The sequence below is a fragment of the Zonotrichia leucophrys genome, chromosome 1, assembly GCF_028769735.1.
Source record: "Zonotrichia leucophrys gambelii isolate GWCS_2022_RI chromosome 1, RI_Zleu_2.0, whole genome shotgun sequence".
Taxonomy (NCBI): domain Eukaryota; kingdom Metazoa; phylum Chordata; class Aves; order Passeriformes; family Passerellidae; genus Zonotrichia; species Zonotrichia leucophrys.
In genome coordinates, this window is record NC_088169.1 from 7,923,568 (window position 1) to 8,211,925 (window position 288,358).

General features: G+C 40.2%; 5 protein-coding genes and 1 long non-coding RNA gene across 18 annotated transcripts in view; 2 read left to right on the forward strand and 4 right to left on the reverse strand.

Annotated features, from left to right (window-relative positions):
• The first annotated feature begins 26,754 nt into the window (after window positions 1–26,754).
• LOC135443578 (uncharacterized) lies at window positions 26,755–32,615 on the forward strand. Of its 3 annotated transcripts, none has more exons than XR_010439081.1 (5): window positions 26,755–26,884; window positions 27,709–27,811; window positions 29,765–29,916; window positions 31,018–31,140; window positions 31,270–32,615. It is a non-coding gene; the product is annotated as an uncharacterized LOC135443578 (long non-coding RNA). The 3 variants fall into 3 exon arrangements; XR_010439085.1 differs by having other exon boundaries at window positions 29,789–29,916; window positions 31,270–32,614; XR_010439075.1 differs by lacking the exon at window positions 29,765–29,916 and having other exon boundaries at window positions 31,270–32,609.
• A 12,959-nt stretch (window positions 32,616–45,574) lies between these two features.
• Window positions 45,575–236,587, forward strand: CASK (calcium/calmodulin dependent serine protein kinase). 10 transcript variants are annotated; one of them, XM_064706397.1, is made up of 27 exons: window positions 45,575–46,183; window positions 95,050–95,162; window positions 126,833–126,938; window positions 133,601–133,678; window positions 135,019–135,091; window positions 153,103–153,205; window positions 163,169–163,344; window positions 165,495–165,617; window positions 167,953–168,036; window positions 169,603–169,702; window positions 174,765–174,782; window positions 182,437–182,558; window positions 197,910–197,987; window positions 199,292–199,372; window positions 203,153–203,341; window positions 203,832–203,910; window positions 206,209–206,294; window positions 207,373–207,441; window positions 212,920–212,988; window positions 214,369–214,404; window positions 217,174–217,370; window positions 218,605–218,720; window positions 223,485–223,565; window positions 223,659–223,739; window positions 225,170–225,372; window positions 227,165–227,248; window positions 232,908–236,587. In XM_064706397.1, exons 1-27 carry the CDS (start codon window positions 46,125–46,127, stop codon window positions 233,082–233,084), a joined length of 2,781 nt encoding a protein of 926 aa, XP_064562467.1. In that variant the 5' UTR covers window positions 45,575–46,124; the 3' UTR covers window positions 233,085–236,587. The 10 variants fall into 10 exon arrangements, with proteins under 10 accessions (XP_064562467.1, XP_064562476.1, XP_064562494.1 ...); XM_064706406.1 differs by having other exon boundaries at window positions 223,500–223,565; XM_064706424.1 differs by lacking the exon at window positions 214,369–214,404.
• GPR82 (G protein-coupled receptor 82) lies at window positions 140,416–142,798 on the reverse strand. Its single transcript, XM_064704078.1, has 2 exons — window positions 142,716–142,798; window positions 140,416–141,506 (listed from the first exon to the last, which is right to left on the reverse strand). Exon 2 carries the CDS (start codon window positions 141,475–141,477, stop codon window positions 140,416–140,418), a length of 1,062 nt encoding a protein of 353 aa, XP_064560148.1. The 5' UTR covers window positions 141,478–141,506; window positions 142,716–142,798.
• Window positions 146,545–151,463, reverse strand: GPR34 (G protein-coupled receptor 34). The gene is made up of 2 exons (XM_064704109.1): window positions 151,342–151,463; window positions 146,545–149,531 (listed from the first exon to the last, which is right to left on the reverse strand). The coding sequence occupies exon 2, from the start codon at window positions 149,504–149,506 to the stop codon at window positions 148,364–148,366; it is 1,143 nt and encodes a 380-aa protein (XP_064560179.1). The 5' UTR covers window positions 149,507–149,531; window positions 151,342–151,463; the 3' UTR covers window positions 146,545–148,363.
• A 13,875-nt stretch (window positions 236,588–250,462) lies between the features above and the next one.
• NYX (nyctalopin) lies at window positions 250,463–256,178 on the reverse strand. The gene is made up of 2 exons (XM_064704239.1): window positions 256,157–256,178; window positions 250,463–252,134 (listed from the first exon to the last, which is right to left on the reverse strand). The coding sequence occupies exons 1-2, from the start codon at window positions 256,176–256,178 to the stop codon at window positions 250,735–250,737; spliced, it is 1,422 nt and encodes a 473-aa protein (XP_064560309.1). The 3' UTR covers window positions 250,463–250,734.
• A 29,487-nt stretch (window positions 256,179–285,665) lies between these two features.
• The window catches only part of DDX3X (DEAD-box helicase 3 X-linked), an 18,732-nt gene continuing 16,039 nt past the window's right edge, over window positions 285,666–288,358 (reverse strand). For both annotated transcript variants that reach the window (XM_064706500.1, XM_064706492.1), the window contains exon 17: window positions 285,666–288,187. In XM_064706500.1, the coding sequence (XP_064562570.1) occupies window positions 288,105–288,187 (83 nt within the window). In that variant the 3' untranslated portion in view covers window positions 285,666–288,104. The remainder of the gene's footprint in view (window positions 288,188–288,358) is intronic.

The window sequence follows — 288,358 nt, forward strand, 5'->3', positions numbered from 1 at the left end:
AGGTGATTAAAAAGGGGAAGCAAAACAGAGGAAAAAGGACTTGCCCTGGAGTAATTAGCCTTGTCAAGGCTTACTAGACAGGTGCTACTGATTTAACAGCCAGGATATGAGCCCTGTAATCCTCATTCTCTGCTGATCTACAAGACCACCACCACTCTGCTCAGCCTGCCAGCCCTGGGTTTTTTACAAAGAACAGAAATGCTAGAGAGGCTGGTGCCTGTCCACATTCTGCTCTGACATGTGCATGCATAATCAGAAAGCACTTCAGGCATTAGGAAGCAGAAAAGCCATAACAATTCCCACACGGGGCTGAAATCAGATCCCTGCTTCCTAAGCTTTCATCCTGGTGCCCAGTCACCAGCTGGCTGCTCCTGAACATGACACACGTGCAGTTACTTTGAATGTCTGTGTGTTGATTTTTACTAATTATGATGGGGTTCAGACAACAAAATGCTTACTGCAAGCTGCAATTCTCGAGGTGCTGTGGGGATTCATTGGTTAATGCCACAAGGACCTGATGTAGAGCATTTAAAGCTTTAGCAGTATTCTGCACCTTCTCACTGCTGTGAGCTTTGAATATCCTTGGGATTAATTTTTTAAATACTTCAGAGAAGATGACTCAAGAAGTAGAAATTACTATCAGAAGGGTGAAAAAATTCCCACATATTTTGGGAGAGAAATAAAGCTGCATGTTACCCTTTAAATCTTGCACTGAGAACTGGAGAAGGATCACCTTCTACTATTTCAGTTGCAGTGAGGGACCTGCAATGAGATATTTGTACAAACACAAGGGCAAGAAGCTAAAGATTTGTATCAACATGTCCTGAGTTCCTTTGGAATAGGTAATTTTTCGAGGAATTGTTCTACATTTTAAAGCCCACCTTTGAAAATTGGCAATGAGTAACCAAGGATGTAGAACAAAAGACCACTGGCTACACTACTGAATTTATCAGAGCAATCACAGGATCCCCACTCCCTCCACTCACAGCAGGCAAGCACCACTCTCTGCCTTCAGATCTGGAGATGGAGATGTTCCCTGGGGAGTTTCACAGAGCTCCCAGCTGGTCCACATCACCTCCTGTGCTGGAAGTGTTTCCTTCTGAAGGACACAACATCAGGGTCATTCAGGGTGAGGTTCACTTGGTGGAATGCAACTTTCTGCATGGTGTATGTTTATTTGTAATCCCACAGCTAATTTCTGAAGCTGAAACAAAGCCAAATGCAGAAAAAATGAAAATGGTTGGGTTTCTGTCCACATTATAAAGTCTGTATGGACCATTAGCACAAAGCTCTTTATTCTAACTGTTACTACTATTGTTATTATATTTTTCATTTTGAAGTGAAAATGGTAAGGAAATAAGTAGGAGTTCATAATTAGTTTGATTAAAAGAAGGGAAACTCACCCAAGTATATAAAATATATTTATGTATAACTACAGAAAATACATTTACATGGTCAGAATCCTGATCTAGCCTGTGCAGACAAAAATGGTGAAAGAAAGCCCACTTCACTTCTGGAGACATCTGTTGTCTGCTGCTAAATAGGGAACTAACTTCTAATTAGATAGATCTTACAGAAAGTGTTTGGCAATACTAGAAGCATCCTGCATGCTGCATCTTGTTTGAGCTACCTGACTCATCAACGTTTTGCTTTTGCAGTGAAGTTTAGCCACACGATGCCAATGCAAAAATAAAGAGTCATCTGACCCATAAGTAAATAATAATACAGTCACAGGAGCTACCTTTTATTTGAGGTTTCAGAACAATTTTGGTCTTAAAGTTCATTTCATTCGAATGCTTCAGCACATTCCTCTCTGCACTGCTCTGTAGTTAGATCAGAGGAAAATGTTTGGAAGTTGCAGGTTTTAGGAGGAGCTGCTCTTTCAGGGCACAGAATCAGCAATTTGTGACTTTCCATACTAAAAGTTTGGTGCATTCATAATTCAAAATGGGCAAAATTGAACAGAAGATTTCTCACTGGTCATGCTGACAATGAAGATATGGAATATTTTTTGCCAAGAACCTGGGGGACAAATAGGTATAAAAGTGATCTCACCCAGAATAACCCCATGAGAAGTTTAGTAAAAGGGTAAAAGTAAATCACCTGTCCTGTTTCTAATTCTATCCTACTTTGATTGCTGGAGATACATTATATTTTATATATGTCTGAGGGATTATATTAATCAAATTTCCATAAAAGTCCCCTAGCTCTGCCCTTGTATCTCTCTAACGGAAAGTGAAGGCCTCAGCCTCCAGAGATCGTCCTGAAATTCACTTCTAGCCTATCTCTTTTTTATGAATATTCTTGGCAGATGCTGGCAATGAATACACTCAAGAAGTCATTTAAATTCTGCTACTTTCTCAGGAAGGGAATCCTTTACAAATTATATTTGGTAGCATTTACTAATTCATTCATTCTCTTTCAAATGCCAGCTATAGCCTGATCGTGTATGAATGTTCATGTAAAAAACTTCCCCTTTAAACACTGAGACTCTAAGACTCAGCAGTGAAAATACTTGAATTGCTGATTTTGTTTTCTAAAAAAAAAATTATCCTGAAAACAGCACATTCCTATGCGATGTTTCCACCTTGATTAAATTACACACTTCCCACTGGAAAAAAAAAAATCCATTTTCCACTCTCTATTTATGGAAGCATCAGTCCACCTTCCTGAGGTTTCTCTACAGCTCAGACAGGGGAAGTTTGCACTTTGCACCAATCAGCTGTTTAAAAAATCAGGCTTCTATAGGATGAGTCACCAGGCCCTGGAAATCCAAAGATTGGTTCCTTGGTCCCAACCAAGGGAACACTTTACTGTGCCTAATTTAATTGCTAAAGTATATTTAAATCCTTCTCCAGGTTGAAGTTCTCAGTTTAGACCAGAACTTAACATTCAATGGACAGCAGGTTTGGGTAGAAATGCCATTGTGCAAAAATCAAAGGCACACTCTGGAGTGACATTTCATGTGACAGCTAATTAGGAACTTCAGCTGATAGATGATGGACATGGGGTAAAATTAAGGACATTGCAGACTTTGCACTGCCTGCTTCTGGGATTTCTAATGTTTTTTTCATCTTTATTAAACAGCCTCATTATTTTGAAGAACAATAAATTGTTCCTGTTAAATCTTCTTTACTGTTGTCTTGTTTGGGAACTTTTTTTATGGATCACAGTGTTTCCTGAAATTACACTGTGCAAATACTATTACTTTTGAGATGAAATTAAGCTTAGTGAGTAAACCAAATAGATGCACAAATAAATAGACATTCTTCAGTGAGCAACTTATTTCTGAATAGTTTTGGACATGTCGATGAATTTGTCCTTCTGCAGGCAGTGAACAATAATTTCACCACCCCAGTTCTGGACACTGAGGAGCAGAAGGCTTCAGCAGTCCTTAGGCAACCTTTTAAAATCACCCACATTTTTAATCAGAACCTGAAATACTTTCTAAGCAAACGTCTCACCATAGACTGCAATTGTTCAGAAACATCCATGTGGTTATCATCCCATAAGTGCAGTCTAACAGGTAATAAAAATCATAAAAACTTCCATTTTTGCATCTGCTGAATTCCTAAACTTACCCAATTGCAAAGCTAGTTATGAAATGAAGAGAGAGAAAGTTATAGAAAACTGCAATAAACTCTGAAGTCAACACTGACAGAAAAAGGTGGCAGGTGTCAGATTAGATAAAACAACTCGTGATTGCATACCACAATGTGACTTCATTAAAGGTACAAACAAATTTAAGTCTGAGGATATGGAATTTACTTTAATTTGTCTTCATAACAACACGTAAAACTTTTAGAAAATGTTGGCAGAAAAAAGCTAAAGACAACTGTAAAAGAAGCTCTATTTATTTTTTTTTTGTCAGTATATAATCAAAATTGAAATAAGCCTTTAGGTTGAAAATCAGAAATAAGGTCTGGTTTCTAATTAATTGGGTAAAATCATGTAATTAGGTAAAAGTTAATTTATGCTACTTTGAGTTGAAAGAAAAAAAAAAACATAACTAAGTGAAGAAATGCATTTTACCTGCTGTGCTCAGCTGAGTTGGTGTTGCTCATCTGCTTTATGTTTTTTATGTGAAGCATGTCAGCAAAGGGAAATCTGTACTTTTAGAAGAAGGTACCCACTGATCCAGTGCAATCACTGATCACTCCTGATCATCCAGCCCAGTTAACTCCTGGGACATTGCCTCACAAGATCTGTTTTGGGCTGTTCCAGCCAGGCATTTCCAACATTTGGAATTTGCTGCTGAGGAACACAGTCTTAGCATTTTATAAATTCAGGGCCTTCCACAGAACTCAGCTGCAGAGTCCTTTTGGTCTCCTTCCACTGAGCCATCCAGGCACGGTCAGGGTAAGCTCTGTCACTGCTTTTCAAGGGGTTTTCTTCAAAGGGTTTTCTTCAAAGAGCGATCAGAGCAAAGCTCTGCTAACTCAGCCACCCCAGCAGAGATGCTGCATCCCAGGGATGCTGCTGCACTCTCAGCACAGGTGGGATCTGCAGGATCTGGTTCATTTTGCTCAGGAAAGTAGAGCCACGGGGAAGTTCCCAGTGATTTTGTTTTGATTTATTTTGCTTTGCTTTAATTAAGTTAAGCTGCAACAGCAAAGTTGAAGTTGCACAGCACAAACAGGGGGATTTCTTGAGCTCATTCCCATCCATTGCACTGTGCCACACTCCTGCTAATGTGATTTTAAAAGCCAAAAATTTCCTTTCTGACTGCCTCCTGTCTTAGACAAATTCCACACATCTGAATACAAAGATCATTCCAGTATTAGATATGAGACTTCATTATTAAACATTATTGAGGTATTTAATCTCTGTTTGACAAACAATATTAAAAAAGATAAACTGGAGTGTCTGAGCCACAGGAGGGTCTCAAAAGGTTCATTAGATTAAAAAACAACAGGAATTTAGCTCCTAACCCAAAGGGATAATAGCAAATTGCTTCTGTTGGCATTTCAGATGGATTTTTTTCAGATTTCTCTACAGGTTAAGAAAAAAAGACTTGGAAACAGTCACTCCTAAAACAAACTGAATAAAGATTTATATCTATTTGCAGAAGTATTAGTTCTCAGTGGGTCTGTCTGCATTCAGCAGTTTCTATATTATTACATATTTTCAGTGTTGCCAGAGTCTGCTCGGTTACTCTAAATTTCTTTTGCTGAAGTATATATTTTATATGTCTTGATGGGAAGATATGAGGCTTGTGACTTCCTGGGCTACAAATTCATAAGTGACAGTCAGACACAAACAAAATTTCTGTATCTCTTCATCACCTCAATAAACAGAAACGTGGACATTTTATTTTAAATGTAAGCAGAAAATACTCATGTTAAAGTGTTTCAAAAACTGCTAGGAAGAAACAAAAAATTCACAGGTATTCAACACGGAAAACTGAGAAAGGGGACTAAATTAATCTATTTTCAGCCACAGAACATGACACATTTCAAGAGGCCAGCAAAACCAAGCTCATGAAATGGGATTCCTCTAGATGGAACTCTTGAATTTGAAAGATGACAGTTGTGTAACAAAAGCATCAAAACTTAGGAAATTATTCTCTTCCTCCACTGATTATTTCTCCCTCTGAAACACCTCCTTAGAGGAAAATGAATGTATCTCACCTACTCAGCTCATGGCAGATGAGATACAGCTCTCCTGTGCAGAAGACTTGAATTCAAAGGACTTGAATAATGCTGTAAAATAAATAAGGTGATGACTACGACAGAGGTTTTGACAGGTGCAGAGAGCTCTTTATCTCTGTAGTTCTTTTCAAAGTAGCATTAAAGCTGCTAAACAAAGATTCTAGATTTTACTCAGCTCTTGCCATGAAATTTCCTACTAAGACTTTTAAACGTGCCTGGACTAGAAAAAAAGATTTTTTTAAATATTTTTTTAATTATTCTGTAAGCAAAACAATTATATAAAAATACTTGTGAAGGTAATGGGCAACAAAAATCAAATTCACTTAAATAGAACATAATTTTTTACAAGTAATATGAAGCACTCACAGAGCCATAGAAGAATATTCTTCACCAATTTTGTACACAGCATCAGAACAGTTCTGCAATAATCTTTAAAACAAGTGTGGTATCTTTTAAAATAAACCATTACAAACATATGGGAGAAAATGGGATATATCTACAGGTCCAAGTGGTATCCTTCAGCTTCAGAAAAACACAAAGGTGCCAGCAGTTACACCTAGACACCACAAATATATTCAACGAGAACACAAGTGCAGATAAGGCAGAAGTGCTAAAACAACAAAGAGCTTTACAGGATAACACGTCCCAGCTGAAGCACTTGCAAGGTAAAATAAAATCCTGTGAGGCAGCTGCACTTAAAGGCTCCACACTCACACTGAGGGCCCAGGGATCAGCTGGATGTCAGGCCCTTGAACCCTCCATCAGCACTGCAAGGAAAGGAGCTGCCACAACCGAGATCTCTGCTCGGCACACGCTGCGGAAATAACAGAGGCACATTAGAAAGCACAACGTGATAACAGGTAGTGAATGCTGACCTCTGCCAGTGACTGTGCAGTTTTTATTCTTTGCATTTTTAGCTTCACATCTTGCCTGCTGAAAAACAGGTTTTTCTCCAGGCTACCTTTGAAACGTGCAGAGAAATCTCTCCTGGCAGAGAGCATAATGTGTGTGACCTGCTGTGGGGCACATGAGCATGGCTGGGCTCTCTCCTCGCTGTCTGATCCCTTCTGGCTGCTATTAGAGGTGCCAGCTGCCCTCCAAACCTCCTCCTGCATGTGGAACACATTTATCCACCAAATATTTCTTCTCTCATTGAATCTCTCCCAGCAGCACAGCAGAGCTTTGGCTCCTCTGGACACGTCTGGAAACACTGGTAGCCACAGAGACTCCAGCATGGGCCATGCTCTAGGAGCTGCCTTTCCTCCCTCTGGGCTCCAGAGAGGATCCCAGCTCCTGCAGCCAGTGAAACATCCAGCTCAAGATGTACCTCACAGCAAGGATTAAAACCTTGTGATGCATGCAGAGAATCATGCCAGAGACAGCCCTGCACAGCACACAGGGCCTGTGCCTGGGGCTGCCATCCCACCCCAGCCCAGAGGCAGCCCCAGGCACAGGCCCTGAGAGGAGCAAATTGGCCACATGTGGGACCACTGCTCCAGTGAGAAACAAAAAACTGCACAGGGGAGAAAATGGAGCATCAGACACAAAATATATTAACTGATCTATTTCTATTCTGACCTGAGCACTAATGAGGACCGAAGCCAGTGGTATGGTGTAACAGAGACCTCTGTCACTGCTGCCAGAGGAAATGGTTCCCTGCCCATGGGTCACATCATGCAACCATGGTGCAGAAACTGGTCCCAGCTCTGGTACAACTTGAACCAGAGTTTGGGGTGGGCCTGGGTGCTCAGCAGGTGTTCCTGAGCCAGCAGGTGCCCATCCAGCACACACCATGCCAGGTCCTGGCTGCTGCTCCCCTGCAGTGCCTCAGGGATGGGGATGGCTTCTCAGGAGACATTTTGTAATTGCCACCACGAGCTTCACATACAGCAGCCTGATGCCTGGGGGGAAAGGAAGGGGGGGGGGAGGAACTATAAATGTGTGACTAAGTAATGGAGTGTTGGGCTGTGAAATCCATAGGTTACCCTGGGAGAGGCTCTCTGGGCAGCTGCATTAAGGCCAGCACAGCATGCAGCTGTTTATCGCTGTGAAACAGCTCCTGCCTCTCACCACAGAGGCTGCACGGGGCTTGTCTGGCCTCCTGGAGGCTCTTTTCATCTTCACCTCTGGCCATGAAGAATTAATTCATCACTGGAATGCTATAATCAGAATCTCAGGCTCCACTAACACCTGCTTAAATAGTATGACTGTGCCTGGAATAATATGTCTATGCCTCATGTTTCACCAGCCCCTCTGGTCTCAGGGTGCAGCCTGATGCTCACTGCCTGTCTGAGGAGTTTTGAGGGAACAAGAGACACAAGGGACCACCTCAAACCTGTTTCTCCTGTCGCACTGAGCCCATCCTTGGCATCAGACACCCCAAGGTCACAGCAATATCACACTTGAGATAAGTCTGTAAGAGGATTTACTGGTCTTGGAGAATCACTTGTCTTGGATGAACCACTGCTCTTGGATGAGCCACTCCTGGTTGTCAAGTAGGGACTGAAGTAAACCTGCAGCCTCTCTAGGTACTGCCTTTTCAGGGAGGAATTAAAAACTCCTTACAGACACCATCAGCAGGCAGCTGCAGGCTCAGCAGGTGCTGGTGCTGTGCATCCTGGACCACCCAGCAGAGCCACATCCATCTTCCCAAAGATTCCTGCCTCACAGCCCCCTCTCCCCAGGGCACTGCTGGGATTACTGGCACCCCTGGGGCAGCAGCAGTGGGAAGCCCCAAGCCTGTTTCTAGCCCCTCTCATGCAGGGACAATGCACCCTTCTCCTTGTCCTGCTGCCCAGCTCAGCACAAGACCCTCCCCCAGGTTTCCTTGCTGAGGGCAGAGTCCATGGAATGTGGGATCCTGCACTGAACAGCAAAGGTACCTCACTGTCCAGCACCCCAACCCTACAGTTCTCTCCATGGACATTTTTCCTGTGTCTCACCCATTTTTTAATGTTTCTCTGACTGATTATCAACTTCCATCATGAAAATATCCATGTGCTTTGTAGTTACTGTACTTTATTCCTCTGCCAAGGGTGCTCTCGAGCTCCTGTCACTGGAAGCACCCTGTGTTCTCTTTGTGCCTCAGATCTTTAAATGCAGTAGTTATACATTACTTAGGCTGCACATATTTATCCCTAAAATAACACAGGCGTCTCTGCAGACCTTCACTGGGCCTTTGATGCACTCCAGACATTGCTCTCCAGTCTATTATTCAGTAGCACAACTAAAATAATTGGTACTTTCCAAGCCTTTGCTGTGTTTTTTTGACTCCTAACAGTGTGAGTGGTCAGGTGTGATACTGAGCTCAGAGGAAGCTGAAGAAAAGAGAATAGATGAGTATGTGAGGAATAAGCTAGTTCTTGTTGTTTGCCTCTGTAGAGGGTGCAAGGCCTGCTGAGGAGAAAATCACAAATAAATACCATTCTGAAAGCAAGTGAAGAAGGTGAGTGAATGACTTGGAGTTAAATGTTTATTAATAAAACAGAAGGAAGTCAATACATATCTTTTTAATGCAGTCAAGATTTGAAGTAGTCTAACTTAAAGAGACAAATTGAAGGATTGAAGAGAAAAACCACAAAATATCTGCTTAAAAAGACCCAGAGTCTGAAATAGGATGCACTGGTTGCAAACATATTCCATTATTTAGCTGTATCAAGGAAGCTGCCATGGGATATGCTCCTTACATGTTCTGTTCTTTGCCAGTTTTAAGGCATCAGAACTGTGGAAGAAAAGATCCAGCTTCATCCAAGGCTGTCAGATAAATGAGATCAGGAAGGTTTTTGCTGAATTTGGGTAAGGGGAGCTGGGTAAGGCCATAGGACTTCTCCCCAAGCAAAATGTAACATGCGGTAATATCCAAAGCAGAAAATGCTCCAGTCTAAAAAAAAAACTAAAAAAACCCTGAAAAAAAACAGAGAGAGAGAATAACTCTAGAGGCAGGCTCTTGTTTTATTAGGTGTAAATCAGACGTGATATTAAATCCATATGGTAAAGGTTAACATGTAAGAAGGATTGCATATTGATTGCAGCACTTTAGAATTGGACCATTTTCCATTAACATTTTCTCAGCTCCACAATAGGCAGCAACAGTGATACAGAATGCCTAAGAATTAACCACAACAGTAAATGCTAATGCAACTTTTATAAAGATAACAATGCCTCCCTTACATTTGTGATGGCAGCAAACAACAGAGATCCTTAATAGCAGCATCAATTCTGCCTCAGAAACAAGGAAAAACTAACAGCAGAAAAAAAAACTATCAAAACCTACTAATAAAATCAAACTGAAAGTAAAATGATCCAGCAGCAGAAAAAAATACAAGATCAATATAAAATATACTAATTATTGCATTTTCCATTCTGCTGCATATATGTTCTACTCTGCTGCTTGTAAAAGTAGGAAAGATTGCAATATCAGGGCTCCAGACTCTAAAGCTCATCTTTCTGTGACTGAGCAATTGTCCCTGAAGGCCACTAAATTAAACAGAGGGAGACAGAGCAGTAACACTTTTTTCCCAAGGATATCAGGGGATGGCAGGATTAGACATCTCCCTGGCACTCCTCTCTGTGCCTACCCTGTTTCCCCCTTTTCTATGTGTTAATATCCCAAATCTTCCAAAATAACTCCCAGTGGGCGAACTGGACTCCTCCCAAGCAGAAAAAGTTAGGTCAGGCCCTGTTCTTGTGCATGTAAAGCTTGAAAAAATTATCTTTTGGCCTGCTTTCCACCCATCAGCACTGAATTTCACCTGCTGTTTCACTCTGTGGCCATGCAGTGTCAGCTCTGCAGACAGATTTGCATTGCCCTCAGTAACTTGGTGCCATCACCCAGAGATGAAGTTATTTTGGCAAGTTATCTGAAATGTCTCCTTATCCCCACAAAATAAAATCATCCTGTCAAATAAACAATCTCTCTTCTCTGAACACACCACTCCAATTAATGGAGGTTAATTGTCTATAACAAACAACCATTCAATGTATTCATTACACTAATGAGATTTCCTTTTTAGAGGATTTATGAGTTGAAAAGTACAGTTCTGTTCAGTCAGCTTTTAATTGCAGGAAGGAAACGTGCTTGCATTTGGGAATACCCTTCACTGCAACAGAAAATGACAACCTGCTCTTAAGAAAAAATGGTTATTCATCCACTAGTTGACAAATGGATATACCTGAGCAAAAGGCCAAAAGAACTGCTTTCAAACACTCTTATTTACTCTGTTTTATAATATGAACATGTGTGATACCACAGTTGCACTCACTTGTTACAATGACTATGAAGATTTTTTTAAAGCATAACAGACCCTGATGAAGCAATCTGTGTTCCTGTGGCACTTTCAGATTGCCACCACAGAGCTGAAGTCACCTGGCTCTAACAGCAATCTGCTGGAAAGCAACAGCTATGGTATTTTCAGTTCTCTTCCTTTAATGTTTCCACAATTGAAATAATTTGCCTGATTAACCACTCTCTATTAAAATTAAAAGGCAAGAATCATCAGAGAAATTACACTGGGTTTGGCGCTGCTACAGCCAGACCATTGCATTTTGTTAATTCACAATTAGGATGTGGATTGCTGTTCTGCTCTCCACTCATACCCATGTTTGCAATGCAGGCTATACCCCAAATCAGAACCTAGTGCTTTCAAGATTAATAAGGGTATATTTAAGCTAGTCCATGAACAAAAAATAAGGTGTTTTTGTTCAGGAGAAAAGGAGGCTCAGGAGTGACGTTATTGCTTTCCATAACTCCCTGACTGGGAGGATGTAGACAGGTTGGGGGTTGGAGTCTTCTCCCAGATAACCAGAAAAGAAGGAGATGAAATGGCCTCAAGTTGTGTCAGGTTAAGATCAAATATTGGGGAAAATTTCTTCCCAGAAAGGGTGGTCAAGCACTGGAAAAGGCTGCCCAGGGAAGAGGTGGAATCAGTCCCTGGAAGTGTTCAAAAAGACACGAATGTGGGGTGCTTGGAGACAATTTGGTGGTGAACCTGACAGGTTAGTGGTTGGGCTTGATGACTTTGGAGTTTTTTTCCAACCTTAGTGATTCCCTGGTTCTATGACTCCTTGCACAAATGCCTGTGCTGATCCCTCTCCATCAGTCTGGGCCACTGATGAACCACTGAACCACTGAATATAATTACTGGGTCACTCTCGCCAACAAGGCTCCAGGCCAAGCAAGGCCAGGTGCTTGTTCTGCAATGGTCTGCAAAGACACTTTATCCCAATAAATGTGAAACTAAGAAATCTGACCACAGGGGTGGTAACTTTTAGTCTTGTACACATGACTTTATGGAATTCACCTGCCACTGGTTTAGATTGGGCTTGGCCTCACATTTGAGACAAACTCCACCATGAAGGGAAGTTTCTCCAGTGAGGTTGTCCACATGGAAGTGGACATGCAGTCATCACTTGTTAAAGATGTGTAAAAGCTACATGACAGTGTATGAGGGAGGTGCTCTACAGTAATGAAAGCAATTTCAATTTGATGATAAAAAAAGACATTTGTAGCATGGCAAATGTCAAGAGAAATGGGAAAGAAAAAATAAGACTGCCCCACCAAAAAAATAGATTAAAAACCTCAGGTGTTTCACTATGCCAGAAGTCAACTCATTCTGAGTCACTTCTACAGGGCCAGTTCCCCTTATCTTTTCTAAATAATCTGTTTTCAGCTTGGCTGAAAAGACTGAAAAGTAGCATGGGCCACAGGGCAAAGAATGGTGCATGAATGTTTATAAGTGTGCCTACTTAAAAGTAAAAACTCACTTTCATTGTATGTGCAGGTTCATTTCCCACTCCAGCTGTCTGTGAAGAATAGATCATTAAGAGCACAGGCATGAGAGATGAAAATATTTGACTGCAACTAATAAGATGTTAAACTGAATGAGATGTGGTGGGGAATGCACCTCTGGGCATGGCATCGATTCCACCACTGCTCTATCTGGGCTGAGGGAAGCAAATACCAGCTTGAAATAAATTGTTTTAGTCCAGGAAAAACTGCTGTGGCCTTATTCATTGTGTTCAATTGTTCTTCACATCTCCCAGACAACTCCAGAGAAGAGCCAAATGCCCTCTGTCAATTGAATGATACTTTGGTATTTTTACCAAATACAAGTTCCAATATGCTCTTCCAGACAATTCTGATGCAGAAATAGTTCTAAATATAATTCACTTCTCCCAGCTCCCCTTTCCAAAGCCTTCCCACTAGTCCCAGAAGCAATCAGTAAAACTAATATGAAACATTACCACATCCAAATTCATACTGAGATTACATCCTGAGGGTCTGCTGCCACCCAAGAGTTTCCCAGAGCTCCCATTTCCAAACCAAACCTTGATCATGTGCCTTGGATATGTGATACCTTCCAGGTGAATGGGATTAGTAACATTTACATTTTATTAATGCCAATGAAACAGCAGGAGTAGAAAAGGCATGTTGTTCAAAAATGAAATATTTAGTAAGAGTAAATAAAAAGAAAAAAGTAGGAAAAAAAAATCTCCTCACTGTCACTTGATGAGGTGATACAACTGTAATCAGCAAATTGCAATCTTGTTTCAGACTGAAGATTGTTTCCATGCAGAGCATAAGAACAAACTAAATCATCTAACACTTATTTAAAATGCTGCAACACCAGCAAGCTTATTGCAATATAATACAGTAGTAAAGCAATTACACTCTGAGATTAATATTTATAGAACATAATCAGGTTTTCCTTATTTAAAATTTTATTCAATAATTTGTGCTCCTTAAAAGCATTTTCAAAGTCAAAGAAGGGTTTGAAATAAGTCTTTAAGGGAAGGTGTCAAAATGCTGGCAGGAGTCTGGAACAATGTTCACTGCCCCAGTGCAGTGTGGGTGCTGCAAGTTTGGCACTTCAGGACTGAGGATGTCCCTTTGTGACTTGAAGGAATAATCACAAGAGAGATCAGGGAAGGGGTTGAAAAAATTGCATTAATTAGGTGATGTGAAAGGAATTTTCAACACAGGACATTCCATGACAAGAAACACAAAAACCCCAGCACAAGTCAGATGTAGAACCTCACCAGGAGGAGGGAAAGGAAGGTAATTTTTGAATCCAAAAGACTGTGGCAATGACGCGGCAGCCAGAGCCTCAGAAAATCAAGTGTGGCCCTCCAGCATGACTGGCCAGTGACACAAGGACACAGTGACAGAGTTCTCCAGGGTTCTTTCCTCCTGGCTGGTTCCTTTCTCAGGCAGGAGCTGTTGGTCTCTGGGTACACAGTGCACAAAGCTGTGACTAGCCTGAGCAAAAGCCTCTGTGGGCTATTGGAACACAAACTGTGGGCAATAATGGCTATTATTTCTGAAATACAGTTAAAACTAACATCAGAGCACTAAAAATATTCACTTTTAGTGTGGCAAGCTGTGGTGTCCTCATCTGAGTCAGAGCAAGAACAGTGCCCAGATCAGATAAAGGGAGGTGGAGCGACCAGGTAGCAAATCCCTTACACCCACATCACAGGGGATCGGGGTTTGCTTTCTGTCAGTATTTTAAGGCTCTAATTGTCAGTACTGCCAATTCTGAGCTAAATGTCTTCTGCTGCAACAAGCCCTGCTTCAAATTCCAAAATGCACACACACTTTATAACAGGGTGTGGGAGGGCTGTTAATTGTTTAACTGCACTCTTCAGGGAAGCATTTCTTATAGTTGAGTGTGTATAAATCCTGATCATTTTAATTTTTATCTTGTAATTCTCACTTCTTTTCACTGTATAGTAAATTCCTAAAGTGCCTTATAAACTTGGCATGTAATGGAACTGATCAAGATGTGATCTTGCTTTACAAGCATGTGGGGAGAGTCCTTCAGTTTCCTTGTCTTCAAGGCAAGTCCTGCTTATAGACAGGACAAAATATCACCTGGTTCTGGGGTGCTCAGCATCCAGTTTATCTGGCATTGATAGAGATTCTCAAATCCCACCCCTGGGACATCTCAGTCACACCCAGCACCCAAGTGCTGCATGTCACTGCCCAGTGAAACATGTGTTCAGCCCAGCACCCCTGGTGAAATCAGAGGTGAAAAGCCCCTCAGCGTGGTGAAAAGCCCCTCCTCTTGTCTCTGGAAATGGTCTGAGGCAGCAGTGGAGCAGAGACAGATAGAGGAGCAGAAAGTGCAATCAAGCATCTTCATCGGGTATAATGATAGGTCACAGCAGACACAGAAACTGAGAAAACAGAACACTTGAGATTAAATGAATTAACTTCATTGCTGACACAGCTTCTGGCTTCAGCAATCTCGTGTTTTCACATCTCACCAAACACACAGCTCCCGAGCCTCCCTTTTTTGTCTTCAGACTGTAAGAAGGCACAATTTCTTGTTTGTATTATCTGCTCAGCTTCCTGGCAGTGGCTGTCAGCAGTGGACATCCCTTGACACCAAGTGACTAATGGAGACAACTTGCAAAGCATCAGTGCAATTCAGAGCAAAAGGAAAAGAATTTAGCATCCACCACATTAATTCCCCTGTACAGTCCTGTTCACTGCTCAGAGGTTGTCTTTGGACCTTTGGAAACCATTGGGATGAAAGGGCATTTCCCTCCTGTGACTTGATCCAAACAGGCCCAGGCTGATTGGGGTTGTTGGTACAACTGAAAACAGGGTTTTTTTGCCCTCTGCCTTTTTTAAAACAGCAGCCAGCTCTATCAATCCAGTGTTGTTTGTGACATGAGTAGAAGGTACAACCAAGCCACTTCTATTGTTTGGGGTTTTTTAATTTCCCTCCATCAAACAGTACTTTATTTCCTTTTACCTTCAGATCTTGCAGATCTTCAGCAATCCAGTGATTCACAAATGTATCTTTTTCATATCTTTAGCAAAGATATTCTATTAAAAATATTAGCTTGACTTGGGTGAACAATGCTGAAGTGTACTTCCAAGTGTTAAGTCTGGACTGAAAATCAGGAATTTGCTTTGATATTCACAGCACCTTTTGTCCCTTAAACGTTCCTAAAATGTTTTATTTCAAGAAAGGCAAAGGCAAACAACATGTTTGCAAGTTCACGTGAAGATACAAATAGTAACTACAGAACAAAACAAACGGCAGAGGGCCTAAGTGGCTATTCCAGCATTGGAAAGAGTAAGGTACAAATGGATGACAATATAAATATTAATACATGCAGGAGAATAAGGTTGGGACTTCTCCTCACGTCTGTCAATGTATTAATCCATATCTCACATATATGGGTGAAACCAGAGAGGACCTTGTAATTCTGTTTTCAGAAAATGGACCAGACTGTGCTGGATCACTGATTCTGCACCAGAGCTCACATTTCACACAAGCACAGAATACCTCAGGTTGGAAGGGGCCCATAAGAATCACCAAGCCATTCTCTCTGTTCCTTTCAGAACTGCCTACAACTAAACCATGACTGAGGATGTCATCCAGATGCTCCTTGTACTCTGATGCTCTGGCAGGCTTGGTGCCACGGTTATTTCCCTGGGGAGCCTGTTCCTGTGACCAACCACCCTCTCCTAATATCCAGTCTGAAGTTCCCTGACAATATTGAGTTCCATCTTTCTGCAAGCTTTCTTTTTAACTTTTCATTTTAATTGTTTCTCCTTTTTCTCCCTTTTTTTTTCCTTTCCCTGTCTGAAATAATCACTTGTGTTTTGTGTGTGACCCTGGAGGGTGCATCAGCCAGAGCATATTCATTCAGCAGTTTGACTGGAAAAGTGCATTCCTGGACGTAGACTCATTCCAGAATGTCAGCTCCTGGTGCCTTGTGGAAGGCAGGAAGGACACTTCATGGTTTGTCACCTGCATCCTGAAGGGAGAGCCCTCACAGCACCTGATCCTTGTGCACTCCCAAGGAAATCACACCAGGCTGCAGACCCAGCAAGGGGCTAAACTGGAGTTCTTCACTTGGGGGGCATGAAGCAGAACAAAGCTGCACATGGCAGTGCCACTGCAGCCTGCTCCTGGTGTCTGTCCCCTTTTCCTTCCCCCTTCCTTCCCACTGCTTCAACAGTGAGATGATGACACTGATTTGTGACATTTTTTTGCTGCCTATGAAATGCTTTCCATGAAGTCTTTTTGACAGGTAGAAACTCCTGTGCATCCAAAGCATTCTTTTCTGATTTTATTTTATTTTATTTTATTTTATTTTATTTTATTTTATTTTATTTTATTCTTTTAGGAATTCTTGATTTTAACAGGAGGATCCTGACTGTTGCAACCAGGAGAAAGGTTACACGGTGACAATCTCAGATGTGACGTAGAAGGAACTTGCACAGAAAAGACTGCAGGCAAATTAATGCACGCTGTCAATCTAAACTCGCTGTTGCCAGGCATTTATAGCCTGTGTCTAAATTATATTAATTTTTGACTGTCCACACTGCCAGCTTGACAGACTACTGGTTCATCTAATTGTTGTGTTTTCTTCTCATTAAAAGATACTTGCAGAAGCCCCTCTAAGCAAATACACAAGCTGCACAAGAAGAAAGCAGTGTTTTTCCAGCAACCTTTGCACTACACATTTCTGACAGGTTTTTTGCACCACATTCCACATCAATAATGCTACAGCAACCAAAAGGCCATGCAGGCATTTAATCTCTGAGTGCTGAGGGCACACAGCTACCGGCCCAATACTCTGCAAACATTCTTCAAAATGTGCTTCCGCTCCAGGGAGTTGCCATTGGAGACTCCTCAAAGTCTAAGTTGGACTCATTTTAAAATAAAGCGCTTTTTGACACTAAATAAAACAAACTCCTAGCTTTATTGAATTACAGGCAGTGCTAGAGAAAGAAGAAGAAAAATTATACCTTTAAACCATATTCTTGTGTCATCTGAGAACAGCTACCAGGAGAAGAATTAAAATTTCCAAGTGATGGCAAGTAAAACACCCTTTGTATAATTTATCATTTGTATATATCTAAATAAATGCAAATATCAACTTTTTTACTGCACCCAACAGAGCCACATAACACAGGTCAGCAGGGCAAGAGACAGTGGCGAAAGGAAGCAGGGCTATGGAATGAAGAGGGTAAAGGACAGACAGATCCTCTCTCATCCCAGGAGACTGAAGCAATATAAATTATTTTCTCCAATGGTGTCTCCCAGACACAGCTGGAGATGCTTTGTTTGACCTTGCCCTATGCTTTGAGATTGTTCATTTCATTAGACCAATACACAAATACAAAAAGCAATTATTTTTGTGAAACGTGCCCAAAAGAGTGAAATATTATTGACTATAGCTGGTATCCATTCTATACACATTGCCAAAGTGCAATTAATCATAGGCAGACATTGTAAACATTGTAGTTGTCAACATTTAAAATCTATATAAATGCTTTTCCAGGTAATTAATATAAGGAAAACATTCCCTCAGTTAAGGGAAAGAAAACACCTAAGGAATAGTATGGTAATCTTATGTTCTCTCAAAGGGAAAATTGTAAAGATTTTAGTGGTGACACTGTCTGAATAATAAATGTAGGCTGCCTGAGCTGAACACAGGAGAATACACATTTTCATATGTATATACACACATATATATATCACAAACTTTTAAATAAAAGTTAGATTGTTGCCCTCAGAAATATAAGGGGGTTTTCTGGTGTTTTTTTGTTTCTTTTGGTGCTCTCTGACTCCTGAATACCATGAAGTTGAAAAAGCAATTAATAGTAAAAAATTGCTGTCATCACATAGTGAATAATATAATATACAATGCCTCTGACACTAAATCTTAGATAAAAATCCAGTACACTCAGAGGACCTCATTGGAAGTGGTATTGTGCAACTGCAGAGGGGGACACACAACCCTTGGGTTTTCTTCTCAGTCCCAGGAGCAGAAATAAAAATAGAAACTCCAGGGGGAGCAGGGCCAAGACAGCTCAGAGGGCGAGGAACTGGGCAGCCTTCACAGTCATCTGCTCCTGCTGTGATCCTAAGGATATTGCCACTGGAAGGTCAATCCTTTAGAAAAAAACACACTGTGGTTTACCAGAGGGAAAAGATACTGAGAGTAATGAAGTGAAAGGAAAGTCCTTCCTACCCATGAATACACATACTGTAATTTATGTGTGGTGTTTCTAGAACACCCAAGAACTTGGTCTTTGCATGTTCTTTGACAAAACAAGTGTACATAAACATATGGCAAACATGCTCCCAGAAAGAGAGGCAGCTGCTAATAAACAAGCACGGAATGAGGTGACAAATAAACGAATTAGGTGAGTTTGTCACTGAATTAGGTGACAAACCCACTGCAGGGGAAAGATGAAGTTGTAGCCCCACTGCAGCCCTGGCTGAGGGAGCTGGAATTGCTCCTGGCAGAGCAGCAGTGCAGGTCTGGCTCTGTCTGGGGTGGGCTCGGCAGCCCCAGCTGTGCTCAGAGCTGCAGCTTCAGCAGCTGAGAAGTGATAGGAAAACGACTTGAGCATCCTCCCAGCACTTTAGTTACTATTAAAAAGTATAATAGCATTACACATAAAATAATGATTCATGTACAGCAGGTAGATGGATATTCCTTAATTACTTTTTCAGATAAGCCAGCACTAACACAGCGTCAGTAAAACAGAAAAGAAACACACTCAGATTTGCACACGAGGCATAGTTGTTGATAGAGTTCACATTGCCAGGCATAAAAAATTAAAATAATTCCAGAAAAAGGGTAGAAGTTTGTATAACTTCAAAGAGACAGATCACAAAGCATTGAAAAACACTAATGCAAAGCAAACAGCAAAAGCTCCCTTTTAACTCTGAGGATTTAGGAAGACTACACATGAAACATTTCATTGTTGTTTTCTACACCATTTCTTAAATTGTTTGGCATGGACTTGTGTCAGAAACTACCAGCGTACTGGAATAGGGGAGTTTCCACCAAGGGATTCAATGAAGGAAGTGCTAATAATACTGGGAATTAACACCACAGTTGCTCAGCAGGAATTCCTGGTGCAAAGCAAGTCCACGGATGCTGCTTGTGAGCACAGTTCTCTGCTGTGCAGTGCTACACGCAACAGCCCACTCCTTTCCTGTACTGTTTTTATAGTCTTTAAAGGCCTGAATATGACTATCCATCTTTCCAACAGTGCTTTTTCTTTATTGCTTGCATGAGTTGTTCCATTTCATTATCCAGTGGCATAGTAGATCTTCCTTGTTTTGACAGGGACTGCTCTGTTACAATTACCTGCTGTCGTTGTGGTTCAAGTGAAGGTGCTGCCAGCTGGACAGAGCTGTAAAGCAACATGAGAGAATTTCCCAATGTTAAAGATTTTTTTTTTAAATCCAGGAAGAAATTTGCCACTGCTATATTTAGAAGCCTGCTTGTCTTGTAATGAGATGCTGCCAGAGGTTGGGGGCAGACAGAGCCTTGATGCCTCCCAAACTTCAGAGATGCTTCACTCTTGCATCACATTTAAAAACTCTTCCTCTCATCTGGAGGATGTTTAGCATACAGGAACATGAGACACTGTGCCACAAAATCACATGGGGATAAACTGCACCAAATCTTTCAAGAAGGACGTTGCACACAAGGGGAAACAACAAGTTCATGGCAGGCAGCAGAAGTGGCAGAAGGTGTCTGTTCATCTGATGGGCTCAGCACCTCTTTTCCCAGCTAATCCGAGCAGGAACTGGCAGGGAACAGACTCTAGGGATGACCAGCATTACAGGTGTGGAGAGGAGGAGGAGGAGGAGAAGGAGAAGGAGAAGGAGGAGGAGGAGGAGGAGGAGGAGGAGGAGGAGGAGGAGGAGGAGGAGGAGGAGGAGGAGGAGGAGGAGGAGAAGGAGAAGGAGAAGGAGGAGGAGGAGGAGAAGGAGAAGGAGAAGGAGAAGGAGAAGGAGAAGGAGAAGGAGAAGGAGAAGGAGAAGGAGAAGGAGAAGGAGAAGGAGAAGGAGAAGGAGAAGGAGAAGGAGAAGGAAAAGGAAAAGGAGAAGGAGAAGGAAAAGGAGAAGGAGGGAAGGAAGAGGAGGTGGGACGTGGCAATGTGAGCTCATACAGGTCACCTGCTCCTCTACCAGTGGAAACTTCTCATTGCCCGGTGCACTCTCCTGAAGAGACACTGCCTGAGGATATACATGACCCCTATAATCTCTTTAAAGGTTTGCTCACACACTGGAATCGTGACAGAAAAAATTAATACAGCCTCATTTTAAGAAATGAACAAACACAGCACAAGATTTCAAGGCTGCTTTTCTAAAAGATGACTAGAAGATATTTGGAGGCCATGACAACCCCAAAGCCTTCTACCATTAAACCAAATGAACTTGCAAACAAAACATGCAGCTAAAGAATCTGCAAAAAGAATTTGCAACAAAAAGAATTTGCAACAAAACATGCAGCTTCAGCAACAGATGAGTACAGAAGGTTGAAGCCACACATGAGAGGCCATGATCCTACGCTTGAAGAAAAGTAGGAATTTCAGCTCTAATGTGGCAACTGAAGCTCATAAAAATCTGGTACAATTATCTCAGTATTTTTTGCCAAATGAACCTCAATTATATAAATTATCTTTATTTTCCTCAATAAGGCATAAGAATGTTTTCTGACATTTTTGCAACTAGTTTCTATTGAGCTACTAAGTACAGAAAAAATCATTACCACCTGAAAAATGAAAATTAACCTAACTTACTAGTTTCCTCTAAAAGTTCATCTGTTCATCATAATTACAATATTTTCCTTTTGGCAGAATACACTAGGAAATATTTTCCTTCTCCAAAGCAGCTTTGGTTTCAGGGAAACCTAGAGAGATTTCTGTAATTTTCCAACTATTACAATCCCCAAACACTTAACTGTTGAACACGATTATTAGATCCACCAGTTTTGTCTTTTATCTGTGTGTTCCTAACAGATGAGCTGGTTTTGTGCCCCATCATAAGCTTACAAATTAAACTCCTACATGCTCTCCTGCTTCCTAATTTGGTGCTTTGGGACAGCACTGCTGTTAGCTCTCTTAAGAACAAAACCATTATTCAGATGAGCTACAGCAACTCATCTTCAAACACTAAACTGCAACTTACAAAACAAAATTGGATTGCACTCGGTATTTAGCTCCAACATTCAGCACCACACAATACAAGCTTCAGAACACTCAATTTAACAATACATGGAAGAAATTCTTGCCAGAGAAGAAAAGTGAAATTTCCAGGAGAAGTCTGGGGGAATCTTGTGTGAGGGAAAATGTTTTTGATGCGTCCTTTACATTCAGGTTCACCACTGGTGCCCCTTGCAGACAGTGATGCAGGCAAGGGAATATGGACAACTCTTCTCAGGAGCAGCCTATAATTGTCACTTGTTACAGCATAAATAATGCTTAGGCAGCAATAAAAAATATAGTCATGTGTTTTCCCTAGACTTTAAATTGGACTATTAGTTTTTTTTTCAACCTAGAGAGACAAACTGCAGACTCCCATTGGAGTGTGGTTTAGTAATGAGGTAAAAGAGTAAGGAGACAAGTTAATCCATAACTCCTAAAGGCAATTAGGGTGCCTAAAAGTGCCAACAGCCAGGGTGTTCCAGTGATGCTCAGTAAACAGAAAATTCAGGGATAGCAAGAGCCATGTCTTTACAAGTTCCTGTATGTTCCAGGCCCAAAGGCACCAGCCATTTTACAGGAAAATACAGTGATATTGGTGCCCTTGGTTACATGAGAACTGGAGTGTGCAGGGTCAGGATGAACCTTGCTCTTTCCCTCACCCTGTACTTGTGTTACCTGTGTTCAGTAACTGGTTGGGAATATTTGGTTCCATTTTCTAACAAAAAGCAATAATTATTGACACTGCAGCACCAGCTGTGCTTCCAGGGGGTTTGTGTGCCATGGAGAGAGAAGCTGTGCTGGAAAAGATTTGGTCCTTCCATTTCTTCCCAGAGATAAGAAAAGGCAAACTCAGAGACAGAAGTAAATTTGATCTCCTGGTGTGAGGTTCAGAGATTAAACTTAGAACCCTGATACCAATGGCAGCCAGGATGGGAAATGTGATGTTACCTGAATAAAGCCTCCATTTCTTCCATTAAGTGTTGTTTTCCTTTCAGGAGAGACCTGGAATCCACAAACCTGAGTACCCAAGCTCGGGTCCTGCCTGAATGAACAAACTCATCTGTCCTGTGTCCTGCCAGGTTGGCTTCTGGACAAATCCCAAGGCATAGGGGCCAGAACAGCACCCCGCTGCTGAAAGAACTACAGTCATGAAGGAAACAAAAAAAAAAAAACCCAAAAAAATCCCACTAACAAATAGAAAAACCCACCAAAAAAATAAACAACCCTCCCACCAAAAAAAAAATAAACCCAAAAAAACTAAACACGAAAAACCAAACAATAACAACACCAAAATGAAACCAAAAATAAAAATAAAACAAACAAAAACAACCCGAAAACTCAAACAACCAACCTGGCATTTGTTAAAAACTCCAGAGGTAAAATGTGGAACTTTGATTATAGAAAGTTAAAATCTTTCTGTTTCAAATTCTTCTTGGTAGGAGTACATGGAGGTTTCCATAAACCAAACAGCACTGCATTTATGAGGGCTTATGATGCAGCAATGCTATTTTAATAATAATAGTGATGATTATCATTTTAGTTTTGTAAAAATTATCTCTTAATATGATTTGTAGCTCAGCAAAGAAGCCTCTTGTCTAGATTGCAATTTAATTTTTCATAATAAATTACCAACAGTGTTAGAATTTGAATCAGTTGCTATTGAAATAGACACAGTGCTTTAAGCACATCATTTTTCACATGATTTAGTTTCATATTGTATATATGTCCTAGAGGGGAAAATATGTCAATTTTTTCTCTTTGGACTGGTGGGTGATGGGTATGGCTCTCTGCACCCTCAATCAGGTGAAATCAGGTAATAAAATCACTGTACAACAGGGATCTGGGTACCTTTGGTAGGCTGAACCTCCTGTCTCCCTGCTGTCCCCGCTGTGTCTCCCCTTCCACCGCTCATCTCTGTGAATCATTTATTTAAGAATTATCATTAAAATCCACATTAATCACACAGCCTTCATGTATGTCAACAAACCCAACCAAGAAACCAACAAAAAGATTCCCCACCATAAAAAACAAAATAACATCAATGCAACGCAGAACAAAATGGGCAATTTACACAAAACCAAAACCACCCCTTGTCCTTTCACCACAATTACAACAGAAGATCCCTATGATCTTCCTACTGTCTAACATTGTCCAATCTGTGTTTTCCCCATTATCTCTCCAAATTACCATCCTTATTTCAAAATCCTCATGATCCTAGGTTTCAGCACCAAAAACACTGTGGTGGGTTGACCCTGGCTGGATGCCAGACAGCCACCAAAGCCACTCTGTCCCTCCCCTCCTCAGGTGGACAGGGAGAGAAAATACAGTGAATGGTTCATGAGTTAAGGACAGGGAGAAATCACTCACCAAAAATTATCACAGGCAAAACTGACTCGACTTGGGGATATTAATTGAATTTATTAGTAATAAAATCAGAGCAGGAAAATGAGAAATAAAAATAAATTGCAAACACAACTTCCTCCCCTCCCTCCCTCCTCCCCCTCAGTGGCACAGGGAGATGGCGATCGGATTATGGTCAGTTCATCACACATTGCTCCTGTCACTGCTCAGGGAGAGGAGTCCTTCCCCTGCTCCAGTGTGGGATCCCTCCCATGGGAGACAGCAGCTCTCCATGAACTTCTGCAATGTGAGTCCATCACACAGGCAACAGTTCTCCATAAATTGCTTCACTGTGGGTTATTCTTCCATTCTTCCATTCAGTCCTTCAGGCACAGCCTGCTGCAATGTGGGTCCCACATGGGGTCACAAGTCCTGTCAGGAATCCTGCTCCAGGGTGGGCTCCTCTCTTCATGGGCCTCCCATGGGTTCACAGCCTCCTCTCAGCATCCCTGTGCCCCTCTCTGGGTCTCCTTCCTGGGCTGAGGTGATCTCTGCATCCCTGTGCCCCATTCTGGGCTGAGGTGATCTGTGCACCCCTGAGCCCTCCTGGGTCTCTCCAGGGCTGCAGGGAATCCCAGCTCCAGCCCCTGGAGCAGCTCCTGCCCCTCCCTGTGCCCTGCCCTTGGTGTGTGCAGGGCTCTTCCTCTCACCCATTCTCACCCTGCTCTGCTCTGGCTGCAATTACATCTGCACTGTAACTTTTTTTCCTTCCTAAATTCGTTATCCCAGAGGTGTTACCACCTTTTCTAACTGGCCCAGCCCTGGCCAGCAGTGGGTTCATCTTGGAGCTGTCAGGGATTGGATCTGCTGGACATGGCGGAAGCTTCCAGAAGCTTCTCCAGAAACCACCCCTGCTACCAAAACCAGGCCATGCAAACCCAGTACAGTGCCCAACCAGGTTAACAATGACATCTCAAACCAATGCCAGGGAACACAGGGAACTGTTAATTCATTGTCCAGGAAGTCACAAGCTATTTGGGAAAGGGCACTCAGTCACTGCTGTCCATAGATGTGCATCTCCTTGCCCTGGTTTCATTTCTACCACCCCTAGCTCCCACTTCTACCCCTCCCTGAATTAACAAGTTGTTATATTTGATGCACCTTTCTTCCTCCCCACCTCTTTCTCCGTGTAGTTATCAGCTTCTATTTGCTGTAAACCCACTTCTTATTGCTGAGATAAGAACTGTGAGGTTAAAGCATGCTTTTTTTTGATTTCAAGTCCTGGGAAGAGTAAACACTCCTAGAATGGATGAAGCCAGGCAAGGAAGAGTTTGAAGTTTTTTTCTTCACTCTGCTATTTTTCCTTAGGGAATAATATTTTCCCCATTGTTACATCTCCCATGTAATTTTCCTTTACTGCCCTCTTCTGATTTAGCACTTGGATATTAGGCAGATTAATAGCGAATAGATAACCTGCAAGTTGTCCAATATTGTAAATAAATTGTAAATACTGCTGGCACTCACCTCACTCTGCCCATTAGCAGTGCTCACCATTACATCTCCAATGATAGCATACACATAAAACACCACCAAGGCTGCTAGACAAAAGAATCCCCAAGCAGAGTGGATAAATCAGAAAAATTTAAGCAATATAAACAGGAACTTCCATACCTTCTACAAAGTTTCATTACTGCCAGCAATACATTTTGAGATGATGTCATAACACATACATCACAAATACCCAGATGAGCAAGGCTTGTAGCAATCTCTCTCCCAAACAGCCAGCCAGCATGTATATTTGAATATCTTTTTGACAGTACTTAGGCTGGAGGAAAAAACAACATTTTTTCCAGCCTCATCAAAAAGCAATTGACTTTTAAGCACAGGGTTTCATCCATGGTTGTTTATTTAGGGGACTTTATTGGGTTTAGTATTTTGCCATTTCACATTGATACAAACAACTTATTCTAGCTATATTTCAATTTTTTTCTTTGCTCTTTATGAAATTAAATAGCCTGGTATGAAATCTGAAATTACATACTTTTATTTCTGTGTAAACAGCATCTCCCAATAAAATAACCTGTAATACAGTTATGGAAGGAAATTATTTAAGAAATTGCAATTCTCAGTTGAATTTGTCTGCTTCCTTTATAGACTAAGTCACCAAATCTTTATAGACAAATGTTAGTCTTCACTACATTTTGCTTTTGGAGTACTGGGAGCCTAAACTGGGGTGCCTTTATCAATCACTGGACTTCAGTAATCTCACTGAAAGTCATTAACTGTGTCCCCAGTTCAGAAATGCTGCTGCTGGTCATTCAGAAGATATGGAGAAGCTCAGTCGTCACTTGCTGGATACCTTTGCTGAGCTGGTGTCTCACAAAGCATCTGACACACACAGGAACAACAGGCAGGCTTCTGGAGTTTACAACCTTATTAACCCAGTTTTATAACCTTGTCTCAGTTTAGAGCTGCAGGGTCCTCACATCACTTCTGGCCAGGGGTTTATTGAGTGCACCGCACGTTGGAAACATCCCTTGGTTTGGGTGGCAAGAGCCAGGCTGAATGAAACAGGGAACTCGGGGCATGACTCTTGGGAATTCTTATCAAACCAGCTGGATTTCTGGGAGAGGACTGTCTGAAGTCAGCCCAGACAGACAGACAGACAGATCCTTCCCCAGCCTGCCAGACAATCTTTAAAGCAGCTGCTTTAACCTTGCTGAACCAGATCTAATCAGAGCAGGTGAGACTCACCTTCTAATCACTGAGTCATAAAAAAGCCTTTGTGGCACCATGTGAGAAACAATCCTGTGAGCAGACAGGACAGGCAGAGAGAGGCAAGGGGGCACTGAACAGCACAGGAATGTGGACATAAAGAAGCTGAAGGGCCCTCACAACACCCTGGCATCAGGTGAGTGCCATATCATGGTGGGCTGTGATCTCCTGCTGGTGGCATTTGGCCCTGGCAGTGCCAGGCAGCTGCTCTGAGCCACAGCAACCATCCAAACCCAGCCACGGGTAGGGATGTGATTGCTCACACCCCACTGAAAAAACTCCCACACTGAGGGCTGGAGTGTTTCCAGGGCCCCAGGCAGTGTCTCACTGACAATACTTCTGGTGTTTAGAAACCACTCTCCCTTAATAGCCAAGTTAAGACGCTGTGTATTATTCTTACAGCTCTCACTCTCTGACTCTTTAATGGCCCTGCTATTAAAACCAATGGGGTTTAAATGCAACAAAGGTAGAGCTTAAAAAAGAATCCCCAAAGCCCTACTATTGGTAGGCAGTAATGGCTGAGTTAAAAGGGGTGGTATTTCTCAGAAAAGGTTGCTCAGAGGGAAATTAGGAAATTCTGGAAGCCTGAACTGCCCATTAAAGAGAAGGTCCTGGCAATGGGAGTGAAGTGTGACAAGGCAGACACTGGCTGAGTGAGGCTCATGCAGGCTGTGGGATAAACTGAACAGAGGGAGAAGGGATTGTAGGGAGGTATGAGAAAAAGGTAAGAAATCAAGTAAAAATCAGAATGAGGCATACAGACAAATATGGGAATATTCTCTAGAAAATGTTTCAAAGTTCAAAGGTGTAACCTTTATCAGGATTGATGTGGACAGAGTATAACAGACACCAGGATTAAGAGAAAGATGTTTTTTATTTTTAGGTTTAAAATTTTTTTATTAAAAAAAATTAAAAATGTTTTTGTTTCTATGTTTTTATTTCTATGTTTTTATTTCATAGTCTTATAGGTAAGATTAAAGAACAAAGTTATGCATTTTTGGGCCAAAGAGAGGACAAAAGGAACTTAGGAGTACCAAAAACCTGAAATTAACTCTGAAGAACTGTAAGTACTGGTTTTAAGTACAGAACTAAGAAAAGGCTGGGTATAACTATAAGCCTTGTTTCCATAACAAGAGACCAAGCTCTCACTGCAGAATCCCTTCATATTTAAGGAGCTCAGCTGTGAACATCCCAAAATAAGGATTCACCAGCTTATGTCCAGTCAACTTCAGGTCTCTAGAGCAAGAGCTGTAACATGCCATAGGGGATGAAGGTGTTTCTAAATAATGAATAATGAAATGAGGAGGTGTGGAATGACACATTTATGGCTCCAGGAATGCTGTGGAAATACAAATTGGCATTTTGGCAGAGGTAGAGCGCATTCATGGAGTGCACTTGACACTGTAGAGCAGCAAATGGCTGAGCAGACACATGCCCATGTCTTCTCCTCTGCCTAACACCTCCTTCTTTCTTCACTCTGGTGGAGTCTGAGCAAACTCCAGTGCCTTGGAGCACAGCAGTGGAGCAGGATCAGCTCTGGCAGGAGAGCAAAGGGGTCCCAATGCAGCTGCTGTGGGGCAGCTGTCAGCTGAGTGCTCCTGACTGGAAGCTTTGACACTGGCACATCCTCAGCAAAAGTCCCTCCATATTGGGTAATACAGCAAATGACAGGAACCAGTTGTTTTTCAGGAGAAATTTAAAAAAAAAAAAAGAGAGAGAAAAGGATATAGGTATGGACTGAAGAGCTACAGCAAGCTACTGAAATGCAACCCTAAGTGCTAATTGAGCTATGTTTTAAAAGCAAACTATTCCTCATTATGAGAAAACTGTAAACTCTTCAAGCTTCTGCTGAAACACAGTTCTTTCATGGGGGCAAGGTGACTACTTTTAATAAGGTGTTTAGGTAAAAGCAGAGTGGGGGAAAGGCTTCTGTAACACCTGGGTCAGGAAACTCTTGGTTATTTATACCCAGTTCCACTCAGCCAGAGGCAGCCCCAGGCACATGGGGGGTCACAGCCAAGGCAGTCACTTCTGCCACCAACCTGAGGTGCTGCTGAGTTTTATGTGACCAAAAGGACTCAGGTCACCACACAGGTCCCCCTAGTTATGTATTCTGCCTGCCCAGCACCCATGACATGTGAATCTCTTTCTGAAGGCAATATATGCTAAAAATCACATCTGTGCCGCTTAATTCTTGCCTCCATTCCAATTACATCACAAAGTGAAAGCTGTCTTCCAGGAGATTTATGGCCTTTATTTCACATTGCATTGAGCCCATCAAAATTTAAGATCAATTGACAAGACACAGCTCATGAGACTTCTCAGTTTGTGGACATCCACACTGTTAGGGAAATGGAAGAGACACAAACTCAGCAGCACAAAAGGACAAGGTAATGAGCTGGGACACACCTGAGGCACATTCTGCTCTCTTCTGCAGGGTGGAAAACCCAGCCACTAAAACAGACAGGAAAAAAACAAAGATGGAGACAGGATAACCTGCTATTCTGCAAATGATTGTTTGTTTTAAATGGGAATATTTCTGACCTCTGGTTTGCTCAGATAGCTACAGCAAAACCATTTTGTTCTGATCCTTGTTCTGATGTTTATAAGACAGTTGAGGATTTCTGGTTATTAATAAATTGGCCTCAGCAGAATTTCCTTTCTTTTATGAAGTGGTTGAGTGAGGCAGATTTACCTTGGCGTAAGAGATGGGCAGATGGCAGGGTATATAGGTCATGAGCTCCTCAACCTGATAAAGGAACTGCTCTGTGCCTGTACACTGACTGTCTCCTGCTGACTGAGACTGAAAATGTCCGTAAAAGCATTCTTTACAAACAGAAATACCTGAATCTAAGTATAAGCATACTGCCTAAACTAATTATTATGGTTAATTTTATATACCCCTTGTGAAAATAAACTCCCTGGTTAAAAAGAATTAAGCATCTGACTATCCAAAATATGAAAGTTGCTCAATCTGCTAGTTTTTTCTATTGTTCATATTCATTCTTCTAATTAGCACCTTTGACTTCCAAATGGGTAGACTCAGACACCAGCTCATCTAGGATCATGTCAGCAGCTGTTGACAGTCTCTGGTGCTTCAGATGAGGAAGACAAAATCCATTTTTTAAATGCAAAGATGAAATAGCCACTCCATTTTCTTATTTTAAGGTTTGTTTTTACTATCCTTTCTCTTCAGTTCTATGCATTGTTTAGTATGTTCTAATTGAGGATGTAAATATCTTTTACATTCCTCCATCTGGTTCTGCTCCTGGCCTCAGAAGTATAGTGCATTATTGCATCCATTGCTACCTATTATCCATTCTTCAGTTAAATACGATGTTTTATCTTTTTTGTTTGATGTTTGAATGTTTGAACATCTTTTTGCTCTTGTATCACAATTAAAAATACAAGAACTTGAAATATCTTCCCTTTTTTAACATGCACTCTACAGCTACATTTTCTCTTCTAATCTAGATAATCCTAATATGGAAATCCTTTATATGGAAATTTTTCCACATCATTCGTCCCAGTTGCTTCTAAACTCTTCTTTTCTGCCACTCATTCTTTTCACATGATATGTAGAACTGAAAGGTTCCAAATAAATGTACCACAAATTTATTCCATATAAATCCATAAATTCTTCCATGCCCCTCCTAGGTTTGCACCAATGTTTTCACTCAATTTTTTTTCTTTTTACTGGTTGTCATTAACTTTGACCTCTGACAGCAGTTCAGGTAATTCTTCCAAACTGCAATACCCACATTAATTTTCATCTGATGCTCAGTGACCTAGCTGAGCTATCTCTGTAGTGCTCTTTGGTCTTCTCTTGTTTTAATTATCCCAGACAATTTTGTCGTATTGCAAACGTTGCCACCTCACTGACCATTCTTTTACAGATTGCAAATTACATTAATCACCAAGTACTGGTACTCAGCCTCAGGCCATTCTGACATTTCTGCATCCGTCTCTCCATGTTTCTATAACAACTTTCTCTTCCTCCACAACAACTAGCTTTTTTTCACAGGTTTCTACAAAGAATTTTTCAGAAATTAAGTATTTTTTTAAATTATTATTTTCTGTAGAAAATCTTGCATCTTCCTTGATGGAAAAATGTTTGTTCCTACCACATTATATCCTCTTAGGTGCCTCGTACCTATTCATAATTGTTTAATCCCATTTACCCAGCAGTTAAGCAAAGCTCACAAGGGCTGTAATCACAAGATTGTCCAGAGCACTTACAATCTGTTCAGCTGTCTAATACCTTTGCAGTGTCTCTCATTTCCCATTTGAGCTGCAGCTCCCTGGAATAAAAGCCAGCCTGGTGATGGAGGCACAAGGCTCAGAGTCAGCTCTGGATCCTGGCTCTGCCAGATACTGGCAGTGTCACCTTCAGTAAGTTTCCTGACCTTTCCACACCTCTCTCCTTTCTTTTAAGCAGATGGTGCTTAACAAAGTCAAGATTTGCCAGGGCCCTGTTTGTCTCAGTGCTGATTCCTGGGTTTTTTCCCATGCCTCCACCAGAGCATCACAAGCCAGGGGACGTGAGCACAGAACAAGCAGCTCCTCCGCACATCCCTGAATGCTCTGACAGCTTTCCAAGGATTTCCTCTCCGGGTGGAACAGGGAGCACCAAGCAGAGGCACAGCTTCAAACCACCCACCTCCAGGAGCAGACACATCTGGAAAAGCTGCGCTTTCATTTTTTTATGAAGCCTGATTATTAATGTTTTGTAAAATTCTCGGGGATTCCTGGTAGGAAAATTTTACCACCTGGTAGGTATTAGACTCCTGTAAATATTTCCAAGCAGGGCACAGTTGCCAAATGTTTGGGTTCAACTTTAACCATTCTAATGCTGGGCTGGAGGAAAATTCTTATAAACAACCAAATATTCTTGCTGTACAAATGTTTTACACCACTTATTTTTCTCGTTTCTGTCTCAATAGCCCCACTGCTTCCTCTCCTTTAACTGGTCCTTGTAATCATGCATTTAAACATTTTTTGTCAAATCTTCCTTCTCAAATGCAGAATTAAAGCACTGATATGCTGCAGATATGAGTTTCAAAGTCTTCACATATTTAACATAATTAAAGAATCTTAGCAGTTTGTTCCAGTATTGTCATTTTAGCACTGTATTGGCTTTTGACTACATGAAGTGTTACACAGTACCCTAACTGCAGAAGGTCTGAGATAAATTACACCACTTGAACTTTTAATATATTTACTCAGGCAGCAGCTTGAAGGAAAGTTCATAGAAGCAAATCTATTAGGCAAATTAGGGTTGTAACTTTTTGGCAGCTTCATTTAAATTATTAGTCAAAATTAGTGAAGCAATTTAGTCCCATTCAAAATTATGCAAGACCAATATGCAAATAGAAGAGAGAGAGCTTTAGAAATGTAGAACAATTACTATTTGAATACACAGGTATTTAAATAAATGCACCACAGAGAGACCAGCCAATGACAGCTGGTTATCCTACAGTGTAGGCTGGCTTTGATCTCCATGTTCCATGAATTTCTTTCCTTATTTCAGCAGAACTTTTGACTTTTTCTCTGCCAAAGCATCTAAATGGCTGACTTCAGAGCAAACTTTTTCTTTTCCACATGCTGATACTTGAATCAGAAAATATTATTCTGATTTTGTGTTGTATTTGTGTAGGACACAATTCTTCCTTACCTCTGTATGCTGTGTTAAAAACAGATTAGTAAAATTGTTTGATCATTCATGCTGAGTTCCTGGCAACAGCCTGTCATACTGTAAAGATAACTTTTCACTGAGTATCTCTCCCATAAGTGTTTCAGGAAGACAGGAGAAAAAAATACATAGAATTGTAATAATTTCTCCATGTTTATGTCCAGTCTACATGACCTGAAGGTGCACTCTAAAGGCTTGGTGTATCCAGCAGCAAGAAGAAGCAGCAATGAAATTATCCAGGACAGGCTATATACTGAATTTGGTGGGGGATTCCTCAGTTAGTATTTCCCCTGCATTATCTCCCCTTGGGAGAAAGGTCTTTTTACTGCAGCGGTTGAAAATGAGCCAGGCATGCTTTCAGAGGGTACTTGGATTAAATTATCACCATCCAGAGGGCTGATTCAGGTAAACAGACAACACAAAGTTTTAAGATATTTAAACACACATTTAGCCCTACATATTAGAGGTCCCAAGTTTAAGGAGCAGATTACACACGTGATTTTTCACTGTGCTACAGAATTGAACCCCAGGGGTTTAGAAGTGTGTGGGAACAAGCTTTCTCTGTGCTATTTCTCCTCAAAATGTTTTCCAGGGCATTGTGCCTATCTGCCAAAGAATGACAAAGGTGCTTAAAATTGACCTTGAGTCAAACAAAGAGGAAAAAAAAGATTTAATTTTTAGTCAAGAACCAAGTTTAATCAATTATTTTAATAAGATTAATTTAAGATGGTCTCATGAGCAATCTTCTGCTGTATATAGGGCTACCGTGTCATTTTTGTAACATGGAAAATCAAAGAATAAAGAGGAAAAGGTAAAATAAAAATCAGGCAATGCATAATCCAGTATCTAAGAAACAGGGCAAACAATGTTACCAGCTTCCTCTTATTTGAAGTGAGAGGTTAAACTTACAAGGAAACAAAAATCAGAAGATCTTTTGAAAACCTTTTTATTTCAAATGTAATTCCAATAAAAGCAGGGTCTGCTGAGGGTGACAGCTGCTGAGACCTGTGATGTTTTTGCATTGAAGATGGAAACCCTCAAGTGTTGAAATGGAAAATTTTTAATTACTTTTAAATTGCCAGCAGGTTTTTTTGCCTACCCACAGTAAATTATTTCTGTAAACACTTTCAGCATTGGGGAGAACGTTCCAGAGATGAGTGATTAGTTATGAGTGACATCCAGACACTTCAAAGTGCAAGACCTGAACATTTTCTGAGCCACAGCTACTGTGGGCTGACAGTGGCAGCTGTAGAGCAGCCAGGGCAGGGAACCACAGCTTTCCAGAGCTCTGGAAAATGCCAAGAGCTGGAGCACAGAGCCAGGTTAAGCCATGGCAGGAATGAATCACTCAAACATCTTGGCTCTGTAGGCCTAGAGAATGAAGCCCAAAAATAAAACTAAGGGTGTAACTACACTGAAGCCTGCAATGGACAGCACAGATACCTGAAGCAATTTGAAATCAGAGAGCTTTCAGGGCAGCAAATTAACCCATGCACAGCTTTGTGCTTTCATATACAACAAGCTTAACCAGTGGGCACACTCTCAGAAATTTTGTCATAGCTGCTTTAGTTTATGAGGTTTAAACTAAGGCATATGATCTTAAAACTGGGATGTGGGGGATGCTTGGGGACCAATAGACATCCATTCTGGTTGTAGCAGTTGTGGCAGAAGCTCCTATGTTCAGTCAAAAATGTGCTGGGTACCTTGAGCAATTTAAATAATAAGTCTTCATTAATCCATCTCATTTTCTAGAATGGTTTAGGAAATGATCACACGAGGGAGGTTGATGTTATCATTAGTACACCTAGCCTGACAGACAAGAAAGGGTTTGAAGATTCCTTGGAGAGACAAATGTTGCATGCAAATTTGTGCCTGGCAGAGCTGCCAGAACCAGCTTTCTAAGGCTGGCACTCTGCAGAGCAAGGGACACAGCACTCCAGGAACAAGTGCCACTGCCAGTCACAAAGCTCTTGAGGAGCTGAAGGAGTCAGAGGCCTGTGAGAGTAATCACAGCATCAAGTTTTCTTCCACCCACTCCAAGAATGAGAATGGTGCAAGCTCTCTCCCAGGGATGGTGCTGAGGCCCTGGCACAGGCTGCCCAGAGAAGCTGTGGCTGCCCATTCCTGGGAGAGTCCAAGGCCAGGTTGGATGGATCTCTGAGCAACCTGGGATAGTGGAAAGTGTCCCTGGCCATGCAGGGGAGCTGGAATGAGATGATCTTGAAGGTCCCTTCCAACCCAAGCCATTCTGTGACTCTGTGATTCTCTTTCAGCTGCACGTGGGTGTCAATAGTTGCCAGCACCACAACTAAAACGGTTCATGCTCTCATTCCCCAGAGATAAGTTTTGGCTGAAATTGGCTGTCTGCCACAGGGATCTGGGAAATAGTGCTTTAAAGAACAACATTCAGCTGCAGAAACATGATTTGCAAGTTAAAAGCAAACCTAGGAAAGTTTTGGTGGCTGCAGGCACGCTCACCCACTTAAAAACTGAGCTGTGGTTCAAGGTCCAGAGTCAGATTTTACATGAATCAAGCAGATTAAAAAAAAAAAGTAAACACAGAATGCAGACTTTGTTTGTCAAACCTGCTCTTACAAACAAGTTTTTTACAAAATGTAATTAAAACTATTTACATACTGTGCTTAGTATATTATTCTGTCTTTACTGATAATCTTTATCAAGCTCGAATTGAGGGGCGCTCTTAATGTCAGATGGATCATTTTTAAGATGTCTTTGAAAAATTATAAAATGAGGGAAGGAAATTCATTTAGGGACTGAAAACTCTAAGAAAAGGGTACAGAGATTTGTCCTGATCCTAAACAAATGAATTCATCAAGGAAGTGGTGAGACTTGCCATATGATACAGCAAGTACTTGTTCCCAATGCAAAGGAGAAACAAGCTTGCATGTCCTGGCTGGAAAGGAAAATCTGCAGTCAGCAGTCCCTTATCCTAGATGTGCATTGAGAGTATTCTCATTTTCCTGGGACAGTGCTGCTAGAAAAGATAACAGCTTAGAAAGATGGCATCCCAAATTTGAACCCTTGTGCTAGGCCTGGCATACCTGATACAGGAATGTCTGACATCTATCAGGGTCCTGTTTAACCATTCTATTCAGAAATATAAGTTTAGTCATATAACCATAACCTCCATCATCTCCTGCCTCCACAGGCCAGAAGAAAATGTTAAAGAACACACAGGAATGGATGCCCATTCTGATCTGTACCTAGTGCTGTTAATAATGGAGTAGCACCATTGTAACATGACTTGTTACTGCTTACATTTTATTCAACTGAAAACTGAAGAGTGGCTGCTCTTGAGTGCTCACTAGGAATTCATGTCAAAGTCACAACAACCAGCAGATAAATGGGAAAAAATATGAAGTAGGGAAGGTAAAAGAGAAGCATAATCTGGGATACCAGGAGCTGTCACCATTTTGTAAGAAACAATGGTGGGAATGAAGAGCAATGACTGCAAACAGCAATGATGTTGTAAGAAACATCCTGTGGCCAAAGACAAAGCTTGACACAGCAGGTGGACAGATGCAGAGGAATACATGACACTTTCTCCAAAGGAGGAGTACCAGCACTGCCATCTCACCTGAGAATTTCTGACAGCCAAGAGCCACAGCAGGCTGTGTCACTGCCATATTTTCTGAAAAATCCCTTTGCCAGGATTTCTTCTCCTGGGAAGCTGAGAAGCCTCAGAGAAAAAGGAAAACAATAATTATCTGATTCGCTTCTCCTGTGTTCTGCTGCTTTGGACATTGTTTACCAACTGGTCATTGATTGGTTTCATGTGAATTGTTTTAATTTAATGACCAATCAAGGTCCAGTTGTGTTGAGGCTCTAGAGAGAGTCACGAGTTTTCATTATTATCTTTTAGCCTTCTGTCTGAATCCTTTCTCTATTCTTTAGTATAGCATTCTAGAATAGAATAGAATAGAATAGAATAGAATAGAATAGAATAGAATAGAATAGAATAGAATAGAATAGAATAGAATAGAATAGAATAGAATAGAATAGAAGAATAAGTTTGCCTTCTAAGAACATGGAGTCAGATTCATTGTTCCTTCCAGCGAGAGGGACCCTGGAAAATCCCACAGGCTGAGATGAATTTGTTTCAGGACATGGCAGAAGTGGAGCTAACAGACCTGCTGCCATCTGACAGCAGCAGTATTGATACTCTGGGAGATATTTCCAACTCCATGAATCAGCCCAGAGCACCTCAGACTAATTGAACATGTGCTTGTTCATTAAGTTAGATTAAGTTAGGAACTGAACTTCCTTATTATGTTAATGTTTAATTTCAGGATGCAGAGGGAAGTTGCTGAGAACCTTGTCTTTGAGAGGTTCTGGCTTGAACCAGTTGTTAAATACGAGCTACAAATTGCACTGCTCTTGTTAGGAGCTCACACTCCGAGTCAGACAGATCCCTATCAAACTCCATGGTGCCTGCTGGTTCCAGAACAAGGAAATATTGAGGAGACATTTTTTCATTTCTGTGAAAGCCAGACAAGGAAAAAATACCTTTCTCATTACTTTTTTAAAAGCTAGTAATCTCCTTTTCTTTTAGGGCATCTATTACTATATTAACAGAAGAGTTTAAAGCACCCCCTTTTGAAAGATCAAAGGAAAAAATATCTGTTTTTTTAAAGGAAACTTGCTGGAGCTCCTTACTGCCTCCCCAGCATATCCAGAGTGATTATGCCTCAGAAATGTCTCTATCTGTTGACTGTCTGTAAAGGAAATCCAGACAATTAGCTGAGATGGAGATCATTGAGGCCTAAAGTTCATGAAATGATTTGTATTTGATTCTTTGTTAGAAACCTACAGGATGAGAAAACAGGATTGACCACTGCTTGTCAAAATCTTGGTTTACCTGACCAGCTGGGCACTGGCTGTATCTGCACAGCAGAGGCAAACCAAGTGCATTTCCCTGTCCATAATTCATTTCTGGTCTTTGTGCCCTTGACATCCTTGAGCTGACATGATTCTGGACAGGTACAGCTACTCTGGGCCACATCTGCTCTCTGATTATCTTCATGCTTCCAGCCAAAGGCACCAAAGGAAGGACAACACAACCCCATGTAAACCTCTTTGTACTATGAGTCACAGCTTCCCCACTTATGATGGGATTTACACACTGATCTGACAATTACCATAAATAAGTACTTAGAAGATTTTTAGACATCTCCTGTCTTCTGAAAGGAGAAAACACTTGGTCCTGTCCAGCCTTTGTTTGAAATAATCAATTATTATGACAGAACTCAAACTTCCAGTCTAAGAAGCTCTTTAATGACATCAAGCCAAAGTCTCTGGGTGTGCAGCACAAAATGGACACCATGGCACTGGAAAATCCCCAAAGAGAACTCAAACAGCAAGGGAAAATGAGGGATCTGAGAGTGACAGCAGGAGAGGGACACCAGTGTGCATTTCTGCTCTGAGATGGCCTCAGAGATGTTTCTCTGTCCCTGTGCCCCTTATGGGACAGAGGTTTGGGTGGGCTGTCAGCAACCTGTGTTACTTCTGGTGATTTTCCTCACAGAAAATTTAATTATTCCTAGAGCTTTTTCCTTCTTAAGTTACTATAAAAATATAATCCTGAGAACTTAGTTCTGCTAGATTCTTTCGTATTCCTTGTGCTAAGGAATCACCAGTATCAGACAGAGCTTCTGATTAGGAGTCACCATCCATAACATGAGGTTAGAACAGGCATTTGCAGCTCTTTAGAAAGTGTTTACATATTTCCATGATCCTTGGTTTTCCTCTGCTTCTATGATAACTTATTTCACATTGGTGAAGGAGCAAAGAGATGTTTGATGATGCTGTACACCTGGAGCTGACAGAAAATTGAGGGCAAGTCTTGTCTCTTTTGGCCATCAGATGAGCACTGATGGCCAAAAAAAGCCTGAAGCTGAGCATATTGGCCTGATGTAAAAACACCAGGCAAAGCACCACTGAGGAGCACACTTTACAGCATAAATAACAAGTTGCTCACCTATGTGTCACTCTCCTGTCCTTAAATCAAGATCCTTCTCCCACTTCTTCCCACCTTCTGTTACATTCTCCACTGATGTTCCAATAGTGAGAGCAAATAGGGCAGCAATCACAAAAGTAGGCTCATACTTAGCACACAAGTGCCTTTTCCCAAGGAAAAAAATGCCTTAGTGGAAGCATTTTCTCCTTCCAAATGAAAAGGCCCCAAGCTACTCACAGAAGTCTCTGCTGAGATTTGGACCCTGTGCAGTGCACAGGTGATCATCAAGGGAGAGTGGCTGGAATTTCTTCAAAATAAGGGAGAGCCCATAAAGGGAGTGCTCAGAGAGAGGCTGTGTACGGGGTCTAGAGAGAGCTGTTATAGAGTGTGGCAGGCTTTTTCTCTCCCTGCTGTCTCCAAACTTCACTTTCACAACAGCTTTTCAGCTGCAGCCAGCGTGCCAGGCCCCAGCACAATGGGAATGCTGAGGACACTGCCAGGGATGAGGCTGCCCATGGCCAGTCCCCTTGGATGGCTCTCAGAGCCCTGCTGCCAACATCAGCCAGAGCAAAAAAGAACATTTTCCTCCCAGTTTTTCCCTTTGACAGACATGAATAGAATTTCATGGAACATGGAAAAACCTTACCCCTTTGCCCTCCAGGAGTTTTCCTCCTGCTAAATTTCAAAGATCTGTTTCAAACCATCTTGGATTCCTGCAGGTAAAAAGTTTTACAAGAATTTTCTCAATGGCAACTTGGCCAGTCTGAATCAGAAAGTCAAAACCAACTCTTTCCATTGCAGGTGGTTTTACTCATGAAATATAAAACAACCTTGAAGTCTGGGTGTGAACAATCATGCAGTCCCAGCATAATACTCCAGAAAAGGAAAGCATAAGAGGGAGAAGGAAGTGGGAAGTAACAAAATGGTGAGGCAGAGGGTGTTTACTCTTCTGTGAAGATATTCCCCATCTGAAAAAAGAAAGGAGGCTGAGAACACCAGGAGAAAAAGAAAAAAGCTGGATAACAAAGATTAAATACTTAGTAAACAACGACTTACAGAATTAGCATTCTCTTCTAAAGTTTTAAAATGTGGCAAGCTTAGCTTACCCTGAGGCTATAGGATAAGTGGTAAAGCCATAGCTGTGTCTTAGAAGCCTTCAACTGTAAACCTTGTCAGCTTTTGTATTGCATTACTGCACATTAATGGTGATCTGGGAAATGCAGTAAGGAAAATTATGTATTTTAAACCTCATAAAGAGGGTTTGGAAAATAAATTGGTGGCAGAATGGGGACAAAATAGAGGACAAAGTTTGGAATGAAAAATGAAATACAGAATAAAACTAAGAGGCTGAGAACACAAGAAATGCCCTAATGGGTTCACCTAGCCCTCCTTAGCTGGGAGGGAACACTGAAATCAGAAATGGGGCCTTCCTGGGTAAGGAGATTAATTGAACTCCAGGTGTGCTGACTCTCGGGACTCACCTGGATGTGGAGAAGCTGACTGTATAATTTATAGTGAAAACTGAATTTACACCTTCAAAAATGAAAACAGAGCAGTGGCAGTAGGAGATAGCTTTGAAAGTGCATGAAAGCCTGGTCACAACCTGCAACTCTTCCTCAGCACCTACTGCTGTAGTACCAGGTCTGCTCCACCCCTGCCTATTCCATCCAGGAGTTTTTATAATGATGTGTCATTCCTGAAATGTTTTAATTCTTTTTTGAACTACTGGTGTCCACAACTTCCTGTAGCAGCAAATTTTCAGAAAAGTTTGCTATCCAGTGTGTGTGTATAATATTTTTTAAAAGCAGGGTCTGTCTTAAGTTACCTTCCCACTTCCTTTTTGGATCATCCCTTGGTTTCAGTAGTGCAGGGTTTGAACACCAACTCTGTTTTCACCTTCATGCTTTTGTAAACCTCAAGTATACCCTACCTCAGGTGTCTTCTCTGCAAATTGACAGATCCCAGCCTTTTTCCCTCTCCTTGCAAGGCAGCTGGCTCATCCCTGGGTTGTTTTGTTGCCATTCTCTCTCTGTTCCCTTGCAAACTCCTTTGCCATCGTCCTGGAGATGGGAAGGCCTAAAACATCCCAGACCTCCAGTTGTGGGTGCACAGGAGTTTTATGAGGAGGCAAAATGACACTTTCTGCCTTGTTTTCGTGCCTCTCCTGACACACCCAACACTGCTTTTTTTTTTTTTTTTGTCACTGTCTCTGCACCTCACAGCAGTGGTTTCAGAAAAATGCCTGGAAAAATGAGTCCGAGGGATCTTCCCAGAGCTGCAACCACCAGTTCCACGCCCAGCATCCAGCAGGGATGGTGTGGATGAGGATTTCCTCTCAATTAAGTGTTCTCTGCCATTTATCTACACCAAAGCTCCTCATTTGCTCTGCTTTGTGGGGCCCTCCTGGAGTTTCTATGAGGGTGGCACCTGTCTAGTCAAAACAGCTTAATAACCTTGTACAAAAGACAGGAGAGTGACAAATGCAAGAAAGAAGGAAAGAAAGACATGAAAGGAAAATAAAAAGGTAACTAGTTTTCATTTTTTGTGCTCGTACTTAGCATTTTGATATTGTCTCTATAATGTGATTTTTAATTATTTTTCTCTGTATAGGTGCATAACTGTAGCATATGGTTGCAAATGATGAAAAGATAATTGGAATTTTCAGTTGGTTTTATTACCTAGTTTTAACCCCTCTAAGACATTTTTAATTTTAAAAAGTTTCAATAAAAGCATCCTGGAGAGATTTCCTCTACAGTTCTTATAATTTAATCCATACTCATCAATGAGGAAAAGCTGCAGCTGGGGAGAAATAAATAAACACCTCCTGCAATCAAGACACAGCTACATGGTACACAAGGAAGTGGAAAATCAGCAGAATGGCAAGGAATAGCTAAAGAAACTCAATTAAGTAAGGGTTTGTGTAATTTTACACAACAGGAATAGCTAAAGAAACTCAATTAAGTAAGGGTTTGTGTAATTTTAAAGTATTCCTCTCTCTTTTGATGTTGTCAGCTGTTCTTACCTGGGACTGTTTCACCTTTGGAAGTTGATTTTGAAAGGTGCCTTGTGATACTTCTGACAGTATTAGACTGGGTCAGCTTTGGTTTAGTTTAATGCCCATCTTCGGTAGTGTTACCATAATTTCTGTTTAATTATGAGTAAAGTCTAATTGCAGATGAGGAGAGTTACTTCTTCCCTTGACCAAGACCTGTCTGGTTACTGAATCAGTGTGAGCTGTGCCAGGGGAAAGGGATGTGGCCACGATGTCTCAAGGGCAGTGAAAGCAAATTCCTCATTCCAGAGGCAGCTCCCAGCCTGCTCTCCAAGGAAAGGAGGTTTTGCCATGCTCACACTGCACCCAGCTTTCCCAGGAACTTTTGAACCTGGCGGTCAATTCCAACAGAATCCGTTGGGGGCAAGGTACAGAGGCCTGAGATAAGCTCCAACTGCTTTTGGAAGAGAAGTGGCTGCAAAAAGAGACCTGGTGGTGGCTTGAGAAAGGAAAGGTGGCACAGAGAGTCTCCTTCTCACTGAGCAATGGAGAACTGACACTGTGAAGGAGCTCAAAAACAACTCCACTGAGGGGGGAAAAATGCAGTTGGAGATGATCTTCCCAGACAAACACCACTCACCTGTTAAGACAAGCATTTCAGGGGAAACCTGGCCTCCTTAATTACAGTGTGGCACAACCTGTGTGCTGCACCTGAGCTCTGCAGCTGCAGCCTGCCCTGCCACATGGCAGATTCTGAGCTGATTTAATTACAGACTTTTGCAAGGACTCATCCAGACCTACTCCAGGCTTTTGAGGGTTCTTTTCACTAACAGTTTTTACAAGGACTGAAAATGTCTGTGCCTGTGATCAAAACACTTTCTCTTTTCATTTCAACCAAAACACATTTCTACTGCCCAAAGTATGAACTGTTTTCAGCTTATAAAACTTGCACACCTAAACAACATTGCAGTTTGTCAGAAACCTGGTAGGCCTGCTATGTTCTCTCTTACAAATTACTAACAGCTCATACTCATCTTCAGGGTTGTTCTGAAACCTTGTAAGAGGGAGGGAATTAATACCTGGGTTACAGATCAAAGGACCCAGGAACCTGTTACAATTGGAATTCCTGTTATAATTGGAATCTGAGGAACAGGATTTGGTGCTTCCTACATCTGTGGGATAACAGAATGCTGGCAAACCACTGAAATTTCTTGTTCTTCATCATCATCTACCTTTTCTTTGATAACTGATAACTACCAACTTTTGAACAACTTACCTGCTCTGTGGTTCACGCTGTGCAGACTGTATGTGGAAACCCTGAAAAGACCTGAAGCGAATAAAACTTGAAAACCCCACAAATTTTTTAGAAATAAGTTTTCTAGTGCCCAAGCCCACAATCAGCTACTCCTTAGCATATTTTGAATGCAAAACTGGCTAACCTTAACCAGCCTGTCCAGAATGTGGCAGACAGGCAGCCCAAACACGTGCAGTGCTCTGGGGAAGGGCACCAGGGGCTGTAGGGCATTTCCTCATGTGAGCACTCAGTGTCCTTCTCTTGCTCCTTCCTGATCAAAAAGTCCTTCTCCCACCTCTGAAATAACTGTTTTCAGACCATTACCTTGCCAGTAAATCATTTCAGGTCTCAAGTGCAAAGTTTCTTCTGCTCCTATGTCAAATGTTATGGTTGCACACTTTTTGATGAGATGTTAGATGTACATGTTTCAAAATTATTTCATTTAATCCCAGAATCTATAAGGATCCACACTGGATACATGGGTGAAAATCAAGAATGCTTGATTATGAAAGGGAATGACTACTTTTGAACTTGTGGCTGGAATTTCTGATCCCAAACACACCTGTACATGCTTTGCTTGGATTATCCTGCTGCTGGGTCCTGGCTGCTGGCAAACAAATGCTCACATTTTCCTGAGCCCATTCAATGTGAAACAGAGTTACAGCACAGTTCTCAATTGTTCCAGTAACTGCTGATGCAGTGGTGTCCTTGCTGTGTTTGCTGGCTCACTGTGCAACATTTTATGATCCAGATCTGCACACAAACCCTGCTCCAGACAGATTCTTCTCATGAAACTCAAACGGGAGGCAGAACTCGAGCTCACCCTCCCCTGCACTGAGCATGGACAGCTGACAGGTCTGATGGACCCACCTTGCTTCTTGTGAGCCTAGTGAATCTGGGGCTGCTCTAAAAAGCACATTCTTTGCTCAAGGATGGGGAAAAAAAACAAACCAAAACAAAACAAAACAAAAAAAAAACAACAAAAAAACCCCAAATAAACAAAAAAAAATTAGTAAACTCAGTCCATCAGACTAAAAAAGCAGCCACTGCCCTTGTTCCTCAAGTAAGCCAGATGCCTTCTGGAATTCCCAGGATGCCAGGGAATGGATCACCTCTCTTCAGCAAAAGCCCATTTTTGTTCCATGTCTTCCAACTTCCTTCTTTCCCACAACCAACCCCCAACCTGGGCCCCAGGATCTTGTCCTTCAGCAGAAAGCCACATTTATGTGCTGCCTATTCCCAAAACCAACCCAAGGGTCCTCTAAAGTTCTTAAAGGGTTTGCTCTGTTGCAATATTTTGGCACAAAGGCCCCCATACACTATACCTGGTAAACTTTTATTCAGTTTAAGCTGTCACACCTGGGCATTGTGGCCTGGTGTGACACCAAGAACTCATCCAGAGGAAGGCAACACCTCAGGTGATGCTGCTGGAACAGCCAAAGCATTTGCCCCAGCTCAGGAGGAGATCCATCACCAGCAATTTTCTTCCCTGTGCACTTTTTAATTGTTTTTTATGTTAACTTCTCTCGATGGCTTTGCAGACAACTTCAGCTCAAAGCATAAAGTGAACACTCTCCCAAATTCTAAAAATTCTTACTGAGTGACCTGTGTGGGACTCAGACTTGTGGGCCTGCAAAAGGAAAAAAAATGGGTGCCCACGTTTAGCTGTGCAAAATTTAGAGAACAGTTTAAATACATCAGCTTTTTGTTTGCAGTCCAAAGAGCAGATGGTGGTTTAAATATTTTTAAAAGGTTTGTATGGTATGGAGCACAGACCCACAGGAATATCTCTCACCCTGTAAGACAGCACTGTGCAGTGATGTAATTATTGGACATAACTAATTAGATGTAATTATTTTCACTATTTTTTCTTTATTTTTTTTCCCTTTTAAATTTGCCTGGAGACAGGAACAAGGTAAAGTGTTGTCAGCTCTATGTTTCAAAGCCAACCTTTAACCCATTTCATCAGATAATTCCACTCTGACAGTTTTTTCCTTTGTCTGGGGAACAATTCCATAATTTACCTCTGTTAAGGAGTTTTAGGAAGTTGCATGTGTGCTAATGTACCTTGAGAGAAACACTTTTTGTAAACTGCACGAGTTCCTCACTAATTCCTTCAAAAAGAAATTTCCTTTCTTCCACAAACCAGCCGAGTTTTCAAAAACTTGGAGAAGCACAGACGTGCAACATGTTAAAAACCGTGTAACCATGAATGGGGAAGGCACTCGAGTGTTTTAAGGCTCACCCGGTGTCTCGCACGGTGTTTTTGGGGCTGTTGCAGGAGCAGCAGCCAGCGGTGCCGCACAGCTGGAGCGGCTCCGAAGGCGCATCCCCAAAAGGTGAATTCGCTGCTCTCGGGGATAAAGAGCGGCTTTCCCTGCAACAAAGGCGGCTTACACCGTGCTGCAGAAAACACTCACATCCCGCTGGAATGCACTGAATGGAAATAAAGCACTGTACGAGCGGGGTTCGCGCTGAGGTTCTTTATTGCCACAGCCCGGTTCGTGGGGACGCGGTGAGGCGGCGGGACCCCCCGTGCCTGCCGCGGGGCGATGGGAGCGATGGGGGCGATGGGGGCGATAATGGCGATAAGGGCGGCCGGAGCGATAAGCGCGAGCGGCACCCGCGCTCCGACTCCCTCCCCGCGCCATGACGTCACACACCCCCCTCCCCGCGCCATGACGTCACCGCGCCCCGCGCCTGCGCGAGCCCCCACCCCACTCTCGCCTCGCGCCTCCCCGGACCCCTCGAGCGGGCGGTTGGGGGCGTGGCCCCCCGCGCGCGTGCGCGCGCGCCCCCGGCGGCGCCCGCCCCCGTGACGGGTTTGCGTGACGGCGGCAGCGGGAGCACGCGCGCGCGCGCCCGCCCGCCCGCCCTTCGGTACCGCGAGCGCCTATCGCGACCGCCTGTCGCGACCGCCGCCTCTCCGCCGCCGCCTCCTCTTCGCGCCCGGGAGCAGAATCAGCGCCCGCGCCTGGGCTCCCCCCGCCCTTCCCCCCTCCCACTATTATCCTCCCTCCCGGCGCTCCCGCCCGGGAACGCGCGCCCCGCTCCCGCCCGGCGAGGGAGTGACCCGGCGCTGCCGCCCGCCCCGATCCCCTCCATGGCTCCCGCGCCGCCCCGCTGAGCCGGAGCCGCCCGCCGGGAGCCGCGGCTGAGCGCGGGAGGGAGGGGGCGGGAGGGGGGTGGGAGGCGGGGGCGCGGGGGGTGCGACACGCGCGGGGAGCGGCGGCGGCCGCGGCAGGAGGCGGAGGAGGAGCGGCAGGAGCGGGGAGTCCCGGCGCGGCCGCGGGAGCCCCGGGCGGGCGGGCGGCGCTGGGAGCGGCCGGGATTTACCGTGGTGGCGGTGGGCGCTGAGCGGCGGGGGAGCCGGGCGTCCCCGGGGCCGCCGCCTCTCGGGCTGAGCCCCCCCGCCCGGACCATGGCCGACGACGACGTGCTGTTCGAGGACGTGTACGAGCTCTGCGAGGTGATCGGCAAGTGAGTGCGGCGGGGAGCGGGCAGGGCTGGGCTGGGCTGGGCGGGGGGCGCGCTGCCCCGCGCCCCCCGCCCGCACCGGGCACCGGGATGCTCCGCCCGGGACCCACCTGAGTCGCCGCCGGCGGCTCCGTGCGGGGCGCGGGTCCCCCCCCGTGGCCGGTGCCCACCGTCCTCGTCACACGGGAGGCGGAAGGGGGAGAAGTGACCCCATGTTTCCTCAGCCACCATGATTAACCACCTCGCCATCGCTCAGCCTGGCTGCAGCAAGCGGCAACCACTTCCCACCCCTTTTCTTCTCCTCCCCCCCGATATCCCATTCCTGGCACACCCATCAAGGATTGCCTCTTGGGGAAAGGAGAGGGAAGATAGCTCTCTCCGTAGATTCACCTATTCGCTGGGTGTCTGCATATTTGTGCGCCAGGTGTTGGGTTTTCCTCTTCTTTGCTGCATAATAACCGGCTTGCTAGTGGCGCTCGGGTAGTGCTCGGTTCTCGTCCAGATCCATCACTGTGGCTCTTGTGGAAATGGAGATGTACAAGGCAGGAGGAGTGCTTGGCCTTTTGAGTCTTATTATGCAACTGCTGTTAAACCGATGCTCGAGGCTTGTATGAAACCTGGGAGTTGAGGCAGCGGCTGGCGTTCCCCAGCTGCTGCTTCGGGTTACCGCTGTTGGATGAAAATGACAATCCGAGTCACCAATAATATGCAGAGACTCCCCCAAATCAGATGGTGATAAAGAATTAAACATGAACTCCATTCTCCCCTGCCCCCATATTTCCGTGACTGCTCAGTTTTAAAATCCGTTCTTTATTTCTTCGTCGGTCTTTCATGTATTTTCTGTAGTTGTGTCTGTGTTGCAAAAAGGACAGGGAAGATACAGTGATACTGAGACTGCCTGGTTTTCTGTGTGTCTGATTCCAAAGCTGAGATTGCTCTGCAAGCCTTAGTAGTGACACTGTTCAATGTGCCTGGAGTTTTCTTCTTCATGACAATGGATTTTATGAGAATAATTGAGCGTGTTTTGGTTATAAACAAAGAATGTTGCCTGCATGTATTCTCTTGCCCGCTCTCCACCCTGATGCTTTTCTGTGTATGTGGAGTGTTGTCTGCTTTCAAAGCCAGGGCTAAAAATATTCCAGAATTAATCTTTTCTCAGGATTATACTGAAATGCTGGTCTTGGACATAGCAGGTGGCTTTGTTGTCAGCAGAAGTTTCAGCACTCAGTTGTGTCGTTTCACAAGACACCACCACCTTGCTCCTACCACAACTTTTAAAAATATTAAGCTCCAAGGGCCTTGTTTGCCATCATAAATGGTATATTATTACAACTTGATGCTGTTGAGGAGCTTCTGTAGGAGCAGAACTGTTGTTATTAAAGGTGTTTTGAATGCAGTTTTTGGCACACTCCTTTCACAAGTGGTTTTATGCTAAGCACTGCAGTTCACACTGGGATTCATTCCTGCCCGGTTGCCATTAGCAGGAAGGTGCAGTGCTCATGCATGACCGCACACCCTTTCAGAGGATGGATGATCGATTCACTCGGGGCCAGATGTTTGCACATCTCCACCGAGTTTTTCTTCTGAGGCTGGAGAATTTCGAAGGGAGAGCTCTAAACCGGTGGATTAGGTGTTAGCTGCGCAAGTTCCACACGAGATTTAGGTAGTGTAGAGAGTGTTGTGATGTAACTAGATGTAACAGATAAATATTGAATCACAGCAGCAGGGTGATGCCAAGAACACTGTAGCAAAAACAGGGTGTCTCACTGAAAATAGCAGCAGTGGTGGTGTGAAGGGCTGATAGCTGCTTGTGATTACTCAGGTTTTTCCGCACAGATGTCAAGTCCATCCTCTAAAAAAACCCAAACATTTAAAATATAAATACACAACTTTCATGTACAATTCATGAGTGGTATTCCTGTTTCTTTGCAATGCTACACAGGGATTTTTTTCAAGGGACCAGAGGTGCAGCATCTTTATTTAGCTTACAGATTCTGGGTACCACCTTGCCTGTCCATAAGAAACTTCAGGAAAGCTGCTGTACATCTGCTTTGAATTGCTACATATGCATCTGACCAAGCATCTTTCAGTGAAACATACACTAAATGTCTGCATGTCCCTGGGATTTGTTATTGATTGATACAGTGATTTGGTTCTTGCAGCTAGCACATCTGTCTCTGATTTGCATTTTGGACACATGAAATACTCGAATGTGTAATTTATCTTTCCTAAATAGGTAGTTACCACTGTCACTTAAGGTAGTAAAAGGTATTTTCATAAAGGGTGTGGGAAAGAGGTCTTTGTCTGTAAAATGTCTGAGTGTTTAGTCAAAGTTCTCATACAATTTACCAGAGAAATCAGGAGATACTTTCTTGGCTGACAGCAGACAGTCCAATTTGTTGAGGCATATCCTGATCTTTAGGATAAGCTTTAAAAACTTCTAAATACAATAAACTGATAAGACTGACTTTGAGTAAATGCAGCAATAATAGCTTTTGGTGAGGAACAATTACAGGGTAGTAGTATATGAATGAATTGATGGGAATGACAATGATAAACTGTTTATTATGTGACATTTAGGGTGTTTAAGTTCTGCAAGCATGCATTTTTCATTTTTAAGGGATGTGGGTGGAAAGAAAGGCCAGGAGGGATAGAGAGAAATTCTAATTCATGTTTTCATTAGAAAAAAATGTTAGGAGAAATCTTATTTTGTATATATTTCCAGTATACCTTTCCATTGCTGAAAATACAAATTGGAATAACAATCCAAATTTCTTATTGAACTTTTTAAAGTGACATTTATGACACTAACATTAGTCATGTATTTTTATTTAACCAGACGTGTTATGTTTGAGGTTACCATCTTTTGAACTTGGCTGACACAAACATTCTTCAGAAAGAAATAAATTGAGGATTTCTTTTTTAGCCTTCAAAAATGTGTTAGCATATCTCAGGATAAGTGATAGTGATGAAAAATACAAGTGTATCATTTTTTTCTAACTTGTTTCCAGGTGACTTTGAAGAGATTCTCCCTGTGTATTGGTTGAGAAGTTGACAGTGTAAAATCTTTAAGGCTGTTCCTATGTGGATCACACCATGTGTTTGATTGACAGCTCACAGATAGTAGTGCTAAGTGTACTTGTTTATTTTTTATTAGAATTTTCATTCAAAATGCTTTGAGTAGTTTATAAAACGTAGTAGGTGTAAAATTGAAACTTCTTGGCTACTCATGCAAGGTGCAGACTGTTCTATCAGAGAAGCTCCATGTACCCATAGCAGGAGTTTTCTTCATGCCAGAGAGAGAATGCCTTTTGTCAGTAGGTGTTGAATCTAGAAGGGTGAGGCAAGGTTTTTATGATAGAGCCTTGTTCTGCAAGGACTTTATTTTAAATTATCTGGTTTTACGTTTCTGTACCTCTTAAGATCCATATCAGTTTATGTTAGCATTAGAGGAGAACCATAAAGATTGTCTGACCTTTCTAACAGTAGGACTTACTTAAAATTTCTCCAAATGTTTAAGTTGTAAATACAGTGAGATAAAGATGACAGTCATTTATTTGTGTTTGAAAGGGCTGTGGTCACAATTGAAGTCATTAATCCTGGGGTGCATTAGGCAGAGCATGGCTGGCAGCTGGAGGGAGGGGATCCTGCTCCTCTGCTCTGCCCTGTGAGGATTCCCTGGAGTGCTGGGTCCTGTTCTGGGCTCCTCAGGACAGGACAGACATGGAGCTGGACTGGGTCCAGTGGAGGGTGATGAAGATGATGGAGGGTCTGGAGCATCTCACTGAGGACAGGCTGAGGGAGCTGGGCCTGTCCAGCCTCGAGAGGAGAGGGCAGAGAGGGGCCCTGATCCCTGTCTGTGTCTGCAGGGAGGGTCAGGGCATGGACCAGGCTCTGCTCCGTGGGGTCCAACAATGGGACAGGAACTGATGGCCAGGAAGTTCCACCTGAACATGAGGAAGAATTCCTTCACTGTGCAGTGACCAAGCACTGGAACTGATTGTCCAGAGAAGGGCTGGAGTCTCCCTCACTTGACATATTCCAGACACATCTGGACACATCCTGTGCCACGTGCTGTGGGATGACCCTGTCTGAGCAGGGAGGTGGGGCCAGATGACCCATGATGGTCCCTTCCAGCCTGATCTATTCTGTGACATCAACAGTCACTTAAACTACATTTTTGTAATTTTTTTCTTCTGTGTGTGGGCTGTATGTGCCATCCCTGTGTGTGTAGTAGTGCAGTTGTTGGCATTTCCAGTACCCAAGGATACCATGATGTTTGGTGCTAATGCTGTCAGAGCTTCCAGGACATTCTCTGCAGTCTTGGTTGAGGCTAATCCTGTTCTGCACTGCTCGTGTGAGGATTTTAGTTTGTTGTCATCCCTCTTTGCTCTGTGATGGGATGAATCTCTCTGCTTGGGCTCTTCCGTCTAGTAAAGAATAGTTAAAGGGCAAGAACCAGCAGGCGTTGCTCCCTTCTCCTTCCAGACTGATAACACAGCTGGAACGCCACAGATGAGAGCTGAGGATGCAAAGTCATGGGACAGGGTTTATTTATTTGTTTGGTTTTTTTCATTAAAATTTGAAGGCTTCTAGCCCACTGAAGTCAGACAAGGGGTGGTGGTTGCAATTCCATCCTAAGCTCTTAGCTGGAGTTGGAGATGCTTTGAATTTATGCCTCAGTCTGGGAATGTTCAGGGAAAGGATGACAGAGCTTGTGGATTCCTTATCCAAGAAATTCTGAAAACTTTTAATAATTGTAATTATTGTGGTAACAAAACTATGTAGGGGTATTTTGATGGTTTCAGTGGTATTGTTTTTCATTATTGTCTCCATTTTCACTCACAGGAATTAGAGTGCTGTTGCCTCTCAAACATACTTCTGGTCTAGTACACTGTTGAGATTTTGCATTTCCTGTAAAACCAATGCAATAACTGATGGGTGTAATTAATGACAAATCAAATAGAAATGTGAAACAACTGTAGTATGTACTCACTGTTTGTAAAGGGGGGGAAGGGAATTTCTTTGGGATATGGCAACTGATTTGTCTAGTTCAGCTTTTGAGTTTTTTAGTGCTGTTTGAAACTCTCTGTTAATAAAACATTCTTGGCTGTTGTCACTGTTACAGTACATAAGAGTAACAGATTATAATAAATATTTGATTTAAGCATGAGGTCATGATGTGCAGTTCTTCAGGAAAGTAGTGGTTGATTATTTGTAGTGTATAATTGCTAGAGTATAACCTTAGGTAAGTTATTCTGCCATGGATTTTAGCTGTAGCAGTGACCCATTTCTACGTAAGAGGCTCTGCCTACTTAAGAGAAGCAGCTGAACACCGAATCGAATGAACAAACCTGGTTGCAGAGTACATTTCAACCACTACTCTCTATTTGTGCAGCTTTTTCTGATATTGATAACCAGCAGCACTCCTGTGTAGCTCCTTGAGGAAGAATTCCTTCGTGGAAAGGGTTGCTAAGCATTGGAATGAGCTGCCCAGGGGGTGGAGGAGTCACCATCCCTGGAGCTGCTCATGAGCTGACTGGATGTGGCACTCAGTGCCATCCTTGGTTGGGTTGACAGGGTGGGGATGGGTCAGAGGTTGGAATTGATGATCTTGGGGGTTTTTTTCCAACATAAATGATGCTGTGATTCTTATGATGTGCAGCTGTGGTGATTGGGAAGTTGAGGATTGCTTAAGAGGGGAGTTTGGAGGGGCTCGATCTGGGAAAATACAAGCTGAGAAAGATTGTGCAGGAGCTTTGTAAATGTGTTTATGTGTTTAAACACCCAAGAGAAGGAAGCCTTAAAAATGAGCAAATCTGAGCAGACTAGTCCTGTGTAATTTCAGCTTTCAGCCTGAAAGTTTGAAGATTTTAGACCAATTCACTACTGAGATTCTGGATCAGATGTCTGTGAGAAGTTGTGGGATGAAAAAAGTGACCTTGACTTGAAGATTTGATAAGTTAGATCATTTTATTGAAATAGTATGGAGCTTCAGAAAAATGGGGACCAGGCTTCAGGACCCAAGTGATTCTTGATTCAATCTTCTGAATTTCAATTCAAACATAGTACTTAAGATAAAATGCTCTAGGATAAAGAAATATTAGGGAAAGAAGAGAGACACATTTTATGTCAACAGCCACTCACGTACTTAGCCCTCTGTGTGGTACACGGTGCTTTTTTATAATCTTTTATGCAGATGTCACTACTATGAAAGGTAATCAAGCATTATTAACCTCAGTATGATGTTTCCAAAGATCATTTCTCAGAAACTTGTAGTCATATTAAATGTGTCATCTAAAGAAGGATGACTCCAGAAACGAGTGGTTGTTATAAGTAGGTATTTCGTGCCGAATTGTGGAGTTGATAAAAATAACTCTCATGAATGAAGGGAGTACTTTTTTTTTTTTAATATGCAGCGTGACTATCAACATGGCCAGAACTATCATCCCTACCTGTTTAAAAAATTAAACTTACTTCTTGAGATAGTGTGTCAGCTATTCCCACCAAAAGAACCGCAAGGAGCTTTTATTTTTCTTTGCCTACATCAGATAAGTGTGTAAGAGGAAACCTTGGTAAGGCATCTAAACATGGGGAGAGAGTGCCTTGAGTTCAGCATGGCTGTAAGCTGAACTGTGCTTTGTGTGCCAGGTTGGTACCTTCTCTTCATAAACTTGTGCTGCATTCAGGGTGGTTGCAGTGTCCTTGGGAGGTGTCTGTTGGTGCAAGGAATGCTGCCCTTGTTGCAAACAGCAGTGCACAGCAGAACTGTGGCATTTCAGTTACCTTTGTGTTACTGGGTATTTAAGATCTCTTTTACCAGTACCTTTTTTTGGAGGTGGAAACAGTGAAATAAGGTTAGAATAATTTTTGGAGCTTGACCATAAAAGACCTTTACATTGTAATAAGGGTTTATTTTTTCACTTCAGTTTGTATGAGAAGCAAAGTCTTTCTGGAGATATTACTAAAAACCTTTTACAGGATAAATTTAGGACTAAAAGGACTGAGGACTATTGCCTAATATATTCTCACAGGACAGAATTGAATGTACCTTGGTTAACAAGTGCCTTGCTCTTTTATTTTCATCACTTTTTTCTAGAATAGGATAAGAAGGGGTAGCCAGCAAGGTAGTCCATATGCTCTGTCTTTTGTTGCAGTGGGGCTGTGCTTTTCTTCCAGGCGTAGGATTTGTCAGAATTCTTGTGTTATCAATATTTTGCCAATTTCTGTTTTGACTTAACTTTTTCAGGAGTCAGTAGTTAGAACATGTTTTCAGGACCTGAAAACATTATTAGTTGATGCATAGTTCTTACAAACTCACAAAGTTCATTGTCTGTTTAAGAAGTTCTGAATATTTGCCTTCCACCAGGGATTCTAAGTAGCATTTGGTTGAATAGATTTTTACTTGGCTCCTTCACCTGTTTCTTTGACTACCCAATGGGAGGTCACTGCTTGCAGCTACTCTGATTTCATTTTTAACTAACATTTCCATTTTCTTTTCTGATTATGTGGACATAAGCAGTTATTCCTAGCATTTAATAGTGAGTAAATTTCCTAGGATATGTGAACTAAGAAAGTTGTACAAAACTTTCCTCTGAACAAATTTTTTGGAAGCAAAAGCTGGGGTGTACAGGCATTTACAGTGGTTCAAAATGTGTTCAGTTGTTTGGAAGCACTTTATGGCAAGTTGCAAAACTAGTTTTATCTTATCAAAGTGTCAGTTCTGCTGCAGCTGAGATTAAGAAACCCTTAGAATTTCAAAGTGTGCCTTTCCTAGGAACACGTTATTCTAGGGTAACTTGTGACTTCATGTAAATTCAGCTACCAGAGTTTGGAAGGCAGTTGGCTTTTTGCAAGTTGAATTTTTGTTCCAAAGATCACTAGGAGTAAGGAAGGAAGTCTTAACTGTAGAGAGGTTGAGGCTTTTCAGGTACAGTCTGTAAGATATTCAGAACTTGATGAAATCTTTTTCTAGGTGTCTTGTTATTTGGGTCTGTGAAGTAGACATAAGGCCACCAAAAGCAAAAAAAAAAAAAAAACCCAAAAAACAAAAACCCCAGAAAAATCTAAAGAACTTCTCCTAAAAGTAAGTTCAGCTTGTCCTGACCATCTCAGAACTTAGGCATGTTCCTCTGCCTCCTTTTTTCTCCCACTTTCATTTTGGGGACAGGGTTTACAACTGGAACCTTTGGCTGTGTAACTGCTTTACTTCCACACTGCTCCAGGGAAATCCTGATCATCCAAATGGAGTTGTCAGCTGCCCACTTTCTCCTTTGTATTTTGGCTCCAGATGTTGCTGCTGATACTGAACAGAGGGGAACAGTTCTGAACTGTAGGAAAACACTCATTTACGCTCAATTAGAGGGATCAATACACCTGTAAATGGAAGGGATAGTGAAGAAGCAAGTGAGGTAATCTTATCTCCCTTCTTGAAACCACTCCTCCACCCCCCTCCTTCTGGTTAGGAGAAGATGATGGAGGAGGTGGGAGTGAGGGTGGCCTGTGAGGATGACAAAGAATTTAGGGAATTATGTATTAAGTGATATGATCTTTTCTACATCAATAGTGATCCAAGCTAGTAATTTTTCCTAGAAAAGAGCTTTGTGGAGCTTTTTTTGCCAGGGTTGAACTTGAATGCAGCAGCAGCAGATAGGTTGTGTTTGGATGTGTTTAGAAGAGACCTGTCTGCTCAGCACTGGTCTGGCTGCATGCAGAGCAGGAACCAGGGTGGCAATTGAGGTGAAATCCTGCACCTCTGTGATCCTGCAGCCTCAGCAAGTGTATCATAGTTCAGGAAGGAGAGCTGTGACAAGCTGTAGCTGTGCTGGAGGTTGTTTGTGTGAACATGGCAGTGGTACCCTTTCTCCTCCTTGTGCCCTGTGTGAGCAGTGTGTGAGGGCATCTTGGTGACAGGAGCTGAATTCAGTTTGCTGCTGCTGGAAGAAGGAGGTGTTGCTCTCGGAGATCTTGCTCTCTTTATGTGCCCTGAGTGATCCACCCTTCCCCTGTGCCAACTCCCACATTCACCTGGTCTGTATGAGCCAGGTGCACCACAGAAATTGTGGTTTTTCTGCTGTTTTTGCTGGCTTCACCAGACCTACAGTGCACTCAGGGCTTGCTCAAGGTGGAAGACTCAGGGATGGAGAGAGATAAAGTGTGCAGGCACCTCTCTCCTCTTCTCACCTTTGGCAGCAGTGAATTACTATGACCATAACGTAAAATGCTCTGTTAGGTTTTTTTTTTTAAAGAATGTTTGGCTTTTTTGTATAGTCAGGAAGTTAGCTTCCAAACCCTTTTCTGCAATAATCCAGACAATGGTAAGGAAAGGACAAGGAAAAAGGGAAACAGATTACTTTTTTTTGAGGGGAAAGGAAACATTCCAAATTAACATGCAATTATTAACACACACACACACAAAAAGAGTTGTTTTATGATCTTAATTTGTTTTTTCCTTCTTCCTATACACATATTCCTATTCCCTGTAATTAAAACCAAGCACTAACTTTACATCAGGACCTCACTTCATTCAGGATTTTAATTGGTGACACAGCCAATTAAAATTAGGAAGGCAACTGACTCTGGAATTTTTATTTGTTAAATAGTTGAATTAATTCTTTGAAGTATATTAGCTTCTGACATGGTTAGATGTTCTTCAAATGTGCATGTGCCTTGTTGGGTCCTTCAGAACTTAAAAAGTTCACAGTTGAGTGTACTCTGAACAGCAAGTGTGCTTTGATGTTTGTGAGTAATTCTAATCTTTATAGAAACCAAATCTGTTACTTCTGGTTCTGGTGTGATTGTGTGCAAAAGCTCTGATAACGTATTTAGCAATGTTGAAGAAATTTAAAACCAAAGTTTTTCTAAGCCACCTATTTTCAGATTTTGTTTTGCTCTAAACTTAAATGTAAAATGTATTGTATTGATCAAGAACTTGTTTCAGTAAAAATATCTGCCTATCTGTCAATTTGTTTTTTGTTTGTGTTTTTGTTTGGGTTTTTATTTCCCGTCTTTTTAGTAAAAGTTCTGTGTTAGTGCATCTGGATCAAGTTTAGATTGAAAATTACTAACTTCCATTTACAGAAAACTGTTTACCTTTCTACAGCCCCTAAACTATGAGTAACCTTTTTTCTTAGTGTGTTTCTGCAAATATCTTAATTTCAGACCTTCAGCATTACAGACATGACAGGAACAAAAGGGGCTTTCAAAACTGAAGGTCAGACAGAACTGTATTGTTCTGTTAGAGCTATTGGATTAAGATTATTTTCTTACTTTTTCCTTTCTGGAGAAAGCAGTTATCTGTTGGCTGAGTTTCTCGGATGTTCAGCCCTTAAGGTTCAATTATCTTTAAAAGCATAAAGTAAACAGGGTGCTTAAAATATCAGAAGTTCTTTCCCTAATCTTAGATCTCAAGTGTGTCAATTTTTTTATCAGCTGCAGGCACTTGTAATTGTAAAGTATTCAAAACTTCCTAGCTGCCATTGAGATACACATTGAGGATGCTTCCTCAGCTCCTGCAGATGAATCTTCTTACTTGGATTCCTGGTTTGAAGTTTTGAAAAGTTCAAGTTGTCTGTTTGCTGTGTTGATAAGGGGTATTTTCAAATAGATTGCTGACTGTAGAGTTGTTTAGTGTTGTGTGTTTGAAATACTTAAGATTTGCTCAGAACAAGGACTGGGAATTGGGTTTTTGCTTTGTGAAGGTGATCATCATGGATGCTTTGTTTCCCTTCTTAGTGGGTCTGGTGATACTTAAATAATTCCATAAAACATTGGCTGGGAGGTTTGATTCCCATATTTTCTATCCCGGTGAGTGCTTTCACAGGCACTGTGTGCCAGGGAAGGATTTTAATTTGAGTGTCCTGATTTTGGGAAGATTGCTCCAAGCACTGATGATGCAGTGGCATGGACTGACAAGTTCTGACAACAAGTCCCAGGTAGCAGCGAGGCAAAATCCACAGCAGAATGTTGGTTTGGGTCTTCTCCATGAGCTATGATGTCTCTTGGGATGGTGCTTTTCAATATCCAGGATCCTTTAGGTGTTGTGTTAAACAGCAGAAGTATAATCTGAAATTATTCTCAGGCATGCAGTTAAGCAGAAAGGGATGAAACTTCTGTGATTCTTTCCCTGAATGTTAGTTGGATTTCAAAATGGGACTTAGTTTCTCATATTGCTAATGTATTTTGTAAAAATTTAAAGTGTTCCAGAAAACTAATTTGGGAAATTCTCTTCTCAAAACCCATCTGTATCCAGCTTCCCAGTATTTGTTAAAGCTGCAAAGACAAGGAAGAATGTAAGAGTAATACCTTCCTGAAATGTGGTTTCATATATATGGCTGGAACATTCAGAAATCAGTGATTTGTGAGAATGTTCATGCATGTTAGAATTTAAACGTGTATTTTGCTGAAAGCTGCTTTAAAGTTCTGCTTCTCATATGTGCTAATTGATCTGTGATGTTTTTGCATTTAAAAATAGAGCTTTGCAGTGGTTTGTAGCTGTTCTTACTGATAGGTTTCTTTTTTTTTGTCACTGTTTGAAAAAGGAAAAAAAAAAAAACAGTTTGAAATGTTTGCCGTTTGGATAAAGCTGTATGAATTACTCAGAACTTTCCTTTTCATTTAACTTTTCCTCTTACACTCAGATGCTAGCTTGAGACTTTGCTGCCATCTCTAGTTTCTTGATGAAATTTGTCTTGAGCTGCTGTTTGTTCCTGCATTTTCATCTGTATTTTTAAAAAGACAGATTTTGGCTGGATTTCATGGCTGCTGTTAGAAGAATTTGCTTTGTATAACTTATATCAGTGAGGAAAATAGATGTCCCCTGTGGTTTTTTCCACTAAGAATACATTAGGGAGTTTTTCTAAGGAGAAATATCTTGTATACTTAATATCTTTTATTCTTCTTTGTTTCACCTTCAGATACAGCTTTAGTTTATAAACCAGCTTCCTGCATTTTTGATCTCATTTTGTCTGTTAAATTTTGTAAGTCTCCTGTTACTGTATTTACTGTGATAAAGACAGTAAATTCTGTCTTGGTTGGTTATTGAATACAGAACAGTTTTGGGTTTTGCTGGTCTCTTCAGTACCAGCATTTTACTTCCAGTTTGAGTGTCAATACACCTGAATGGTTTTTAAATGTTTCTTTGCCAGTTTTCATTCTTTTAGTGTTTCTTTAGTAATGTGACACTCCTCGGTAGCTCTGCCAAAGCTTCATTCTGGATTTTTTTTCCTTGCTTTGCCTCATATTTCTTTTCCTATCAGTGACAACTTTTCCTAACAACTTGTATACAAAGTTTCACATGGTGTATTCTGGCTTAGACTGAGACCTCCTTCAGTTTTGTTCAGTCTCACTGGGCTCCCCGCAGACTCTAGGACGGCTGTCAGTCACAATTTTGCTCCCATGGAAACTGGCTTGCTGCAAAATCAAACTGCAGTTCCAGTGTCTGAAACCTGAGCTAACAAAAGGTTTCTCAGAGTTACGAGAACCTTTGAAAAAGTGTCATCATTTTACAGTTTTATCTTTGAATCTCCAGCCAACTGAGACTGTAGTGTTGAGATGTGGAGACCTGTGTTTGTTTTCTGTAGAGAGAGTGGTACAGGGTAACCTGTTCTGTTACTGTCTCAAAGTCCTGATGACAGTTCAGGTATTTAATCTGACTTTTTTTTTGTTTTGGTTTGTTTGTTTGGGGTTTTTTTTTTTTTTGTTTTTTGTTGGTTGTATTGGGTTTTTTCCCCTGTAATAGCTGTAGAGGAAAGTGTTTTCTTTTCACAGGTTGGCTTTGCCTCTGCAGCATGGAAAAAGTAAAATTGTCTGGCTTCAGTGCTTCTGCCTAGAATTCAAGGAGGAGAGATGGTTCTCTGCAGTGGAATTGTGTCCCTGTGAGCATGTGTGGAAGGAGGAAGTTTATCTGGTCATCTCTCACCAGGGGGAAATAAGATCTTGGCCTGCTTGTCTTAGCAACCATTCTTCTCTACCCAGTCAGTTTCTGGGAAAATAAGGGTTTTTCACAACAACACTTACAAACCAAGTGTTTTATACCTAAAAAGTATAAACCTATAATAAAGTTTTAAGAGTGGAACCTGCTCCACTCTTTCCTGTACACTCTAATTAGAAGAAACCGCTTTTTGTATTTTTCACATTTTCTACTTTCTCTAATCACGGTGATTTTGCATTAAAAAATGCTGCTTTTTTTTTCCTTGTTGCTTTCTTTAGGCAACATAATGTCTTACAGGATAACTCTTGAAATCTCAGGAAAACTTACATACCTACTGCTCAAGTTAAAGGACTTCAGAAATACAAATCTCCAAGAGAAAGGAGAAAGTTGTATCTCCAAAGTCTCATCTTGTGCAGGAGTTCATGTTTTGTGGAAAATGTTACACCAGTAAACTCATTGGAAGAGCTGTGTGATCCTGCCCTGTTAGTATGTCAGAGATGATACCTACTGTATGTAGGGTTGGGGTTTTTTTAAATTTATCCACATGTAAATGGGATGGTAAAAATGCTTCATTTTTTTGCTCATTCTCCTTCACTTCTAACAAACACAATTATTACCTTCTATCCTATCAGCTTAAATGCTCTTTGGAAATGTGTTGTTTATAAAGCTTCAGAAAATATTCTGTTCTTTAATGATGTGCAAAAATCTTTAATCAGCATTCCTGGTTGTGAGCAGCTCATGAGCAGCTCAAATGCACAGAGGTGTGCTAAGTCCAAAATCACATTTGACTGAGTGCTAATTAAGTAATTTCACTTGTTTCCAGTTAAGACCCTGCAAAATGTGCAAAACCCCTTATATTTTTGTCTGCCTTAATGGATGGGAGCTGAGTTGTTACAGCCAGAATCAGGAGCACATTGTTGATCCTGGCATCCTTACTGCATGCCAGAAGTGAGAAAGAGGACAGTGTGGATCTGATGTGGAAGTATCCTCTATTTTTGTGGTTATTGTTTTGTTCCCCAAGTAGTTCCAGATGTTTTCAGTCCTCCCTAGTCCTGTTTCGCAGTAGAGCATGTCTTATGTTACTCCTTTTTAACAGGAAGGGCTATTGTTCAGTATTAGTGAGCTAGTAATCAACAAGGTAAATATGGTTTGGAGTGATCCAGTGTGCAAAATTCTCAGTGTTTATCAATGTTTGGTGCTATTCAGAGTGGGCTGAAAAAAGTTTTCAGCTTCTCAGTATTATGTTGAAGGTGAGTTGCTAATTAAAATTGATTAGCATATGCTCTTTTACCAGTTAAAATGGTTTCTTGATTTAAGTTCTTGGGAAAAGGTGTCTAGCAGTAGAGATTCTAACTATAGTCAGATAGTTCTTATAAAAACAGTTTATTTAAACTGTAGTCCATGTTAGTTTATGTAAAGAGTTGGTAACATTTATGCAGTGTATGAAAAGCCTACAACGTTCTGTAGGCAGTTCTGTAAAATGAGAATTATCTCCTTATGAGGAAGTTGACAGCAAGTAGTACAAATATTCACAATATTAATATCACAGCTCAAGTTTATCTTTGTCTTGTCCAAGAAGGAGTTTCTGTGCAAGTGTTCATTTTCAAAGCTTTTTATGTAAAATGTATATAATGAAGTTCTTAAAAAAACCAAAAAAATCTTATCAAGCAGTATTCCTTGAAATGGGTGCCCCCACCCCTTTTTCTCATTTTTGTTCATATTCTTTCTCTTTTGGGTGGCTAAACTAGACTGATGGAAAAAATCAGGATTAAAAAATGTCTTTCTCCCCTCACCCCTTCCTAGGTTTCCCACTCAGTAATTTTCTTCAGGGACTTTGGCCTGTTTTCCAAGTACACTGCAATTACTCTTAAAACTTTAATCTTCACCTGGATAGGAATTAGGGAGCAATGGAAACCATGAAAACAGTTGAACCAGGAAACCAGTTTATCAGAAAGAAGATTCCAAGTCTGTTTTTTTGGAAGGAAAGCACAGATTATACTTTTTTTAAATTTTTTTTTTTAATCTCCCAGACAAATATTTTCTGCTTCTCAATGGATTGATTACATGTGGTTGTCATGTGCTCCCAACATCAGTGGGAGAAGGGACATTTCAGTGATGCTGCCTTAGTGGTATTTGGAATATAATTTGTCACAGAGGGATATCACATAGATAACACAATTATCTATTCCTTGAGTGTCACATGTAGAAATTCATTTGTTGAGAACCAGACCAGCACCTTTCTTGAATGATCCAAAGGAAAAAAAAAACATGTGGAGGAGGATCAGGAGGTCATTAGCAGTTTTGAATATACTTATTTTGTTAAAGTGCTTTTAGTTTGGCATAGCATTCCTCCAGTTTGTATTTGAAGTCACATTTGGACTAAACCCTTGAGAGTAAAGCAGTTGTTTTAAAGGTCTGTTTAGGCAGATACCTGCAGAAAGGACAAGAGTGTAAAGATGGAATTTTCTAGCCATATGAAGGGAGTCCTTTCTCCTTAAGAGATGAAATGAGCAAACAGTTGGAAATAATCAATTTTGTAAGTAAGGCTCAACCCCAGGTTACTGCTACCCTGGACATACAATTGAACTGTGACATCTGTGAACTATCTAAAATGATTTCTAGATACCTTATAACACTCTCTTCATGGATTGTTTTTATTCTGGTTTTGGTTGTAGCAGTTGGTGTTGAGTAAGATTTCGATAATAAATTGGGGGGTGGGAATCACCCTCTTGGTATTTGGAGAGAGCAGATCCAAGGTATACAGGAATTTGTATTTAATTTTCATTCCAAGTCTGCACCCAGAGGGAAGGGAAGAAGCAAGATCTGACTCTCAAGAGGTGTGTGCAATATTGCTTAAGTCTTTTCAGTTGAACTTTAATTTAAAACTGGGGAAGGGGGCTTTGAGTATTCAGTCTGTAGTATCTGTTTGCATTGAGAATCAGAAGTGGGATCTCCATTACTAGAGGTAGTTGAGGTGGCAGCTCTTGACCTACTCAGCTGCTTCGCACTTGAATGTGGAGAGGAAAAGCAGATAACTGTGACCATCATCCTTCCTGGTGCTGTCACTGGGTCTTCAGGTAGGAGTAAATCAGACTCAGTTTTTTGCAAGGTAGGATAGAATTGAAATAAATGCTTTAACAAACTGATGAAAGAAAACCTTGCTGAGCTGCTGCAAATCCTTATTTTAATTAGTACATTCAATTCTGAAATATGGCCTAAGCTTCCCCAAGAGAGTTTTATAATAAGCTGATAAATGTCTGTGGGGGCAAAAATGGGTTTATTCATTTGCTTATTTTTAAAGCACATGCATAGCATAATTTTCAGTATATTGGGGGAAAACCTAGAGTTTTATAGAAACTGCTTGGCCATAAATCCTTCCTTTCAGCATTCAGCCTCACTCCAGCTGGGAAGGTTCATGTGGAACAGCCTTGAAACTTTTTTCTGCCTCTTGTTGCTGTCCTGAAGCTGCATCTGCACCAAAGGCTGTGGCAGATTTATCATCTCCTGCCGTGTCTATAGAAGTCTTTCGCCACAGTCCCAGTGTGTATTTCAGTTGTCTTTTGCCAGTTTCTCATTGCCAAGACTGAGCCTTGTCTGCACCCAGATTTGAGACAGGTAGATGCATTTACTGTAGCATCTGCAAGCCTCTTTTATTTTGCCTTCTACTGTTGTTGTTATTATTGTTGTGGTTATTATTATTACTGTTGTTGTTACAGAAGTAGCTGGATGTTATGTTTGTGAGAATTTGTTTTAATTCCGTTTCTAGGACTTCCCTCCTTTGACTTGTCTTCAGGTTTTAACAATGAGTGAACACTATCAGATACCTTACATCAGAAAAAGTAATATATACTCAGAGAAAACTACCTGCTGAAATATTTTCATGCTGTTCTGTCCAGGCTAAAGATGTCATTTTTTGCTTTTTTTGGACCTATCACTCATACTGTGCTGCCAAGTTTTATCTTAATTAGTATTTTGCCATTGCTGCTTTAAGATGAATAAAACAATTACGTTTTTCCAAATATCCCCAGTGCAGATGTTTTTGGAACACATTCACATCTCTTATGGGTTATTACACAAAAAAGCAAATTAAAAGTTTGAGCTTTTTTATTGTGACAATCTGAAAGGATACTTATCTGTGGTTTAATGTCATTGAGTTAGTCATTGGGCTTTTTGTCCTGGTAGCAGTAAATAGGCAGTTTCTAGGGATGAAGTTCTACATTAAAAAAAAAAAGCTTTATATTTCTACAATGTCATTTCATTCTTTTTTCCCCTCAGAATTAGCTTTAGTCCTATAATGTGCCTGCTAAAGTCATTAGTGAGTTCCAGCCACTGCTTTTGACAAAGAATCTACATCTGTGTATTAAATGGAATTGATTCAGGGCTGTGTTTAGACCAAAGGTTTTGCCCAAATTCTCCTTGGAGAAGCCTGGCAGAGCCTTGGCTGTAGGCTGTGGTTCACTTTGTAGATGTTCTGGTGTCTTTATGTACTTTTTTTAAAGCTTTCTATGTACGTTAATTTCACATTGTGTTGAAAAGAATTGATAGTTACATTCTGGAGCAGTCAGGTGTGGAGCTCTGCAATCCTGCTGTTCTAGCTCGGTGATTCTGTACCCAAAAATACACAATTCTACAGGTAGTGGGGGATTTAGATTGTATTCTTGCCTGTGAAGGAAGCTGCAGTTTACAGGTTGGTGCTTTTAATTCTGTTTATTCATCTTGTTCCATGCTGCTCTAAGGAAGAGCACTTCAGTCCATTAAAGTGTGATGTGCTCCTTCTGGCTGTTTGTGTACAGTTCATTTCATGAATGCTGGGTTTTGGTTTGGTGTTTTGTGGTTTGGGATTTTTATTTGCTTTGAGGAGTCAGTTAGGTTTATTAATTTTTCCAGGTGAATTGTCTTTTGTGCAATAATAACTGGTTCAGCTTGTATAAAAAGATATATCATAACAAAAGTAGTAGAGGTTAAAACTGAAGAATGTCATTGACAGTCATAAAGAGAGCTTTAACGAATCCAGAAAAAATGGTAGAAAAAGAAGGAGAATAGATGCCAATATTTAAAGAAAACTGACCTAGAATTCTTTGGAATTGATTATAGTTGCATTTTAGATCCAACATACAAAACTTCTATAAGGTGGATAAATACAAAAAATGAAGACTGTAGGAAAGCAGAAGCAAAAATGTTCTAGAGCATACAAGAGTAAAAATTCCTTTGTTTTCTCACTCAGAATTACTGTGTTATAATGTTTTATGGAAAGGTATGAAAAAGCAGTCATTGGTACAGACAATACATTGGAAAAATAATAATTCTAAAAGTTCCTGCAGCAGCTTTTAAATAAGTGACTGATTCATTGTTTATGTGTGTTTGGTAAGTGAAGAACTTTAAGGTTTAGGGCTTCTTTAACAATTTGTGAAAAATCTACATATTTTATTTTAAAACTAAAGCCTAGTTTAAAAAAATTTATCACTTCTCAGTGCTTTGCCTTTTCTCTTTTTTTCTGTTATTCCTGAAGGGGAAGGAGCAGAAATCATTGAAATCCTGGCCAAGTGGATTTTTGGAAGCTTGTTTTTTAATTGGAGCATGGTCCAGGTTCTGCTGATGCTGCAGGATGAGAAAGAAGGGGAGCAGAAGTTGGAATAGGAAGCTGCTGAGAGAAAGATTCCTGCTGAGGGTGACTGTGGGAGGAAGAGAGAGGAAAAATATGAGTAAAGTAGGTTTATAAGAAGGAATAAGGAACAGTTTGAAAAGTGAAATTGAACAACCAACCAGAGGAGATCTTGTGATTGCCAGCCTGCAAGGATAGACAAAGTGGGTTAAGGGAGGGAAAAGCAGCAGCAAGTAGAAATTGATTTACTGGTTAATAACAGGATATTTGTAAAGATAAGAGGGAAAACATCCCAGATGAGCTAAAGGTTGTGGAAAAGACACAGCTGGTGCTGGAGAAGGGGGAAGAAGAATGGAATTGAGATTCAAGAAAGGCAGGATTAGGATTAGTGAGGTGATAATCAAACATGGGAGACCATTTTAGCAAAGCAGAGTATGCAGAAGGGCACAAAGACTGATTCATGAGTAGGGATGGAATGTTTGACAAGGTTATTGCCATCAAGTCTTCAGCATTCAGTGGCTTTTAAGTTGAATGTTATTTAGTTGCAGAGATTTATTTCTTTATTTGTGTGCCATTTAGCCAGAAGAGCAAAGAGAGTAGAGAGTCTTAGTATGTTAAAATAAGAACAAAAATGTTGACTTTAGAAAACTGTACTGAGCTGAATCATGGGATAATTGTGTGTGGTAATAGTTGATTGTTGTCAGCCATCTCAAGTTATATTTCCCCTGTTTCTTAATCCTTATATTTTAACTGATTAGATTACTCCTGCTAAATCTTCATTCTTGCTCTTCCCTTGTCTCCAGTGGTTGTGGCACAGCTCTCTTCATTTTAAATAAAGAAGGTTAATTTAAATGTTTCACAAATTCTGTGGCGTTAGCTTAGCTCACTCAGGCTAAAGCAGGTTGGGGAACAATTGCAGGAGTCCCAAGGTGAGGGATGGAATTGTGTTCATCTCCAGTAGAGGAAACAGCACTTGGTTATAGCTCTGTTTGACAGCTCTCTGCCAGCTTGGATTACCTGATCTTGTTTGCATGCACTGTACTGCAGCTGTCTTGTGAATACATAGAAATTCTCAATTTAGCAAAAGTCATTTGGGCCTTTTTTTAATTAATGCAAACTTGCTAACACGGTATGAAAACATTATTGGCACTGCTGACCTTGAAGACATTCACTGGACAAAATTTGTCAACTCATGCTCAGTTTACAGACTTATTTTTAGAAAGTGTAAAAAATACAGAAGAATTTTGTACCTCTTGACAGACTTTTCTTAAAATCTTGCTGTCAGAGCAGACCTTTCCTTTATTTGTTTAGTTTGCTTGAGTTTTGGTGGGGGTTTTTTTGTGATTTGGGGTGGGGGTTTGTATGATGGTTTGGTTTTTTTAGTCTCCTGAAGTTGAATGACCAGTGTATTCTCTATTAACATCAAAATTCTGAGTCCTGTGGATTTCATCTATCTACCTACTGGTACTACTTCTGCCTTTCTTCCAAAAGAGTAAGTTTCTCCACTTTTTGAAATTCTTAGTATTTTGGTTTTCGTTAACACTTCCATATGACGCATGTAAGTCATCAGTTTAAAAAAAAAATTCTGCTAGCATTGCAAACTGAAAAATTATCCAGGGCTACTTAGTAAGTGTGACTTTTAAAATTAGCAATTGTGACACTTTCTTCATTTCCTGTGATGTGCAGTGTGAACGCTGTAACCAGACTGGCTTTTTAAATCTAATGTCTAGACTTGAATGAATGGCACAGGAATCAGCATAGGGCTGATTTGAATCCTTGAATCCTGATTTTCTGTATCCTCACAGTGTTCCTGAGTAAGGGTGGGATTGTGCAAGGTCAGCAACAGACAGAATTCACCTTCAGCTGCTTGGCATCTTTCAAAGAAAGAGTTGATTAAATGTTCTTGGAAGGATGTTGCCATGTAGAAATACTTATTTTATAAACATAAATCTGAAAATTAGCTTTTGAAGCACTGCTTTTCTGTAAAAGAACCTTCTGTATAGACCTAATAAAAAATAGCCCTCGCTCATATAGTATTTTTGTATAGTGGCTTACCAGAAATCAGGCATTGTAATTTTACATTTCCTTCTTAGAATTGTGCAAGACACTGTGATGCCATTCAGCTTTCCATGTCTCTGTAGAATTGTGTGATGCTCTTATCTGTCACTGAAAAGGAAGATTCCAGTGTATGGATGTAGTCAGAGGATGGGGTTTTGTGTCAATCAGACAGTTATTTATATTCAGTCAACAATAGAAAATGGTGCTCTGTCCCTCCTCCCTGCAGATTTTTTCTGTCTTTTATGCTGCTGGAAAGAAGCAGGGCATTGTCACCTCTGCCTCAGACTAATAAGGCTGGAGATGCTTAATGTATTGTATAGTAAAAAATGCAGTGCAAACTCTCTGGCTGCTGGCCTCTTTTATTAATTCCCCTATTTATAGGTGGGAAAAAAAAAAGAATATCCCTTTAAACCTTTTTTGCTGTTGCAGTTTTCTCTCCTGTATAGTGACCCATCATTCCAGAGGCAGTAGAGTGAGTAAATAAGATTTGTGTTGCATTGTTGCTTGGGCAAAACAAACAAAAAAAGCTTGACGATTCAGATAAGTGAATGAAGTTTTGGAAATGAATGAGTTATGCCATGCATGATCACTATGTGTGTGCTGTTGGACCAGAGCAAAGAGCTTGGCTGTGTATTCCTGAGAACCTCTTAGCTGCTGAAAGATTAGTGCCAGCTAGTCCTTTACACTTCCTCTTCTCTGGGCTACACAAGTTCATTTTCCTCAGCTTGCCCTCATGGAACAAATGTTTGAAATTTAATTGGACGGTTGATTTGTCAATTGTTTTCAGGGATCTTTGGTCTACTCACAGCTGGCTCATCTTTTTTTTCCCTGTGGGAAAAGAAATCATGGTAGATAAAGAGAAAGCAAAGGATGTTGTCTCTCTAGACTTCAGAAGGGCCTTTGAAAATGTGTCCCTTAAGATTCTTGGAGAAAATAAAGGAATAGGGGCTGGTTGAGCACACAGTGAAGAGGATTGAACAGGATGCTTATTGGTGGCACAAAGTCCAGCTGGAGGCCAGAAACCACCATTGTACCCGTGGTCAGCAGTGGGTGCAGTGCTTCTCACAGATGGTCTGGGTGATGGCACAGCCTGCCCCTCAGCAGCTCTGCTGGGACAAGGGGCTGCTGCCCCAGAGGGTGGTGGTGCCACCCAGGGAGTCCCTGGCAGGCTGGGACAATGGGCTGGCATCAGTCTGGTGCAATCCCACCAGGATAAGTGTGGAAAGTGGGGAGGAACAACCCCAGAAACCAGAAGGGCAGCAGGGGGTATCTGCAGGACAATCTGGGCTGGTGGCCAACAAGGTGAACACCAGCTAGCCATGATCCCTGGTGATACAAAAGGGACATCCTGTGGCGTCCTGGGCTGCCTTAGGAGTGTCACCAGGAGGCTCAGGGAGGTGAGAGGAGCAATGGGCACAAGCTGGAACATGAGACTGACTTGGGGTTTTTGCTGTGAGGATGACTGAGCGCTGTCCCACATTGCTCAGAGGGGTTGTTGAGTCTCCATCCCTGGAGATGGTTCAGAGCAGATGGTTCTTGGTAGCTCACTGCGTGTGGCCCTGCTTGATGATGAGGAGTGGACCAGATGACGTCCAGAGTTTCCCTCCAGCCTCAACCATTCTCTAACTCTGTGCACATGATGTAGAGAAACATCACTCCTGGTTTTTATAAGTTCTGGGACAAGTTTCTCAGCAGGAGGCTGAAGCATTGAGTTTTTAATTGGGTGCAGCCAAGGTTTGCATGTGGCCGCTGCTTTTGATGTTTGTAAGGTGGAAGGGCCTCTGTACTTCATTCAATATCTTGCAGTTTATAAAATCAGTGGGAATGGGATGCACAATTCTGCATGCTCAGATTTGCTGAGATCAGAAATGTGTTGAAAATCTGGCTGTAATATTCCTTTAAGTTTGTCATCTTAAGTTGGAGCTTTCACTTAGTACTGAAAGTTATTAGACAGCACTTCAGACCTCATATCCTAAACCCGAGGGCCTTCCAAAAGATTTGGCACAACTTCCAAAAGATTTGGAAACATTTTTTATGATGTGTCAGTTCTTAATTGCTGCATCATTCACTCTGTGTATATGGCAATGCTTTCTCCCACAGTGTGGTGCTATTGTGTTTAACTCTGTAAAGCTGGTAACAACTGGAATAAATCATTCTTTAAAAGGGTACAAGACAATAAAGCTGCAGCTAACAAGGGTCCTAATGTTTTCCTCCTTTTGAAGAGCATGTTCCAGTTAACATTTCTTGTAGAAGCTGTGAGACTAGACAAGGTTTGCATGGAGTTATGTGATAGTAAACCTTATTATTTTAAAAGTTTTAATGGCTTCTCAGTCTCCTCTAATTCTCCATTGTGAAGAGAAGCAAAAAAATGGAATGTTTTTCAAAGCTTGTGTTTCACTGCACCTATCACAGAAACATGAATGAACATGCATGTTCTCTTGGTTTTCCATGTGGGCTTCTCTCAGGAAGGGAGATAGCAACACAGGTAAAACACCTGGGTGCAAGGTAACTTTTCCACTGAAATCTCTGCTCAATTAATGTAGACATTTGACTAGGTGGTTGCTGGACCATCATTGCTAAGCTAGAAGTAAATAGTCTTCTGCACAGGAGTGAAAAAAGATGAGCTTAACTTAAAGCCATTATATAATTATGGAGTTGATTTCCCCTTTCCTCCCCTTCAAATGGTAGTGAAATTTAAACTGAAATGTTAAACCAGGGGGATGTTATACAGAGATACACCTCACATTAAAAGTCAGGTGTATAAAGAGGGTCATCATTAATTGTTTTATTTCCTGTAGCAAAACGTGCCCAGCTGCTTGCAGTTCATGGTTTGTTCTGCTTGTTGGTTTTTTTTTTTTTCTTTTTTCTTTTTTTTTTTTCCTTTTCAGCCTTAATTGTGACTCAGGAATTTGTGTTTCCTAAGAGGAAGTTGTTTCTTTTGTCTGATTTACAGTAACATGTCCATGAATGAGTTTTAGGGCTTTATTTGCCTTTCTGGCACACAGTTCAAATACCTTTGCATAAAATGAGTTCATATTATTTTTCTTTCTTTTTAAAAATCTGATCATCACGTTCTTCTTTTTCCAAGTTGCATCCTTTTCCCTCCAGTGGCATCTGTGCAGCAATAATGTTTACTCTTCTCTGGTTTAGCCACGTGGGTCTGTGATTTTAAGCCTCTCTCCTGCTACTGAGACGTAATGCCGAAGACCAAAATTAGCTTATTTAAATCCAGTTACAAAAAGGTATTAGTTCTTGAATTTGTCTTGTTGATTTAGTATGCACATACAGGCTTTTACTTGAAGGTGATGTAATGAAAGGCTTGTTTGCTGTGATTGTTGGAGTTCAGGAGGTCCTTTAATGCAGCAATATTCTGCAGTTATTAAAGGTGTGAAAAGCTTTCAAGGGTAGTGTTGCTGACAACCTTAACAGGGCGTTGCTTAAGCTTTAAAATGTTTTGAAGAAACTGAAGCTTATGCAGTTATTTTTAAGCTACTGCATCTTAAATAAACAAATCTTCAAATAGCTGTTAAATAGGCTAATGAGACTTATCTGGCCTTCCCCATGTTTATGCTATAAATAGATGTAAAGCCAGTCCTTGGCAGCAGGGCCCTTAACAGGCTTGTGGTGCTTTACAGCCTGACCTGTGTCTGGGGGACCCACCTGGTGAGGAAAATCACTTTTAAATGGACCTTTTTTCAGTGGTGAAAGCAAATAAGAAAAGAAGTAAAATTTTTTAGTCATGGGAAAAGAGGGAAGGGGATGAATCCATCTAGTGATTTTAGCTCTTAAAATCTTCAGGAGTTAGCAGCATGCCTCAGTAATTAGTTGGATAAATTCATTGTCAAATATCCAGGGAGTGTTCAGCTCTCCTCTGAGTATGCCAGGCTTCACCCATCACAATTAATATAATTTATAATTTCCTCAGTGATTGTAAAAGACACTAGTATAAATTGATATGTAAAAGAGCACAAAGGATCACCTGTTTCAAACTTGCAGCTCCAGAAGAGTAAATGTAAAATACCTTTTCTATAGTTAAATTATACTTGGACTTGTGTGGTAATTGGAACAATGTCCTCAAAATTTGCTACACAAGAGTGGGAGACCAGAGATCACCTGAACTGTTTAGATATATAATTTAAATTTTTACAGAAATGTTGAGGTGGTAGGGGGGTTGTCAGATATAAATAATTTTCTTGCCAAGAGAAATAATTTTAAAATCCTTTTCAGGAAAGCATAATGCTATTTTGCTAATTCTTAAATTACCTTGTAGGCATTTGATGAGTAATTAGGTCTTTAAAGAAGGACTGTTTAGATTAATTTCTGAAAGTGGTTAAACACACATGTATACAAAGTGGCAGAAGTGCATTAGAGTTGTTGTCTATTATGCTTTATCCATAAAAAAAGATATTTGTGATGATGTGCTGTGCACTGTAGTTGTTCTATGCAAAGCAGCATGTCTTGGTTTCTGTACAGTGCAGTGACACACACAGGGAGGAATTCCATGAGGGGCAAAGCAGTTCCTTCATTACCAGGGCCAGGATTTGTGTTTAGGTGCTGGCAGTACTGAGGCCTGTCAGCTATGTGCTCTCTGTAAGCTGGTTTGGTTAATAGTGGAATTAGTTGTAGTAGCCACTTACTTGGAAGTCTTGACCATGTAGGAGATTAAGGCACATTTCTGATTTGCAGCCCAGTCACAGAGAAATTAATTTTTAAAGAAAACTACTGAGACTAACAGCTGGGAAACTAATAATATCTCTTTATGTTTATGAGCTGAAAAATAGTATGGCAGCAAATTAAAATGTGGGACAAGTTGAGTTTTTTAAATCTGTGCTCCTTTGTGCAGTGAGTATTAATATGTGCTTGCATTTCCCCCATATATAATTTGTTTGGGGTTTAAGTACATGGTTATAGCCTTAGTGCTGGCCATGATATACAAAATAATGTTATTCTGTAACAAAATTGTTTTGTGACATAATTGTGGCAGATACTTTTACTATCAGTACATAAAGACAATTTCAGGAGCACATTCCCCCTGCCAGTTCTGACAAGTCCTGCTTTGGCAAGTACACAGGGAAATAAAGAAAATAATTTCACTAGTAATTGGAGAATGCATTATTTGGGCATTTTATTTAGAACTCTTAATTTTTTTTTCTAGTGTAAGATAAGTGAGAAATAAAAGAGATACAGTTTTCTCACGTCCATATTGAAATCTCCAAGCACAGTGTTCTAGAGCTGTGTTTGTTATGTGTACTGTGTATACATATAAACATAATTTATAGGGTATCTAATCTGTCTCTTAGAAAAATATAGATAAATTTGTCAGAAGGTTCATCTTCTAACATTATGGAGAAAAATTAACATTTGTCATTGCATTCTTGCATGGTCTTGGGAGCTCTTTGTACCTCTGTCTGAGAGATTTTTGACAGGAAACATCACTAGCAGAGGCAAATGAGTGTTATAATTAATTAGATTCTGTTCTTTTGGAAATAGTTTAACTTATTAATATGGACACTATTTAAATGGGTTTGTCCTGTGTGTGGTAATGCCTTAGAGCATAGTCCTTGAACAGTAATTTTAGTGGTTTTATTTCTTTTGTTCAAGGTTCTCTAAACCCAAGGTTGTGGCCTGAGCAGATGCTGCTTATGAATGGCAAGACCATTTTCAATTAAGTGCAAACAGAAATGAAATATTTTCTAAATCAGCCACCAGTGAGCAGTGATTCTTTAATATAAACCAACAATGCTACTGGTTTTGATTGCAAGCACAATGGTGTAAATTAGACACAATGACAACTTTCTTAGCAACTTCCTTAACTCTGAGTTTTTCTTCTTTATAACTTTTCCTGTAACTGCTTTTCTTATATTCCTTATGGATCTGTAAATCTTTCTGTTCAAAACTGAAGAATAGTTTGTGATACTGCATAAAACTAGATGTGAATATGTACCAAAGAGCTAATGATCATTGAAGTGCCTGTGGAATTCCTGTACAATTTCCAGGTAATTTTATTGCATGCTGTAAAAATTTCTGTACTATTGCTGTTTAGTAAAATAAACTTATCTCCATACATCATCTTCAATGGCTAAAATACATCTCAAAGTAATACTAAAATCTTTTTCTAAAAGCAAAAAAAGTTTATCCTGTACACAAACTGTGACCAAACAAAAAGAATTTTCAAACACAACAAGATAGAAACACAACAAAACCAAACCAAAAAAACCCCACAACAAAACAAAACCTCCCAAACACACACAGCATCCAACCCTCCCTGCATTTCTTGTTGAGGAGCCACATTGTGTGTTTACAGAGGCTCTGGAGTGATTCAAGTAATGAAATAACATTAAGTGCATTAGGTGACCATAAGGAATATGTGCAGAACTTAGTTCTGTGTATTTAGTTCTCAGTGAGTCTCAAATTAAAATACATAGCACTGCAAGGGGCTTTATTTTGTTGTGGCTGTTGAGGGTAGCATCTTATTTTCTGTGTTAGATATGCAGACTCCTGGTCTCTAAACTCCTCTTTTGTGTGTGGCTTTTCTAGCACTGACAGATGGTTCAAACTGGAGCAGAGGAGAGAGTGCCCCTCTTTGTGTGGTTTAATGCAATCATTCCTGTCTGTGAAATTTCGTGAGTGAGAGCTACTTAATCTTGTTTCTGAGACAAAACTATTGGTTTCCTGGCATTTTTATTAGTTTTAACAAGGATTTTGGCCTTGGACTTTGTGTGTGTTTTGGGAATTGTTAGAATTACTGCTTGTTCATGATAAAATATTCAGACAGAATTGGAGTGCAATCAGTAAAATGCAAGTTGTTATGGGATTAGAGGTACATTAAACTCTACTGTCAGAACGCATTGAAGGAAGTATTGTCTATATGATTTTTCAACCTATATGAGTAAAACTTGTGTAACTTCTTCCTACAAGCACTGTTCTTCGAGAGTTGTTATGGCTTGGGCATATTACAGTATTGGTAGAAGTATTTGCTTTATTTCTTTCATATTGGTAACACTAAGTCTGCATTCAGATAAGCAGTAGGACTAATTCAGGTATATAGACATTTCAGGTAAATCAGATAATTCAGGTATACAGACATTTACGAGATTTCAGCATTTCTGGACTATGGCTTGCTTTACACCTGCAGTTCACATTCTTTGGGTAAATTGAGTTACATCTTGCTCAAATAGAATTCTCTATTGTCTCTTTTAAATAGGTAGAAGTAAATATAATCTATCTCAAGGTTGTGTGAATATAACTTAGGGTTGACATTTTCATTATAAAAAACCCTTTCAATGAGCTGCATTGTTTTAAATAAAAGTTGTGCCCTGGCAGTACTAATAAATTGAGAAATGTTATATCTAGCAAACTTGGCTTACTGATTTTACTAGCAAAACGGGTCTGTGTTTTAAATCTCGAACATCCTACATTATTCTCTTTCTGGTATTATCTGTACATAGCTCTGCAGCTCAAAGCTGATCAAGCATTCAGTGCAATACCTTTTGTTCCAAGCCCTGGTTACAGCAGCTTGCTCTTTGCTTTGACTGACTCTTCAAACTAAGGAACAGAATGAATTGTGTGCTGATTTTTTGGATTTGTGGCACATGCTGAAGTTGCTTTCTAGCTGAAACATCTCTTGGTAGCTGATTCTTAAATCCTGATGTTAACTGAGGGGGGGGAAAAGCCCATCAAGTCTGTGACTTGAGCAGCAGTGCCTGGGACCAAAACTTCTGCAAACTTCTGTAGTGTACAGCTAAACAAATCCCACTTTCTAGAGTGTCATTTTTGAAAAACTTCTTTCTGCATTGGTCACTGTCCTGCTTTCAGCTGGGATAATTTTCCTCCTAGTGCCTGGTACAGTGCAGTGTTTGGGGTTTGGGATTTGGGATGTTGGTGCTGTTGAGCAGCACTTCCAGGGAGCCAAGGCCTTTTTATGCTCAGCCCATCCCAGCAGGGAGAGGCTGGGGCTGCACAGGGGCTGGGAGGGGACACAGCCAGGACAGGGACCCAGAGATATCCCAGACCATGTAAAGTGCTCAGTGTACAAACTAAAGGGAGGAAGATGGCAGGAGGCTGCTGCTGAGGCTGCTGATGTCAGCCAGCAGGTGGGGAGCAATTGCATTGTGCATCACTTGCTTGGCTTGTAATAATAATAAATAATTATTATAATTATTATTAATACTAATTTCCCCTTTTGCTTCTGTCCTATTCAGCTGTATTTATCTCAACCCACAACTCTCCTTTTTCCTCTCCCCCATCCTGCTGGGAATGGGGAGTGAGTGGGTGCCTGTGTTTGCTCCTTGCTGGGTGAACCTGATGCCCTGTGAAGGCTGACCTACAACAGAGACTAGATGGAACTAAAACATAAAGTAGGGATTTATTAAAAGGCCTCAATGGATCCACCTTGGACAGCACAAGAGCTCAGCCAGGGCTGCACCCAAGATGAACCAAAATGGTCACAAAATGCACGACTGGTCATGGGGTCTCACACTTTTATAAGTTCTGCTTCATTTGCATATTGGAACTAATTGTCCAATTCCAGCTTTAGCCCATGCAGTCCCATCCTGCTTGTTTTTCTCTCTTCCTTCCATGTTGTTTATGCTCTTGGGCCTGAAATTCGGATCATTTGTCCTTGGTCCCCAGCTAGAGAAGGAATTGTTTTATCTCCCTACTCTCTGCAGAGAGCTCACCATCCCATCATATGAAGCTCAGAAGTACACACTAAAACAGCACAGAATATGAAAAACAAAAAAGCTAAAACCTGAGGCATCAAACTCACAACAGTTACCAACATAGTGCCATTATTAACTAGTACTGAGAATATGAGCCAGTGAAAGTAATTTTCTTCATATATCTGTATTTTATACTCATGCAGTGAATGTGGCTAAATTTTATACAAATCGCATGAATCTTGCCCTCCAGATGCTCCAACTGTATATTATGGGCATGTACCTGTGATCCTAAAAAAAGCCTGGAAATAATAGTACTGGAAATAGTACTGGAATAGTACTGGAAAGGTGAAAAGGAGTGTAAATGTTTCTGCCGTAGGTTACATGGTGTGTCTCCCCATAGAATGTTTTTAGAAGATTGCTGCCAAAGCACTGAAATGTTGAAGTTAATTTAGCATTCAGTTTGTGAATTCAGAAAAGAAAAAAGGAAAAGCAAGAGATTAATTATGCAATGTAAATTTGAAAAAGAGCAAATTGAACTCTTCAGTCACTTCTTAATATTAATTCTTCAAAGGGAAGCAATTAGATTTTTTAAATAAGTGTTAAAATTTTTCATTTGTCTGACATTTTTTTCCTTTTAGTTACTGTTTCTCCCAGATGTCTGCCTGAGAGTGGTATGACTTAATGTTTCCAAGTCACATCAGTGTATATCATAGTTTAATTCTTAATGGGGTTTGAGAGGAGGGTGGGTATTAACATGGGATTTTAACAGAACTGTGTAAACTATGTGACACTTCTGGCCTTTCTCAAAGGATCTTTAAACACTCCAAAATTTACCCATCTAGTACTTGAAAATGAGCCTATCTTTCCTCATGAACAAATGTGCAAAAAATGTAACAGTGTTTATGGAATATGATCCCTCACACTACAACAAGTGTTAATCCCTTTCTGTTTGCAGTTTAGACTGTTCTGAAGTATGTGATATATTTTTCGCTATTACCAATGTGAGAGATTTCCTTTTAACACAGAAATATTGTTTAAAATCAGTAACCTGCAGTATGGGTGTGTCTCCATTGCTGTTTTTTCTTTCTTTCTCAGTTCACAAGTGCTCTTGCTCTTTTGAATTAAGTCTCTTGATCATCCAACCTTAATGTGTTTTTTGGTTTGTGACAACCCAGGTGTTGGTTGTGGTGTGTATCAAGACTCACACAAACCTGATGGAGTGACATCAACACAGATGTGAGGAGACAATTTCATGTGTCCTGTTAGCAGAACAAAACATTGTGGTTTAATGCACTGTGCATTCCATTGTGGAAATATTGTGACATTACTGGAGAGCTGGAATAGGGGAGGCTCAGGAAGGATCTCACTGATATACAAATATCTGAACAAAGGGTTCAAAAAGGGCAAAGCCAGAGGCACAAACTTGAGCACCAGGAAACACTTTTCAACTGTGAGGGCTCCCAAGCCCTGGCACATCCTGCCAAGGGAGATTCTGGATTGTTGGAGATACTCAGACGTCACCTGGACATGGTCCTGGGCAGGACCATGGCTCAAGGAGGCCCTGCTGGAGAAGAGGCTTGGACCAAATGACCTCCACAGGTTCTTTCCCACCTGAGAAATGCACTTTACAGTTAAAAAACAAATATGGAAGCAAATGTGGAAATTGCAGATGGTCTAAAGTCTGTGGGAAATAGCACTGGATTGCTTTAAATAGTTGGTTCTGTTCTAAAAGAAGGGGTTTGTGCACATAATTTAGGAACTTGTTTATATGTACATATTGGAAAGTCTGCCAAGTAGTGCTCACTTAAAATTATTTTCTATTTGGCTTGTGACTTGGGAGATTTTTTCAGGCAGGTGTTATGCCTAAAATAACTTGTGAACTTGCATAATTACAGAAGTGCAGTGTGGGTTATCTAATTGATAGTGCAATAAGTGTTTTGGAGAGCTGCTTTTTAGTGGTCATCTATTTGTATACTAAATCATTAAAATTTCAGGATTTTTAATAGCTAGGAAGAGCAAAAAGGTTTTGTTTCAGTATTTTGTATCCAGTGATTCTCACCTCTTTTAGATGTGGTTTTGAATGATAGGTTAACTCTTTCAATCTAAACTTTAGGCATAAGTGAATTAGCTTTTGATAGAAAAGTCATGGGATGTGAATTTTGCTTTCATATGAGTGAGATCTTAGCTTTTTATAATAATTAAGCTTCTGGCTGGAATAATCTTGGTGTAATTTGAATTAGTGTAAAATAGAAGAGTATCAATATAAAAGAGAAGCCAAACCTGTTTTGTAAATAAAATTTTTCAAATATTTTTGAGACCTGTCTGATTCTGCTAACAATCTTTTGTCCTTTTACATTGGCAAGCACTCAGGTTACACTCTCCTTTCCTTATTCCAAGCTGATTGCAGTAACATCTGTTTCTGAAGGAGATGATCCTTTCCAGGGGCCAGAAGAGAACTGAAAATCAATCCATAAACACCCAATTCGTTGTAATGGGTTGTTTTTTACTGGGTCTATTTCTTACCTGTCTCAGCCCTGTGGCCACACCTTTGCCCAGGAGGAACCTGGTAGAAGGGGAAGGACAGGATTTCCTCATTTGCTGATTACCTGTGTAATAGTTCTTCCTAAAGCACCCACCCAGCCATAGTCCTGGTGGCAGCTGGAGTCACTTTTGGCATTTCCCCAACTTTTCAGCTCTTGTAAAATGTCCAGAGGTGCAGCAGAGCACAGAAAAGAGTCTTTGAAGTCTGGCCAAAATAATCTGCTTGCATGTAAAGTAGGTACATAAGAGTGGAAAGCTCTCTGCTTGTGCTGGAAATTCATGTTCAACAATAGAGTTTTTTATTGGTGGTATTTGGTTTTGACCCAAAACAGTGCCTAAATTGCATTTAAATTACTCTAAGGCATGTACAAAAATGTTTATACTCTACTTTTTTAGTAAATGTGTGTTCTGTTATTTTAATGCATTAAGGACAGCTGCTCCTGCAGTCTGTCCAATGCTCAACCTGCTCTCTGGGTGTTCCTGGGAAGGAAGGCTGCTAGGAAGGCAGCCAGCATTGAAAGACTTCTGTTCAGGTGCAGTGGGAAAGTTTTTGTAGCTTTGTTTTGTGCATTTGACTTTGCCATTCAGCCACAGCTGTAACATTCAGGCACTTTGGTGTGGCCGATGTTGATCTTAAGGTGCAAAGAAAGATGCTCTGTGCAAGGCAGAGAGAGCTTAAAATGGAAAACAATGCATTTCCAGGAACTGCAGTTGATAACCTGTGACTAAATTAGATTTTTTTTTAGTGTTTAGCTTTTAAGGATAACTTTTTAATTGTGTTACAAATACAACAGAAAAAACATGTACTGAAACTGTAGCTCTTGCATATAGGAAGTGCCTTCATTAGTGAGGCATCCTTAGTCAACTACTGAAGGAGCTTATCTCTGAAGATTTCAAGAAAATGTCGTCATTTTGAGTGCGGCAAGGGAGGCAACCAAAGAAGTGTCATGTTAAGCTTCATGACCATGGAGGAAAGAAGAATTTTAGGAGCTTACTACAAAGTTCTAATATGAAGGAAGTGAGAGCAGGAATCACATCTGTTGCTGTGTTGGCAGCTCTGGTTGTTTTCATAATTTTCAATATGACTTTTGGCAAACAGCAGAAGACTAAAATGCTCTGAGAGAAGAGTCCCATCCATTTGTGTTTTCTCTGTTGGTAAATTTGCGATATCTGTATTTGTTCTAGTGTACATGAATGCACAGAGGTACCTTTTTCTTGGTTGGTATCACAGGACTTGAATTCCAAATGAAAAACTTCATAAACTGCTTTTTTCTTCTCCCAAACTGGCCTTATCTGCTCTCAGTAGAGCAGTTGGAAACTTTAATTTAGGCAGGCTGTGATGTGGCTTCTAAGATCTTTGCAGTTTTTTAGAGAAATTTTTAAAAGTAGGGAAGGGGCTCTCCTATGCCATTTTGGTGGATGGCAAGGTCCTGTGGCTCTGCATTTCACTCACAGCTCCTGGAGAGCTGAGAGGTGAAGGGGAGATGTCCCCTGTAATTTCCTTCTGTAGCTGGAACCAGGGGTTTAGCCAGGGAGAGGGGATGTGAGTACCAGATACCATTGCATACCTACAGTGAGCTCCTGGGAATATCTGTGCTTACCAATGGGGAAACATAACCAGCTTTCAAAGTCTTTAACTTTTTTTTAAGAACTTTGGACGTGAGAATTTGTGGTACTCAGATAATTTGTTGTTGTTGTTACATTATGCCTGTGGATTTAAGTAATGTAGCTGTTGCAAATAGTCTGCATTCTAAATGGATCCTTCTGTTTCACTTCTGCTGTCTGTAGAGAAATTTTCTTTTGATTCAGGGCCTGTTGTTTCCAGATAAAGATCTGATGCACAACATGAAAATATTGATTAAAATATTTGTGTAGGACTGTCTGTTGTTAGGTTGTGATCTGAAGCTAAACCTTTGTCAATAGATGGGAAAGATTGATAGGCAAACAGAGAAGATGGGACATAACTGCATTCTAACCAAAAATCCAAATCTGTGCTGGACTAAAGAAACTCTTTGTTATAAATCATGAATTTAAACTTCACAGAACTGGCATGGGCTCCTTGTGTTGCTCTTTAGCTTGCAATTTACAGTAGTGGAGCTTTCCATGTGCTAAATAATGATTTCTGCAAATTGCACATCAGTAATTATTAGGAAGAATGATAGATTTCAGCAATGCACTGAGTTTACACTTTCATTGGGATTTGACTTTTTTAACTTTTCTGAAGAAACAACAAAAGTCTGTCCTTGTTTTCTCTTTGCACTAATGTGCAGGTTTTAGCTAATGGGTGAAAAGAGTAGAGAACACAGAGTGCCAATGAAAGAGCTTTTAGCGGCTGACAAGAGATATCGAAGTCAGTCCTGCTGAATTGGGTTTTTGTGGTTCTGAGAAGTCAAATCTTGATGTCCTTCACAGACATGAGCACTTCTCTGTCTTTTAGTCAGCTGAAGTCTGTGACTGCTGAATTTTGCTCAACTCTGATTTTTACAGGAAGGCTCAATTTGTTGTCTGATCAGCACTACATTGTTGATAAAGGCTTCCAAACACTATCACATTTAATATAACTTAAATTACTGAAGTTTTTTTTCATGGTTGACCCATTGTGTGAGATGTTTTGGCTGGTGTGCTATAATAATTAAAATATCTAAGGCAGGGGAAATTGATACCTCAGATGTGCATTTTATGCAAGAATAAATGAAACTGAAAGCATATTATATCAGCCTTTTTTGTTTGTGGGTTTTTTGTTTTTTTTTTGTTCAGAAGGCAATAACTTGGTCTGGTATCTTGCATGCTTGGTCTTTGAAGAATAGGAACTTCAGTAAAATTAAAATATAGAAGAATGATCTGAGCTACTTTAACATAGCCCAGTAATGCAGTCTCAGATGTACTTAATTTTCAGAGAAGAAAAGCAGATTTTAAAATGATTGTAAGAGATTTGACAGGAACATATATTTGAATTGCTTTGCTATACCACATTTTAATTATGTGTGCATATATGGGAGGAGGTTTGGGGTGTGAATATATGCATCACATATATTTATGCCAATATACATTACAAAAAATGTACTCATTCAACTCTTGGAAAGGCTAAATCTGGCTTGGAAAGGCTAAATCTTTCAATTTTAAAATTGCTGTTGTTTTGAATGAGTTTTGAATACTTGAGCAGTTTTGCCAGGGAATTTAGTATAGGAATTTCTCATGGTGCTTTAAATACATTGCCATGTGTTCATTTTAAACTGGCTTTAGTGCTATCAACCAATAAAGTTTCACCCTTCAGGGGATTGCTGGGGTTCCAGTGAAGCCATCGCTTGTTGGAGTTTATTTGGGGACAGCTCGCCTGCAGTGCTGCTTCCAGCTCTGGGTCCCCAGCCTGGGGAGGATTTGGGGCTGATGGACAAGGGGACACCAGGGTACCCAGAGGGCTGGGTCACCTCTGCTGCCAGGAGATTTGAGGGTGTTCATCCTGGAAAAGGCACCAGGGAGACCTTATTGTGGCCTTTGAGTGCTTCAGAGAGGGTTATAGGATGTAGAGAGACTTTTTACAGGCCTGTGGTGACAATAGAGTGTGCAAGAGTTGTAAACTGAAATAGAGTAGGTTGGACATAAGTTTGTACATTCTTTGCAGTGAGGGTGGTGAGACATTATGCTTTGGTCCTTATTTGCCTCTCAGTCCCAAAGCATAGCCCCATATTAGGTGCTATGAAGAAAAAATGAACTCTCCCCAGCCCATAAAAGCACAAAAGTGTAGAGTGCTCATTTTCCAGGGTGATTATCCCATTGGCACAGCTGCTTTGCCCTGGTTTTGTGGAACCTGTCCCTTCCTAACAAGCTTGAGCTGTCAAAGTTGATCTTGTGCTCCTAAAAGCCAAATAAGGCCTTGCTGACAACTTCACCTGCATAAACAGCTGCCCAGTTACTGACTCAAGCAGTGCTGGATGGGTGTTTGGAGGGACTAACAACCATCACAAGCTTTCTTAAATGTTTTGGAGGTTGGTTGTGGTCGGGTTTTGGTTTTCACTTTTACATGCATCACACAAAGTACTGAGTGTTGGGTATTTATATTTTTACATCTTTACAAGCAGTGTTGTGTAGTTATTTGAGGAGCATGCCAACAGGGAGTTGTGTTCTGTGGTTGAGTAATGCTGTGTATTCTCTGCAGTCTATAGCACTTGTCTTTCTCTTTTTTTTTCCACTCATCAAATTGTTTTGACTAGAGAAGCATATTAAAGAAAATATAGTATGATAATTTGATTTCTTAGTCCCATTTCCCTCTCCCCCGTCTTCAACTGCCAGCGCATTTCTCCTCATTCACTTTTTCCTAAATGTTGCCTTTCTTAGCAGTTCTGGTTCTGTTTTGTGTAGCCTTCAATTCATCTAAAAATATGGTTAGGCTTGAATTTTCAATGCAATTTCTAGTGTAAAACAGCAGGCTGCTATGGTAGGGCTCCATAGTATATACCATATATAGGTATATACTATTAGTCCAAAAGCAATTGGCACTTCTAAATCCTGGTGTTATTCACATTTGTAACCCTATTTTTTTGTTACTTGGGCTTCTTCATAGCTTCAAGAATACACTATCATTCAAACCAGAGGAGCAGTTGAATTCTCTGTTTTTGCCTTTTTACAGCCAGGGAGGTTGGTGTGGAGATGTGCTTATTTCTCATGTGTGTGTAGCCTGGAACAAAGCTGGAAGCTGCATTTCTGCTGCTGGGCTCCTTTCCAGTGACAGCAGCACCAGCTGCTTGTGGCAGCCAAGTGAGCAGTGCTTGGGAATGTCTCATAGGCAGCAGAAAGTTTCTTACTGATCAGTCTCCTAATTCTTCAGGACTTCTACCAGTGGCACTGGATATTTTCAATTTTATTTTATTTTAAGAACATCGGTGCACAGGTGGTTTGGTGCTTTGAGACACCAAACCAAATTCTAATTTAGGGAAGGAATTTGATTATATGGTCCAAATGAGGAATCACAGCATTTATCACTTCAGGTGAAATCACTTTTGGTTTGATTTGAATTTGAAGTGACATTACTGAAAGAATACTTTGACTTTCTGCTTTTTGGTGTGAGAACATAAGGAAACAAACTGAGATCTGCTCATGGACCCAAGGTGTTGCTTGGCTGCCTCATTTCACTGTTCAGTCCTTGAACATAAATAAAGGACAGCTGGCACCTGGTGAAATGCTGATGCTGTTCCTGACCTGGATCATGGATTCAGTTCCCTATTTTTGTCAGTGCCCAAAGGTCAAATAATCACTTGCAGGAATGTGGGGTGTTTCAGCATGAGCACTTTATTTGGTCATGCACTGATGGAGTCGATGCTCTGATTCCTGCTTTTTGTATTTCCAGGAGTAATTTGTTGTTTGGTTTTTCTGAAAAGCAGTAGTAAAAGCCTTGTCCTCTCCTGGCACCCTGTGCTTTCCTCACAGTGGTTCTGGCACAAACCTGAGTGCAGCTGTGCTCAGAGCTCACTGGGAAATTCATCCAGGCAGATTTCCCTTTTTGTAACGGACAAAAAAAGAGAGGAATATTTTATGTGCCTTTTAAATAAAGGCTTCACTTAAACTAAATTAGTTTCAGTTAACAGTTCTGCTAAATGTTTAGCCATTAGAAAACATTGTGGGTTTTTTACTAAAGGAGTTGTGAAATGCTCATGCAATGCATTGTGCTGCATGTGTACTAATAATTGTCATGTAGGGGGTTATAGTTCACACAGGAGTAATTGTCCTGCAGTCAATATGACAGATTCTCTACAGATTCTCTTCATGATGGCAAGATTTTGCTAAGGACAGACCTTAAACTTTACTTTGGCACATGGAGAGAAGAGGTGAATTTAAAATTCATGAACACTTGTTTTACAGGAAGCTGGTATTTTATGTTTAAATGCTTAGGGAGGGTATTTGTTACCATTCAGATATTTAGTTAAGTAAATAGTTCTTTTCAGTTTCAAAGTTCTTTCTAGTAGCTCTATTAGCTTTTCCCAAGAATTGTAGAATCCTGTAATAGTTTTAGCTTAATTTTTGAAGTTAGCAAGAGAGATGATATTTCCCAGAATCACAAAATATTCTGATTTTGAAGGGACCCCTAGGGATCATTGAGTCCAACTCTTAACTAAACCACTAAAAATTAGCTTATTTCAATGCAGGAAAAGGCTGAACTGAATACAGATGGTGTATAAACTAATATTTTTCTCATAGAGATTCCTAGACTGTTGAAATATAATCTATTCTTAAAAGAAATTTATAATCTATACTTAAAAATTAGAAAAAAACCACCCCAAACCAGAAAGAATGCCATGACTTCAAACAGTAGTTTATATGCATTAAATATGTAAAAATACAAGAAACTGCTGTACAGAAACCCAATAGATCCAGACAGAGAAAATAAATTTTCCTCATCTGTGACAGGTTTTTCATTTCAGTACACTGTTGAAAAGTTCAGACCTTAAGAGGTCAGAATTCATTCATTTCTCCCCTGGAAAGAGAATTCAGAAACCTTCTATGAATATCATAACCAGAAAGGTTTTTTTCCCAATATTCAGCTGAATGTTCTTAATAAATCCCATAATCCTACCATAAATTAAAATGTTATGAATGACCCTAAAGGCTGATGATTTGAGTAGCAAATAAAATTTCTGAAATACTGGAGGTCGTCCAACATTTTTTTAAAGAAAACCTCAAGTATTTGTGCTTTCCATCACTTCATACACAATTTTGATGACAACTTATGAAATTTAATAGTTTTGAAACACACAGGCCAGACTTTCTTTTCAGGATACTTTTCCTAGCACATGAATGTGTTTGGCATTTCAGAGGCCACACTCCTGTAAGAAGTACAGGAAAGTCTGGATCAAGATGTTTCAGATAATTTGGCTTTACTGATCAGTGCTGCCATGGAAAACATCCTCACTTGGAAACTTGGCCTCAATAACTTCTCTTTATTGCTTCCAAAGGGTCTTGTGAATTGGGATGCGCATGGAAATATCCCTGAGCCTGGGATTGTCACTGACAGCCAGACTGAACTGAGTTGTGGCGTTTGATTTGCCTTTGTTGGATTTTTATTTTTAAAATAAGAATTAATACTGAGCTACACGGAAAGCAATTTTGATTAAACTGACGATCAGAGTGAATTCTGTTTAGCTCTATGTGTGTGTTATAAAAATATTTTGTTTCACCATTACTGTTTTTCAGGTTTCAGACTTTACTGTGTAGTGCTAGCAGATTAAAAGGGAGTTTTGTTGTTAGTCAAATACTGGGAACAGAGAGACCCTTAAAAAAGTGCTGATTTTTTTGCATATAATACAATATAAAGGTTATACATCTGCAGTTTTGAGGAACTGTCATATGTTATCACAGGCATAATAGTAATATTTAAATTAGGTTATTTACATTAAAAATGTTGAGTTTCTTCTCTGCTTCTGTGTTGGCCTATGCAAGTTAAACGTAGCTTTGTCCTTTGTAATGAACCTGTAGGAAGCTTCTGGTTTTGTAAGGCAGTAGTGTTGGGCTGCTGAATTAGTGCTGGTGTATTTCAAGCAATGAAAAAAACACTTTTATGAATCAGATCTTCCAGTGCTTCTCTCTGACTTGCCTCTTGTGCTTTGAGTTGCTGGCTTTTTATAAAACAAATAGAAGGATAGCAATATGATAAATCTAAGTAGTCTGTATTGGATTAAAGAAGAAATTAAGACAGGGCATTCAGAGAAGAAATAGTGTAAAAATGAAGGTTTTTCATTAGCCAGTTTTGGATTAGATGTCTGTCAGGTTATTTCAAAATTTAAAAGTGCTAAATTGAACTGTGCTATTACAGTTTAAGTATCCTTCTTGCAAGGCAATATTTGAGGACAATGCAGAGGAGGACCTGGACACCATCCAGAATGGACTTTAGTAGTGGAAATTATGAACTTCCAAGAGAGGAGTCAGCACTTGAGAATGGAAAAGGTGGTGACAGCCTGTGGGGTGGGCTGGGGCTCCTTGAGTGTGAGCAACTCACAGGAGAACACAGCTCCAGTAGCTGGCCCAGTGGTCTGTGTGTCAGCAAGGCAAGCACAGGACTGTGCAGCAGGCACAGTATTTCAGCAGAGAAGAAAATATTGTTAGCATTGTGCAAACTCTTGCTAAGACCTCATCTGGAGTTCTACTCACAGTTCTGGTTACTTTTGTTAAGAAAAATTAGAAGTGGAACAGGCCCTAGGAAGAGATTCTGAAATGAGAGATCCTGTAATTTAAAAAAAGTGTTTAGTTGGACTTGCATTGATCTATGGGAGAGAGTAGAGAAAACAGTATGTAAGCTCAGTTTTGTTAGCAGGACTGATAGATTTAAAGTGGACATTAAAAGTTATAAAGGAGAAGTCTAAAATATAACCAGAATGCAGGGGGAGAGATGATGTGGGGAGTGGTTAATGCATCTGCATTCACCTGAGGGTGTGATTTCATGAAGTTTTTGACAACAGTGGTGGCTGACATATTCCCATTTTTATTACTCCTCTTGCTGTGTGCTGCATGCAACCAAAGCCAGTTGTTGCTGCAGCCCTGATGACAAACACAGTGAGGGCAGCTGTGTGTGGATTTACCCAGGGCTGCCACATCAGTTCCTTTGCTCCTCTGCACGAGTGCAGGTGTGGAGTGGTGCAGGTACCACGGGGGGCTGTGGGACCCTTTTGGGTCATTGTAGGACCCTTTTAGGATCATTGGGGTCTGAGACAAGGCTCAATTTTAGCTGCTGCATTGCTGCTTTGTTAGGCCTTTGTTTGACCTCCTGTTCCTTCCTGGGTCTGATTATCTGGACACAGCTCTTTGCACAGCTGTGCTTCAAGCCAAACCAAGCATCTGCCCTGACTGAAAAACAGCACAGTAAAAAAAGGAAGAATTGGTTTGTTTGGGGTATTTTGAGCAGTTTTAGTTTCTCCTTTGATTTGGCTGAGTGTAGCCATGCCCAGGCTGTTCTGGGATGATGGGGCTGCTGGTTTGGCCAGTGCTCTGCTGAAGGAATCCTGGTGAGGCCACAGCCTGGGATGGATGGAACAAGGCTGTGCTACACATGAATGGGATAAAAAAGGTTCTCTGAATGGAAAAAACATAAAAATAGTGATCATCGTCTCCAGCTGATGAGCTGAGTCTAAAGGTGCTCTACAACATCTCTTCTTTTGAAGGCAAAGCTGTTATTTTTAATATATTCCCTTTTGTTCCTGTAATTGAAGTGCTTTTTCTGACACATTTGTTCATTCTTGCTGCTTTTCTCCTCACTGTTGAATGATTTAATGCCTCAAGTAGTTCTACATTTTTTTTCTCTGTTTTCATTCACTTCCTCCTGTTCTTCTTTTTCTTCACAAGGAAGAGAAACAGGCAAAAACACTTGGTCATGTATTAAAGGAGTCTGCTAGAACAGCATCCTTTTTTCTGAACACTCTTGAGCTGATGCTTTTGATTCAGCTGATGGCATCTTGTGTTTTTCTGTGAAGTGTTACAGGATGTTTGAGTGTAAAAATAAAATTTTGAGGATTTTGAGTCTATGCATTTATTCCAACACTCACAGTGGAAATATATCAGTGGACAAGGTACTCCTTACTTCTCGCCTTTCCAGTTTAAGTACTAGAATCTGTGCTTTGGTTATCAGTCTTTACTGGCCCAAAATCACTTCTTGTGTGAGCTGTAGATTCTCATCTACCTCAAGGTGAACCAGAGAGAAAGTTGTATTCATCATCAGTTTCTTGAGTTCTTTATTGCTGAGAGGGCAGAATGTTGAATTTCAGCTTACTGAACCAATTTTGATTCTTCTTTCATACCAAGAGTTAAAAAACTAGTCAAAAAAAACCTTATTGGTAAGTTCCATTTTCTGAGATCCTGATAATTATTTATACCTCAGGGAAATGTCTCATCATTCACCTGTGTATGCTTAGTACATACATGCCCAAAAATCATTTTTGTTCCTTCTTTCATCCACCTGGTAATGGGAATCAATCACTTCCTTGAAGATTAATCCTGGAATCATAGTTTTGGACCCATGTGCTGTTCTAGGAAAATGAAAAGTGTCCAGTGTGTAATCTTGCAGAAAAAAAAAAAAAAAAGTAAATTAGCAGTGAATCATTGGAAACACACTCTCAAGGAGGAAATGAGCTGAAAAAGGAATCTGTGGAGCCAAGAGCCTGAACTCCTTAAGAAGTTCTACTTAGTAGCTGCTTGAATTTGAGGTCTTGACCTTTGCTAGGAAATGACCTTTAATGAGTTGAAGAATAGGAAGGGAGGGTTTGGGCTTGGGCTCTTGAAGGGCTGTCCTGTGTGTGGAGCTGTCGATTCTGTTTGGGGCAGTCCCCACAGTGCAGTGCCACCAGGACTGGGGATGCTGTGCTGTCACCTCCTGGCTGTGCCTTGGGGCCCCTGGGCAGCCACCCAGCGGCTCCTCCTGGACCTTTCTCCACAAGGCCTTGACAAAATGCATCTCCTATCTCTGTACCTGCCGCAGCTGCAATTCTTTTAAGATCATGAAACCTCTTACTGAAATATTTATTGAAAACAGATTTTGCTTGTCTCTGTGTTGAAGTAAATCATTATTTGGAAATGCTTGTTTTTGAAGAGGGAGATTGTTTGTTTTCTTAAAAAAACAAAACAAACCATGGATATATCATTTTTGATAGCAACAAGTGCATGTTCTGATAAAATTTATTAAGCACATCACTTCAGAAGTACCCTCCAGCTTAAACCCTTTTGTGACTCCATGAATAAAACAGGAGAATTGACAAAGGTAAGGTCAATGTTAACATGTAATTGTGGAATTCAGAAAATGAAGTATATGTAAACATAAAAATACTTTCTGAATCCTTTGTGTGTGAAGAATGTTGCAAGTGCCTGGTGCTGAAGTGTTTATTTCGTTATAATAGAATAAAAAATTTAGTCAGCATCTTATCTCAATGTTCTTCCTTTTCCATCCCTTCAGTGTCCAGCCAGTGTAAAAGAAGAGTTGTTTACAAACTATAGATACATTAAAGATATTTTTACATACCAGCATCTGGTTATAATGGATGCCTAATGGATGCCTAAGAGATTTAGTAGATATATAGAGTGACTGATAAAATGGTTGTGATTTTTTTGCTTGATAAGAAAAAAAAATCAGACCATAAACTTACCATTTTATTGGTAGAGGTGGCTTATAATTTAAGGATAGTTTATCCCCCTTTTAGCTTGGAGATATGAAAGACAGGACAGTAGAAGAAACCTCTTTTGGCCTGTATTTTGCTTTTATACTGACAAAACCATGGAAACACAATTCTGAACTACTTCAGAAAATCTCTAAAATTGAAGGTAGATATTTTTTCAGTTTGCTGCATGAATTCCAAGCATACCCTAAGGTTTTCTGGGGGAGTATTTCCCTTTCACAAGCACTGGAGTGCTGCTCCTTCTCTGGGTCTCTTGTGGATGGAAAGCAATGGTTAAGATTTGGTGTTAAATACTCTTTTTTTTTTTTTTCTCTTAGAATAACAATAAAGTATCTATGAATATTCATATTGGGGTGAGATCCAGTGAACTGCTGTCTTGTTCTTTGTTCTTTGTAGGTTTCACCCCAGAGCCAAGTTTAAACATAGACTTGGTTTCAAAGATGTGAGGAGTTGAAAAGTAGAAATAGATAGAAAGTGATAGAAATATTGCTGAGAACTCAGTTTCATGGCTTGCACTGGGATATCTAATTTTCCAAAGTATCACATCTTCAACCTAAATGTTCCTCTGTGCCATAGTCATCCTAATGCATTCTTTTAAATTTTCCTTTGAGAATAAAACACAAAGTGTCAACCCAGCATTGCCAGTGATGGCTTTCTAAATGTGGATGCCTTCTAATCTGAAGTGCTATTTCACAGAAAGGTTTTATCACTATTTTAAGCTGCAGTGCCATGTGTAAATGAGCTGATACAGTGACTAATTGGAGGTTTAATTAATTCTGGAAATACTTAATTTTCTAAAGAGGTCCAATAGAAGGCAAAGGGAAAGTTAAAGAACAAATCTATGTTATAAATTTTGTAGATGAGTAAAGAAAGAAAAAGATTTGTCTCTTTAAATGTAGTAGCAAATTGTTTTCTTCCCAATAATTTTCATCAATTTGAATACAATTGTTTTGAAAGTATTAACCACGGTAACACAAAGCAGTGTTTGCTGCTTAGGTAAGCAAATGTACAGCCTTTAAATAAAAAAGAAAAAATAATCTTGATATAAATGTATTTTTTTATGTGTATACTGCAGTGGTATCTTATTCCAACAAACTGACAAAACCTTTTTTAGAAAACACTGATCTTGATCTAAACACTTGATCTAAAATGTTGAATTAAGGTGACTTTAAGACCTGTGTTGGATGTTTCAAGTTCTTAGCTATCGAATCTTGTTAAATAAGGAAAAGGAGTCCCAGGCCTTTTACTTCTAAATGGAAGATAATTTTTAAAGGAGGACATATTGCTCATTATTTGGGATTTTTTTTCTGTCAAAATGTTCAATTTGTATTTCTTACCTTTTTTTTTTTTAATTTAATGAAAAATAATTAGAGAGCCAAAACACCTTGTTTTATATTAAGTTCCTCAAAAAATCACTTGGAAGAGATGTTGAGCAAGTTCGTGATGATTTGATATGATCTAAAATCTCAAATTTTGAGGCTCTGAAGCAAACGGGTTCAGGAAGTTTCTTTACAGGAATTCCATTCCCACAGGTGGGCTCATCTCATTGAGGGACATGGGAAGGCAACAGGCTGTGGAATTTTCCAACCACAACCAGTTCTCCTTCTTGCAGAGCGCCAGGGATTGAAGGAAAGGAGACAGGAGGCAGAACAGACAGATAAACTGACAAGATTTTAGTATAAAAAGATAGTGTGCAATATATTGGTTTATGATCATTGTCCTTGAAGTCCCAATGACACACAGAGAAAAATAATTTCAAGTGAAGGAGATGATAAAAAAGGCTTTGATGTTATCAAAGTTTTAAGGTTTTATTCTTATTCAGGTGATGTATTCCTGAAGGAGAAAGTAATTAATAATTGATTTTCTTCAAGTTTGTGTCTACCTGATAGAAAATGAACCATCAGAAGATAGTTTCAGTAGGGTTAAGGTTACATCAGGCCTGCTTTGCTAATTTGAAATTTTGGACTAATGAAAAGACCTGAGCAGCCTCTTTAGCATTGCAATCCACATTTCTGGCCTGTATGTACTCACTAACCTCCTCAGTAATGTAACTCTTGGATTTCCATCTGCATAAGACAGAAAAACCCATCATGAATCCCAGCTTCAGTTTAAGTTGATACATTTTAGATTTTGCCATACACTGTAGGTGGGACTCCAAGTGTTCCAGGTGTTGGAATTTGCTGCTGCCAACCTTGATAAAATATCAGTGAAGGAATCATCTGTCCTTAGTGCTTGCTTGCATGTTTTAAGGATCCTCATATTGGAGCTGCCGTAGTCCCTGGTGTGCCAGCTGTCTGCAGGGAAAGATTTTGTAAGCTTGGGTTATGTCTGTTAGAGGTAGCACAGAGAGAAATGAAATATAAAGCACATGATAGGATTACAGTTTGTGTGACTTAGAAAATGAAGTCTTATACAACTCAGCTCAGTTACTCCTAATAAATAAGCAGTCTTATCTATCTCTGACAGCTTTGGTGATCTGTGTCTGGGGTTACAGTTGTTCCTTCCCCAGTCTGTGTCACCTCTGTACTTCAGATCTGTAAGATGTGAGCTGCAGGGTTGGCAAAATGAGCTTTAGAAATTGTCATTTAGCAAGGATGTGATACACATTCTCCATCTGCAGGCACAACTGTTGAGCAGGAGCAGCTCCTCATCTCAGCTGAGAGATGAATTGTTGTGCTTCCTTTCCTCACTGGGTGGTTTCAGTGCTGAGACTCAGGGTGGCCTGAAAGATTTTTGTGTTGGGAAACAGGGATTCTGGTTTCCTGACTCAGGTTATACAGCAGCACCGTGGGCTGTGAGAACTTCATTTGTAAACTTGCTGTGTGCCATTGCAGCTGGAGAGGAATAACTGCAACCATAATTTATTTAAAAGTTCCTTTGTGTTACTTGGCACATGGAAGCGATGGTGTCTGCTTAATTGATCAGGGCATGTCTCGTGAGTGATTTAAAGTTACCTAAAATTGGACTGTACAAGCTTTTGTTGTGATGCTATTGTCATGGGATGTATTCATCTAATGTAGTGTCTTAACACTATTTTGAGGCTGTGTGTAGCTTGAGTATCAGAGAGTGTTTTGAAAAAGTTGGAAGTCTGAGGTTTGTAAATAGCTGTCTTTCTTCAGGCTGTGTTTTAATGTATTTTTATTTCTGTATGAAATTGGTTTTATTTTTTTCAATAGAATGGGTTAATTGTGGGTGTCATTGAATCCATAGAATCATAAAATAGATTGGTTTGGAAGGGACTTTAAAGATCATTTGGTTCCAACCCCGGTTTTTGTATTCTGTATTCTATTCTATTACAGCACATTTCATTAAGAGTCTTTGACATTCCTCAATCCAAGTAGAGAAGCTTCTGTCATAATCATAGTGTAGTTTCAATATGACCATAAATTTTGAGACTGTAGGGGTGTCTCTGTACCTTTTCTGTTACAGAACTGAATAAAATGCTCTAAATTTTTTGTCCCAGATTTAATATGCAGGAAGGAAAATGTTCAAGTCAGGATTTAAAAATGTTAATAGATAATGGAAGGAGAAATCAGGGCATGGTGGTACAAGATAAAGGTGGGTTACACATGGATCTGATCCTCTCAGAGCTGCAGTTTATTGGCTCCTTTTTGATTTATGATTCCTCCAGCTCTCTTTGCCTGCTCAAAGCACATACACACACTGTGGTGGCTGGGTGAGCTCTCCTGCCCAGGCTTGGCAAAACCAGGAGATAAAAAAGTAGCTCAGTGAGAATTTCTGATATTTGTAGAGTTTGGGTGAATTTACAGAATTTGGGTATATGCCTGCATAAGGATATGGTCTTGTGAGGTGTTTGCACTCCAGTGATCTACTCTTCTGTATCAGAGTAATGTTAAAAGCATTATTTCATGTATCCAGAAAGGCTTTGTGGGGTGGAAGAAACAATGGCAATGAAAAGAAAAAGCATCATTTTAATGAAATATGTTTAGTTTCTAGTGATTTATGACAATTAGGAGTGAAAGGAGGTGTTGCCAGCATTATTCTAAAGCTGTGATTTAGGTTTTGAAATATTTTTAGGTTAGCATAATCTAAATGTATTGATACTGTTTTAAAGTAATTTTACTTTAAATGCCAAAAGAGGAAGCAGGAACTTGGAATAAGAAGGTGACACTGATCTGTATAAAGTAGAACTTTTTAATAGAAAATCACTTTTTTGAAACATGGAGGGAGGATTCTTAACCAATAGCTGTATCCTTCCAGTGCCAAATGAAGTCAGTTGAATCTTTTCCATGTAATGATGAAAGTGGATTTCTATGCATTAGAGGCTTAATTGATCATAGTTTTAAAAATATCTGTGGTCATTTCTGGTAAAAGACCAAGTACTGAATAATAGTGGGGTGTGGATTCAGAAGAGAAAATAGTCATCAGTATGGGGGATTTCATGGTGTGTTTGGAGCAAGGAACGAAGAAGGAAAACAAACATGCATTTTCTTGAGTAACTTTGAGTACATCACATGTCCATAGTTGCTAATAAATATCTTCCTTACTGTGAATATTTAGACTGGCATTTATTGACTACTTTTGGTATTCATGTTCTCTGTCAGAAATAATCCTATTTCAAGAAATCATTGCAAGTATGTTGAACATTGAAAGAGTACAAAACTTGGAGTTTAGCTCTGTGAGTACAGGTTTGGTAGTGTGATGGATTACACACTTCAGATCATCTGGTGTGTAAAGGAATACCAAAAGCCAGTTATTAAGGCTTGTAAGTGCCCTCAGAGGGACATTTCTGCCTCCTCAGGGTACCCTTTATTTTGAGAATGGTGTTGCTTTGCAATCCCATTGCTCAGAAACATGTCAGCTAACTTCCAGTTTGTTGTTTGAATGGAAGAATTTTTCTTTCAAGCTGTATTAAAGCATTTATTTCACTCAGCAGGTGAATGTTCACTCAATAAACTCTGAACAAAGGCTCCTACAACCTCAATTTTTCCCTCACATCTTTTTGAGAAGACTTCAGAATGGATTTCTTTAGAACTCACATGTCTGTTGTTACATAAGTAGCAGTAAAAGAGGATTGATTTGCCACAGCTAGTGCACTCCTGAAACAATCCTATTCTGTTTTCATAACACATTTATATTTCATGTTTGAAAGCTTGACATACCCTGTTTATCTGATTATATTGGTTGTTATTAACATTGGACAGAAGATTCCATACTAGAAGCTAAGGCACCAAAAACTTAAATCACCTACTAAAAGGTGCTTCCACAAATACACATTTGTGCTGATGGTTTTTAAAAGGTTGTCATTGTTCTAACTGATGTTTTGGCAAATGTAACTTCAAATTTAAAAAATAACCACTCTTTTTTATTTGAGTGCAATAGTGACATTTGTCTGAACTAATTTTAATCTTTTAATTTCTAACTGATGGGATTCTCTAATTGTCACAGATGAGAGAAAATCATGAGCTTTTGTGGAATTTCAAAGTATTGTAATGGAGGTTGTATCTAGTGATGCCAAACTTGAAATAAACCTAGTTTGTGTAAAACAGACAAACTGAAACAGCTCACAATTCTGTTACTCTTGTTGTTGTCCATTATCCTTTCAGATTAAGATTGAAAGAAGAAATGGGTTTCTCACCTCTTTTTCCCCCCAATTTGGATTTTGCATCTAAATAAGGTCCACTTAAAATTTAATAATGATGATGTCAGTTGCATATTACATAAGGTTTCTGAAGGGGCAGGGCAAGAGAAATGTCTTTAATACAGGAAAATACGGAACTCATGATGTTCTTCACACCAGTCTATGGTCAGAACCATTAATTTTACATTTAACAGGCAGCAAGGACGAGAGGTATATTCTGTATAGATACTACATTTGAAAGCACAAATCAAAGCCTTGTTGAGAAGCAGGGAATTGTGGCGCAGTGAGGAGGAGGAGGATGGTTTTTCATGGCTGGTCTCTGTTGCAGGGGTCCCTTCAGCGTCGTGCGGCGATGCATCAACAGGGAGACGGGGCAGCAGTTCGCTGTCAAGATCGTCGATGTAGCAAAATTCACTTCAAGTCCTGGATTAAGCACAGAAGGTAAGAATTAATAATTAAGCAAATTCCCAGCAGACAGATTTTTTTTGATTTGTCAGCCTTTTCTGTTTGCTCTCTTTATGATGCTTTCTGGTTTATGTTTTCTAGAAGTTTTAAAGCAAGGTTGTATATCTCAAAATTAGCTTAGTGCTTGCATTTCTAATTTTTAGTAGTTTCTACATATAGTCAGTGGTGATCATAAATACTAGAAAGATAGTTAGGTCTAAGCTATTTCTATTTTTGTTTGGATTTTTTTTTCTTAAGAATGTGAATTTTGTAAAGAAAAAAGGTGGTTCTGAGTCAAAAAAGCATCCACAGGAAGTAAAGACCACATGAGTTTTGGTTATACTAGTCTAGATTTAGCAAGTAATTTGCTCTAAATGGGTGAGGACTTGCTATTAAAGTGCAAATTATATAAAAATATATTTTTATGTAGTCAGGATTACAGGCAATGATGCAGAACTGCTACAGTGCAAACCCAAGGCTGTAACTCTCTAACATTTCCTGCTTTAGAGTAAAACAATCTATGTTGAATACACAACTTGTGTGTGCATAAAGTTCTTCTTTTACCCTACATGGAGAAGAGCATTGCCAGCTGGGTGACACTTGCTGAATTCTACGTGTCCTGTATATTTTTTTCTGGAGATAATATTCTTTTGTAGAGTACTGTTTTTGGGGGGTTCCACTGATGCCATCAAAATCCTTGTAAATCCTACTTCAGCAAAAAAGGATCAATTGATTTTGTTGGTGTTTATAACAAACAGTATCTTGAGCCTTAATGACCAGCTTGATTTACAAGATAAATCACAGGTCTTGCTTCAGATTTTACCAGATATTTTCATTTAATCATGCCATTGTTGTTTCTTTTTTCTAGCCCTATAACAAAATATAAGCCACATTTTCTACAATATTCAACTTCTGATTAGCTCCATCATGGTTTTGGCAAGTTATACCAAAACCACGGCATTCTGAGCTACTGAATGTTTATTAAAATGATTTGATACCTTTTAAATAAATTGTGCCCAAATTCTTTTTCTTCTAAGCCTCATTTGAACTGCTGATGATATTACACATTTCTGCCTTTGGTGGAATATTACCTTCCTGGCTCCATGACAGTAAAATCCAACCTTTTGAGGCCTTGAACAATTTCTGAAAGGAAAAAGTCATAGGCAAAAAAGAAGGGACTCATCAGAAGGAAAAGCAAAGCCAACAGTAAAAATAGATTAACTGGAAAAAGGATAAATGTGGATGGTTTGCAATTTCTGCCTGGGTCTAAAGAATAGGCTTGGGAGTGTATTAAGAACTCTGGGTTTTTCCCAATTCCAATTTTGTTGTATTGTTGTAATTTTAATTCAAGGTAGCAGATCGTTGAGGTACGATCATAAACATTTTCTGGGTTTAGTGGTGCTTTGTTTTGTTTTGTGGTTTTGGATTGTTGTTTAGGTTTCTTCGTTTTTGTTATTTTGAGGTTTGTTCTTTTGAAAGTTTTGAATTGTTATGCCTTAGATTTGTAATATTAAGATACAAAGACACATAAATGTCTGAGCATGGAACAAGTTCTTACCTCTACATAAGAATGTGAATTTTTCACAGACTCTTTCCATCTTCTGTACTGTTTGTTTTTCCTGTTGTTCATTGGCTTGTTTTTAGTTGGGTGGTTTTTTTGCACCTCTAGCTCTACCTATCTAGATTATAGGGGAGTTTTCAAGATTCTTTTTTCTAGTTTGTTTATTTCTGATGTGGAATTCCTTAAGCACACTGGTGGGCAGCCACCATGGTGGTGTTGGGATAAAGTAAATATACCTGTGAGGAAGCTGTGTTTGTAAACTGTGTTAAGTGTGAGCTGTAATGAAGTGATAAGATTAACCCTTGGAGATACTCTTTACCTTGAAGTTTTGACCTCTGCAAGTTCAATTTGCTCTTGAAGGTTATTTTTGCACAACTCTCCACCTCCAGTCTTTCTTTGAGGCACAGGAGTGGGAGAACAGGACATTCTGCCTGTGAGGGAGCTGATGACAATTCCTTCCATTAATTCACATAGATCTAGAGTGCTTAGAGCTAAAGGTCCCAATATGCCTCTACACTTTGAGATTAAATCTAAGAAGTCTTTGTTCTTGAGTGCTTTTACATAAATACCCCTGTAGGATGGTGTGTTTATGGGTAAGAAGTTCATTTTTGTTTGTCAGCAGTGTACTCTTGTGGCAAAGGCAGAGCAGAGCATTGCAGAGGTGCAGCCAGCAAGGCAAAGCAAGAGATTGTTCCTCTGCTCATCCCTTGTGGGGCCACACCTGGAGCACTGTGTGTGTGCAGTCCTGGTCTCTCCAGCACAGGAAAAGCAGTGATGTGCTGGCAGGAGTCCAGCAGAGATGGACTGAGTTGGCCAAGCCTTAATAAGAGAAGCTGAGGTGAGGTTTGGTGCTGTCTTCACAAATTACTTCACAAAAGGATATAGAGAAGATGGAGCCAAACTCTTGATTTGGGCTTACAATGAAATGACAAAAGGCCGCATGGACAAATTGCAACATGAAGAAATTCCAATTAGAGACAAAGAAAAGAAAAATCTGCACCGGATTGCACAGAGGGTTCATGGAGAACATCCTCAGAGGTGCTCAGAAGTGGATTGCACGAGGCTCCAAGCTGCCAGGTCAATTTTGACCTGCTTGGAGCAAGAGTTTGGACTAGGTTACCTCCAAAGGGTCCTTCCAACCTAGATGATCCTGTGGTGTTTGTAGCAATGTGTAATCTGTGGGCCAATATAGTTGCAATACTATATTGGGAGAAAATTTAGGCATAGCATTACTGTGCTAAAAAGGAGATAGTTTAAAACTGGTTTTGATACAATTTTTTAAAACTAGTTTTGATTTCTTTAACCTGTGAGGCAGCTGAGCACTGAATAGGTTTTAAAGGGACTATTTTCCAAACAATTGATTTAGAAAAATACATACTGGTGTCTTACAATAATGGTATCTCCTTACCAGGGTAACAAAAACAAGCTGAAATGCTTCTCTAGGCTGATGTGTTACCAGTTGGTGTCATTGTGAGCATTTGTGACATATGATGGAGTAGCCTGTAGCTCATAAGACAAACTTTTATCAGGTAGGGTGTTCTTTCCATAAGGCTGCTCAGTACTCACAGCATGTGTAGACACAGACATCTCAAGTGATTTTTGTGTCTCGCTGCATCTCTGGAGTGGTTTGATAATAGCAGGGAAAATTAATGCAATGTAATGATGCCAGACAGCTAGCAAATCTAATCTAGGCTAAATTCTATTGGATTTATGTATTAGTATTCATGGTCTTGCATATTGTGTATCATCAATCTCTGTAGTGTTGTAATTCAGCCATATTAATGAAGTATATTGACACCTTGTCACTGCTCAAGTGGCCACGTGGTCTGCTGGATTAATGCTGGATATTTTGCATGTTGACAGATTCTACTACAGTTCACTCATATCACAGAGATACAAAGAAATCAAAAATAAGAAAATGTGAAGGTTGAATATTTTTAGACATAAGAGTCTCTTTTTTACTGTTCAGTTGAGAGAATCCATGTGGAAGAGCACTTGATGCTCTCAGAAGCCAGTAGTAGCAGACTCATTGAGGTCTAAAAAAATATATCAGTGTAAATAAACTTATTTTCAAGTACAGCTCTTAGCTGCTATACTCAGAACTTCTGGTATAGAAAACACTGAGAAACATATTCCTTATTTCTGAGTTTGTTACAGCTCACATCTTGGATTGATTGTCCATTTTCTCTGCAGCTCTTTTCACATCCCATGCATTTTCTCTTGTCTTTTTTCTCTGCTTGCATGTCTGATTTTTAGTTACCTGCTCTAACACCAAATATCTCTGAAGTGCAGCCACCATTTCTCAGGAACAGAATGGTGATCAGTCCTTACTACTTAGAAGGAAATACACATTACTTATCTGCCTTTTCTTAAATCTAGATTGCTTTCTTGTAACATGCTGAGTGTTTTTTAAAGCAATTTAAAGGCCAGTGTTTTGTGCTCATAGTGCATTGAAGTTGTTTTTCAGAATTTAACTCAACATATATAAGGTTCTCTTACCTGTATTCATTTCTGTAGAAATGTCCTCACTAAGAAAGTGGTTACCAGTTCTTCTCCAGCCTTCTAATAGTCTACACCTTATTTATTAGGGTGGTGTGTGTGGTTGATACACAGGTTTGGATGCAGTCAGGCCATGGGAAGCTGAATGAATCAGCTGATAAGGACAGATTGAGGTTTCCTTCAGAACCCAAACTGGTTCTTCTGGAAGCAGGCTGTGAAAACAGTCTGCAAAATACCTTTGTCTGTGACAAAGAGCAAAATTGTAGCCAAGAAAGCAGTGTTTTAAATGCAGTTCTTGGAATACTTCTAGCACAGAGAGGGGCAACATAATTGAATCTAAACTGGCCTTGCTATGCATAATCCACTTCAGGAGAGGAATTCCAAAATTATTTAATAGGGCATTGGAATGAAAACTTGGAGGGTTTTGTTGTGTTTTAGTAGTTGTCTCGTGGGTTTTTTCCCCACAAAGGGTCCCACAAATCTTATCCCTGACTACCTTTCAGCTTGTGAGAGATTTTCTTAAAATTGAGACCTTACTCTTGTTCCACTTATTTCATTAAACAACTTGCCCTTTTTGGTTTTCTTATTTTATTTATTTAATCTATTCAGACTTTCATTTTTTAGAATCATTTTGTGGGGGCAGTGTTTTCAAAAGGCTTTATTTAGTTCATAGTGGAATTGCATGACAGTATCTTTAGCTTTTGGAAGCTGTAGTGAATCATAAGTTATTTTTCACAAAAGTATCTGTAAGATTCTGCACTTCCCTCTCTGCGTGTTTTCAAGGGTTTCAGAAAAAAATGTACTGTCAGCATTGAGCTCATCTCTTTTGAGTAAAAAATACTACAAATCTGTATGTCATCATATTTCATGATAGTGTACCATATATAGACTGGATTTGAAGAAAGAACGAGTGACTCATTGCCTTTGATTTGGAAATACCAACTAATCTGGAATTTCTGGTTGTTGTCAGTTCTGTGTTGTACCATATTTCACAGATAAGCAGGTGCCTCCTTCTGTGTGACATTATTGGGCCCACACCTGAACTATTGTGCCCAGTTTGGGGCTTCATCGTTTGAGCTGGAAAGGTCCCTGCAAAGGACAGGATAATCAGGAGCCTGCAGGACATGATGGGCAAAGAGAGGGTGAAGAAGCTGGGTTTGGTTGGTCTGGTGAAGAGGAGGCTGAGAGAGTGAAATAATGTGGTCTTCAGCTACAAAAATGTCAGAGCTGAGCTTGAGTGGAAGTTGCTTTAACACAGGGAAATGGCCAGGAATTGTTGCTTGGAAGGCTCAGGTTCAGGCTGGACATGGTTTTCAAGAGTTTGCTCAATGAAATCACAGCAATCCTGACCCAGTGTGTGCAGTAATCTCATGTTGAGTGGGGGTTGGACCCAGTGTCCATCAGAGGTCATTTCCCACCAGCTTTTCTGTGATCTAATGAAAACAGTATAAAGGCACCATTATAGGTTTCATTTCATTGAAGGCAGAAAATATGAGGATATTTCAGAGAATTAATAGCTCTGTACCAGCTTGACTTTGCTTTTGAATTCCCATTTTAACCCTATGAGAAGCCATAATCCAAGTATTTAGTGACTGTAGTGTTGCAGGTATTACTGTTACACAGGAGTTTTCTTGACGATTCATCTAGTGTGTGTGTCTCAGTGGTGAAGAGCTTGAGGCATCTTCTTACAGACCACAAAAATCACATGGTATTAGTGACACCTCTGTTCATAAGAAAATGCACAAATGCAGAATTTTGAAAAGAAACTCTAAAATCTTGCTGATTTAAAACTAGTCTGACTGTCGTGGAGTTTATGTTGCTGGTACTTAAAATACCACTGTAGTTTCTGTGTGGGCTGTACAAACAATAAAGCAAGTTGGGGTAAAGAGGTAGGGAGAATTTGAATTAATCATGTACCTGTGGTAATATAAAATAGAGTATAAAAATTAATGCTTTCTAGGATTTTTTTTTTAAGAATGTCTGGGTCATGATGGAAGGGACCTGTAGTAATTTATGCCTCTCAGGAGGACTTGAAGATCAATACTTGAAGTCACTTTTGATGTTTGTCATTTCAAGACTGCCTTTCTGGGGAATGCATTGTTCCTATCTCAGCTTTCCTTCTTCCACAAAGGGGTAGGACCAGGACCAGGAACTGGTCCTGTTTTGGTATGGGAAATGTTACCTGAGCCTTTCTGAGGAGTTTGCTTCTTTTAACTTAATGAAGGATTTGAGATTTCTTTGTTTTTCTGGAGAAGTTGTCAGCTGGTTTGGTTGTAAATACAGTTCTTTCTATGAGTACCAATTTCATAAATACCTAACTTTAATAGCTCTGCTGTGACTTTCATAAACAAATTGTCATTAGAATTAAATACTTCTATGCAGAAGTGTAACATAAGAGATGGAAGCAGGCTTTTCCCCCAGCAGACACTTCTCTAAGTGTGGCAGCATGTTAACCATAGAACAGATCCAGGTAAAGGATCACAGGAATGCATGAACACTCAACAAGGGTTTCTTTCTAAAGACTCATTTTGTCCTTGCTACTGGAAGTCAGTTCACTGCAGAAATGGTGCCCATGTTTTTCTGGTTGTAAATACAGAATTCAGTCTTGGGGCCACATTTCACTTTTTTTTTTTTTTTTTTTTTTTTAAGTGTGAAATACAGCATTTTGTATTAGGGGCCTTTTCTTTTTTTTAGGATTTCCTGGCATGTGCCCAGATACAGACTTCCAGGAGAGGGATACTAAGTGTCACTGACCAAATCATCATTGTTCTGACCTTGTTTGGAGTCCCAAATTTGATTAATCCCAGGAAGCAAATATGATGCTCTGTAGGGAAATACAGCCTATTATCCAGATCATAAGCAAAGAGTTCTAGAGATCAACTACATGGTATTACTTCACTTCAAGAACATAAAATTTCTGGAAATACTGATTCAAGCATATTAACAGCAGTGTTCATGAAACATTTTTCTTTTCCATCTTCAGCAGTGAAAGCTTGGAAATTTATTACACCCACTTTAAAGCATAAAAGCATATGAACCTAATTTTTTTATGCACTGTTGCTTAAGTAAAAGGAAAATAATTAAGTTTTTATGTGTCTCAAGCAATTGGTTCTTTATTCCTTCTAATTTCCAGAAAAAGGACAGCTTTGTTTGCTGTGTGACTTCAGTCCCTTCCTTGCCTTTCAGATGTGTCTGATTTTCTGGGTTTAGTACAGCACTGAACACACAATGGCTCTGTAGGGGTGCTCCTCTTCCTCCCTCTCTTTTAATCTTTGCTGCTTGGCTGCGTGCTGGCTCTGACAGCTTTGTTCTTCTGCTCTTGGTTTCACTGTGGTGCCAGCAGTGTGAGAAATGACTGCTGTGCCCAGTGGCTGAAACCACTGTGGACTTGCTGCCAGATGTTTGCCTGACATTATCATGAAACTGCTTTTGAGAAAGGTGTCGTGCAGCTGAGCAGCAAGTGCAGGCAACGTTTGCCAGCTTCATAAATAAAAATGGTACACTTTGCAGGTTTCAAAATGCAATTACATCAAGTGTATTTAACAGCCATTTTAATAAATATTCATTCTAAGAATAACTTATTAGGGTGCTAATTAAAAAATTGCTGTATCTTGGAATTCTTAGAACACATATAATAATGATTATGTAATTAGCACTAAACAGAATTTATGCAGCAGATAATAGATAATTTAACTGTTATTTTTGTTACATAACTGAGTTTTCAGTTGGCCTAGTTTGGGGGTTTTTAAGTAATCATAATTGATTAAAAAGTGCTCCTACAGTAACATCTCTGTAATCTTTTTTCTCACTTTACATGAGATGCACTAGAACAGGTTACCCAGGGAAATTTTGGATGCCTCATCCCTAGAAGTGTTCAAGGCCAGGTTTGATGGTGCTTTGGGCAACCTGGTCTAGTGGGAGGGGGTTTGGAACTACGTGGTCTTTAAGGTCCTTTCCAACCCATACTGTCCTGTGATTTTGTATCACACTTCCATATATGTGAAATAAGAAAATATATTCACATTTGTAAACAAGAAAATAAGATCAATGCCAAGAAATATTATTATGAAAACTTCCTTTAAACTTCATGTGGTTTAACTCATTGAAATAAGGTTTTTCGCTTAAAAGTGAATTCCTCTTTGTACATATAATATAGGGCTTAAGGACCATTTGATTAAAATCTTTACTGAGATAACTAGTGAATCTATTTGAGCAGTGTATAATATTGAACCATTTTTCAAGGAAATAAACAATTTATGCTCATTTTGGTAATTTCAAGTGTTACAGGGTATTTGCTAATTTAGAAGAACTCCAGTGAAGATTTATGTTTGTACATCACCTCACCTGGACAAAAACTGGTTGGTCCTTGAAACCTGTTGTTTGAATCCCATCTGTTCCCAGGAGCTCACAACCATTTAGAATGCAGGTTTCACTGAAAATTAAGCTTTAACATGCTTTAAATTCTTAGTAGGTTTGGTAGAAACATTTTCAGATAGGGCTTGTGATCCAGCATGAATCACAGAAGTGAAAAGGTGTGCTGCAGTTAATACCAATTATTCCAAAGAGGATGATGCCTGTGGGTGTACTGAATAGCTTACAAAAGTCTTGGAGATGGCAGTCCCAGGCTTGTTCTGTGGGGGCTTTGCCAGTGGTAAGCCTGTCATTGAAATGCTCATCCCAGTCAGCCACAGGTGCACCCTCAGCCAGGCACTCTGAATGTGACTCTGCTTTGAAAATCATATCTCCCAAACCACAGTGTGAAAGATTGTAGCTGAGCAGGATTCTAAAGAGCCTAATCCTTGTTCTGCCCAAAAATAAAATATCACAGGCACACTTCACTGCTATTCAAAAAATGCTTTAAAATCTCATACTATTTCAGCCTTGTCTGTCCCTTTACTGAGTATTAGTTGGATGCACAGGACAGTTTAAGAGTATGATGACTTATGTATTTGCATTTGGTATTTAAATATGTGAAGTATGCAGCAAAAGAGATGTCTGAGAACTCAGTGTTGTGCCAGTCTGAAACAAGCCTGAAGTACCTGAGGATAATGAACTGTTAAATGTATTTATACAGATGTGCACCCAGATGTGATGGTGATGGTGTTCACAGGGGTCTCAGGATGAGGGAAGAGATGAGAATCTGACTCCATGTTTCAGAAGGCTTGATTTATAATTTTATAATATATATTATATTAAAACTATACTAAAAGAATAGAAGAAAGAATTTCATCAGAAGGCTAGCTAAGAATAGAAAAAGAGTGAATAGCAAAGGCTTGTGACTGACTGAGGCAGTCCGGACAGCTGGACTGTGGTTGGCCATTAATCAGAAACAACCACATGAGACCAATCACAGATGCACCTGTTGCATTCCACAGCAGCAGATAATCAATGTTTACATTTTGTTCCTGAGGCCTCTCAGCTTCTCAGAAGAAAAAATCCTAAGGAAGGATTTTTCTTAAACCTTGCCTGTGACACCCAGGAGTGCTGACAGAGCTTAGAGATACCACAGAGAGGACATTCAGGATAATCTTGGAGTGAACAAAGACAGGGAGAGGTGCCCAAGGACAGGAGGGGAGCCGATGTCTCTCCTGTGCTGGCCCCGGGGTGAGCAGGAGCCAGCCATGAGCTTTACCCTCGTGGTAAAGAGGAGCCAGTGGCATCCTGGGCTGCCTTGGGCAGAGTATTGGCAGCAGAGGGAGGGAAGGAGGTGTCCTGCCCCTCCTCAGCGCTCCTGAGGCCACACTGCACTGCTGGCTCCAGTTCTGGACCCCCAGAACAGGAGGAACATGGAGGTACCAGAGAGGGCCCTGCAAAGGGCTGGTGGCACTAAGGTGAAGGGGCTGGAACCTCTCTTCTGTTGTTCTGGGAGGGCTGTTTAAGCCAGGAGAAGGAAAGGTTCAGGAGGGATTTGTCGATGGGTACAGAGAGGACAGAGCCAGGCTCTTCTCAGGAGTGCCCAGGGATAGGAGCAGAGGCAGTGGCACAAACAAGCACAGGAGGTTCAGCCTCAGCACCAGGAAACACTTTTTAAACAGTGAGAGTGACCAAGCACTGGTTGTCCGGGGGGATTGTGGATTGTTGGAGATATTCAAAAGCTGCCTGGACTCAGTCCTGGGCCCTGGGGTCTTGGTGGCCCTGCTTGAGTTGGACCAGATCACCTCCACAGGTCCCTTCAGCCATTCTGGGATTCCACTTCATAGCTTTGATGGCTTGGTGGCTCTGCTGTGAGCCCCTGGCAGCAGCTGAGCAGGGCAGTGTTTGGGCTCTCCCCTCCCTGCATGCCATTGTTCCTCTCTGCTCCTTTGTAGGTGTGCAGATGAGGTTTTATCACATAACATAATGTTTTTCTTTTCTAAAACTCTGTTTTTCTTTTCTAAAACCCGAATTACAGTATCCTCCAGTGTTTGAGTCAGAATTTGAGTAAAGCAAATGTATTTGAAAAAGAAATTTATGTTGGAGAGATAAGGAAGGATATTCCTGCTCCAGCTATCCTAGAGCAGTAAACAGTGCTTGGAGCTTTTACCAAAACAATAAGCCAAATGACAAAGGTGTGTTTCTTCACCCTCTCTGCAAATCAAAGTCTTAATTAAATTTATTTTTAAAAATCTGTTAAGTACACTTTTAAAAATATTTATTCTATAAACATTCTCAAGACTTCGTTCTTAAACATTGTTGTCTTTAATTTCTGCATGAATTCATGAGGTATGTCCAACTCCTGTTCTCAAAAATTATTATGTTTTTCAAAACATTTCTGTCTCTTTACACGCTCTGTACTCATCTAACGAATCCTGGTTCTTGCCAATAGTCCAGAAATAGGCTCTAGCTGTGCTTGCTGGAATGCAGGCTGGTTACAAACACAGGGGAGGAGGATAATAAGCATCAGCTGTATTTTCAAATATTTTCTGTTTGGATGTGCTAGCGTGTATTCTGTTCTGGTTTGTGCAATCAACAAAATTCAAAATTCATTGCAGCTGAGTTGCAGTTTCTGTTAATTCACTGATCCAAAGAGAACCATTTTTGACTCTTAAATGCTGGGATTTGTTGTTTTGTGAATCTAAAAATATATGTCACTGTGGTGTGATAAATAATGATCCTTGTGCAATAGCTCTGTTAGAATGACAAACCTGTGTGCTGCCATAGCAGTAGGATGTGGGTAAAACCCCTCCCCTGTCTTTTGGTTGTGTTGGTTTTGGTTGGGACAGTTTCAGTCCTTTGCAAATATTGTGTAAAATATTTATTTATTTATTTATTTATTTTATAAAAGCAAAATTCATGGTTTCTGATGCACAGATTCCTGTTCTTTTGTAGCGTTCAGAGTTTTCTGCTAAGTTTGGTTGGTATATCACAGTCTTGGGCAATTTTCCCATCAGTCAGCTATGAACATTCCTCTTGGAACTTTTCTGCACTTACTGGTGTTTTAATGAGATTTGAGATGAACATGATTTTGAGCTGTAGGCAATGGAAATTTGCAAAAGTAAGGATGTGTTAGCAAATCTTAATGGACCCCCTAAATAATCAGTTGGGAGTGAGAATTATAGAGTTTAAAATGGGTGGCATATTTTTTGATCTGTAGTGTATATATGTCTGTATATTCAAAATAAATTGAACACATGTAGCATAATTCTCCTATGATCCAGCTGCTCTTCCAGCTGAAAAATGATGCAAAGAAAAAATGGTGAAGCTGAAGACCAGTGACAGAGTGCCACAATTGTACTGCAGTTGTAGAAACTGCACACTGATCTCCATGGAAATTTTCATTCTAACATCTGCACCAGCAAATACTTATGAGCAATACATGAAATATGTAGAAGGTGAGAGCTCTCCATAGTATGTCATTATGTAGGAGAGTGTTTAGTCCAGTTGTACACAGTGCCAAGCAATGGCTCTTTCCCAGGGTAAGAGTTGCTTCAAAAGGGGGAAACAGAATAGATTTGTAATCTTTTTAAGTAAAGAAAATGTTTGAAAAAAGACAAATATTAAGAGAAACAATTAGGTCTACTTCATATGTAGGCAGATGGAAATATTTGTGTTTGCAAACTATCTTGTAAAAGTATCTCTTGGCTATCATACACAGTAGAATACTGAAGCTTTTTAGCTGCTCAGTCAAGAGAAGCATGAAAATTTAAATAAGTCTGACCCGAACATCCTGAGGAGATCTGTGAACTTGTTTCTTCAAGACTTTTTACATTTTATCTGATGTTCAAGTTCTGCCATCCCTACCATCACTTCTCTTCCAGTATATTCCTTGTTTTAATGGAGTGAAAGAAGTTAGGTACAAGCAATAAATTATTGTCTATAAAGTTACATTTTAGGTAAAAATTCACTCAGTAAAACCTAGAATGAAGATGTTTTATATTAACTAAATTTTATCTTTAATACTGCATTGATTTTTTTTCTGGTTATGTGTTTTAAAACATGTATAAGTTTTAAGCTGGGGAGAGAAACCTGTGTTAACCAGCTCTGTGTGTTGCTGAGCCCTTTCTGGCATGGCATTTTCCAGCTACAAGCCATTTATTTTAATGATGACATTTACCAGGGACAGGCTTCTCACACTGAACATATTGTATGCATTTGATTTCCTAATATGAATCCAACCAACAAATACACACAGTGACAGTGAGTAAATTGGCAATGTAAGTAAAATCACTGTGATCTATGGTTGGTTTACTTAAAATCTATGACACAGATTTTCATGGGATGTTGTTTTTTTTTAGATCACTTCATATGAGTAAGATTTATGGTGTATTTCTTGGTTGGGGGAGGGGGTTTGTTCTGTGTATTTCTTTTGCCTACAATATTCAGTGGTCAGGGTTTTTTCTGTTTTTTGAAGTTGCTGTAGAAGGAAAAGCCCAATGCAAAAGAGGCTAGTGCTAAAAAGCAATGCTTTGTTGTTTCAGAGTTGTTAAGGCAGTTAAATGAGAACTTAATTTTAATACTTTAAGTAACTGAAAAATTACTTTACAGATATATTCTGAGTTCCACTGAAAGCTCCTAGCACAGTCAGCAGTCTAAACCCCAAGCTTCTTGATTTCTTTTAGAAGACTAAATAAAATTAAATTTTAAAAATACAGTTTTATCTACTGTGACAGAACCAGTTACTGTAGATTTCTTAATGTCTTGTCACTTTTAACATTGCCTGTGATATAGTGACAATTTACATTTGCAGGTCTTACTGAAAATATTGCCTTAGTTTATAGCATTAGGAGTAGTGAAAATGACTTATGAAATACTACTTTGCCTGAGCAAAGTAGATTTTTTTTCCTTTGCCAAATCAAATTAGGATTTGAATCCAAGTTGCCACCACAAAAATGTTTGTTACAATATGTGTATGTTACGCATCCCTTTTCAGGTCTGTACAGGTTATCATGGCTGTATCCTCTGGTGTCCTCCATTCTCTTTGAGAAGCTGTTCCAAGCTGGAGCCTGTGTTTCCAGCAAGGGCTGGACAAGTGGGGCTGACAGGTTTGCAGAGAAGCTTTTCATCTCTGATGTTGTAATTCTACAGGAGCCAATCTCGTGCTGCAGGCTCATAGGGCACCCACCATCTCCACCTCTGAATAGTTTATCTGATAGAGGGGAAACCAGTGAAGGAGCTGGGCTGCCCTGGAAATGTGGGATTTATTATTTATTAGGGTAACATTTATTAGATGTCACTGTCTGTGCAGTGTGTGGGTGAGTTTCAGTGCTTTGCATCCTCCCCTTCCCCCTCAGGAGGACTGAACAGATCCTGGCTGCTGAAGGAGAAGGCAAAGCTCCATTTCTTCATTCCACCTTCCTTACTCTGCACTCCTGTGACTTCATTTGGGTTTGCTTTGATACTTTTTTTACCTTTGGGCTGATTTATTTTAATTCAAGCTGGGGGGAAAAGTGAAAAGAAGACTTGCACCCTAAGTCTCCTGGTCTTTACTGAATTGTGGATTGGCTTGCTTCCTTTTTTAAATGTACCTTCTTTAGAAACCTGTTAGGTTTGAAGAGGAATTATCTTCTTAAGGGGGAAAGCACAAGCAAACATAGTTTCAGTTTGTTCAGTTGAGTCTTTTGATATTCCCTCTAGGGGAAGATAATTCTGTGTGCTCTGTGTTATTCTGGAATCTGAGATAAACTGGTGTGAGATGGTCAGAAAGCAGAGATTTTTCTCTTCTTCCGAGGGCTACCAGTCACTTTGTTTAGGACAGAAATGCAGGCTGGGTTTTTGGAGTAGTAGGGGAAGATAATTCTGTGTGCTCTGTGTTATTCTGGAATCTGAGATAAACTGGTGTGAGATGGTCAGAAAGCAGAGATTTTTCTCTTCTTCCGAGGGCTACCAGTCACTTTGTTTAGGACAGAAATGCAGGCTGGGTTTTTGGAGTAGTAGTGTCAATAGCCATGGCTGATACCTCAGTACTTTCCTAATTAGGTCATAGGCATTGTTCTGGGTGTTTTGGGGTCTTTTTTTTTGCCTTAAACTACAAGCAGCCTAGCTGGAGAAAGTGCATGCACAAGGTAACACAATGGAGGGAGAGGAGAAAGCCTCAAATCTTATCAGAACTGCAATAAATAGTAGCTTATCTGTGTTCTTGCCTACTTGGTAGGACTGGTCAGCAAATAAATACCAATTAAAGATTTGAAAACATGCACTTCATTCTAGAAACGGTGTGGGCTAGCAGGCTTTTTGCCACCAATTCCCTTGTTTTGGTCATGTCCTGTTTGGTGTGGTCTGTCTCTGTGATTAACTCCTTTTATTCTGGATTACTGAAGGTAATTCAGCTCCTTTTGTGTCATCATCCTCTCTTTCCCCTATCACATACCCAAATTAAGAGTTCACTAATTTGGAGGGAATTCCAATCAATTTAATTAATTGTCAGTTAACAAACTTTTAATTACTGATCTGGTATTGAAACAAACACATTCAAGCTTATGCAAAACATCCCTCCCCCTCCCTGGTCTCCATCCCAGCAGCCACACATTGGCTTTTTCACTCCTATGTGAAAACTTGGGCATTTGCTGATGCAGGGCATTGCTTTGTTCATTGGTTATCCTTCTGTGTTTTGGAACACAATCAAATCTTCTGCCTTGGTCATGTTGTATTATTTAGTAACTACTGAGGAATTATGGGCTGTACAGTAACAGTCAAAGCTATTCACAGCTTCAGGGCAGGTTAATCTGCGTTGCAAATGCTGGTCTGAGGACTGAGGGCATTATATTATAATAATATAATAATTTTTATAAAAATAATTTACATTTTGAAGTCCTTTTCTGTCTTCCATGTAGTAATAACTACTGCAAGAACGTTGTTGTTATAAACCCAGACGGGGAGAAAAAGTCTCTTTATAAAATTGTGTCTCTTCTGTGTCAGCATTTAGACATGTTATGTTGTTGAACAGAGCTTTAGAGCTGGTCATGCTGTGGTGACACTTTGTTTGCTGATAGGAAGGCAGGTTCATATCCTGAATCAAATCTGTATTCTCGTGTGGCACTGCAGTAACTTGATTCCCCCTTGCTCTCAGCACTACCCTTCACTTTCATCTTTGCCTTTTGCAAACTGATGGCTGGATTTGCACAAGGGAAGAAGCTCCTCTGAAGAGTGTTGTACCAGGTGAAGAGGATTCTGCAGTCCTTTGTTTTGCTGGATTTGCAATAACTCTACTGAATAACAAGCTTTGGACTTTCAGAACCTGTACATGCTTTGTTGCCTCAGTTTGAATCTGTGTTGTGATTGTCCTGGTTTGTCTGCTGGCCCAAAACAGGAATCAATTACAATTGGTGTGATTCTGAGGTTGCTTTTAATGAGTAGGAACTGATAAATGTGGGGACACTGGCTTTGCTGAGATAAGGCCAATTTCAGGATTTGTTTCATATTTCTTTGAAGATTCTACCCTCCTGTATCAGTTGGTACAAAGCTTCTAAATTTTGCATCACTCCACTCTTGGTCCACTTACGTTTTGCAGGTACTGGGTGCATAATTGTGCACTTGTGCATGGTTTTGTTTTGCCCTTCTTGTAATTAATGAGGAGAAGTTACCTCACCAAGTGAACAGATCCTGGCTTTGTATCCCTACAGATTGAACTTTCCACTGCACAGTCTGAGACTGAGAGCTCAATGATTCTTTTTCCTTTCATAGTTGGATGGAGCCTGTCTGGCAGCAGACAGCCTTGCTGTGTTAGTAGTGACTTAATTGATAGCACTTTGACATTTGCATGTAGGAACTGTTGAACTGAATGAAGAAGGGCCCAGTTCCTGACGAGATTTAGAGACTTTAAGGACTACAGTGATATGACACTAATTTTCTTTGCAATGTGGCATGTGTTGTTACTTGTTTGTGTAAATGGAGATCCTGGTAGCTGTTGGTTCTCTGAAGCACTCTGGGAGGGACAGAGGAGCAGTTTTATTCGTGTTCCTAAATTTCTGAGGTGTAAAGTGTCATTTTCACCTGGTCTGGAGGCTTTTGCACAGAGTCAGACACAGGAACAGTGTTCTGAGATCTGCTAGCTGGCTTTGGTGGGATTCTCTCCACCTGACCTGTTTCCAAGAAGGACTCAGGAGAGCTTGTTCAAACAAGCCAGCTCTATTCTGGGCCTTGCCTGAGCCTCCTGTCTGGGCATGGCTCTGGTGGGTCCTGTTGCAACTCCATGGCTCCTTAGATCTCAAAAGATGATAGAAAGTCAGTGGTTTTTACCCTTTCATCTGATGCTATCCCGATGAGTTATTTCAATGTCCAAGTCCATTCTCCATCAGATTTTACCCATTCAAAGAGTGATCAAACTTCAACTCAATGATCAGTTATTGCTGAAGGTTTTGTAACTTGTAGTATCAGGTGAGTACAGTGAACATGTGTTATAGCAGTGAGGAATATCTGTATACTAGAAAAAGAAAATTATTTCACTTTTAAATTTAAAAAATTGCAGCTTTTCTAAATTTTCTTACAAGGTTTGGAGTTCTTTGTGCTTGTTAATTATACTATGTGTAAATAATAGATTTGTATCTCAAAATCCTTTTCCAAACTGGAGATGATGAATCAGATTTCATGACTACCAGCAGGCTACTGGATTTGTCTAATTTTTATCATGTGAATTTTAGCAGTATTTTAAAGTTAAATTTGCAGTAATAAAACAACAAAACAAAGAAAATACTCTATAGAAGAAACAGTTGCTACATTTGTGCAATAGTTACATTTTTACTTCTATTTTTACTTTCATTAACATCCATTATAGCTGTCCTCAAAGTTTTTTTTGGTACGTGTGTTTTTGCAAAAACTCTTAAAAATGGATTATGACAGATGTGTTGTTTGCTTTGATTCCAGTATTCATTGCTGACAGCACACAGCACTTCTGTGTCTATGATTGTTCTTAAGTTGGCACAAGTATCACTTGAATTATATTGCTTGTGGTAACAAAAGGCTTAAATGGATTCCAATTTCATGATTTTCTGTGGCATTTGGGAAACAAAAAGGAGAGGAAAGCCACTTTGAACTTTTCTGCAATCTTGAAAATTTATTAAAGGGTTCAGTGCTGATGGTTCAAAGCTGTAAAAAATGTGTTGAGTTTTAATTACTCTTCTTTCAGCTTAAGAATTGTTATGATGCAGTTAGGCTGTTTTTAAATCCTACTTACCTAGGAATTATGAATAGGCTAGCCAAACTGACTGTAATATGTAGTTTATAAATATATATGCACACACACACACATATATATAGTATTAATTTCTCTGTGCTCTGAGGCCATTTTATTTCCTTAATTAGTTGTTCATGACTGAAGATTTATGGAGCAGGATGATTTAAGCAGTCAAGTCTTAGTTCTCCATGTAAATGGAGACTGAGGTGTACTGTAACTCATAAGAAAAAAATAGATGCAATAATGCAGCTATTGTTAGAAAGCATTTGGATGTGCAAAACATGTACAGTGTATTTTTATTATCTCTTAGGGTTTGTGAGCTCTACCATAGCACCAGTCCAGAACTGACCCTCTGGGGAGTGGCAGCCCCATTTTCCTGCCCCTCCAATTTCAGCGGGTGTTCATTGGCATTTCCACAGCTTGTGTTTAGTTGGATTAATATATCCTCAAGAATCAGGGTCCCTGTGACTTTGAGGTGACTCTGTGTGGTGCTAACTCAGGTCCATCATGGTTTATTAATCCAGGTATTGACTGGCAGAGACTCTTCTGTATCATCGTGCCCTGAAGCAGCAGAACTGCTGTGCATATACTGCATTTTAGCTCATAAATTCTGCTAGGACCTGAGCTGACTTTTAATGCTGTTGCAGATGCATATACAACCTGCATAAACAGCTCATAGGTTTGCAAATTTGAGTTTTTATGTCAAAGTAGCAGGTGCATAATTCATCTCCTTTCTGAGTGTTCTGCCCCTCCCTGCCTCGGTTTCTTGTTTTCCTGCTGCAGCTTTCTGGAGAATGAGAACAGGTTGTGCAGCCTGAGACACACTGGACAGGTTGCTTCACCAAAAGAGATTTGTGAGGGGAGGGAGGTTGGGCTCTTACTGTTTGCTTCTTCCTTCAAGAAAGGGTGGGGAGAGCACCTTGTGCAACTCCCTGGGCTTCAGATTCTCACAATCTGGACAAGGCTGCGTTCAGCCTGAGAGTCGTGCCATGTCATGTTAAGAGAGTTTTAATTTTTGTTGTGCAGACAGGAAAGGTGCTCTGAAAAGTCTGTGGAATGAGTCAGGGCCCTCCTTAACTCAGATGATTGATGTGTCACGTTTTACATTTCTGTGTACTCTATCATGTCAGTGATATTCTTTATCCTTGACAGGCATTAAACTTGTGAGGAAAGGAAATGTGGGTTTATTTTAACAAAAGAACCCTGCTAACAGTTTCTTACAGTGCTCTTGTAAAGTTATTTTGCAGAGAGGATACAGATTATTATCCGTTATTTTACTTCTGTGGACTTCTAAAATATAGTTGTGGGTATATGTTTTGATAATTTCATATATATGCAAGCTTATTGTTGCTCTTGCACTTTAGACCAAGAAAAACAGGCAGAATTTATAAAGGTTTGTTCTTCGTCTAATGGATCATCATTTCAAATTTGGACACTTATGAAAGAAATTTAAACAAATTTGAGTCAAACCTTTTAGCACCTGAGAAAAGCTCATTCAGTTTGAAAGGGTTTATATGCAAGTACTTAAACAATCTTTGCTCTGTCTAGCAGGAGGAGCAGTCCATTACACCCAGCTGGCTACTACAAAGCTTTATATATCCATGCCAGTCCCTCAAAATACCCTGTGTCAGTGAAGGAAATTGTGTATTACAATGTGATTTTTGCTGTTGGCATCACATGAAAGTTCAGAGGCAGTGGCAAACTCTCTCAAGTTAGGTAAAAAGCCATGCAGGTGCACTGTTTGCAAGTCCCATCTCCTACTTCGATACAATTTCCAGGTTCACAGATTTTTTAGCTGATCAAACTAACTAGTTGAGTTCTAACTCAACTTGTAAGTATGAATTTTAAGTGTTTTTTGCTTATCACCAGATAATAAAGAAGGGAAATGAAATATTATTTGCTTAATGGTTGGCTGAGATTAAAGAAGAAAAACTCTTCCTGTCTGTATTGGTGAAGAGAAATTGCCCTTTAAATAACATGAGAAGTGTCTGGATGTTGTGAAAGAAAATATTTCTTTGATGACCTGTAATTGTGCTGGGACTCAGTTAAATAGGCAGAATTGTCACTGGATTGGTTCTTTATGGGGGTATGTTACCTCTGTCAGCTTAATCTGTTTTAGAAAGGAAAGCATAAGTGACAGTCTGTAAAGATTTGTGGTATTTTCACCCTCTTGTAAAATCAGAGACAAATCAGGCGAGTTAAAACCTTATTCCTTGAGCTGTGACCTCAATGTTGCTAGAAACAGGCTTGAGCTCAGTTGCACTGCCTTCATCATTAACATCTGATTTCTGTGGAGTGAAAGGAGGAGAGTGTGTTTTAAGAGCATTGGTTTCAGAGGCTTGGAGGAATATTTCAACTGCACAAGCAGAAAAGGGACAATGTGCTTCTTAAAAGCATTACAAACTTGGTATGCAGGATTACTTTATGGATATTTGGTAAGTAGCAGCAAGTCTAGTTAAAACTTTGTTGGTTTGTTGGTATGGAATCCTGAAAATGCTGCTAAAAAGTTCATTCTGTAGTGAATTTTTTTAATGACTGAACTAAGACCAATTTTACAAAACTTGCTTTATAACGTGTCAGTTAACAAAGAAAGAAAAAAAAATTCTTTTGGCTTTTGGTAATATTTGCCAAGAGAAGCATGTGCAGAGGTGGAACAAACCAAAATTAAATTTTCTTATATCCTGGATTATTACTGCCTGAGAAAAATTTTCTGGTTCCTGACATTGTTCTGTCACTGAACCAGAAAACAGGTTTTGCTAAGGTAGTTAATCTCCAGCATTCAGACATCATTCCACTACACAATTTCCAAGTAGAACAGAATTGGCATCATTCTTACATTTGCTAGGTAGTTGTCTATTACTCAGAGTGCACTGCAGGTGCTGTTTGTGCTGAGTTCCCTTTGTTGTGCAGGGACTTTGAGAATTCAGCTGTCCCTCACAGCAGCATTTACTGCAACTTGTACTATTTTACCTAAGAAAAACTGAATTAACCTGAGCTGTTTGGCCATTAAAACCCTGTCAGTCACTGAGCTCTGTGGCACTGTGGAGTTGGAGTAAATTTTAGATGTTGCTGCTGCTTGGTTTGTCTAGACTTGGGTAAAGTATATGATTTCCTTTCTAGCATTAGTGTGCAGCTGGCTTTGTTTTGTATTGGCTGTGCAGAGCCCAGCAGTTCAAGGCCAAAGGAACTCTGATCAAAGCAAACAAGTACATTTGTCTGCATGAGAAGCATCTTAGGCAGTCATTTCCCTATGTGGGTGCCTTTGGGCTGTTCCTGAGTCTGGATGTTCAGCAGCAGAAGCAGTGGATGGATTATTTAACCCTTCCTCGAGTAGGAGTTACAGACAGTTTGTCTAGACTAGCTGAATGTGTTATGAAGAGATTTGCTTTGTATCTTTAAAATACCAGAGGTTTTCTTGTAAAACTGAGATTCTCTCTTAATATCAAAAAGTAAATTTGCCTGTCATTACATTTAAGTAAAGGCTAAGTCACAGAAGAAGAGACATTTCAAACAAAGAAAAGCCAAAAACCTTCAAATGTTAGAATGATCAGCAAGAGAAATCACTTAATTTTTCAGGATCAGCCAACATCCTTTTCTTGATAATGTTCCATTGCCTCTGAGGGCACTTACTTGATTTAATGTCATTACATTTTAGTACATGAGTACTAAAAATTCACTTAAAGGACTGCAATGTCTATAACCTTTAGTTAACCTGATCAGCCTAAGTGAATTCTGGCCAGAAGATATCAACGTTTGGCACAAAAACGTTGTGCCAATCTAAGCATAACATTGGTAATAATGCTTTTAGCACATTCTGAGATAATGCATTGCCTGTGCTGCCATGGCCAAAGGCTGGAGAGAAACCCTGAACACACACACACATACCCACACCTGCAGCAAAAACAAACAAATGTACAAAAAGTGAAACTAAGAACTCCACTCTGGGTGTCTAACCTTTAAAAAAGGAGAAATTCCAGTGATTTAAAATGAACTTCTTGCAGGTTTTAGCTTTATAAAGGTTTTTGCTAGACTTAATAGCAGTAAACACACACTGTGTTACAGTTTGTGGATTAAATGAAGAATTTCTGGTTTATGAGAGCAAACTAAATGTATTCTAGTTGTATTATATACCTCTCATTGAGTGTAGTGTAGTAGGATAGTGGTGTGTGGCCATCTCTGGTTGGAAGCAGAGCAGAGACTGGTCTTGCACAGAATCTGAATAAAAAGGCACTTAGCACTGCATGTACCTTAGATATTTTTGAGTGGCATCTTTGCTCTCAGGCCTGAGCTGTACTTGTCATTAGTGAGATGGAGGGTGCAGAGCTGGCCAAACAAAGCTCTTTGCAGCTGAATCCGTGCAGGCTCTGTGTGTGTTCAGCTGCCGACTGCACATGGATCAAAGCTGGAGCTGCGTTGCCACCTAGTGAGAAATCTGCAGGGACACGGTTCCACGTGGAACTGCACAAACTGGACACTACAGAGGGGGAAAAGAAATATCACCTGACCTAAACTTCATGTCTCAGTTTATTTTGAGGTGCAGTTAAACGTATGAAAACATAAAACTAAGGCAAGTTAGCAATTCCTGATAATGTTGTGAAATCTGGTTTTGTGGCTTCTTTACTTGTTAGAAGGACAGCAATGTACAAACTGTTGAGATTTGTCAGATTGTCAGATATGTTTTGCTACTGTAATCTGGCCGTTTGTTTCTATTGCCAGACTATCAACATTGTTGTGCTCAGAGGTGTTTGTGCAGGCTCCCAGGACTAGCCAGAACCAGTCTGGTGGAAAAACAGCTCAACCAGGGCTCCACCAAGGGCAGAGGGAAAAGGCTGGTTTACAGTTCAGGTGGGAAAAAGATTGTTTGCAGTTAAGGTGGATTATTCCTTGATTGTGTTAATGCTGCAGTTGCACAAGCATTGCACCAGCGTGAAGGGAAAGATGCTGCAGGAGGGGAGAAGGAGCTGGCAAAAGAGGGAGCAATTGCTGCATTTAATGGGGCTGTTGCTTTAAAGTGTTAGGTTTCAGTACAAGAAAGCACAATCAGTGTAACTTTATGGAATTACAGCCTTGCAATTATTTCAGTTAAGTCCACTGTGACCATAGAGGTGAGAATTTTGCCAGTTCAGTGCTCCAGCCAGCATGTAGAATTATTTTATCAAATGCACAGCTTATGGCAAATTATTTCTCTGGGTTTTTTTGTTTGTTTTTAAAAGAAATTTCACAGCATACTCTTGACAGATCTGCTGCTGCACTTCATGCTTTGAAGGGACTCATTATATCACAAAGTGTTTAAAATTGTGGTCTGCAGTGTAAAAACCTGTGGTCTGTTGGGAAGGTGTTGGGTTTCAGGCTGTTACACAGTGCTGGGAAACAGGTGGGAACGTGGGATTTAATAAATGTGGATATCAGTAGTGAACCTGCTTTCATGACTTGATTGATCACAGCTTGAGAGTCAATGGCTATTTTCAATTTCCTGTCATTAATTATTGAAAACAGTGCAACATTAGCAGTGTTTCAGATTTTACAGCACAGGTTGTAAAATGTCTTTAGCAACAATTCCATTTCTATTTGGAAGGCCAACCTCACAACAGAGAGAACCCTTCTTACTGCTTTTAAAATCAATTTATAGAGTTTGTAACTCCGCTTCTGCTTTAATTCTTTCTTGAGTTTGTTAAGCACTTCAGAAACTGCTGCTTTGCTGTAGAGAAAAGACAGATTGTGCATATAATTAATTAAAAACCAATAATAATCCAGAAAGTATTGCTTTCACATTCTTATGTTTCCTCTTTCCCTTTTCCCCCTACCTCTGAACCTGCTGTTGAGTATTAAGCAAGAGGACATAGAATGTGGAAAGTCTTAGATGAGAGACATCTAATCTTTGTTCTTCCTTGAAAAATGTTAGATTTTTTTTTCAATATGGTGGGTGCTTTGTAAAAAGTTGCTAAGAATTACCATTTAATTAAATTAAAGGGGCTTAGATTATCTGCAGTAGGCAGCTGTTAAATACTCTTTTGGGCATTCTTAAACATTTTTGTTAGTTCAACTGGATTCATTTCCTAAAATACACCATCTTATTTATGAAGTACTGCTTATTTGCATGTCAGTAAAATGAGGACATGCATAAAAGGAAAGGGCTGTTTTCATGGACACAATCATGGAAACAACTTACACTGTCTGTCAGATACTTGATTCTGGACAAGTCTGGTGGCTGTATCAGAAGTTGAGAGAGAAGTGGGATTTTTTCACACCCAATTTCGTGTTCATCATAGCTGACAGAGTATAAATTGAGGAAGGAAAATTGTCTTTAAGTCTCCTAAGACACCCAGCACCAGCTAAAAAGCCAATAAGGTGTTTATATTTGTGTCCAAACACTGAGAAAGAGTAGAGTAGAAAGTGAAAGTTACTCAGAATTTAGCAAACATCTATAAAGTCTAATTCCACAAAATGAAGATTTCCATGGATTTCTTCATGGAAATCACAGAAAGGGAAATATTGGCTATAACTGCATTTTGTTGTTCTTGCTTCATGCCAGCATTTTGTTTGCAAACACTACAGTTGCATTAAAACAAAAGATACTGATGGGAGATGGATTCTCTCACATTGCCACTGTGCTTTTTGATTCCCATGGTGTTTTTACCAAGGGCCACACCAGCCCTTTATTTCTTTTTTCTTTTCTCCATGCATCTGTGTCTTTTTAGTGCATATTTCGAGCATGTTTGCTAAGGTGCAGATGGATTATGCAATAAGGATTTGGTAACAGTGGAGAAACTTTCAGGGAAAGGTGTTACTTGTTCCATATTCCTTCTCTTTCTTTTAAGTCAAGTTCCATCATTGAGGTTGCTCATGAGCCATTTCCTGTGCTAAAACTGCAAAACAGCGAGCCAGTGGAGACAAAAATAAATTTATATTTTCCTTAACTGAGTTAACACTGAACTGATTTTGGTGTGTGGTGTGACAAGCTGCAGGCTGCTGGAACAGAGGGCAGGAATGTGTGTGGGATGAAGGGGGAACAGCCAGCAGTTAAATCAGCTTGGCTACCCCAGAGCCTCAGCCACCCCCAAGGTGTGTGGGAGGAGAGGCTGGAAAAGCTTTTAGTGCTTGTTGGGGCAACGAGTCATTAACTGGTCGGATGTATCTGTGTGGTGAGGAATCGCTCATGTGTCCCAGGAAGGCAGGAAGTGCTGTTTTAATTAAGGGAAAGGGGAATACTGTCATGGAAGGAAAAAAAAAATACTTAAAAAGAACAAATCTTTAGGGCTGAAACATTGCTGTGGTTCTGCAGCACAGGAGTTCACTGCCAGTGGCAATACAGGATGTTCCCACCTCCAGCTCCTCATTCCTGTTGCGGTGTGTTGGCTGCACTGAGAGCTTTTATTACTTCCCTGATGTATTATTAGAAGAATAGAGCCTAGAAGTAATTTTCACAGAGCAGCAAGAATGGGCAAAGAGAGGAGACAGGGAAATTTTTTGAGTCAGTATTTCCCTGGAAGCGTGACCTCAGGTAGGGTGTGATGGTTAAACTGGAATTTGGTGTTGTGCAGGCTGATCTGAGGCTGAGGCGTGTGGTGTCTACAGCAGAAAGGGAATTAGGTCTGGATTAAATATAAGTTTTTGGTAACAGGAGGGTGCAGGGACAGCCTTTGTGGGAAGAGGCTCGGGCCTGTGGGTTCCCGGACAGCCCCAGTGGGCCCAAGCTGAGCCCATAGGCCTCGTTTGTGGTGCTTTGTGCAGATACATCTCAGGAGGGGTGGGAAACACTGGGACAGAGTGTAGGGAGTGTGGAACAAAAAGAGGGCACAGCAAGGGCAGGGAAAGAGGAGATTGGCCATGGCAGAGCAGATGGAGGAGCCTTGCTGCGGTAGCAGAGAGGGACCTGCAGTGAGAGCATGGCTCTCACCCCTGCGCCACTCACAGCTGGGGCTGGAGGGGCTGAAGTGAAGCAGTGGAGGTAAGCCCATGAAAGGGGGGAGGAAATTTCTTGGTTTCATGTTTATCTTCTTTTAATTGGCAAAAAATAAGTTAATTTCATCAAGACTGTTTGGCTGAAAATAGCTGATAAACAATCTCCCTGTCTTTATGTCAACCCATGAGGTTTTTTTATAGTCGTTACTTGAATCTTCTACCCCTGCCCAGCTGAGTGGGAGTTTAACATCTAGCAAAGGCTAATAATCCACAGGACAATTGTGTCTAGGGCCAAACAGCTGGGGCTGATATCTCAGTGTCTCCCTTGTCCATGCTTCAGGCACATTTCAAGACACACAGTTCAGTTTAGCTGTTTCTGGAAAAATTCCATTTGGGTGGTAAGGAGCTTCTCCATGATGCTCACCTAAGGATGGTTGGTGAGAATGACATAACCAAGTGAACAAAGCATATTGATTTCCCTTTAAAACTTAGTACTACCAAATCTATTTAAGTTATGAATAATCATATCTTGCTGTAAAAAACATATAGAAGCATTTTAAGGAAGAAGCTTACTGTTGAAGATACTCCCTTTCAAAATACTGTCATACCCAAGCTGTGGCTGGAAAACTAATCCTTTAAAGGACTGAACCTGGAAAATCAGAATAGTGTATGTATAAAAATGAATTGTGTACACAGAAAAAGGACATGTGTCTTCCATCATGCTAAGAAACTTGGAACTGTCTGTCCCAATAAAAGATGGGGCTGCTACAGTCTATGCACATCACTTTTAAAATAATGAAATGGTGCTATTATGTGGGCTGCTAGAAATCATCTAATTCTTCCATTAACATGCTTTGAAAATGTGTTCAGTATATTTGAGGTGTTTTAAAACCTTGGGTAGCAGATTTTGAAAGGAAATTAGGTGTTTGCCAGAATTGTCAGAGATGTGTAGGATATTGGGTTGTTAATTCTGGTGGGAATTTTAAGTGATACTCATGTTTTATGTTTTTTATCAAAGACTGATATATCTTTCTGTGCAATTATATAGAGCAGTTATCTTTTTTAGTGCTTCCAGCAATTCACTTTCAGTGTCGCTCTCCACACATGAGGCTGCATTTTCTCTGTGTGCTGATTATGGTTGGGAATTATCTTTTCCATCTTTGGACTTTTCTTCTTTGTTACTAAAGTCTGAACTTTCCTGCCCTTTAAACAACTTCAGTGCCTCTCTAAATAAGTAGCCAGGTTTAAAATGGAAACTTTAACATGTCTCCAGTTGCTAAAAAAACCCTCAAAGTTTTGTAAACAGACTGAAATTCTGGAACATTTATTGGTAACAGTTGTGTAAAAGGATAGCTGGTAAATGCTTTTTAAATTGTGATGTAAAGTATGAGCCTGTGTGTTAAACAAGATAAATGGAACACCAGGTCTTTTTCCCTGTTCCTGGTTGTGTGACAATACCTTTCATGCAGCTGGCAAAGAAACTTATAAAACTTGTGCTTAAAACTTGCAGTTCTATTTATTATCCCTGTTGTCAATTATGTTTAATTTTGAAAAAAGTGCTGGCAGGGAAGGTTGTAGGTTTGACCAGGAAGAGTGGAATTCTGGGATGCTGTGGTCAAACCAATGATGTTCTGAGTTTCATACTGACACCTGGGTAGCCAGTGAAGTTTGACACACCTCCGAGAATACCAGGGTTAAAAGCAGGGCACTGCCTTGGCAGGCTCTCTTGGGACGTCGCGGCGAAGAGGTCAGATCACCCTCCTGTCCATCGCTGCTGCTGGGCGGGGGAGGGCAGCCACGTGGTAGCCCTGGGCCTGGACAGAGGTGGGAGGTGAGGGGCTTCGAGGATGGAAGGGTGGAAGATCCAGGGAGTCAGCCCTCGGGCAGCCATCCCCCCCAGGAGAGAGAGAGAGAGAGAGAGAGAGAGCCGGCGACACCGAATGTGATAGCAGCGGCCCAGAGAGAAGGGGGAGGAAGAGTGCCCGGCCGGAGCGGCAGGTGTGGGCAGCGTGTGTGGGAGTGCCGCTCCAGGACAGACAGAGACTGAAAGTTTTAACCCTTTCTTTCATGATGGGGCCTTGCAAAAATGCTAATCCTCCTCGAAGCTGAATAAGAAGGGAGATGGAGATGAGATGAGACAAGGACCTGGCCCGAAGAACGTGGAATGATTGAATGGGAAGATGATATTGGAGTGCCTTTTGCTGGACTTTTCTTGTGGCCATGGACTCAGTTGTTCCTGTGACACAACTGCACTTAGGGGAAGCAGTGGCTCAGAAACCAGGAGGGTTCATTCGTGAGGACCCCCGGCCCCAGGGTTGAAAAATTGGGGGGACAGTTGTCCCAAAAGCAGAGACTGTGCCTTTTTGGAGTGAGACAAGGGATCCTTGAAAGACAACCCTAAAAGCAGCTCTGGTCCATGCGTCAGTGGTGAGAGCACTGGGCATGGAAGGAAGATGTCACAAGCGGCAAAAGGACTTTTTTTTCCGGGCGGTGCCGAAGTGACAGAGAAGCACACGAGGTTTCAGTGTGTTTCCAGGAGAAGCCTATGGAACAAGAAGGACTCCTTTCCTCTTCATGAACTGAAGTTTGAGTATACTAAAGTGTGGGGCCAAGGCTGGGCAGTTGGTGTTTTGGGAGAATGTATCGGATTGGGAAAGTCAGGTAGTGGGGAGGAGGAAAGTGGTTTTTTGTAAGGTTTTCAATTTTTTTTTTTCTTTTCCTTATGGTCTTTCCCTATTTTCCTGTAGTTTAGGTAATAAAGTGTTCTTTATGTTCAAGCTAAAGCCTGTTTTGCTTATTCCTGGTCACATCTCACAGCAGACACCAGGGTGAGGGCATTTTCATGGGGGGCACTGGCTCTGTGCCAGGCTCAAACCATGACAGAAGGTTTAAAGAATGAACCAGAAAGTAATTTCTTCAGCCATATCAAGAATAAGAGAAAAATAAATAGATGAAGGGTTCAGAAAGGATTCACATGAAGTTAAATAGTCCAGCCAGTAAAAGATGACAGTTTGGTTTAGATTCCAAGACCTGCAGGGTGTGTTCTGTTAGCTAAATTTTGTTTACTAGTGGAGGAGACTGCTGTAAATATGGGACACGTGGCCACTACTAAATGACACCTCTTGCTGCTTAAAGCCAACTTTCTCCATTGGCAAATTCTGGAGTTGTCTTGAATCTTTTATAGGTGTCTGGAGTATGAAAGGCTAATTTAAATATGGAATGTGTGTTTGACACCTTTATTACTACACAGCATGGCTCCAATACTCAGCAGAGGTTTAGAAAACTTAACAGGAGGTAGCAAATAGTTCATGCAATGTGGTATTCAGAATGATGCCTCAGATAATATTGTGGCTCACAAGACAATGGGATTTTTCTTGGGATATCCTCAATCACCTGGTGCAAGTTAGCATCTGATTGGGTTGTGTTGCATTCAGAATGTGTCTGTGGGTACTTGGGACTTTATTTACCTCTTTGACTTGCAGAGGTAAAATTTAATTCAGTCTAGAAAAAGCATTTGCTAAAGGATTGAGTAGATGCTGATGTCATTTTTTTAAGTGCAAACAATGAAACATATTTGTCATCTCTGCCTTTTCTCCTCCTCCTCTTTCCTTTTTACTGGTCTGAAACATGGCTTACTTTGACCTTTGGGTCATGGTCCAAATGTACTTCAGAATCCATCATCTCTTTCCTGCCCTGTGGCTTTGTTGAATCAGTGTGGTGTGTGCTTGTCTGTCTCCTTACACCTCGTTTTCTTTTTCTTAATAGGCCTACTGTTGAACAAGTCCCTGCTGTGTTTAAAATAGGACTTTGTTCTGCTCTTAGCCCCAAGACCCCTTAGTCATAAAAAGCCTTGTTCTGTAACTTCTATTCATTTGTTTTCCTGTTTGGAGATTTTATTTTCCACTCTGTTTCTCCTTCCTCATGTGCTGGTGCTCAGTCTGAGCAATTGCTGCACTCATCCAATATTACACAGAGGAATGAGGGAAATGGCAGTATATACTTTCTTCCTTTCAGTTCTAATTCCTTTCAAATAATGCCCACAAAATATTAATAAAGGGAGCAGCCAAAATAAACTATTTTGAACACACTTCTTGCCTGTAAATAAAGCAGAACTTTCCTGCAGTTTCATGTTGGATATTTCCACTTGGCTTTCCATCTGAAATAGGCATCAGATCCACGGTGAAGTGTGGTGGTATTAAAGTTGTTACAAAGTGAGAGACAGAACACAAGCAGCCAATTTTCTGAAGATCATAGTCATTCACAGAATCACAGATTTTCATTCCCTTACACTGCTCCTCAGAGGGCTCATCTCTGATCCTGTTTGGAAAGGACTGGATGTGTACTTGAGTGAACCTCTCTGCTAGGAAAGGGATGGGAACCGTTTAGTGTCAACTCATTGCCTTTTGTGATGGAAGGGAAGGTTACAGTGGGGCTTTAGTAGTTATTCTGCATTGAGGTGGTGTAAGAACTGATAATGTATTTTCCACACTGCTGTTTCCTTAGGTTGTAGAATTTCATCTAAATAAATAGATGGACAAATAAAGGCCAAATTTTACATTAATTTCTTTATCAAAACTTCTTCTGTATCACTGAATGATATTTCTGTTTGCTGTTCAGCTTGCAGCTCCTAAGGTGCCATTACATGATGATTTCTAAAGGATTGCTCTGTCATTTTGCTTTTAGATTGTATTTGCAAGGTTGTGAGGGAGGGGACACAAATTGCAGGTGTCATATGAAAGTTCTGGTAACAAAATTTGCACTTTGTGGATCTGAACATTTTTCTTGAATTGAAATTCAGTCATTTCCAAACTCTCAACTTTTCATCTGAATTTATAGATGGCTGAAACATCCAGAGTCTAGCATAAATCTGAGTTACCTGTTAAATGTTTCACATTCACAAAGAAATCTTCATCTTGCTGCTTGCATTTTTCAATATAATTGATTCCTGTTAAGAATGTAGGAGGGCACATGTGAAAATAGTGCATTGTAAATTTCTTTCTAGTGTAGCCCAATTACATGGAGAATATTCTCAAACCAAGAAATGATATTTTTATTTCTCCATAAATGCATGTGTAGGTCATTCTTGAGCAATGACCAATTGTATGGAAAGAGAATAGAAAAGTAAAATGTCTGCTTCAGAATTCAGACTGATGTTTTCCTCACTTACCAAATTATCATCAAAGCTATTCATTAAAGATTTTGCTATTCTTTCTAGAATACAAGTAGATAAGTGAAAAGAAAAAAAGTTTAAGGATGATTAAATAACAAAAATACCAAATTGTTTCAACAAAGAAGAAAGAAAATTAATGCAGTGTGGTTTGGTGTTGTGCATTTCTTTTTGTGCAGAAGGATTGATTTGTGATCAGAAAAAGTAGGACTCGTTTAAAACAAAATCTTTTAAGCTTTGAGAGATTTCAGAGTGATTTCTGCTCTTCTTTTAGCTGCAACTTTTCCTGCTTTATTCACTCTTCTCTAGAGCAGAGATGCAAACTAATGTATGCTGATGGAAATTTATGCCAGTGTCATTTCATATGATGTGATTTTAAAATACTGTTGAAGAAGTAAACTGCAAGAAATTTTACCATAAGAAAAACACTTTCTTTTCTGAGGATGATCAGGTACTGGTGTAGGTTTTCTGGGCAGGTTTTTGAGTTTCCATACCTGGACATGTTCAGAGCTCAGCTGGGTGTGACCCTGCACAATCTGCTCCAGTTCACCTTGCTTTGAGCTGAGGATTTAGAGACCTCCACTTATGAATAATTCTGTAGTGTGGTGAAAGTCTGTCTTGTGCATTTGGAGGGAATTCTGCAGTGTTGTTAAATATTTGGGATGAAAATCTCAGTGTAGTCTGCAACTGTACATTCAAGGAACTTCTGTAGAGTTCTTCAGTCTATGACCAAGGAGATCTTCTATTAATATGTGAATTCAAGAATCTGTTAAATTTTGAGCTATATGTGAGTATTTGAATTAAGCATAATTAAATATCCACTTGTCAGAGTTCTTTATAAAGATTAATGAATTTTTTAGAAATTTCAAATGTGTACATCTTTCCAAACATTGTGTTCTAAACAGCTTGAATATATAGCTAATCTGCAACTACCTTCTTATCTTCCACAGATCTGAAGAGAGAAGCCAGTATTTGTCACATGCTGAAGCATCCTCACATTGTGGAACTGTTGGAGACATACAGCTCAGATGGAATGCTTTATATGGTCTTTGAGTTGTAAGTTTCTCTCCTTGATTCCACCTTTCCGTGTTGTCATTTGCTAAATAAAATCCTAAAAGTGTGGCTGCTCATACCTGTAGGTTTTGTAGCTCAGATGGCTTGAGTACTTTGAAAATATTTATTTCTGGCAAGTTCAGGTTGTCCCAAATAAAAAAAAAAAAAACAAGTATCCCACTGTCGAAGTGGTGAATACCAGGGCTTTGTAAAGACAGGCATGATCTTTTTTGATGGCTACAGGGTAAAAGGACAAGTTGAAAATCTGCTGGTAGACATCATCTTTGGGTAACAGAGGTATTTTGTTCCAGTTGTGAAATTTTATTTATTTCCACACTGTTGCTTCATTAGCACTGCTTTCCTATTATTAGATAAGAAAGTAAAGTTATTGGTGTTTTTAAGTGTTCTTGTAAATCAATATACCTGTTCACAATAAATGAAAAGAGGCTTTTGTCTACAAGATTTGTTTTGAAAGCTTGAATGTAAGAGTTTAGTTATAAGAAGCAACATAATATGACTTTTCAGCAATGGATAGGTATTTTTATTCAACATCAAGAAACCAAGAAGAGGGGCAGCCCTGAAATTACCACATTCTTTCTTTGAGAGAAAATTATTAGTTCTTTCTGAGTTAGGTTTTATCTAAATGGGAAGGATACAACCAGACATGTGAAATAGTCTTTTGTGCATGTTCTGTATTTGATCTTCTTTCTCTTTGCCTACCAGCTCTTCTTTTTATGCTCTCTGTATATTCATTCCTAGTCAGTCTGGGCATGTGTAATTGTACCTCCTAAATTTCTCTGATCTTCCTCCATTATGTTTTCTGGTGGATTTGAGCTGCTGATGTTGGAGTAACCACATCACACAGGTTTGTTAGTAAAACTGGCTTACCCACTAGAGCCAAGAATTTGATTTGAGATGTTCACATAAAAAATAATTGTCACATGTTTTACCACTGAGGTAGTAGAAAATCCACAATAAAAACATCAGGTAAAGCAGAAAATTATTGTTTGCAAGTCTTCTACGTTATTTAAATGAGTTTATAAACCTACAGTTTTGTGAAATAATTGTTATATGCTTTCCTCTCTGTACATTTTGATTCAATACTGACTTGCATTTTATTTTGAAAATCCCAAAGCATTGACCGAGACACTTTAATTACCCTGTTATGAAATAATTATGTACACCTTGGGTAGTCATACTCAGATAATTAACAAGATTCTGAAACGGAAAAAAGGGGTTGTTTCTATTTTTAACATGCTAATAGCTCAGAAATATGAGACAAAAGCAGTAATTATTTTTTAATGACAATCCTATTATAATTTATGTTTGTACACACAAAAAGCAAGTCTGAACAATTAGAATTACTACACAAATACTGCACCTGACTTCAGGCCACATGAAAGAAGGAATTACAAAGCTAAATTATTTGAGGGATGATGATTGTTTATCATATGTATGTCCTTGTTTCCTTTGTACGCAAAAAACATCAGTCTTTTGTAGCAGGATAGAAAATGAGAAAGTAGGAGCACCTGTGCTTGAGATGTGGGAGGGACTGGAAGGGCTGTGGCAGATGTGGTGTTGTGCTGGAGGGATGCTTTGGTCCAGGGATCCACAGCAGGCTGGTGTTTGTGTGGAGTGAGACTGCATTGTCTGAGTCTGAGCAGTTAGGGGCACACTCTGTAGCTGTGACCAGAAAAACAAACTTGGAGTTAGCACAAAAGCATCTCTGTACATGTAGGTAATTCATTTTCCTCCATTCTGCTTTCTGTTCATTGTGCTGTTACTGTAACCAGCTCAACTGATTTGCAGCAAATTTCTGTCTACAGTAATAAAATAGATTTCATTAGGGTCTAGTTACTCTGAAGGGACTGGAAAGGGGAAGATAACACAGATCTGCAGAGGAGACATAAACCCATCTGTGATGAGTGATTTGTGGGCTGGCAGGTGCTTTGCATGGAAACTAAGGCAGGCCCAGCACATAAAATGTGTGGAATAACCAAAGCTAAAACTTGGTGCCATCACTTGCACATAAATGTAACATTGGTTCTCTGCTTTTCATGGGCTGTGAGCTGCATGGGGCAGCTGCTAGGAAAACCCTGAATACCTGGCCAAACCTATTGATACAGGAAAAATACAAGTGAAATAAGCAAATGTAGCATGTACCTGGGAACAACTGATTGAACCACTCAGGAAAATGTACAATTTGTGCCCAATTTCCAAAGCTTTTGTGAAAAGAAGCATATTAAAAACTGCAAATTCATAGAGGCACTGATGAAGATGCACAGTAGCAGTGAGGTTTAACACCAAAAAATGAGCTCTGTTTTGAGCCCCTTATTCATGCACAGCCCCAAGCACTCTTTAGACTGGCCTATATCTCAGAGTACCAGCAGGCTGCATGGTGCTGCTGTAATAAATTGCAGTGAAGCACGTGGCCATAATAGATGAAGTGCATGTGTAGAGTAAGAAGCAGACCCTATCCCACAAGGCCTTATTCCTAAGCTGAAAATACTATTTTAAAAGTATTTAGGTGTTACTGCATTACAAATGAGAGAGGATGTACCTGTGCAAAATGATTTCCCTCACACACATCCCAGCTGCACCCCCAGAGGGGCTCTTTACTCTGAAGGAAATGATCCCTTGGAGGCTCTGGAGACACCTTACCTCTGGGAAAGGCCAATTCTCCTCTTTATAATAGACTTGCAGTTTTCTTTGCCATTTTTGGTGTTATTTGCTGGCAGCTGTATAGAATCATGGGGTCATTTAGGTCAGAAAAGACCTCATAAGATGATCAAGTCCAACCATTAACCCAGCAATGCCAAGGCCACCACTAAACCAGGTCCCTAAACTCCCCATCTACACATTTTTAAAGAACTCTGGGGATGGTGACTACACCATTAACCTGGGCATCCTGTTCTCATGCTTGACAACCTTCTCAGTAAAGAAGTTTTTACTGCTATCCAATGTAAACCTCCCCTGGCACAAATCAAGGCCATTTTGCCTTTTGTGATTGCTTTTGTTACCTGGGAACAAACCAACCCTGACCTGGCTATAACCTCTTTCAGGCATTTGTGGAGACTGATCAGGTTCCCATCAGCCTCCTGGTTTAATTTAGAATACTGTTTTCTCTGTGGTATACAAGTGTCACTTAATATTCTATTGCTTATTACATTTTTTCCTAATGATCATTGGTTTTTATCAGTGAGAATACTTTGAGAAGGGTCAGAGCTACTTGCAATGTTTCTAAAAGAAAGCAGATATTCATTCTGAAGGATCTGAAAACTAGATTTTAGATTTATGGGTACATTATTTGCAGCTTATCCTCAGTATATATGGACTGAGAGTACTTCCATGCTGAAGAGCTCAGATACAGGAGCAGGGAGTGCTTTCCAAAATACCTTGATATTTGGTAATTTGCACAATATTGTCTCACCACTATACATAGGTGGATTTGTTTTACTTGGTGTATTCTAAGAGAGATTTATATCTTAGAACATTAGAAGAACTGATGTGTTAAGATTGAGCAGTTAGGATGTATCTGTGTACCTATAGCTTTGCCATTTAATGTAGCTAGCATGTAAAAATGCTTCAGGTTTAAAATCTCAAATTCATAAAAGCAATATTTAACAGGGTTGTAGTTGGCCTATTTGAGGTAAGTGAAGATGGCAAATATATAAAAACTGGCCAGGTGAGGGGGAAAATGCCATTGTGCACAAGCCTTGAACATACATGGTACAAAACTCAGTAAACTCAGTAAGAGCTGTATGTCAACACTGAATTTTTTTATCCTTTTTTCATTAAGTAATAATTCAGTTCCCTAAATGAAGCAGTGCTTCTAAAGCTTTCTCATTCTTCATCTATAAATTAAATTGTAAGCCACATCCCTTTAGGTCTGCAGATTCAAAGCTATCATACCCCAATATGAAAGCACAGATTTCTTGTGCAGTATGCTCTCTGTTCTTCAGTCACTGCTGGTGTCAGAGCTGATTATATATATATATATATATATATTTACTTATTCTGTGTATTTTTTTATTTATGTAAAATACATCAGTCCTAGTCAGTTCATGTCCCTTCCAAGAGCTCCCTCTGCTGGTGCCAGGGAATTCTCTCAGGTTATGACTGTTCTGATGTTTCCCAAATTTTTTTGCATCATCCACTTAGGTCTTCAATATGAATATATTTGTATGTTTACTTCAGTGGATCTTAACTTACCTTTTTTTTCTTTTTTTGTGGTTTTCACATGCTTATGCTGATAGTTACAAAGCCTTGAGACTTTCTGAACTTTTCTTCCATCAATATTCCAAAACTTTATTGGTTTTTTATCATACAAGGCTTTCAGTTTCTGCAAACTCATCTTGTGATTAAGCTGTTGCTGAGTTTTTAGTCACTGAATTTGCTGGGATTTTTTATAACTGAGGTTGACTCTGGCTTTTTTTCAGCCTCAGGTAGACAAAAGTCTCATGATTTTTAGTAAAATTCAGTGTCATGTTTTGAATATATTGTATCACATGGAGTGATAAAAGCCCTCTTTACACATGAATCACAATCTTCTCTTTAAAAAAAAGATTTTGTCTTGAAAAAATAGTCATTGAAGTGAGAGATTAAAGTACACCTGACTCCTGTTTGTGCTTGGGAGGCCAACAGAGTTCATCTTAATGGAGTATAACTTTCAAACATATTTGCCAAGAAGAAATTCAAACTGGCACTTACTGGTACAAAATTTCAATTAAAAATGCTGGAATCTGTAAGTGGGAGGTAGAAATACATGTTAAAGACCATGCTGATAATAAACACCTTGTGTAATAGAAAAATTAATTTAAAAACATCACACTCCTCCCTCCATGTCTCAGAAACTATTGATGCTGCTAAAAAGCCTGAGTGCCTCTGGATCTTTAATTTCACTGACTTGTTATAAAGTACAGATAATTTGTCTTCTAAAGGGTTCTGCTGCTTCATGAGAATGACATCTCCTTATTTTTGGTAACTGATCATACATTTTATATATTCTACATTTGAGAGAGGGTTGAGAGGTTGACATGAGGGATTTTTTCAAATGAGCCAGTAAATTCCATGTCCCTGCCCCATGGCTGCTATATGGACTCTGTGATATCCTCTGGGTGATATTTATATATTTATGTATTTATTTTTAAATATTTACATTCTCTGGGATGTATGGACTCTGTGATACCCTCTGGGTGATATTTATATATTTATGTATTTATTTTTATTTTTAAATATTTGCATCATCTGGGTTGTATGGACTCTGATATCCTCTGGGAATTAATTTATTTTTTTTTTAAATGTACTCCTGGATGTATGGACTGATACCTGGATGAATTAGCCCTGATGCAACTGGGGTCAGGACTGGCAAGACAGAAAAACTGCTGGGAATAAAACCTACAGAGAGGAATATTGATGCAGTGAAGAACAGTCATGGTTTGGCAATATGGGGCTCTTTGCACTCTTCAATGTGTTTTTCTTTTGGTCACCAGTCCCTCTGGCAGTTGTCAGTGTTCTATCCACATGATAGTGTATTTTGCATGAGGGAGACCTTAGGGATTTATTTGGGAGTTAAAGCTTCTGCACATGGCTTGTGGCTCCCTAAGCAGAAGTTTGGCATTGCAGGTATGTAATAAAGCAGAAGTGATGCTAATATTCTGAATAACTTACTGAAACAGCCCTGGGATACTGGCTGTCCAGATGCCCTGGAATTTCTGCCTTTTGGGTTTTTTCCTCCTTGATTCTTTGTGGAGAGTAAAAAGAAAAGGTGTGGAGGCTGAAAATGTAATGTTACATTCAATATTTTTGCAAGTGCCTTATTAAACATGAGTTATATGATGTTTATTTTATTGTTCTGTTGTTAATCTCTTCTTGCCCCATCAGGCTGAGAACATTTCTAGATAAAACTCTTAGGTCCCTTTCAGGAGAGGGAAAAGAAGGGCAAGAATGCTTTCATTTTAGAGAAATGGCAGCCTAATTTAAGACTAAGGTCTGTGAATATTTCTGCATCCAAAGGGTAGTGCTGCTCATTGTGGGAAGTTTGGTGATCAGAAAGATGAGGAAGAAAAGGAGAAAGGTATCAAATTTCAGAGCTGGTGATGCAGTATGTGGGCTGTCAGTGTTCTCAGGTGTTTGTGAGCTGTAAAATCTCATCTTGCCTGCTTAATTATCCAGAGGAGAATGCCAACTGGCACGACTGTACTGTATTTCTAGAGTATTTTTTAAAGTCTTCATTTAAAATTCAAATTGAGTAATATTTTTTTATTACTACACTTGTTAGTATAGAGTTGCACTTGCAATGCTTATAAGAACAGACTTAACCTAATATCAGGGGCTAATTGTTAAATTGCAGTGTCCTCTTTGCAGGGCATTGACTTTTCTTGCACGCCTTGTTCAATGAGCAGTTTAAACAATTAAGTAAATGTTTGCTATTGGTAATGCTTTTAGAGAACTGTTACATGACTTGAGGGACATAAAATGGTTAACCTGTGGCAAGCCATTTTCTATTAGATTACCCATTAAATGCTGTTTTAATGAGTAATGCACTGTACTTGTATCTAGAGTATAAGATTTATGTAAGGGAAATAAATACATTTTTAAAGCATTTTTATGTAATTGATTGTAGTTACCAGGTTTTAAGCATTTTTGCCTCTTTTTACCTACAGTATGGATGGAGCAGACCTGTGTTTTGAAATTGTGAAGAGAGCAGATGCTGGATTTGTCTACAGTGAAGCTGTAGCCAGGTATTTATTATAATTTTAATTAATCCCTCAGGATAAATAGAAAAGAATGGAATATAGTGTTGTACAATCTGTTAGCTAAAACTTGAAAGTTGTACTATAAATAATCCTATTTCCACACTCTAGATGTTTATTGCAATAATTAGCACAATCAAAGTAGAATTTTGGAGCATTTTGCCACTTACTAGTTACAGATTTGGATGAGATTACTGAGTAAAACTGTATTTCACATCTGATACATAATTGGCTGTGTTTGCCTTTATGGATCTCTCATGTGATGGCATTAAGTGACTTGCCTGACAGGGTGAGAATTTTACTGGTGGAGTTGGTTTGGTTTTTTCTTTCTAGATGGAGTTGATTTGGGGTTTTTCTGTCTAATGTATCACTGTATTTATAGTCATCTCACCTTTTCACTTATGAGATTAACTAAGATGAAAGACTGTAAAATTGCAAAAGGGCAATGAAATCCACTGTCCTGATGGCCTGATAGCTGAGCTCAAAGCCCACAGCATTCTTTGTTTGCTTTTCTCAACACTGTGGATTTTTTAGCATGCTAGGAGCCAGGTTGGAGGAGACATCAGTGTCTGTGTTTGAAGCTCCTGCTCAGGCCCAGCACAGCATTTGTGTTGTGCTGCTCAGGCTTTGTCCAGTGGGGTCTAGAATCCCTCCAAGGAGGGAGATTCCACAGCCTCCCTGAGCACCTTGATCCAGTGCATTGTGATGTTCCTGTGGGCAGAAACATTGCCCTTAACCACCTGGAGCCCCCAGAGGAGTCCCTGAGCCACAGTGATGCTCTGAAGCAGCACAGGGTGCTGCTGCACTTGTTGGCCCTGCTGTGGGCAGTGATCTGTGGGCAGTGATCTCTCAGGGCATCCTTTGGACACAGTGGAGAACAGGGATGCTCTCCAGTCTGCACCGAGCAAGCCAAGACCTTGGTGCAGTCCTTTTCCAGATAAATCAGCCACTGATACTTACTTTTTTCATTCTTTTTTCCTTTGTGGTTTTTTTTTTTTGCTAAAATAAATGAAGGGTCCCTGACTTCTTTGTTATATCAAGCAGAATTATTGAACGTTTGAAATCTTTACAAAAACCTGCAAAACACAGATTTTTCATTTCTAATTTCCGTCATCTTCAATCAGAATAATTCTCAAGCTTGAGATTGTATTATTCACTACTATAAACCTAAACTCCGTTCTAATATGCATTCTCCATTCATCTCTGTGTATTTGAGATTAAATTGTTTGATTAGTTTTATACAGTTAGACTCTTAATACTTAGATTGTTAAATGTGTATAGTAATTTTTCCTGCAGGTTTGTCATGCATAATGTGTTTGTTTTTTCAGTCATTACATGAGACAGATACTGGAAGCTCTACGTTACTGTCATGATAATAATATAATTCACAGAGATGTGAAGGTAAGGGGGCTTAATTACTTTTTTTTTTCCTTCACCACAATAATGCAAAGTGCTGAATTTCAATTTCTATAATTTAGAGAGGGGGGAGGAGCTGTAGAAAAGGAATCTCCATTTGCTGAGTGTGTTTTCACTCTTACTGTGTCATATAAGATTGAAGCCCACCCTAATTCCATCAATATAGAACATTTAGGAGGTCTGTATTCACAAATTGTACATGCATTTGATTACAACATGCTTTGAAAGTCAGTTTAATTTCTAGTTTTTGAATATGCATACGGAATCTGCTTGCATTTTCTTCTTGTTAGGAAAATGTGTATATAAATTAATTGCATAAATTAAACTGGAATTGGTAGTTTATTGGCATCAATTTGACAGCATAATGACAGCCCTCATTCACACTGAGATTTCATAGAGATGCACAGGCTTAAATGCTACAATATTGGTAATATTATCTGCTTCTTGGAGACAGTCCAATAAACATTTATTATTATGAAAACTTCTTTAATATAAATAAGTTTGGGAAGATAAATGCAGTGTTTAAGACCAGTGTGTGTGCATACTGGTTTTAATCTGGTGAATTTTGTGCTGTTTCTATGGATATTTATGGAAGTAGTTTATCCTAAAGTACTTCATTGTAAGTAGCTGGGAGTTTTAACCCAAGTGGGCTTGACTCTCTTCAATTTGAATATGCATATTCTTTGTTAATGTCATTGCCTAAAGTGGTTATTCCCACTTCTCCAAGAGTTTGGTTTCATCCAAAGTGAGTCAAGCACTGTAGGAAGTAAGAAAAATACTGGCAAGCTCTGATGGTGCAGTTTGAGAGGTGACTCTTGGATTTTAGTGAACAGAGAAGATGGAGGGAGGGTAAACTGTGCTTCAGACTCCTGCAGGTGACCTGTGAGGGGAGGGAGTACAGACACTGAACTGGTGGTTTTTATGAGAAGTCATTTGGTCTTCTGTACCCAGACATTGCAGACCATTCACAACCTCTTACTCCTTTCCTTTTAAAATCAAGAAGATTATTAAGAGGCTTTCTTTTGAAGTTTTTTTCTTTTAATAGTCATTTCTTAAGACAGAGTCTAAAAATCAGAATTTTTGAATGCCAGCTCTTAATTGCTAGTAGAATGTCTCATCCTGTTCTGTGTTGAGGGTTCTAGGTACTTTTAATTGCTTGGTTTTAGTACTTCATGAATTTCAGAATTAATTTAATCTTTATGTTGCTGTGTCTTTGTGAAAGCTCCACTTGCTTTTCTTGAAAAAAAACCAAGTGTTAGCTTCAAGGGCCTTTAAAGGAGGCCTTTTTGCTGAGGGTAAAGTGGGGATTTATTTTAGTGCTTATCCGGTCTCTTAGAACCTCAGATTCACAGGGTTGTTTTTTAAAAATACCATCCTTATAAATGAAGCTGTTCAAATTACATGGGTTAGGAAAAAAATGTCTGAGGTATCGGTGTAAAGCTGTTTAAACCAGCAGTGTTTTGTTTTGGCAAAAGCAGTGCAGAGCTGTGGGGTTTGAGAGTTGAACACAATAAAGTGCAGTATCCAGGCTCTAGATGTCACTGTAGATGTTGTTTTGAAAGGAAATAGACTAAATGACCACTTTAGAAATTACTTGAATGGGTGAAAGTGAAAGTGCTTTGATAAAATCTATAAGGTTGATATAGTCAGGCTACATTTTTCTCCCTTTTAGATGTTCTGTGAGTGTTATTTTGAAATGTAAAATGCTTGGTGGTTTTGCTGCACAGGAAGATCAGCACCTTCTAGTCCACATAAGGTTCAGGTGTCTTTCAGCTGTTTTTGTGCTCCCTTAGCTCCTGGCTGATTAGGAAGTTAGACAGTTTATAGCAGACAAAATTAAAGTTTGCTGTTGTCTGGTGCCAGAAACTTCACCTGACTTTTCCAAGTGACTCCAGCCTGGGACAAACTCACTGTTCCCAACATTCACCTCTGATGTCAGAATGAAAATGTGAAAGCTTTCACAGCATGGCCTGCAGTTGTCCTAATTGCTCTGTGAGACCAGATATTTCTTGAGCCTGTGTATATCATTTGGGCCCCTTCAGCATTGCTTAAAGGCTTTATAATCAGTGACAATTAAAAATCTGCTTCACCCTCAGTGAACATGATCCTGCAGTGCTTGGAAGCTGGATCACATGGTAAGGAAAACAGAAGGTGCAGGAAGGCAGAAAACTCAAGCCAGTTGTGCATCAGAAATGTGAATGTCAAGAATTTTTTCCCTTACCACAGCATTTGTTCCTGTTCTTTCACCCCACTGATAGAGGACTCAGCAATTCCTTTTCTTCTGTCATAACCTTGCTGTGTCAGGAATACCCAGAAGGTGACTGTTGAAAGTAGCAGCATTGAAAGGAAGTCTTTTCCATTACCAAATGTTATTACAGAGCAGCTTGTGTACAGAGAAATCTTTTATGTAAGAGAGCAGCAAAAAGGAAAGGGGGGGATATGGCTCAGAAATGAGATTCTTGTGTTTTCCTGTAAAACTCCTGCTGCAATTTGAGTACCATTTGTTACTGGCTTATTTTTGCAATAACCTTAACAGAATGGTTTTTATCAGTAAATTATCAAGAGCTTTTGCAATCCTTTCTGAGCCTTTATTGTTATGTAGAATTTTCCATAGTTGCAAAATTGTTGCTATAAAAATACCTTTTAGTATAACTGAGGGATATAAGAGTGAGAGTATATAAGGTGTAAGAGTAATTTAATCACATCAAGAGCTTTAGTTGCTGAAGTTTTATCCTTAACTCATTCCAAGTGCTCCAGCTTTGTTCCATGATTTCCACATACCTGTATATGTCCCTGATTAGCAAATTAGTGTGCAACGGGGGTCAGGGTAAGCCTGTCAGCAAAATGCAGACATCCAAAATTTTCATTATGGCTTTATCTGGATAGGTATTAATGCTTGTTCCTACATGTGATCATCTAAATAGATAAACCTGCTAAAGCAAAAATACACATATTCTGCCTTCTCTGTCATTAAGATTCAGTTCAATATTTCTGTGACTGGGAGTCAAAACCAGGGAGTTTTTCCAGGGAATAGGACCAAGTATTATGCTCTGCACTGTGTGTCACATACACATCTGAGTTGGTGCAGGTGACCTGAGACTTGACCTGTGGATAGATTTGCATGGTGATTTTTGCATTTCACAGAACTTAACCCATGATATGAATTCTGAGAGCACACTCAGTTACCACTTCTGTCTTTCATTGCCTGAACTGCTTCTAGCTTAGCATTTCAGATTTTGCTGGTAGAGTTCAACACTCCTACACTTCTGCTTTTGGGCATTTCTAAAAAATGAGTAAAAGTAGTATATATATGTTTGTGTGTGTTTATGTAACTGTATATTTGGCTATTTAAAAAATTACCAGGATAGAATCTGTTCTTTATCTTTTTCCATGTTTGAATACCCAGAACAAGAAATCTGTTGCATGTTACTTTCCTTCCAGTCTTTTCACTTTGAAACTTCTTTTATGCTTTCTGGGGACATACAGTAATAATTGGTGTTTTTTCTGTATTTTTTAGAGCTTAATAGATCCTTGAGATCCAGTAGCAACTTCTTGGTGAGGATTTTGTTACATATTAAGTTGTTAAAAAGTGATTAAGGCTGCAAAACCCCCTTTTTCGGAGGTGCAATTGAGTGTCCTACCTGGCCACATTTTTTTCTGTGATACACTTCCTCATTCAATGTACAACATGAGACTCCAAAAACAAAACTTTCAGTATCATTTCTCAGTGTTTCTTCAGGCAATGCTCTTTTCCCCTGTTTATTTTCACTCCTGTGCCCCTGCTTCCTATCTCAAGGTCCCCATGCTTGTTTTGTCCAGCCCTTTTCCTGTTGACCTGTTAGTATGTTCAGAAGCAGTTTGGCTGAGAAAAGTGTATTTATTCTGCTTGGCCTACCTGGAGTTGAGCATTTACAAACTTTATGATCAATAAGTTTATATGTTTCAGTCACTTGCTCACACAGTCAGAAAACTTGTGTCTTCTGATTGATGAGATGGCTTCCCCTGCAGCATATTTGAATGGCTTAACCAAAAATTTGACAGGCTCTTGTGGTCTCTAAACTGCTTTGCAAACCAGGTGCTGTGCCTGTTTGCCTTATGATTTTGTGTTCACTGCAATAGGAATGAGTTGTTTTATTGTTTTTATTAAACAATTCACATGTCACCTGCTAACTTGTGATTTTGGCACCAGCACGTCCAAGCAATGCAGGAAGTTTTCCACATGGGCTGTGTTTTGCTGTAGTGTTTTTCTAACTCTCCTCATCCCTCATGCCTTTAAGTTTTGGGGGATTTTCCTCCATGAACTCTTCTGTCAAATGCTAGACCAGTGCAGGACTCAATTTTTAGTTTCTCAAATTGCCTGTACTGCCCTAAAGCTTTTCCACTATTTGAAACAAGAAAAACTTCGATGCAGTTAAGAACTTCAAAGGACATCATCTTGGGCAGATTACATAGGAAAAAAGCCAGGCATATGTAATTTTTTGGTGCTATGTAGAAGTGTTGGAATGGGATCTTGTTAAGAGTCTATCACAAAGTTATATTTGATTAATAGTTCCCAAAGTTTCATTCATTTTCTTGCCTTTTTGATAAGCAGTGGGGAACAAGTAGTTGTGACTAGAAAAATGTAGGAGGAATGTCTTCAGCCTATGCTGCCCTCAAAAACTGTTTTAAGAGAAACAAGCCCAGGAAGGCATTTTGCTGAGATAATTCAGCTACATTCCCTATAAAGTGTACTTCAGGAAGGACAGAAGTGGTGGGGTTTGGGTTTAGGTTTGTGCAGATCAGAAGAGCACTTTGGTAGTGAACAGCTCTGCTCACCCAGACTTGCAGCTGATGATCTAAAACCAGTCCTGCCAGCAGCACTTTGCCATCTGGAAAGTGACTGCTCAGTTCTGCCTTGCTGTGGTTGCTTGGCTGTTGGATGTGTAGCACAGTTGTGCTTCACCCATCCCAAGGAAAGTGTCTGTGCTTTGTTCAACCTTCTTGTAAAGGAAACCTGTGTCCAAAACTTTCGCTGATAACGAGAGAGTGGGGTCCTCAACTCCAGCCTAGTTTTTGCCTTCTTCCTTCACTTTTTAGGTAAAAGGAAGTGTCCATAGGTCAAATGTAAAACATCTTTTGTATTACATGGATTAATGGGTATTACACTGTTCACTCTACAAACTTGGATTCATTTGGATGTACACATAGGATTTATTATGACCAATGTTGATGCAGCAAGCAGGATGATTTGAAAAGGAAATGCAATATGTTACCATTTTATTTAAATATTTGCCATTTTATATCAAAGCTTGCCTAAAGGTTTAAATTAGTTAATTATTATTTATAGTCTTTTGAAATCTTTCTATATTCCTTCCCATTTCAGTGAAAATATCATCATTACGTTTTTGATCTTCTGGTGTGGATTTTGTAAACAGGGCATAAAAACTTTTCTTAAATGTTTTATCTAACAGAAGGGTTATAAGTGGATCTAAACTGCTTTTAGTAGCAGCAAGACAAGTAAGGACATTTTTAATTTCTACTAGATAATTTAATCTTGGACAGTCATTATCTGTAAGAAATCCATAGAAAATTGGCCTGAAAATATGATATGGAAGAAAACAGGCAGTTAATATCATCTGGATGACAAGAATGTTTCTTTTCACTGTTCTGTAAATGAGATGTCTTTCTCCAATGCAGGTGTTTTTTTGTATTCTGCTCAGATGTCTGGTAAGAGAATAGTACGACCACAAAACGGTCATAAAAGCCAGAAAGAAGCACACAGTGGCAAGATAAGCTGCAATCATTGCAGGACGCTCACCAGCTTCTACCTTGATGTTGTAGCATGTGGGGAACTCTCCTGAAACCCTCTCCTGGACGTTGTAGGTGATGGCTGTGGCTGTAACGCACAGCACAATCAGCCAGATAACAGCACACAAATATTTAGCAAACTTTGGCTGCCGGAACTCGTGCAGGAGGCGCCCGTGGAGGGTTCCTGGCAGAGCTGGGGAGTGTTGTGGGCCACAGTTCTTCTTCAGGGTGGCATACTGGCTGAGGGCAGTGGAGCACAGGATGGTGATGGTCACGTACATGCTGACGTGCATCACCAGCGTCCCCAGGTGATGGGCGATCCTGCACGCCACCGATTCGTAGGGCCAGCGGTGCCCCCCGGCAAAGTAGGCAGCCAGGAAGGGCATGGTGCTGCAAACCAGCAGATTGGCAGCCACCAGGTTGGCCAGGTAAATGTACTGAGTCCTTCTGGTGGGCACTTTACGTAAAAATATCCAGGCACTCAGAATGTTCCCAAAGATTCCAGCGGGAAACAGGCAGGAGTAGAGGATGGGGAGAGCTACGGTGGTAGCTGGTGATGGCTGAAGACATGATGAGTTGTTCATTTATGGCAGGATTCCTTGAGTGGTCAGAGCTGAAACACAATTTAAAAATTAATATTTCTGTAATACGCATCTAACATCTCTTCTTTGCTCTTATCTGAGCTGTTTCTGTCTCCCTGACTTTTCATGCTGTTACCTTAAGTTTGCATGAGGTTACAGTTTGGGCACTCTCTGCCACTGAAGTTTCACGAAGAAAAATTAAACCCCAAAGCTTTTATGTGCATAGAATCTAATAAATTAAATTAGGAAGCTGAAGGTTCAAGCTAGGGTCTGGCAATAACTTCTATGGTCTTGGTTTATTTCTGAGTCTTCTGGAACGTCTGTAACCTAATTTGGAAACCACTTACAGACCATTTAAAATTAAATGAGCAAATTAAGTGCAAAGAATTACTTTAATTCCAGAAATGCAGAAGGGTATCTGTACCTCCATTTAACTATAAATTAATCAGTATACTGCAAGAATCTCACTATATATATTTATTCTGTGCTCATTTCTGTATGTGGTGTTACTTTATCACAGCTCTAATGTCAGATGTACATTTAGCAACTCAGTCCATATTTTTTCATATATACAGTGATTATTGAAAACTGCAGTACATTAATTTCTTCCAAGTTCATTTTTCAGTCTCTTCTCAATTTCCAAACTGAAAATAAGAAACGAAAGTTCCGTGCAATGACTGTGTAAAAAATGACATTTCAGTTACAACCCTGTAGTGGAGAGTTTTTACTGTTGTATGCATAGATATACATACATATTTTAGTGGAGTGTATCCTAGTTAGTTTTTTTCCCCATATCAAATCATATTAAAAAAACCCCAGATTTCAAACTTAGAGACTAATAATACTTTTTTTAAAACAGCTGTAAACAAATGAACTCAGGTGCTAAAGAGGGTTTGGTGTAGCAATTGTAAAAAGCCCAGACAGTGGAAAAACTGTGCTTTAGGCAGTGTTTGACAAACTCGCAATTTAAACTAACTTTTATAGCTCTTGCATTTTAATGTACACCAAGTTCTATATGTACTGTTGAACCAAAATGTATTAAATTATTTTATTATAATGAGTTAAATTCACAGAGTAATTGTTAATTTACTTATTTAGAAATAAATAAGTAAATTTTGAATGAATGAATGAATTTTGAATGAATGAATGAATGAATGAATACTTATTTTAGAAGTCTAATGAAAATTTTTGTAATTGACCGAATTTCATGAGGTAAAACAAAGCAGTAATTTTAAGCTTACCTATACAAGTTGCAGGCACCTTCTTTTGCTGACAGGAAATATTTCTGTCTGGTATCTGTTTATTCTCCACTGCTGCAGTGAAAATGATGGCACTGGAACCTGGAGAGTGCAGTTAAAAATTTTTCTCTGGCATAACTGGGTTTTCAGAGTGTACACTTTCCTTTTACAATGTCAGGAGGCAGGTAGGCATTTAAAGTTCAGAAAATATGATGTCTGTACTAAAAAGGCTTTGAAATTAATTCAGAATTGCTCCATTAGGGAAAAAAAAAGATGGAGATAGCCTGGAAGAGCAGCTGTGACAGTCCTTTAGGTGCAGCACAGAAAAAACACCTCACAATCCTTTGTGTAGCGCTTTCCCCTTTTGGGGGTGGAGGAGTTCTCTTTAGGACTGCCCTTTTTTTTTCCTTCACGCTGCTCTTTTATGCATGACAACTTGTCCTTTCAGTCATATTTAACAGTTTTTCAGCTCCACAAGCTGTCTGTTCCCAAAGGCCATGTGCAGTAATGCCGTGTCCATGTCTGTCCTCGCATGAGTGACCACATGGACACATCTCTTCTGTCTGGTCAGGTGATGGATTGTGGGGAAACAATTCACACCTGATGCATCCAAAGGTTCTGGCAGGGAAAATGGACTCAATGGACTGTCCAAGAAATGCAGTGTTTTACACAAAGCATCCAGAGGTGTATACAGGACAGTTTCTTCCTCCACAGCATAGGACAAACTCTGGTTACCTCTGCAGAAGTTGAGACTTTTGGGCTTTCTGCTTTCTGATACATCTGTGGTGTAAGATAACCTCTAAATAAGTTCCTTTATGAGAACAGAAGTTTGGTAGGGTCTTGTTTTGCCAGTTTGGCTTTATGTTTAAGCATAAATTCGCCTCGTGATCTGTTATCATTGTTCAGTCTCATTATTACTATTTTTTTTCCTAATATAATGGACATATAAGCTGGCGTTTTATTCTGAATTCATAGCTGAACTCATTTACAATTACATTTATTTGCTGTGGAGTATTAGTAATTAGGCTGTGAAGCTGTAATTAGTTTGCATGTACTTTAATTCTTGTTCTTGTTAGATTTAATTATACCTCATTTTCCGCTACTGAATGTATATTATATTAAAAATCATTCTAACAGAGAGAGTCTTCTATTTATTACATGTTTAATACTTTCTTAAATGGTGTTAAAAGAACTTGTTGCTGTGGCATTCCACTGAGGTTTAGATACAAGAATGCATATTCTGAAAAGTTGCTGAGAGTGGTGTGAACAATTCCAGTTAGCAGGTTTTTTTTTAATTGTTAGTATTATTTGGTTGGTTATTGACTATTGCCTGTAGTATTTATAATGTAATGATAATAATTCGTGCTGTAAGAAGAGGTAACTGCTGCAATTTTTTCTGAATTATTGTATGATAATAGATTGTTGTAGTGAACTAGAGTCTATCAGACTTTATTTTGGAATGGATTACTGAGAGCAGTAGCAAAGCAATGACGTATTATAAGTTTTTTTTAAAATACCACCTGTCCCAGGAATACAGTTGCAGTTGGTTCTAAGCTGTAGCAAGCACCTTCCTTATTCTTTTAGTGGACGATTTCCTTTCACCTAACTTACAAATGGTGTGTTTTATCTAAATCTATTTGAAGATACTCAAACGGAACACATGTGTTTTTATGCCATTTATTCTTAAGTTCTTCATAATTATTTTTATGTGTATCACTCACCTCAATGATTTAAATTTTCTCTATTCTTGAACCATGATTACTCTTAGTGTATACATGTTCTAGATTTTATATTGCCAATAGGCAGCAGATGTTGCATTTCATCATATACAGACAGCTTGTTTTCTGGCCCTAAAAACACAAAAGCCAGGAAATTCCCAGTGGTGGAATTTCACAACTTGAGCAAGGCTTTGACACTGTCTCTCATAGCCTTGTGTGCTGTCAGAGCATCAGACTAAATCTTCCATGTGTGAGCCTCCCAGTTCTGGGAATAATAGGATTCTCACTTGTTTTTCAGTGGTATAAGTTGCACTCCTCTTTTATAATTTCTGTTTGTCTCTTCTCAGAAACAGTTTGCTAGTAAAAACCATAATTGCATTTAATTTCAGGGCAAAAATGAAAGTTGATGTTGTGGTTAATGCTGGTAGGTGGGTGAGCCCTCACAGCTGCCCACCCAGTCCCCCTCAGTGGGATGGGAAGAATCAAAAGGGTAAAAGTGAGAAACCTAGCTTTAGTTTTGCCTCTTCCCCCTCTTGTTCTTGTGGCTGCTGTGCTGCAGAACAGACCCCCCCTTCTGGTCTTCCTCCCACTTGGTCTGAAACACTGATCAAATCTGCCAGTGTCTACCAAAGTAGATGGTTGTGGTTTATCCCAGAAAGCTCCTAAATCCCACACATTCACTTACTTCCTCTCCAGTGGGCTGGAAGGCAGAACCAGTAGGGTAAAAGTGGAAATTCATGGTTTGTGAGAAAGAGTTTAATAAGCTTAAAGAAAAAAAAAAAAACCCAAGTGATAGAAAGCAACCCCACCTGACCAGTGCCCAGTGAGTTCCTAAAAATAGCAACACAGCCAGGCTTCCTTCTTGGCTTCTGTTGCTGGGCATGGCACCATGTGCTCTGGGATCTCCCTGGGGCCAGCTGTCCCTGCTGTGTCCCCTCCATGTCCTTGTGCACCCCCAGCCTGTCTCTGCTGGGCTGTTCTCAGGGACAGTCAAGTCCTGCTTGTTGTGCAAGGGCTGCTTAGCAATGGCTGAAGCATCCCTGGGTGTCAGCGCTTCTGTTCACAAGCTCAGACCACAGCCAGAACCAGCACAACACTGGTACGTGTTGGTACATCAGCTGAAAGTCATGTGTTTATAGATCTGTGGAGAATGAGGTTCATGCAGTTATATAGGGATGTGTGTTGAGTTAGCCCTTAAATACAGAAAGCAAAATAAATAGAATTACCTTCGTGTTAAAATTCTTCTGGAGACTCAGGTAATCAGGAAGCACTGGGAAGAGGAGAAGTAAAACGCTATTTGAGTGACTGATTCTGTGGTCATTTGACACGTCACAATGTGGCTTTCAGCAGGTTTCCCAAGATGTTTCAGGACTGTTTGTTATTCAGTAATATTTTCTTGTAAGGCCTGGTGTGTTACCCTTTAAATTTGGGAAAACTGATTGCAGAAAAAAATATGTAAGGATTAATTTTTTTCTTTAAAGAGTAAATATACCTACTTTTGTTTCTTGGTCAGTAGTACTGCTTCCTACATGACAGTGCTGTCTAGTTTCAGATCCCATTCTGAGCCAGTTGATACATCTGGCCTCTTACATCTTCAAGCACTGATTTATAGAGTTGTAGAAATCCAAAAGTATTTTCTGATTGTTTTTTGTAGTTGTCTCTTGTTGTGACTGCTGCTCCCTTAGTGCTGCACTTCACCAAGATCAAGTGGTCATTCCTGTTCCCCTCTTCTGTGCCATGCCTGCCCTTAGAGATTTTCTTATAGACCCGTTCCTTCTCAGATTTTCACTTCTGAGCTGGAGAGTTGATTAATGTAATGCAGTTTGGATTATCAGTATCAAAACCCTGTGCTACTACTTGATCTTCTGAAGAGATCTGAGTTTATTTTGGCAATACTGCTGTGTCCATGAATTACAAACCTTGTGAATGAAAATTCTGGTCTAACACTTCATTCAAAAGAATTTTAGAAATCACATTTTGTTCAAGCTACTGTTCATGTCTGTCCTCCTGAATTCCCTAGCCCACACCCTCACCCCAACCTGCTGTTCACTGTCATCAACCAACTGCTCACAGAATGAGCATAGAAAAGAAAGAAGGATGAGATAACATATAAATCTTGTGAAATTATGGTTTATAAACTCCACTAGATGTACCAGAACTGATGTCATTATGTAGAACAACAGTATTGCATAATAAAATTGCACTGGACAAATACAAAACAAAAGAAGCTTTAATAGAATAGGATGGCAAAATGATAGATAAAAGATCCTGAAATGCAATTTCTGTGAGAATCAGTGAGAAATTATTTTACAGACACCTCTGTTGTATGCTGCAATATTTAAGAAAAAGTCAGTTACCATCATATTTTTATGAAATTACACATTTTTAGGAATCTTTCTTTTGAAGATAAGGAAACCCTCTAATTTTTTATTAAAAAAAAAAGGCAGAACAAAACAATTACTGGCTAGTCATTGTAATTTCTTTGACATGTTTATATCCAGTTCCATCAAATCTGAATGATACCAATTTACATAAAAATTAAACCAAGTTTATATCTAGCTGAGGTGAAGCCTTATGTTTACTTTGTTCAATCAGAGTATTATGAGTATCTTCTGTAAAATCAGAATATTGTATGAAATTAGTAAAAACCCACACATTTTGGCACAGATTTGGCATTAACAGTCACATGATACATTTTAAAAGTTACTGGTAGTCATATTAAAACCAACTTGTTTACACCTACTTACTTGAGCAGTATTGTTTGTGTGTGTAAAGACAATAAATCCTTCTTTTACACAGCTTGATGTCTGGCCTCTATATCTTTCACCTTTCTGTTCTGCTATGCCAGACATTTAATTTATTCATGGTTGTGCTGCTTTAGTCACCTTGGTGCCAGACATTCCCCACCTTCAGCTCTTTATTTTTGAGAAATGTTACAGTTTGAAATTTGTTTGTGCCTAAATACATAAAGCTGTTTAGTATCTGAGAACGTAGCTGTAGCTATGAAAGGTTGTCATTACATTGCTGTTTACATGGCATCAGCAATTATCAAGATTATTTTAATCATATGGAAAGAAAAGTCTCCTGCCAAGAAGGAAGCATGCAGCTGGAATGTGTGGCTTTGGAATCTAGGAGCAGTGCCTGAGCCTGGCTGATCTTTTTGCTCCACTCTGTGAGTTGATGTTCCTTGCTGAACTACTTTGTGCTGTCATCAGATTTGTCACATTGAAGGAAATCTTAGGAAATACATCATCTCTCCTTCATATATTTAGGATTTTCCGAAGGCGTTGCTTGCTTTTCCTCAGGTGTTTGACCTTGACATTCATTAAAATGTTGGAAATAACAAATGTCTTAGTAGGATTGAATATTTTAATTTTGCTGCTTAATAAAACTAAGAGTGTCTTCTGTACTTAAAACTGAATTGATGTTGTATTCTTCACCTCATTTTTAAGATACGTGTTACTAAATTCTCAAATATTTATTTTAAAATGCATTTATAAATGTAGTAAAAATACTGATCTCTTGGAAACCTATTAAAACAGAAAAAAATCTAAAATACAAAAAATCTTTCAAATAGGACAGAATTTACTTTTTGCAAAATTCATCTATTATTTACACACACAAGCTACTAATATTAATGTATATGTACAAGTTTACTTTTACAGGTTCAAACCCCTTTGTGGAAGTGTCCCTAAAGAGTTAGTGTTCTAGTTTAGTCCAACACAAAAAAGTCTGAGAACTTCCTAATTTGTTTTCTTGGATAAACAAGAGCGAAAAAATTCTTCTGAAAAGTAACTTCTCATTTTCACAAGCCAGAAGTACAACTTCTCGTTTTTCTTAACAGGAGGAAAGAGGCAGAATTAGTAACTCTAGAGTAGAGGATTTTGTGATCTGAAATTGGTGACCTGAAATGACAGAGATTCATTTAAACATTCAAATCACAGACTTCTTCCTTGAGTAGCTGGAGTGAGGAGTGGTGCTGGATAATCGCTCTTGAGCATATTGGCCAAGTTTTATGTCTGAAGTGCTCTCCAGGTTTAGGCTTTTCTCTCCATGAAGTTTTCTGCAAATCAGTTGGAATACAGTCTTACGGACACTTCTGGACATTAGGAAATACATGACTGGGTCTAGGCAGCTGTTAAATGATGAAAATATGAGCATCACCTCATTGCACGTGTGAATGACCTGCATCCAGTAACAGGATGGGGATTGTAACTGTGATGTGATGTAGACAACCCTGAACATGTGATAAGGCACGAAACAGATGGTGAAAATTATGAGAACAATAAAGGAATTTCTTGCTGTCTTGGTGTATTTTCCTGCATTGGGAAAATTTGCCCTTCTCCTCGAAATTTTCAGAAGGTTCTTGGCAATTTTAACATACGAAAGTATCAAAAGGAAAAAAACAATCCAAAAAATCAGCACAGTGATACAATTTAAAATTGCTTCTGTCTTCTCTGCATTCTGTTTGCTTCGGTAATGAAAGCACTTGGTAGAGTTGCTGCCCTCAGTCTTAAAGAAAGATGGAGCAACCACCACTATAAATCCTGCCAGTGCAATGGCCCACACCGTGACGCAGATCTGCACGCTCCGGGTGGTGCAGAGCATCCTTGGACGCCTCACAGACTTCGTTATTTTTATATAACGGTCCAGACTAATTAGTCCCAGCAGTACTATGCTAATGTACATGTTCATGTAGAACAGAGTTCCCACAACCTTGCAAAAAGCCTGCCCAAACATCCAGCGGTTGGTGACATGATAGAGGATCCGGAAGGGAAGGCAGAAGATGAGCAGGAGGTCTGCAACAGCCACGTTTAGCAAGTAAACTTGGATAGAATTCCTCTTGTGATGAATGCACAGGAAAGCAAACAGGGCTACAATATTTCCAACCAATCCAACAACAAAAATAATGGAGTAAAAAACTATCAAAGCAAGTGACAGTGAGTTGTTGTCATCCAAGGAACAGCTGGCATGATTGTGACTTTCTGAGGCATTTATGGTCAGGTTGGTTTGGTTACTCCAGAATTCTTCCTTGTGTGGCCCAATGATTGGTATAGCAGCTGAAGTTGCATCCATCGTTTGAAAAGGGGTTTTAGCTGTTCTGCAGAAAGACAGAGATATTTTAAGAATTAAATCTCCATTCAAGTATCTGTTTGCTTTATAGCCTACAGTCTAATGTAATATAAACATAAAAGGCAGTAGCCAAAAGGAATAAATGCACCAAATATTGGTGTAGCTGAATAGGGGAAGTTTCGGCCAGAAATCATAAAATAATATGTCTAGGTAATCTGCAGGCAAGAGAGAACAGATAGTGTAGAGTACTCACAGATAAATATTTCTGTAATTACAGTGTTATTACTGTTTTGTGTTGTTTTAAAAGTCAACTATTACATTTTCTTGCAAACTTAAGAAGTTCCTTTATAAGAGTAAATAAGCTTTTTAAATTTACTTCTTGGGACCAGGATTTCTAGCACAGAAAAAATTTTATCTAAGGTGCAGGGACAGGTAAACATAGCTAAGTATTTTCAGTGTTGACACAAAGTATATTAAAGGAAGTCTAAACTCATCTGTGTTAATTTTCAATAATTCATACCTCTCACATGCAACTCACTGGTTCTCAATTAAAAAAGCATTCATCAATTAGTAATATTTATTTGCCTATGTGCTGTGTTATAAGTAACCCTGTGAGACAATTTGTTGCAGTAGCTTGTCTTTAATAATCTGTACCTTCATATAAATGTAAGTGGCTTTTTCCTTTTCTTGACTATTCACAAATCACTATTACACAAATAAACTACTATTAGCTGGAAATCACAAGAATGCAGTAACAGGTTGTTTACAAACCTTTCTTGTTTTCATGTTTTTCTTTGCTTTCATTGGATAGTTTTTATTTCACTAAGCCTATTGCTGACCAGGAAGGTACAATGTGAAAGATGAAAATCAGCCTTGACCAACAAAGGAAAACCAAAAGTGTGTGGTTTGCAGAGCCGTCACATGAAGGCGTTTAGAGAGATGTTTACTGATAAATAATGATAAAACTAGCCTTCGACTTGTTTGTCATAGCAACAAGAAATGCCATACAAAAGTTTATTTAGAATATTTTAGTTTTACAGAGGAAAGATGTTTTTTCCTATAATCTCACAAAAATTTTCAGAAGTGGTTTTAGCACTCTGCCCTTAGTTTTCTGGTAACTGTTACAGAAAAAAAAAAAAAAAAAAAAAGCCATATACATACTGCTGTATATGTAATTATAAAATAAATGTTATGCTAGCTCTGTGTCTAGGCCATGCAATTTGCATGCTAGGTCTTGAAAAATGCATAATTATAAACATTAATTTTTATGCTAGCTCTGTGTCTAGGCCATGCAATTTGCATGCTAGGTCTTGAAAAATGCAAATTTACATTTAATTCTGTGGTGCAGCCACAGCAGTGAAAATGGCAACACTTTGGGCAAAATTCTAAGAAGACCTAATGTACTTACAGCATCTGAATTCTTGAGAGCAGAGTCTAAAATATTTTAACATCTTGTGTTGTCTGGCCCTACATTAAACTGGTACATTAGCAGTTTCCAAACCAGCTGTTCTCATACTTGCCACTTGATATTGTCAGGGCAAGTAATTTCAAGAGATTGATTTCAAACTGCAATGTTTTCATATATATTTTTTAACCCATCTACTGCAATGACTTCATGTTTAAGTTGCTTTTCTATGAAAATGTTTGATATGGGGGCTTGTATAAGGAAGTTTAGATCAATGAGAGAGAAACTTGGGTTACACTGCGAACGGATTGGGAACAAACTTTTCACTCTCGTAAGTTGCGTCACCTGTAAGCAAGCAGATGTGCTTAAACCTAGATATTAAGAGAATTGCAATGAAGAGAACTATAGCTTAAGTATAAAAGAATTTACTTACCATTTATGTGCTAAGAAGTTCTGCTGGTTCTCAAAAGCACTGGTGAAGACGGGGAGGAGAAACGTGCAGGTCCTTTTATTAGAAAGCTGCAGCAGCAGCTTCTCTCTGAAAGTGGCGAGCTCCAGCTGACTCGTACAATTGGCAACAGGGGGAAGTTTTAACTGGTGTTGCAACTGGTTTGCTTTGTTTTTTTAAAGATGTTTTTATCTGGCTCTACCCAGTTTATTTGGGCTCTGGTGAGAAAGGTTCTGTGTTCAATTTTTCTCAGTTTTGCTCTGATTTGGAGATTGGAAGTTTTTTTCTCAGAGGTTTTGTTTCTGGTGAGCCGTGCCAGTGGTTTTTTGGGTGATGATGATGTTGGTACTATCTGTCATCTCTTTAATACTTCGTGGAAGTAGTGTCACTTTTTTCCAGTAGAGGTTAAAGATAAGTCAGCACCGCAGGGTAATGGTACATTTTGTAAATGTTTATATAGTTCTCCCATCTACCTTTCTCCTTGCCTGGGATTAGAATTTTAGAATTCTTTCTCACTCCAAATGACAGTGACAAGAGGATGTGAAAGTACCCAAAGTGTGCATCTGAACCATTTCACTAAGGCAGAAGTGAAATACAATATGCAGCAATAATACCACCTGCTAATACTCTTCCAAGTGGTGCATAGGAATTGAAAATTACATTTATAAATTGGAAATTTAGGAGTGGATTCTAGAAGACCTAATATGACTAGGCCTAAATTAAATGAAGATCTCAAGGACATTGTTTTGAAGGTCTTTGTTCTCATATAATTTAAACTTTTACAAAAACACGTGGGTGGTTAAAGATGATGACTTCAGAGGTAGTCAGAAGGAACTTCTGGTAGGTCCTGTGCACTTTTTTGAGTTCTTAGTTTTGCAATTTAAGCAGTAATGTATTCTCAGGAAGTAGTATACAAATTTGAGGTTCTTCATTTTAAGTAATATGGTATTGAAAAGAGAGGCTTTGAGTAAATGCAGGAAGTTCTACATTAAATGCAATTGTTTGGGTATGTGTATTTAATACCAAATTGTGTTCTGATAGATTTTGTCTGTACGTTCCTTCCTCCTGCAGCAGTCAGTACCCATCTGAATTGTTGTATAATCTTATTTCATTTATATCTTTATTATATAATTATAATTCATTCAGTTATTTCATTTTTATATATTACACCTCACTGTTATTTGTGGAACATCAAAGATATAGATGGCTATGGCTGGAATCCACTTTAGACACCTGAAGAATATCCCTCACTGGAATGTTCCAGGGGTGTTCCTTTTCTTTCCTGCACTTGAGAAGTGCTGAGTGAATCCTGTGATTCAGGCTCAAAACAGAGTTTTATGTTCTCTGTGGGAAGGATAAGACCCCACAAAACATATCATAGGCAGGATATTTCAGCTGGGGAATTGAAACATGTAAGGGTTAATAGGATGGAAGATAAAAATGAAAAGTAATACCAGGTAAGAAATTATACACATGAGTTTTTTATCTCCATTGAATCATGATTTCACTTTGTGTTCCTTGCTAGTTCTGATAAGTTCTGAAAGGATTTTGCTATGCCTGGGGCAATAGAAGGGAAGCCAATGTAGAAAGAGGAGTCCATGCAGAAAAGAAGATTATTGAAATTGAGACATTATTTTTAAAAAACAAAATCTAACCTCTGCTCTCAGCTTTATGAAAATAAGTGCTAAATTACAGATTGTTTTTCTCAAACAGTGTAATAATTTGTCTGGATTTTTGTCTTTTCAGCCACACTGTGTACTGCTTGCCTCAAAAGAGAATTCAGCCCCAGTAAAGCTGGGTGGCTTTGGAGTAGCAATTCAGTTAGGAGAGTCTGGGCTAGTTGCTGGAGGTAAGAAATTTTCCTTCTAAGTTATTTAGTATTGTGCATGTTGTACTGCAGAGTTCTGTTCTTCTGACACAGCCTGGCCTGCAAAACAAGAGCTCAAAAATAATATTTCACTACAGACTAAGTTAACATGGTAAATGCACACAGCCAAGCTAAATTGGTAGTGGAATGTAATGTGCATTCAAACATTAAATCCCTGTAAATGTTACTCAACAGGAGCTCATGCTGGTTTGATAAAAATAAAACTAATAATACCCAAAGAATTTTCCACTTTAATACAAGCTTTGGCTTAATTCTGCCATGCGTGGTAAAGCAAAGAAAATAAAAATGCAGTCATTGAAGCACTTGAGTAAGGACTTACTGCAGCATCCTCAGTGCTGTCCTGTTGGATAGGCAATTCCTGTCAGAATGCTGTGCTGGTTAATAGCAAAATCTTACTGCTTTTCACATGTGATTCTTTTCTGTGTTTTAAAATTTCATTGTAATTATTGCATAAGACATCAATATCTTGATACGTATGTATATTTTTGACTGTGTTTTGTTTTCTGTGGATTTTATTTCCTCTAGCTGCCTTCCATATTGTTCCAGACAATAGGGTTATGCTTTAATCAGCCTGCACAGATGAAGACCCAATCAATTTTCTGATGCTTTCATTGCCAGAGTAGGAGACCACAACAAAACATTTTGTTAGTTTTAATATTTTTTCTTCTGAATTAATAACTTTCTTCAGTAGCATGCATCTTCAAAATCTCAGATTTCCTAATTTAATCACTTAACATTCTGTGTCAATTTGAGTTTTGTACATTTTTTTAAATAAAAAGCAAATCAAATATAGACATAACAACAGCTTCCATTTCCTTCCAGATATTGCTGATACTTTAGAAATATCCAAGTATCTTATTAACTAGAGACATATTTTCCAAGAAAATACCCATTCAGTTAAGCTGTAATAAAAAAGTCATTGCTTTCTTTACTTTTCTTGTGTTACTCAAATTATCTGTACCTCAGTCACTGCTTTTTTTTAGTGGCAGTTTCTACACTTTTGTGTCTAATTATCTCATTTTTCTTCTTTGTGTTCTGCTGAGCAACTTTACCCACTCCTTCTGTTTCAGTCACTCTTCTGGAGGTAGTCAGATGCAGTGTACTTTCAGATTACCAATTGTCTAGCAAGAAACATTCAAGTTCAACTTTGAAAAAAAAAATTACTGCATTTTTCCTGGAGTTTGCCATCACCTTCCTTTTGTGTTACTGTGCCCAGTGCTGTGATCCCTCTCACTGCTCCTGTGCTCACCCTGCCCCAGTGATCAGTGCTGGGGGTTCTGTTTGCAGCTCTCACAGAAGATCCCAAACCTCATCACTGTGATATTTCTCAGTATCTTTTGCTTCTTCCACCTCAACTTCTGCCATGTTGGTCTGCCTTCACACAGTTATTTTTTCCCTTTTCTCAACTGGCATCTCCAGTTTGCAGCCTTTTCATTGGCAGTTGTAGCTTTCAGCTTCAAATTCCACTCATTTTCAGGGGTACCCAGAATAATTCCATTCCATTTATTTACTTTGGAAAGTCTCCTTAACTGACTCCTCTCTTTCTCCTCATCTTCCATTCCAGTCTTTTAAGCACAAACTACTTCTGTTGTCTGACAATTCTTTTCCCTGCCAGAGCCCTACCTGAAGACAAATTACTAGACAGTTCCCTACACAGAGCTGGCAAGGTCTTATTTATTCAGTTTTACAATATAACACATGTTTTATATGAAATATTGACAGCTGTTAATACTGGCTGTTTGAACTGGACTATAAATTCCTTATAAATCAGTGTTTATCTACACATTTGTTTAAGGGTGTTAATCATATGGAAAAGTTTTTTCATAATAGTAACAATAATTTAGAGGCACTTCTTATTTCTCAGTTGTCTCATTAAAAAAAGTAGAAATTCTCCAAATAGAGAAGTCTGAACAGCATCATAACCAACCTGTTCACTTTCACATTGCTTTTCTAATTTTTAGTGAAAAACATTGATTCCTCTTGACGTAGTCAATTATTTCCCTTTTAGCATAGCATTATTTCCCTTTTAGCATGGCAATGCCTGCATTTAGTGGTTAGTACATAAAAAAAGAAATTCTCTATTAAATGAAATCTATCATGGCATTAAGATAATTTTGCTAACCTGAAATCCTCTGTGCTTTGTTTGTGTTGTTTTTCCTACTTCTGTACACCTTGACACACCTGTGCCTGGCAATCCCAGATTGTGTGTAGCCTCAGGAGAACAAACTAAAGGGAATTTTCTCCCTCAGTGTGTTTGAAGCCAGCCTTCAAGCTTACAGCTTTTGCTTTGTTTGGGACTGTAACTTTTTTTGACTTGACAAAGACATCTTTATCAGAGTGTGCATAAACTGCTGGGGAAGGAATTTCTGTGTTGCAGTTAAATTAAACCCCAGGTATTAAAATCTTTTTTCATAAGTCCAAAGACAGACTTGTGAAGTTTAGAAGGATTGTAACTATAGGATTCTTTCTTTCAAGCAGGTAGATGGCTGTTTTACAGAAGTGTAAGAGAGCTCATGAGAACAAGCTCTGACATCATACTAGATGTCATTGATGAAAATGTGTATGGAGGAGATTTTAGGAGTGACTCTATTTTAGCAGCTAACAACTCAGTTGACATTATTTTTAAGAAAGTTCCATTATTAGTTATTATTTACTTTATGTAAGTAAAATAAAGTACAAAAACCAAAAAGTATGTAGGCATAACTCATTTCTTCATAAGGCCAGAGGGGGAAATGTAAGGAAATATTCTTTGTTCCACTCCATTTGCTCCTAAGCTGCAATAAATGGCTAAGATACATGTGTTGTCATCTGAGCTTGAGGAAATAGGTTTCATGAGCTACCAGTCTCTGAAGGTCTCTTCTTGCTTCAGTTCTTATGATCAGTAGTGGAAAATTGTGACTTGAAGCCTTGAAGTAATTTATAAAGGACCTCTGGCAGTATACACAGGAGTTAGAGAACATCGTAATTTATAAGTGAATTCCTTTAAGGAGCAGCACAGTTCCATAAGACAGTAAACAGTCTGTGTTGCATTGTTATGATGCAGCTGGAGTAGTGGAACCTCTGGGAAGTCAGTGATTTAATAGACTAATCTCACATTATGATCTCTGCCTCCTTCCTTGAAGAGTTTTCTTGCAGAGCATAGCATGAATTGTCGCAGTATTTTCTTAAATGTGACATCAGATTTATCTGATAACAAATATCTTAGATGCTAAATCTTGGGATTTTTAGCTAGTATAAGGTATAAAAGTCTGAAGGAACAGAAACCATCAAGTTGACAACTGTTATTTCCTTCACTTAATCTACTTAATTTTGCCTGGTTTCAACTAGTGCCAAGATAACTGTATTGACCTAAGTAGGATGAGGTTCTTTATCTGGGGATAGTTAACTGTCAATAGTTAACTTTCACATTTTACCTTCAGCAGCAAAATGTCACAGATACCATAATGCTAATCCAGTCCAGTATTAATTTTTAGTTATTGTTAGTTAGATGCCCTAGGCTGCCTCAAAATCCTGTAGTATCCTAATATCAATTATTCTCTTATTGGAGAACACTGTGTGTTCTTAGTGTCAGTACAGCCCATAAATACCAAGTGCTCTTGGTTCCTTGTGAGCTGTGTTTTTAGACTTACTACCAAAACAGCAAAGGAAGGCATTGCCATAAATTTCCCTCTAATTAAGACTATGATATGGGGGGAAAGGGGACAGAATTTTTTTAGAGTTCCTTATTTTTTGTTTTGTTCTCATCAATATAAAAATGTTCATAGAATGGTTTGGGTTGAAAAGGGACCTTTAAAGCTCATCCAGTCCAACCCCCCGTAGGAGCAGAGCGCCTTCCAACAGATGAGGCTGCTCAGAGCAACCTGATCCTGAATGTCTCCAGGGGTGGAACATCTGCCAGCACTCTGGGCAGCATCTTCAGTGCTTCATCAAACTGGAGTTTGGTGGTTTTATAAACCCCAGGTTAGAAAACTCTTTTTTGTTTGTTTTTAATGTTGGAGGGGTTTTATACTGCACAGACGCTTTTTCCTTTTCATCATCAGAGTCTGGTATTTCAAAGCTTTCATTTGTTTTCCAAAGAAAAGTAAAATTTTGTAGCCTGAGATCCTACACTACTATTCTTCTTTATCTTACAGGGTAGTGTTTTCACTTCTTTTTTTTTCCTGAAAAATAAAAGAATGTGACTCACTTCCCAGCTTTGCCTTTAAGAGACTTTGTTTTATTTAAAAGATACAGCTGTGGTTTATGTTCTCCCAGAAATGTCACTTCATATCTGGGCTGATTTGAGAGTGCTTACAGGAGGTTAATGTGTTGAGAAATCATTAGGATTTACTTCCTCCATCATAGTTTTATGACAGAAAAGGCTATTGAATGAATTATAATTAATCTCATTAACCTGTGAGCTTTGCTTTGTTTGTTTTCTGGACACATATCTAGTGATCCAGTTGTCTGCTGATGCATCTTTTAAACACATTTTCTTCAGACAGCCTTCGGTGCTGAAGCTAAATTACCCCCTTTTCTGACCCCTTTTTTTCCTTTTTTTTTTTTTTTTAATCTACTCATCTCCTCTGTAGACCTGCTTTAAACATCTCTATTGTCTGGAGTAATGTGGAAAGGAATTAATAGTAGTAAAGTACTGCCCTCTCTGATCTGTTGTGTGTGATTCTTTGATTCCTTCCACATTATTCTGGACATCCCACTCTTTTAGAAACACCTTAATTTGTGAGCATATTTCTTATTACACTATTGTGAGAGGTCAGATGGTGATGTTTATTAGTACCTCACATTTTTTTTCCTAAAAATTATTTGTTCCAGTTGTTTCCTTATACATCGTTCAGATACTACTGCTGTTGAAAGACTCTCCTTCTGATATCTTGGTCATCAATCCCCTGCCTTAGGGATGACAAAATCTGATTGGGTCTCTGTATATACTCTTCTTCTTGTGGAAAGCATAGCCCTATTGTCTGGAATAATATGGAAAGAGTCATAGAAACTAAATTACCAAAGGTAAGTCAAAATTTATCTTTAGTGCTTGTAAATGATGTCAGATTGACAGCACCTGAAGACTGAAGCTCTCTGTTTATCCACAGGAAAAAACAGCAGAATTAGCAACTTTATAAATTTACAGGCAGCCAACATGCCTTAAAAGCTGGCTGGTAAGAAAGTTTACCTCTAGAAATAAGGTATCCTTTCCAGTGTAACCTGGATGTCCCTGTCCAGGCACTGAGTGCTTCCTGACTCAGCAAACACTTTGGTGTAGGCATTTGCAGTGAAATGGATGGAGGCAGGTATCACATCGACTACATGCCACTGTTGAGTCTTTGTACAGTGATGATTTTCAGTTAATGCCGCTCTAGAACAAAGAATCTAAATGGACACAGACAAAAAATTGATTCCAGTCTTCTATATGATTTCTTCTCATGTATGGATACAGCTAAAAATCCTCTGTGTGTGCATGCATACAATCTATGTTCAGTTAAAATGTTGTTTTTTTCATGCACAGTCATTTGAATATATCCATGAGTGTGCTTATGTTGTGAAGAATAAAAAGCCTGTGAAGGCAGAAGTCACCTGTTGCAGAGAAAAGTGCCTTTACTTACTGCTCTTTTTCAAACTGCCTCCAAAAAGTGCAGACTTTCTCCCAAAATACCAAAAAAATTTGAAAATCTCTAAAATATTTTAAAAGTGAGCTGTTGAGAAGAATTTTAAAATTTTACACTGGACATGTTTAGAAGGCAGATTTTCTGGTAAATAATTTTCAGCAGAAGTGATATTTGAGCTAAAGGGCAGTGAATATCCATGGTTTTAGACAACTTTGCTGTCTATTAACTGTATTTATGCTGTTACTGATATTCCTTACAGTTCTTGTAGTTTCAACATAGAAAAATTCCCCATCTGTGTAAGTTCATGTGTGCACTTTGTTCATTTTCCTGAGCTAAGTTCAGTTCAAAGGTGCAGCTCAATAGTTCTTGCTCAGGTCAGTTTTTAGAATAACTTCAACATCATCATTTGCACCTTTGATGAACCCAGTGGAGTGGTCACAAGGACAACAGCTGGCCCAGAAACTTCTGTAGCCTTTTTAAGATTCCAGTACATATTCACATGTATATATATATATATATATATATATATATATATATGCATTTTAGAATCCTGTTTGACTGTTGGACAGTTCAGTCTCAACCAGTTACAGTTCCGTTTCTTCTGGGTTTGCTTTTTCATGGACATAAAATTGTGATTTCCACACCATAAGTACTCACTTCATCCCTCTCATCTAAAGTATTGGGATCTGTTGTCAGCATTAACAAAACCAAATCTGTCTCTGTTTCCACTAATTATAATCTCACAGTGGTAATGTACAGGATTTCATTAACCTAGACTAATTTTCTTTTTCATTTATTTTGTATTTATGGAGTTTTCATTTTAAGTTTTAAAGTGAGTATTAGGGTTTAGTAGCACTGATTTTTCAGTTTGCTTTTAAGTAACATCCATTTTTCATCTGGGTTATGGCAGCAGCCTGGTGGGGACTTCAACAGCTGTGTAATGTTTCCTTTTATTAAACCACTCTATTCCTTCTGCTCCACAACATCAAAGTGGATTTTTATTGTGTCCTGAGTTTGGACCAGGCCAACAAAGATCAAATTCTTCTACCTGTGGTGGAAGAAACACCTTCTAACTTCAGGGAACCAGAAAGAAGATGTGTGATGATCAGAGAGGGGCTGGGTTTTGACCATCATTTGTCTGTAAGAGCACCTGAGCACCATGTGAAGGTGCAGCCTCACATTCTGATGTGAGGTCACCAGATGAAGCAAATTAGGAGCTTTGAATTATCAAATAGGTTTGGATAGTGGGAAGCAAAGGCAGAAATTAAACCACCTCCTCTCCTCACCTTCCCAGGTTCAGCTTCAGCCCCTCACTCCTGACTCACCCCCAGCCCAGGTGGTGCAGGGAGGATGGGAAATGGCAGTTCCCAATTCCTCACTTGCTGGGCAGATTTCTTTCCCTTTCTTACACACACTTTCCCTGCTTTCTCACACCACTGTCCTGACTGCTGGGCTGAGCTGTGCCTGCAGTGATCCCATTGGAACTGTCTGTGTCTGGCATGGGGCAGCTCCAGCCCCTCCTCACAGTCCCTCCTCACCCCTGCAGTCCCAGTGCCAGCACATTGACACCTAAATTCCTACACTCCATCATGCTATTGGATTGCTTTTATAGCATGTGTTGCTGCTAAATATGCTATTTACACCAGGAGAAAATGTAGTTGTTTGCAAGGACACAAGATATTCTTGAGGTTACCCTTCACTGAAATACCCAGCAGACTCAAAAAACCCCAAAGCCAAAAACCAAACCTTTAAGTGCTGTTCTCACAGCACACAGTCATTTTTGCACCATGTTCGCCTCTGCAATTTCTTATTGAAACCACAGAAAGTTCCTGACCTGAGAGGGCTGGTACATAATTGTTGAAAATACACATTAAGTCAACTTTGATATCTAAGGTTCATGGTTTCATTAGCTACTTTTTCCAGACAACTGTACCTTAATGCCTCTTTTAAATAGCTTGTTACCCTATGTGATATTTTGTCTTCTGCTGATTTCCCCTCTTTGTCTTCAGAGTAATCCCTCTTTTCCACACTTGTCAGATTTTATAACAGCAATTATAAAGCATGGTGGGAAGGCAGAATTTTCAGAGGATATACAATTTTCCATTTGTATTTATGAAAAATATTTAGGTGTGCTTTAGTGCCACAAAAAATTTGTTTTTCAACATTAAGAAAGATTACACCTGCTCCAAAATTGCACATGGGTTCCTTTGCACCCAAGCCTCAGGAAGTTCCTACTGAGGCAAACAAGACCTGGGTAAGCACTGTGGTCTGTGATCATCTCCTTGAGTTAAAGGTTTCCAGTCTATGGTAGGTACACCACAAACATCACACAAGCAGTCTGAGGGATAGAAAAATACTCTTTGAAGAGGCAGGTGTTGCTGCTTATGCACAGACATGGCCTGATGCAGAGCTGGAAATGCTGATGCTTTTCCTGTCACCAATGATGGCATCCACAGGGGAAAAAAAGGAGGAAACTTTGTAGATAAAAGTTTTTAAGCACATAAAAAAGGCAGAAAAAATCACAGCAAGTTATGCATACTGGATGTGTGTGTATATGATTTCCATTTTCCTTGTCTTCCCTTCCACCAGGCATCTAAAAGAGAGTCATGTAAGGAGATAATTCTGTACCTCATATATGTGATTTTGAAGATTGGCCTTTGAGGTTTCTCAGGCTGAAATTATGCCATACCCCTCCAAAGAGTGTCCAGCCCACAAGAAGAATGACTCATCTTCCCCTCTGTGGATTCTTTCTCTGTCCAGACTAAATATCCTTCCTCCTCCTCCTGTGATATGAGGGATGAGCTGGACTTGCAGCATCTTGGTGGTTTAATCTTTTTTAGCTCATGAAGGAACTGGCCCTTGCTGTCAGGTCAGCCTGGACTGCACGGACTTGTTAGGATGCCAGTTTAGCCTAGCCAGCCTAAGCCTAGCCTGGTGGTGATGAGGTAACATCCCTTTGTCACAGACAGATCCCTAACATTTGTTTGGCAGAGGAATTCCCTGCTAAACTGGGATTAAAAAGGTTTTAGAGAAAGCCATGTGAAGAAGTTTTACAATGGCAGTGTTATTTCTTAAGAATATGGTTGAAAAGCTGCTGTCTTTCTGACAATATTTTAATCCTTTAATCCAAAAAGGACTAGTTAAAAGAACATGGTCAGATAAAGTTCCTGGATTAGGTGGGATAACCAAAGGATGGTCTTTCCTGAGGAAGCCATGTCCAAATAGTCCCCCAGGTGTTCTCAGTGCTGTGACTTGGCTGACTCCCCTGCAAAGGGTGAGCAGGACAGGTTGATCAACAAGAGTCTCTTTACAAAGACAAAATTGAGTTGAATACATGCCCTGCAAACACCCTGGATCCTCTGGGCTGCATTTTAGGCTCTCCTAACCAGCAGGTGCTGCAGGCCTGGAATGGAGCCCCTAAAATCCACTGTAATAAGCAGCAATAATTTATGAAGGAGGTACTAGTGGTGAAAGTTTGCTACACTGATGTTCTTTCTTCTGTTGGTATTTGGTGGAACCAGGGTAGTCCAAAGACTGCAGTGTTTGTAAGTGTCAGTGATAACCTGAGCAGTTCAAGCGTAATTTTTACAATGGAGACAAAACTCTTTACAATGGGAAACATTTATAAGGAGAGGAAAAATGTTCATTGCTTTATTTGGCTTAATGTGTTACATAGAAATTGAATGAGATTATTCTAATCAGTTTTATCTGCTCAAAAGATCAGTTGGTGCTAAATACATTTTGCTTTCATAGGAAAGCATTAATTACACTCAATGAAAGCACTGTGAAATTAGCATTATCTTTTCATCTGCAGTAAGAAATGCCCTCTTCAAATAAACGAATACCACATTTGCTGGCATTTTGCATTTTTGCTGTTAGTTTCAGTAGACCAGCCAAGGTATGGGCAGAGCATCAGACTCTGCTCTTGCCAATTAGATGCAACTTTTTCAAGTTATCAGTGTGGACTAGAACTCTACAGCATCTCTGTATTTGCTCTCTAAATAATTCCTGTTTCAAAGATTGTCCAAATTAATGGGTTACTTTTATATGGCAAGTTTTACTGAAGAGTCCCAGTGCTCTTACAAGTCTTGTTTCACATTCTGCCAGCTTGGGTAGACTATTCCTAAGTTTATTAAAGTAAAAATTAAGCAAAAGGGAAAACGCTGATTTATCTCACCACATATATATAAAAATATAAATTGTGTTTAAAGCTATAAACCATGAACAAAATCTATTAAAACTGTTTTTTTAATGCAGTGATATTCTTCATTTCCATGTTTGACACACATCACTTTGACTCAATTTTCTTTTTATTTCCATTCAGGACGTGTAGGAACACCTCACTTTATGGCTCCAGAAGTGGTAAAAAGAGAACCATATGGGAAGCCTGTAGATGTTTGGGGTTGTGGTGTGATCCTGTTTATCCTGCTAAGTGGTTGTTTGCCTTTTTATGGAACCAAGGAAAGATTATTTGAAGGCATTATTAAAGGCAAATACAAGGTAAATGACAGCATACATGAATCCTTTTCCAAAGAGATGAGCTCTGTTGGTAACATTTCTGAAAGTTGATGTTTGTATTTAGCCTGATTTAAATGTAAAGTTTATGGAAATCTGTCACACAGGAAGAGATATTATTTTCCCTTCTTGATCTGTCTTGTACCTGATGTGTTTTGTGTCATTGCTAGGAATTAGAATATGGAAATATTTGCTCAGATAAAATAATAAACGGGTGTTACAATCAGCCCCTAACTGTACATTGAGCCCTGTAGGAAGACAAGAGGTTTAGCTGTGAATTAGAACATGCTGTAACCTCAGATTTATAAACCATTTAAAATTTTTGATCAGCTAACAGATCAAAAATTTGATCTGTTGTCTGTTTATAACAACAGCTGTCATAAACATTCATCATCATCGTATTGCCTTGATTTAAAACAAAATGCATGTTATTTTACAAATGCAGGCAGGCATTTTTCTTCTTAGTGCAGGGTACAGTAAAGTGCAGCTGATGATTCAACAGGAGCCACTTGCAGCCACGGCAGGTCAGGGTGCACACAAGAGAAGCTGTCACAGCCTCAGCCCACAGACCATTGTAGAGACAAATTTAAAGCTGAAACTTCACTGTGGGTTTGTCTAAGATCAGCTTTTGGACCAAGGTCATACATGAGCTGTGCATGAGCAAATTACAAATGAAAACTCCCAAAGATGTCTGTCAGTCTGATTTATTACATCACCTTATCAGCCTGCTACAATGTAAGTGACAGCAGTGTTACTGTACTTGGTCAGGAGCACATATTTCATTTTTTCCATTCTATAATCCTGGAAACAGCAGCATTTCTCCATAGCACTAGTTTTGGGATTGCACAGACTGACAGATATTTCACTTTATGGAAGATTTCTTTATGGAATCCCTTCAGCAGCTAAAACCTTCTGGAAGGATACAAGTTAACTTCTCTTTTTTTAAAAAAAAAAAAGCTACAGCCAGTACATTGTGTCCCCTTAGTTCCTTTTTTGTTCCTGTTTCCACAGTAATTTGTCTATTCAGTGAAAATCCTGTCAAATTTGCAATTACCTTGATTTCATTAGAGCTGGAAAAAAAATTTAATCACAGCTATAAATGTGCATTTCATAGCCAGATAACATTGCTGAGTGCCCCCATTCAAAGTGACCATTTTTTGTAAATACTTATTTTAAATAAAATGGACCTCTTATAATGTTTAGATTGTAGCATTGAAAAGAGTCTGGTCATAATTTTGAATTTGCATTCAATACTTTGTAAAGTTAGCTGTCTATCATTTAAATAAAAGTTAGCTTCTTCATAATTTAAAGAAATACTAAAAATACCTTAAGGATATTATCCTTTATATCACATAAAGAATTTTCTTACTTTGGTATGGTTGCATCAGGTGTCCATCATTTTGACTGGTTGGGCACAAACCTGCATATGTGCACAAAATGAAAATATATTCTAAATCATCCTTCACATTGTTTCTCCTAAAGTTCTACTCTGAAAGTGATAAAATTGCTGGTATTGTCTTGTCCTTTTATCCTTTCCTGTGGAAAGGAAGTAAAAGGACTTTTTCATTTTCCTAGTGGAAAAACTTAACCTGTTGTGAAGTTGAAAGGAATTTATTGGAAAGAGGCATTGTTCATAGCACCTTCAGGACAGGATCAGCATGGTTCACAACAGGCATTCCCTTATTCCCTTCTTTCCCAGAATCACTGGCATGAAATTGTGGGTTGAAACAGATAAATTCTCTTGCCATATATTGATTTCAGGAGTAGATTTAATTTCTGCATTTATCATATGCGTCATTAACAATTAAACAGAGCTTAATTATGTTTTGCTGTATCTAGTGAGTGGTGACTTTTATCTGAGCAGAATGTAGAGTAGGTAGAAATTACACTGTGATTATAACATAATAAAGACATGTCAGGGTTTATGTTTTCAATTTTTGTGCCATTTCAGTAGTAACTAGTGTTCCATTTTTACAAGTTATTAAAACCCTTAGAAATTTCCTTTTACGTTCATTACACAGAAATGTTTGCTAGCACCAACCACTATTAAATCTCTGCAATTATTGTAGATAAACACTAGTTCTTTCGTACATTCTTATTACTAATTTAATTTCTTTTTTCTTGCTCCTAATCAGATGAATCCTAGGCAATGGAGCCATATTTCTGAAAGTGCCAAAGATCTGGTGCGCCGCATGCTTATGCTGGATCCAGCAGAGAGGATAACAGTGTATGAAGCACTGAATCACCCCTGGTTAAAGGTAGTAAAAGCAGCTGTTCACATGCTACTTTCTCATTTAAGAGAGAAAACCATGGATTTCTTTGTTTTTCTGAGCTTTTCAAAGTAGGCATTAACTGTACAAAATGTGGGATATTATGCTTTAAATGTTTTCTAGGAGTAGAGCCTGAGATTTTGATAATTGCCAGGCTTAAACTCTTGCTTAAGAGCAAACTCAGTTGGACATCTTCAGCAGCACCAGAGTTCAGGGAGCAGAGCTGCATAACATAAAGCTTAAAGAAGGTGTTAATGTGTCTCTCTGTGGCTATCAAACTCCAGAGAAGTAATTTCTGATCTCCTTTTTGCTCAGTCATATCTAAACCTCTTTCCTGTTAGTCATGTAGCCATGCACTCTACTGCTGTAGGTTATGCTGCTGAACTGTGATGCTTCCTTACATTAGATTCTTGAAAATATCCCACCAAAAGGGAAGGAAGTAGTGGAGTGTTGCCCCAAGGCCACTGTGACTGCATGCAATTATATGACATCTGGTAATCAAATTATTTTTCAGTGATGGCAGAATTTACAACACACTTTAAGCCAGTGGAAGAGTAGTTGCTGCACACTGAAGGTTTACAACTGGAGAAGGAGAAAATACACCTGTAGCTTCTCAGCAGTCCATCACTAGTCTGTGCTAACATTGGGGTTCGAGAATGATGGGTTATGCTGCAGAATTAAAAGGTGAAAAGTGCTGGTTCAGAGCACTGTATTTTCTTTGGCAGAAGCTGATGAATTAACAATTTCCTTAGTTATGCTTTGGTTTTCTACAGTGGGTGTCCAGGGTAGAAAAGTCATAATATCATTAATTTAATCAGGACACTTATTTTGAAAGGGGGCTGCTGGCCTCTCTATGCTCTATATGACACAATGAGAAAGCCACAAAGACAGAACCTGGGAAGAACAGGATCCTATGCTCTTCTCCCTCCAAGTAAATGGTGCAACCACCAGTGAATGGAGTCACTCTTCCATTTCTCTGCTCTCTGTCTGCCTCTGACTCTTGAATTCCAAGCTGCAGGATGATCTAGCTTATCAGAGGAGGTTGGGAGTGTTCATCTCTCAGAAATGACAGTGTTAATGGCAGCTCTTCTGTGTGTTGGGAAACTGCAGGTTCAAACCATTCTGCTCAAAAAGAGGCAAAGTTCTGTCTTTGGTCTGGGATGTACATAGTGTGTCAAATATCAAAGGGTATGGAAATGAACACTATGTTTTGGAATCCCAGAATATCATACAAACACAGATGATCTCGTTTTACCTGCTTGTAATTGGAGTTTTTACCTGCTTGTAATTGGACTTTTTCTTCACTTTAAGAGCATACCCACATTGAGATGCCAAAGCTAGAGCTTGGTTGAGGGTCATTTTGGCAGACAACCTGTAATTTTCGTTAGTTGAGCAACTAAGCTAATTAGGTTTGTTTAAAAGACAATTCTGTAATGTGCATGTGCAAGCTCTGCCTGTGCAGCTTTGCACTTTTGGTCTCTGTGGTCTCTTTTTGACCATGTTGTTATTTGTTGGAAGTCACATGGTTTAGTTTATGACAACTTTGTTTGCCAGGCATTCCACCAGTCAGTCCTCTCATTTTTGCCTACAATAAACTGCCTGCTCTGCTGACTCAGAGCTTTCTAAACCATTTATAGATAGGAGCAAATACAGCCTGAGACAGAGACATCTTTAGTGCCACGGAGGAACTGCTGTGTTTTCACTCTGATTCAGGAGAAGAATGTGATAAACACATTAAATCAATGATTTTATATAGCTTCAGGGGGAAAAGGTAGATGGCTGCTGCAAGTTTTGTCCCTTCTGTCACTGCAGTTGTTCATTGGCACATTTTTCATTTGCACCTACAATGGAGAATTCTTCCTGTACCATCCCCTGGCTGGCATTGGGTTGGTATTTCCTGCCCTGTTGGACAGGTACCCCACCTCCCAACCTCACCTGCAGTACCCAGCACCCTGTCAGGGAGTGCTTGAACTTGTTCCTTCACTGAGGTTTGTGAATTCCAAACAGCAGAACTGCTTTCTGCTTTGAAGTTCAGTGCTGGACTCAGACTGACAGCACAACAGTAAAACAAAACACTGGGGTCTTACTACAAGGTGGGAAACAATTACAAAAATAAAATATCCTTGGCCCAAGTTAAGAATTCTTTCAAGGCACTTTAATCCCTCTTTATTTCTGGAAGTTTTCCTTAAGTTGCAACAAATCCTCATTCTCCTTAGGTTATTTATGAGCTGGTACTTTTCTTGTCTGGTTTCTTAGTGTCAAGAGAATATTAAAAGCTTGTATTTAATGTTCTTTTGGTTTGTTTTTTGTGGGGTTTTTCAAGGAGAGAGATCGCTATGCATACAAGATTCATCTTCCAGAAACAGTAGAACAGTTGAGAAAATTCAATGCAAGACGAAAACTAAAGGTAAACTCAATGTAGTGTTACAACAGTATAATTACACAGCTTGAATTTTGTGTGATACTTGATTCATTTAAAAAGTGCTGAGAGAAATCCATGCTTTGAAGTCAGCAATAAAATAAAAAGTTGCAGCAGGCCTTTACAGGTGTTTATTGAAATGATGTCTTAGAAAGGCTGTTTGTCCTTTCTTTCTTTCTTAGTGCATAGTTTTCAAATTTCAGTGCAAATTGTCTGGTATCAGCCAAGGTGTATATGAGGTCTTCATCTTCAATAATTCAGTAATTCTGTGTAATATGAATTACTGGAGAGAATTGTGCAATCACTTCTGTTATTATTGTGTTACATTTAGAATAAAAGGGACATAGTAATTTTTAATGTCTTTGTGGAAGAAGAGTAAACACATACTCTTCAGTTTATCCTATTTATGTTTAACTATATACTAGTTTATTTCTTAGCCATGTTGAAAAGAATGTTGACATTCTAGTCCTAAACAGCATGGTTTTCCTTCTCTTCCTGTCATGGAATGTTTAACATAAACATTTCTGAATTCACTGAAAGGTTCAGAAAATTATGACAGAAACATGGAGCATTACAGTTCATGGGCTGTTTTACAACTTGTAATAAAACTCAGAATCAGGTATTCACACTGAGCTGCTGCTTTGCAAAAGCTTCATGTGGCTGATGGTGAGGATGCACAGCTGCCACAGTCCATAAACAGCTCTTTCTCTTAGGTGGTTTGTATGCCCAGGTAATTCTTTCATTGAAATGTTATCTAGTACATTTTAGAATATGACCTGATTCCTGTTCTAGGTGCAATTTCAGATACTTCCTGAATTTTTTCCTGGGGAGGCCAGTATATTTAGTTTCCTGAGCTTTTGTACCTTCATTATTTTTTTTAATACCATTTTATCCAAAGCACTGTTCTGCAGTATGTTTCATGAAATTCATCTATACTTCCATAACTGTGAGGCATTAAAACCTAAGTGGTTAAAGTGTAATTTACTTGAACAAGTAAATATATGTCAGAGGAGGTGACCATTTTTCTGGGGTTGTAAATTCCCCTGTAATGCTCAGCAATTGTCTGTATAACTATGTTATTTTTATATTGATGCATTATGAGTGTCGAAGTATTCTAGTGCTGTCAGTGTCAAATTATGGCAACTTCTAAAATCAAAACATAGTGTTTTGCTTTAAAAAGTGAATTTTTATTCCTGCTAATCCATTCAGTCTAGGCAAGAGGAAAAGATAAAGAGATTAGTTCTTTTGTTTACATTTTGCTACAGTGTGAATTTATGCTTCACTGTTACTATTTCAAAATGCATTCACATAAAGAACTGTTCTGATGAATCCCCTTGCAAAGAATATTTTTACTGTTTATTAGTGGATCACCAGCTTTTCTGTTAGATATGGTCACTATGAAAAGGGAGGCAGAGGTGAAGACTAGAAAATGTATTTGCTCTTCACTGAAAAGGTCAACAAAGAGATCTCAGGAGACTGAGTGATCCAAGGGGTCTGGAAATGTTTTGTTATCCTGCTTTGTGTAATTGAGACTGTGTGGGTATTTTTATTCAGGGGGCAGTACTAGCAGCTGTGTCAAGCCACAAATTCAACTCCTTCTATGGTGACCCCCCTGAAGAGCTGCCAGACTTCTCTGAAGACCCCACCTCCTCAGGTATTTTAACAGAAAGTGTATTTACTGCAGTCAGCATGTCCATACTGACCAGAGTACCAAGTATTTACTCATTTCTTGAGATTTCATAAAATTGAATATTAAGTTAACATTTACATGTGAAAGGATAAATAATTTTCAGTCACAATGGCATTCAGAGCTGGCAAAAATGGAGAGAAAATCTCGGCACATTTTTAAGCTTCTACAGAGAAATTCTGTCTGATTATTTTTTTTTAGTGTATGCACACTTAATTACAAATAATATTATAATCTCACATTTCTCTTTATATTACTTCAGTAGAAAAGCCTATTGAAATTTTGTCTTGAATTCTTAGGCAGGAGCAAAGCTGTAATACCTTACTAATAGTTACTTACAAAAAGAAGCCATTATGTACCAAAGTTTCCTGACTCCTGTTTTAGAGAACAATATGATTATGTCCTGTTTAAAGCACACTGGACAGTATTTCTGACCCCAGATCTTCAGAGAGAGACAATAGATGTACTCAAAGGGGAAGATAATACTTGTGCTGTGATCTAGACCTTGGACGGGACAGTGACAGGACCAAGCAATCCTTTTGTCCATAGCCCATATTAAGAAATTTAGATCACCTGACAGTCCCTAAACTAACAGCCCTGTCTTAGTTATGTTTCTTAATTTTGACATAACATTGCTCAAAATATTTGCAGTGCAAAAGTCTGGGTTGGTTTGTCTGGTCTAAAATTAGGATTTAGGATCAATTTAAACGAACCTTTAAGAAAAATCTAAGACCGAAAGGACTGTCTTTAATTTTTCTAAACAATTTAGGAGTACTGGCAGGAAATTTTAGCTGTATACTGACTTCTCTGGAAGACATTTCAGGAACTTGATTACGTATGTTGATCTGCCGTGTGATAATTCTCTGTCACAGTATTTTTATAGGTGAGAAAATTATGTATTGACTCCATTATTTCTTTTAAGCCAGTAATTTTTATAAATTATTTACATGTCATAATATAGGGATGATATGCCCCATAAGAATGGGGGCAACTTTTCTTGGTTGAAATTCTCCAATTTCACTTCTTGGAATCCAACTTCAAGTACTAAAATTAAAACATTTCTTTGTACTTAGACATGAACACCATTCATAATTCCCGTAGAAATGAATGAGAATCTCAGATCTTTTATTACAAATGGGAAATCAAAGCCTCGTGGTTTAAGTTCAGCCACACAGCTTTTGGATACTTGTACTTGCAGTGAAGGATCCACCTATTCTTTTAAAGAAAGAATAAGTCAGTTTTACTTCACCTAGAACTACTTGCAGTGCCTTAATTTTTGTTTCCATCTACTTCCCCCATTTCAGTGGTGAATGGCCACCAACATGACTGGCAGTGGCAACTTTCCTAATCTGGAAACAGCAGTTCTGCTTTCCAGTTTCAGTCTCACATCAACAGGACATGTGTCTTCCTCAGAGTGATGTAATTGCAGATATCACTATACAGGAAAGTTCCATGTTCTATTTTTTTCTGCTCACAGAATACTTGAACCCAGTGCACATGTAAATTGTAAGAATATCTGTGTTGGATCCGTTGTTAGCTTGTGTTCATCTCTGAAATAACTGAAACAAAAGCTTGGAATTCTCAGGAAAGCAAAGTTATTCTCTAACCTGACATTGTTGATCAAACTGATGGGGGATCACAGTGATCAGGAGACCATTCTAAGTGGGAAGTTTTCATCATGTTTCTCTGACCCACTATTTCAGCTGACAAAATATTTCATATTGAATACTAAGCCTTGCAAGAAAAGACTACAACTCTTTCAGAGATTATAACATTTCAGCTGGAATTCCTAGATACCAAAATCTATTTTTTTTCCTCTTCAGAAGTACACTAATAATATTTTCAAATACTTCTGGTTTGGAGGATGGGTCATGTGATGATTCTAAACCAAACTAGTTTGGAGAAATTAAAACTGAAGAATTGCAGTAGAAACTTGATTATCTTAAGGTTATTTAAGTTTCCTTCCTAGTACCTCATAATGTTATTCCAGATCATAAACTCTTAATGAAGACCATTTAATATTTTAGATGTGGTTGCCAATTATTCCTCCTATAAAATTTCATGAAGCCTGTCAATGTAATTAAATGGTTTGTCAGAAACAGACAAATACAGAATTCCTACAGATATAAATGTACAGAAATATAGATGCTTATTAGGTTATGCAAATCATATCTCCTGTCTTCCAGGGCTTTCCAAACACAGAAGCAGAAAAATTCAGTTCTCTCTTTTTGCCCAGTTAATCCAGAGGTGTTCTTTGTCAAAGTTCAGTATGGAAACCTGGAGTTGCTGGAACCTTGGAGCATCTTCCTGTGCTACCAAAGGGTTATCCCAGGATAGGAAGGCACTGCAGGCAGCCAGTCAGATGAGTTCTGTAGATGCAGAATCACAAAGGATATTCTTATCAGAGAGTTTTCCAGTGAAAGTCCAAAAATTGCATAGCTAAATTAGATGGGAATGAACAGAGATAAATTTTGTTTGAGGTCAGTCAGGTTTTTTTTCTGTACACATCTTCTTTTCCTTTTTACAGTGTTAACAACTCTTGGTTCCAACCACTTGCTGACCACTGGGTGGTCTGTTTCCTCTTTTGTCAGCAGTCATCCTCTGAAAAGCTTGAATTAATCCTGCTACCATCCTGTTGGTAACATGGCAGAAACCAGTCTTGCTGAATTTTGAGTGTGACAAAACCTTTTAAAATACTTTTAAACTACAATGCTGCTTTATTGCTGACAGTCTGTTCAGTAACTTCTCCAGTAAAGCTACCAAGCAGCTCAGCTGACAAGCCTGCTGCAAATGATCTTCTCTAGAGTGTGAAATATTTGGCTTTCAGGTTGCCTATCTTCAGGACATTCTAAAATGTGTATTCTCCAAGGCAACAAATGTTTTGGATATTTTTAATACGCTGAAACAAACATAAATCAGAAGTAGCAATCAGCAGCCCTGAAGGCTAAATCTGTCACAGGAGGAAAACTGGTCCAGTAGGAAGTATTTGAAGTGGACCATGAAATCCATAAGGTGCCAGGGAAATTCACAGCATTTGCTCTCTGCTGCCCTTCCCCATCTGCCTCCCTCCCTTTCCCTGCCCAGTGCCTGACCCTCCTGATTGCACATTAGCTCTAGACAGGATTTCCTCTCCTTCTGTCATATGCTGGCCACTTGTCCCCCAGCTGAATGTACAGACATACAATTTTCAAGTGTTTTCATAACAGTGCCTCAGGCTGGGAATGAACAGCACCAATGTAAAGCTTTTAATTCTTCCTCCTTTTGCTTCTTGGGGTTTGGCTTGAGAAGCTGAGTTGAGGACAACTGTTTCATATGGGGTGTTAAGTAGATTCAAAATGGTTACATTTTCAGGCCAGCAGTTAGAAAAGCTGTTAAAATGAAGAGGTTTTTTGTAAACTTTATGTTTCCATAAGCTTTTTGTAGCTACATTTTCAGAACCCAGTCAGTGCTGGAGTTAAGCTAATGGATAGTCCATAGGCTTTGGAAAACTGCATAACTGACTTTTAATTAAAGCAGCCCTTACCTTTTGTTAAAGGCTGTTACTCTCTGATGTCTGCTGGAATTGCTTGGGCTGTGGCACACATTTCTGAACTGTGACTAAGAGGTTTCAGAGCAAATTTTTGACACAGACAGGTCTGGATTCCTGTAAAGGATCCTCAAGCTGTGCTTCGGGGTAACCTCAGAGCAAGAGAAGAGCCTGAGTGGCCAAATGTGCTCCTGCATCTGTGCTGAGCAGCGGCAGTGCTGCAGTATTTCCTGCATTCATGTCAGTGCTGGCCTCTGTGGCCACTCTGGAAGCAGATAAACAGAAGCAGAGTTTTGCACTGCACACAGAGCAACCACACTGAGGCTCCTTCAGTGCTTCTGCCTCGTTTTCTCCACACACAGCATTTTTGCAAATGCTTTTTGGTATTTTGTCTCAGGGTTGATGAGTGCTAATCGAAATTTTCATTCTTTTCTATTTTGTAAGACTCTGTAATGTTATGTCAAACGAGAAGTTTTTAACAGCATGATATCTTGATTTTTAAATTTGATAATAAAAATGGAAATAAAGCTAAATCTCTTAGTCATTCAGAGCAAGGTCAAACAGCGCAGATACAGACAAGTTGTGAGCTCGCTGTTTCCAACATACATGGAAGTAGCTGAACTCACAAGTTAAAATGATTAGTTGTTTTATGGGATTTAGAATTCATGAAATACTGTCAATACAAGCCCATATCCTAAAATCCATCAGTTTCATCAACAGAAGTAAGGAAAAAAAAACCACTTTTGTTATGCAAAAATTAGCATTGATTTTGTAAATATTTGTAAAGGGTGTTCTGTAACATTTTAAAATATGAATGCTTGGGGGGGAAAAAACTACATTCACCTTGTAATTGTTACTAATTCCTTTGCTAGTTACAAGCACAGCTGTCAGTTTTGAGATCATGAGTTTGTGTGTTTCCAACATTCCATTATTAACTTGATGATTTTTCAGCTATTGATTCTTTGCTCTGATATGTTTAAATTTTTTAAAAAGGGCATAAAGACACTGTTAATTAAAAGCAATAAAGAAGTGGTTGAATTTCTAAATGGTTCACATAACATTTTTCACTGAAACTTTTGATTTCAATATAACATTGCTAAATTTTGCTTACTAAGTATATTAATATGTTATGCATCATTTGCAGTACATTGAATTATTTTATCATTTCAACTCTTACAATATTTTTACTAAAAATCCCTTTTTGTCCATGAGTTTTTAAAATAGTTTAAGCAATGTTGGGAAAAGTCTGGTATTAATAGAATTCTAACACTGCATCCATGTGCAGCCTTCCCAATGCCAAGTGTTTGTTTTCCTCCCATCCCAGTCTGCCAGTGCCATTTGCTTCGCACATAGAAAATCCATATTAAAAACTGGGGGGATCCTTGTCACTTTGTTGAGACTATTTTGTGGCTAAATTAGTCTGCTAGGTTGCAGCTTTATAAATGGCTTGTTCTGAAATCTTCATACTGTTTGTTGTTTGTCCAAATGCTGCCTTCCTTCTAGGACTTCTAGCAGCAGAAAGTAGGTATCCCTTTGTTTTCCTTTAAGGCATATCAGTCAGCTATGGTGTGTGTCTTTGCATGTTTAAAACTCTGCTTTCTTTTGCTTCTCTCTGCTCTTTTCAGTTTTAATACTGCCTGTTCAAACAAAATTATTTGGTATTGACTAAATCTGTCTACAGTGTAATATATAATCAACAGTATAATAAAGCAGAAGGATGATTTCCAGGGAATTCTGAAGGCTCTAATTTAGAGGCAGTATTAAAATTACCTCAGTTTTGGGGTTTTTTCCCAATATTTAATATTTGCAACACAACTGAACTAAAATTTAATTTTCATTGAATTGATAAATTATATTTTGGGTTTGCATTTTCATTCCAAAATTGTTTTCATGGACTAATGTTTGCTTTTTTTTCTTTCAACTACCAAACATATACTGTAATATTAGTCAAATATTATATTCTTGCTCTCAGCTTGCATGAACTTTCTTGATCCTTCTGTGTTGATATGTGTTACCTGATCTATGCATATGCACTGTGGATATGCATACACCTGATTTCAATAACTATCCAAAATGTGTCTCCTCAATGAAGGAATCTTGTTGGCACACAGGGAAGAGGTTCTGCTGCAAAGCAGCTGCACAGGTTGTGAGAAACTGGGACCACAAGCATTTCTAAAACCTGCAGACTATACTAGGCGGAGGAGAAGCGGTGAAATTTTAGATCCTTTGATACAAACCACAACCATTTCAACAACAACTAATTCAGCAAAACTAATTCCCCAAAAACAAGCTATAGAAAGTGGGGGTTTCCTGCAGCAGTTTGAGACTTGTAGATTAACAGCTCTGCTTCTGTCCTAGGTCAGGACATGTCAGCAGGGCATGTGTCCCTGTCTCCATCTCTGATCAATCATGGATTTTGTGGTTGTTGTTGTTTGGTTCATTCTTTTGATTTTACAGATTGTGGGGGAAGTTGTTCATTTTCCTCCTATTTCCTCAACTCAGAGTGCCTGTCCAGTAACATGAGAGTGAAAGTTCAGTGGATTTTTGTAAAAAAGTTTTGTGATAGTATTATTTTTAAGCAGTTGTAGGGGAAGAGAAAAAAAAAAAACTCATACAGAGCTTGTGCCATGATTTTTGGGTTTTTGTTCATGCACAGAGACTTTTCTTCCACAAACTGACTATAAGGGTGTGCTGCCTTCATGCTGGTCAGAAGGGGGGTTTTAGACATTTTTGCAAGGAGGAAGAAAGGAACTAAGGAAGGGGTAGTGAAGGGCATTCATCTATTAAAATATTTATTTGTTTAGTTGCATGTGAGTGCACTTAGATGTAAGCTACAGGTCTGGTGTGTAAAACAACACTTCTGCATGTTTCTTTGCCACCACACTAGGCTGGCTTCTGTCATATCTGTGGCTGGATTTTCAGTGAGGGGTAGCTGGGACAAAGAGTTGACAAACTGTGTGAAGGTGCCAAGTATGGAGACAGGAGAAAGTGGAGTCTTGCCCACTGTCAGTGCCCCTGTGTGTGCAGGATGTAGAAAGTCTCTCTTCAAAATTAAGCATCAGTTTCTTGCTGCCCTCTTTGTCCTCTCCCGCACCACTTCCTCTTCCCCCCCATCTTTTGTTGTTTTCTATACATAGTACTCTCCTCTATGTTCTGTCTGCTGTTTGGAAACACTTAATCTCTTGTTTTCTTTTCCTTTTTCTTTTTTCGTTTGTTTAGTCCCTTTCTCCTGCACCTATTTCCTTTAGTTTCTTTTCTGACTTCACATGCCTTTCTCTCCTTTCCTGTATTCCTTAGATGTTCCCACCTTTTTAAATGTAGTTGTAAATCCCAATACCCTTCCTTTGCACCAGCAGTCTTCTTTCTGAATTGTTGCTGTCATCTCCATAAACCTCCATCTTTCTAGTTCTCTTACTGCACTCTTCCTGATTGTTTTATATACATGCAGTGTATGGATATACATATATTTCTTTTATCACTGCCTTATTTGCTTCCCAGTAGCAATCACATAACTGTATGCATGTAGGAGCTTATTTGTAAATTTATAGTGTGTCTAAACTTCACTGTTTGATTTCAGTCCAAGGAGGAAGAAGTCATGAAATGCCATATAGCTCAAATTTGAGCAGGACAGAGCCTTTACTTGCCTTGCATGTTAATTACACTGCTGTGGATATGTAAAACATGTATCTGCCACCTTATTTTAAACTATTATAGTCATGTACATGTGTACACCTGCTTTGGCTGTCATCTGTTCCTGCGGAGTCAGTTGCTCTGGAATACAGTGAACAGCAAAGAGCAGCAAATTACTGTGTGAGATCAGAGGCATCTCAGCTCCAGTGATTCTTGCAGATGTTGCAAGTGATGAAGAGCAGCTGGTGCTCAGCTGGCTTTCTCTAAATCTGAGAAGTTACATCAGTTAAAGTAGTGGAAGGGTCTGCACTTTATAATAATGCCCATGCTTGTTTTTTCATGAGGTTGTATCCTGTGACTTCGTTTTGTCATTCTAATATTTGATCTCTGTAAAATTTAGCAATTTCTGATGATTTTTTGTCTTTTCTTGCTGGATGTACTACCCTCAGACCTCTTCATAAACAAAGTAGAATTTAAATCCTACCTTCTGAAATGGCTGTGCTTTAAGAGCCAGGATTGGTCTTTTAACTTCATTTCCAACAGCTGCCTATGAGAAGGCAGCCACGAGATGAGGCTGAGAGAAATCAGCTTCTGTTTATTGTAGATTGGCTGGCTTAAGAACTGAACTGTGACATATAGAGAAATTGCAAATGACAGCAAAGCCTTTCTTTAAAGTCATTTAAATACCACTGTGAAATCTTCAAGACACAATTACTTACCTCTTTACACAACATGAAGAATAGTTGAAAACCCAATCAAATAAAGATAGTTTATAAGAATGAACAGGATACAGAGGAGTGGCTGGTGTCATGAACTTCATTTTATGTGGTTCTACAAATGTAAGAGATTTAGACTTTGCCAATGTCTCTTTCATAAAAACTTGCTAATAGTATAATGATTATTATAAGTTCTTCTGCAGAGTTATTTCCTGGCATAGTAATTGCAGGAGAATGGCAAAAAGGTGTTTCTAGTTTTGTGTTTAAACAATGTCAGGCTTCTTGAGTTCTGGGTTTTCATTACTCAGAAGTGAATTTCTGCTTTTTATGACGCTTTACATGAGGGTTTGTAATCTTCAGTGTCGAAAAATCAATCAAGGAGTTCTTTTGCCCTCTGTCAGAAAGTGTTTGCATTAAGGATGTAGTCTGTGCTTTGTAGCAATAGCTGAGTCTCTTTACCTAAACCCTTTATTCAGTGTTGCAGATCACATGTCACATGAAAAGAGGTTCCTGATTCTGTTTACTGCCTGTTACATAACAGGGGGAGCCAGTTATACCTTCCTGGTGTGCTGAGAAGCCTCAGAAAAGCAAACTTTTGGGATGCTTTGTATACTGGGGGGACACTTGGCTACTGCAGAATATGTAGGCAATTTTTGGAATAGTATTTAAAATTCTCTTTTACTCTGTTCTGGGGAGAAGTAAGCAACTCCTCCCTACCTTTAAAGTTCAGTTTCTCTAGTCAAACCACCTGTTCCAGACCAGAATAGCTGCATGTTGTAGTAACAACACTGCTTTACCAAGGCTTTGCCTACTTCCAGCCTGAAGAACCTGTGTCCATAGCAACTTCAGGTGCACTGTATGACAACTACAGGCTCTAGAGACAGAATTCAGCTGTAACAGAAAACTATTTTTCACTGGCCATCTCCAAAAATGAGGTGGCAGAGCCTTGCACAAAATACCTGTGGAAACTTTGACTACACAATGTGAAGATAAATTCCCAAGTTTCTGCCTCACAAGGCAAATGTGTCTCTGATAAATAACAGATCTGCCTCAGTAGGCAGAAAACTGCTCAATTCATGTCTGTCTTCTCAGAAGTAATTGGGTATCATCCTTAAGAAGTCATTCCACTAACTGTAAAAGCATTTTATGTACTAGTGGTGACTGCAGGAGACTGTCATAAGCATTCTAATGTGGTCTTTCCTCTTTTTTATATATGACAGCTCATAGTTTTCAACCTTTCACAGTTGGCAGTCCCCAGGAAACTCTGAGTAGCTGCAACCATTCTTTCTTAGGTTTTCTTATGAGAATACAGGGAAGACAAGGTTGTGCATGGCCCAGAGTGTCCCTGCTCCTTTGACACTGAAGTAATTTCTGTGCATTTACAGGAGGATCCAGAGTCTTCCCACAGAACCATGTTTGGTGTGGATTTTGTTACTGTTTCTGCAGAGAAGAGTCTTCTATTTATATCACTGGAATTGCAGCCTTTCCTGTGCAATTGGATCTGGTTTTATAGTAACTTAAGGTGCAGGGTGAGATTCATCTCACCCAAAAGTTTGGGCTGCTTGAAAATTCTGGGACAGTGAGCAGCATTTTCTAACAAAGTTTAATTTCTGGAGTCTTAAAAAACAAATGAAGACACAGCCAGTCAAATTAGTCAACTTCCTGATTTTTCCTGCCTTACTGATATTTATGCATCATTCTAATTTTCATATTTCTAGATTCTGTCTGTAACTGCTACAGACCATGAGAAGTCTGAGATTTTAGTTTGTATGACTGTAATAATTCACTTAAGTCCTTTATCATCTGTGATAAAGGTTAAAGTGGGTGCACTTGGAATGTTGAAAAGAGTTTAAATCCTATTTCAAGAGGATATAAGTTTTAATTATAAATATTGATCAGCTTTTCACTTTCCCCAAAGGTTAAAAATTTAGCTTGAATATGAATCTTTCTAGAAACAGGTGTGCTGTAAAGGTTGGTTAACTTCATTTTATGCAATATCTCTTCCCTGAATTTAAAACTCTTCTGAAAGGGACTTTAGACATTTTAACAGATGTCTGTATCGAAGAGAGTTTAAGTGTTCACAAAAATTCCTGTAAATTTGTCCTCTCACTTTTTTTAAGCACTAGCATGCTGTCAGTATATTGCTGCTATGCCATTTTCTCATACAGGTGCACATTATTTGTAAATGAGTGAGAGGCATGGCAGTAGGTGAAGCATAAGTTTATAGGTAAAAATAAAAACATAAGGTAAAAACTGTCATTTGTGAGATTAACAGAGCCACTGTCACAAAGTCCCATCAGATTTCTTAAGGACATTCTTGGAAACTTTATTTACAGTCTCCTATTCAATGTGACCAATGTACAGGAGTAAAAAAAAGAACTAATGATCAAACCCTAATTTTTTTGAATTCCCAAATATTCAAGAGGTTGTTGAGATGCAAATATTGCAAAATCATAATTTTCATTTCTATTTCAAAGCCCTCAAAGTATTCCACAAAAGAAAGTTTGCAAAGGAAATAAAACTGTCAAATAAGGAATGTGGTGGTCCAGAGCATTTGGTGTTTCACAATAACACAGCACTGCAGGCAACTTTGAACACCCTTCTTACTGGCTCCAGAATTGGCTCAGGTTTTGGGGATTATGGGCAACACTGAGCAGTATTAGAGGCTCCTAAAATCCCCAGGCTCTGAAGTGAATCTTCTCTTGGTATTTCCTTAAATACCCCAAATACACAGAAAGGGCTTTGAACCCAGAAAAAGAAGCTTTGCTTGAAAATAAAATAAATAAAAATACCTCTGAGCACGAAAACAGCAGAAATAAAAGAGAATTTTAACAAATTTTCTTCTGCCAACTGGATGCTGAAAGTCAAGCACTTTTCTTCAGGCTTGGAGATCTGTAATTCCATCTGTCTTTAACTGATGTGCTGAACATGGAAAGGAAACAGTTCAGTCCTTTTGGGGTCCCTGGGTGGGTTTTTTTCCTTGCCTTTGAGGCTTGGCTGTGATCTCTCCATCCTCTTACCAGCAGATACCAGTCCTTGCATTTCTTCGGGTTTCCTGTTGTGTCTCTGGCAGAGGGATGTGGATGGTTCCTTTCAGATGAGCATTCTTCTTCATTATCAAAGAGGAAGCAAATTTTTCTCTTTTTTCAGTGCACCCAACCTCGTGCACAGCAACTACTAAAAGTCAAACCATTTGTTTTATTTGCTGACAGCCACAGATTTTTAAAGAACATAAATTAGTCCATCAAATAGGTGTAAGTAGTCAGAGACACTTGATGGGAGAGAATTAAGTTTTATTGTTCCTGAGACATGAGCTGTGAGTGAGGGGGATATTGTGGTTCTCAAACCTTGTACAGAGAACTGTGAGGAGAATTTTAGGCTGAGGTTTGTACTAAATGGGATGCAAGAGTTTCTAGATTTGTAATTTATTTCTCCTCAGCCATGAGGTTGCAAGTCTTATATAGTAGTTTTTGTGTATTTTGTTATGTTTATTCAAATTTTCAAGATTTTCAGAGAAATAAGTTAACTTTTCCTTGTGTGGTTAAGAGGCAATTGGATATATTGTTTTTATTACATTCTGAAAATGCAGTACAAAAGCCTTTGAGTTAAGGAGGGCTGATAAGAATTGTTCATGCAACAGAAGATAGAATTTCAAGGAATGCAGCCATTTTTTTAGATGTTATCTGTCTTGTCAAAAACACACAGGCAAATGTATAAATAAACAAAATAAGCATATTGATGAGAAATTAGTGAAATAGAGAATGTCTGGAGCTCAGTATCCAGAATTAAGAATTTGTTTGTGAAAAAGCATTCAGTTGTTCACTACCAGACCACCACAGCATTGCTGCAGACTCTGACTGGATACGCTGCCTCTTACCAGATGCTTTTACCACAGTGGAAAAAGTGAACACATGATCCATGGGTTTTGAGATGAGCCAAAGTTGGCATCCTAGTAAAGCACATAAATGGCAGCCACCACTGATACTCTGATTTTTAAACAAGTTGTTTCACACAGAACCACTGCGGGGTGGTTTACTGTGGGTTTGTGTTGTGTTTCTTTGTCCTCTCCTGCTGAGAGTTCAGCTTTCCCTCATGGACTTGCACCTTCCATAATGCCTCCCATTTCTCCTTTTGTCTCCATGCTCTCACTTCTCTCTCACCCCCATGCCATATAAAAATCATCCCCATCGTCCTCTGACCCAAAACCATGCCCTGCTGAAAAAGCAGGGTAGGAGATAACCAGGCAAGCAGGACAAACAGAACAAAAACACATTACAGCCTTTTTTGTCCCCCAGGATTCAGCAGTCAGGCATTTCTCCCTCTTCCCTCCTTTATCCCGATGCTGATTTTAAAAATATTTTTGAAAACATTGGTTCTTCCTGATTTTACCAATGTTTGGGATTTGATTTCAAAATAATTCTTACTGATGTTTCAAAATTGTACAGTATGTATTTGAAGTTGTCTGGCAGTTCAAAAAGAGAAGTGAAGGTTGGGGTGGGAATGGTGAGGACAGGCCAATAATGCAAGTGACTCCATGAGACATTGTTGGAAGCAAGGCTAAAATAGAACAAAGCTGAGCTTAGTAAAATCAGGTTTTGACCTCTCTCACATTAAGCCATTTCTTATGTATAATTACATTATCTGTGAGCACTTTTGATATATGTAAAATTTATTCAGTGATATTTCCTGTTAAAACTCCAGCTTTTTTAAGATCCTATTCCAGTTGTACCAGATGAATTGAAAGTTTCCTTTTCCAAAGTTCAGTTTACCATGAGCCTTTGCTTTATTGATTTTTTTTCCTCTTTTTTTCCCTGTCTGTTGCCCCATAGGAGCAGTCTCACAGGTGCTGGACAGCCTGGAAGAAATTCATGCACTTACAGACTGCAGTGAAAAAGACTTAGATTTTCTTCACAGTGTTTTCCAGGATCAGCATCTTCACACATTACTAGATGTAAGTTTTCTGTGATAAAAATTTGAATGTGTTCCTGGATCTGTTGTCCATTGGATAACATTTTGTTTTATCTTTAGCATATTCTCTTTTCTTGTTTGATATCAAAATCAATTTCTTTATTTGTAGAATGTAAGAATCCTCCAGCACTTTATGCAAAAATACATTTTTAGGACTGCAATATAGAGTATTGTAGGATGTGTAAGTGATTAAGAGTTGTAGTTAATAGGTTTGCTATAAAATAATTAATCAGAAATTTTTTCCCCTTAATAAGGGCTAGATTTTAGTTTTTATTTTAAACATGAATTAGAACTTTATAACTGTGCGTGTTCTATTATTATTATTATTATTATTATTATCATTAAATGTACTAATCTTAGGCCAGGTCTGGGGATATTCTTACAAGTTTGAAATTTTTTGTGTGATGCATCAAGATATGCTCATTTCTCTTTCACACTTGGACATGGTATGTTATAGGCTCAGTCGTCTAAAATCTGTATTTCTCTGTGGTTCTGGAGAGCTGCTAGTCTATAAGGCAGTAATATCTTACTGGAGTGCCAAAACACTCACTGAATGACAAATTCAAAGGCACACCATGCTGTCAGTGACTTTGTATGTGCACAGCACTGAGGTCTAAAGTAAAAGTCAAAAAAAGTAGCAGAAAAAATAGTTCCCTTGATGTTTTTTTTCTGGGATACGTGGATACTTCATGTTGAAGACAGAGAGCTTGCTTTTAGGGAAGACCAGCTTTTTTCAAAGCACTGAGAAAAAACTCCAGATGGAACCAAATGCACAGAGGCACCTTGGCAGGTGCTGTGGCGCAGCAGTGACGCATCTGCAGAGCAGCTGGCACTGGGGAGCCAGGGCTGCCAGTTCTGTGGGTTCTGACTGCTTTTACTCTAAGCCAGTTGTGCTGCAGTCCTGTGGGCTGAATAACCACTGGTAGGTGAACAGCATCTTTTATTTTAATGTTGTTTGAGAGTAAATATGTTCTGGTAACAGTGTACAGTGAAGAATAAAAAATGGTAGGTGGGCATAGTGAAATGAATTTAAAATATGCACTCCTGGATCAAACCAAAATGTTTGTGTGATCACATGGATGATGACCTTTTTAGTACAATGTCTAAAACTGCACAGCTCAGTGAATATCACAAATCTAACAAGATGTGCGTTTTTCACCCAGTGAAAGAGCCACAGGAGTAGGAGCCATTCCAGCTGTCTGATCTGCAGGTAGATGATGATGTTTGTAGAGACTTGAGAGAGTTTCTGCAAAACTGTTGAATGCTCTGGTTCCTCTGTGCAGCTTTGCAGGAGCACAAGCTGAATATAAAAAGTGCCACAGGTCCTGTGGTGTGCAGACTCTTTAGAATGTAGTGAATGATTTGTACACTTGTTACTGTTTGATCAGTCACTTGAATTCTGTGCATTCTTGAAGTTCAAGGGATTCCAGTCTGGAGGTGGCCCCAGCTCCTGGCAGAGCTTCCCCACAGCTCTGCTGCCCCTGGGACTGGAGCATCCAGAGAGGGGGATGGCTGCTCAGTGATGGTGGCGTTGCCCTGGCACAACAGTGCAGTTCTCATCTTTGTTCTCTGATAACTGTTCATGCATTTTACATCAACAGGCATTGCATAAAATTATATGGGGCACACAGGAGGAAGGGACTAGGAGCTCATGACTTTCCTGAATTGCATCTCCAACAACTCATCTTTGCAATTTGCATTAAAATATGAATATTTTTTCCCAATTTAAGTTCACCTACCTTGTGTCCTAGATGCTTAAATTACTTTTTATATGGCATGCTGCAGTACAGAAAGGTGCTCAGTTAATATGAACAAGGAATAAAAAATCTGGAGAGGAGTAGAAAATGAGTGTAGTAAGAACCAAAATACTTGTGTCACTCATGCAGAAAGGTTTTAGATATTTATTAACCATTATTGTGTTATCAAATAACTTTTTGGGCTTTGGTAAACCACATGGCCTTAGTTTCAGTATTTTTCAGGGTAATAGGTCTGCCAGACATTAAGTCATGCTTCTGCAATGCTTTTGCTTTTTTCTGCTCTTGACAGTACCAGTCAGGTTCCTGGTACTTCATTCATAACCTGGTAATGCTGTAATGATATGTTGTAGCTTTTCAAATAAGAAAAAACAGCCGTGAATTCGTACAATTTTCACATTGTTCATCACAATCATTCTCATAAACAGAAAGGGATGCATTTAATTGCACCTTATAAAGATATCTGTGAGAACAAAATGACATCAAAAAGCATTTTTCTTTCATTATGCTATGTGGAAGGGCAATGATAGAATCCTCCCAAGGATACTTTGGTTAGAAAAATACAGACTAAAATTCTGAAACAATGCAATGTCCTGAAATAAGTCTTCTAAAGCCTGAAGCAAGTTTCAGTATTATTTGGAAGGGTAGCTTTTTCATGTCAGTAACTTACATGTGGGAGATTGATTTCTGGTTTTGTACCAATACTATTTCAATTTCTTTCTCAGGAAAAATCACCAGTTCTACTTGGAAGAAATTCTGCCAGGGAAACTTTTAATTCCTCTTAAAGTATTTGGGGTTACTGAAGCCTCCAGACCAAGTAACCCACAAACCATTATGTGCCACTAAGTAGGAATTTTCTATTCTGTTGTGAAGTTGTGGCTGTCACTTTGCATTAAATACGGTTCCTCTTCTGTGGCCATTTTCCACAGTTAAATTTGTTCTCATGTTCCTACTCTTTCTCAAGAGTTATCCTTATTTTTAGATTAAGCACATGATGGTAGATCATGCCTGCTGCTGAAATATCTTATTTTGCCTCTGAAATAACTTTTTCTGAAGGCCAAGAAGGAAAGAACAATCATTTTGTTAAGGCTGCAAGTTACCCATCTGTTGGGTTTTTTTCAGATTACAAAATAGAAATCTTCTTTCTCGGTAATTCATTAACTTGGGTGTTATGAGGACAGGCACCTCTGAAGGCCACAGAAGGCATCATCCGATTGATTCTTTTTAATTGAATAATTTGTTTAGGTAACTTCTTAAGGCTCTCTTCTAATTTACTTGGTGGCCAAAAGTGTTCAAAACAAGGGGAAAAAAGGTGCCAACTGCTTAGAAAGTAGTTAATCACTCTCAGCCAAATTCTGCAATACAGAAGCATATTCTGATGTGGGTTTGAAGAATAGTTTCATTGTGTGGTTTTTTTCATCATTTTATAGAATCCTATTATTTGTGTTGAGTGGGTTTTTTCCTGTACAGAAGTTTCACATTTCATTTTTAAAAACTTAATTGTGTTTGCTGCAGAGAGTAAAGGCCCTTCTAGAAACAGCCATATAGAAATATTCACTGCCTAAAAACTCTGTTGTTTATTAATTGATTTTTTTTAAATTAAAAGAGTAACTTTGGTTTGGAGGGATTTTGCTTTTCTTTTGCTCTGTTAAATGTGTGATGATCAAAATTTTGATGAATGCTGTAGGACATTTCTCTGTGTCACTTAGAAATGTCTGGATTTATGACTATATAAAGCTTTATAGACTGTTTCATTCCAGCATCCAATTTAGATGATAAAGAATACAGTACAGTATATAAATAACTTAATGGAAAAACAGAGTTAAATTTAAGTAGTGAAAGCAGTTTTTTATTACCATGGACAGATTTTTAGAAGCCTTATCAAATGCTTGAATTCAATTCTTTTTTATTGACTTTCATGAAAGACATCCTGGGAGACACTGCTGTCCTGTGTTAGCAGGACTGATAAAGAAGAGTTTTATCCATGGTGTTTTATCCATGATGTTTCATCTCTGTCAGTGCGTCAGAGGGATTCTGCTCAGATGGAAACCCAGGAGCTGCTGCTTGGTGCAGCTGCCTGCCCTGAAGGAGATGAGAGAAATCATTCTGCTGTGCTTTGGTCACCTCTGCAGGGCCCTGGCTGGGCTGACTCTGAATGCACATGTCCCTCAATTTACAAGTGAGATTTTCACCCAGCAGGAGAACAATATCAGCTTTTGTGTGACTGGGGCCTCTCTGCTGGCTTTGTCTGCATCTGTCTGTCCCAAGGCAGAGATAGTTCCCTAGGCTGATGTCTTTTGGCTGTGAATTTTAAAAGTTTGTTACATTAATTTCATAGATGGAATCATTGAGGTAAGTTTTGTTATTTCTGTGATAGAAATGTTACAAGCTTTCAAGAAAGTTTATTTTACTTTTTGCTGGCTTAATACATTACACACATATTTAACTAAAAAAGGATAAATACATTTTGCACTGGCCATTTGTATTATATATAAGTGTGCAGCCACTTCTTTCTTTTTTTAGTTTAATTTATATTCATAGTGAATATATTTAAGGCATGCTGATTTCTCAAAAGAATCTCACTTCTGTGTCTGCTATCCTTTTCTGCTCATGGTTGTGTTTCACAGGAACCTGCATCTGTGCACACTTCAGAGTTTCCTTAGGATTTCTTTTGAACTCTGTCATCCAGACAGATTTTGTCCTGAAGTCCAGACTTTTAAGGAAACATATTTTCCTTTTTGCTAAAATGAATGTTGTTGGAACCTCAGTTTAGCTTCTTAGATGGTTGGCTAAAGCTTTCTACTGGGTTTATTTTGGTTTGTTCTGTTTACCCTCCCAGGCTGGATGTTGGCACAGTAAATTTGAATGTCCTTTGTAACAGTTGCAGTTATTCAGCAGTGTCCAGGCAGGGCTGATGCTATAGTCCTCTGCTTGACAATGTTTTAAACTCTCTATGTATTTATCCCTGATCTGCTCATTTTGAGCAAAGTGAATTACTTTAACAATTTTAATGTATACTTAATAATTTAAAAAAGGGAGGGAGACAGACAAAAATACCTTTAGATTTTTCTCCTCAGGTTGCTTTCATTTCCTTTTTTCTTTTATTTTAAATCGTGAATAGTCTGGTGGAATATCTATCATATGATGTAGAAATTAAAACTAGCAGATAGGTATAAAAAGCTTAAATATTTTCCTAGATCAGCCAGTTTTGCTGTTTTGATGTGAATAGAATTATTTTATATGTGAATCACATAGTGTGGTGTGAGTTTTTTTGGATGCACATTGGTCCTTACCCTCTTGAATACTGATTTTGTTAGCACTTATAGGAGGAACATGTTTTAGTGAAACCTGAATGCTTCTCTTTTGCAAAAACAGACCACAAAGTGTGTTATGGATGCCTTGCTTAAAAGCCCTCAGAGCATGTTATGTTTAAGTGAAATATTACTTTATCATTTTTAAAACACATTGTTTTCATATTTTTAATTGTCCTTTATTTCTTATCATTGTAAGACAAAAACACATGGAAAATATTTGTTAAAAAAAAAAAAAAAGCAACCCAGAAGAAAGTATGTTGGCAGGAAGGCACCTTGCTATTTGGGGAATCAAATCTGGCTTTTATCCCAGAGCAAGGCAGCGTGCTCAGCCCCAGGAGTGGGAGGGACTGTCCCACTCTGCAGTGGGAGCTCCTTTCCCAGCACTGAGACAGAGCAATGGCCAAGCCTTAGGGAGAGCTGGGGAGGATTCCTTCAGCAGGTGGGCTGGATCCTCACCACCAGAGCAGTGCATTTGTTCTCCAACAGGTAACTTCTCTGGAAGCTCTCTCTGAAAGAACACAAAAAGCAGAGGCTGTCCTGGAATTCCTTCTGCATTATTTCATAATCATTCTCTAAAATACTTTCAATTTTCATCTTCCATTGTACCTTTGCATTTAATTTTCTCTGCTGCTGGGATAGGTGGATCACTTTGCCACTCAGCATCCTCTCATTGTTTTCTTGTTCTTCCTGTTCCTCTGCCTTACAAATGAAATGGGGAATTTATTTTATATTTAGTCTTCAGAGCAGAAGGCACTGTTCCACATTTTTATAATATGTAATACTGATAAGTGAGTGAATCTCTTAAACCCAAGGCTAATACAAATATGAGCCAACAGTTACTTTTTTATTAATTGAGAGTAATTTTTGAGAAATTTATGTATCCACCACTTTCTAACAATGCAAAATTCTGGCTCAGTTTTCATGATACTGTGAGAGTTACTTTGTTATGCTTAACCTGTTTTCTTTTTCACTAATATTCTGTCATTTTGAATATTTATAAGCTTGATACTGATGTGGTGAATTCTCGAGTGAAATTCAGCTTGATAATGTATTTTAAATAGGAATTTTAGTACTTAGCCATTCTTCTTGGCTTGATGTCATCTCCCCTGTGCAAAAGGTGTGTCATTGTGTCTGTGTGCACCAACATCTCTTACTCCAAATCCATAGACTTCTTTTTTTTTATGGAACTAAACATTCCCATTATTTCAGTCTGGTTTTAAGTTACTGGGCCCTGATACATCAAAGAACAGTAGCACTGTGTTCCTGACACTTGTGAAATATTTAATTAACTTCATTGATATTGTCTTGAGATAATGAGGATCAATCTCATATTTAACTTTCTACATTTTCTTCACTTCTTGTGTTGTGTGTAGTTCAAGTTTCTTTTTAACCATGAAGGCTACCTGTTGTGTTTGGGATTTTTTTCCTTATAAACCTTCAGATTCTTGGGTTTATTGTTTCTCCTAGAGTTGGGATCTGCTCTGAGAAATGACAAAAATAAGGAAATGCTGCAGCACCTGGGCTGCAAATCTTGAATAATGCTTCAGCTTCTTAGTGTTGGGAGCTTAACTTTGCAGTGATACTTCCGTCTGCACTTAGTTTGCATTCAGAAACCCAAAGGCAATGTATGAACAGCCCAGTGAGCTCTGCCTCTGTCTCTGAATTCAGTCAGTCCTCTCTGCCTCCTTCTTCCAGTCCTTCAGGTTCTTGGCTGGGGCCTGGTGACTGTTCTAGGTGCTGGTGATCTCATTGCAGTGTATTTTTATGTATTTTTATTCTCAGAAAATTGATACAGAATTTTCCTTGCAGAAAAATTCATGTGAATAGGGAGAAACAAGAATTGTTGTGAATTCCAGCATTAGCACCTCCTGGTGCAAGGTATGCTCCACATCACAAAGCAGGGGAGGAGCTGTGTTCTTGTTAGTTATTGTGGATTTTACTGGTTTTATGAGTTCTGTATCCCCCTGGAATGAAGTTTGTGGTCATTAGCATTTTCTCTTCAGGGTGATGATCCAACCCTGACAAGGTACTTTGGCCAACAGGTTTGGGGATGAAGCCCAAATTCAGGCCTAACCCAACTCTGTTTGTTCCTGTTCTTGGTTATTAAAGTCCATATTGAAAGGTGGGGGAAAGACAGGAGCAAAGGTTATGCTGTGGGGTGTACAAGGTGTTTTCCATGGAATAAATCTCTTTATAAAGCCCTTTTGTACTGAGGGAGTTGTTTTTCCTGGTGCTTATTGAATCGTTGAGGTTGGAAAAAATCGTTAAGGTCATCAAGTCCAGCTGTAAACCCAACACTGCCAAGTGCACCCCTTCACCAGGCAGCCTGTCCCAGAGCTTGATAACCCTTTTGGTGAAAAATTTCCCTAATATCTAATCTAAAACCTTCCCTAGCACAACTTCAGGCTATTTGCTCTTGACCTATCCCTTGTTACTTGGGAGAGGAGATCAGCCCCCAGCTTGCTTCTCCTCTGAGTGAGTTATAGAGAGTGATAAGGTCTCTTCTGAGCCTCTTTTCTCCAGATTAAACACCCCAAGCTCTCTGCTCCCCCTGTTTAGACTTCTGTTCCAGACCCTTTATCTAAACTCCCTCCAGCACTTCAATGTCTTTTACATTTCCTTTTATCTGATCAGCTGCATGGTGTCATCTCTAAAAAGTGCTTTGCCTTGGTTTTGTTAAGATCAGCTTCCATTATATCCAATGCAGTAAAAAAGAAGAAAAAAAAATGACTCTGTTATTGAAATAATGGGATTTTTGTGTCTTTGAAGTCACTGATATGTCAGAGTACCTCGGGAAAAAATGTTCTAAGCCCAAATTTTTCCCAACACTACTACTGGAACATTCCAGAGTGAGAATTTTTTTAAATGAGGCCTTTGAATTTTGTTTTTCCAACTGCTGTGCTGGTTTTATTGGTACTGCCATGTGTAAATCAGTGCCTTTATTTCATCCTAGTTTGGCATATTTCATCTTTGCAAAAGATGTTAAAACATTTGCAGTGTGAACAGAATAAAGTCTGGTTATGTCTGTGTACTGTCTGGCATGTCTTCAACATCTGCTGTCACTGGTGGAGAACTGCAGCTTCTACAGTCAATAACATTTTTATGATGAGTATTAATGTGTGTTTTCCTTAAAATAGGAGACAAATTACTAAGTTAGAGTCCTGCTTTGTAAGGAATTAAAATGCTGTCAGACACTACTGTCTGGGTTCATCATACATGAATGAGGCATTTAGGGACACCTGAAATTAAATAGAAGAAAATAATGTCATTTTGAGGAGTAGCATAACCATTCATTATCAGTACTTCTGTGAGACAACTCAAAATAAATAAATAAATAAATAAAAATCTTCTTGGTAACTGTGAAGCAAATCCAGAGGTACAATTCAAAAAGTCAGTTGTGGGGAAAAAGATGCACACACCTGGAGTGTACTTTGTACAAATATAGTCGTTTCCTTGGCTCTTTTGCCTCTGAAGTGGTAAGGCTTTGATTTCACAGAGTAAGTGCATAGCACTTGATACTCTGTGCTAAAAAGGAATATATTCCACAACAGAGCTAAAATTTGTTTGTAGCTCATTTACATTAAAGGTAGAAACTTCAACCCTTGCAAAGAAATAGAATATACAAATCAGATACTACTGAATATCTGTGGCGTCTGAACCAATGTAAGCAGAAATGTGTCCTTGAATCTGTTTGTCACTGTATCAGTGTGTGGAGCTGCAGGGATTTGTGTAGTCTTTGTTTCAGACTAAACTTTGTGTGATTTCCCAACAGTTCATGACTGCCTGCAGTTTTGCTACAGCATTATAATCTTTTGAGAGAATTTAAACTTGGATACATTTCACTTTTTAAGGTTTTGATCAAAAGATATACAACAGGTGTGCCAACACTTAGCTACATAACAGGATGAAAAACCTTTTCAGTGTTCTTTACCTGAACCTTCTGGTTCCCCTCATGTCTCCAAGCATACAAAATATGTCAGTGAAAGATATCCTTGATAAAAGATTGACTGTTAGTGTCTAATGTCTCCCTGCTGCTGGCACAGGTGAAGGGCTGTGTGCTTTCCTTACAGCTTTCATGTCACCAGATTGCCTCTGACACCCTGGGAAGGCAGTGAAGAGGATTTCTTTCTGGGATCCTTTTTACCCTTTGGATCACTACAAAGGCAATGCTTGCACAGTCTTTGGGTGTGGCTGGGGGATGTGTTTTCCTTCTCAAAGGAGCCTAAAATCATTTCAGGGTTCCACCTTGACTAAAGGGAACTGTATGTCTCACCTGTCATTTGTGTTCATCCTCAGTAAAATAAATCTTCATCATTTGTGTTTTACTAAGATGTTGTTCTGTCTGCTCTGTCTGGCAGGCAGTTTGTTGTCTGTACAACACACAAAGGGTCAGGAATTTTATTCTATCCATTCTTCAAGTAGATCAGTTCATGTATCTCCTTCTCCCATAGCAAGGCACTGACCCCTAAGAAGCAGGTATTATCTTTTGTGCCTCAGAAATGAGGTCATTAACAGCCTGTTAATACACATTAAACATTCTCCAGTTGGCATTTAACTTCAGTGGTGTGCCAGGATTTCAGGGTTTGTGCAGTGAAGTTTGTCATTCCCACTCCTTACAATACACTTGTTTGCCAGTCACACACAGTGGGAGCTGAACTAATGCTCAGAGAAAAATGGTTCTGCCCAGTTGGGTTTCTGTCCTCTGTTTTTACCTCCAAAAAGTTATGTTTTCGTTTATAACAAAACAAGTGAAGAAGCCCAGATGAAGAATGGTACAAAAAAATAAGGCAGCTTTGAGTAAAAGCTGAAATTGCATAGGGCTGACTGAGTTTAGCTGCCATCATTTTCTCCTGCGTGTGGTAGGTAAAGGTGTAAGAAAATCTGATTTTATGTTTATTTCTGATACAGGTAGCACCAAGTGTCACTCTGTTCTAAAAGACACATAATGAGTATGTAGGAATATAGGTGACTTCTTAAAACAAAGTACAGTTGGCCTGCTTTTTGCAGATAAAAGTTCCTCTTTTAAAATTTGAAGAAGAGTATGTATTTCTGTTCTTTCATGTGAATGATCAGACTTAAAATTGAAATTCAGGGTCCACTTGCTACTGCAACATTTTTTACTGGAAAGATTATTCATGTGTTGCTTGAATGTGAATATGTACAGAGGAATTGAGTATTTCAAATCTGCATAACCCTTGTCAGGGTTACTGAAAGTGTCAGTGCTTCAAGCTGCAGTGTTGGCAGCTGCCAGTTCTGGGGCATGACAGAAACAAACACTTGTTCAGACAGAATTCATGTTCTGCTTCACACTGTCTTCTGTGAACACTCTGTCAGAGAATCTTGATTTTAGCTGATAAACTGCTTCCTGAACCCTTTTGTTGAATTGGTTTTGTTTGAATCGCTCAGCACTTCACTGGGTGAGGAACTGGTGTGCAGATGTTGATTATGCTCCTCTTCTACAGTATCACAGAAAAATATTTGAAGTTGTAGCCAAAATGCTCTAGCAGGCACAAATTAGAGTCTGAAAGATGCTTTGGACTTTGATTCAGGATGGAACTGTAACCTGTTCTGTAGAATTATGCTGGGAAGCAAATGTTAGGTCTCTGATGCTGTAATGGTAAAAATTAACTTCATGCACAGTCCTTAATAGTGGAGAACAGAGGGTTGGAAAGAGTAAACTGTCTTTAAACAAAGATAAGGCCTCTGCTGTGACCTTGCTACTCTGTGTTTTCCAGTAAGAGTTATTAGCTTAAGGGATGTGTTTCCTTGAGAGCTTAGAATCCCAGGAAAAGAGGCACCCATGGGAACATTATAATATTTTGCATGGAAAAGGAGATGTGAAACAGATCTGGCAGAAGAAAGAATGATGTGATCTAGCATAAATCTAATTGGCCCTTTAATTTTAGCCATTCTTTGATACTTCTACTTGTGAGTATTATTTATTCAGTGGGTCATGAATTTCTTTCAGTCTCAGAGCACATAAAACCTCTGGGGTGGATGGAGAACCAGGACAGGGAGCTGTGGGAGGTAACAAAGCAAAAACCCTCTGTGTTAGTAAATGCTGCTGTGCAAGGGGCAGCACCTCCAGATGAGAATTTTTTAGATGGTCCCAAAACCTAAAAGTGATGAAAAACAATCCTCTAATATCACTGTGTTGCCTGTGGTTAAACTGTTGAGAAAGTGAAATATATAAGGACATACTGTAATGATTATTTTTAGGTGTTTCAATGTTTAATATTTGAGGTTGGAAGCCAGTTATCTGATCTGAATTGCAACTGGATCCCCACAAAATGTGTGTTTGTATTGAATGATCACGAGGCTTTATGCTCTAGCAGTTCAGTAGCTCTTGTTTTTAAGAAGTTTCTCACTTGCCTCACGGGAACTTTGAGGTTTGAGTAGCTAAAATACTTACTGATTTCGCTGTGATCTGATCTTTATTACATTCAGGATCAGACCAGGTGGTGAAGCTGCATTTCTGCTACTTGTGAAATACCTAAATTTTTCAGTGTGACATTGAATGGGAGTTGCATTGGAACAGTATTCTGACTCCTCTTGCAGGAAATGGTTAAAAAGGAATTTCTGCACATCTGAAAAAGTAGTCAGAAGAGCAGAGTTTGTTGTTTTGTCTCGACTGCCTGATTGTGGATTAGGCTTTGGGCTATCTGCTTTAAATATCAGAAGAGAGGAGCTCCCTTTGTACAGGCAGAAGACAAAATGTCTTGACACTGCAAAAGCTGGTGAACTGATAGCAACTCAACTTGTGGGTATTCTCTTCATAGTTTTTGTGTTCTAGCATGCAAAATTTAAATCAAAACTTGTTGTTTTGATAAGCAGTACTATTCTGTTTATTAGCTATAATGTCAATGTATGTTTGTTATAACAAGTTCATTAATACATCAGTTGAGATTGTTTATCTTATCAAGAGCAAGCTCTCAATTTCAATTTTCTTTCTAGGAAATGCAGAATAACTGATGCTGAGGAGTGAGACTGACATACAAAGTATTCAAAAGTCTGGAAATGCCAAAACTTACATATGATGTGGCATTTTACTTTTTTTAAAATTATTATAAATTTTTAATTTATATGTTTATGCTTATTGCTGAGTGAAATTGTTGGAGGTTTGGTTCCTGGGCTGAGAGGGCAGAGTTATTTGCTGGAAAATAGAGACTCCCAGCAAAGAGAAAGCCATGATTAGGGCACACATTTTATCCTGCTGTAAGGCTGTTGCTATTGCATAGAATAGCTTTCTGCAGAGAACAGTGAAGAATGAGCCAGTTCATTCTTCTCTGCAAGAAACCACCTTTGGTATGATCCCTGTAGAACTCAGATTTTCAGGGTTGCTGAAAGCAGGCAGCATTGTGAACAGGATGGGTTTCTGTAATGGAAATACTGTAGCTAACTACACCATGTGTTCTCTACCCCACTGAGCATACAGAGCCTGGCTGAAATGTAATTAATGTTCACTTTAATCTCTGATGTGTACAAACAGGTGTTATTCAAAGTTCTCTTATACATTCTTTTAAAACTCTCATGTAAATGTGTGTTAGGTTCTTACATCCAAGGGAGCAAATGTTCTTTTTAATGTCTGAATGAAACCTTTACATTCACATGCTTTCACAAATTAATTATGCAAACTGTAAATTCCTTAATTCTAAACTGCTTCTGCTACAGCTAGTATTTAAGTGCAAAAATACTGAAAAGTATTGCAAAACCAGTCTTTTTTCAAAGATTGCAAGGGAGATGGAACTGCTTCGCCAGTTCTGGTGCATTAATGCACGTTATAAGCTTTGCTTCCTTTGCCTGCCACTTGTAAAAAAACCTCCATGAACTAACTTAAATTAGAGTATGCCATTTCAAAATTAAGAGATCTCCTCATGCAAGTGAATCTACCAAATCCACATCCTTTCTCTGGGTGAGGCTGTGTTCTAGCTCGACAATGAATACATTCCTTGCCTTGGGTAATGTATCATCCTTAAACCTTAATGCAAATATGAAGGTTTTTCTTTTAATTGCTGTCAGAGTTCCTCATGATACTTTGGTGCCTTCAAAGCAAACCTCAGTAAGCAGAAATCCTGGAAGATGAAATTTAAGTGCCATGCCTCAGCATGAAGGCACTGTGGAAAAACAAATGCACTCTTGTTTAGTCTGAACTTTGCCTTGATTTTTTTTCTAAACATTCTTTGAGGAACTCTGCTCCCTAATTTTCTTTTTGCCTTCTTCCTAATCTCAGAAGATAACTCTCCCATGTTAGTGGGGAAAAAATTGTTTCTGTAAACTCCTGGTTGTTTTGGGTCACAGTAATGAGGGAAATCAGCAACTTCAGACACTTAGCTTTTCAACCATTGCTAGAAGTAACTAATAAAAATATTTTCAAGGTAACTTTTCTGTAATTTCATTGCTCTTAAAAAGAAAAAAAGACATTCAGTAATATTCATGGTGGGCATTGTGCGTTTTCTGCCGTGCTTTGGTCAGGACACAGTGCTCAGTGCAGTTTCTTAACAGGCATAGAATGGTGGTACTTTGTAATTTGCAGGTGCTGGAGTTTGGGAAGATTTTGTTAATTTATTTAAGAAAAGGTAAAACAAATAATTGTGTGCAAAAATAAAATGTGTCCTGAACTACAAACTAGCAGAAGGGTTTTATCACAAAGCTTTCAAGGCTGCTTAAATTGTGGAGTTTAGTGGTGTTTTGGCAGCACAAGCTGAAGTTGTTGCATTGGAAGAAACTGATTTATCTTGACTTTTTTACTTTTCTTTCCCCAAGAGAGTGGTGTAACTGTCCTGCAGGGAATGTTTTTTTGGAAGTGACACTGTTTGCTGGTTTTGTGCTTATTTGTGTATGGGCTTGAAATGTTCAACATGGTTGTTAAATTGTTAACCCAGGGAAGTGATGGTGATGGTTGGGTTGCATTTATGGCAGTTTATGTATCTAAAACTGAGTGGTATTTCATGTTGTGTGAGAAAGAGAAGAGGGCAGCTCTGTGTCCTGGCAGGATTCCCTTTTTCCAACATCCAAGGCCATTCTGAGCCAAACAGTGGAGCTGAGAACTTCCAGAGGAAGCTCCTGAGCCCTCCTTGCTGAGCAGCCTGAATGGTGATTTCTTGTCAACTCATCCTTGGCAGTGTCAGGGTTTGCTGAAGGTTTTAGAGTCACTTTTGTATTTTGAATGCTTTTTTATATTCAGTATTTTGAATTTCAGTTAAATTTTGAGTGTTTCCAAAGTTGAGAGATTCCCCAACTTCCCTGGGCAACTTGTTGCAGTGTTTCACCACTGTTGTTGTGATAAAAATGTCTCTAATTCTCTAAAAATATTATTTGTGCCTTTTTTCTGTCTTATTTATCAAAGAAATAGTCTGACATAATTAGAAAATAATTACAGCCATGACCAAGTTTAAATCACTTGAAATGTAAACCAAAAGGTTTTAATTGAAAATACTGCTTATCACAGTACCTGTTTATTCTTAAGTATATATTTTTTCTTTTAAAACATGCACAGTGTGTTAGGTTTGTATGAGGAAGAGCCTATAATGTCTTATCTCTAATTTGAAACGTGAAGAAAGATCTTTCTTCTGTTGTGCTTTGCATAGTTGAATGGTTCTTTTAAAAAAATAAATGGTTCTTTTAAAAAAATGGGTTTTTTTTAAAAAATAATTAATGTGGAAGGTTTGCAGTAGCCTGTTTAAATACAATGACATTCTTCTGTGTAACAGAAAATCCTAGTAAAATAAGGTTACCCTTTTTTATGAGTGCTCATTCTTGGAAAGTTTGTTTTTCTGTTCTCAGAGTATTTGGCTTTTGTAATGTTCTGTCTTCAAGAGCATTTTCCCATATTCCAAGGTTTATTTAAATTACTGCTCAGAATGTTTGATTTTTTGAGAAAAGTGAGATATGCAGATTAACTTGATTTTATAGCAGAATGTTTGGTTTGTAGCATTTATTCAAGATTCATAGGGTCACTTCTAGTAGAAGAATATAGTTTCTGTAAATCTGTGGCAAAAGCATGGGAGGTTTGCAGAAGCCCTTAACCTCTTGAACTTTCCCATGTCATCCTATGAACTCTGAATCTATGGCACTGTTCAAATCAGGAAATGTTTAAAAATGAAAAGCCAAAACCCTAGGCTGCTAGATTTTGTATACAGAACATCTGGGGCTTTTGCAGTTTAACAATCATCCTAATCCTGGTAACATAAGCAGGCTATTGTAAACACTTATTAATTTATGTAAAGTAGCATATGATTTCAGTAGTTTGTTTTCTTGTTATTTCAGCTTTATGACAAAATAAACACAAAATCTTCACCACAAATCAGGAATCCTCCAAGTGATGCTGTACAGAGAGCCAAAGAGGTAATGGCTTTAAAGTATGTTTTTTCTGCTTTGAAAGGTTGATTGTATTTAAACTGTAACTTACTTTTCTTCATTAAGATGTGTATTCTGGCTCATTATCTGAATTATTTCTGGAATATTACCATTGCTTACCCAAGTTACGTAAACAAGTTGCATAAACTTGCAGAATTCCATTATCTGTGTAAGGATTATGAATATTACTCAGTTTAATCATTTAACCTTTTCTTCAACTGTAGTGATGTTAAAAGGAACATTCCTGTTGGGTAATTGCAGAATCTTTCATGTTCAGGTTATTTATCTGCACCAGAAATCTGATGTTTATAAAACTTAGTCACAAAAAGAAATGTTTTGAAGTGTCAGCTTTTTAAATTGAAAAAACCCCAAGTTTATCATAGATAAGTCTAAGAAGAGCAGACTTGGAAATTGCAGAGAAGGTGGCCTACTAAGACCAAAGATAGACACAGATGTTCTTAATTCTTGTACCTTGCAAATAGTATGTTATTTGCTTATTTATGGCAGGTAATAAAAAACCCAGACCCATATTGTATTATGTATTATCAGTAAAAATTCGTGCAGTTGTTAGGGGTTACATCATAGGAAAACTGGTTTTTGTCCTATTAAAGGAGGAAGACTTTAAAACTCTATGTAATAACTAAAGTCACACTGATAGATGCCCTCAAGTCCTGTTCTGCAAAATTTGCTGTCAGTTTATCCTGGGGGTGCTTCCAGAAGCAAAATACTCTGCTTTCATTTTCCAACTAGCTGCATGTGAAAAATAAGGTGTAATAATCAGGTTGCAGGCAAATGAGTTAAAGCTTCTTTACTCCTCCTTCCCCAGTGATAAAGTGACTCAGATTTTATAAAATCTGGAGCTTGGAGGTGGGGTAGCAGATGGCCCACCTAGGCTTGGTGTCTTTAAAAATTGATTTTGGAATGTTTTTAATTCTGCTTTAATAAATTGAGACCATGTAAGGAAGCACAACTGGTGGAGGTCTTGTGTGTCACCTGTTTGCACTCCATTCCGGTCACCATGTATTTAGCTGATGGAGGAATGCTGTCAATTTAAAAAACAAAAATCCTTCAAATTTCTGCTTTAATCTCCTTCAGAGAGAACATTGGAACAAGGTATTTTATTCTCTCGGGGCAGCTGGGTAGGGGCACATTCTCTTAAACCCTTCCCTGTATCAGAAATGTTGGTGTGTATAATCATTTGGGGATATTCTGACTGAGCAGTGAGGGGTTTAGTTTCTTCAGCAGCTTTAAAAGAAAGTTACTATGGGACATTTCTGCTGCTTATTTTGCAGGTATTGGAAGAAATTTCATGTTACCCAGAGAACAATGATGCAAAGGAGCTAAAGCGTATTTTAACACAACCTCATTTCATGGTAAGCAGATCCTACTCTTGTTTGTGGTTTTTTTCTATTTTTTTTCATATTCTTTATGTTAGAAAACTTCAGTAAATTCTCAAAATCTGCAAGGGATGGAACTGCGTACAGTGCATCTGTTGATAAGTATTTCTAACCTGCTGCTCTGGCAAAAGAATTGGCGAAAGAATCAATATTGGTCCTCATTACCGTGTAATTATGGAGCAGTTTCACTTGTTTTTGGAGGTCTGTGTTGTACATGGAAAGAATGAATCCTTTTGGATGTCCATAGATAGAGCTGGGATCCTCCTTTTTTTTTTTCCAAAGGTCTTCTTAGCATAAAGATATGTGAATTCATTGCAAAATAAGTGTTCATTTAATATTATTTTACAACAAATCAGTAGTTTGTACAGTCTGTTGAGTTTGTGTTACATACCAACACTTACTGTGTCTGTTTCCCAAATCTGATTTGAGGGCAAAAATTGTCCTAAATTCAGAGATGTTACTGCTTTGTAACTTGGTTCAAGTTGCTGAATTCTTCTAATTTGAAGGATTTCTTTTGTTTATGCTGTAGGTGAAGTTCATAAATTGAGAAATAAACATGTTTGCTTAAATCTGCTTAAATACTATTGTCAGGTTAAAATCAAGAATTTGACTTTCCCTACTCAGCTTCATTTGGAATCTGACAGGTTCATTTTATTTACTTTTTTGTGTGTGTAATTACCCCACAGTATTGCTAAACCATGAAGAACTAGAGAAAAAATGCTCTTGAGAAAGAGCATTTTTTAAGTATAAATTATTTTCAGAGTAGGTATCAACAAAAGTGATAGTGGTATATAGAAATTTCATATATCGAATCAAGTGACAAGAAAATTGAGTTGAAAATCCTCTTTTTTAGGCATCACTGTTCCCTGATATGCTCACAAATCTAAAACCATTTGTCAGAATTCTTTTGTTGCAAATCTATGAAAAGTATTTTTTCATAAGGAATAAGCTGCAATTCCATAACAAGTACTTTTGATGAGGAGTAATTTCAGCAAGTGAATCTGTGATATCCCAGGCTAAATTACCAGTTGCTGAAGTCCCATTATCCCTTTTCCCCATCTTTCATCCTCTCCCTTGTAGTTCTGGCTTTCATCTAGAACTGCACTTTAATGTTGCCCTCAGCTGAACTAGTAGAAAATTACTCCAAAAAAAAAAAAAAATCCCCAAGTAACCATTTAGCAAAAAGAATTTAGGATAACAGGGATGCTGGAGAGCCAGAATGAGCAGGTGAACAGAAACAGTTTGTGTTAGGGAAAATGTAAAGCAGCAATTAAAGCAGCATAAGTTGGTGTGGATCCACACCTGCAGATCCCAGAGTCTCCAGATGCCAAAGGACAACTCCATCCTCTCCATCATTCCCACTCCTGCTCCCAGATGCACCTCTATGGGTTGCAGACTTCAATAAAATTATTTTTACATTTGTTGCATTCTGCTAAACTTCCCTTCAGAGCAAAAGCCTTCATAAGGAAACTGCTAGGAAAAGGAATAATTATAAGTATATAAACTAGGAATAATTATAATGGAATAATTATAAAATAAAGGAATAATTATAATAATATAAACCAATATTGTTAACCCACACTCCATGTGTTTGCCAAGTGTTGTACAGAGCAATATTCTGGTTATTAATGCACATTAATTCAGTAATCAATTAGGTGTAATAAGTAGGAGTGTGCATTAACACCTATATGGTAATGGACTATTTTAGTATTTTTTTTACCTAATGTATATCCCTAATCAGAAGAAAAAAGAGTATAACCTGTCTTATTTGCTTAACCACAGTGTTAGTGGGTTAAACTGTGTGCAGGCGTTCAAAGAACCAAAGCCAATGTGTTTGTAACAGATCTTAGGGTGTTCTGTTCTAATTTTCTTTTGCCCTCATGTGCCTTATGGCTGCAGAAATAAATTATCAATTTATTCTGTGCATGTTTAACATTTTAATTTAAAGAAATGTATGTAAATTTTGCATGAAGGCCTTTCAGTAGATAATTAATTTAAGAATTCTTAAAAGCATTGTCAAGTACCTCACTTGTTATGTATGTACACATTTCAAAGAGCTTTTATTCCATTTCCCAACTTTCAGTAGTTTTTCAAATATGCCAGTTTCATGTGTAAAAGATTCTATTATTTAAGTTTAGTATGTTGTAACAGTTGAAATATTTGCTAGGAGACTTTTGCTTAATGACATATTGAAGTTTTATCCATCATCATTTGCCTTCCTGTCCTGTTCTCTGCAGTGATCCTGCAGTACAGCAGAAAGCAGTTAAACTCATTTTTAGCAGGATTATCATGTCCTGCAACAGAAAAACAGACAGGAAAGAAACCACATTATCAAAATTCACAGAAATGCCTAAACACAGGCATCTTTAAGTAAGGTCCAATAGGAATCTTTTTTATTAAATGTTTTCAATATTAAATTGAGGTTGCTGTACTTTAATGTATTTCTGAAGTAGTGTTCATTTTTGTGAACATATTCAGAAGTCATTAAGTATAATTACGGACCTTTAAAAATGCTGGAAGTGCCAAATTTTAACCTCCTACAAGGTGAATATTATTGCTAAAAATAATGTAAAGCAGGGCAAATATTTGATGTGATAAAAATGTAAGCACCTGGATTACATAAGAAATGTAATATTAAAGTGTGGAGAGTGTAACAGACACAGGCAGGGGCACAGAAGCACCTCCAAGGTCATTGTGTCCAACCATTAACCTGCATTGGAGTTATGTGTGGAGTGTCCACACATTAATGGACACACAAATAAATCAAATTTTTATTAAATATTGTTAAAGTTGTTTAACTTACATGGTCGAGATCTCTAATATAAAATTTTGATTCAGTAGAGCAGACCAATGCAGAGGAATTAGTTTGAGTTTGAGCTTAGTGGTTGACAAAATAAGATGAGAAATAGGAAATGCAGATACAGGTTAATATTTAACTAGTAGTATGTATGTAAGTGGGCTTGAAACACTGGGAAAATGGGAGGGAATATGGGCAAAGCATTGTTAGTTTAGGGAATTTTGTTCCATCATTATAGTGCTGACTTCCCAAATATAGTTTCAAATTAATTAGAGAAATGAGAACCTAAAGTGTTTAAGAAATTACCTTTTATCACACAGTACACTTCAGAAGTGTACTGAAGTAGCTAATGAAAGCTAATGAAGCAGTATTTTAGCAGTATGCTGCTTTGCACTCTTAATTTTTGTGAAGCATTTTGAACTCAGTTGTTGTGCTGGGACCAAGTTCTAGGGGGAGGGGGGACTATGGAAGCAATTATGGTAGCAAACAACAAAAAACCAGTATTTACTTCATTCAGTTGGTATTGATCTACAGTCTGCCTGATTAGAGTGAGATAGCATGGGATCTGAGTAGCTTTCCATTTTACTAGAGTAATTATTATAGAATGGTTTGCACAGAAAGGGAGATTCCTGATTCTCTGTCTGTGCACATAGAGATGGATTCACTCTCACCCTACAGGTGTCGAGAGGATGAGGGGAAGGGAGACAGCATCATTCTCATTGAAGTCCCTACAGTGAAAATCACATTAACTCATGCAGGCTTTAGAGTCTCAGTGTGTGTAGGAATTTGCAGTCTGAAAATTTATCTTACTCCTTTAAAGGAAAAGTTCTTCAGTAGGAAATGGGGCACAAATATCTTGGATTTCCTTGAAAATCTTCAAAAAAAACCCTTACAAGGAACGAGCAAGGGACATGGGAGATGATGGAAACGTGACATTTTGTTGCTGTGCTGTCCTGCAGGCCTTACTTCAAACCCATGATGTAGTGGCACATGAAGTTTACAGTGACGAAGCGCTGCGGGTGACGCCTCCTCCCACCTCGCCCTACCTGAACGGGGACTCCCCCGAGAGCGCCAACGGCGACATGGACATGGAGAACGTCACGCGCGTCCGCCTGGTGCAGTTCCAGAAGAACACAGACGAGCCCATGGTAGGGGGGGAAGCTCACTATTCCCTCTGTGCTGGTAGAGACCAGGGTTGTGATGATTTTAGTGTCATTTTCTCACTTTGAGGTGGGGTTGTCAATTAACTGGAATAGATATTTATCCTCCTTGAAACGCTTTGTGTGTGCTCACACTGCTGCTGTGCCACCAGGGCTGAGTTTGTTTAAAAGCTACAGCAAATTAGTCCTTAAGCCCAACTGGAGCCTTCAGTATAAAACCCAACTGAGCACTTCAGTATAAAATCACATTTTTAACAAACCAGATCCTTACATACTCATATGTTGAAGTATTGCATCCTCACTTATAAACAGTGTCTGATCTTATTGCTCATCTTGAAGTGAGTGACTAAGATTTTATATTAATCTTAAAATTTATACCCTGCCTTCAAGCTTTCAGGAAACATGACTACTCTTAACCACTAAGAATCACAGTGCTTAATATTTTATTTTAAAAGTATAAACATTCCTTTTTTTCTAGGGAATCACTTTAAAAATGAATGAGCTGAACCACTGCATTGTGGCAAGAATTATGCACGGAGGAATGATTCACCGGCAAGGTAATCACATCTCATGAAGAGCTTTGTCTTCATACACAGGTTTTTTAGATCCTTTTGTACAAACTGTGTACATTCTCCTGATTTTGATTGCTGCTGTTCCATAGCAGTGTCTCTCTGTGCCTGCATGGACTCCTGCTAACTGCTTTAGTTACCTTGCAGTTGCAGAAGTCTGCCAGTGTTTTGAGGTGAGGGCCCACTGTGTTTCATTTAAGTCTTAATTAGAATAATTGCTACCCTATTACTGAGTATAGCTCAGTAAGAGATGGAAACACCAATAATTTTGGAGCTGTATTTATTTAATCCTCTATTAAAAAAAAAAAATTACACAAGTAGCAGTACTTTCTCTTGCCAAAATGAAAGAGCTTTGGCCACACAGTTCTTGAGGATCTTTATATTTTTGGTGTTGAGAATCACAGAAATGCAGTTTGAAATAAAAATGTTACTTGTGCCTAGATTCTAAATCTTTATTTTCAGTATTCACTACCGTAAAAAATCCTGCAAACATGCTTTTTTTTCTCATCCACAGTCTTCTCCTTTTTGTCATTTTGTGTGTTCAGATCAGATGTCCAGAAATAACTGGGTTTTGTCCTGCTTTAAACAGATGAACTTCCCTACTAGGTTGTTGACTGCAAGTTTGGATTGCAGCCATGGAAGGGTTACTTCAGTTTTTTCAGTCTGCCATCTTTTTCTTGTGATGAAAACAAAAATTTTCTTAATTTTTCAGTCAAGAGTTCTCTCTAGCCTACTGTTCTGTTTCAAAGGGAGCTCGGAACAGGTAATTGGGAAGACAAAACATATTCACTTTGTCTCACTGATATGGTAAAATCTGTCAGGAAGCAGGAAAGGCAAAAGTTTTAATACAAACAAAGATGCAATTCAGAGAGAATTCTATGTCTTTGGAGGACCTTCTGAATTGAAATTTATTTTGCTTCTGAAAGTGAGTTTTAAAAGGAGATTTCTCTAAGATTCACCGAAGCAAGGTTTTCTTCCAGCTGTGCTTAGGTAGTGGTGATGCTTTGCACAGTATTGCTTCACATGACTGTGTTCCATAATGGGGCTAATAAAACTTTTAAAAGCTGCTAAAACTGGGTAAAATATCCAACTGTGCCCATTACAACTCTTGTTTTTAATTATACAGTATCTTTTATTTCTAAAGATTTGGGAAATTTAACTTAATCTCTATGTGCTTCATCTAACTAAGGTAGTGCTTCTGCACTTGAAATTGAGCTTTACTTCAGTGTTTCTTTAGTATGGTCATCTATTTTTTTAATGCTTCTAATTCTGTTAGTGCTCTAGATGCCTCTTAGATTCACTGCTTCATTCAGCATAGCCTGTATGTAAAATATTTTTGCTGAATAGAACAACACAAGTGTAATATGACAGTGATCTCAAGCACCATCTTTGAATCCTGTTGGTAGGGCCTGTGCCTTGAATTGGTTTTGGGCAGTGTTAGGTCATTTTTTCTTTGCTGTATGGAAAACTGCCATATCAGGTAATATCAGCAGTGTCTGCATAATAAGTCTGCTGTGAGGCTTACAGGAATTGTGTCATTTCAGGTCCAGCAATATTAAACACAAACTGTGCAGTTCCCAGTCACAAAATTGTAGCTGCTGTGAAGTTGCCTTCTGTCTCTAGGCCGGCTCTGCCTAGTCCTAGTGATTGAAATTGTTCTTATTCCAAACATGGCAGAGTTGAAATGGGAAGAAAAGCTTTTAAAGACTCCATCTACTCACACCTTCCAGAGAATTCAGTAGAAATGAAACACCAGTCTCAGTCATTAAAAATTGTCTGTTTGTTGTTATGTCTGCCAAATGTCCATTCTTTATTCCCAGTTTTTATGTATACTTCTCCTTACAGTCATGAACATAACAATATTCACTTCTGTCAGAGTGACAGAAATGGGAAATGATGCAGAAAAGGGGATTTTATTTGATACAGTGATGTTACTGAATCTGATTCTCAGTCTAACATGTAATTCCATCAGTTTTATATTTTGAATAGTAGCAGAGAATCTTTATACTATTCCAGGCCATATGGTGGTTTTGATTCAATATTATTGTTTAATTACAAAAACATGTTTTTCCTGTTTACTGAGGAGATGCCTGGGCATCTCTTGCTTTGTATTCACTGCACTCTGAAAGACAGATTTGTAGCTAATACAAAGTCCTTTTCTGAATCTAGCAAAACAATTATTTTAATGTTGTTTTCTGTTTATGCCTTTGTATGAATAACAGTGCTGTGTAAGAATTATTTCAGTTTGTAGAAACTGAGGTGATTGTGTGTGTGTTAACTCTGCAGGTACGCTACACGTAGGAGATGAAATCAGAGAAATAAACGGAATCAGTGTGGCAAATCAAACTGTAGAGCAACTACAAAAAATGCTTGTAAGTGCCTGAAGTCTTCTTCATATCCTCTATAAAAGTACCTGTCTTATTTAGTCAAAACTTTTGTGTAATTGTGTTCTAACTTCCCCTTTTTCTAGTGTTTTTGATAGGCTACATGTCCATGCAACAAAAAGTTATTTCAGTTTATTACAGTTGAGCTCAGAGTTAAAAATTTAAAAAACATTTCCTTGAGCTCAGTCTGTCTTTTTCCAGTAAAACTCCACCTTTGTCCTTGCTAGTAGAGTCTGTTTGATATTTCCATAACACTTGCTAATTTTTCTGCGTGCAACGCTAACCTTGACATCTTGGATGGTATCACTAATCCTAGACAAGCTTCAAGGGAAATAGAATTTTTTTGGCGTCACAGTAAGCCAGCCAAAGAGAGAAAGGGGAGAAACTGAGATCTCTTGAAGTGATCTGCTCAGATTTCTGTCCAGATCGAGTCCTGCAGTTGTCAGCCACGTGGTATTCATGAGTATTCAGATTACCATTTAAGAAAATATGTTGTCACAATCTGCTGCTATTCTGGAGTTACTACTTGTTATAAATATTCTTATACAATAGTAAATGCAAAGTGGCAGACCCCATGTCTTGTTCTGATGAAAGACTGTTTTTGAAATTCCTACCTTCAGGAAAATGCAGCTTTCCAGAAACTGAATACAGTTGTGCTGTTTAACATGTATGATGAAAGGGAAGAACATGCCACTTTGGTAGAAAAGACTTTAGATTATAAGAATATAGCTACAAAGAAAAGGTTAACATGGAAGAAGCCTACACATCTCTGAATCTCTTACATAAAATACAATTCTAAAAATTTGGGAAATTTAACTTAATGTTTATGTGCTTCATCTAGCTAAGGTAGTGCATTCTAAGGTAATGCATTCTAGGCATTCAAAACCTAGTCAGGTGAACAAACTGTTCATCCTTTAGATTAATGAGGGCAATATGAATGTTTGTTTATAGGTGATATGACAACTCATCCATAGCATTTTAGCTTTTCATACTTGGACTATGATGTTTTCCTCTCTAGCATTAACAATTTGGAGATGTTCTCTTCAAAATGCCTCTTTTTTCACAGAGGGAAATGCGTGGAAGTATTACCTTCAAGATTGTGCCAAGTTATCGCACGCAGTCTTCATCCTGTGAGGTAATGAATTTAATGAGCCATCCCCTTTCTTCCTCAGTCCTGTAACTAACTGCCTGCTGATGGCTGAATGTTCCTGCTTTCTGGGAAATTGTTTCTGCCTGTCCTGTTAGATCGCACACCAATTTTACAACAAAGATAACGGAACACGAGTAGGTCCCACCTACCTACTCAGCCCTGCCTTCATACTCATCTCATCAGCACCTTAACTAACTCTTTACAGCCTATTAAAGAAAAAAAAATTAGGAAAGGGGATCCTCAACTTATGTATTTAGGAAGCCCCTTTAAAATATGAACATTTAAACTCATACTTCAGTAAGTCTGTTAAACTTCCTAAGCTGAGGAACAATCCTCCTCTTTTTAGGCTTTAAACATTATATTGCTGCTTTGGGCTGTTAAGGGTTAATTGAAAAACCTGTTTCTGTATAACCCTGTTGAGGTAAATTTGTGATGGTTGTGTGTAACAGTTACATGTGGCTAATATTATGTTTCCATGAAAAAATGCTCTGTGTCACTACAGAAGAAAAACAGATTCTGAGCTGTTGCTGAACTAGAAACTTGGTATTACAGCTTTTGCACAGCAACGTTTAATTCCCTTCTGCTCACCAAGTTAGATTCCAGATTGCAACTGAAGGGGATTAAATTGTATGAAATGGCTACTTGAGATCCCCGTTCAGTGTGAGCACACAGATGGCATTTGCAGCGTGTGGATGGTGCCAATCTCAGCCACGCGCTTTGCTGCGCACACAGCTCCCGAATTAGAACTCCCCAAGTGAAATCACAACCCCTGCTGAAGTCAAGCACCTTATCTTAATTAGAGCTGTGATTTCACCCTAATTGTTCTTATGGCTCAGCAGATGCTAGAATACACAGAAACTGCTATTGTGGTTGTCAGAACAATCTGTTTTGCAAGCGAAAAAATTACTGCTTTTTTTGTTGCCTTCGGTTCTTCTAGTAGAATTCACAAAAACTAAAAGGTTTTAGAGGTAGAAGGTTTGACAGATTTTCACCTCTGAGGCCAATTTTCTTAAAATAAACATGAAACCAAAAGTTTTTCATGAAATGCAGAGGCTTTTAAAAATACTGCAGCATGCTGACAAATTCATGTATTGACTTCTGTGCTGCAAAGAGGACTAATACCAAAAGATACCTCACTTCCCAATATTGAAATACAGAAACTGGTGAAACTGCAGACTTGCTGAGAAGATGATTATTTGGAAAGACTCAGCATACAGCTTTAAATTAATACTATTAATTGTCATTTTAGTAATAGCAGAAAATCTCTTTGGTTTTGTATCTTTAGGCTTTTCATGACTATTTATTTCACAGAAGAATGGAAAATATACTCTTACCTTTCTTTGGAAGAAAATGGCTAAACTAGAAATGTGTGATCAAAGAGAAAAAGAAATCATGTCTAATTATCCCACTTTGTAGCATTTAACATTCATTAAGTCAGAGATGGATGAGTCCTTTCCACCTGCTCAGCCACACTAAGGCTTTGGCTTGATTTTATTCAGTTACAGGTGTACACAAAAACCCCAGTGTTCTTAAATCATCCTGTTAAAGCATCACTAGTCCTTTGGCACACAGAGAATTTCTTTCACAGAATTTTTCAGGAAGGTGATTCAGAAAATGAATCAAATCCTTAACCATTGAAAAAAGCTAAAATTCAATGTTGACTGACATTACTAACACAGAAATCTTGCTTCTCGTGCCCTCCAGCAGGATAAATAGAGAGATATTGGGTCTTCACTAATATAATCTTCCTAGTTAAGGTATTTTTTGGCAACAGTTCAGTCTATATTTGGTTCCCTCCTCCTTCAGTCATGGACTGGTGCTCATGTAGTGTAGTTTTATGAGAAAAGGAATATGAAACAGAATTGGGGACTGGGGGATTTGAGGCTCCTACCAGGATCACATAATTGGACTGCAAAACATCTTGTTAATCTTGAATAAGAAAAAACTGCATATTAGTAGAATCAGAGATGATGTGCTTTTGTTTACTGTCTTAGGCCTTCACAAAGGTATGAGGGCACTGAATGTTTGTTTTTTAATAACTGGGATTTGAATTTCACTTGCCATATTTGTCTTCTTTTATAGTCATTTAAAATAAGTGTTATTTTCTAAATATTGAGCCATTTCTGCATATATATAGGGAAGTCTTTTTCCTACACTTTTTGACACTGCCAGTGTCACTAGGCAGTTTGCAAAATCTCAGCTGAATAACTTTAGGATTTTTAGGCATTTGTGGTTTTTCCTGCACCCATGCCTTCCATTCAGTTACCAGACCTTCTATTTCATGGAGCAGACCTTGCTTGAAGACATAATAATTTTGAATTCCCTTGTGTGAAAATTGGATCAGCTGATGTGGTGTGAGGTGACCTGTTTAGTCACTGGCATGGCAAATGACCTGAGTTAACACACAAACTTAGATAACAAGGGGCCAGGGTGTTGTTTTCTTTATCAGATACCAGGAAAATTGCAGATTTACATAAACATGAACTGAAGTAACTGTTGCAACACATCCTTCTTAAGGCTGATTGCTGTGTACACTATTTATGTGTTTCAGTTTTATCCCCATGATTAAGCATTTTGCTCTGGCTACATTTGCATTTTTACTTTGCACTGACACAACACCCAGAGTGACTTTTTATAGTGTCAGATATGTGAGAATGATAAGAGAAGTACTTTTTTTTCTCTTTCTTTTTTTTTTCTTGAAACTAAAAAAATCCTTATAAGCATTCTTTATGTTTCAGATTGCCTTTGTGAAACTCTTAAATTGTTTCATTAAGAAGAAAAGCCTTTATACAGGGAGTTTTTAAAAGCCTGGTGGTAATCACCAGGGATTTTTTCTTTTATCTTCCATGGTTTCCATTAGTGCTCAAACATCAGGAGTTTTTATTGTCTTAAACCTTTTTTAAATTTGTATTAAAGATACTGACAGATGTGTTCCTTGAGCAAGACAGAAATGTAAAAGTATTTCCAGAATTTTGGAAATTCTGTCTGTTTTTATTGAAGGTTTTGGTTTTATTGGTTTTCTTGTTTGAGTTTCTTTTTTTAAATCTGGCAACAATGTCATTGCTCCACCTGTTTTTGTCAGTATCTAATTTGATCAGGTCATATTTATAGACATCATATAGGTTTGCATCTCAAATACTTTAGTTTATCATTCAAAAACTACACCTCAAAACAGGGAATCAAGAGGAAGCTGGGTTTGCCATCATTTGGAAATAATTGTGGTTGTTTCCTCTAAGGCTCTGGCTCTGTGGCTCTTCAGCTGAATAGTGAGGACCCCAAAGGTTTCTGTGTTTTTTGTCTTGGGGCTGGAGAAGGCTGGGAAGTTCAGACAGTTGAGTTGACTAAAATATATTATAATACTCTTTCTACATTTCTCAGAATCATTGGATCCTCCAAGTGTTTTTCTGCCCCTGTTCCCAGGATAAGAAAGGCTTCTGCTGATTTACTGGAGAAACAAACTCACAACCCAAACTGAATTTTTCCAGGCCAGTCCTAAGCAGTCTTGTTATTCTACAAGGATCTCTGTGCTCCTTGATTTGCCTCATTAGATTGTCCATAATACAGTTTTTTCTCCTAACTTTAGAGTCTGGTATTTTTTGAAAGAGCTCCTGTCCCTAGAAAATTAAGAATCTAAATGTGTTTGAAATTTTGACAGAACAGCCTAATTATGTAAAAGTCATACATAAAAAAATGTCTCTTGACTAACTTGTTAGATTATTTCTGACAGTACTGAAATCACCAGTAGCACTGAAAATGTATATTTTCCTCAGTATGTTATGATGAACATTTGCTTTGAATAATATGCTGTCTTGTGTTGGGAATTGTTGGAGGAATACAAATCAAAACATTCTCAAACCAAGAAAATTTCCTTCAAAGGCAAAATCCTTCAAGACAGTCCAGAAATAGTGACATTCTCTAAACTTGTTTTTCTCCACATGATTTGGGTGCTCGCATCAGTTTCCAAAGCTTTCCCTTGCTCTCTTGCTAAACCATCACTGACAACAGATCATAACAAACCATATTTTAAAAAAAGTTAAAATTTATTTTTCACCTCTTGAAAGTGAGAAAATAGCAGAGACAGAATTGCAGAGCAAGCATATAATCTCTTTATAAAGCAAGAGACTTACTGCCTTTTTGAAAAAGTTCTTATGGCTACAATTTCATAAAGTTGATGCTGATAATCCATACACAAAAGAAAAAAAAAAGAATACTGATTCCTTTAGGCTTTTCTCTTTTTTTTTTTTGCATTTTTTACATTTTTAAATATTCTTTCAGTAATGAATGGTTTGTTTACACTCATGTGAATATTTTAAACTTGTGCTGGAGTGATTTTGTAATTAGAATTAGGGCTGATCTCCCCCAGTCCCTTACACATTGCAAATACTTGAGGGAGGCAAGTTTTGTTCTTATGTATGTGGCATTAATCCCTGATTAGTGTTGCATGAACAGTTTAGCACCAGGTTTTTAATTATTCACAAAATAATGGTATTGAGAAAATATGACGGGGTTAACTTTGATTCCTTAGAAAACTGTTTTAGCCCTTTTTCTCTGCTGTCCTTGATGTTACACAAAATGACCAGACATTCCTAAGATGACCTTTGACATGGAATATTATATTCCAGAATTTCTGTGAGGGTAAAAGGGATTTTTTTTAACAGTATATGAGTGGGTTATTTTATTTTCAGAAGAGATGGCTCAATTATCTGACCTCATGGAATGAAGCACTGTGCAGTCAAAATGGCATGTGAAAAAGATGGCTCTGAAAAACCCACCAGAAATTCCTGTTATCCTTCCTGTAGAATTTCCCAGTGTGCTCCCTGTGTCTGCTGTCTCTGCACTGAGGGGTAGGGCCACACTGGTAGTCTGGGTCAAGGGAATTGGCTTTTTCCAAGTGCTGTATTTTGGCAAGGTTTGATACTTTCAAGCCCATAAGAATGTTGGAGGAAAACCCTCATTGTGCTGTAGAATGGATGAGAAGGGAGGAGAGAGAATCCAGCTTTCTCCTCAGTTGGCTGTGAGGCACTGCAGGGAGATGCATCTTGCTGAGTAGGGACTGACAACCACCACAAAGCTGAAAAAATATTCAGAAACATCTTTATAACAGGATATGGGCCTCATTCTATTCCAAGTACTGTTCAGGGTATAACTTCCAGGTGCTTTAACCAGGACTGGTGTGTGACTGAGGGCTGGTAGCATTGTCAGCCATGTGAGATCTCTGAAGTCCCAGTTATTTATTAAAAAGCTGAAGGCAACATAGAAATAATTATTACCTCAGATAAATCAAAATGTCAAACCTGAATCCTAAGCTGTGGAAAAGCTTTACAGAGTTTGTAGAGTGGAAGCTTTCACAAATGAAGCAGCTAAGCAAATGGTTATAAGGCTGTGGATGTAACTGTTCTTTGAAATATTTCTGTGTTCCTGTGATAGTGTTGTGTTGTTAATGAACCTTGTGTCTTATTTCAGAGAGATTCCCCCTCTACATCCAGACAGTCCCCCGCTAATGGTCATAGCAGCACTAACAATTCTGTTTCGGTAAGATTCCAGTTCCACACAGAGAAAGTGTGAAAGTTTTGTTGGTGCTCATCTGCCATTACTGTTATACTTATCGTGTGGTCAGTGGAAAATTCTGTCCTGCTGAGAGAACCCAGGTTATTGCATATGTAACTCCCCATTTTCTTTTTCTTTTTTTAGAGGGCTTTTTCCAACATGTTCTTCTCATTAAAAGCCATACAGTGATTTAAATGTTAATAACTGTACTGTGACACTTCAGTCATCCTTAAATCATTGTCAGCACTTTCCTCAAAACTGAGCAGAGGTTTAAAGTGGAAGCTTTTATTTCCATCCTCAACTTTGGAAGCAGAGTTTGAAGGAAGAGAGTAACTGTGCAGTTGGTATCCCAAGACATTTTAGATCCTTTTTTTTTTTTAAGTTTTGTGTTTGAGAGCCCTCTGGAACGTGTACTGGTTTCCGCTATCTGAGTTAAGGAATTGGTGTGCTCTCTGCTGTCGTGGTACGTGCACATACTGTGTGAAACATGAGCCTTGCCTGGATATGGAAAGCAAAAGGAAGTGGCTTTAAACTGCACTACAAACCAAGCTATTACCATCACATCTTTAACACAAAGTACTTCTGTTTTGTATGTATTCAGGTAGAAAGGTGCTGTCGATCTCCTGTTCTTCCCAAAGTACATTGGTGTTAAAATTCGTCTTGTTTCTCATTTGTTGTGTTTGAACCAATGTAGTAACTGCACACAAGTTTCTTCAGTGAGTGCTGTCAATATCATGAGCTCATGGGACCAGCTAAAAACAAACCAAAAAAAAAAACCCAAAACCAAGTAACTATTTCTTTAACTATTGATAAAAATTGCAACTTAGACATAATTTGCCACAAGGTAAAGTGCTTATTAATTAGTAGAATGAAAAATAATTATGTGAATGAAAAATTTAGGACATTTTTGTGAATTAAATTAAATTTATAACATGAAAGTAGTTATAATCTTAATTCTCAGCACAACTGATCACATTATACATTTTTAATCATAGGGTTTTTTAACATTTATAATAGCTTCTCTCTTTTAAAAGCAAAACTTGATACTTAAATGGAAAAGGCCTTCACATAAAGAGCCTCTTTCACTTGGTGGTGCTTTTGTGTTGAAGATGCTGAATTATTTATTAAAAAGCACATTCTCTATCTGCTTAAACTTTTTACCTGCTTTCTTCAGCTTGCTGCTAAACAGCCTGGGTTTGATTTTTCTTTAAGAAAAAAGTTATTTCTAAACATGGGTCAATGCTTTATACTTTTGTCTAACTTAACATTTTACTGTAATGTAGAATGAATCACTAACAAACAGTGTTATGTACCCTTAAAAAGTAAAATGAAAATTTCTTCTCCTGGGTTGACTTTATTCTGCAGGACTTGCCATCGACAACACAACCAAAAGGACGACAGGTGAATAGATATCCTCCATGGGAGTTTTTGTAAACTTAGCTGCTAGCAAACATCCCTGCTTACCTTTTCCCCACTCATATTCTGTATGTGCTGGACTAAAACATTTAAGCTTGAAAAATGTGTTTCATTTTTTTCATTTTTCTTTTAACTCATTTGTTTGTAGCTAATTTAAAATACTTTTTTTTTTCATGTGTCTACATGTGTGAGAGTTGCAAATTCACTGAGAATTTAACTGGAGATGTTGATTTAGTTCAGAATGCATTAATAGACTTCCTGTTGTGCAGTGACCTGTTCAGATTTTAATATTAGAGGAAAGATTAATTTTCTCTTTTAGCTGGAATGGAGACAAGTAGGGCAGGTGTCTAAAACCCTAAAATATTGTGCTGACAAAGATTGTAAAGCTTGAGTTTATCTGAAACTAATTATTAACATTAACAAAGTTTTTCAAGGAAAAACATTAAGCATAGTTTCTGTTAGGGCTTGATAAATCTGAAGATGGTCTCTTAAAATTTCAGTCCTTAGTCCCATTTTCAATAACCTCCCTTACTTTTGTTACCTTGACCTGATGCTTGTGCAACTCAGCACAGACCACAGAAAGATCTTCCCTCTCAGAAAATTCCAAGAAAGCATGTGGGGCTTCTCAGAGGATTCCCTATCTTTCTTTTTGCAATTTTAAGAATTTTTGTTATTTTTCTGCAGCCTCCAAATGAGCAGGTACCATCAAGTGATTTGTGATTGATCTCCAGTAACTGCTCCAGTTATTTATAGTCTTTCCAGAATCTGCCTCTGAATTTTTAACTGTGTACTCAGCCTCCTTCTCTGCCAGGAATTTTTATAATAGCTCTTGCAACTCCATTCAAGAAGTCAATCAGCTACATTAACTCTTGTCTTTGAGAACCTTTTTATATTGCGGTCTGGTTGAGTTGGCTGGAACTTCTATCACAAGAATGGTTTGCTCTTACTTCACTTCCCATTTTTAAAGCTCTCTATGGTTCTTTCAGCTTTCCATTTTCTTTTGAAGCTGCCTGAATGTAAACCTGGAGAGGCTCCATGAAACACCTTCCAGACATTTATATTAGATTTTCATTTGCTCATAGGGTTTTTTCCCCAGAAGAAACTTTGTTCAAGGCAATATCAAAATAATGGTGTTTCTCTTACTCACACCATTTATAATTACTTTATTTTTTCAATTTTTACCTGATTTTTCCCATTGAAAATATCAGCATATTTTTCTTGTCATCCTTGAAACCAGTGAGGGCTTGGCTAATGAATATGTATTTATGTGTCAGGAAGTCTGTAATGTTCCATGAGCTGCCAGTATATGGTGGATAATGGCTCAAACTGGAGCAGGGACTTGAAAATCAGGGAAGTTTCTAGATAGTAAAAATACTGCTGATGTTTTTAGACTTGTATGAATAAGCTTCAGGCAAAATAAGGGGTTATCTCAATATTGATTACTTCATGAAAAACAAATTACTAAGTAAACATAATTGGTTTCAAAACATCCTATTTCTCAAGTAATTAAAATAAGTTGGGTTGCTTTTTTAAACTCAATGCATAACAGAGCAAGGGTCAGATTTAATATATTAAAAGTTGAGTTCTGTGTTGGTCTTGTCATCTGATGCTCTCACTGCAAACCAATAAAAATACATCAGATACAAGAGAAAAGTGATTAGCCATTTTAAGTTAATTTATTCATCTGTTGAGGTGCAGATTGGATTACTTTTTTAAGTACCATGAATAGTGCTAACACTGCACAATTACAGCTATTACGAGAGCAGAGTTTGAGCAGAGTTGAAAAGTGATTGTTACATTTTCTAAGAAAGATATTAGTTTGTAATTGTTGGGGATTTTTAAATCTAGTCCATTTTTAGTAAGAAAATCAGCAGTAAGTGTATACAAGGCTGGCTGAGATGCTGCAGGGAAGTTGAAAGTTCATGAACTGTAGAAATTATCCATCTAGGGCATGACACTTAATTTTGATTTTGAGTTCCCTGGGTGCACAAGGGCTCAAATTAGCAACCAAAACTGGGTATCACTTTTATTTTCATTTTCTAGAGTTGAGAGCTCAGTAACACACAAGGAAAGGATTGGTATCATCCTTTAAATTGTGAAGTTAGAGTCTGGTTTCTTTCTGTTAATGTTCTTTAGAGAATAGCTTGCTCAAATCATGAGTTTCATTTGCATAGGAGCAGACTTTTACTGAAAAACCCATACAGAGAATTCCCACATTCCTCCTGAGTAACTCTGTGATAGGTACAATGCAGGACTTCCTGAAAAATATTTTTTTTAATGTCTTAAATCTTAAAACTTCTCATTCTAAAGATCACTAATAAAGCCAAAGTCCTTTATAGCACCCAGTAAAACTTCCTGTCACAGGAAGTTTTAAAACATACCATGGGACTTCAGTTGGAAAATACATTACAGATTGAGTTGTAAGGTGCTGGCTTGTGTTCTGGAATGATTTGTGATAGTCAATAACTGTTTGAGGAACTCCATGAGTTTATTACATTTTTGCTGTTCAGGTTTTATAGAATGTAGAAAACATGAGCTTTTGAAATAACATCATATGTCTCCATCATTTGCTGGAGTGGGCATTTTCATTTTCAACTATCACTTATGCTTTGGCACCTTCCTTTTTTATTTCTTTCTTTGCTTCTTGCAACCAATATGTGTAGCTGCATTCACAGATCAGATTTTCACCTGTTACTCTGAATACCATGGCAGTGATGATACTGCAGTGTCTCTTATAAACTCTTTTTTTTCTAGATCTATGTAAGAGCACAATTTGAATATGATCCAGCAAAGGATGACCTCATTCCTTGCAAAGAAGCTGGCATCAGATTCCGAGTTGGTGATATTATCCAAATAATTAGCAAAGATGATCATAACTGGTGGCAGGGTAAACTTGAGAACTCCAAAAATGGTACTGCAGGTCTTATTCCTTCTCCTGAACTTCAGGAATGGTATGACTTAAGTTTTCTTTAAAAATGAATTTTGTTTTGATTTTATTTCTGTCTTTCATACTTTTCATTGTTGTATAGCCAGCCTTTGAATTAATTTCTCTTTTTCTTCCTTTTTTTTCTCTAAGTCTATATATTGACTCAATTTGTGTGCTATTAATTTTTTTCTCATGTATGCATAGCAGTAAGGGTTACCTGCAATTTAATGTGTGATTACATTAAAAAATAAATTCCTGTGTTAATAAACATTGTGCTTTCTAGTATAATGTAAGAAACTAGGATTTAAGATGGCTACATACAAAGTGGTTATATAAGAGGGTCAAATTAATTTCTCTTTCAGCTTCTAATCAGGGGTTTCATTAGTACTGTTTACATGCAAGTGCTGCGGGAATAGGATTTTAGCCAGCTGTCAGGCAAAAAGGTCATTGAGGGAGTTTTAGGGTTTTCTTTCCTTTTCATTTTTCATATGAATGTCAAAAAGCAGAACAAAATCACGGTGCCAGTGGCAGGTTCAATGAACAGCAGTGGCACTGTACAATGCAGAGCCTTTAAACAACCTCTTCCAGGAGCTGTTTAGAAAAAAATTTAAATGTCTCAGCACAAATTGTGGTGAGTCCTGGGCCTTGGAAGGTGTGGCCATAACTCAGTAAAGTTTAGATAATTTAGCACAAAATACTTCATACAGGATTTTCTGTTTAAAAGAGCTGGAGTTGTGCACTGCTCCTGGGCTGGATAAGGGAGGTTTTGGCAGGAGAGGACAGACAAGAGACAGACAAGACCTTTGGTTCCATGTCCTGAGCTCTGTGCCAGCCGTGTGTAAGGGAGGCACAGCCCACAGTGCAGCAGGGTCCCTTGCAGAGCTGCACCCTAGAGATCAACTCAGACAGTCCCCCAGCACAGCACCACTGGCTCTGCAGGAATTTGGACCATGGTGGTCATTCTGGACCTTGTGCTGTTCCCTTCTGATCTGCTGCAGAGTGGTCTGGATCCATTCCAGCAGCTGCCCTTCCTCCCATGCTCACTTCATCTGTCAGCTTCCATCATCTACCTCCAAGAAAATATTCTTACATCATAATATCCCTGTATATATGTTCTCTGAAATCATTAAAAAAATGTTTTTAAAAGTTTTACTGTATTCATGTTCTATAAAAATGTCTTGCTTTTTTAATTCATTCTGTGCAGCTCATTAAAGATTCTTGATTACAACAGAAAATGTTTTTTCTCCTCCTTATGTCAGGCGAGTTGCTTGTATTGCCATGGAGAAGACCAAACAGGAGCAGCAGGCCAGCTGTACTTGGTTTGGAAAGAAAAAAAAGCAGTACAAAGACAAATATTTGGCAAAGCACAATGCAGGTATGAACAGAAAATGCAGGTATCTGTAACAGGTTACATCTTTTGCAGTTTAAGCCTTGCCATTAATTGTTCAGCTGGCAGTATTATATAAATCTAATGAGTTACTTAGGAAAATATAAGTAAAATTCTAATTATGCCAACATTACTGTGCTTGTTCTTTGCTATTTAAGCATGGAGCTTAGTCAGTGAGGGGCAAGCTGCCACAAAAGCAGTGCATCGTAGTATATCCTGATAGAGGCTTAGATTGTTTGGGTTTATGTGTAAAGCAGCATTAGAAACAAACAGGATATGATTTTTGCAACCTATATAACTGTACTGTGCTCTACAACAGACTGTTCTGTAGCATCCTTGTTAACATGTATTTATAGTTACAGATTACACATGTGAAAACATCATGAAAGAGCATTTTTGTTGAAGTGGCACAGCTGGAAGTGGAATAAGAGCCATTGCACAGTCAGTGTGTTATTTACAGCTACCAAACAGAACCAGCTGTGGAGGTTTATCCTCCTTGCAGTGATTTCTGCCTGAATCCTGAGTTTGGGGCTTCTGTTTAGAGTGCTAAAAAAATGAATTGTTTTAGAAAATTTTAGAAGTGTAGAGTAAGAGATCCTTGTCAAGCAAAATTCATTAGTTTTAGTAGTAAAGAAGAACAGACCCTGTCATTTATGAGCTGAATTTGCTTCTTTTCTTCTTTTAATACAAAATATTTAATGTGCTGAAACTGCTTTTCAACACTTTTCTGTTGCTCCTGCTTTGGCAGCACATTTTGTGATGCTTATGTTGTTGTGGTCTCCTGAAAGACTTGCAGAGATTTTTCTTAGAATCAGAACAGATACCTGTCCAAGCAGTGTAATGAAAGTATTCTGTATTACATTCATTTCTAGGGGATTTTTTTCAGTTGCATTCTTGAGCACACTGATTAAACAATATAAATCCATATTTTCAGGTATTTCTCTTTCCCTGCACAATGTGTGCAGGATCAGAGCTCATAATGTGTCACTATTACATAATATGTGTTTCCTTTAAAGTAATTTGGCAGTAAATTCTAAGAAAGCCTAAATTCTAAGACAGTAATTGTTGTTTATACTCTTTAAATTCACTCTTGCATTTAAGATGTTCACAGGTGAATATAAAACTATTTGTTACCCTGAAAGCTCTCACAAGCAGAGATTGAAAGCTTTAAGTAGGTTCCTTCCTTTTGCTGCTGTAACACGCTGCTAGTTCTAATGTTTCCCCCTCACTGCAGTAACACTCAACCACATTTTAATAATTACAACAAAAGCTGTTGAGAGTAAAGTGGATTTTATGAGCCAAGGCCTTTCCTCAGTACTGGTATCATCTGCTCCCAGCACACATTCCCACAGCCTTGCTCCTCCCTTCTCTTGTGGCCATGCTGTGAACTGGATCAACAACAACCCAAAAAAACATGGATTTTTTTTCTTTAGGGCAGGTACATTTATTAATGCATCTCTCAATACAGAACTGAAAATGTCTTGTGAGTAAGCAGGGCCTGCTGCAAGGGAGTGAGCTAAGGGAAAGACAGCCAGGGAAGGAGGAGGAGCAGGCAGCACTGTAGGAGCAGACCTAGCTCAGAGATTTTCTAGCAGTAAATTCCTGAAAGGAATGTGGATTTTGCATCTTGGCATAGGGGAACATTTCAGAGTAGGTTAATGGCACTTTGATTCACACAGTCCACCTGCCTTCACCAGCAGTGTTACATCTTTATTTGTTTTATATCAGAGCAGGTGTTTGCCAAGAATTAGAAATACCAATGTTAAAAATTATGATAATGACCATAAAAGAAACTGTTCCCTTTAGAATTCAGCTTCCTCTTTCCCCTAAGTCAAAAAGTTAATGCAAGCACAGATTGAAATCAAGATTTCTTGTAGAAGTATTATTGATCTTAGTGTCCCTGAGGTACTGAAGGTAATGCCAGTAGTATTCCAGGGAATGACCCCAAATATAGAATATTCAATATATGAATATTATGGATTGCTTTGGTGCTCATGTGAGTTCAGGTTTAACTGAGGTGGCACTGAATTCTCTGAAGTGCTCTGTCACATCCAGGATTGTTGGTCAGAAATGTGGCAGCCCTGGCCCTTGCAGCCTTTCAGTGCTTCTGTTTCAGAATAAAAACCAGGTCTTTTCTTCTGCTGGATCCAAAACAAGTATAGTCATTGTCAAAGTGTTGCTCTTACAGGAAAGTAGAATTTATTTCTCTTTTATCCAAGTATAAAATTAAATAAATTGATCAGCAGTGTGTAATTTATTTGGACTTGTGTGTTATTTTTCTCTTAGGGGTGAGACTGCTCTGGGGTGCTGAGAAATGACCCAGTAAAATAATTCATAGTCAACTCAGATTTGTGATGATTTGAGAGCTGGTGTGGCATATTGGGATATTACTGGAAGTAGAAATGAGATTATTCTGCAAATCAGGCATAGTTTATGAAGTAAACAGGAGATTATTTCAGTTACTTTTTAGAATTAGAAGCAAATACATTTTCCTTTGCAAGAAAAATGTAATCCTGTTGTTCTTTCCTCCATGCTTCATATTAGAATATCAGGCAATTTCATGATCATATGTTTTATCAGCACAAAGTCAGTTTTAAACCAAAGTCCACAGAAAAAATGAAATATCTCTTCCATTATTAGATTCACTGACATTTTTATAAATGCTCTAGAGATATGCTGCAGTGATATCCAGATACATTTTTCATTTATTTTGCTGAAAAGTTATTGCAGGGCTTCAGAAAAGAGAACATACCAGAACTATGCTCCATATTATGCATAATGTAGAGAATTGCCAAGCTTTTATAAAATATGTTTATCATTTCTTAGTGTGATTTATTTGCCTTGTGTTTAGACTATTGCATGGTAAAGTTTATTTTGTGCATATACTTTTTATTTTACTAATATATTACAAGCCATATCTCAATGACCCCTGTACATTTTTCATGCTGTCTTACTCCCAATGGCCTCTGTGCATGTAAGTAACCTGTCAAGTGACAATGCCTCTTTATTTGCTTCTTACTGTTTCCTTTCAAGAACTCCTTTTCTTTTATCAGCTAGTAACACAGAAGCATTGAAGTTCAGTCTTTAAGTGTGCCCTCTATTCCTCCTATCTTTGTATATTAAGAAATGAATCATTTTTCTTTTGCATTTGAGAACCCCACAATCATTAGTTAAATCCGTGTAGACTGAGACACATTTTCTCCATGCTACTACTTTGTGATGAAGGCATTAATATGTGTCATTTCTGGTGTTTGTTCCTGTTGTTTGTATCTAACATAACATGGCTTTGTTCAAGAAGAAAATAAAGGATTGATTTCTTTTTTAATTATTATTTTTCAATGGAAAAAGACACTTGCAGGCTTAGGTGGTTAGCATGGTAAAGCTGTTTAGTGTGTTGTAGATCATTATTATGAAATGAATTATTGATTTGTTTAAATAATGTGAAGTTGCAAAAAGGACAAGAGTAATAATTCCATTGTGGAATGAAAGAAAAATATGACTAAATTCTTGCTTGTAGTATTTGGGGAAAGGTTGAAAGAGATTCTTCTTTAGGATGAAATTCAAAATGCTTCAAATGGACTAGGAAGTTTTCATATCTGTATCTTTTCAAGGCTTTAAATAGTTGTGTGTGTCAATTGGCTGATTTGTACCTTCACGAAATTGAAGCCATTGGACTCTATCAGGTGAAAAGACTTCCATCAAATTGAAAAACTGAGACATACCCACATTCATCCTAAATCATCTTTTCATTGGATATAGCTGAGGTGGATACACCACTTAAACCTTGGAAACACTCAGAGAGAGATTCCACAGTTTGGATGGAGTCTCTCCTGCCTCCTTTTCATAGTGTGCAGAAATACAGAACTGAAAACTCGTGTTCGTTATTCTGCTCCACAATTGCTGGTTGCTGCAATCTTTACAAATATAAATAACTGCCTCCTGCCTGCTTCTGTCATTAGAATTCAGCAGGAGTTACCAGAGATGATGTGTTGCTGGGCACAGGAGGAATAAGCTGTTATTAATGAACAAAACTTGATTTGTCAATCACTATATTCCCTGGCAATTGACAACAGATTGATAGGCATGCTGGAATTCATCCAATTTCAACTGCAGTTGAAATGATATCTGAAATAATACTTTTACAATTTTTCCCTAAATATGGTGGAGGTTCTTTTCTGTAATGCCATCACTTCTCATTAGAATTCTTCATTCTGTCACAAGTTTTAAAAGCATGTCAGTTTAATTAGCACGTGTGTTTAAAGAGAACTCTAATTACAAGTAAGTGGTGTGGTTTGAAAGAATAAATACCACAAAGTATTAACATTGCATTTCTCATAGATCTTGTTGAAACATTATTATGAAAGTATCCCTATCTTCAGTGTAAATAGATGTTCTCATATTGCATTCATGTTGGTCACTGTCCACAAATTTTTCTTTAGTATTGCTATTTCTCAGGAATGCAAACGTGAATGGCATGCTGTTCTAGCTGATTTTTGTGGTCTGCTGAACACTGCATGAAAGGACATGCAAACTTTGCTGAGCATCTCAGTAGCTTTGTTACTGCTCTTAACAGTTCCTTAAATGAGCACTCTTGTTAAAATTGCATAAGGAATGAATGGTTTTATTTTCCATAACATGGTACTTTGTATTATAAATCTAAATCTTGATAGAACTGTAATTTCTAGCAGAATTAGTTGTCACCCTTCATATGCCTTTTTTTCTTATCCTTTGGGGCTTTCTTTTGTGTTTTAGTGTTTGATCAATTAGATCTCGTCACATATGAAGAAGTAGTAAAGCTGCCAGCATTCAAAAGAAAAACACTAGTCCTACTAGGTAATTTTCAGTTACTTTTCTCAACATAGCATCATAGCTTTGAAGCCTTTCTGGTGGAATATTCCTAAATGATTGTTTTGTGTTGTGGCTCAGGTGCCCACGGTGTGGGAAGAAGACACATAAAAAATACGCTCATCACAAAACACCCGGACAGATTTGCTTACCCCATTCCTCGTAAGTAGCAGGGCTCAGTGTGCTGCAGAATTGTTTGTGTCCTCCTTGACAACACCCTCCTGCTTCTACTGCCTGTGTTCAGCTCAGCTGAGACAAATCCTGCCTTGAAGGTGGGAGCTGTGTGGGACTGGATCTGGTTCTTTTGCTTTTTCAAAGGGCAGGGTAGAAAGTTACACCACTTTTGCATGAAATGTTCCTTATTATTCACAAAACTTCTTGTTAGACATACTTCTCTCTACCCTAAATTTGTGTTCATTTAGAATGAAGGATAAAAGTTTTCTCATTTTTAACTGTGTATCATTCCCATGAGAAGAAATATGAGCTGAATTTAGAAGGAAACTTTAGTGTTTTAATTACTTCACACAGCCAAGTCTTAAGGACTGGTATTGCATTAAAATAGTTTCAGGTTTCCAGAAAACACAGTTAATTTCACTGCTTGCCAGTGGGTTGTTATGAAGAGCACAGAGGTGTTTTCCCTTCATGACAATCTCTATGAATACCCTGCAGGAACTGCAGATCCCTTTTCATGGCCTCTTGGAGATGCATCCTTTTTCCTCAAGCTGAGCACACCAAAACAAGAGCATCCAGCCCCTACCTGTTCACTCTATTTCAGACTGACCTCAGAAATGCCATACCTGGCTCACAAGTGACACTCATTTAATTTTCTTTACAGAAAGTAGTGATTTTTTCTGCAGATGCTTTTAAAATGGACTCACCTATACCATGGTGAGCATGCCTTAGGTTGCTTGGATTAGGTTCCTGCTCTGTGATTCCTGCACTGAAATTGTTTCACTGATTTTATAAGACTAAGAAGAGGCATTTTCTGCATCCCTTTACAAAAGCATGATCCAGTAGGTAGCTTTTGAGATTGGCCTTCAATTAGGTGAGGTGTTTGGAAGAATGTTTTATGAAGAAATTAGCTGTATACTGAAAACCAGATCAAAAATATCAGGTCAGGCACAATGGCAGTTAATTGTAAAGATTAGTAGGCCATACTTCTCTTACCACGTAAGTCTGTAGAATCAATATTCAAAAAGTATCTTATTCCTAAGTAGCTTTTACCTTTCTTGACCACAGGTAATCAGGTTTTTAAACTGCTTTTTAAGCTTATCCTTTTCACTCTCATAAAAACTTACATTTAAAAAAAAGAAAATGCAGAAATGTTCTTGGGACAGAAGGGGATTTAGGAGAAATATGAGTATCTTATGTTAATATCAGTAGACCCTAGGGACTCTACTGCTGCTTTTTCCAACACATATCCCTCAAACTCCTGCTTTTCCCAGTGCCTGTCATTCTGACTGCCTCATCCTTCATTGCTCTGTGTGTGATCTGACAGGTTCAGTTCAGTGAATAAGTATTGATAAACAAACAGAAAAAAGAAGCCACACATAGCCTTAATATTGCTTCTGTAAAATATTTTGTATTTTCAGACACAACCAGACCTCCAAAGAAAGATGAAGAAAATGGCAAAAATTACTACTTTGTATCACATGACCAAATGATGCAGGATATATCAAACAATGAATATTTGGAATATGGCAGCCATGAGGATGCAATGTATGGGACAAAACTGGAAACAATACGAAAGATCCATGAGCAGGGACTAATTGCAATACTTGATGTAGAACCTCAGGTAACTAATTAGAAGTGTATAAAAATGGGATTCATCACAAATCCTTCAACCTTGTTTCATTGAAATGTTTTTATTGATTGTACACTAGATAAGTGCTGCATAAAGTGATGTGAAACAAAAGTCCTTGAACCACCAGGATATCAATCTGTGGAATTCTGGTAATCATATGGTTAGAAGAACACAGAGAAGAAAAACAAAGCTCTGAAGAAAGACTAATAGTTTATTTATTCATTGTAGAAAATCTGTGGAAAATTCTGATACATTTCCTTTGAAACATCTGTGCAGTCATTACTTTCAATTCACAGGGATCTGTTTATATGTTTTGTTAAATGAAACAACATGAATATAGACAATTGTGATGTTCATATTATTCTAGCAGATGGAAGGAAATGGGAGGAAGGACAAAATTGTGACCCAGGTTATCTACTTAAATTTGCTGACTTGTTTCTTCTTTGTAAATGGATTCAGGAAGTTCAGATTTTTCTAAGAATTTCACAACAGAAATGAGATACCCGACTAAACTATTTAAGAGAGTTCAGAGTATGATGGTATCGTGGTGTTCTTAGAAATAAAATCCCACATTTAACAGCATTCAGGGAGAGAAGCATTTATATTGAGTTCAAATGGAGCAGCTGTTAACCGCAAACTCTCTTGATAAACTTTTTCAATATGCATAATTCAAGAGCTGTACAATTCTCAGAAGAGATTTTAATCTTTGTGGAATATATTTACATTTGGTAACAGCTGCCTTTGCCACATTTTCTCCAGCTCATGTCCAGCAAGGCACTTGGCTAACCAGCTTCCTCATTCATCCATCTCAGCTCATTGAGGCCAGCCTGTTTGTGGATTTATTCCTGGTTCTCTTACACCCCTTGCCTGTTCTCCCTTGGGCACTCCTATGGATTTTCTTGCATTTCAGTTATGGGGTTTGTCTCTTGTTTGGAGCAGGCTGGCAGAGGTGATTCCTGTTGGTGGCAGCAGAGATGAAAACCATTTAGCTCAAGGAGAGGGTGGATTATGGGGGTTTTGTTTTTTTGGTTTCTTTAAAAAGAAAAAACTTCGGAGAAGACAGAAATCAAAAGAGGAAAGCCAGAATGACCTTTAGCAGTCTGACTTTACCTTGTCCATCCCTCTGAGTTCAGCTGAGGTGTTTAACCCAGTGTCCTGCACTTCAGTCCAGGTCTGTGACAGTGTCACACATGGCAGCTCTGTGTCACTCTGTTCATTAAGGCAACTCTTTAATGAGAGCTCTTCTCTTTTGCAGAGATCTGGCTCAGGAGATTGGAGCTGTATTTATTGCATTTAGTGCTATGCTTAATTTTTAAACACTTCAAACTTCTCACATCACATGTCTTTTTTTTTTACAATAATTTTATAATAATAAAATTTATACTCTAATCAATATTCTAAAACACAGTTGGCTCTTTTCCCTATTTATGGTATAGCTGATTTTTTTACATGGTATTTCATCAGTCAATTTAAATGTAAACAGAATTCCACATTCTTTGAGACTGTATGGGGAGAGGCACTCTGAAAATAGTAAGGCTTTTACTGTCTCATAAACTCACTCATTTATCCTTAAACTTTATTTAAGTATAAAGACGTGTTTTGACCACCAGAAATATAAAACAATAGAAAAAGTTAGGTGTCTGTATTACTAAGGTCTCAACTCCAGTTAAAACAAATCCAGCATTGGTCGATCATGAATTTGTGTCTTTTGCTTGTGTGACTAAACTTACTTCACACTGATTGTTGGAGATTTTCTCTAAAGTATCTAATTTTTTTCCCCTAGGCATTGAAGGTCCTGAGAACTGCAGAGTTTGCTCCTTTTGTTGTTTTTATTGCTGCACCTACGATTACCCCAGGCATTAATGAGGTATGGCACGTTGCAATCTGATTTCCTGGCAGAGACAAAATTAAGGATGGGGTTCAAATGTGCAAATCAGACTCTTCAATTGTGTCCTTGTTTGTAAATGAAGAGGCAGAAAAAGAATTTAATCACAGCTTTATTAAGTTGATTGACATACATTTATTGTTTATGAACCAATAATTCAAAATGTGGGCTTCAAGAGAAAGGATCCAGGTGCTGTATGCTAAAAGTACATATTCTTATAAGTACATTTCTTATATTTCATTCCCTGCTCCAGCTCAAAGATCCATTTCCAAATCATTGGCACAAATTACTCAATTGTGAGTTGCAGTGCCAGCACTGATCCCACCTTTACTTTTAGCATTTTCCCTGCACAGCAAGTAAGTATCAGAAATAGGCTTGTTCATTTTGACAGCTGTCCTCTAAGAACTGGGATCTTTGACCCCAAGGGTAATTGCTTGTGAAATGATGCTAAGTATTCATGGAGGTCCACATCATGTATTTCCCACTTAGTTTTTATAGGGTATCTGCTCTTGCTGCTGATTTCAAGGATACCAAGCAATTGTGGATTTAGCTGACACTAACACAAACTCCATTTTCACAAACACCTTCCTAAAACCATGACATTAAAGTATTTTATCTGTTGGATTTGATCATGAATCTGTTCCAAATATCCTAGATGTCTCCTTGATCATCAAAACACAAAGTCAGAAGCCGTGTCACTAGAGCAGGTTTACAGAAATGTAATTACAGTATCACAAACATGGAGCTGTGACATCACTGCAGAGGCCTGCAGGAAAGGAAGGAGCCAGACTTGCACATTTAAATGCAAATAACCTGCATGATAATTCAAACCAAAAGTGGAAAGTGAAGAATTTTGGCCTCAAGCTGGAATTTTACTGACAGCTGAGGCATTCTGCTTGTTCACTAAGATACTTTAGTGAGCTACTTCAGCCCTAAATTGGAGTTTTGTTAATTTTTAAGCACCAGTGCTAGAACAAGCAGTGAAAGAGGGACAGGAGGAAGAAGATGGCTCTCTCACTTTCACAGCATTATATCATTTCACTGTGTCTTAGGGACCCACACCCTAATGGTACAACCCAAGAGTGTAAAAACAAAGATCTCTCAGGTCGGCACAGCTTGCCATGTTAGTGAAGTGACACTTCATGTAGCTGCTGGTGTGATGCTGTGAATCAGTACAATCTGGATAAAATACTAGAATTTTGTCATCTACACTAAATTTTCCTTTGTGTAAACAAATAGCATTGCATCAGGTACCCTGTAAAATTCACAAATGCTCAGGCTTTTTGCCTTCATACCTGCTCAGCTCCCAAATAGTCTTTCCTTGGCCTCACTCATTTGCCAGTGGTACTTAAATTTTAATCTTCCAGTTAGGATGTAATACAGAGATACTTGGGACAGTTCATGTGAGGGAGAAAACATTTTCCCTCATACACTGGAAAGAGAAAAATGTGCCTTTTACAGTAGTGGTGGGGAAGTAGTTCATGCCAAAGAATTAGTAGAACTAAAATATTGTGTTGGTGCTGTTAAACCTGTTTTAAGCTCCTGTGACAAAAGTCTCTGTGCCTGCAGGGTTTCACCCAGGCACACGAATTGCTGAGCCAAGGCCACACTTACAAAATGTGCTAATTTAATTAATCAATTAAAACAAAGGAAAGGGAGGGGCAGGCAATGGTAATAGCAACAGCCCTTACCCACACACAGAATCCTGTTTTCCAAGGTTTTCTGGGCAGATAAGCAAAGTGTGTCTGTGTGGCAGCCTGCAGGGCAGCAAACAAGGATAAGGAGTGTATGTTTTCTATTTCCCATTCATGCTTCCTTTTTGAAAGGTTCATTTGCATAATGAGTGTCCCTTTCTGTTGATCCTCTTGCCCTGCCTTGTTTTATTTTACTTGCACTTTTTGAGAACACTTGTGTAACGACTGTCCTTTTTCCCTTCCCCATGTTTTCTTAAAATTCATCTTTGCTTTTCTTTTCATTTTCTTGCATTCGTACTAATTGTACATAGCTGCCAAAATGGTGCAGAAAACTGCCTGTAAGTACCAGCTAGGGGCTCACAAGGTAGTCCTGGTTATTGCAGTAGTTCTAGAATGTAGACCTGCTTGTTCCCTTGCAACATTACTTTTACCATTGGAGTCAAAATTTAATATAATAATGACTTTTGATACCTGCACTAGAATTATCTGCTAGCAAAAAGAGAGGCTATGGAGTAAAATTCTACTTTTCCAGATGTATATCTGAACTTTGTGGTAAAACCAGTGCAGAGTCCTGATCCAAACAGTGCCTCTCTTGAGACACTTGATGATGCTGTCAAAGAGCACACAAAAATGTCTCAGTAATTGAGGCCCACATAGCAAGAGTCAGGAGACAAAATATTATCCTTTCCAGAGGATCTAGCAATGCACCCTGAGCAGCACTGCAAAGCACAAGCCCAATGTAAATTGTATAGGGAATCTCCCAGAGTGCCCCCACCTGTCTAATCACAGAGGAAGTTTAAATCTGATGGTTGTTGTGCTAAAACAGAGGAGAGAGTGCATCAGAAAACCTTGGGGTGGTTCCTCTTTCCTCCAGCTGTTCCTACCTTCTTTGCCCAGACAGCAGCAAAGAGATCACAGGCTCCATTTGTTTGATGTAAACCTTATGGAGCCAAATTCTTCAGACTTTTAGCTGTGCTTCTTCCCTTCCCACAGCCAAAGAATAAAAGGAATTTTTCTTAGGAAGGGTGGACCCCACCAGCTGTTTAAATTGTGAATTTCTTTCTATTGAAGCAAAACTGGCAAAGGCCTGATGGTGTTTCCACATTGTCCACAGCCTTAGAAGGGAATATTAGTAATTTTTTGGGCTGGGCTTTGATTGCCACAAGTGGCAGCTGTTGTTCTGTGTACTTTCAGGCTAAAAAGCCCAGCCCTCAGAGAGTAAAGGTGCCACTGGTGGCCTTTATGTACATGGGTATTTCATGGATAAGGCCATGTTTCACTCCTTTCAGCTGCGGTGGAAAAGGAGAGATTATGAAATTAGGAAGAAAAGGAGAGATTATTAATTAGGAAGAAAAAGTCTGATCCAGTAATGGACACACAGCAACTAGACCCACATAAAATTCCTATTGCACAAGAGCTGAGGGAAAAAGGAAATGTAGATGTTATGCTCCCAAATGTTAATTTCTGAAGCTGTAGCCATTCATTTGTCTGCAGCTCACTGAACATTTTGATAAATATCTTCTTCCTTGACAATATTGAGAGCACAACTGCTGAAGAATTTCCTTCTTGGAACATAAGCTGAGATGTTCAGTATGCAAAATTTAATTAAGACATTTTAGAGAAGATGAGAGGAACTTACTACAGCAAATGCTTTGATTACAGCTAGCTTCAAAGATGAATTTTGATATTTTAAGTCTTGCAGACTCAGAGAAAACAGCCAAGTCTAACATGTGCAAATAGATGCTCTATCACAAACACAGGTGAAATTTAGTCCCAAAATGAAACAAAAATCAAGAGCTTTGTCTCTTTTTCTTTTGCTGAGCTTAGGAAAGTTTGAATCTTATTTGAAACTTATTGCAGTGGCTTATCCCAAACTTACTACTGCCCATTAAAGTATATGAAAGAAATAATGTGTTACATTTCCAGCAGGCTGGGAAATTTAGATATTCCAAAATAAAGACCACTTTGATCCCAGTAAAGTTGGATCTGGGAGAAGCTAAGTCAGAAAAATCCTGAAATTTAATGAATTTTAAAGACTTAGTTTCGTGGAACCTGTGTGTGCAAGGTAAACTTTACCAGTTCACTTTTTTTTAAGATGAGACAGCTGTGATATTTTCAGATTTTCATTGTCAGTCACAGTAGGATAGATACTGTAGTGAGAAAAGTCCAAATCTGTACGTAAAAGTAACATTGATGGGAAATCTGAATAATAATTCAAAATCTGCATAAGGACTTAACAGTTCTGAGGCTTCCAGGGGCTTCTCAGGCACTGTTAGCTGTGTCATGAGATCAAAACTCTTTTCAAGGTGCACTATGATTTGGACAAGACAGACTATAAATACAAAATTAATCTTAGCTAGATACATTTAAACCATTTAAAATAGTCTGCATGACAAGTTATTGACCTTCCTTTGTAGGTTAATTTAAGCAGGAAAGGTTTGATGCTCAGCTGATACAAATTGGCATCTCTTTTGGAATCTCTGAGAATTTGGAAGTTCACCTAACTAGGGTTTTGACTTAACAACACTGGGCCATATGAAATAATCCACAAAAATGTTTAATACTAGTGTTGATCCACATTGTTCTCTTTATTAATAGCATAAATTACATTTGGACACACTGGAATTTTCTACAGAAGTTCCAGGAGTTGCTGGTGGTGCATAATGACCCATCCAGGGACCATCCCTTGTACAGAAATGCATGTGAGGAGTATTTGCCTGACTTGGAAGGAAATTTGTAATAATTTTCAAGTGAAGACAACCACACCACACAGCCCCCTCCCCATTTGAGGCTGCAGCTTCAGGAGAGAAGCAGAACTGTAACTCTGGCAGAGAACTTCTCCTCCAGAAGTGGCTGGTTTCATTGCTGCAGGGAAGGAGAACTGTCTAAGAGCAGGTTGTTTCCTTGAGGGGACCTGAAAGCTCCTGTTCCACAGCTACTTGCCACTGTAATTACAAATACTTGGGAAACTGAAACAGAAAAAAATAAAGGTGGAGGTCATCTTAACAGCTGGATAAAAATCAGTTTCCAGAATAATTTCTGGTGACAAAGCTGTGGGCACTGTGTCTGTTTAGCAAAGTATATCCCAGCTGATTGATCGAGTAGAGTCAGCCTATGGATGCTGCAGAGCAGGAGGAGTCACTTTGCACCAAATCCACCTCAAACCTGTGGGACAGGAAAGACTTGATTGCTTTCCTGTGGCTATTTCAAGGTTCCTGAAAACAGCAAATGGGTTTGTTGTTTTTTTTATAATTCATAAAGAAATTTGCAGGAGGAGAATTCAAACTTAAAATTTCTGCAGAGCCCTGGGAAGAAGCCTTTCGCATGCAGCTGCCTCAGGCAGGCAGACCTCACTAACAAAGGTCTGATGTCCAAGCTGCCTGGTTCATCTCCAGGATCTCCCACTGAGAGGGGCTGGAAATGCCCTGCTCTGAGACAGAAACCACAGAGCAGTGATGTGGAGTGAGAACTTCCTTATCAGTAAATTGTCATTGAAGGAAGCAGACCCAGAGGATTGGTGTGGAACAGAAAACATTACCAAAAGAGGGAACAGCTGATTCCTGACAGCCTCTCCCCCTCCTCCCATTTCTCACATTCTCACTGGGACATAGGCCCAATAGCTCTTACTTGCACCAGGTCTGATTTATTCACATGTGGTCTCCATTGCTGCTTTTCCAAACTTCCATCCTCTACCTTGCTTTTTTAACTCTAGAGCTGTGTTTGTCTCCCAGAACGTCAATAACCGAGTGCTGTTTGAATGTCAGCTTCCAGAGGGAGCTGTGCCCTTTCTCCCATGTGATTCCCATAGCTGTAGGTGGGAGAGCTAAAGCACCTCAACTCCCTGAGGCCTTTTTGCCCATTTCCTTCTCAGCTGAGGAGCTGTTGTGGGACAGCACAAAAGAATCCAACTTTTGTTTTCTCCTGTTTCTCTCCCGGCTGCCGCACAGGATGAATCCCTTCAGCGCCTGCAGAAGGAGTCGGAGATCTTACAGAGAACATATGCACACTACTTTGACCTAACAATTATCAACAATGAGATTGATGAAACCATCAGGCACCTGGAGGAAGCCATCGAGCTCGTGTGTACAGCCTCCCAGTGGGTCCCAGTCTCCTGGGTCTACTAGACCAGGAATGAGAGAATTGAGGAAAGAAAAAATCTGTCATTACTGGGAACCACCTCATACATTGAAAACCTCTTCGTTATTGACCTTGTGTCAACAGGTCTTGGCCCCTAGAGACTACCTAGATGTAGTGTGACCTAAAATATAATTATTGTCATGTCCGAATAGATAGGAAGAGGGGAAAAAAAGATGAAACACTAATTTAAAGAGACAGTATCTTTTTTTTAATCATTTCTCCTAAACTTTAATAAAATGTATCTTTAAATGTATGTACTATTCAGTCTTTTGGAATGTTATATTTTTGGAAATCATAGCTTTTTATTTCAAGGGCCCCTAAAAACTGCACAAAATAGATGCTGCTTTCTATAATCTATTTTAATAGTAATAATAATATGATTCTGTTACCTTAACTTGGGGGTGGAACACTACATTCTTTTTAGAGTCTGATTTTATGGATTGGAATACTTTGCTTTCCTTTATTTATTTGAAGTAATTAGTCTAGTGATTACAAAACAAATCCATAAATTTTAAAGGCCTTTTTTTTTTCTCCATGCTTTTTTTTTTTTTTCTCTCCTAGGATAGTATTTTCAAGTACTTTTTTGTGTAACATCCAGATAATGTGATACTGTCTCTTTGAAGAACTCTGTAAAAGTTTTAGAAATTTGAAATTGGGTCTTGACTCTTAATGCATGTGGACAGTCGCAAGCGTTCATGCCGTTGGTGTATCTGTGTTGATAAAACCTGTAATCTACAGCAAAGTACATTCCGTTCATGGGAACACGTACCCAAGGGAATAAAGCAAAATATTATTCTGACTAAGTTGTAAACCTATGCACATCCCTTGCATTTTGGGCAACTTTCTAAAAAAAAAGAAAAAAAAAAGAAAAACTGATTTTTATTAATAATAATCATGTAGTGAAATGTGTTTGTAATTTTGTCTCAATTTAATTTGTTGTAAGGTGGGAGGGGGCAATTACTGGTTTCACCATTTCAGATCTGTGTTGTCTGAGAGTATTAACGTTTTAATTAAGTTGAAGCAAAGAAATGCTGATTTTTAATATGTATGTAATTGTTTAAAGATGCACACATTTTAAAAGAAAATACTGTGCAATGAAGAAACCAGTTTAGACATTGCGATAAACTGACTATTCCAAAAGACTCATCTACAACAGCCCTGTAAATTCCTTTAAAAATGATAATTGACTCTACAGTCTGACCAATTTTTTTTTATTTTAAATATACTTCCTTTTATGTGTTCAACAATTAAATGCTTTTGGGTCCTTCATTTCATCACAGGGAGTTTCAAGAGCAAATCAGTGACTCGTGCAGTGAGTAAAAGTGTCATCAAGTCTTTAAGGGAAGCCTTTGTAGGGGCACAGCCTGCAGTCTGTCCCAGGGGCTCTGCTCCTCCTGGATCAGCACAGGCTTCCTTCCACAAAGCTGGAATTAGGGCAGAGCCAACTGAGAAAGTGTAACCATGTATGGCCTGGCACTTCATTTTCCTTCTTTGTGCCCTCACTGGCCCAGGTGATCTGCATTTTCTCTAAAATTGGTTAAAGGCAGCAGGCATTGCCACCTCTTTTTAGGTGTCAGAAGCACACTGTTCCTTAAAATGAATTCTCAAAGTTTGGTTGGCTGTGCTGTTGTATAATATGAATTTTAGTGTTTATATTTAAATGATACAGGATTTTTCCTCACAGTGGAACTTGCAGATGGAGTTGGTCTGTGGGCTGTTCCAGTTCTTTGGGACCATTGCATGTGCAATCAGAAAAGGGTTCTCAAGGTTGAATCTTTCTCACAATGGTAATCCTATAGCTAATTTTCTCCTGCCTACTCCTTCTGCAGGTTGGGTGGCCAAATATGTTTACAATTCTTGTAAAATCCACAGCTGCAATCTCAGTCTGGCTGTGCCTCCTCCCACCCAGCCAGGGCAGGCAAAGGTATTTTATTTCTTGCAGCATCCACAGCCCAGCTTGCAGCCCACAGAAGGGAAATTCATCCATCACTTTACCCCACCTGCTGAGTGTCCTTAGTGCCACAGCTGGAATCACAGTTCTGTGCATCCCAAAACAAGAGCTGTACCTGAGTCCCTTGAGGTTGTGATTTTGTGGGAAGTAATGGATGAGAGTCAGCGTGGGCCTCACATGGAAGGAAACAGGGGAGCTGTCAGAGGAGTTGTAGGTGCTCATCTGTTCTGGGTCTAGCCCCACAAGGAGGGCATGGTGCAAACTGTGAACTATTCAGTGAGTAAGAGGTAATTTTTCAAGTGGTTGTGTTGTTTAGTCCTGGTGAAGCGTAGTTGGTGTCCTGTAGGCAGCTCTTGCAGTGGTGAGTCCACAGTGGCTGAGCTCATGAAAGTGAAAGGGTTAATTCACTCTCAGAACTACCTCTTTTCCCAGCAAAGCACAAAGATGGGAAGACCTACTGAAAATCAAGCAGTGGAGTGTTTCTGATGTTAGAAATACAAACTTCTCTGGTGAGCATTGGTGTCTGACTTCAGTGCCACATTTTTCATCTCAAATGTTTATGGCATTAAACAGGTAAAGTAATTTTGATAATTTGAGTATAGTCCATCATAAATGTTTTAACTACACTTTTGACTCTGTTAACGTGAATTTCTTGGAATTTTGTGTATCCAGCTCATAAGGAAAGAAATCTCACAAGGCCCATGAGGGTGCTTCTGCCTTATGTAGATGACAATAAGTAGTGATTCGATGTAACTAATACCTTTTCTTCTTTTAAGTGGAACTACCATTCAGTAATGCTACACAGTAGAAAGATTGGAGAGCTTTGTTTCTTTTATTACTGTATAACCTTTTATCAAGAGACAAAAACTGTAAAGCACACACTTAGCATCCTGTCTTGCCTCCTTTACCACAGTCTGTTTTCCTTGTAGGAGCCTTCAGTAGCAAAAGATTAAATTTGAAACCCTGCCTAGGTTGAAGTTCAGCAGATCCACAGCACACAGTGAGCTCCGTGAGCAGATTTCAGCACAGTCCCAGACAGAGCAAGCTCAGAACTCCTCAGTCTGTCCAGTCCTCCCACCCTGCTCAAACCCTTCTGAATGTCTCTGTTGTTTGTGTGGTACATAGAGAGCAAAATTCTGCAGAAATGGAGCTGGAAGCTTCACCTGCATGGGGAAGGCTCCTGCAGGTGCAAAGCTGGTGTTACAGTTTGTTGTTTTTTTCAGTCTCCAAGTGGAGAAGGGTCCTCCTGGTACTGTAAATATCACTGCATAATTTGGAGCACCACATGGACTTCTCTAAATTTATGCTGAATGTGACCTCAGAAGCAGCCCTGGGATTGGGAAGAAACAAATGTTTCTGTTTGCCCCTTTTATACTTTATTTTTGTACAGGGGCTCATAGATTTGTAAAGAAAACTTGATCTTATCAGTATGCTGCCTCTCAGTCTGACTGATGCCTGTGATTTCAAGGTGTTAAGTTGGTCCAATAAATGTTCATTAACCTCTGCTTCCATTTACCTAATAAAAGTACACTAGGTTACTCAGTGTCTCAGAGTGGTAAGATTATTGCATGGAAATGGTAGCCTAGCTTAGACTCCTGGCCACTGCCAGATGGACATTCTTAATGTCATCACTAAACCCAAATTCTTCCATGTGTTCTAGCAGTGGTTTTCTTTGTATGTGGTTTGGTCAAGAACAATGCTGCGCCATTCACCTCTGAAAGGAAACATCACTACCCACCTCAGAAACTTCATGAAGAAGGTTACTCAGTTGACTTTGAAAACACAACAAAGAAGAATAAGTGTTGCAACCTAAGCAACTTTGGGCTGGTGTGTATACTCAAAAAACTGGGTACTAGAGCCACTAGGAAAAGTTTAAGCACAGACTAAGCAGTATTTGTTCCATTTTTATTCTTTTCTATAAGGAAATTATTTCAGAGTGCCATTACTTAAAGAAATAATTTGAAATGCTGTGAGAACTTCCAGGGGTGTTTTGCAAATCTGCATTGAAATCCTAGATGCAAACAGTTCTGGCCCCATTCTCTTCCACTGCAGATAGTATTCAACAATGTTAATGAAGGCTGTTAGAGCTCAATTTCAGGCTTTAAAATATTTCATAGAGAAGGATTTTTGAAAACTACAGAAAAATCTATCTATTTCCTGACTATTATAGTAAAGTTATCTGTTTTTATAAGCTAAATTGACAGAGGATGAGCTAAAGCAGGCACCATAAAAAGTCTGAGTTTTTATGTAAAGCATATTCATTTCCTTGATAGACTTGTCTCAGAGTAATTTCTTCTCTACCTTTAATGAGCTCAGAGACAGTCATAACTCTTACCAAGGAAACTGCTGCACATGATGTCAAATAGTCACATATAAATCAAAATATCTGCACAACAGGAAGCATGTCATTGACCAGCAGAACAGAAGTAAATTCTGAATAATTGTGCCTCATGTCTACACCATAGGGACAAGTGCACAAGCTTAGAATAGAAGAGACTATTTTTACTAATGCTACACAAAACAAAAATAGAAAGCCACTTCCCACATGTAAATGTTTGCAGTGTTTTGGGGTTTTTTTCGTTTGGTGATAAAGTGCGCCTATAGTAATTTCTACTTTCTTCCCCTTAAGTGATTTTTAACAATGTCCTGCTCTAATCCTGTGAAAGCTGGACTGAAGCAAGTACAAACATTCTTGACTCCTTAAACTTTAGCCTCAGAGTTAAGCCTCTTTCTCAGACCTTGATGGTTGATATTTTCTCATGTAATCTTAACCTTTCTAAGCAAAAATAGTGGGAGGGAGAGTGTTTATGCATTTCCATGCATCCTGCTGAATCTCTTAGCAGCTGTCATGGGACAATCAGGTTCATTAAATCTGGCCACATCTCTGTGTTCTTATTAAAATGTAGCTTGAGCCTCCATTGATGTTGTGGAAGATAACTGAACTAGCTGTACGCTTGAAAGAATTCATGTTGATTATTAGCAAAGTAATACTTGCAATTCTCCCTTAGCAGCAGCCATAGCTTGTTTTAGTGTCTGCATAATGGAAGCACCCATGAGGAAGGGTGGAATTTGCTTATTTTTAAGTGTAGCCCATTTCAAAGCTGGAACATGAGTCTGTGTTCCTCCATTGTTGGCCATCCAGGTGGAGCCCTCATCATTCTTCCCAAAATGTAAATTCTGCAAAATAGCAGAATTGCCTCATACTTGGGTCTGTCTGTGTTGCCGCCTGCTTCCCCTCAAAGTTACATTCTTACAAACTTGATTTTAGGGTGCATTTTCCTACCAGTCAGGAAGTGTGGTTTATCCCTCAGTATTCTTGGTATCCTTCATTTGAAAGGTGTCTGAACGTTCATGTTCATCTCAAGCAAAGAAACCTGTGATGTGGAGAGCCTGGTTTAAGCATGGCTTAAAGAAAGAGGCCATGAAGGTATTCAGCTGAGGGAAATATAGAAGCCTGCTGCAAAGCAGCCTTTCCCAGGCTTGATCCTGTAAATAATTAGGTTCTCAGCCACCTTTTATATAAACAACAAGATTCTCAGGCCGTTCTGTCCTTGGCTGGTACTGGGAACAGACGGCCAGTCTGGGAATAGATATGAAGGTTTTGAGAACCTTTCATATTATGGTGAGAACACTGATCTTGGTTTCAGTAAACTAACTTCAGGTATTGTAAACAAAAGGAGGAGCTGAAGTTTTCTCTACAGCCTGTCAGGAGCTCAGATTTTGCAATATGCATGAACTTAATTAACACGGTTATAAAAAGTGACTGATTGAGTGAATAAACGGAGTCAGATGCGAAATCAACAAAGGTGGTCGCTCCCCCTCTTCGACACTGTGATCCATGGCACAATTGCAATGGTCTGGAATTCCAGTTTCCAGCAAGGAAAAGATGTTCCTGCCCTCTAAGGCAAAGCTCTGAAAGGGCTGAACCCAAGTGGAGCAAGATCTTACAATGACATTTCACTGCCAGCCTCCATGACTTAACCCAGGGCTTTTTCAGCGCGTGGAATGGGAAAAATGATGAGGTGAGACTCTTTAGCTGGAGCTGCCATGGGTAAAGACAGACACAGGAAAAAAACAGAGCAGGTAAAGGAAGGTAGAAGAGAAAGGAGGGGACACAAAGAGCACCAGACCGGGAAGGTGCCACTCTGAAAACCAAAGTGGAATTTACTGAAAAAGAAGGGGACAGAAATCAAGAATTCTGACACCTTTATTTACTATCCAAATACAATTTCCTCCTTGTATCACAAACCTCCTCCTGAAAAGCAGAGTCATCCATCATGGCTTCCAGAAGTGCTTGGTTGGAATGGATGCTGCAGGCTGCAGACACAAGGAAACATGGAATGGTGTTTTTCCTCCTCCTCTCAGCAGAGGAAATGATGGGGCACCAGGAGAAAAGGGCAGCTTGGGTTTGCTCTTCAGTAGGACATGGAGGGCAAAAAGGTCTCATGGTCCGTCCTGTTCTCTCAGTGATGTGGAGACTGATCCCAGACCCCAGGGTCACCTTCAGAGGTGCCTCCATGCAATCATCACTGGGTATTGAAGAGCAACGTGAATTAAAACCATGCAAAAAGTTGGTTTGATTTTGTGGTTATTTTAGACAGGATTTTGTGGGGTTTTTTTTTGAGAACTAAAGTATGACAAGCATTACTGCTCTCTTTCAAAAAGCCATAAGCCAGCTAATGGAAACCTAAGCTGCTTGTCAATAATTAGTGTCATTCATTGTTTCAATTCCATATCAATTGTACAGTTTTCTTACAGTAAAACTTTTATTATGTTAGCTACACTTCATGGAATTCTTCCCAATCACACAGTTTGTTTCAAAGGTCTTACTCTAACCACTAATATATTAGAGAAATCAGGGTTGCAATTTATTTTAAATCCATTTCATATAACAGATTTTGAAGTTACTGCAATGGATTTAAATAACTTTATATGTAAACAAAATTAAAAATAGATGGGTCTATCAGGTTTCTATTCACATCAGGAACTTAATCTCCACTAGCCTTTAACACAAGCAGGAAATTGCCTTAAGGAAAAGAAAAAACTTAGATTAAAGAAAAGCATACATATGGAAATAAATTATGCAGAAAGTTGAACTAATAGAATATTAAGTTATCTCTTTTGGTTTCATTATAAAGCCTTTTTTGAGGCTTTTTAAGGAAAAAGTTAATTTAGCTATTTTTATTTAGATTAATTAATTTAAATATTTTACTGCAGATAACCAAGCCTGTTATTGACTAGCTGATCTTGCCTTATTTTTCCTTTTTCAGATTTTCTTCAGATATTGGCTCTACCAGACTTAATTTTTAATTCATACATTAGGTAATTCTGAACAATAAAAGAGTATTTTGAGACCCATAGCAGAAGGCAAGAGTTCATTTGTAAGAGTCAATTTCCCAGAGAATTTGTGCAAGCTCTGTCCCTGGAGGTTTTTAAGAAACCCATGTGGATAAAGTCCTGAGCAATCCAGCTCAATGTCAGAGTTGACCCTACTTTAAACCTCAGATCTCCAAAGATCTCTTCCAGCTGAATTACCCTATTAAAAAAAAACTGAAAAAATCAAAACTATTACTCAGTTCAGCCATCTTCAGGTCATGTGAGTCTTCATGTGCCAAAAAAACCACATAGATACAAAAAAAAAGATCTTTAGTTGCGGTCAAAAAGCATTTCAGCATTATTCTACCAACAACTGTGGCAGAGGAAATCCAGTTACTGCAATGGTGGATTCCAGGTAATGGAATTTGTCCCCATATTTGTTTATATTTAATATATGCAGGCAACTTCTATTATTCATATTTAGATTCTGTCATTATGCTACCACAAGTCAAATAGATATTTGTTCAGCAGGTATTAAAATTTCACCCCAAAATTTAAAAAAATGCACAGCACTGTACTTCTTATACCAAAACTGACTAACTACAGTAAAAAATAAGAAATCCAAAACAAATCCATAAATACAGTAAAGGTCATCAAGAAAGGTCTACAAGAAGGGGGGAAAAAGCAAGAATTTTGCCTTTGCAAAAAAGATTTTAAAATATTTAAAGCCTTCATATTAAATTTGGAATAGAAATTAAGATCAGGCAAATGGGAGAGAAAATAAAGATCTGTTTTCAGTGAACAAGTTAATGAAATCAACCTAATAAAACATAAATTAAATTCACTTTTCAATAGCTGCAGGTAGAAAAAGGAACAGGAAAATTGTCTCAAAGTATAACAAAGCATTTTTGATGCAAGTAAATAATTAGAGAATCAGATACTTTGTAAATTACACAGAGTCAGGGAATCATTAAAATTAGAAGAGACCCCTGAGAACATTGATTCCAAACTTGGACATCATTATATCAAATAAACCTTTGCTCTCAATGCCACATCCAGTCATTCCTTGAACTCCTCCAGAAATGGTGACTCTGCCACTTCCCTGGACAGCCAGTCCCAGTGCTTAACCATCCCTGAAGAAATGAAGAAATTGCTCCTGGAATTGCCTGAACCTTGGTGCAGCTTGACCTCCTTTTAAAAATAGCATTAACAACAGCTTTGCTGCTGGCTGCTCTCTTGTGATCTGGCCAAGCCATGTATGTTGGTGGTTTTTTCAAAAGTTGTGTATATTATGGCCTGCTGTTTTATTTTTAATACCCCAATGTCACTGTATTTGTATTATTTGCTATGAAAAACCTCTTTAAAAGAAACCTAGAATTATATAAAAGTATTTGGAGGTAGAATGCCCAGCATTAGCCAGTTACTTTTCCCATAAAGAAAAATAAGTTTTTTCCTGGCATTAATAGGCATACTAACTGTGGTTAAAAGTGAGGCAGCAGGCAATTGTAAAATTTGTTACATATGCTCATTTTTTCAGTAGGCTTTCAATATGTTTGTAGTTTTCAAGAGATACCTAATCTTACTGTGAAATAACTGAACATTCTGAGCAGGTACCAAGCAATTCTAACTAACCCTGCTTGCAGGTAGGTCAGATTTTAGAACCTGACATGACAACAGCTCCAGGTGTTTCCTGGATAAATTGCAGCTGCACATCCGAGCTACCAACCTAAACATGGCACAGTTTCCACTGGGAGGCAGGCAGCCCATAATGAGCATGTTTAGGGAAATTCTTATCTGGAAAGATCAAGGGTCTGCAGCATGTGCACAAAACCTCTAGATGGTTTTCCTAAATTCCTTAAAAAATACTTTAAAGAAAAGTTCTGAAGACAATTCAAGTGCCCACAGTTGTGAAAACCCTGCAGCTCCCATTGCTTGAACCAAGGGGGTTGTACTAGATTATTTTAAGAGCTGATTTCCAACCTAAATGACTCTGTAATCATAACTGGAATTATCAATTGGAAGTATTTTAATTGGAATTAAAATTTATGTAAAAGTGAGTAAAAACTGCTCCTTTTTGTCAAGGATGAATGAGAGTCATTTGTGGAAGTGGCTAATCCACTGCATGAATTTTCAGATGGCTTCAACACAATTGTCTGCTTTGCCTCCGCTCAACAACAGTTCCCTGAGGTGAGTTCAGAGCAAGGGGATGAAATTACAGAAGCTCTCATCTCTTAACTAACTTATCTCTGGTGTGAGAGATGGATTAATTGTTTGTAGAGTATTTAATTAATAAGCAATAAATATTTTAGGTTGCAGCAATGTTACAGCACATACTGCTGAATGCTGAAGAATCCATCCCAGGCTTATGCAGAAATAAAGTTTTTAAAACTCAGTCATTTTTCACTAAATTCAACAATTTCAATGTCTAAACATCTCCTTACTCTGCCTTACAGCCATTTTTGTTTACTAGGGTGGATGTAACAAAAGCAACAAATCTGTGTCAAAACCACAACCCAGTAAGGATTATTGGATTATAAATCAGTAAAGATTTATGAAGTTACCCCATAGGTGAAAGAAGATAAATCCCACAAGGTTGTTTTTTGTTTATTATTAAAACTTTCAAAACTTATTTTCATTTATTGTTAGGAGGAAAAATGCAGACAAGTAAACTTTATAATTGATAAAAAAGATTTTTCTCTGAAATGTACAAGTTACTGATCATGACAACCCTCCTCAAGTGAAATATTCTGTTCCTCCACTCATCAAAATAAGCATTTCAGTAAAGGCTTTAGGGTATTTCCCAAATGTTAGGAAAGTAAAAGGAGAGAGATCCTGCTTCCAGGAAAATTCCTTGTTGATTTGAGCAGCTGCCCCTGCCCAGAGCAACCTCCAAGGAATTTCAGTGCCAGCCATTTGAGGGTTCCACTCTGCCAACATCATCAATTTGTGATATTAAATTAGTAAGATTTCAGGTAGAAAATAAAATGTTTCAAATGTCTTGTGGGCTGCTGGGCTCAGTGTTATCCCTTTGGCTGTAATTTTTCATATTAAGCCTCTGAGGGCAATGGAAATACTCAAAATAATTCAAGAATCTTTGACTTTCTGTCTTGACATGTAATTTTATTAATACGTTTTTAACATATTTATTTGGTTTGATCATTAAAACAGCTACAGAGTGAGAGATCACTGGGGATGCCACTCTCTACTTCCCCATTCTGCCTGTCCCAGCTGTGCTGCAGCTGGGTTGTTCTGTACCTGGCTGGGGTTCACATGCCCAGTCTCACATTAAAAAGGACCTTTTAGGATCCACAAAGTGATGAAATCCTCCCTGCCTGGGTCTCACAGACTCAGAGCCAGCTGTGTGCAGTAATGAACTTGAGGGAAGAGTGACACTGCTGCTCAATCCAAGCTGAGAGTTCAGCTGCCAGGTTTTTTATCTCTTGTCACTTGAAAATTCCTGAACTTCACTTGAGTAATCCACTCCACTTCAGGAGTTCATACCCAACCCAATTTGGATTTTTAAGGTACCTGTCAGTAGAAATGGAACAGCAGGGCTGAATGAACTGGTAGAAAGGTAAGTTGTCTATTGGGAAAATGAAAAGGCAAAGGCTCAGAAAGAGAGCAGCAGATGTGGAACCTGAGAGCTGTGAAGGAGCCTGAGAGCTGTGCATGTGCAGGACAGGCTGAGTCCCTTCACCTCTTCCTGCAGTGTCACCCCTGCTCGGGCTGCATTAGGGACATGACACCACGTGTGACAGAGTCAGGCCAAGGTCAGGCTGCAGGGTGACAGCAATCCCCATGGTGAGGATTGTCCCCAGCCCCTGAGCTGTAACTGCAGGCAGGGCCCATGTGAGGGAACTTGGGGTTTCATCAGAGATTTCACCCCATCTCAGTAACTCTGGGATTCAAATCTGGATTTCGGTGGGTGGTGCAGATGCATCCATGCCCCAAAGGATGGTTGGGGTGGGTTTACTGAAACACTAACTAGCACTTTTCATACTGAGCTGCACAGGCAGCATCCTGTGGAAGATCTTCCACTGGAGTCTCTTCCAGCTCAGAATATTCTGTGATTCTGTGGCTCCAGTGGCCAAAGACTGAGAGATGAGAAATTCTCAGAGCTGGAAGAGATGGGAGCAAAGATGCTCACCAGGAACACTTCACTGAGCCAAGGAAGCTGCCTACAGCTTAAAATCCAGGAGCTTGCAGTCTGTGGATGGATGGATGTCCCTTTTTTTGTTTTGTTTTGTTTATTTCCAGTTCACAGCTTTGGGCCACTGTTTTTCTAAACCCTGTTCTCCAGTGTGACACCAGCTGCAACTCTCCTTCTCCTGCTGACCTGCATCTGCCTCCTGTCTGGTTTGTCTCTTGTTTTCCAAACTCCTTCTGACAAACACTTTTTTTTTTTTAAGGGCAGACCTCACCATAGCCTTCCAGTACATAAAGGGGACCTACAGGAATGATGGGGAGGGACATTTTACAAGAGAATGTTGTGAGAGGACAAGGGGGAATGGCTTTAAACTGAAAGAGGGAAGGGTTAGATTAGGTATAAGGAAGCAATTCTTTACTGTGAGGGTGGTGAGGCACTGGCACAGGTTGCCCAAGGAAGTTGTGAATGCCCCATCCCTGGAAGGGTTCAGGGCCAGACTGGTTGGGACTTTGAGCAACATGACCTAGGTGATTTCTAAGATCCCTTCCAACTCAAATCATTCTGATTTCAGTGATTTGTCCTGTTTTAGAGATTTAATGAAAAAAATTTCCTCTCAAAAAGGTAGGCTCTGTATCCTTGAGAGCTCCATGGTGATTTTTATTGGTTTGTGTTGGCATAAATGCCTCCTGTGCTCAGTTAACCTTAGGCCAAGGGGTGTCCTGAGCTGTGCCTCAGATGTCACAGATCCACAGCTGAGATTTGGTCATTAAGGTTGGCAGCACCACTGGAGGAGCCACCACAGACAGACAAGGTCTGAGCCCAGAACACAGAAACCCAGCCCTACTCTTAGGAAAAGAGAAAAGCTCTGTGAATCAAAACCAACTTCACATCCTCAGGGGTTCCTCTGGTGACGGTCATTGTGCCCTGTGGCACAGAGCAGAGATTCCCACCCATCCCTAGAATTTGTGGTCATTTGTGTCCCACACTGCCCACGATCCATGCAGCATTGAATATCTGGAGCGCTCACAGTTGCTTTCAACAGAGACAAAGGGATCTTTGTAGAACCAGCTTTGTCTGATTGCAAGTTTATCATTTATTTCTGTGCTTTGCCCTCTGGCTCTTTACCGGTCTCATACATCAGGAAAGTGTCTGTCCTCTTAGAGTCTGATGTATTTCTTATTGTCACAGCACATTGACACATAATCATTCAGCACTGGGAGGAATTGCTGCTGCCAATTCCATCCCAGTTTCTGTGGGCACAGCTGGTTGTCCTTTGGTACTGATTTATCACATTTGCCCACCCTGGCTCTGTGCATTCAGCCTTGTTCTCATCACCAAAAGCCCAGAAGTAAAACCACTTATATTTTCACACATATTTTTACATCTGGCTGCATGCCACAGTTTGTTGTGAGTCCAGCACATCCTCATCTCACCAGGGGGTCAGTGCTTACTTGTTTGTCCCCTGCTCTGCCCCCACAAAGCCCAAGAACTCCCTAAGCCTCTTCCCAATATCCTTGTGCCAGTCAGGGTCTGCACTCAGCCTAAGCAAACTGAGCAGAAACTGAGCACCATCTTTCCCATTTAGCTTGTCCTCCTTTCAGATACAGCAACAATATTTTATTCCACTTATCCCCAGTTTAACCCACTTAAACAGGCCCAACCTGACGTACAAAATATTAGGGGAAATAATAGGGAATCTAAACATAAAAAAAAAAAAAAAAAAAAAAAGAGGGAAGGGTTGAATATTGGCTTTAAATGATCCAGTTTCAATGACAGCTGTGGAGCAGCACAGGGAGGGCACAGAGCAGAAACAAGCAGGTGAGGAGAGGAGGAGTGGACAGGAGGGTGTGGAATACAAGGGGAGGCAGAACAAGGAAGCCTCGAGCCTCATTGCAAACCTCCAGCCACATCAGGAAGCTCCTGACACAGGACAAAACCCACTGAACCAGCACAAAGTGAAAGCAGCTGCTAATCCAAATGGCAAATACATAGATTATGCACGAAGAGTAAACCATCAGGTGTGTACAGAAAAACAAATGGTAGTTTTATGTCTTTTTTAAATGCCTCAGTATTTTTCATTGAGAATTTATGATGTGCAAGTTAAAAATTAACTTTAAAACAGTCCTTTTAAAGATAGATGAAGAAGGAAGTACAAAAAAATCAAAGGATGTGGTGAAGGTCAAAGTTGAGAAGAACTGCAGAAAAAATAAACTTCTTCCATTCAAGGCTAAACCTAACCACAGAGTACAAGATCAGACTGGTTCAAGTAACCACAGGGTCAACAAAATCAGGCTTTGGGTGAGAGGCATAGATAATTCTCTGTCCAGAAATATCTATTTTCTGTATTCATCTTTATGTTGGAGTTTAAATGACCAGCCTTGTCCCATGAGAAACGGAACTTTGGTGCTGATCTTGCACATGTTTAGGTTCATGTTTTAAATATTAGCTATATGATTTTCTTTGAAGTAATACTTGTGATATCTTTTTTTTTTAATTACAATTTCTGGTCTTTATTCCATGGTTAGCATTTTCTATACATTTCTTTTAAAACTGTTTTGAAGGTTATTGCAGCAGATCCTTCAAACTCCATCGATCTCTATCAGGTTTGGGTGGGGGAAGAGGAAGGATCAGTATTTTAGTGTTTCTGTAAAAATCCCATTCCCTGATTCTGTAAAAACAGGCATTTGCAATCACTGTTTTCTCACCCAAACTAGCCTTGTCTTCTGAAGCTCACACTGGAGCAGGAGTGACCATGTCAGGCTATTTTCTTGCAAGGGTTAATATCCTCCACAGCAGGCACAAGAATTTTCTGGAATTTATCTCTGTTGATTTTGTTCCTCTTGAATTTGTGACCACAGAAATTATCAAAGGAATACCCAACAAATTAAAATTCAATTTCTTTAAAAGCTATCAGCCAGATGTTGTGAAGACAAGAATTAGCCACAATACAGCACCCTTGAAAAGTGGCCATGAAGTTCCTGAGTCCTGGCTGGCCAGCAGCTGTCAGTCTCAGACAGCAGCTGCTGCCTCCCCAGCAAAGGACAGCAGTTCCTCATGCCCTGCACATCATGTTTCTATGATAATCCACAAGAGAAGCAAAACAGCCAATGGCTTCATTTCACAGGGGAGTTACAGGCAATAGCTGCAAATTTAAAGAAAATAGAGGGGACATAAAGGTGTTCATGTTAAAACACTGAGTATGATCCTAGGGGAGCAACATAGCAACAGAATTCTGAGACTCACAGGTTATATCCAAAAATCAAATTGTTTCTTTCCTCTATTTACACTGACAACTTCTCCTCTCTGCTCCAACAGTAACTCTTGTAAAGCATGAAAAGCAGTTGCAGCAGTGCAGAGCAGTGCAGTGTCAGCAGGTACCACACATTAAAACAAATTGCCTTCTCCCGGAAACTCAGGTGCCTGGGGACACCACCTCTCTGAATAAACTTCAGTCAGAAGGTGTATCCTAACTGCAGGCAGCTCACAGCCATCCCTTCCCACTGCTCCAAACAAAATCTCAGCACCTGGTGCTGAGGGCAGGGCTGGGAGCATCACTTTGCTGAAAAGTATTTGCAGTTATTCCAAACAGACAGAGGTTTGGCATCTTTGGAGGTGTCCCAGTCCAGTGACAGATTTTGAAAGCAGCCTTGATTTGTGAAGGGACTCTGAGCCATGGACTTGTAACCAGCAGCTGGTTCAGGTTTACCAGCTGAAGCACAATTTTGCAGAGAGAGTCTGGCCTAAGAAAATTTTAAAAAAAATCCAAACTATTTTTTCAACAAAATGTAATTATGAGTTGTCACCTGCCTGAGTAATCAGAGAAACAAGCTATTTGCTAAGAGTTTAGAAACAAGAAAGAATGAAGCAGGCAGTTCTAGTGTCTCCTCAAGGAATGAGCAGCACAGAGTAGAGGAGAAAAGCAACCACAGACTCACAAACCTTCCCAACCCACTTGGAGTGCCACGTGCCAGCTGCTCCGTGCCACTGCAAACACACACTGCTGATCTCCCAGCTCAGAGCAGGATTTCAGAGCAGGAGAGCACAGAGTCTGTCCCATTCCTGCAGGGAAGATGAAGACATTACACCCAGCACAACATCAGACACTCTCTGCAGGCTGTGTCAGCTGCACAGGGAAACCTCTCTGGGCCAGGCAGGTGTTTGAGCACGAGAGACAAACCATGGACCCCAAGGTCAGTGTCCCTGCTGTCACACAGCTGAGTGCAACGCACAGCCCTCTTGCTCATCACCTGACTGCAGAACCTCTGCTAAAAACAACATTTTAAGATGTTTCACATTCAGATCTGTATCTTGCAGGTAAAGCAGGAGCATCTTTGAAGCACTGATTGACTTGAAAGCCACTCAGCAATTGCACAGTGAGGTGATCTTCAGCTTTAATGTGCCCCAGCATAGAAAATGAATTTGTGGGTTATAAAAACAATTCACTCTGAGGTGTCTGTACTTATAGGAAGTGAAATACAACCATTTGTGTCCTACCATCTGTGCCAGGTCCATTGCTAAACCTCCCCTGACAGGATGAAACAGTGCTCCTCTAAAGGCATCCTTAACCTGATATGCCTCTACAGCACCAGGCTGGACTAGGTTTGAAAAACAGCCTCTTATAATACTCAGATGAATTTAGCACTTAAGAAGATTAATGGATTCATAAATAGCCTGGAAATCCAAACTCATTGAATTTAGTTCATGGAACAGGTCAAATAGGCATTTATCAAACCATCTGGCATTCTGATTCCCTGAGGAAACTGTGGTCAGATAACTGAGAAGCCACTGCAGGCTTGGTTTTCCCTGTACTCATCTTTCCTCTGGAAATCTCTGGCACTAATTAGAAAGCAGAAGATCTTTTTGGACAGAAGAGTATCTCTATATAGTCTCTTATATTTTCAATTGCTGCTGCTTAACACAAACATAAGCACAGTCAGGTTCTAAGTGAAAGTACTTATGCTGCAATAAATAGCTTGCCATTTGCTCTAAGCCATGAAAGGACACTCATGTACACTCATTTGAGTAGCCTGCAAAAAAACAATCACCAGAGTTGTTCAAGGATCTCAAAAAAACCCAAAACCTATGTTTGAGCAGTTAATTTATTTTTGTCATTAAAATATCAAATTATTTTATTAATATGGTTTGACACATAAAACATCATTTTTTTTCTGGTCATATTAGCAGCTTTCATTGAAGATTTCAAAGATAAAACACTTAAGATACCGTATAAAAGAAAATTATCAGTATGGCATAGTATGACACACTACATGGTACATATTAGTGGTGGAAATACAAAATATTTCATAGGCCCTGGTTGCATTTGTCATCACTGTGCTCTGCCCCTGCAGCCATGCCCTGAAACAATCTACAAATAAAAAATGTATTCCTTGAAATAATATATTCACTGAAAAATTAAACACACTGAAATCATGGGAATAAGTAAGTGAAGTTTAAGTAGCTTTGCCTCAGAGAAGAATGTTTGGACAAACACAGGCCCACCTGGTTCTCCTACACCAGTACCAGGATAACAGGAGGGGAGAAACCATCAAAATCCTGCCTGTGGTCACAGCCAAAAAACTGTGCCCACCCCAGATCTGCCTGGGGCAGGTGGCCCCCCTGGGCACTTTCCTTGTTTTCATGAGACCTGTCCATGTTCCCTGGACATTTTCATGAGGCCTGTACATGTTCCCTGGATGTTTCCATGAGGCCTAGGGCTGCATCCCTGGATGTTGCCCAGGACTGCCCTCCTCCCTCCTGCACCCGCGGGGGGAAATCAGGAATTGTTTCCCATTGTTGCAGCATCTGCCATGAGTGTGGATGTCTGTCAGGACACGAAGAGGGGCCCAGTTCTGCAGCCTCATCTTTCTCTCATGAAGCTGAGTCACCATGGAGCCTCTTACTCTCTGAAGCTGGCCCAATGGAACAAACACCCCACAGACAGACCCCTTATCCCTCCTTTCCCGGCAGAACATCACACATCTCTGGGCAAAATTCAGCCTTAGTGCTGCTCATCTCCCTGTGAGTAGCCATTTGCTACAGGGCAGGTTTGTCACCCAGAGTGGGACCCAGATCTCACCAGCTCCCGGGGGAATCTGGAGCCAGATCCAACAAACCCACCTGAAAGAGTTTGGAGCCCTTTACATATCAGAGGCCCACTCTGATGTCTAAGTAGGCGCAGAGTCTAAACACTTAAGCAGAATCCCTGCTCCATCCAGCCCTTGGACTATTTGCACAGCAGAACAATCACTGCCAGAAGTGCTGGGAGGTACAAGGAACAGGAGCCAGCCTCGGTTCTGTCCTCCCCCACGCCAGAAGAAACCCCTTCAGTCTGTCCGTCTGGCTGTGTGCTGTTACTGTACACTTCAGTGGCGTTTGCCACCTCTTCGGGAAGGCCCATCTGGAGCAGGAGTTTGGAGATAAGGCTGTTGAACTTGCTCTCTGTGGTGGGCCAAGGCTCCTCGCTGGGCGTCGGCCGTTCAGATGTGACGTTCAGCTCCTCCGGGTCCAGACAGAAACCTTCGGGAGACCTCTCAAAGAGCACGTCCGTCAGATCAATGCCTGCCACCGAGGAGGGGGAGGCACACGGGATGTCCCTGACCAGCCTGTAGTTCTCCATCCACTCCTTGAGCCACTCGAGGCGGCAGTCGCACTCCCAGGGGTTGCGGAAGAGGTACAGGCGGCCCAGGAAGTACACGGGCTCGAACACGGAGAAGGGCAGCGTTGTCAGGTTGTTGCTGTTCAAGTGCAGAGCCACCAGGCTGGTGAGGTTCTCAAAAGCCCCTTCCTCAATGTAGCTGATCCTGTTGCGGTCCAGGTAGAGGAACTCCAGCTCCCCCAAGTCCCGGAACCAGGTGTTGGAAATGTTCCTGAGAAAATTCCCCCCCAGGTTGAGCATCTTCAGGCGCCTCAGGCCATCAAAGGAGTTTTCTGGAAGCTCACTGATCAAGTTGTCATTCAGGTACAGGTACTCCATCCTCTGACAGCCCTGAAAAGCTCGCTCGTGGATGACATTTATCTTGTTGTCCTGCAGATTCAGGTATTTCAGCTTGGTCAGGCCCTGCAGGGAGTTGTAGGCCACCGCTTCAATCCTGTTCCTCTCCAGGTACACATGGGTCAAGTTCTCCATGCCCCTGATGGCACCTGGGATCCTTCGGAAGTTGTTCTGGAAGCAGAAGAGTTCCTGCAGAGCAGGCAGCTCGATGAAGATCCTGTCTGGGATGTTGAAGAGGTTGCAGTTGGCCAGGTCCAGCCTGACGAGGCGGCGCAGCGCAGTGAAGGTGCGGGTGTGCAGGTAGCGGATGTACTCGTTGTGGGCCATCCTCAGCTCCGTCAGGCTGGGCAGCCCCTTGAAGGCGCCCGGCGTGATGAAGGAGATGTTGTTGTGGTTCAGGGACAGGGACTTGAGGGAAGGCAGCGTTCCGAAGGCCCTCTCGGACAGGAACTTGATGCTGTTTTTATCCAGGTTGATGGAGGAGGCCTCGCAGGGGAACTCGCTGGGGATCTGGCCCAGGCCGGCGCGGTCGCAGCGCACGGAGCAGCTCCGCTCCGGGGTGCACACGCAGCTGGGAGGGCAGGAGCGCACGCAGGCCCACGCCCCATGCGCCTGGGGGACCCAAAGGATCACTGCCATCCCCACAGAGAGAAGAATGCATCGTTAGCAAATCAATTACAGCAGCAAAAAGAAATTACACCGTCTATTCCTCCCCTCTAGCCAAGGTAATTGCCACCTGTACACAGGTGCTGACTGAGGAGCTCTTGTGGAAAATTCTTAAAAATCTTCAGGGGTTTCTAAACCTGCTGAGAATATATGTCACCTAGAACATAATCTCTGATTAATTCCTCTCCCCAAGAGGCTGCTCACCTAGAATTCAGTATTTCTCAAGTGTCTCTGTTGGGCTCTCTCTGCTGCCTGATGGGTACGTGGTCTGGCCAGGGAGAAAGCAGAAATACATTGAAGACCAGGAGCTGTGGGTGGGTTACAGCATTCCTGGGTATGGAAAAGGGAGGGGGAGTGTATGCTGAGTTTGGCAATGGGCAGGGGAGATCAATTAATTGCCCAAAGTGTGTCAAATTTTTTCTTTCTTTCTTTCTTTCTTTCTTTCTTTCTTTCTTTCTTTCTTTCTTTCTTTCTTTCTTTCTTTCTTTCTTTCTTTCTTTCTTTCTTTCTTTCTCTCTTTCTCTCTTTCTCTCTTTCTCTCTTTCTCTCTTTCTTTCTTTCTTTCTTTCCTCTTCTCTTTCTTCTTTCTCTTTCTTTCCTTTCCTTCCTTCCTTCCTTCCTTCCTTCCTTCCTTTCCTTCCTTCCTTCTCTTCCTTCCTTCCTTCCTTCCTTCCTTCCTTCCTTCCTTCTTCCTTTCCTTCCTTCCTTCCTTCCGCACTTCCTTCCGCCACTTTCCTTCCGCCACTTCCTTTTCCTTGCCACTTCCTTCCGCCACTTCCTTCCTTCCTCCCCTTCCTTCCTTCCTTCCTTCCTTCCGCCACTTCCTTCCTTCGCCACTTCCTTCCTTCCGCCACTTCCTTCCTTCCCACTTCTTCTTCCGCCACTTCCTTCCTTCCTTCCTTCCTTCCTTCCTTCTCTTTCTTCTCTCTCTCTCTCTCTCTCTCTTTCTCTCTTCCTTCCTTCCTTCCTTCCTTCCTTCCTTCCTTCCTTCCTTCCTTCCTTCCTTCCTTCCTTCCTTCCTTCCTTCCCTCCTTCCCTCCTTCCCTCCTTCCTTCCTGTTTCTCCACCAGAGCCATGAGCTGGTGCAGCACTGGAAGGGGAACTCTCAGCTCTCAAGGAGATGCAATGCAGTGTTTGAAAACACATTCCCACTGTGTACTGCTGTGACAGCATGAGTGAAAACAAACTGAGATATTGTTCAACTGCTGGCTTCATGATCTCATCATAGATGAGAAACTCTGCATCTCCAGCACAGTTTTTGCTGCTTTGCCAATTCTCAAGAGTTACCATAGTGCCTTATGTTTGATGGGAGCAGCCACTTTGTCCTTTATCAGCCTGACATAGGAGGTGCAAAGCTGTGGTTTCCTCCTAGGTTAGTCCCACACATGTGGGTGAACAACAAGGAAGAGAAGAAGGCCCTTGGGAGAAATGAGAGAAGAGCAAAAAGGAGCAAAAGAACTGGGAGACATCAGCCTCCACAGACAGGAGTTTTGCAGGGAAAAACATCCAGTCAAAAAAAAAATCTGATTTTTTTTTTTAATTCAAAATGCTTTTCCCATCTGAAAGAGAGGAAATTTAGGTCAGATATATGGAAGAAATTCTATACTGTGAGGGTGGTGAGGCCCTGGCACAGGGTACCCAGAGAAGCTGTGGATGCCTCAGCCCTGGCAGTGCTCTAGGCCAGGCTGGATGAAGGTGGAAGATGTCCCTGCTTGTGGCAAGGGGCCTGGAATGAGATGATCTTTTAGGTCCCTTCCTTTCTCTGATTCCATGAATATAAACTCATTAGAGAGGAAGAACTGAAGGCAGTTTCCCTAATTGCTCTCCCAGACACCCCCTACCTTCTCCTCCACAAGATGAGCAGCCACACCAGCAAACTCTGTGCAGTCACAAGCACAAAATGGTGCTATTGCTGCTGACTGGTTTTCTGCTGCAGTTTATTAGCTCCCATACAAACACAACCCTTTTCTTTTTTTTTTTCAGCAAAACGTGAGATACCAACAGCTTTACCAACAGCCATATCTATTCCTGTGCTGCTGGGATCAGGGGGCTTCCTCCATGCTCCTGCTGAGTGTCCAGAGGGGGAAGCTCCTCTCCCTGTGGTGTGCAGCACAGGGACTGCCCCCTACAGCTGCATTCCCATGGGCACTTTTAACAGGACAGACCTGTGAGGTGATATGCCCAGAGGCATCAGCTGCAGCAAGCATCAAGTTTTATTTTTGCAGTCCTTAAGGCTTTCATGTACAGGACAAACAACAGTTTGGGTTACACTTGCTCTGCCTTCCCTCCATCCTTTCTAAAGACAACATGCATGGGGCCGTATTTAGGAGTTTGCACTGCCTGTGTAGAAGAGACTTGCAGAACCAGTTGTTGGGCAAGTCCCTGCTGAAGGGCATCCACCCAGGAGCTGCCCTGGAGCCTGGGTCTGTTCAAACCATGCTGGTTATTGCATGTAGGAAAGGTATTCAGACACACAGAGAGCATCAGAAAAGGATGAGCTGTGGCCTCTTCATCAAAATTCAGGTCTCATCATGCCTAGGCACACTATTGTGACTGGAGAATTAGCAAAACAACATCACTTCAAGGATAAATGGTAGTGAAGGACTCTGGGAGGTGGAAAGGATTTTAGACAGGTTGTCATTTTGTTTGTCTGCTCTTCCCCTTTTTCCCATGCCCTTATCTAACAGCCACAGCCAAAGGAAAGTCCCCTTCAATCCTCCTGACAACAGCTGGAGTTTAAGGACAAGAAGAGGAACAATAAGCTGGTCTTTAAGATTGCTCTTTCTTTGTGCAGCCTGCCCAGGGGCTGCCCTGTTTGCTCCCCTCTGCACCAGTCCCCCCTCTGCCTGCCAACAGGGGCATATGTTGTTTTTGTTAGGCTGTTACATAAACTCAGGGCCAGACAGATTAAGGATTTGCCTGTTCCCAAATGTCTGACTGCAGGTGGTTGTCTGGAAAATGAGGGATGCAAGGCTTGCTGCTGGTAGGCAGCCTTGTGTGGGTTCAGGGTGACATCCAGAGGGGCATTTGTGCCTGGGCTGTCCCATGGATGAGGCTGTCCTGAGCAAGTTCCATGTTTAGCTCCAGCTGCCCCAAGCTCAGGCACATCCCTGCCCTTCAGAGCAGACCTCCACCCACTGCTGTGCCCATGGTGGGCAGTGCAGGAATGAGCCTGCTGATAACCAGATCCCCTCCTTTCCCCACCCTGCTTCCCCTCTAATCACTCAATGAAGGAAATATCTGCCCCCAAGTCACATCCAGCCTGCTTTCCTTATACACAAGTGCCAAATCTGGGTCTTCTGCTAGTGGAATTTCATAGCAGGTTTCTAAGATCTCTATTTACAAGAGCATCTTTGCAATTTGTGGGACATGGACAGCAAGAGTGTGAGGACCATCCAATGAGAAAATATCCCCCCAGCAACAGGAGCTCTGAGAAACCCCTCAGCAATGCAGCATTAGTGGGCAATTTCCCCTCTTTCTCCTGAAAAGGAAGTTGGAAAAAATCCTCCACATGGACTGTACCAAACCCTTGGGAGAGCTTTTGCTCAGGGCAAAAGAGATCAACTCTTCCCCGTTTGTGAGATCCCCTCTGATCAACACAGCCTGAAATATTCCCATCTTTCCCACCTCACTCCTTCCCCTTCCCTAAAAAAGGGCAGCAGCTGGAAGCTTTCAGCCCCTCAGTGACACATCTGAGCACTCAAATGAGATGTGTGTTTGAGCAAAAGGGTGAAATAGAGCAGTAAGGTCAAAAACATTTGTTACAATAAAGAATAAAAAAATCTCCTCCCATGGATGATATCTTCCACTCTTTTAATACTACAGTAACTCAGTATTTGGAAGAAAGAGTGAGAGACCAAAGGAAAAGAAACAAAAAATAAAGAAGGGTAAAGAGGCAATGCTTGCAATAATTGAATATTTAACCACCACCTTTCCAAATGATCTGTCTAATCCACTACTGGATAATGCAGAATAAGAGCATACTCACCATTTAGAATGATGGCAAACATTACCTTGATTATTCTCTAGTGGCATTTCAGGTCTGGCAAGCAAACTTAAGGGATCTAAAAGCACACAGGAAGAATAGAGATGGGTTTCATCCTCTGTCATTTCCCTGCATCATTTTTCCACAGAAAGATCTATGTTTATAAAGGAAGATGAAGGAAAACGCTCTTCTCTCACACACTTTCAAACTGAAGAAGTCCCCAGCACCTTCCTGGTGAGTATCTGTCTTCCACCACTGACCTTCTCAGGGAATCCTGCAGCTTTGTGCCGCTGTTTTTCAGGAGCTCATCTGCGTCCTTCCCACAAGCCATGCCAAAGGCAGATTCCTCTCATCTGAGGTGGGAAAGGATCACCAACAGTGAGGGACTGGCTCTATCCCCAAGAAATAGGTGCTAGTACAGAGGAGTGTAACCAGCTCAGCATCAAATGATGGAAACCAAAATTCCCAACAGAAATCCCACCAGGATGCGCTCTTACCTGGCCAGGCAGTGGCTGTGTCCTCCCTCCTGCTCATGAGGCTGCCCTCAGCCACACGAGTCAGTCCCTGAAAAGTTGGCATTTTTTTCTCACAAGCTATCATTTAATGGCAGGAAAATCCTCTGTATCAGAGGAGGATTAGCAGAGATGGAAGAATGTGTCTGTCCTCTAAAGCTCCCAGAGCGAAACAGGGATTGCAGACAAACCAAACGGATGCTTCCTCCCCTCTGCCAACCTGCTCTCCCCCCACCTTTAAAAAAAATAAAATACAGTCCAGAATTGGACTGCTGCCATTCAAACAGTATTGCTCACAGTCATTACTCTGCTCCCCATTATGTAATGGCAGAAGAGGTGGGAGAGTGCTGCCCAAATGGAATTAAATTTGGGGGCAATCACAGGCTTATGGCTTGCCTGCACTGAGGTCTCCAAACAGATGTGACAGTGTTCACAGGGGTCTGAGGGTGAGGGAAGAGATGAGGATCTGACTCCCTGTTTCAGAAGGCTTGATTTATTATTTTATTATATATATTACATTAAAACTAAACTAAAAGAATAGAAGAAAAGATTTCATCAGAAGGCTGGCTAAGAATAGAATAGGAAAGAATGATAACAAAGGTTTGTGGCTCGGGCTCGCTGTCCAAGCCAGCTGGGCTGTGATTGGCCATTAATTGGAAACAACCAACATGGACCAATCCCAGATACACCTGTTGCATTCCACAGCAGCAGATAATAATTGTTTACATTTTGTTCCTGAGGCCTCTCAGCTTCTCAGGAGGAAAAATCCTAAGGAAAGGATTTTTCATAAAATGATAAATTTTATAAAATGACACAGTCATTTTAAATAAATAAAATGACACAGTCTCGAGCTGTGTCTGTCGCAGATGTCTTTCATAAAAGATGTCTGCAACAAACAGACACAGCTCAAGACTCTCAACCCCCATGCACATTTTCCCAGCCCCAGCAGGGCTCACACACTACTAACAGGGTGTCAGTGGGCTTTGCTTCACTAGGAATTGCTCCTGATGGACAAAGAGACACCAACAGCATGGGGAAAAGGGTCAGCAAACACAGGGAGCTTGCACTGTGTATATGGCCTCGACAATAATAAATTCTGTCCTGTCTCTGAGTGTGTTTTCCTTGTGATGCAGCAGCTGGTGCATGGAAATCATAAGGACGGCTTCTGTATGTGGTGATGTTTTAGCATTCAGGATGTGAATTGGAGTTTAAAGCCTTTCCTGACAGAATGATGATGGTTTCTTTTGAGAGTGGGGGCTGAATCAGTGAGTTATCTCAGCCTCCCATGCCTTAGGTAATTGCATTCACCATGTCAGAGGGAAAAATAGCTCCACTCTTTATTTCCAAGTGAATTATTCTGCTTTATTTTTTTTCCCCCAGGAAATGGAATACCTGATGAATTTATGCTTGATACAGCAAGAAATATTCAGCCTGCTGCTGCACAGCTCTTCCTGCAAATTAAAGCACCCAGCTACATCAGGTTTATTTTGGTTTGGCTTTCCCTCAGTCTTAAGGCATCTGGCTGGCACCTCAGGAAATTTGTCTGTCCCAACAGTCTGTAAGCAGGCTGTGCTGGGGTGAGGCTGGAGGGCAGGGGGTGACCCATAGAGCACAGATTTCAGCTGAATTTAAGATTTTAAGCCTTTCCCCACCACCTGCTGTAATAAACCCTCCAGCTTTGCACTTCAGTGCTTTGCACAGCGCTGTTTTGCAGAGGAGGAAAGAGATTTGCAAAGCCACAGACATTGCAAGCACATTGCAGCCTCCAGCACAGAGCTGAGGCTGCTGGAGACCTTGTGGTGACAGGACCAGCACCAGCTGGGTACTCATAGTGCTGGGGCAGCTGATGTTTGCTCTGGAAGCCCTGGTTCCCATGGGAATACCAGGAAGCCACAAGTGATGTGATCACAGAAGGGAGATGACTGACCTTTCAGCCATGAAGAAACTGAGAGGGGAGGAGGAGGAAGAAGCGCTATTCCCACTTCTTTCTTTCTCAGTATCAGCAAGAGCCTTATCAGGGGTACCAGGAACCGTGGGGTACCAGGAATGTCCCTCCCCAGGTGCACACATGCTGTTGGCAAGGGGGAAAGCAGAGGATGAGGAGGGTGTGTGGGATTTGGGGACAGACCGGTGTCAGAGCAGCTGGCAGCTCCCCAGGGATTAGACCTGCAGCTGGGTTTACACAGCAGCACTAAACCTGCTCACAGGGAACAAGGAGGGGCTGGTCTGCAGCACAAAATCCCACATTTCTGTGAGCTTTTGGGGCTCCCTGTGCCTCACTGCTCTTTTTCCATGTGCACATAGAAGGGCTGGATGGATGGGACATGAAGGACCACTGAGCCCTGGGAATTGTTTCTGTGATCAGCAGAACCACCTCCCTCAGAGGAGCAGCTTGCAGGACCAACACAATTCCCTGTAAGGGCACTGGGACCCTCTGCTGTGCACAGCAGGTGGATGGGGGCTGGTGAGGTGGGGATTGGTGGGTTTGATGGACTGTGAGCACCCCAGCAGCCCCTTTTGGGGGCAGGGGGCAGGGGCAGGAGGTGCCTACTGAGGAATCAGCAGCCGCGGCGCTGAGGAGGTGATGCTGCTGAAGCAGAGGAGGAAGGCAGGCAGGGAACACCTCTGAGAGAGCTGTTGCAGCAGGCAGCCTCACCGAGCCCTGCACAGACAGCATCTGCCCCTGCAGGAGCCTCTGCCAGCAGCTGTGCCGCCAGCACCCACCCCACAGACCCCCAGTGCAGCGACTGCAGTCAGCCCAGCCCCACTCTGCATCCCCTGCTGTGGCTGGAGGTCCAACAGCTGAAGAGCCCTTGTCCTGCCCCACCAGGAGCCCTCCCAGCCCCAGGCTCAGCAGTGCTGGCACAGCCAGAGCTCCTCCTGCCCAGCAGCAGCAAACACAGCCCTGTGCTGCTCTGCACCATCCACGGGCAGCAGCCTTGCACTCCTCCAGCCCCCGGCACAGAGAACACCTCAGCATGTGCTGGGGGAGGCTGGCGAGCTGGGATTGGGAGGAAAATGGGGTCCCAATTTCCAGGAAAGTCAGAGATCGTTGCTCTGTGAGTGGCCTCAGCAGAGCACTGCAGGTGCACCAAGCAGGCACCTCGTGCCCTTGTGAACTTCTGGTGACTCCTGACTCATTTCCTGATAACCCCTGGCCCCGAAAGGCCATGACAATGTGAGAAAGAGGCGTGAAAGAAGAAGTTTCTTGTCATCTTAGGTAGGAAAACTTCAATACCAGAGAGCACATAAAGGAGACCGGCATGTGCTCTCTAAAGAAACAAACTAGGGCTCTAGACCACATCTCAGCATTATTTAGAGCATGACTCATGGCTGGTTGATGCTGAGGGTTCAGCACACCAGAGATGCTCAGTGTTGGGAAGCTGCTGTGGCTGCCAGGCTGGAAGCAGAGTCAGAAGCTACAGACTGTGCTACTGCAGCTCTGTGCTGTTAAATTTTTTTTGCTACCAAAAGTTCCTTCTCATGATCAATCCTGCTCTTTTTAATCTCTGGAAACTCTGAGGAGCCAGTGGTCAACAAAGCAGTGGAGCAAGAGCAGAAAGCTGCACAGATATGCTGCCACTGGAAAAAAAAAAATCAATAGATGTTTATATCTGATCTTCCACCAAAAGAATTTGGAGAATTGGGTCCTGATTGAAGGAACCCTCTCTGCTTCAGAGGTGTGTGCTGTGGGGACACAAACCTTGGCACAGCTTCAGCAGCTGGCAGTGAGGACAAGTCTGCCTTGCAGGGCAATCCTGTGTAGACTCAGCGCAAAGATTGCTTCTAAAAGCCCATTTCTTCATGGCCAGAGGCATTTAATATGATGGTGACTTAAGGATCTGTAGGTAGCTCCTATCTCTAATATACATTGATATGACTTTAAATTATCACCGGGGACTGCTTGTTGCATAGTAAAATATTCCTGTTGTTTTCAAGGTTTGTCCAAGAACAGCTGGTGGGACTCATTTTACCTAACTGGAGGTGACAGGTCTCATCTCACCCACTTTGGCCACATATCTGTGGGCACCACCACGGCCCTCAGCAGGGCTCACTGTCTCTGGCAGGATGGCAAGACAGCCAAGGACGTGCAGCTTTGGTGACACCAGTGCTGGATGAGCTGGAACCCAAGCACTGCACATCCCAACACATTCAGCCAAGCGCTGGGCAGTGAGGGGGCAAAGCTGCTGCCTGACTCTGGGGGCTGAACATCTTCACTGCCCTGGTTTTTATCTCTACCAGCTGCTTGCATTGATGGGACCAGTGCTGGGGTGAGCGCCCGAGCCCCTCTGCCTTCCGCAGGCTTTGGTTTCCTGAGCTCCTGTAAGAGCAGGCACAGCTCAGAGCACACTTCCCCTCATCTCCCAGCCACAGCTGTGTCTGAGCCTTTCCTGTGCTCGTAATCACCAGGGTGACCTTTGGAGGAGCTGCCTCAGCGTTTCTCGGCAGAGCTCCTGCTGTCAGCACTGCCTGTGGGACCAGGCTGCACACAGGGTGGTCACAGAGCCCTGGCTGGGGTGAGTTTGGGCAGGGAGGATGTGTCTGTGGTAGGATCACAGAGCTGTGAGCAGACAGGATGGACCAGCGTGGCTGTGCTGGGGTTTGCAGCTGCAGCACAGCCTGCACTGCCACCAGAAATAGCACTTGGTACATGTGGGATGTGGCTGCTCACAGGAGATTGCAGAAGCAGCTGAGGAGCCAAGCAGGGCTTTGAGAGCAAGGAGTGGAAGAGAGGACAGATTTCCATCTGCAGGCTGGGGTTTTATTTGTGTGTAGACTGAGGCCACCAAACTTTGCCCAGGTGTTGGTGCTTCTAGCTGGCCAGAGTGACCCTGAGAATGTTAAAAGTCTCTTTTCCCAGCACGGTGCTTGAAGAAGGAGCCAGAGCTCTTCAGTTCTTGGTCTCAAGGTTGTTTATTGTATCTTATCTATAAAATTCTTTCTCCTGCCCTGCCGAGGTCCATCCAGCAGGTCAGTTCCAGGCACTCTGCCTGCCCCCAGGGTGGTGTTATGTCTTTAAACTAAAAATTACGTGTACAATGTTTACAATTACTTTCCAATATCCATCACCTATGTTAGACAGTGAGCTTCTACTCTAAACCAATCTAACAGTGCCAACATCACAGCAGAAGATGGAGACCAAGAAGAAGAAGGAGAAAGGCTGGATATGCCCAGTTCCCTCCATCTTGCCTCCTGAACCCCCATACCAGAAACCCCAAAATCTCCTTTGCCACCCCATGATAACTTCACTATTATTCTACCTAAACTGTTGTGGCTTGCTGGTCTTCATATAAGGTTGGTAATTTGCTCCATGGGTCATTATCAAACCCACAGGTGTTTTGGGCTCTGTGCCAGGGTCTCTGAGCCCCCTGGCAGGGGTCTTGGCCATCCTGGACAGCCAGAGGGATGTCCTGGGTTCCCACACCCAGGCATTGAGTTCCAGAGCTCCCTCACAGCAGGCTCAGCCCCCTCAGGGTGCTGTGTCATGTCCTTGCCAGCCTTCTCCTGCTCCCACCCCTGCAGAACACCAACACCACTTCAAGACATCCCCTGGACAGCAGAGCTGCTGTGGTTCCCCTCACAAGGTCCTTCCTGTGGATCCTCAGCAAGGAGGGGATCAAGCTCACAGCACCATCCCCCCTGAGCCAGGTCCCCACCACACACACACACACACACACACATCATCTCTGCCATCACAGAGTGGTCTGAGTGGGGACAGGTTCTGATGGACACCTGACTGTGGACTGAGAGCACCTCACAATGCCCAAACCCAGCCCAAGGGCACAGCAGCTGCCTCACAGGAGCAATCCTGCAGGAGAATTCTGCACCACCTGCTCTGTGGATGAGACAAGGCAGCCAGCAGCAGCACTTGGCAAGAAATAGCCACCAAAAAGCAACTTAACCCACGTGGAAAGTGATGAATTAAAGCCAATAAAGCAGCAGGAAGAAGAGAGGGTCAAGCTGAGCACCAGCTCTCAGCCCCAGCCCAGGTGGTGCCTGCTGGCCAAGCCGTGCTGCAGGAGCAGCTGCAGCAGGAGCATTTCTGAAAGGGAACAGCACACTCTAGGGTAGGCAGCCTGAAGCAGAGGCAGTGCACAGCAAAGCACAGTCAGTGCACTCATCTGCCAGCCCAAACCTCTGCCAGCAGTTCTGTAAGACACCACACAGACCCCACACAAAGAGCACAAGGAGCCCTGGGCATGGAGTGTAGCTCCACCAAGGTCAAATCCTCCCACTGCTTGCTAAGAGCAGGACAGAGATCTTCTCCATGTCTGTCCAGGCCACTGGATTTTACATCAGCTCCCAGCCCATCCTGCAGATGTGGTTTCATGTCTCTCCCATGCCAATCAAACAGAAATATTTCCAGTACGAAAGGAGCAGTGAGGACTGCTCTGCAGTGAGGGAATGGGTATTTGCCATGGAAGCAAGTCCCTGCTTCCCACTGCATGCAGTGATGAAAAAGAACACCATTTGGGCTGCTGGGTAACTCCCCTCAATACCCAGAGCAGTCCTGGGGAAGGGGAGGCAAGCTGGGCTCAGATCTGTATTAATCAGAACTGAAAAGAAACTTGGATCCATGTTTCCCACATCTACTCTGTGACTCTTGGCTTTGATTAAAACTGGCCAGCTGTGCTCAGGGTTCTCTGTTCAGGGAAAAACTGCTGCTGTTAAAGCCTGAACAGGGCTGCATCCTCTTCCTCTGCAGGGTGAGGGGAGCCCTGCCCTCCCTCCTGCCTTTGAGCAGCCCTCCTGTGCAGCAGGGCATCACCAGTGTCCAGAGTGCATCCAAGGAGCAGCAGCTGCTCCCTGTCCCACAGCAGATGGGGATATCCAAGACTGGCAGCACCTGGGCCTTCAGCCTGCCCTGCCTGCTGAAGGGTGGGCAGTCACAGCCAGGGAACCCTGGGGGAGTGTGGGCTCCTGGTGCGTTTTCCAGCAGCTGGGGAGCTGCTCTGCTGTGCTCCAGCCCATCTGGGGGGCCATTCCTATCCTGTGGAATTGTGGCAGGATGATTTCCCCCCACACCCCCTCATGCTTTGACCTGGAATGTGGTCAAGAACTCAATGGACAATGTCCTATTTGGAAATCTATCAGGGTGGATTGAGAGGGGTCCTGTGTGTTGTTTTGGTGTTGAATTATGCTGAAACTCAGTCTGGCACACCAAGCCCAAATCAACATGCTGACAGTAAGGCAAAGCTTTGGCAGATAAGCTGCTAAAGTGGCCTGTAGGCAAATGACTGACAGCATATTTACACTCTAAAAATCCAGTCCACTTTCCATACAGTAGGTTCTTCTGAGGTACCCCTTCTTGGACAGTGTGTGGAGATTCTCCCTTGAGTGGGGGTGCCCCTCAAAGTTGCTCCTCAGTGTTAAGAGACCTGTCCACTCTCAGTGTTGGTATGGTGAATTATGTCAATATTTCTTTTTGCTACCTTTATTACAACTGCTGTAATTTAGTGCACTATGTTATGCTATATAATTATTGGTAGTTTCAGCTTTTATTCTGTGTAGTTAGTAATTTGGATTAAGATCTTTTGTCTCATCATTTGTCATAATAAATAATTTGCTTTATATAAACATATCTGATTTGCCATCTTTAAATTGATCTTTAAATTTTGCAGGTCAAAGTTACATGAGTTATTGACAGTCTGAGGCTAAGATTGGATCCAGCCACCTTCAGGCTCCTCTCTGAGAAGCTTAAAAAGCAAGGGGGTGCTCTCTGCACCTCATGACTCAGTGGCAGGGTTTCTGTAGTAAATTTTGTCTGGAGCTCCCACTCCCAGCCAGGACAGTGACAGGGAGCTGCTCATGCCCTGCTGAAGTCCTTGTGCCACGCTTCCCACAGGCTCCTGCAGCTCCTTGTGATCTCATGGGGAGCTGCACAGTGCACACAGGAAGGCAAGGACATGGCAGTGAGTTCTGCTTAATTCCCCCTTAGTGCTCCTGGCTCCATTCATCCTGATAAACTCCTCCACAGCCACATCCAGGCAGTGCACAATGAATTGAACACAGCTCTGCCAACACCTTTTGAAAAAGCCTTTCTGCAGTAAAGGCACAACAGGCCATACATTATCCAAGCCAACAGCCCTCCCAGGACTCACCAGACACTTTATTTACCTCCTGGTAATTCATCTCTCCCACCTCCAGGACAGGATCTGTGCCACCTTCTCACCCCTGTATGGAGCCAATATTTGGGTCAGGTTCATCCCTTTACCTGTCTCTGCTTAACTCAGGCATTTATGTCAGGATCCTGCTCTGTAGCCAGGTCAAATACCTGGGAAAATGAACCACAGGCCCTGGGACTCTTGGAGGAAGGGACCTGGGGGCTACAGCTGGGCTGCAATGTGATTTTACTCCACCTGCCATGGCACTTTCCCCTGCCTGACACTTCTGAATGCAAAGTAACAAGGAGCACTGCAACAAGCAAACACAATTACCTGGTACAGATCTAAACAGAATTCTGTCATCTGTCAAAGATGCTGGCAGGCAGGAAAGGAGGAAAGCATCAGATCGGGAATAAACTTCAATTCCACAATAACCAGCACATTAAACAGGATGTTAGAGCAGTGTACACTCACAGATGATGTGGAAGATTTGTTTAATGAACTTATCATGCCTTACTGAATATGCAGTGGCTGTGCATTCTCTGAATATATGAAGCCAGATGTGAAACACACCAGAGGGGGATGGAGCAGCCACTGGGCTCAGGAGCTGTGGCCCTTGGGACCCATCTGCCACCTCCACAAAGCCCAAGTGCAAGGGGTTTGGATCCTGCAGCTCAAGAATGCAGCTGCTCAAACACCCTGCACCTGACACATGCAGAGCTTTTGCACGGGTCTAAGATGATTAAAGCTAGCAGAGCTTGGGGTGGGAGGGGAACAGCCACTGCAGGAGATAAGCTCACATTTACACCCACACATTCTGCTTCCCCCTCGTTCCCTGCCTGTGCTTTTATGGGCTGCTGGCACCTCCTCCTCCATACCAACCCTTTTTTTGTTGCCAAAAAAAGCCCCCACAGCCATGGCACGGCAAAGACAGCAGATCCCCCACACTGGTGGGTATTTATGGATCACAGAAGTACAGCACTCCTGCTCATGCTAAAGACTCTGATTCCTGCCAGCTGCAGAAGGCCTGGTTACCTTGTGGTGGTGTTTGCAGGGGTCTGAGGATGAGGGAAGAGATGAGAATGTTTCAGAAGGCTTGATTTATTATTTTATGATATATATTATATTAAAACTATACTAAAAGAATAGAAGAAAGGATTTCATCAGAAGGCTAGCTAAGAATAGAAAAAGAATGATAACAAAGGCTTGTGACTGACTGAGACAATCTGGACAGCTGGACTGTGATTGGCCAATAATTAGAAACAACCACATGAGACCAATCACAGATGCACCTGTTGCATTCCACAGCAGCAGATAACCCTTGTTTACATTTTCTTCCTGAGGCCTCACAGCTTCTCAGGAGAAAAACTCCTAAGGAAAGGATTTTTCATAAAACATGTCTGTGGCATTACCTGAGGGACAAGGAGCTCAGCACCTTTTTCTGAGACATCAAATTGATGGTGGCAGAGGATGCAGCTCCTGTGCAGTAGGGCAAGTACACTCCTGGAAGGGAAAAGTGCTGAGTCCCAAACCCAGCAACTGACAAGGGAAGGGGAAATCTCCACTCCTGCAAGTTTAACAGCAGCACCACAGCCTGCTCATCCCTTAACCATTTCTGGGCTGCATCCAGGGATGCAGGCTGTGCTGGGCTCATGCAGGCAGGTGGGGGAAACTCTCTGTGCTCCTGCCAGAGAAGCTGTGCCACAACAGCTTCCTAGCCATGAGTGTGTAGCAACAAGCTGTTGTGCCCAGTTTGAGTTATAGCAGAGATAGAGTGTGTCTGCCCTCCTTGTGTGGTGGGAAACAAATAAATTAGAGGGCAAACAACACAGGTGGGAAATGCAATGGAGGGCCAGGCATTCAGCATTAAAAATAAATCACACCAGGGCTCTGCAAGATACAACAGCCCTCAACAAACCTGTGTCCCACCCAGAATTTCTCACTATGATTATAATTTCCCTTTGATTTCAGCAGCACTTTCACACTTCTTGAGCCTCACTGGGCTGTACAGGGGAGACACATTTGGTACCTGAGGGTGTGAGAAGGGGACAGAGCTGCTGGGCCATATAGGGCAGCACCTCTGGGGCATCCAAAACATTTTCTCTCTCTCTCCTTGGCACTCTGAGCATTCACAGCAGCCACTCAGGTGCCCTTGGTGACAACCTCTACAGTCTCTCTCACCAGAGCAATGGACCCACCAGTGTCACAGAAATTCTTGGAAACCCTGCTGCTTGGGGCTGCAATTGGTGCAGTTTCAAATTTGCAAAATGAAGAGCAGACTGTGGGAGCAATGAATGAAAGCACCGAGCTGGGATGCTCTCAGACCATTATTTGGGGAAGATGCTCAGTAGGTGCCTTGACAGAACATCCCATCGAGTCTGGGGGCCCCCACCAGGGCCTCAAGCTGGCTGAGAGGTGCTTGAGAGTCTCCAGCTAAGGACTGCAGCACCAGCCTGAGCTCAGGGTGGGGAGAAGAGGAGCACACACAACTGGGCACTGACACAGTACAGAGAGGTTGGCTTGTGCTAGCAAAGCCCAGATCTGGACACACCTTTCCTGAGACCCACACCTGCAGCTCTGGGGCTGTGCCAGGCAGCAGCACCTGAGTTTGGGTGGCTCTACTCACACCTGAGAGACTTAAAAAGGATTTGGTGTATGCCAAAGAATGTCAGCAGCACGGATGCTGAAACACCCTCGAGGTTCTGGGCCTGAATGTTTGATCAGGAGTGTTTTGTGAGGCCCAGGCAGCACCTGAAGGAGATCTAAACATTTTTTTTATCCAAGCCTGGAACGTGCCTATCACTTTTCCATGACAAAGGCTGTGGGGTGTTTGCCTTTTGTCCCTCATGCCTGTGCAGGACCAAGCAGCCCAGTCCAAGCAGGCTCTGTCTGGTGTGGCTGGGACCCTGCTCACAAACCTGAGTTCCTTCAGGGAGCCCAGCCCTGTGCTCTGATCCAGTGCTCTGAGTTCTGTCCCACACCAGCCTGAACTGAACCTTTCTCCCCTGCCCTGGGAGGGTGCAAGGACAAATTGCAGCACAGCAAACCCTCACCATCAGTGACATCAGCGACACCAGCCCCAGGATGGAGAACCAGCAGCTTTCTCAGGGCTTGCCTGGGGAGCAGAGCCCCAAGAGCAGCAGCCCCAAGCTCCAGGAGAGCCAAACCCACCCCCAGAGAAATGTCCCACCAACAGAAGCCGTGGGCCAGCAGGGACCAAAAGGGGACTATCCCCCCCTCCTGTCGAAACCATGACACTGTGCAGTGAAAGGAGTAAATTACGCCAGCAGCCTCTGGCAGGAGCACACGGCAAAGAGGAGAAGGGATTTGCAAACATTTCCGGGGGGGATGGCGGGGGAAGCAGCGCCTTCTGTTTCCTGGGCAGCTTCTGCATTTTGCACGGAACAAATCTGGAGATAAAACACAGCAGCAGCCTCAGGGGCAGAGACAGAGCCCGAGGAATTCCCCCATCCACCATCACAGCCCTCCATGCAGCCCTTGCACTGCCGTCCCGCTGCAGGCCACTGCCCTGGCAGATAAAAATCAGCAATCAGAGGCTTTGGCACCAGCAGGGCAGAAGCTGCAAAGGTCACAGTCGTGCACTGGAATTATTTTTGGGGTGGTGTGAAAAATGCGCATTTTATGATTGGCTTTTCGCAAATATTAAAATGAATATTATATGTGTTGTGTTAGAAAGTAATGCTGTATTAATTCTATTAAGTATTGTGTTAAATATAGTTTTAGATTATAAAAAATGTTAAAATAGAAACTATGCTGTGTGGGATATTTTTTTTTCTAAAGAAAGGATTTGCACTGAGATAGCAGCCACAGGACACCCAAATCTTTCAGAGAAAAAGAATTTATTGCCTTCTTATCAGAAGAAAGGAACTTCTTCCCACCTTGAAGGCGCTGTTAGGATTCGGAGGAAGAAATTGAGGATGACCAGACAGAATCCTGTATTTGAATGGAATTTATGCATCATGTATGAGATGTATGAATATGCAACAGGTCATTGTTTTTAAGGGTTAATCCTCTGTTAACGTGGGTCCTTTTTCAGGCTCGTGCTGCCCAGAAAAAGGTACCCAGGCATCCATAACTCTTTGTCTCTATTGTCTCATATTGTCCTAATTCAATTTGTCCAAATTATTATTATTCTAATTGTATTACTATTTTTTATAACCATTTTATTGCTATTAAACTTTTAAAATTTTAAAAACAAGTGATTGGTGTTTTTCACAGGTGGGTTTTTTGTCTTTTGTCTCTCCCAGGCCCATGAAAAGTGCCCCCCGCAGAAGTGGGGAGGGAACCCTCTGTGCAGGAGGTGCCTGGGCATTGTCAGACCCTGCCTTAGCCTGAGCTCCATGCATAAAACGAGAAATGTTGACATTAGCAGGAACACAAATCAAAGGCTCAGGTGTCTCCTTTTGATCAAATCTGACATAAGGTGAGAAAACTTAACTAAGGCCTAGAAGAGCACTAATTATCAAATGGAAAATGAACAGGTAATTTGTCTCTAATGTAGGCTGATAATTTCTAGGGGAGGAATTAATTAAATGGGGGAATTAAATGAGCAAGAATTTGCAGAGTGACCACTTCTGACGGGATTCAGTTAATGAGCTATCTGATAATCATGTCAGGCTTCATTTTCCTCTCCTCTGGACACAAGGGGAGAGACAGAGAGCAGGAAATTACTGCAGTGCTCCCTCTCCCAGGCTGCAGAGATGCTTGCACCTTGCTGAGCCTCACCCTTTTGTCCTGGCAAAACCTGAGCAACCAGAAAGCAAAAGCCAAAAGCAAAAGCCAAAAGCCAAAAGCCAAAAGCCAAAAGCCAAAAGCAAGCCAAAAGCAGACCACTAGCCAAACACTGTTAGAGAAATTTTTTTAAAAAATTAGTAGGTGAGAGAGAAGGAAGTTTGCTTTATAGGAATGGCCCTCAAGACCTCAATGCACCCTCGGGCCCAAACCTGGTGCCAAAGCAGCAGCAGAGGGAACTGGAGTCAAAGTCCAATGCCAGCGCCCTACACAAAGGAGGAGGGGTCAAAGATGAGTGTCCCACCCTTGGGAATGAGAAAACAAACTCATTTTGCTTTGGATTTGGCCTTGCCCAAGCTGTTCCTCTGTCCTGAGCAATGGTTGGGGGTGAGCTCCTCCAGAGCTGCCAGGATGCCCCAGGCTGGGTGCAGCACAACCTCACTGCTGGCTAATTAGCCAGAGCACTGTCAGACTTTCAGTGACAGCTCCGTGCCAGCTGCAGGAAGAGAAATGATCTCCAGCCTCGCAGAAAGACAGAGCCTCATGGGCAGACACCACCTGATCTCTCACAAAGCCTGCCAGCACAAAAATAACTTCTCAGAAACACTCGAGCACATCTGAACGGGCAGAACGAGCCAGTATCAGATCAGCACTTTGCATCACAGGGCTGCAGCTCTTGTGATCCAGCCTCCAGAGCCCTAAATTTGGATTTGCTGCATTCTTCAGAGCAGTGTCTGAGCTCACCTACTTTCAGTTCTGCCAACTCATTGCAGCATTATGTGCCAGATTCTCTAACCAGCCTCCTGGATGGAAAAACACAAGCATTTGCACTTCAGGGCAGTGGCTGATTTGTGGCACCCATAATGGGTGAGGCTCTGCAAGTGAAATAATACGTTGGGATCCGGGTGGAACTGAGCAGGGAAGTTACATTATCCACGTCAGACACAGGCTGTGTTTTTCCACATGTGAACTGAGGTCAAAGCAGGCAAACTGAAAGCAAATGGAATTCACTGCTGCTGATCTGTAAAACGATTCTCCAAATATTAGGATTTTCCCTGATACTGCACGTACTTGCTGCAGTAACACAAACTGATAGCTCTGAGACATCTTGCAGTTTATGCCTAAATGACAACAATAACAATAATAATAAAGCTAAACATGAGACCTGTCAGTGCCTGCTAGCCAGTTCACATTACAGAACAAAATATTCTCTCCTGGAACATGCTGGGTCTTATGCAGATTCAACTTCTCTGGGTGACGCAAGTGCTGTAAAAACAACTCTGAGTCATAGAATAAAATCACATAATTCCCCAAAGCCAAATAAGGACAGAATTCAGCCCACACAGCCCTGACTTCCCATTTTCCTGGTAGCAGCAATTTTGTTTATCTTCTGTTGTAAACGATACCGGTTCCTTGCTCTCACAGAAAATCCTGCATTTCTTTCTCTAAAGCCACAGCTGGTGTAAGTACTGATATTGTAAAAATTAAAGTAACATCCCAGTATGTGCAAGGCCTAGTGTAAAAGGCCTGTTATGTGCTCTCTGGGACTGGCTTTGCTAATTGGTATGAAGTCTTTATGAGGAACCTGGAAGGCATTTTCCCAGGCTGCCTGTAGTTTTATTTTGATATATTTTCCACCAAGAGTTCATTTACAGCCCATTGGAGCCAGGCTGGGGTATTTTATGAATGTAATACAGCAGCACACAAAGAGCACTTAATGCCTTAAGTCTTTAGAAGGGTTTTTAATTTTGTAACACAACTGAATTGTTTCACCACCGGATTTCTCATGCTCCAACGTGGGTAAGGCCTTGTGCAAACAGCTTTGCAGCATGTAAATAAAGCTTTCAGTCTTGGTCTGTGCGTGGTATAAAGCACCATCACTCTGCTTTTGTCATTTTGCATCAGCAGCTGCTGAGTTTTCCACTTTGAAACATTAGGGACGTTTTATTAATAGTGTGGGAGGAGTTCTATGCAATAAACAGGATGTGATGTATTAGCAGCACATGCAAGCATATTGCTTTATTTATTTTCCTTCTCCCTGGCTTAACAGCACCTGAGCTGAGCTGTGCTGGAAATGCAGGGTGTAATGTTCACCTGGCAATGCACCACAGCTTGCTCTGGCTGCCCACAGCAGGGAGAAGCTCTTGTGCCCTCTCTGGCTGCTGACTGCTCCTTCAGGGTCCCGTTTGGAAGGCAGTGACACAGCTCTGGCTCTGCATTCTGCAAAGCAAAAGCCTTTTGAGCAGGTGGGAACGCAGCAGTGTGTGCACAGAGCTGCTGCCCCATGGCTGACACTGGTGGTACACTGATCCTGGTGAGATATGCACACACTCATGGGCACTGAAACCATTAACACAGCAAAGCCAGGGCATGCTCAGAGTGTGGGGCTGCTCAATCAGAGGGAACAAACTGTGCTGTGACCTGCCAGAGCCCCCATGCTGCAGCTGCAGCCAGCCAAGCCATGCTGGCACATGTCAGCTTTCTGCTCAGTGATCCCTCCTTCTCTCCCTGCTCCCATGTGTCTTCCAAGTTACCACTGGTAACTGAATATATTTACTGAATATAACCAAGGTCTCCAAGAACCTCATGCACATTTGACATTCTTGTGCTGAACAGTAACATTTATGTAATTGAGGCATGTTTTTCCACTGCTGTGTTTCAAACACAGTGAATTCAGTCAGGTTTTTATGCTGTTTTTTCCCTGAAAGGTCTACCAGGTCTTTAACAGAAGCTTTATTACCAGCATGTCACTTGAGGAAAAGCAAAAATAGTGATTTATTCAGCCCCTTTAAAACTCCTATATCATTAAATCTGATGTAGCTGAAATGTTTGAGAAGCGTTGAGAGGAAAATATGTCTCTATTAAGGCTCCAAGACTCTTGTCTTCCTGATTAAGTAAAAATAATTTAATACTTCTGAGACCTCCCACGCCATATCCTTCTGAGAGGAAAGGCAGGAAGCAGTTCCCTATTTGGGGAGAAATAGAAATACTTCAGAGTTCCTTTATCTATCATAAGCTAGCTAAGAAGAAATGATTTGGGGTTTTTTACTTTCTTGCCAGCTTTAATCCACTGCTAAGTCTGGAAAACTCAGTGCTCTACCTGGGGCTGACATGAAAGGCCAAGTGAGAGTTACAGATAATGATCCCTAAATGAGAGAAGTGGCATCACTGGTACCCAGCCATCAGGCACAGTGTCTGGTGCTGTGTGTGAGACAGGGGAACACAGCAGTGGCTCCCCTTGGACAAATGACACATGAAATTCAGCACTGGCTATTGTAACCTCACTGAGCAGCTTACAGAAATTTCCTCCAAACACTGTTATTCATCTGCCTAACTTGTGCTGTCACAAATATACTACAGAGGAGTTGTTGTAAGGGATGGCCTTTCTTTCCCATCAAAGGGAAAGTCATTTGTTGATATTTAATGAGATTTAATCAAATGGCTTGCACAGCAAACTGGCAGCAAGCCTTTGGCCCAAACATTTGATTCTATACCTGTGAATAGACACCATGGTCCAGTGTGAGGTTTACAGTCCAGGAAGGTCACTGGAGGACTCTGCCCCTGTTAAGCTGGGCACAGACATGTCCTATTTTAGCCTTGCACATGTAGGGCTGCAATGCAAACATTGCAAGGCATTTCCGGGCTGCTGATGGATTTTACTTCCTTTTGTCTCTTATCTCCCAGCAGAAGCTGCAGCTCCATCTCTCAGCTGTGGCAGGTGAGGGGTGATGAGGGTTCGTGGATGGCCTGGCTGGAGCTGTGAGCCCTGACACCAGCACTGCTGTGGCTCTCAGAGGCTCTGGGGGCTCCTGGGGTCACCCATCACACCATGGGCCTGTGCAGGCTCACAGCTGGCTCCATGAATATTTTAACCAGCTGGGGTTTTGCCAAGTCAGAACACACAAACCGACCAAGAGATCATCTCAGGACAAAGCCTGCCCAGGAAAAAGCTTGTTTCCAATTTGGCACAGCAGCTTGGAGCAAGAGGGTTCAGATCCCAGGAGTGCCACAGCTGGAGTCTGTTTATGGGGGAGGTTTAAAACACAGCCTTAGCTAATCCCTGAATTTCCTACAGCAAAGTGTAAAGCACTGCTTGGTTATTCCCCAGACAGGGATTTCTGCTCAGGTCTGTGACATCTGGCTACAGTTTGTCAGCCACACTCTCACAGCTCACAGGTGAGAAGAAGACCTAAGAGACCACTGTGAAACAACTTCTCTAAACTCTCATTAGCATCACTCTGAATTACACAGCTAAACCTCCCTGCTCCCATGGCTAATCCTATGGATTTGCAAGGCAATTCAGATAAGATGCCACTTCCCTAGATGCTGTACAAACATGGAGCATCACAGATGTCCTTGGACTGTGTTCCTGCTTTCCTACAGTTTCCCCAGGTTTCCTGTTGTCCCACAAGTCCTGGCATGCACACTGCCACCCTCCAGAGGGATGATCCCAGAGAGGTTTGCTCAGAGAGGTGCATTTCCTGCTCCTGGAAGTGTTCAAGGCCAGGCTGGATGGGGCTCTGAGCAACTTGGTCTGGTGGAAAATTCCCAGCCCATGGCAGCAAGGTTGGAACTGAGTGATCTGAGGGTCCCACCCAACCCAAACCCCTGTATGTTCCCATTTGGGCAAAGGAGGTAAATAATGGAAAGGAGACATAGTCCACAGCTGACAAAGTGGGATGAGGTAGAAAAAGATGGTCCAAGAAGGAGTTTGTGCAGGAGTTCTGTGGTGTTAAAGCCAAAGCACCTGGCAACAATGTAAGTGAGAGACAATGAAATAAATGGAAGTTTGGAGCCTGGGACCTGGGCAGTTCTCTGCCTTGCACCCCTGTGTGCTCTGGGGCCTCAGATTTCCCCTGAAATTCCTTCAGTCCATCAGAACATGAGCAGCTGTAACACACTGACACATGACTGCACACCAAAACAGGAAAGCTGCAAGGGAAGAGTGAAAAGTTGTATTTGAACATGCAAAACCCTTGTCCAGCTCCAACTGAATTACCCTCAGTTAAAAAGGAAGGACTCTTGCACTGTTTAAGAGCCCAGCTCCAGAACTAATAGAACATCCAGTTTCCAATCCCCAAGCTGTGAGTTTTGAACAGACTGAGCAGTCTGAGCAGACAGGTCTGTCTCTGCTCCCCTGGGTAACCATCTGCTGTGTGTGACTGCAGAGTGTGAGGGGCTCCAGCCCTTGAAGAGCAGCATCTTTAATCAAAAGCTCAGCTCTCAGCTAGATGAAGAGGCACTGGGCTAAATTAAAGATTAATGTTAGAAATTGAAGCATAAATTAAGCTCACTATTGGCTATACGGTGTTGACTTTGAAATTGAATTAATATCTCATCACACAAAAGGGTCTTGAGCACTATCCCAGGGATTTTTAGTGTCTCCCACTAAAGGACAGTAGTTTTATGTTATTTAAGTCAGCCTGGCTCCTCTCTAGCCTGGTTTACTGGCACTCCACAATGAAAATATGCATCCTGCACCAGCTGGGCCCTGGAAACTTGAGCAGACAGGAGAAGGAATGCTCTGACACTGCTGCTCTCCATTCCTGCCCATCAGCAATCACCCAGCCAAGCCTGACACTCTTCTCTACTGTACTGAAATCACCATTTCCTCACTCCCTAGCTGCTTCTTTTCCAGTTTGATCTGCAAGAACCTGAACATGTTTCTTTCCTGCCTGCTCCTTTAGTAACACTGTCATGTTATCTTGCAGGTGAGCTTCCCAGCATGCCTGAAAATGTGCTCTGAAAGTCACTGGTGACACAATGTACAAGAACAACAGAAATCAAACCCACCAACACACTCATTTGAGCTGCTGCTTGCTCACTCTGCCATGCCCAGCACTATTCCAGGCCAGAACTCGAAGGACCCCTGAGTGATTCCAGCAGAACCAGAGTGGGAATTTCTGCTGGGAGAGACGGAGAAGTACAACCCACTCCAGGCTAAACCTGAGGGCAGCACCACAGGTTAAATTAGGCTGAGTCAGAGGTGTCACCCCAGAGCCACAAGGTTTTCCTCACCTCTCAGCCCAAGGAAACACAGATTTGAACTTCAAGGGGGATAATGGGAATAAAAGGCAACACCAGCCACTCCCAAGTTAAATGGCTAAATAACTCTCACTATGAGAAGGAAACAGATAACTTCTGTATTGAGAGAATCAATTTAGTGATTTTCAAAAGAAAAATGTGGTCTGTACCTTGTGAGCAGGGGGCCTGTGGAATGCTCTGCATGGAAAGCCAGGGAAGGACTCACTTCCACCACTTCAGCCTCAGTATTTTTCTCACTTCATCTCCTGCCAGCACGAACTGATCCAGGACATTTTCCCTACCCACAAAGCTGATCAAGCACATCCTCCTGCCAGCCTGCAAGCGTCAGCAGCAGCCAGCTTGCACCAGTGCCAGCACACACAGCTGCCATCCTCCTCCTCCCCCTGAGAGTCTCTGCTGCTTCCAGCCAGCCCCCACGGTGCACAGACCAGGACACAGACTGGGATCTGTCCTGTGACTAAAAGCAGGAACATCCAAAGCTTTGATCTCATTCCCACTCTCTGCTTTTGACGTTGGAGGGCAAAGCCTACGCTGCAATTTCCTCAGCAAGGCTGAGCTGCCTCCCCCTGGGCGTCAGACCCACTGCAGACCTCACTGAGGGCAGCCAGGCCAACCCCATGACTGAGCACCTGCTGCCTTCAAGGCTTGAGAATGTCCCCTCCTTCAGAGGAGCCCCTTGGCACAGCAGGGAATGTCCCCTCCTTCAGAGGGACCCCTTGGCACAGCAGAGAATGTCCCCTCCTTCAGAGGGACCCCTTGGCACAACAGAGGATGTCCCCACCTTCAGAGGAGCCCCTTGGCACAAAGGGAATGTCCCCTCCTTCAGAGGGACCCCTTGGCACAGCAGGGAATGGGACATTGTCTTCAGAGGAGCCCCTTGGCACAAAGGGAATGTCCCCTCCTTCAGAGGGACCCCTTGGCACAAAGGGAATGTCCCCTCCTTCAGAGGGGCCCTTGGCACAGCAGGGAATGTCCCCTCCTTCAGAGGGACCCCTTGGCACAAAGGGAATGTCCCCTCCTTCAGAGGAGCCCTTGGCACAGCAGAGGAGGGATCACCCTCAGCTGCCCACCAGGAGCTCCCCATCAGCAGTGCTGAGAGCTGCTGAAATTTCTTCCCACTCAGCATGAGCAGGAAACTTTCCTTTCAAGAAAATGGCAAAAGCAAGGATGAATCCAGGAGTCAGGGGTTGCCCCAACCCAGAACTTGGCACTTGGCCTTGTTGAAGCTCACGAGGCTCCCATGGTCTCACTTGTCACCTTGTCACCTTCACCCTTGGGAGGCACAGCAGAAACAGCAGCCCAGGAACCTCAGTAATTCCCCTCTGTGATCCATGGCACACCCTGCAATGGTCTGGAATTCCAGTTTCCAGCAAGGAAAAGATGTTCCTGCCCTCTAAGGCAAAGCTCTGAAAGGGCTGAAACCCAAGTGGAGCAAGATCTTACAATGATATTTCACTGCCTGCCTTCATGGCTTAACCCAGGGCTGCTTTAGCACATGGGACTGGGGAAAAAAAATAGGAGAGGGTTTTTGGCTGGAGCTGCCATGAGTAAAGACAGACATCAGGAAAGAAACAGAGCAGGCAGAGAAGGACAGAAGAGAAAGGAGGACACAAAGAGCACTAAGCTGGGAAGGTGCCACTCTGAAAACCAAAGTGGAATTTACTGAAAAGGAAGGGGACAGAAATCAAGAATTCTGAAACTTTTATTTACTATCCAAATACAATTTCCTGCTTTGATAACAAACCTCCTCCTGAAAAGCAGAGTCATCCAGCAAAACCAGAGTCATCCAGCATGGTTTCCAAAAAGTGCTTGGTTTGAATGGATGCTGCAGGCTGCAGACACAATGAAACATGGAATGGCGTTTTTCCTCCTTCTGGTTACTTTGACATCCTCAGGACAGGAGATATGGGAAAAGGGCAACCTTTTAATAGAACAGGGTGGGGCAAAAAGGTGTCCTGATCTCTGTAGCTGCTCCCACAGAGATGTGAAGGCTGATGCCAGACCCCCAAGGCTCACTTTAAGGGGTGTTTTCCTGCTGTGCTGTGTATTGAGGGGCAGTGTGACAATTTCATTCACTGAGCTTTGTAATTCTGCCACAAGTCAGGTAAGTATGCCTTGGCCTGCTGGACACAAAGATTCTGTGATCTTTCATTTTTGGGGGAAAAAGCCAGACCCATTGGTAGCCAAAGCCCAGTGCCCACAGGTGACAATAGCAGGGTTCTTTATTGCATAAAAAGATGTGTGGGGCTGTTCATATAACTCTTTGCAGTTGTTATTTAGTGTGCAAAGAGCATCACCCGGTAACACTGAGGGAAGGGGAAACCTTTTGTTGTATGAAAACCAACAAAAACTCTGAATTTGACACTGGTGTCTTTGGCAGGCTGCTGGACATCTCTCCTGGCCCAGTCTCCCTAAGGAAAATCCCTCTTTTTGCCTGACCTTGGTGCCCTTCTCATCCCTTTTTTACCTGACCTTGGTGCTTTTCTCTTCCTTTTTTGCCTGACCTTGGTGCTCTGTTCATCCCGTGCTGGGTGGTGGGGAGGTGTCAGCAGAGTTGTGCTGCTGAGGTTTCTTCCCACTCAGCACCTGCAGGGAACTCCTTTCAAGAAAACAGTGGTGAAGGCATAGCAAGAGGCAGGATGCTTTGGAAATACCGCCTCAACTGTCTCTTCTGAGCCTGGAAAAGTGCTTTGCAAGAGCATTAATAGAGATGATGTAACACTGGTGTTGGCCTCAGCAGAATCAGCCTTGCACAGTGCACAGGAGGAGACAAATTAACCCAGAGCTTAAAGGACCACTTTTGCTCTTGAAAATCCAATAGACAGTTTCTCTACATTTCTGACACCAGGACGGGGCTATAAATCAGATATATTTTGCAATCCACATACTGAACACATAGACTGCTGAGGCTGTACATTTGTAAATTGGTGCTAACCTTGTAAAATGAAAATACAAAACAGTACAGTGAATAGCAAAGCAAAACAGGAACCCTGCTGCTCACTGGAGCTAAAATAAGGTTTTTCTTGCCAGGTGTCACCCACACAGGAGCCCTGAATGTGGCATTTACATACTTTTTGAACAGAGAGACATAATTCTCTCTCCCAAGATTTTTCTTGGAGAAGGTAGTGAGAAAGCTCAGAGAGAGAAGAAAACAATTCTTATCTCTACTTGTCATTCTTGTTGTTTGGCACATCTGGAATGTGTTATAAAGACTGTTTACCAAAAGGGATTTGTTAATTAGATTCTGCTGATGGTTGTTTGGACTGATTGACCAATTGGGTCAAAGCTGTGTCATGACTGACTGTAAGGGGTCACAGGTTTTTCTCTAGTATAGTATAGAATTAGAATAATATAGCATAGCTTAATATTGCATTTGTTCAACCTTCTGAATCATGGAGTCAAGACTCTTGATTCCCCACATTGGGGTCACCCTGCATCAACACCTGAACCCACAGCACCCTAAGCTGAACTGGTGACAGGCAGAGCAGATGTTGAGTCACACTGTGACAGAGAAAATGGTGCCACACACTGACATGAAGAGACCACAGAGCTGGACAGGAGCTGCTCAACAAAACTGTTCTGTGGCTGTTAGAAAGTGCTGATACTTGAAAAAAACATTTATAAGGTGGGGGCATTGTGAAAACTGGATCAGAATTGTCAAAATGTCACCCTTCTTTAAAAGGGTGTGTTTTGAGAATTGGATTTAGAAACTAAAACCATTTTACTGCAATTTTTAATAAAGGAAGCAGTAGAACAAAGCCCAAAGCTATCAAACAACCCAGACTTTATGTTACATCAAAGACATGCTATTTTGATCTGTATTGGCAAGGAGAAAAATTTTTAATTTTAAAGTTGAGATTCCATGGAAAAGGAAAAACATTTCATCCAGGTCTAATTTTAATAACACAGCATGCTCTAGTAAACAAAATTAAATATAAAATGTAAATAAAAACCAGCAGCCTCTTCCTCATTTTGGAGGTTTATCAGCCATTGCATTCTTGTAATTTTTATGCTACTAGTAAAATAATAGTAAAAAACCTAATCAGATGTATCTTCTCCTGAACTGATGAGAATTCAAATACCAAGTAGTACATAAAACAGTTTTTGAGGACTACATGCAAATTTGACAGCCATATCCATTTACAGTTCTGCCAGCTACTGCTCTGGGCTGAAATAATTCAGTGACCCAGCAGAGCAGTGTTTAAATAACCTACAGTAACAAATCTGCTGAGAAAAGCCTTGCACAGCCATATTCCTGCAGCTATTACTGATCAGATGCTGCCTGAGCAGCCCTGCAAACTGTTCCTCTAGAAGCAGGGCTGTGGGAGCAGGAACACTGAGGGAAACAGCAGCATGGGAAATTTCTGACTTTGGGAAGGCAGGTGGATCTCTGGAATTACCCAAACCAAGCAGAGGTTGCAGATGGTGGGCAGAGTTTGGGGGAAAAGGAAGGGTTACCTGGTGCAGAAGGATGAGGGCAGGTCTTTGGGACTCAGAGGAAAGTGAAAGTTCCTGGGCTTAGTAGAAAGAGTCAGGGAGGACAGAAGGAAAACAAAATAGTTTCAAGCCAGGGGGGCAAATGGCACAAACACACAGCAGTAAATGACTGGTGCTCCATGGCTGGCAATTTAACACCCTACCTACACCCTGATGGATATAAAACCCAGCACAGCACAATCATAGAGAATCTGGCGACTGCAAACAGAAAACCACTCCAACAGCCAAGGTTGAGTGCATCACAAAAAAGACTCTGGGTTTCCAATTGAACCATCCATGTGGAAACACATTCCTTGTCCCTAAACCTAATTTATAACTAATTCACATAATTCTTGATATGTTTTCTTGATAACTTAAACTGCTTTCAGATGTTTCCACTGCTGCAAGGTCCATCTCCAATCCATTGCCTTCAAAACTGAGGTAGGGATGAACGTGTATGTGGTGTCTGCAGCCTGTCCACCTGGGCTTCAGTAAAGAAAGATGATCAGACTCCTAAACCAAAAGCTGTGCCAATAACACTAGAAGTACTGGTCAGAGTACTATGATCCTTTCCTGACATGGGAGGGAGACTCCAGTATCCAAACTAACAAGCATGGTTTGACCTCTGGTGCATCCCAGAGTCTCCACTGAGATAACATGGCCCTGGAGAAGTGGCTGCTATTATCAGACAGACATTCTACTGGCATACACCAACAACCAGATGTCAACAACATCAACAAAAATGTGCTGGTGCTTCCAGCTTGTTAAAACATTCATAATCCTAGAGCACAGCCCAGGCCAGAAACTTCAGCAGGCACTGAGAGTTCAGCTCCATTTGCTGTGAGTTCTGGGGATGCTGTCATGGACTGCAGCACTGAAAGCTGCCACCAGTCTGTGACAGGCTCCTGTCAAGGGCATTTCAAAGTCACCATTAACTCCTTTAAAAACCTCAGAGTTTGATAGCAAGTGAAGCAAAAGTAAATCACTCTGATGCTAAACCAAAGAGCAGTAGCAGAAAACCCCCTAAAAGCCTGGTGACCACCACAAGGCCCATCCTGCATGGGGAACTCTGATTCTAAGGGAATTATTCCCAGAGGGTAATGAGTCCCAAGGCAAGGGCAGTGGCTGCAGGCTGAGTGCAGTTCCCATGCTATGAGCAGGAGCCTGGGCTGCTCCCAGAGCCCTAGGTCATGGTGAGAGGAAGCTGATGTTTGTGTGTCAGAGCCACATGGGTCACTCACTCAGAGCACAGCTGGGCTTCCACACTAACTTGGCCACTGGCCTCTTGCTTGGCTGCTCTGTCTCCCCATTTCCTGGCAAGGCTGACCTCCTCCAAACTTGGCTGAGATTTACTCCTGACAAGTTCTGCAGAAGCACCAGTGGCTGCAATGGGCCCATCATTTTAATTTACCATATGAAACAGGCAAGTACTTGAGTGGGAATTCTCATAAAGCACACTGTGATTTAACAGTAGCCTAATTACCAGATTCCTCAGCTGCTTAAGGAGCTGTGAGAAGAGGCTGCATCCTTCCTCAGACCAGCTGATACAGTCACAAAATTCAGGCAAGCTTTCAAGTACATGATCCTGCTATGTTTGTAGACTCACACAATTCAACATAATTAAGTACAGTCTTCTCACCCAGAGACTCCTGGGCATATCATCTTCATGCATAAATGGACAGAGCTGGAAAAGATCAGCAATGTGGTTCTATGTTTCCATAAGCCAGTTCTCAGCTCTCCAATGTTTTTCCATTTCTTCAGAGAACACTTCCCTTAACCTGCATCTAATCTCTGACTAAGCTCAGCACACAAGTGGTATTTAACAAACTGCTTCCATTAAGAGTCCCAGTCCACTTAATTCCTGGCTGTTCCTTCTTTGTAAATAACCCTGAGAGATTGTTTCCCTTGCTGCACAAGAAATGTTTTCAATCACATGAGCCTCTGAGATATCTCAAGTGCCATCAGAAGCAATGTTTGTTTTGACTGCAAGAAGAAACAAGTACGTAGAAACAAAAAGTAAACAACGGAAGTTGGGTTAGAAAGAACTAGGGCAAATATTTGAGAAATGCCATCAGAAATCTCATTTCTCTCTCTTGTTAGAGTAGAATAATCAAGGAATATGCCAGGGTGTCCTATGCTCTCATTGGGCTGTCATTTTTTAAGCTGGATGTACCTGCAAATTACTGGTTTCTAGTAGAACCTAGAAGTTCAAGGTGAGATGGCAGATGAGACTGGACATTGGTGCTGCAATTGCTGACTGAAAAAGCTGATGTCTTTGCTGACAGGATGAACAAGAGACAAAGAGAACAGCTGCAGCATGATGATGTGATTGACCCCAGGTAACCCAGAGCAGCAGCACAGCTGGGAGCAGATGTTTTGTGTCTTTGCCAAACCTTTTATTCTGCTTCCTTTTCAAGTTTATCACTACTCCTCCTTTCCCAGTGAGTCATCAACTGAAGGAGATTAGACAAACCCTTCAGCCTCTGAAAAAAGCCCTGGTAATCAGGTCCCACCTTGAAGCAACAGTTTCATTCTCTGCACTGAGTATCACAGCACGTAAAGCCAACACTTGCTCCAGGCTGTACTTCAGCCTTTCCTGCAAAGCCTGTAGTCCCTCTGACAAACTCTAGTTTGCATGAAAGCCCAGTGGGAGCAAAGCTTTCATCACACCAAATACATAATTTGATGGCATCACTTACTGAAACTCGCACATTAATCAGGCCCAGTGTAATCTATGCTCTGAACACACTGAATGTTTATTTGAACCATGCAATTCCTTTAGCAGCAATATTTTTTGCTGACAAATCAGATGATGGTGAATTTCCCCTGAAGTGGCAGGACAAAGAACAAACCCTACCCTTGCTAGAATGCAGTTTAGAGCAGAATTTCAATTGTTTACAAAAACTCTCTGAGGAGATGCAGTGCCCTTAATGATTAAATACACAGCAGAATTTGCTTATCTTAAATGGACAGGCCAGACTTGCAGGTCCATAGCACTGACAGCCTTTCCAGACCTTCCCTAAATAATGCCAGGAAAGAGCTAAGGACAGCTCTTCATCAGCAAAGCCCTCCCACCACTTACACTTTTCCTGGCCTTGGCTCTGCTCCAGGCCTGCCTCATTAACCACCAGCAGGTGATTTCAGCCTGTTAAGGGTCATCTTTCTGTGAGCACAGGATAATTACACAAACCACTTCCCACTTCCTGGGACTGCTTACACAACTGCTACCCATGTTGTGCACAAGGCCACTGACTCCATGAAGCAACCAGCCAGGATCTGTACAGAACCAGACAGGATCTGTACTGCAGTTTTCTGACACAAAGTGGCAACCAAGACAAAGAACACAGCATGAAACTGTCACCCCAAAAGCCTTGGCAATCCACCCCTCAGAAACAACCCACTGACAGGCTGAGGTTGGTCTGGGTGCTGGTGTGACAGCTCCAGCCGGGTTCACTGAAGTTCACAGAGCTCACAGCACAGTGGAACTCCTGACCCATCCTTTGCTCCCCTCCACCCAAGAATGAGCACCAACACCTACGATCTGTAATTCAATGTAGCCTGTCATAACTGATTGTTGCAGGCTATTTCATGAACACATTGATCAGTATGAGCAACACTGAACACCGCACTGGATGAGGATTCACAAACTCAGGCTACAGACACACAGCTTTAATGAGATTTATAGAGCAACTTTAGGCTGCCACAGCCCCAGCAGCAGCCTGCTTGTACAAGCTGCCTCTCCTGTGCTCAATCCTCACACCAAACAAACAGGAACCAACTCTCTCTGGTAACCCCATTGCTCTCTCCACTTCCATGGACATCAATCCAAGTCCCACCCCTGTCACCATTAGTCAAAGTTTCAAGATCTCTCCTTATCTGCACAGGTCACAGTGACCTCATTGGCAAACCATGAGCAGGATTTACTACAACCTTCCTGCCATAACCTCTGCCACTGTTGGCACGTGCACATTTATTGCCAAAGCCTGACTTTACTGCACCTTTTGAAGGTCCCACACAACAAAGCTTCACAAAGACAAATTAATAATCCTTTTTATCATATAACTTCACAGCCTTTTCTTTACAATTGTAAATTTTACAATTTACAACTGCCCACCTCTTCCCAAATCTTTATTTACTGTGGGAAAAATGTTGCTGCCCGGTATGCCAAGAACTACTGAGATACAAAATTCACCTCTGTGGGAACATGTTCTGTACTTCTCTACCCCAGTAGCTTTGGTGTCCCAAGGCTCCTCGTCTCTCTGCCTTTACCCCAGCCTAACTTCCATCTCCAGAGCTAAATGGTTTATTCCAGTCTGCAGGAACAACCTTCCTGAGGGCCAGACCTCCTCCTTTGCTTTTCACCCACTTTGTGCCCATTACTGCCTTACATCAGCCCTTCCACCAGCTCTGCAAGCCCCAGTGCAGAGCCTCGCTCACAGCCCCGTGCTCCTGGGGATTTGGCTCCCAAATGGCTCCTCTGCCACTCCTGCACTCTGCCAGGGACAAACCTAAGCTAAAGCACCAAATGCAAACCTTCACACTCAGAGCTGGAGTTCCAGATCCCACGGGCCACCTCCACAGTGCACATTTCCCTTGGCACACCCATCTCCTAAGTGTGGTTCCAGTATTTCTACAGATACACACAGGGGAGGGAGAACTGCCTTAGGAAGGTATTTGAGTGCATGTTGCACATCCAGGGACATGGCATGACAACACAAAGCCCTGCATGATGAGGTTGATAATTAATGCAAGTCTAAAGCAGGTAAATTTAGTGTGGTCCAGTCAGTGTGCTCAGTGCAGCTGCTCCAGCAAGCTATCCTGGGAGTCACCTCCATCCTCTCCATTATTCTCCAAGGCCCATACACACCACGGGATTGGTGGGGTGGTTTTTATTTCCAATATGGATCCAGGACTGCAGGGGCACATCACATTTTACCAGTCCTTACCCCATGCCATTCACCTGCATTACACTTCCATGGATCAGAGGTCCCAGGCATTACTTTCTTCCCTCCCCCACCCTCTTCCTTACTCACCAGAAAACCTCAAGTTTCTACACTCATTTCAGCACCAAACTCAAAACCCAGGCTATTCCTAAATCACTTTCTCTCAAACTGAGTAAATTTATCTCACTTCAAAGAAACTGGAAACACCTGAATCTATTCCTTCCACTCTACTCCCCTGGGTATTCCAATATTCCACCTCGTTTTGGCTTTTCAATACCTAGGAACAATGAACAAGCATGACCTCACAACTTAAGGCTCTCTACAAGGCACTCCTGTGAAACTCAGAGGGACAACTGTGAGATGAGCAGTGAGGGGCTGAGGACCCAGGCCCAACTCCACAAGGTTTAATGAAGTTGTTACAGCCTGACTTGGTTCCCCTAATGAACAACCCCAGGTGTTTTTTGTCTCTCCCACCTCTGACACTCGACAGTAGCCCTGCACTGTGGGGCACAGGCCATTTCAGGTTATTCCAGCTACAGCCCTGAGCCTGGCTGCCATCTGCCACCACACTGACATGTGCCACACTAGAGTCACCTGCTTCCAGAGCTGCACGTGAACGAGACTGCTGGGGCTACAGAGCTCAGAAACCAGGAGTGACGCTTCACAAATGAATAGACTGTGCAGTTCAACTTTTTTATTTTAATAAAATCAAGAATATGCACAGCACATGCAGTGCTAGCATCTAAACTAATACAATAAGCAATTCTAAACCTACAGTGACTTGAAGTTCAATTTTCACATTCAGCAAGTTTAAATCCATTCTTGCATATTGGTTTGAATCCTTGTATCTGAACTGAAAATATTGCTGGCTGATAAAACTTGCTAAAATGCACAAGTCACTGATTATGCCAATACAACAAAGATAACCACATGTTTGAGGATTGCAATGTGCCAGACATTCACTGAAAAAAAATAAAAACACACAACTAAACAAAACTCACGCAACAAACATCTGAGAATCTGGACACTTCACATCAGTGTTTAGAAGTGTTTCATAAATATCTTAAGACAAGTGTATCAAAACCTTGGCATGTTTAATTTTAAGTTGCCAATTTTTGTTTTACTATCAGAAAGTTATGGCTATACTGCCAATGCCGGGTCTGCTTAATTTGACTTAAGAGTTTAATATGACTTAAACATTAAAAGCTCACACTACCCCGAAATATATAATTTCACGCATACGGTGACATTCAACATTCAAGTGCCAGTGTTTTTGTACTGTCTTTTGGTCAAGTTTCTTTAAACTTTCAAAGAATCACTTTTAGGCTTACAAAAATAAATATTTGTCAAAAATGTTCAATAAATATTACACAAAACTAGCAGCAAAAAGTATCTAGAAATCTGTCGTGTGCAAATAGTTTTCTTCCCAGCTATCATTCCCATGGTCCCAAATAAGTTTTAGAATCTATTTCCTTCTCCTTAAACAAGCTGCGTTCAATCTCCAAGAGACAAAATAAGATTGGAAGTTAAGGACACGCACACAAGACATATATAAAATTCTCTGAATGTGCAATAAAAGAAGTATTTTGTAAAAAGTTATGGGCAAAATGTACAAGGGCCTAAACCTAGACTTGAAATAGCACCATAACAAATGACCTCAATACTGTCAAGTGCACCTACTTAATAAAAGTTTTAGAACAAGGCACAATACACTTGAAAAAATCTATTGCACTTTAGGAGATTTTTGCCATTTTCCTATGCCACTGTAGATTAGTTGTTAAATGCTCTGGCCGCAGTTAGCACAGAAATTCCAAGTGGCAGAGGCATTTTTCTGGTGGACAATACTTATCTTTGGCCAGATTTAGCATAACAGACTATAAATACAATGGAAACCTATGCAACTAAAACTGACTAAAACTGCACTTTAATAGCAGAATTGAAACCTTGTGCAGTTTATGTACATTTCCAACCTCTGTGATCTCAGGTTTGTTTGTTACTCTTCTGGAGCCATTTTACAAAGTCTACAGTAAGCCAGTTTAACATCTCCACGCAGCTTGAACAGAGTAATGTGAATCTGCATTAAAATAAAGCCTGCTGCATAATTCTTCCTGTTCATACCCTCTTGACCAAAAAACATCAACACTAGCATGCGTTATTAGACCAAAAATTCAGTCAGGCCCTTACGGAGGACCAATCACTGCCATGGTCAGCCATTCTACCATTTCAATTTCATATGGCAGGCATTTTTAAAAAGTCTAAATAGATGAATTCTCCTAAAAACTATTTCAAGTTATCAGACCTTTAAACGTTCCCTGTAATGTTCTGCCCACATTTGGCTAGCTCACATTAATGATCTGCCTAAATATTGAAAAAGGAATTGCTGTATTTACTTGCATTAACTTCAAAAACAGTGCTTTTAATGTATGCATGTATCCATACATCATCTCATCATGACTGGAATGGCTTATTAAAGGCTATCAGGTTCTAAGTACCTATCCAGGATAGAGTGAGCAAATCAGAACTTTAACTTAGTACAGTTTTGCCACATTAGAAACTAATTGCATTGATATGCTTCAAGATGTTTTATTTTTCAAATCTGCAGATACCAAAGCCCTAATGCAGGCTACCGCATAAGTTTTTCTTTGTAATATTATGGATGAATCAGTGATTCCTGTTTAAGTTGTATCACACCTGTGTGCCAAGGTTTGATTTTAGCCCAAGTTCAGTAATTTTTATTTTGTCAAAACAATTGATATCTTGAGCATTACTGAGCCAACAGGACATCAAAATAAAAGTTGTCTAAAGTTAAAGGCACAGTACATTAACAAACAAATGATCCTCAGTCACAAAATTATAAATGCAGTTTCTGGGTGGGGATGGGTGGGAGGGGAGTTAATCCTGACTACAGCAATAAGAGTCTTCAAAACCACCTTCGAGATAGGGCTACTTGTTCCTTTATTTCCATCTTGTGACCTTGAGCTCCCTTAAAAAAAATTTCAGTGGAGAATCACAGCTGGTAATGTACTGCGAGTTCTTGAAGCTACACAAGGTATAGTCTGGCTAAGTTACATGTGGTTTCCATATTAGCTTGTTTGGTGGGGTATCTGCTGCAAGCAGATCAGTTGCCCCACCAGTCCACCCCCTGGGAGTTATAGTTTCCTCCATATCCATCACTGTTGTAGAAGCCTCCATAACCACCACCTATGAAAGGCAAGAGAAAGTGACGCTTAATTAACTCTAAAGATTTGCACCTTTACAACAAGAAAACAACCCAGGTATCCGCTGTCTATTAAAGAACCCCACCCAGCAGTACTGTCAAATGCACAACATTAACACTGGAAATGCAGGTAACATCAAACCATCAATCAGGTA

Bases quoted from the DNA above. Each gene is read 5' to 3' on its own strand.
- GPR34 (XM_064704109.1), bottom strand. From the start codon at position 149,506: ATGGATGCAACTTCAGCTGCTATACCAATCATTGGGCCACACAAGGAA.
- CASK (XM_064706397.1), top strand. From the start codon at position 46,125: ATGGCCGACGACGACGTGCTGTTCGAGGACGTGTACGAGCTCTGCGAG. The intron at 212,989-214,368 runs GTAAGATTCCAG...TTTATTCTGCAG, and splicing joins GCACTAACAATTCTGTTTCG to GACTTGCCATCGACAACACA. The intron at 227,249-232,907 runs GTATGGCACGTT...GCTGCCGCACAG, and splicing joins TTACCCCAGGCATTAATGAG to GATGAATCCCTTCAGCGCCT.
- NYX (XM_064704239.1), bottom strand. From the start codon at position 256,178: ATGTTTGCCATCATTCTAAATG. The intron at 252,135-256,156 runs GTGAGTATGCTC...TGGGGATGGCAG, and splicing joins GTTTGCCATCATTCTAAATG to TGATCCTTTGGGTCCCCCAG.
- GPR82 (XM_064704078.1), bottom strand. From the start codon at position 141,477: ATGAACAACTCATCATGTCTTCAGCCATCACCAGCTACCACCGTAGCT.